Source organism: Apostichopus japonicus, chromosome 20 (genome assembly GCF_037975245.1).
Source record: "Apostichopus japonicus isolate 1M-3 chromosome 20, ASM3797524v1, whole genome shotgun sequence".
NCBI classification, from domain to species: Eukaryota; Metazoa; Echinodermata; class Holothuroidea; order Aspidochirotida; family Stichopodidae; genus Apostichopus; species Apostichopus japonicus.
The window spans coordinates 29,612,648-29,888,145 of record NC_092580.1 but is presented as its reverse complement, the minus strand read 5'-3'; the positions used below and the strand labels follow the sequence as shown (position 1 = coordinate 29,888,145).

General features: G+C 37.5%; 11 protein-coding genes and 3 long non-coding RNA genes across 31 annotated transcripts; 7 read left to right on the top strand and 7 right to left on the bottom strand.

Annotated features, from left to right (window-relative positions):
* Positions 1-3,577: 3,577 nt before the first annotated feature.
* LOC139962076 (centrosomal protein of 83 kDa-like) lies at positions 3,578-19,984 on the top strand. 2 transcript variants are annotated; one of them, XM_071961930.1, is made up of 14 exons: positions 3,578-3,728; positions 4,057-4,234; positions 5,031-5,181; positions 5,786-6,010; positions 7,281-7,404; positions 8,586-8,710; positions 8,856-9,102; positions 10,386-10,530; positions 10,950-11,099; positions 11,798-12,161; positions 13,347-13,447; positions 14,320-14,500; positions 15,071-15,086; positions 19,648-19,771. In XM_071961930.1, the coding sequence occupies exons 1-13, from the start codon at positions 3,710-3,712 to the stop codon at positions 15,083-15,085; spliced, it is 2,025 nt and encodes a 674-aa protein (XP_071818031.1). In that variant the 5' UTR covers positions 3,578-3,709; the 3' UTR covers position 15,086; positions 19,648-19,771. The 2 variants fall into 2 exon arrangements, with proteins under 2 accessions (XP_071818031.1, XP_071818029.1); XM_071961928.1 differs by lacking the exon at positions 15,071-15,086 and having other exon boundaries at positions 19,648-19,984.
* A 2,841-nt stretch (positions 19,985-22,825) lies between these two features.
* On the top strand, positions 22,826-28,750 carry LOC139961372 (uncharacterized). Its single transcript, XM_071960516.1, has one exon. It carries the CDS (start codon positions 22,826-22,828, stop codon positions 28,748-28,750), a length of 5,925 nt encoding a protein of 1,974 aa, XP_071816617.1.
* Positions 28,751-29,995: 1,245 nt separating this feature from the next.
* On the bottom strand, positions 29,996-35,961 carry LOC139962082 (ileal sodium/bile acid cotransporter-like). Its single transcript, XM_071961942.1, has 3 exons — positions 34,834-35,961; positions 32,712-32,919; positions 29,996-30,458 (listed from the first exon to the last, which is right to left on the bottom strand). Exons 1-3 carry the CDS (start codon positions 35,160-35,162, stop codon positions 30,063-30,065), a joined length of 933 nt encoding a protein of 310 aa, XP_071818043.1. The 5' UTR covers positions 35,163-35,961; the 3' UTR covers positions 29,996-30,062.
* A 4,723-nt stretch (positions 35,962-40,684) lies between these two features.
* Positions 40,685-44,314, bottom strand: LOC139960790 (uncharacterized). Its single transcript, XR_011790595.1, has 3 exons — positions 44,211-44,314; positions 41,717-42,157; positions 40,685-40,891 (listed from the first exon to the last, which is right to left on the bottom strand). It is a non-coding gene; the product is annotated as an uncharacterized lncRNA (long non-coding RNA).
* A 3,223-nt stretch (positions 44,315-47,537) lies between these two features.
* Positions 47,538-52,685, bottom strand: LOC139962081 (m7GpppX diphosphatase-like). Its single transcript, XM_071961941.1, has 4 exons — positions 52,307-52,685; positions 51,512-51,657; positions 50,760-50,984; positions 47,538-50,131 (listed from the first exon to the last, which is right to left on the bottom strand). Exons 1-4 carry the CDS (start codon positions 52,668-52,670, stop codon positions 49,862-49,864), a joined length of 1,005 nt encoding a protein of 334 aa, XP_071818042.1. The 5' UTR covers positions 52,671-52,685; the 3' UTR covers positions 47,538-49,861.
* A 174-nt stretch (positions 52,686-52,859) lies between these two features.
* Positions 52,860-68,424, top strand: LOC139962078 (zinc finger MYND domain-containing protein 10-like). The gene is made up of 12 exons (XM_071961937.1): positions 52,860-53,093; positions 54,300-54,408; positions 54,673-54,840; positions 55,578-55,657; positions 56,417-56,480; positions 57,712-57,800; positions 58,694-58,794; positions 59,182-59,354; positions 60,222-60,347; positions 62,133-62,254; positions 63,129-63,254; positions 63,947-68,424. The coding sequence occupies exons 1-12, from the start codon at positions 52,981-52,983 to the stop codon at positions 64,014-64,016; spliced, it is 1,341 nt and encodes a 446-aa protein (XP_071818038.1). The 5' UTR covers positions 52,860-52,980; the 3' UTR covers positions 64,017-68,424.
* A 1,431-nt stretch (positions 68,425-69,855) lies between these two features.
* LOC139962079 (pleckstrin-2-like) lies at positions 69,856-96,967 on the bottom strand. 3 transcript variants are annotated; one of them, XM_071961938.1, is made up of 10 exons: positions 96,356-96,967; positions 83,188-83,248; positions 81,710-81,865; positions 77,994-78,151; positions 75,193-75,284; positions 73,361-73,533; positions 72,469-72,633; positions 71,227-71,310; positions 70,748-70,841; positions 69,856-70,243 (listed from the first exon to the last, which is right to left on the bottom strand). In XM_071961938.1, exons 2-10 carry the CDS (start codon positions 83,230-83,232, stop codon positions 70,095-70,097), a joined length of 1,116 nt encoding a protein of 371 aa, XP_071818039.1. In that variant the 5' UTR covers positions 83,233-83,248; positions 96,356-96,967; the 3' UTR covers positions 69,856-70,094. The 3 variants fall into 3 exon arrangements, with proteins under 3 accessions (XP_071818039.1, XP_071818040.1, XP_071818041.1); XM_071961939.1 differs by having other exon boundaries at positions 70,763-70,841; positions 96,356-96,964; XM_071961940.1 differs by lacking the exon at positions 83,188-83,248 and having other exon boundaries at positions 96,356-96,966.
* On the top strand, positions 73,434-94,101 carry LOC139962083 (uncharacterized). 3 transcript variants are annotated; one of them, XR_011791140.1, is made up of 5 exons: positions 73,434-73,572; positions 74,172-74,311; positions 77,779-77,835; positions 78,830-78,938; positions 90,736-94,101. It is a non-coding gene; the product is annotated as an uncharacterized lncRNA (long non-coding RNA). The 3 variants fall into 3 exon arrangements; XR_011791138.1 differs by lacking the exon at positions 90,736-94,101 and having other exon boundaries at positions 78,830-81,703; XR_011791139.1 differs by lacking the exons at positions 74,172-74,311; positions 90,736-94,101 and having other exon boundaries at positions 73,439-73,572; positions 78,830-81,703.
* Positions 96,968-99,197: 2,230 nt separating the features above from the next.
* LOC139962075 (uncharacterized) lies at positions 99,198-140,244 on the top strand. 2 transcript variants are annotated; one of them, XM_071961926.1, is made up of 30 exons: positions 99,198-99,402; positions 103,653-103,722; positions 104,431-104,528; positions 107,949-108,391; positions 111,327-111,605; positions 112,117-112,347; positions 113,022-113,205; positions 113,668-113,781; positions 114,971-115,161; positions 115,619-115,861; positions 116,447-116,573; positions 117,408-117,547; positions 118,398-118,719; positions 119,751-119,923; positions 121,120-121,417; positions 121,804-122,048; positions 122,978-123,322; positions 124,757-124,909; positions 125,433-125,745; positions 127,086-127,344; positions 128,032-128,203; positions 129,006-129,225; positions 130,108-130,289; positions 131,127-131,270; positions 132,097-132,292; positions 134,640-134,666; positions 135,122-135,203; positions 135,500-135,549; positions 136,351-137,334; positions 138,312-140,244. In XM_071961926.1, the coding sequence occupies exons 1-30, from the start codon at positions 99,345-99,347 to the stop codon at positions 138,407-138,409; spliced, it is 6,441 nt and encodes a 2,146-aa protein (XP_071818027.1). In that variant the 5' UTR covers positions 99,198-99,344; the 3' UTR covers positions 138,410-140,244. The 2 variants fall into 2 exon arrangements, with proteins under 2 accessions (XP_071818027.1, XP_071818028.1); XM_071961927.1 differs by lacking the exons at positions 99,198-99,402; positions 103,653-103,722; positions 104,431-104,528; positions 107,949-108,391 and adding an exon at positions 109,985-110,062.
* Positions 140,245-142,613: 2,369 nt separating this feature from the next.
* On the top strand, positions 142,614-169,657 carry LOC139961084 (ubiquitin-like modifier-activating enzyme 1). Of its 5 annotated transcripts, none has more exons than XM_071959953.1 (24): positions 142,614-142,727; positions 144,809-144,907; positions 146,230-146,300; positions 146,598-146,766; positions 148,086-148,220; positions 151,188-151,385; positions 152,310-152,393; positions 153,536-153,682; positions 155,145-155,291; positions 156,532-156,708; positions 157,350-157,451; positions 157,831-157,911; positions 158,879-159,034; positions 159,729-159,894; positions 160,255-160,516; positions 160,928-160,976; positions 161,840-161,986; positions 162,761-162,835; positions 163,286-163,421; positions 164,515-164,660; positions 165,493-165,585; positions 165,902-166,093; positions 166,587-166,789; positions 167,681-169,657. In XM_071959953.1, the coding sequence occupies exons 1-24, from the start codon at positions 142,629-142,631 to the stop codon at positions 167,814-167,816; spliced, it is 3,270 nt and encodes a 1,089-aa protein (XP_071816054.1). In that variant the 5' UTR covers positions 142,614-142,628; the 3' UTR covers positions 167,817-169,657. The 5 variants fall into 5 exon arrangements, with proteins under 5 accessions (XP_071816054.1, XP_071816055.1, XP_071816057.1 ...); XM_071959954.1 differs by having other exon boundaries at positions 142,723-142,782; XM_071959956.1 differs by lacking the exon at positions 142,614-142,727 and adding an exon at positions 142,754-142,893.
* A 422-nt stretch (positions 169,658-170,079) lies between these two features.
* On the bottom strand, positions 170,080-180,032 carry LOC139961085 (HAUS augmin-like complex subunit 7). The gene is made up of 10 exons (XM_071959958.1): positions 179,879-180,032; positions 177,766-177,872; positions 176,953-177,029; positions 176,267-176,328; positions 175,394-175,512; positions 174,562-174,738; positions 173,418-173,517; positions 172,702-172,911; positions 172,039-172,144; positions 170,080-171,070 (listed from the first exon to the last, which is right to left on the bottom strand). Exons 1-10 carry the CDS (start codon positions 179,945-179,947, stop codon positions 170,964-170,966), a joined length of 1,134 nt encoding a protein of 377 aa, XP_071816059.1. The 5' UTR covers positions 179,948-180,032; the 3' UTR covers positions 170,080-170,963.
* A 2,576-nt stretch (positions 180,033-182,608) lies between these two features.
* LOC139962077 (uncharacterized) lies at positions 182,609-224,356 on the bottom strand. 6 transcript variants are annotated; one of them, XM_071961932.1, is made up of 13 exons: positions 223,885-224,356; positions 206,956-207,186; positions 201,249-201,306; positions 198,166-198,354; positions 197,086-197,228; positions 195,675-195,801; positions 194,758-194,808; positions 193,386-193,558; positions 192,892-192,984; positions 191,572-191,662; positions 189,685-189,813; positions 186,432-186,584; positions 182,609-185,667 (listed from the first exon to the last, which is right to left on the bottom strand). In XM_071961932.1, the coding sequence occupies exons 2-13, from the start codon at positions 207,073-207,075 to the stop codon at positions 185,468-185,470; spliced, it is 1,527 nt and encodes a 508-aa protein (XP_071818033.1). In that variant the 5' UTR covers positions 207,076-207,186; positions 223,885-224,356; the 3' UTR covers positions 182,609-185,467. The 6 variants fall into 6 exon arrangements, with proteins under 6 accessions (XP_071818033.1, XP_071818036.1, XP_071818032.1 ...); XM_071961935.1 differs by lacking the exon at positions 223,885-224,356 and adding an exon at positions 218,275-218,474 and having other exon boundaries at positions 197,086-197,224; positions 198,162-198,354; XM_071961931.1 differs by lacking the exon at positions 223,885-224,356 and adding an exon at positions 218,275-218,472.
* A 1,469-nt stretch (positions 224,357-225,825) lies between these two features.
* On the bottom strand, positions 225,826-264,687 carry LOC139960962 (uncharacterized). 3 transcript variants are annotated; one of them, XM_071959691.1, is made up of 13 exons: positions 264,399-264,687; positions 263,470-263,693; positions 246,969-246,993; positions 246,329-246,502; positions 245,227-245,253; positions 243,356-243,501; positions 241,407-241,515; positions 237,560-237,619; positions 235,557-235,717; positions 235,079-235,147; positions 233,691-233,784; positions 231,625-231,771; positions 225,826-230,173 (listed from the first exon to the last, which is right to left on the bottom strand). In XM_071959691.1, the coding sequence occupies exons 2-13, from the start codon at positions 263,635-263,637 to the stop codon at positions 229,995-229,997; spliced, it is 1,359 nt and encodes a 452-aa protein (XP_071815792.1). In that variant the 5' UTR covers positions 263,638-263,693; positions 264,399-264,687; the 3' UTR covers positions 225,826-229,994. The 3 variants fall into 3 exon arrangements, with proteins under 3 accessions (XP_071815792.1, XP_071815793.1, XP_071815794.1); XM_071959692.1 differs by lacking the exon at positions 264,399-264,687 and adding an exon at positions 264,185-264,364; XM_071959693.1 differs by lacking the exon at positions 245,227-245,253 and having other exon boundaries at positions 264,399-264,682.
* Positions 264,688-269,944: 5,257 nt separating this feature from the next.
* On the top strand, positions 269,945-272,923 carry LOC139961875 (uncharacterized). The gene is made up of 3 exons (XR_011791057.1): positions 269,945-270,570; positions 271,248-271,404; positions 271,680-272,923. It is a non-coding gene; the product is annotated as an uncharacterized lncRNA (long non-coding RNA).
* The last annotated feature ends 2,575 nt before the right edge of the window (positions 272,924-275,498 follow it).

Here is a 275,498-nt window from a genome sequence, read left to right as displayed (position 1 = left end):
CCAGGAGACAAATTATGTCCAATAATTCCGTCTACCAATGAGAAATAAAATATTAGATTGGTATGAGTGTAACTATGCCATCCGCAAAAACATCTGGTTTTTTACCCGCTTTGAAAAATGACGACAAAATAATCATACACGTGTTCAACTTAACAGATGTTACCCTCAATCAAACGAAGAAGAATTGTTTTTATTGGACAAGATGCGGTTCTCTTTCTTTTGTTCTATTAACATTTTTGTCGTTCTCAGATGGTTTTTTATATACAATATACCACAGAGATGAGGGGGGGGGGGTGAAACGAAATGACGCTGTATCCTAAATCATAGTAAAGTTTTCCGCTTTTACCACAAAGACCAACACCAAAAAGCCCGCACCCCACCACCCCCCTCCTAATGATAAAGAAATAAATCAAACAGAATCAAAGTGTGCTGACGGAAGTGACGTCATCGCCTTATATTTATAGTTCATGTTTTGTTGAAAAGGAAAATGTAACGTTAGATGCGATCTGATGCAATGTTTTGCCAGTTTCATCATGATCATATGATATCATATTATCAGCAGATTTTGTTTCCTGTTTGAATTCTTTTACATGTTCTTTTACATGATATATCAGAAAGACAAACATAGTGCTCTTTTACAATTTTCCCAGGAGGATGATTCTTGTTTATTGTCCAATGTCTGGACTTTAATACATTTGACGAACTTAACTGATGGACAATATAAATTTCATATTTTGTAAGACAGCCAAATGTGCAGTAGCCTAAAAACAAATATCGTTATCGCAGTGTATTAGCAGTATAATAATTATTTATAGGAAGTGCGTATCACGTACGATTGCTAGCTTAGCTTCATAACATGCTGTTCGTGCAACAACTTAAAACGAATCATAGAAAGGATGAGAACGCACGTTGTCGACGTCGTTGTGCAAACGGTTCGTGACATTTCAATGAGTGCGGTTAGGTAGGCAATATGTATTTTATTACGCAGTGGCCAACTGTAGGCTTGTAATATGCTATAGTCTAAATTGAGCAAATTGCATCTGCCAAACTAAGTAGCTGAATCAGTAGCCCTGAATGTTACTACGATTATAATCGAGTTAACGGAGCTAACGAGTATTCAAGATCAATAGAGCACTGACCAAATACCATGCATGCTAAGAAAAAACAAACGATTTTAAACATTTTTCGACACTGAAAGGGGGAGCATTCGCTCCACCTGCTCCCCCTGGCTACGTCCCTGGTACTATGACAGCTTTTAAGAATTTACAAGCACTTTAGAAATAAACCCAAATATTAGCGTGTTAGTATTTTTTTTTAAATTAAAGAGGCTCACTCTTTAGCAAGCTCTGTTCATGAATTTCTTCCCCTTGTAAATGGTCAAGGTTGTTAAATTACGCAATTATTTTTTTCTCAGATTGAGGAAATTTTTTAAGATTCTTTGAAAGGAATTACTGCGACAGTGAAACGTTAGTAATTTTTTCAACATAAGTTATCATTTTATTTAACTTTCTAGATTATTTGGGGCAACATATATTGATAAACATTAATGCTGGTAACATTTAATTACAATTTAATGCTGCTACGATTCTGGAGTCAATGTATTGTTAATCTTAGTAGAGGGATAAATCTAAGATTAACAAAACGACTAATTCAACTACAAAAGCTCAAACTGGATGAATTGATGATCTTCTCTAATTTCACTATACAAGACAATAGCCTCCTTCGTGGAGTTGAAAATCTTATTCGCTCACTGTAACGTATTTTGTCCATACTCTATTGTGTTTATGTTGTTTGGTCTAGGGCTCTTCTCACGACAAGACTTGTGAGTTTACACCAAGGATAAAAAGCAAAAAAGGTTCAAAGAAAAAGTATACTGCTATGAAATGTATCGATATTGATGACAGTGAAACAGACGGAGGTCTCACACCTTTGGTACGCCATACGAAGTCCATGGAGGAAGCTCACTGAATTCTACTCGAATCTGTAAAACTTGCTTCACATACCCGAATCTCGCCTTCGTCAATTGTGCTTTGTAATAATTCTATGATTTTGTCTCTACTATTTTTGAGCATTAGCAGAGGAATAAGAGCAGTTCTCACAAGGGGGTGGAGGGAGGCTTCAGGTGACCTCCAGTCCCGGGGTCCGAACTCAACGGCAAGTCCCCCCCCCCCCCTAAAAAAACATACTTCCAAAAGGGTTATACATTTAATAACGCACGCCAAAAATGCCGATTGAACTACGCAAATGTAGTTTAAGGTGATTGACATAAAAAAATCAATTCCCCTCTTAATATACACAAAAAAAGGAGAAGGGACACTCTCTCTTTACCCCCCCCCCCCCTGGACGGACATCAGCCAAAACCTGTGTCCCCTTCCTCCAGATTGAAACTCTGGTCATTGGCCTGGGTTGGAAGTTGTCGGGGATTGGGTAATAAACTTGAACTGTCGATTCCAAAGGACGTAGAAAAGAGTTTGCTGTCAATGTTTAGCTGGGAATTAACGGAGAAACATGAATTTCGTTTAAGTTATATACGACAGTTCATCATTATACACAGTCAAGAATGTCTCATTACACCGAAATGAACTTTTGATGACTTACTTTTCCTGAATTTTATTTCAGTGGTTACAGACAGGTATAGATTCCACAAGTGGAATCAGCACTGTTTGAGGAACACTTCTGTTAAGATATCAGCAAACATTATAGTAGCCAGGAGATAAAATGTGTCATTAAAGCAAGCACAAGACTCTAGTCGCTGTTCTCTATACCGTATGTATTGTAAAGACATCTTAAGTGCTGCAAAATCGATCAGTCTATCAGTCAATCAGAGACAAATGAAGCCAGGTATTGGCAGTATACCAGCTAACCTAGTCAACTTTTGGGCATAAGGGAACATTTGTCTTGCTTAATTATATATCAGTAGTAACGTTATATAATTAGTAGCAATTTTCCTGGACGAATAGAAAAATGCAGCACAATTATGGGTATGGTATGTTTTTACATTTCGTGAGTATTAAGTGGCGTAAAAAGTTATCAAAAAGAGAGGGGCGAAAAACGTGTGGGATCGGAATCTTGACCAGAAAGAATTTTAAATTTGTAGATGCTACGGTAGCCTAGATGGGACTTGAAAAATTTCTACTTTTTTTATAAAAAAAATTCAACTTTCATCAAATATACAGAACCATACTATTATAAACTATACGAAGTTATGTGTTTCATCGGAAGTTGACTTTTTTACGTCATCATTTCGAGCTCTTGTATAAATTTTGAGGGAAAAATCGAAAATTAGAAGTATTATGGTGGTAAATGAACGAAAATTCATTTTTTGATTGCCTGTCACTTCTATTTATAATAAAATTGATCCAGCTAAATGATTTAGCACTGCTCTGGAGTGCATTCCCAAATGAAAAAGGGAGGGGGAAAGCTGCCCCCCCCCCTACAATTTATTTTAATTGCTTTTTCCTTCTTTCGTACGGCTCCAGAGTTCGTGCGTCCATAGAAACGTATTGGGCGGTCATATGGTAGTTACAAGCTAGCCGATCCCTGTACATCAGTCGCAAATGCACATAGATTAGTGTTGTCAGTTGGAAAACTTTCCGTTACGACAGCTGAATAATCATACACAGTAATGGTCACCCCCGTCAAGACAACTCTCATTTGAAAAATTCCAAACAACCAGTAGTTAAGCAATAGAATTTGTAAACCAAAATCGATGTCGAGTTTACTACACGGTATTATGTTTACTTTCTTTGTTATACATTTTATATTCTGTCATGTTAGCTTTATGTTCGTGTGCTCATTTTCATGATATTTATTACGGCAGTTTGCAAAAAATCAAATTAGGTGGACACTAATTTCACTGTTGTGTTTAGTTTTCGTATATTGTACTTAATACACGTGTACCAGTTACACGACTATTATTAGCAATTTAAGTGTGTTGTACGACTAATATATCGCAATTACGAATTAAACGAGCAATTGACTATCCTTAAAACTTAATGTTACCAAGTCTTACCTTTGTCTCACAATTCGTTCAATCATGTTTACATTTTCATTTAGAAACCTCTATGCCACAGCTGTCAACATTCAATCTGGGTAAAATGGATCAGCAAAACATAACAGAAAGTCTTGCAAAATTGTCCCAGGAGACAGAATTGCAGAAGATGCTAGCAGACGAAAAGATGAGATGTGACATGCACAAAACCAACTACCAGACACTCAAGGCGGAACATACTAGGTGTGGTAGTGTACACATACTTTTCATAGTGTGCTTTGCTTCCCTCACTATATTGATGTATTTATGACTTCTTAAATTTTCATACTTTTATATTATTATGTGTCTTATCAGAGGGCCTCGTGGAAGATTAGCTATTGCTAAACGAGCTACCCTCTTAAAATAAAGTTGAACTAAATAAAAACACATTGGGGGAGTGGTGTCACTGTCACCACTAACAGGATTGTCATTTTCACACTTCATAGCATTAATTAAAATTGAACATATTAGACAAGGCCATATAAAGTTGCAATTTTAATCATTTGGTAGAAAACAGATTAAGATACTTTATGGGTATGTTAATCTTCATGCAAAGTAACTTCTTAACGAAATTACAGTTATAGCTAAAAATATGTGGTGATTAGCACAATATGCTGAACTGAGTTTAATGGTCTTGTATCATCTGTCGACACAAGTAACGCTTCCAGAAATCATGTTGTGGCTGAAATTCTGTGTCTCTGTTGTTGACTACCTAGTGAACATTTGTTTTTGCACTATAGATAAGTTAACATTACTGTAGAACTGAATATCTTTACACCTTGTACATGTTGAAAAACCACTGTACGTTTAATATATATATCGTATTCATGAAAATATGTGTTTTTGCAATCATACATTTACAATAAAGTGAATGATTTGCAAAACGCATTTCCTAGAAAAGAAGTTACTACTTTATTCAATGTGGTATGATAGGTTCTCTCCAATCGATGTATAGTTTGTTGACGAATCGGATTGATGATGTCATACGTGTCTTCCGTAGATTACAGAATGATATGAAACGGCTCCAAGATGACCTTGACAGAGTCAGAGAGGAAAAGAAGACCGCAGAGGAGAAATTACAGTCATTGCTGACAAAAGCAAACAAGGAACTTGCAGAACATGCTGGACAGATTGCAGATCTGAAGTCACAGGTAAAACATTTGGGACTTTATAATCCCACTACTAGTCTGTGTTGAAGCAATGTGCTTTATAGTTTAACCAAGGGATAGCCAAACATTGGTAATTGGAAAGCCAATGCTTAAATTCAGAAACTTGCAGTCTTAATATCACAGCTCTATTCTCTGGAAATGTTTCGTATTTGGTTTCTGTGCAACTCCAGCACACAGTTGCTTTCCCCTTCCACAAACCTCTCTACCCCCTCCCCCATCCACCCCACCCGAAATAAAATTATAGTAGTAAGAGTGTGTTAGCCTACAAAGTTTGATTTATTGTGCTACAGCAGAATACATTTGGTTTAAATTATCTACACAGTTGTTTCAAATTTTTTATGTTTTCCTTCATGCTGAACTTGCTATTGTAGTTAAGATTAACCCAGGAACAGAAACTACAACACTGTGTGTGTTTTCTTCAAGCAGTAAGTTTGTGGTTCTCACAGGATGGTGTTCACAAAGGCCGTATGTGGTTCAAACTTCAAACTTCGTATGTGGTTCAAAGGTCACTGGCTGTCCAGCCATGACTTGGCTCAACAGCTTTTTACTATTGTTCTGTAATTTTTTTTTTTAAATCTGTTCTCAGGTTCTCACCCCTCAGAAGCTGGAATTAGTCAAATTGAAGATAAGTGAAGACATGGAACAGCCGTTTAGGGACAGGCTCACTCAGGTGTGTAAAGATCTGGATCATTTTCGAGAAGGCTACAACAAACTGAGATACGAGAACACATTCCTGAAGTCAGAATATGAGCACGAGCAAGCAGAAAGAAAGAGGGTTATGGAAGAGATGAAGTCCCAACATGAGGCAGAGGTGAGAGATGTCACAAATACAGACAGGAGAACTTTTCAAACAGCTTTTATTGGCTTACAAAAATTAAACTACAAATACAAATTGAGTATTTTCAGAGAAGAGATACAGTTGAAAGATTGTGAGTTTGTATCAGAGAGCAGATTGACCAATTAGTTATTGTGTGTTTGTTTTATATTAAAGGATGAAAAGGACTAATATGACCAAACCAACAATTTTTTTTGTGTGTGTGTTACGGTAGTACTATTTTAAGTCTTTAAAGCTGTATTTTAAGTTTACTGGACAGTAATATGAAGCTTTTATTAGTAAGTAATTTGCTTGCATGGTGGTATGACTTTTAAAGCTACGTGTAATAATTAAGAAAGAGGGTAACAATGACCAATGCATATTATGTTACAGTACTACTTTAAGTCCTTTGTTAGCACGGTAGGTGCTACCTCCTAGCTGCATGTGATTGACTACGAAGAACACTACAAACATGATCGAGACAGGGTTGTAGTTCTTCTTTGAACCAATATCATTAATTCAATTCTTTAAAAGCTTTAATTTGAGTTCAAAGGACAGTGGGGTGAAGTAATCATTACAAAATATTTTGTTTATATTGGTGGTGCTACCTGAAATCTACCCAAGAAATCAGTCAAAACTGAATCAATGAAAGATTACAAGGTTGAGGAAGAGCAATAAACTTACTGCTTGTGATGAATTTTAAAGGTGGCAACCAACTTACCTAATGAGATATAAATGTAACTTTGGATGTGTGTGATACTTGTCTTCATCGGTGCCAAGATTTGCTAATCACTTGAAGTCATCAAACAACCAAACCATTTCAATTCAATTTCTTTATTCCAGTATAAAGTACAAAATTTATAAATAGGACACATAATAATGATACACAAAAGACGTAAAATGTACAATCATGAAAGCATGAACAAATAATAAAAAAGATGGAGGATTAGAAGGTTTAAAGATAAAAAGGATTAAAACAGAGATTGTAAGAACCCATATTAAATATAAATGGCTGCTCTGTAGATATATGAGTTCTTAAAAAGCATAATTCTAAAAGTTGGCAAGATAGTAGGATTTCGTAGATTGTACATTTTTCTTCTATTGCAAAGAGAGATCAACTCGGAGTGAAGTGGGTGATCTTTAGAACTATGTATATTCTTAGCTAGTCTTATGAAGCCATGAGAATTATGTGTCCAATATAATAGCATAATGTTCTGATATTGGCAAATATGGGTAAAACCTCTTCACCCTCTGGTTTCTCTGTCAGATCGAGAGCCTCAGGAAAGACAAAGAGACGATAATAGCCAGATATTCCCAAGACAACAACCAAGACGGGGAGAAAGTCCGCAACCTTCATAGAGAAAATGCTCAGCTCAATCTGAAGCTGAAAGGTAAAGCCATTTATGTGAGATTTATACTCCTCTGTATTTCCCCTTAAATACTTGTGTCAATTTTATCCAAAAGTCATTTCTGGTCATCAGTGGCTCACAAATCGAAGTTACTGAACTGCTTTGTCGACAGCACAGATGTAGACCATTATTTCATCTCCTCAGAAATCACATCAAACTCAAATAGCGAAACACAGTTTGTGCTAACGTGTTTATAATACATTTACAACTTACAAGGACAACTGCCGAAGGATGTCATCTATGAATACGCAGTTGTTTTGTATGTTAAATGAACATTTGTTCTTTTGGTTATTAGAATTTATGAAACAAAGAATTAACACAGATATTTTGGCCTGGAGTTAGGAGCCAATGTCTTCTTCTATTATCTGAACCCTTCTCAGTACAGTGCTTCCAATTGGGTTAGGGATATGGTTTCCAAAAGAGATGAAAGTCAGTCTCAAATCTCTCAGCAAATCTGTGCTAACCTATTCTTGTTCAGTATCCACATGTTACTTCTCTTTTAAATTTTTTTTTTACTGATCCCCAAAATTTCCTTTTCTTCATAACATCTGTGAATCCCTTAAATGAAATTCATTTGTCGTATTTGTAAAGCCATGTAGAAGAACACTTTCTGTTGGTTCTAGATTATCTAGATTTACAACACCAGCATTTGAGGTGTCAAAGAGAGAATGTCACTCCATGTCATCTTCATTACTATTATAGAAATTGGTAAAACATTCAATGATTTCAAATGCTTCTCAACATATGATATTTTATGATACCTGAAAATCCAAGGTTTATGCAATTAAACAGTAGATGAGAGGCTACCTTAAGACAAAAAAAATTCTCTTTGAGATCCAAGGTTCAAAGTGCAAAAAAAAGTTTTGGCTAGTATATGTTAGAAGCTACAGAAGCCACTGTGGCTTCTGACAACCCCTTTGCCTTCCCCCCTCCATCCCCCTCGCCTCCAGCAAGACATGGATGTATAAGGATAACTCAATTGGTAGATCACATGACTTACAATCCTGTTGTGATTAGGTTGATTCCTGTCTTAATCGGGACAGTTTTTTTTTGCTCTTTTCTGATTATTCATATTTTCTGATTGGTTTTCCATTTTTCTTTGAGTTACATCAGCATTTCGGTAGTTTTTAATTCTAAGAAATCTTCCAAATGTTTCTTAACAGGTCTGCTGTCGGAACTGAATGAGATTCGTGCCCAACGAGAACAAGCAGGACTTCAGTCTGATCATGTGACCAGGCTGCAATCTAGACAACTCTCCGAACATGCAACAAACATTAAAACTCTTGAGGTGAGGTGGTCATGTGGAGGGCAGGAGGGGTGGGGTGGGTGAGAGGTATGGTTATTGGTAGATGAAGTTTGATATCAGGAATTATGAAAATACTTATTTTCTGCAAAGTATTTTTCAGTTTGATTCTTTGCTTACGTATGAACAGACTGAAAAGAATTCTCTCAAGCTACACATGGACCAACTCCAGAAGGAACTGACGTCATCGCAGGACGAACAGCGAATTCTAAACAACAAAATCCACGACTTAGAGCGACAGAATTCCGAATTACGAGGGCAGCTCGAGGAGACAACGCATCAAAAGAAATTGGAATTGACAAACGCCAAAATGGAAGCTGTAAGAATAAGAGGGGAATTGGAACGAGAGAAAGATGCAATCGTAAATCAGTTGGAAGGTAAGACAGAGCAAACCAGACAAACCATCGTTTCATGTAACCTTTCCTGGAAATGAGGCCTAACTAGCTGTTTCATAAATTGTTTTTTGGTCAAATGGTATTGAATGATTAACCATACATGCTGTAAATCATGAGCTTACTCTAGTTAAGTGAATCCCAAGGTTAATGAAGCCTTGCAGTGGTTTATTTGAAGCCCTATTCATGTGATGATTGTGGATGAATTCCTGCTTGTAACTATGCCTTCTGTCTTCAATGAGTGTTCTGGTAATAACAAGCCAGATATGTATGGCGATTGTCCCTCCCGTTTCTGCTCCAGGGATCCGCCACATAATGTCCAAAGCATCTGACCACTTTGTCACACATGAAAGAAAGTAAGTGCATCCCATGCAACAGCACATCAGTAAACAAAGTGTTTTTTTTTTTAATCCAGGGCAAAAAAAAAAAAACAACCATATTCCATTTCTAAATTCACTAACCAGAGTCACCAATGTCACAGATTAAATTCTGCTCAATGAGTATTCTGGTTATAACAAGACAGGAATGGCTTGTAATTGTCTTTTTTGCTTCTGGGATATTTAATGTCCAAAGCATCTCACCACTTTTTCTAACACGGAGGAAGGTGATGGCACTGCATGCAACATCACTGCAGTGCAACAATGGTAAACGAGGTGTATTCTAAACCAGTGCATAAAATGAAACAAAATAAAAACAACCAAATTTCCATTCCACATCCCCAACCAGAGGTACCAATTTCACAGATTATAGTCTACTCAATACCACTGTACAGCAGCAAATCTGAAAAGGGTTAAGAAAGTGTAGCTCCTGGTGGGTTTGAAACTACATACTTATAAATTGCATGGGTAGCTACTCTAACAGCTTGTCTTCATCACATTATAATTCTGCCACTCTTATACAGAAGTTCTCAATTAATTTATTTTCTATGAAGGTTGCAGCAAGGGAGCCAGACAATCAAAATCTCACTTTGCCTAAACTGAGCAATGTGCAGTGTAGGCCTATAGGGTGCACAACCCTAGGGCCTAAAGGGTCTGCATAGCCGATCAGTGCAAGATTGTGGACAGGTTTTTTGTTTTGGCAGGCCAGATTTGCACCAAGATTGTATCCAACTTTATTCGAATTGGCACAAGAATGTTACCAATAAAGATACCAAGCGTGGTTAGAAAAAAAAAAAAAGGCCAGATTTGCACCTCAGGCTCATTGAGAAACTCCCCCGGGTCTAATATTTGATTTAGATTGAGTGTTATATCGATCCCTTCTGTTTGCAGAGTTGAAAGCCAAAGTTGAAATTGCCGAAAGCTCCTTACAAGCTCAGAGTAATCTGGTGGCGGAGAAAGAGAAAGAGACGGCTCGTAAGGTGCAATCGGTGCGAGAGGAGGAGTGGGAGAAAGTCAGCCAACTTGAAACAGAAAAGTATGTGATATGCAAATGAACACAGACGCTAGCATGTTATTACAGCTATGTTTATATACAAGAGAAGCTTAAAACTATTGAGGAAACCTTATATGCTTTCAAAAGATGTCAGATTGCTAGACTTTGAAGCAAATAGATGAAGCTTAGCCTACTGATTATAGAAGGAGATGGATGGAATTGTTTTTTTTTGCTAAATGGCTAAATTAGTACAAGTTAATTGCACCTTTTGGGAAAAAAAGGAAATATTTTGTGATGTTCTGTATTTCTTATGGAATATTGCATCTGGATACAGCGGAGAGGTGGAAGTTGGTCACGGAAATGTTCAGTACTCCACTCCATTCTGTCAGAAAAATGAAAAGTTACTACTAAATCCAAAATGCAGCCTTAACTTTTCTCTTTGTCTTTTCTGTGACCTCCAGACTTGACCTTGACGCTAGGTTGCAAGAAGCAGAGAAACTATACAAAGAATTTGAATACAAATCCAAACAGGAGAGTTCCGAGTTGGACGAGAGAGTTCACGAAGCAGAGAGGAAACAGGACGAGGCTCAGAAGGAAATTTCAAACCTGAAGTATGTACATCTTTAAGCAGCTTATTGTGCATTTGGGTCAAGAATTTTACCATTAACTATTTGACCATTAATACTATTTATATGTGCAAATTTGGAATTAATAGTGATGAAGCCAGCATTGAACTCGTTGAGATGAAACACTCCAGGAAAAGGAGTTTTTTTGAAAGAAAAATTGAGGATATAAAAATTGCTAAACATATGGATCAGGGGATGCTGTTCATCCTCCTTTACACATTAAATGGGTAAAGATGGTAAAGTTTATCTGGTACTATGTAAATGAGACCACTTCATGTATTTATGTGCAATTAACATTTTATTCAAGGGGCCTTTCAAAAATGTCACAAATTTCTCCATTTGTATTTGTAAATGTGTATATTTTGTTTCACACACAGTTTGAAATACATGTCTGTACTATTTTTATTGAGTTTCTTCAAGAAACCAGAGGGAGCAGAAAACTAAATAGAAAACTAAACATTGTCAATTTTGTAAACTCCATGATTGATTATTGCAAGATTATCCGGAAGTTGGAAAAGTGAATAGGATTCAGGCATAGAATTTAATAATTGTATTAATTTTTTGAGAAAAATCAAAAATAGAATCTTAAAACACTTGTTCTTAATCATCTGACTCTACCACAGTTAACTCTTTCCTTCTGTTTTTTTGACTGAAATCTTTAATTCTTCTGATTTTTTACCCAGAACAAAACTTGAACAGCAGAGGTCATTACAGGAAGACTTAGATACAGAGAGAAATCAAGCAAGCAAAATGAGAGAGAAACTCCAGCAGACATCGGCGGAGTTACAGAGTATCAAGGCCCTAGAAAAACAGCTGAACCACGAGATCGAGAAACACCGAGACATCATCGAGAACCTGCGAGACGAGCTGAGGGAGATGAAGTACGACTCGGAGAGGACGGCAGGGGCATCCAGAGCTCAGCTGGAGCAACATAAGATGAACTGGTCGGACGAGAGACAGCAATACCAGAACAGGATCGATAACTTAGACAAACAGGTGAAGGATACGCTGAAGAAAGTCCACGAACAGGAGACAATCACCAAGAAGGTAGAGTCGAAATCTTCAAATCATTCAAACAGTTTTTGCTTAATAAATATATATATATTTTGCTTTATCCACGACAAAGTGAGTGGACAAGCTTGATAAGTGTTTGTCAACACACCCACAGAATCTTGTGCAATAAGTGATTACTGGTACAAACCTTGACTGTTGTCAGTCGGTTGAAGTGTATCTGTCAGTCCTCTTCAAATGAGCTTCAAGTTCTTATTAATTTGATCAGTTTCTTGACGAAATTAGTTTCTTTCCATCTGTATCTACTCCTGGAAAGAGATGCAGAGTTTGATAGTAAATTTTTTACCTAATTTGGTCAATTCGTTTTGCCCTTTTTTTTCACCTTTTACCTGTTGAAACATTGCTTAACTGATTTGTAAGCATTGTTTTGGTTTCAACAGTCACCAGCTTTTGATAGGCAAAATTTTCTGTTTTTTTTTTTTCTTCCTTTGTCTGTGTAGTTTCTCATGTTTTTAATGTTTCTTTTTCATCTATTTCTTTATATAATTATCAAACTTCACCTTACTGATCTGAAGTCCTCACAAGTTTCCTGTATTCTGCTGACATTACAATTCTGGACTGATATAAATCAAATGCTGTCAAACATTTTTCTCATTTGATTGACTTTACAAGATTTTATTTATTTTGCCCTTTTACACCTTTATCCTTTTAAAATCTTCCTCAAATTCTTGTGTTCATTCAACTTGTCTCAGTCACTCGTTTCGCTAAATCAAGCTTCTTTTTTTTTGGCAGGTGTCCATTGTATTTTGTAATTAGTATAGTTAATCTGCATGTAATATCTACTTTTTTTTATAGTAAAATAAATCTGAATTCAGTCTGATTTTATGCATATACGTGTATATTTGGTTACCAAAATAAAATAAAACTGTTAGCAAACTGCTTATCCACTATAGAGAGCCTGTGTAAAAGAATGTGTGAAAGTAAGTTGGCCTGACGTTTCGATCCTAGCAGGATCTTCTTCAGAGGCTAAATGACCAGAAAATATATTTGGTTACAGCATCTCCATTTACTATTATTCTTTACTTAAGTGATCTTTGCTTTTTATTGACCACCAATGCAGTAAAAACCACTTTCAAAGTTTCCTCGGATAGAGCCAGATATCACAATGATTATCAATTCATTTCTTCTTTTTCTATTTCTTTTTTTCTTCTTTTTTACCAGAAAAAGAAGAGGTACCAAAAAATTGTTGATAGACTCAAAGATGAAATCCAGCTTTTACAAGCTCAGAAAGAAGAATTAGAAACGGAGAAACAAGCCCTAAGGTAACATAGACAGATTTAGGATTAATCACTCACTGGATTTAGGATTAATCACTCACAGGATTTAGGATTAATCACTCACTGGATTTAGGATTAATCACTCACAGGATTTAGGATTAATCACTCACAGGACTTAGGATTAATCACTGTAATTTATAGATTGCTGCTGAAAGCTGCACACGGGACTAGTGAATTAGTTTTGGCAAGAATAACAGTTTGAAATGTGTTAGACCTTTAAGAGCAACTTACATTCATACTACTTTAAAGTTTTGAAAAATTTACCATTAGACAACAGTGGCTCATCAATCAAAGTGGCTGGATGATGTAGACTAACAGCATACATACACACAATTATTAGAGTCACTTCCTCTGAAGGAACACAAAATCAGTATGTCATAGTATTAATATCATTTGGAATACTGCAAGGTCTGGGACTAGTTTTTGTTTCAATTTTCTGTGTTGGTTCAATTATTATGGGGAAGTCTTAAGGAAATATTAGAAATACTTATATTAACAATAAAATTGAAGTAAATGAATTAATTATTTAGTGTTACTTAAAACATCTGACTGACCATTTCATAGCTATCTTCTCCAGACTTGACGCAATGCCTTTATTAAACATGATATTAAACTGAGCGTTAAACCATACTGTTATCAAGCTAAAACTTATCAATTGTCTTGTTTAATGGGACAATAAATAGCAAAGAATTGTCTTTGATTTCATTGATGAGTATGAGAAATAATTTACAAAAAAATCACTTTTTTTCAAATAATTATATTCTATGCATGAGACCTGTAGGTCAAAATGAGGATCAATCTACAATATCAGATAGAAAATCCTCTTCCCAAATAACACAAATCTTTCTCATCCATAGGAACCAAATCCCAAAGGACACATACACCAAGGCAGTCAGAAAGCTGAGGGATCTCCAAAGACGCCATACAGACTTCAAGAATCTGATGACCTCAGTAGAACTGTCACAGATGCCTTTAGGTGCCATCTCATTCACTGGACCCACAGAGGCCTCGACTCCCTTCAATACAAAACTTGGAAGAGTGAGTTGATTCTTTTGTATGATGAAAAAAGTTTTGTTAAAGGGAGAGTCAGTATTTTACATAGCAGACAGACAAGGATTAAAGCTATTTTTTTAAATTTGATCGGAAAGTAGTTTAGTATGTGTAGATGTTACTATTCCCTTGAAATAATGTCTGATTTAATATTTCATGACCTGGCCAAAGTAAAACCTCTCAGAAAATCATAACGAGACTTTACAGTAATTTTACTATATAAATAGTTTGTGTATGCTAGTTAGAAATATGAGAAAGGAAAGCCTTACCACAATTGTATTTCTTTTGTTTCTCAGAGAACACCTGTGATCTGATTTGAAATGCAATAATATTTGTTCATTGTAATAGACTTTGATTTCAAAGCGAAAAAACACTGGGATATTGTCGGTGGTTCAAACAATAGATTTTGCTTTGAACATGTAACAGAATGTTTACCTCTTTTAAATTTCACTCTGTTTGTAGTTAAAGTATTTACAAAGATACCTGTCTTTCTCACAGATTAGTTTCTATAGACTTTCTTCTTCTTCTTTTTTTCTTTGCCTTCTTATTTTTTTGTAGTCATTTTACATTTAAGGTAAGTAATTACTCTGTCCCTTGCATTCTCTTCTGCATGAGACTGATAATAGTTTTTAAAAATTTTGATGTGAAAGTAGGGACCATAATCAAGTCTGGCAACCAGTTAGTAAGTTATCAAAAATAGAGCTTGTAAGGAGTTTGAAAGAGAGGAACAAAAGTTCCAGTTATTTGTTTTTTTTTTCACTTTTTTTTTTTTAGTGTAGATTTTCCCATTGATAAAACACAAGAAACCTTATTTTGATATTTGTAAGGCATTTAAGAGTTATGGAGTATTCTTTCACTAACTTGCTTTTCCTCTCCTTCGAGAAAATTTCAAAAATGCATTATTTTAATAATTGTGATTTTCAGCGGCTGGTGATGACAATAGCAAAATGACAAATACATTTAACTTTTGAATAATGTGGGCACTTGGGACAAACAAAATAAGGGTGTCCAGCTGTGTTGCTTTAAAACAAGTTAAACTCATGTTACAAGCAAAATGTGGGATTTATTTTGAAATGAGGATCCAAGTAGTCACCATTAAGGGTGGGAAGATAGTCAAGGTTGAATTGTTTTAGTACCTCCTCTCTTTCGGTCTCTGGTAATCGTTGTGAATGGTTCTTCAAGAGGAGGCACATTAGGTGAACTGGAGAAGGATGAGGAGGAAAGTAGTGATAGTAGTACGACAGTGGAAGTTTCTCTTTCACAGATTTTACTACTGTGAAGGTAGCTTTACCAAGTTTACCTCGATGGTAAACTGGCGTAACAAAGAAGAAATAGCTGTAAGCTATAAAGATATGTTTTAATGTACAGATTTGTTTCATTAAAGCCAAAGTCAATTTACTGTTATAAACATAATCGCCTTTTGCAATCAAACAAATTGCCGTGTACCATTATAAATGCGGACTGCTATGTACCATCGTAAACACAAAAGGCTCCCTGTTTGTATAGGTAAGCTTAAATCAGCTGATCATAATTTGCTTATTCTGTGGGGGAAAATAAAAAATTTGGGAATTTTCAAGTAGGTCTTGGTGGTAGGGAAGGTACCTGTCAGTACTGTTAAAAGACAATCTAGTACAACAGTGTATATGTATAAAATAGAATACATTATGGCAGGCCTAAGATTTGATCATGGTCCCTTATCTTGCTGTGACTGTTGCAAAAACATGTTTGTTTTGTGGTTGGAAGGTGAATGAGGGTGGGGGGGTGGGTGGAAGAGGGGAGGGGGTTAAAGAGGAGTGACAATGATTCAATTGAAATGAATGTATTCAGAAGTAAAATTGTGTGTAGTGCCTGTAACCAACGATTTCAGAAATTATTTACTAACTACCTTGCTATCCAGGGCACTGTTTACCCTGACAGACGAGACCATTTTTAATGTTGCAAGTTATCAGTGTTGCTAGTGATCAGATGGCACGGTTACCATGGGGACGACCATTCAGTTTCTTGAGTGAAAACATAGCAAGCATTTCTGAGTGTGGAAGTTACAGATTATGGACTTTTCCAATCTACTGTTTGTTTCATATGTTGGATAATATTTTTTATGAAAGCACACTTTGTGATAATTTAATATCCAGTTTAATACTCAGCACCCAAAATTTGATTCTGTAAAGCAAAGAGAGGGATAATTTACTTTCTAAAAAGCTTTTGTGAATTTGCATTAAAAATGTTGTTGAAGTTTCCTCATCATCTCCATTAGCCAATCGTAGCCCTTGGTTTTGCTTCTATTTATATGAAATGTATCCCAAGATCAGAGCAATGACAAAGTTACAGTAGTTGGAAGTGTAGCTGCATGTGTTAGGTAACCGATCATACCCTAAACCTCCTGCACGTTTCTCTCTGTTTTTGTTTGTTTTGCAAGGCTTCTAGAAGATGGTAAGGCTGATTTCTAAATGGGTCTGTTGATTGTTCTTTCTCATATGGTTGTCCAAAGTAGTATTTCTGACAAGATTAAATGTTTAGTGAAAGATATGAAAAAGTACTCCTCTCTGTAAGTAAACTAGTGTGTCAACCTGATGGGATTATTCAGGTTTTCCTACGAGAAACTCAGACCACTAGTATGTGTATGGTAGACCTTGCTAACTGCAGGGTATAAATATGAAAGTGAATATTATGCAAAATTCCTGGTAAATGAAATAAAAATGTCGTATATATCTTGATGTGAAGACATACCATCGATTTCCTTTATTCCAATAACTCTTCATAAATGGTTGGCATATTAGCATGATTTTGTTTTGATGCAAATGTTTGCTCGATTTTTGTCACGTTATTAATAGAATGAAACAAATTTCCCTGCCGTAGTATGGCTTTGTGAACATCGTAAATTTGGATGTTCCAAACCACTCAAGCCAGCTGCACACTGTCAGAAAAAATTGTGGATAGTCTTGAAGTGGACGAGTGTGTTTTGAGATAATGACTGATGAAGATTTTGCCAGTTTTAGGTTTCGTCAGGTTTGCGTCTGAACGACTCAACATGTGGTATTTTCTAGACTGGCAGTGAGCAGTGTGTGATAGAATAAAAATGCCAAAGTTTTAACAGAAGAAACCAACCACGGGATATTATCTTGCATGTGATGAAAACGAGTAAACGGTCATTAACAGTCATGTGCGCTCGTCAGTTGTTCAGTGTGTGAGGATCACTTGTAAATCAACTACCGATAGCTAGGTAGCAAAGGTCAGGTTGCAGTCAAGTCAAGTCAGGTTGGTGGAGTAAAGATTTCGAGATCCTGCAGAAGCAACACACTTATAGTGGAATACCAGACCACTTGGCCCGAGCTAACAATTTAACGACTAAATGTATATATGTATAAACGCCTACAGTGGACTTACGACCTTCCTTATCGGTTTCAAACCTCTGGACATACAATCAGCGTCCATAGTCTAGTGGTTAGGGTGTCCGCTTACAGAGCGTGAAGCCCGGGTTCTAATCCCGGTGGAGGCTGGAAGTTTTTACACTGTTCTGGATTTACCAACTCACTACGTTTTCAATTATATATATTCATTTGCCCTTGTCGTTTACCTCCATTTCTTGAACATAAAGTCTGTTCAAAGTATCTCTTTGGAGATCCGGCTATAGGAATCACAAATGATTTTCTAGTTGGTTAGCATCATATATTTATATATAGATATATATATATATATTGATATATAACAGAAGGAGAGTACAGTGCATGGTTAGGGATGAATTCATATCTTTCTTTTTCGATATCATCGTGCGGTTGTAATTGTTGCTGGTATACGGGATGAACATATGTAGTAGTAAGCTTATTATGCTAGGTTTGCTCTTGAATTATCATTGCAAACGAGTTAAATTTTCTTATTGTCTGTGTTACCATAGCATTGTAAGCAATTTTGGATTACACACAGTTCTATCGAAAGTGCAAAGCCTTGTTAACTAATATCTAGGATGGTAGAAAATGTTAATGGAAATTGTATTAAACCATCATAAATGTTATTGCAAAACAAACGCAATGATAGACTGCAAACTCAAAGATTAAACATTGGAAATGGCATATTTAGAATGGCAATTATGAAAGCAGTGGCCCAGACGGATACACCAAATAACAGTTAACTCCTTTTTAATAAGGTTCTATTGATATATTAACAGAGTGCATAAATATGTTGGCCAATTTGTAGGTACCAGGAGTTCTTGGTATGATTAATGTTAGACAAGGAGAAAGCAGGCTTTTGTTTTTCAACTACTGTTTTCAATTGTGAGTTTGAATGCATGTTTGTTTGTGGTAGAATCTGTTAACCTCAACATGTCGTCAGCTTCCACTTACACACTTACATGTGGAAAATGGTAGAGCGTGCACGAGAGGGGGGGGTGGGGAGGTGGGGGAGGAGTGAACCAGGACTGTGCTAAGTCCATGTCTAGGAAAGTAAAATACCTTATGTTTATCTTATATGAAAGAGGACAATAAAAGAAACCCAATAGTGAAGAAATTATTCAAATATCTTTTTCCGTTGAGGAGATATTCAAGTTTAAAGTTCTATCTGATTGTGTAGAAACTGACTCAATCAGACTAGCTATGACATCAAATCGTCACATTCCTGAAAAGTCTTTGTTATTTTATTAAAAGATTTGGTAAGATTTTATGACTTACAACCAAAAGATACGTCAGGAGATCTCATATGTGTCAAGGGAAGTATTTGAGATTTAACATCTGAAGAATGTTTGATTATATTTGTTTAGATTTGTGAAAAAAAATGTAATAATTTTGTAATGAAATATATTGACACATGTTCAGGAAGTGAGGATGTGACATCACACCCTCACAGTTAGTCTTTCTACACCAGTCATTTGCAAAGAAATTTTGAAATCTTCTTAACAGAGAATGCTATCATGGTAGTTTCTTCACTATTCTGTTTGTCTTTTTAAGCTCTTTCATACAAGATAGACATGTCAGACACCTGAACCAATCCTTTAATCGCCAATCGCTTTCTAAGGAACATCGTTAGAAATGTATATGATATTTTACACAAACTTCACCATAGATTCAATACATTATATTGTTGTAATTTACTAATTGTTCAAAATGGCTCTTAACAAATCAAGTATTATTCTATTCTCCTCCCAGAAAGAGCATCTTGCCGAAATCCACGAGCGTCTAAACGAGTTGGGTGAAAATCAACGTCAACAAATGGACGCTCTGATTGGTGGCGCTCTCACAGCCAGGACGGATTACTCAGAAGTCGAAACAGACAAAGAAAACGGGACTTCACCGCTATTAAGCAAGATGGATCTCGATGACCTTTGACCTCTAATATTTTCAAATCATTTGTATTTGTCCTTGTTTTAATTAATGTAGAAGTTTTGTGATTGCCATAAATGAAATGTATTCAATAACTTTTTTTTTCATTTTGTATTCCTGAGAATTTGGCATTTTCACAATAAAATACAGGACAATATTTTAACGGAAATTGTTATATTTATGATGTTTTTTCATCATTTTTTGTACTTGGGGTAGGAGGGCTGGGGGGGGGGGTGGAGATGGGGATTAAAAAATCATATTGTCAAGGTTCTTACTCTCTCTGGAAGAAGTATTAATAGGAAGAATGTGTTTAAAATTGCTTGTATGAAAAGTTACACGAGAACTAAAATTTTAAATGTTTCAATAGAAGCAAGCAATCTCCATTAAGCACATAACCTTTAGAATATTGCTAAATGATGATGGCTGAGTCTTAAACGCAATGTCACTGTAAATAGATTAAAGACCCTTTCATTTCACAGCAAACATTCATAACAAAAGTAAAACGAAACAAAAAGGAATAATTAAAAGACAAAACATATATTCCTGATTATTATTCCTATGTTTGTAATGTCCAGCATGTCAAATTCAGATCTGTAATAAATAGAATCAAATTAACCAATTAAATTTTTTTAATTGTTTTTGCATAATAATGTCTGGCCTTTTAGAGGCAAAGACTTCCAGAGATATGAAGAAGGAATTACTAAAGATATATAAATTATACCAGAAAAACAAATATACAACATTAACCAGTATTTTTTCTGCAGTAATTTCATTTAGATATAATCGAGCTATAGAATTACAAAGTCATATGGCTAAGCTGTTGTAATAATTAAAGGATAAAGAACAATTCTCCACCTATTTATATTAAGCCTCCCCTACAGCCCCTTTGGGAGAAATGTTGCTGAGTAAGCTTCACCGTCTGGTAACAGGGTAACAGAGAGCACTCCTTCGTCCCCCGCCCCCCCCCCCCCCCTTGCCCCAGTTTTCTGTAAAACTTCAAAAACTGTTCCATTTGGTAAATAAGAAATGCCCCGTTTTATCGAAAAGGTACACAATGTTGCCATTTTTGTAGGCTACATAAAAATGCCCTGTTGGTAGTTAAATTTGCTCTTTTTTAAAGAATAAAATTCAAGCTGTAATAAAAAGTACCCTGCTGTTGAATATCTATTTCAAAAAATCTAATTAACAATTGTCCTTCAGGTTGGAAAAAACATTCAAATACTGAAATATGTGACCACTGAATGCACAAAGGGTCCAATTTGTTGGAAGGTTTTTGATGTTTGCTCCCTCAAATCAAAGTCAACTCCCCAGCTTACGTGGAAGTTTTTGCGGCCATTCCATCCCCCATGGCCCCCTGTACTGACTGGTGACAAGATCAGTCTATAGCAAATCCGCCCCCCCCCCGACCCCCATCCACCTCAATAATACTCCCTTTAATTGAAAGATATTCAGTGGTGTTTAATTTGTTAACTTAAGACAGGGCAAAATGTCTGAATAACAATAATCAGAATCTCCTCATCTCAATACTACTGGCTATCAGAATCAGTTCACTTATGCGCATGCGCACGGGAAATGCCCCTTTTATCCCGTGAAAGATTTTACTGCATTTCATATACCTTCATGCAAATAAATCTAGGAATACAAATATCCGCGTGGTATATATAAAATAATACTAGGTAAGTAATCAAGGAAATTGATAAATACTTGAATATTAATACTAATTCTGTATCTACAACGGGAAGCGAGTATGGGATGTTTACCAGTAGCACCACATTGTATATATAAGTAATCAAGTAAAAATAAAGTGATAAATACTTTAAAATTAATACTAATTCTGTATCCACGACGGGAGCGAGTAGGGCATGTTTACCAGTAGCACCATTTTATATTTATTAGTGATAAAGTAAAATTAAATTGATTAATACTTCAATATTTATACTAATTTTGTATCCATGAGGGGAAGCGAGTAAGGGATGTTTAGCAGTAGCACCAAATTGTTTATATAAGTGATACAGTAAAACTAAATGATAAATACTTGAAAGTTAATACTAGTTCTGCATCCACTACGGGGAGCGAGTAGGGGATGTTTACCAGTAGCACCACATTGTTTATATATAAGTATATTCAAGTAAAACTAAATTGATAGATACTTGAAATTTAATACTAGTTCTGTATCCACGACGGGAAGCGAGTAGGGGATGTTTACCAGTAGCACCACATTGTACATACAAAGGAAACCCAAGTTAAAGTAAGTTAACTTCGTTTTTCAAATGAGATTTTTATCCAAAGTTTTCCATTCTATATAAGTTTATATCAAGTTCATCAAATTATTCATGTTTTTCGGCAGTTAATCATCCTTGAAGTTTTCCTGATATGGAGATTTTTGGTGTCATTATTTTCAAATAAGAAACTGAAAATCCCTTCTTTCTTATCTCCCCATTTGCATAACTCAATCCCTTGTTAGGAACCAGTGTTGTAGTTTTCAAATAGACATAGCCAAAGGGGGAAATCATTTAGTTGGGTGATGTTGTAAATACACAAGGGCACGTTGAAGGGATAGAAAAACCGAGATGGGTTCTGATACCGTTTTTTACCACTCCGCATAAAGTGCGTAAGAAGACACAGAAAATACTACGATAATTAAGATCCTTGAAGTTGTAATTACAAGAGCCGAATAAAAGAAGAGAATAAAGATAAAATACACGACTCGTGTCCCTATAACATTCGTAAAAAACGGTAGAACAGTGAATAAAAGATCATCGAACTGTGCACTAGAAACGTAATTACTGTAAGTAGATTATATGTAGCTTACTACGTACTGTTCGCTATGTGATTATAGGCCTTATCGTCTTTCGTGAAACTAATCTACGGTGAACGTAAACACTGTGTGCAACATCGCGTTAGTGTAACGTTTATAGGTCAGTTGTAAACAGCGTGTTTTATTGTAGGCCCGTTGCGTGATACATGGAACTCTGTGGTATATGGCCTGAATAAAGAGTACAATATGGCCGATAATTCGGGAAAGGAACAAGCCACATTGCCCGACATTGGGGCCGGAGAAACTAGTATCATGGATTCCATAAACCCTGAAGATAGTGTGTCGTTAGTCAATATTGTCAATAATCCAGATAAATTAAAGGGGCATACTGATAGTGAAGTGTCAGTGAAAACAACTGTTTCAGTGTTGTTATATAGGACAAAGCAGAAGGAAATAGAGATTGCTGCTCGTGCAGCTGCATTGAAGGAAACAAAGAAACTAGAAGAGAGAAAACGTAACCTACAAGTGGAGTATGAATTGCAAGAAGCACAAGATGAAATCCGACATGCCCAGGAGAAGGCAGAAAGGGTTAAACAAAGAAAACAAATGGAAGAAAAGAAGTTACAGCTTGAGACTGAACAACAAGAAATTGATATGATGGCAGAACTGGAAGCAGCCAAAGCTATGTCAAGGCTACTTCAATTGCACGAAAGGCCAGAAAGTGATGTGTCTGCCAAACTTACCAAAGAGGTTGTGAAGAGCATTGAGTTAAAATCATTTCAATACTCAAAGTCTGATGATGAAGCAAAGAAACATAGTGAAGGGGAAAATACTAGAATAAACCCCAATGCAAAGAAATTTGTATCCCGACAGAACATCACTGTGCCTGACAAACCTAATGACAGTGGAAAATACTTATCACCAAATAATGGTAATGAACATGCACAGTATAATCAAACAAAACCAACATATGCAGGAGTTTGTTATGGCCAACCACTTCCAGATATAACTACCAAACCAGATGACACTGTCAACACTGGTATTTCAATGGCTACCCTTTTGAATAAAATTGTTGACCATCAAAGGGAATCTGCCCTCCCTTCGCCACGACTGGACCCATTTGACGGGAGTGACCTCTTGTCATTTACACCGTTCATAAGAAACTTTCAGCATGTGGTGGAGGATAAAACCCAAAACCCAGCCCGGAGATTAGAGTTGTTATTAAGGTTCACCGAAGGGGAAGCACATGATCTAATTAAGGAATGCACAGCCATAGAGCCCCCAGCAAGTGGATATGAAAGGGCAAAATGGTTGTTACAGAGAAATTTTGGTCAACCCCAGGTTTTGGCGGCAGCGTACAAATCTAAGGCAGAGAGCTGGGATCATATTGCAGTGGGAGATAAGATTGCCTTAAGAAAATATGCCATATTTCTTATCAATTGTTGCAATGTACAGCAGGGTAACCCAGAAATGGATAGTATGAATGGTTATGAGTTCCTCAGAATACTTGCACAGAAATTGCCAACAGCCTTGCAACAACAATGGATTAACCAAATGGGTCGATTTAGGGATGTAGAGATGAGGTCACCAACCTTACAAGATTTTGAACAGTTTGTTGGACAACATTCGAGAAATGAAAATGATCCTAGGATTGCAGGTCTTGGATATCAAAACAAAATGAAAGATTGGAAGACCCCACAGAAATATCCAAAGGTGGTGACAAGTAAGAGGGCTTTTGCAGCTACCGTGAAAACAAATGAGGATGATAAAGCTTTCAAGGGAAAAAATGAGAAGATGGAAAACAAGGCCAAAATATCACCATGTTTGTATTGTGGACCTAACACTTATCATACCCTACTTGATTGCAGGAAGTTTGGTTCACTTGACCTACAGGCTAAATCAGATGTGTGTATGAAGAAAGGGCTTTGTTTTGGTTGTCTAAATCCTGGTCATCTAAAGAGAAATTGTCCAAATCCAGAGTGGGCAAAATGTGAGAAATGCAGCAAATCCCATCCGACCATCCTTCATGATCCTGCCAGAGAAAAGAAATCATCAGATGAAAGGGTAACTCAAACGGTCACTACTGGTTGTGCTGGTGTACAAAACGTAAGACCCCAAGGAAACAAAAACAAGATGGTCACTGGTACTCTTATGGCTATTACTCCAGTTTTGATCAAACCAAAGACCAGTGACAGATGTATTGCCACATATGCCTTTGTTGATAATGGTTGTGGTGCTGTCTTTGTTGATGAGTTCTTGAAAGACAGTTTAAAGGTGAACACCCGAAGAACGAAGATCTTGATAAAGACTTTGAATCTCCAGCAAGTCCAGACCACTGATGTCATTGTAGGAGATCTGCAAGTAGGAAACATAAATGGGACTTCTTTTATAGACCTCCACTCTGTCTATGTCAAAGACAGTATCCCAGCAACCATGGATGATGCACCAACCCAGAATGATATTGACGCTTGGGATCATTTGAGCCACATTAAACTCCCAAGTATGGATGGTCACAACTCCATACCTCATGTCACCCTAATGATAGGAAGCAATGTCCCTGGGGTGTCAATGCCGTTGGAAATTGCCTCCGCCGAGATTGGAGATCCATATGCTATCAAGACTCCCATTGGGTGGTTAGTGTATGGACTTGAAGGCAAATGGATGGACCAACCCGAAGTAAACGTCAACTTTTGCCGAGTAGACAATGGTATTGTCCAGAATGGTACAGATAATTTGGAGCAACAACTCCAGTCCTTCATTAACATGGATTTCACAGAACGTCTTTCTGACCAGAAAATTGCCATGTCTGTTGAAGACAAGAGGTTTATGACAATGATGGAGGAATCTGTAACCAAAGTACATGGCCATTATGAAACAGTACTTCCTTTGAGAGATAGAGCTGTTAAGATGCCTAATAACAAAGTTCAAGCAGATATGTTTGGTCTGCGATTACAAAGGAAGTTGAAAACAAATGAGAAGTTGGCTTCAGAATATACAGAGTTTATGGAGAACCTGGAGAAGAAAGGATATGCAGAGAAAGTACCAGATCAGGATGTTGACCGGAATGATGGAAATGTTTGGTATATACCACACCATGCAGTTTACCACCCAAAGAAACCGGACAAGATCCGAGTGGTATTCAACTGTCCCATCCAGTACAAGGGAGTTTCCCTCAACGAACAACTCTTATCTGGACCAGACCTAACCAACCGATTGTATGGTGTTCTGATGAGATGGAGGCAAGAGAATGTGGCCATCATGGCAGATATAGAAGCCATGTTCTATCAAGTAAGAGTAAGAAAGGATGATTGTGATCTCCTGAGGTACCTATGGTGGCCTGAAGGCAACTTCGATGGAGGTATGAAAGAATACAGGATGCTAGTTCATCTATTCGGGGCAGTGTCCTCCCCAAGCTGTGCCAATTTTGCCTTGAAGAGGACAGCTAGTGATAATCAACATAGATTTCAAGATAAGGTGATCGAGTCAGTTATCAACGACTTCTATGTAGATGACTTTCTAAAGTCTGTGGCCACTGATGAAGAAGGAATCCAGATATATAGAGATCTAAAAGAAATCATGGCTAGTGGTGGATTCAAGCTAGGCAAGTGGGTCAGCAACAGTAAAAGATTGCTGGAGTCCATCCCAGAAGATGACCGAGCCAAAGAACTGAAAGGGCTTGATCTTGAAAATGACGAGCTGCCAAAGGAAAGGGCGTTGGGAGTTCAGTGGTGTGTTGAGAGGGATCAACTTGAGTTCAATATCACAAAAGTAAACGAAAAGGCCACAAGAAGAAATATCTTGTCTGTGATGAGTGCAGTGTATGATCCTATTGGTTATGCTTCACCTTTCCTTCTACAGGCAAAGAAGATATTGCAAAGTCTTTGCAGACTGAAGGTAGACTGGGACAGCGATATACCTGACGACCAACGGAATGAGTGGGAAAAATGGCTAAAGGAACTTCCTATTCTAGAGAGGTTAAAGATACCAAGATGTCTCAAACCCAAAGAATTTGGTAAAGTGGTGAACATCCAGATGCACTATTTTGCCGACGCAAGTCAAGAAGGTTATGGTACTGCAACTTATATGAGGTATACTAATGACAGAAAGGAAATCCATTGTGCCTTTCTTACCGGCAAAGCCAGAGTTGCACCACTGAAACCACATACAATCGTGAAGATGGAGCTCACAGCAGCAACATCAGCCGTGAAACAAGATGCCCAGCTCAAACAAGAGCTTACAATGAATATCGATGAAACAGTCTTTTGGACTGACAGTCAAACAGTCCTGAAGTACATAAGAAGTGAAAAGGCAAGACATCCCGTCTTCGTCGCTAACAGAATTGCGATAATTCATGATGGTTCAGATGTCCATCAGTGGAGATATGTCCCATCAAAGCTTAACCCAGCAGACCATGCTTCCCGTGGGTTAAGTGCAGATGATTTGCTCACAAAGGAAGATTGGTTAAATGGACCAGAGTTTCTTCATCAGACAGAAGATTTCTGGCCATGTGAAGACGACAGTAATGATGCTGATTCTGATAGAGAGTGTGAGAAAGAAGTCAGTGTCAGTGCTGTAACAATGACAGATGAAACCCAAAAGAATCCAGTTGAAAAACTGCTGGAATACCACTCAGAATGGAACAAACTGAAGAGATCCGTGGCGTGGTGGTTACGTCTCAAGACCATCTTGCTACAAAGGATAAAACGACACAATCCAAATCAGTGTTCTCAAGGAATTACCAGTGATGAGATGGAGTCTGCTGAAAAGGCTATTATCAAGTTCATACAAAGGCAGTCATTCCCAGAAGAGATTGGTGTCTTACAAAAGACAAAGACTGCAGAGATGAATATCAAGGATCCATGTGGGACAGTTAAACAGGCTTCTGATAAAGGAAACAGATGTCTCAGACAAAAGGGCAGACTTACTGATCTTGATCCTGAATTACACGATGAGATAATGAGAGTTGGAGGAAGGCTACGGAAGGCATCTATTCCATTGAATGCCAAACATCAGATGATACTGCCCAAAGATCATCATGTGTCTAAGCTAATAATAAGACACATTCACCAATTAGTGGGTCATCAAGGAAGGAACCACGTCCTTGCAGAATTGAGACAGAAATATTGGATCATCCATGCTGGTTCAATGATAAGAAGCTTGTTAAAACGATGTATCCAGTGCAGAAAATATCTTGCAAGAACCGGAAAACAGAAGATGGCAGACCTACCAGCCTACAGACTTCGTCCAGATGAAGGAGTCTTCTCAAGAACAGGGGTAGACTATTTTGGTCCCTTTGAAATCAAACAGGGGCGAACACTGAAGAAAAGATATGGAGTGATGTTTACATGTCTATCCAGCAGAGCAGTTCACATAGAAGTTGCACATTCACTTGATACCAACTCATGTATAGGTGCACTGAGACGTTTCATGGCTAGACGTGGACATGTACGAGAGCTGTACTCAGACAATGGTACCAATTTTGTTGGTGCTAACAAAGAATTAAAGAGTGCTCTGCAAGAATTAGATGAAAACCAGATTAACAGATTTGCCAGTAATCATGGACTGAAGTGGAAGTTTAATCCACCTGCTGCATCTCACTTTGGAGGTGTTTGGGAGAGACAGATCCGAACAGTTCGTAAAGTCTTGAGTGGAATTCTCAGTGAGCAGTATCTGAGAACAACCCAGAGTGATGAACAGTTACACACTTTTCTGTGTGAAGTAGAGACTATCATTAATAGTAGACCTCTAACCAAAGTATCTGACAATCCTAACGATCTTGATGTCATAACACCCAATCATCTGCTGTTGTTAAAGGCGCCTGTGGATATGCCGCTGGGGAAATTTGACGAGAAGGATGTCTATGCCCGACGGCGTTGGCGACAGATGCAGTATCTGGCTGATCTCTTCTGGAAGAGATGGACAAAAGAGTACTTACCAACCCTCCAGAGACGGCAGAAGTGGCTTCAACCGGAGAGATGTACTGAGGTCGGAGATGTCGTGATGATAGTGGATGACCAATCACCTCGGAACTCATGGCTAATGGGGGTGGTCATAGAGGCTTATAAGGATAAAGGGGGTTTGGTTAGAAGTGCCAAAATCAAAACTAAAACGGCCACGCTTGTCAGGCCAGTGGTCAAATTGTGTTTACTGCTTGAAGGGGAAACGACATAAGTCTAGTTTAGTAGTTTGGGAACTGTGACTGTGAAAAGGTGTATTTTCGATTTTCTTAGTTTCTTAGTTTTAGATTTCAGACTTTTGATTCTTTTGACTGATTTATTTCATTTTTCATATTTTGAAAACAGTGATTAGGGTTATCGCATTAGTTAATGCGACTGGGGCCGGAATGTAGTTTTCAAATAGACATAGCCAAAGGGGGAAATCATTTAGTTGGGTGATGTTGTAAATACACAAGGGCACGTTGAAGGGATAGAAAAACCGAGATGGGTTCTGATACCGTTTTTTACCACTCCGCATAAAGTGCGTAAGAAGACACAGAAAATACTACGATAATTAAGATCCTTGAAGTTGTAATTACAAGAGCCGAATAAAAGAAGAGAATAAAGATAAAATACACGACTCGTGTCCCTATAACAAGTGTCACTATTCTTTCTGACTAAATTCATACCAAGAATATTGACAGCATTTACATTAACCCCAAACGAACTGTCTTATTATACTTATACATACATATACATGAAGCATAGTTGAAATGTACTTAGAAAGACAAAACTTGTTGACGGGAGGAAAAGGGAGAATAATAGATTTGTGGTTCTCTTATTATTATCCAGTATGGCAGTGTTCTTTTCAGTATGGCGTGGACCGGCATGAAAAGAGTGGGTCTGTATAGGTCTCGCACCACAATTAATTGTTCAATTGACTTGCACACTAAACTCGTCACTTTCAAGACCTGCCAAAGCATAGATGAATCATGAAAGTTTTCAACTGGTATATCCTACCCACCACATGATAGCAGTCATCTTGGCCTATCATGGCACTTGGAAACTTCCATATCATGACCGTTTAGATTTTGAGCTAGAAGAGGAGGAAGTTTAGCATAATGAGCCCCCACCCTTCCATCTGCTCGCCCGGAGTAATATCTACATTTAACCAAAGATTTTCTAAAATGGTTTATATACCACCTTCGATCCTCCCTATTTTCACACCATCTGTACTTTAAATTATGCTCTTACATATAAAGGCAGAACAAACGATGACAGTAACTGATAACATGCTTAAACAAGCTTTACCTTAGGTACTTTTACCTCTTTTCTCTGACAATGGTTTACCTTTTAAGCTGTTAAATTTCATGCGTAGTGATGCACAAATACAATAGCAATGGTTTAGCAAGCTTACGAAATATGGGTAGGGGAAGAGAGCAGAAACAGCATACCCCCCGCCCCACCCGCCCCACCCCACACACTTTGAATAGCTGAATGGTATAGCTGTCCCTGACGTCTGTTTCCATTCAATGTTTTGCTTGCTTTCAATCATATTCTTCACTTCCAAATAAATTTGGGTATTTGTCATTGACGTAATAAAATCTGTTGTAAAACAAAGCCCACGCTATTCCTTGAATTGGCGCGAAAAAGGAATACATTTCTGGAATCTTTAAAATAAATTCTGGGTGTTCAAGGATTCGTCTCGCTGTCGATATAATCAGGTTGCTGTTGCTAGCTCCAATTGCCATGGACACAGCGACGCATTTTTCGTAGGATAAACGAAAGATAAAGGCAGATAGAAATCCGAGGAGGTAGGCAGTTACTGGAAGCACAAACGCTGCAGCCCAAATCCTCCAATCAGCGTCCAACTGGGTGGGGTGTAGAATTGCCGTCATTGAGGTCACTACAATCGTCTCAACGAGGAAAGCAAAACTCAGGAACTACGAGAGAAGAATAGGAAACAATTATAGTATACTATAGTACAACATAGCATAGGATAGCATATTATAGTTTACAGTACAACATAGTATAGGATTGAATAGTTTATAGTACAACAAAGGATAGTATATTATAGTTTATACAGTACAACATAGTATAGGATATTTACAAATGCAATTTCGGTGCACATGTATTACATAATGTGTATGTTATGACGTCACTCGAGTTTACTACTCAACATCTCGCCCACAAACACGGGCCGATATTGCTTTTGTACATATTTTAGGCGCGTTGCTGCACTTTGCGATGTCACCCCCTCACCTCTAAACGATAGTAAGGCATTTCCCAAATTCGTTGATGATCTCATTGGGGAACAATCTATCGTCTATTTTAAAAGCATTGAAGACTCGCCCCAAACCGCGTGCGGCCATCTGAAAAAGTTCTGAAAATTTCTGTTGCTAATGTTTGCGTTTTGTTCGTGTCGCTACAAAATGCAGACAGTAATGAAACGTGATACCTTGTTATCTTTAGCTGGACCTGAGAAGTCGATCGCTGTATCGTTGGTACACTGTGCTGTGGGTATTGACCGCAGCTGTTTGTACTGACTGTACACTAGTGTCTAATTACCAACGGTAGCAAGCTGTGTGTGTATTTTCTGGGATCGATGGTGGTGCTAACACTTATGTTACACCTCTTTCGAAACTAGGTCGGGTTACCGGCATCAGACGTTTCTTTTTGCGCGAGTCTTCACACCCGTTAAGATAGACATGTTATTAATCAGAAATGACTATATGATGAGCCATGTTAATCTGTCCGTATCTCTGCTAAAAACTGATAGACCGTAGAGACAGACAGCATGGCAGACACACAACGTAAGGGTTATACTTGTATGTCTTATCTATACACCCGCAATAAATGTAACTTTTTCTTATCTGTAAACATGCGAGTCATTACAGCCCGCAACCTGCAGCGATAGGTACCGTACGGTATTGTTCTGTATATATACTTGAAAGCCAGCTCCACAATACGTATTCAATACTATAATAAAAAGCGCTCGAGATCTTGATTACTTTAGGAATTCGGGTCATGAACAAATGATGAATGTTGAAGGAAACAAGAAAGTACAAGTGTCAATCAAATTAATGCATTATGAATATAAACTTTATATTAGTATAGGTATCACGATTTTAACAAACTAAATTGGAAAAGAAAATGGGTATACTGCCATTATACCTATACCCACAAAATGCTGAACAACGAAAATCATTTCCACGCATGCGCAAACGTCCACGAATACTTCATTATTAATCGTTACTCTCAGATCATTTTTATCACCTGGGATGTTATATTGTCTTGCACAGTCCTCAGTTGAAAATAATTTATATATAAAAAAAAAACAATATTTCGAAAACTTTAATCAATTTTAGGCTTGTTTCAATTTTGGTGGAGTATATGTTTCAACATAAATACTAGCATCAACTATAGCTACAATTTCGCTCACGTTGTTAACATTCACGTGGTCGGAGAGAGACGGGGAGGGAGTAACCTTCTTTGGCATTGGGAGATAGGGCACAAGTGTGTCCTATATGTCGGGAAATGATGACACAAACGACTGGTGGACAGAGACTAAACTTGATGTAGAAATATTTAAAGCAAAGAACACATAAGGCATCTTCAACAAGTCGCAACTCATTCTCTGTGGGGTAAGCAGTATGCCGTCAGAATATTAAGAAGAACAAAATGGATCCATTGTTTTTCAATATTCAAACTTTTGAAATTTATTTTTCGTGCCGTCTATGATTGATTTTGCGTGTCCTTCATAAAATGCTTAGTGAAAAACTTTTATTACATTATAAAACAAGAATCTTATGTATTTTATGACAACATTTTGGTTCAATCATTTGTATTAGACTTGCCTCACGTTAAAATCTGCTTAGCTTTATGTCGGTTTCTTATCCTTTATGATATGTTATAAAAGGCAAGGATGGAAGTTACGTCTGTATTCAATATATCTATCTATTGGAGATGAAACTCCATCTAAAGTTTACACAGGAACCGGGTCAAATCATGGTACCCCGCACTAGAAAATATGGGATAAAGATATTTTGTATTCTGATTTCCCAGGGTACATAGTTCTTTAAGAAGAAATGAAGATTGCAAGAAGGGGGCCCGGTGACATAATTATCTCCGGGGATTTGACCTGTCTCTCTAAGCCTCGGCATGATATATACAGTTACGTAACAGATCGTTCTTACCTTCGCCAAGTATTTTGCCGCTTTTGGCACCAAAGCTCTGACGATCATCCCGCATCCCATGGGGAGGATAATGATAGAGAGGTACATGGCAACGTCCTCTGGACTGGCTGTGATAAAGACGGAATTGGTCCAAACACTTGAATATACGAAAAACCACAGTGGAAGGAGACCAATCGATAACGTTGTCGACATCGCCGTTAAAAGGACACTGTAAATTTTAAAAAAATGAAATAAAAAAATATTAAATTAAATTAAATATAATAATAAAGAAAAAAATACCTTCAAAATTTCATATGGTTGAGTCAATTTTTTTTTTCAATTGAAGACGAAAATTTTCATTTTCAATCTAGCATGGATTTTTATTTCTGAATTCAAGGTGCATGTAATGTGTTTGAAATTCATATTAATACATTTTAGATCTTTACTTTAAACTAGAAAGAAAATTAATATGTTTTCGGTTAGATTATTACATTTTCTAAACCAGTTTATGATGGTTGAGATAACATTGAGCAGCTTTTTATGATTATTGTAATTGGGTTGGTTGCTGTTATATCGTATTGTTATGGTACTTCTCGAATATACCACCCTACTGTCGTGCAACGTGTATTAGATTATGTAAGTTAATGTAACAGGCAATGTTATGTAACTCGTATATAACAATGGAATACAAATCTATGTAAGTAAATATATGTGTTTCATTTGGAGTGGAAGTTCTAAAATTTTAAGAGCATGGATTTGTGGAGAGGTGGGAGGGGATGTAAATAAATTAATATTAATGAGTTATAATGATTTTTCCCCCTGCATTTACTAAGCAGTGACGTAAAATGAAAACACGCGAATTGCTCTAATAACAGTCACGGTGATCATTGAGTCATTAACCATTAATACCAGTAATAAAAATTATATACAGGGATTGGTTGCAACTTTCCGGAGGCTTATGTTTTCTTTCTATATTGGTTGCTCTCTTATCACTGTGGTACTTTCCCCTTTTTTCTTCTCAATAATTGTTTTTACGAGGTTTTTCCTTGTCTAGCTACCTGCAGATCTACTATCTGTCGAGATCATCTGTCGTAAACTGTAACGAATACTGCATTGAATTAGTGTAGCCATGAAAATCTCCTGCCAGTACATATGTTGGTTATACACGGTACACTGAAGAAGAATTACACTGCAGGCGAGGTAGCATAGATATTCATATACGATCAAAATTATGGACGAAATATCCGCGCAGTCACGGTAGAAATATGAAGCCAAGCTTAATACTTGATCATAGTGTTTTGCCCTTCCGAATGGGACAGATCACGATCTCTCTTCTCCCCCTCCCCTCCCCCTCTCTCTCTCACCTCCTTACAAGCGTAATGTGGATTTGCCCCTAGAAGAGAAACGATTAAAATAGTCGGAAGAGAGACAACAAAGTCGTAGACTGCCACGCTCATTGCGAGCTAATATACATTCCTATAGATGGGCATTTAGAAAATTGACGTCACACCATGTAGAAGGTGTAAATAACCTTCCTTTTAGCCCTCATCATCCCCTCTCCGACTACCACATGTAGTTTCTTCTGCCCTATAAATGTAAGCGCATACCATAATGTTCATATAGTGCACATAATTTGAGATGTTTTCAAGTTCAGCATATCGGTTGCAGCTAAAGGAAGATCCATATTGTTGCTCAAAATGACATGATTTTATTTGAAATCTGTTCGGCCCATTGAGACACCTGTTCGAAGTTATTATCCTTACATATCGAAATACTAAACGATATATATGACTTTCTATAAGGAGTAACAGTATATAGGAGCATAGAGATTGGCTTAACAGTTACGGACAGCAAGCGTTAAACAAAACATCGAAATATGATTGGTTGAAGCGGACAAACGTAAATTCGATTTGAAAGCTGAAATGAAATCTTAGCCAGTCAGGTTGAAGTTTTGTTCATATACGAATTATTTAAAAATGAATTTTGAATTAATGTTGATATAAACTCGATTTAATAGTTCTTTAGTCTTGTTTAAAGATGATCGATTTAATAGTGCTTATTCACTTTTATTAAAATAAATCGTTTTTTTTTTAAAGATGTTTTCAAGTTGTAACATTCCCACAATTCAACACTGCAAGCTTACCTAAGCGCGGCGTTACCACCAGCCCAATAGGTCAGGACACTGACATACGACGCGACTGGCGCTGCCGCAGTTGCGATCATCGATAAAGCGTCCAATGTTGTTAACTCGAAGGCAATTGCTATCAGGCAACCAATCGCTGGCAAAATTAAGGATTGCAAGAATAAACCAATACAGAACCCCTTTTCAAGACCGTAGAAGTTTCTTGGTAGTAGCCGACATCCCACAGCGAATAATGTAGTCACCTGAGCAATCACGTGAATTCTTTGAGTTACGGTTCTCATCTCATTGTAAGACACACCAAACGGATCTCCGTTTTCGTCCGAAGACATATTTTATTATTTGCTTCTGAATAGCTGAAACTATAATAAAAAACTATAGAAAATTATTTTTATTTTGATCACTTGGTTAATGATGAAGGTGTTGAGACAGTTATCAATTCGTTGATATTTGTTTATTAAACGATGCCGTCTACAACTCGGACACTATTTCCATTCCAACAATTTTGTTTCACCATTTTCCCGCCAATTTACACTAAGCACAAAAACATAACAAAAGTCATATTAAAGCATATTGCCTTGATAATTGCAATAATATCCGCAAAGATCAATATTTCAACATATCTTAATCTGCAACAATCACGTGTGTTTCACGAAGATCTCCATTTGAACCAACTTTCCAAAAGCAATGTGAAGACAAAAAGAGAAAGCAAGATTGAAACGATCACTCTGAATTTCTGTCAAGCGAGGTTAAATTTCTTCACTTGTAATTTGCGTATATATACCGTCGAATGCGTTCGCTAAACGTTCACATATCTGGACCACTCAGTGACCAACGGTCAATCGACATTCTGACAAAAAAACAAACAATAATCAATCGTAACGTTAAATCCAATTACAGAATGTAATTATTTTGTTTCACATAACACATAAAATTCATTTTTTCCGATATGAAAGGAAGACAATGCTGTTTTTGTCCCAAAAGCATAACACTTATATTACAAAATTATTCAAAGGCGAATCAATAATATTGTCGTATATCGACAGTCATATCGGGTCTCTAATATGACACGTATCCTTGTACACTGCACCAATTCCAAACGCTCTGATCAAAGATCATTAAACTTTTATAGAAGAAACCCATATTATGATGTGACAGACCAGCTAATATCTAGTGTGGGCGTCTTTTTACGTTATCTATAACATATGATATGTAGATCGCTTTCTCTCACGTGACTGGCTGCTTATTGTGTGATGTATGAGAATACCATAGCCGTGAACTTGATACAGCTTCGGCGTTTTGGTCACGTATATAATCCGTTAGCATGCAGCTAGCGGACACACACATCTTGTATTTCGAAGAGTTGAAGGGTGCCAGTATAACAAGAGGAGCTCATGCAGATCAGGAAAAACGGAACGAGTACCAACATACTAAGCTTATATGCCGTCCGTTGTAAAAGTATATAAATACACGGCAGTAACTACAGTTTTAGATATCTTGATAGTTGTAGTATATAGATATATTGAAGTATATACAGTATATATATACATGGGATGGGAGGTGGGGCGGGGGGGGGGGGGGTTCAAGAAACCTCCTCATAACGAAAGTCAATTAAAACCTATGACACCTAACAACCAAACAAACAAATGCCTATATAGATACCAAGTAATGAGTGTGTATGGGGGGGGGGGGGGAGTGGTTAGGGTGTCCGCATAAAAAGCGGGAGGCCCGGGCTCGAATCCCGGTGGAGGCTGTAAGCTTTTTAACTGTTCTGGATTCTCCAACTCACTACAATTTCAATTATATCTTCTATAGATTTATATATATATATATATATATATATATTGATCTCTAGAGTAAGGCAAAATATGTCACCAAAAACAGAACTAGTATTGTTCGATACAGGTGACAAACGCCTACAGTGGAATTACGACCTTCCTTACCGGTTTCGAACCTCTGGACATACCAGTAGTGACCTTTGCTTTGTAGATAATATCGCTGGCGAGGCATTCCACTAACACTAACCTTGTAGTACATCAGCTATTACCCGCAACATTGCCTGTCCTTCATCTGCCCCTCCCAATCATATAGCCAATCTGTTCTTTAAAAGCTTTGGAACGAATTGTCCAAGGCAAAACAGTTGATACGGAAAAATAGGAAAATAAAAAGTCTTCCTATTTATCAAACTTTATCTCGACCAGAAAAGAACAATAGAATTGCCAGACCAGGGCAAATTAAAAGAATAGTCCAGGTCAAAATGTCTTTTTGATATCTTACATAGGAACATAATCTAAGCATTCTAGTGAAATTTGCATTCAATTCCTATGTACCGTTTTTAAGATAATGACAGTTGAAGTTATCTGATATTTACTAAAAGTGAACTTGAAGCAAACAGGACAGTGATGTCATAGTTGCACATATATAAGCACATTGACAAATAATGTTTGGTTTTTTCTTTATTTTTCAGTCTATTGATTTGACCTTGGCTTGGGTATAATTGGTTACTAGTTTGTCTAAAGGGGATGTGCAGTTCATAAAATACCAATACCTATGGTACATTCACATTATGGTTGCATACAATTGTGGAGTATAAATTTGACGTAAATTTTAAGGGAAAACAAATCATTATTTATCAGTGTGCAACCATGACGTCACACCTGTTTGCTCCAAGTCTACTTTTGGTTACTCCAAGCGGAATGGAATCGTCACAGGTATAATGGAAATGTCAATTACTACCACAAATGCGGTTGTCATGGGAACCGAAGTCAAGGGTAACGTGTTTTGAGGTCAGATGCATATTATTATCGCAACGTGTGTCAGAAACACCTCCTAAACAGCTGAACCAATTTTTTTCTAACGTTTTGGGAAGGTGCCAATGGTGGGAACTTGTGTCTCGCAGAACCAAAGGTCAAAGGTGAGAGGTCAAATAAAGTGAATTGGATATTTGTTTTGCTATAACCCATGAAAAAACATTGAATTGACATGGATCATCCACGGATAATGAGAATGTTAATTGTTATCCAAATATATAGTTGTCATGGTAATTAAGAATAAAGAGAAAGAACAAAGAATGAGATGAACAGTTATTGATACATAATTTGACGTTTTAGAGCTGCCATATTTTCTATATATAAATGGAAGAAATTAAACACCACTATTTTCTTAGAAAAAAAATGTTAAAGAATTGTAAAACAAAATCTAATTTTACTAAAGAAAATTTGCTCCTCAAGAAGTAGATGGATTTACAATGTCTAAAGGTCCATATCTCAGAAAAGATATTCAATATAAAAAAAAACTATATAAAATCACAATCTGCGCGGCTACCCATGTGTTTGCTACAGTCTGGAAGATATCAAAATAATATCGTGCCTTCCGTAACATTCACTCACCGTTATCTTCCCCCTCCTCATCCTCCTCCTCCTCATAACCATCTTTATCAACGTCAATATTTTCATTAAAATGAGATAGTTGTAAACTAGAAGAATCATATTCATTACCAAACACTGTTGGATTGTCATCGTCGATATATTTAAAATGTCTGAAAAGTGATGCCCAGAGGATTCCTTGTATCGGTGTAAGTATTGCATATATCCCAGGTACTTGTAAAACACGTGCAAGAATGGCCTGATCGTGAACAGATTTCAAAGCTAGAGAGACCACCATGTTACCATTAGTAGCTCCAACAGCTAATGAGATGGCAACGCAGAATTTATAAGGGAGACGCAAACTGTACGCAGAGATGAATCCTATCAGAAAACCGATGGATGGAATGAGGAATGTCCCAATCCAGGCGTGCCAGTTGGCTAGAAACTGCTCTGGGTGGTAGACGAGAAAGAGGGTACTGGTCACCACAATTTTGATTAGAAAGGCAGTACTGCAGACCTACAAAAGAAAGAAGAAATATATATCAGTAAAAATATTCCATTACATGCCATGCCATGCCATGCCATCCCATGCCATGCCATGCCATGCCATCCCATGCCATCCCATGCCATCCCATCCCATCCCTTCCCCTCCCATCCCATCCCATTCCATTCCATTCCATTCCATTCCATTCCATTCCATTCCATTCCATTCCATTCCATTCCATTCCATTCCATTCCATTCCATTCCATTCCATTCCATTCCATTCCATTCCATTCCATTCCATTCCATTCCATTCCATTCCATTCCATTCCATTTCATTTCATTTCATTTCGTAAAGAAAAGCGTTTTTACCCAATAGTCTGTGAGTAAACCAGAACTGGAGAACCTGTATTTTGGAGTCTCGTACATCAACAAAGGGAAAATTGAAAATACTACTCCAATTGTAGAGATTATTAGTATCTTTCTCACACTTAAGAAAAGTTTTAGGCCGAGAAACATTTTTCTGAATGAAATAATTATAAGTGACTTTGGTAGTGCGAATATGTTTAAAACAAATTCAAGTCTTTGAATATTATAATTACACCCTTAAAGGGAACTTTAATTTCCAGGCCCTCGGGATGGATGAAGTCATACCATAATAAAAGTATAATGCAACATATCAGCATAATATGAAACTTTGCAATGAAGGAGGCATAATTTAGAACATTACCATCTGCGTCAATGAAATCTCTGACTAAAAAGGGATTCTTCCTCTTCAGGACATTTGATTAAATAACATAATTGTCAGTCTTTAAATATGAGTTATTAAGAACATATTAATTAGAGCACATATTATATTTTGGAGGACGAAACTTCAAGTTTAACCATGCACGGCAAACATCGCTAATAAACGGATTTGAAATTTTAATGTCATGTGTAGAGAAATTAAATTCAATTAAGAACCCCTTTTGATATTTCCTTGAAGAATGTTCAATAAAACAAGTTTCCATGGACCAGGGCTTCTGTCCAGATATAGTTTAACCCACCTACTTTTCAAACGTGTGACAGAAAGCCTATAACGTTAATCATATTAAGGCCACCATTTGATATCTTATTGCATAAAATTGATCTTTTAACTATTTCGGGCTTGTTTGACGAAATGAATTGTAAAAAAATCTTATCGAGCTGCTTCAAAAAAGTGATCAGGAGAATTTGGCAACACTGTGAGCAAATAAACCAACCGAGAAATAACAACAGTTTTGATAAGAAGAACTTTCCTTATTGCAGTGAGAGGGCTCTCGATGATCAAATGTGCACAAAGTTTTAATACCAGAAAGTTTTAGGATGTAGTTTAATTTAAAAACATTATCCTCGTGGTGCGTTAAACGAGATGCCTAAGAAAGTAATTACATCAACACTTCTCGCAAAATGAGAATTTGTGAAATGAAAAGTAAGGAGGCGGGTTTGAGAAAAGGGGCATAATGGAGCATGTTGTTACTCGAGGCAACTGGACGTAGCACGATAGTGTAACCTTATTCTTCCTGGCACATAAAAACGCGAATCACATTGGCTTTGTGGTACGGACTTAAGTTCTGTGACACAAAGGTCCGTGCATAGTTTAGGAGACAATATAGTATAGTATATAGTATATTGTGGAGTGTTAACTCAGTGGTTAACGCCGGTGCCTTCCAATCATAAGGTCCCTGGTTCGAGTCACTCCAAGATTAATGTATGTCGTCCAGTTACAGAGTTGTTTATAATCGACAATTCATAATCATGGACGTTAAATATGAATGTAAGAGACTGACTTCGGTCAGCTTGCGGCTTTGATAAGGCAATGAGGCTTCTTCGCGAGTTCCTGCTTGCAGGAGAATCTAAAAGACATACATATAGTATAGATGTGTGGGTTGATGGGTAGAGAAGATGGTTTTAGGTGCCCTTATAACCTAGCTCACAACAGAAGTGGGATCCCGACATGTTGCATCACGGAGATACCAAACTTACCTGGGGTATATACATAGTTTTCTTCGTGCAAAATCCATGTAATAACGCACCGAGTCCGACGGGAATAAGAATGGCAAAGAGGTACATCGTAATGTCTTCAGGATGGGCAACGATGTACAATTCAGAATACCAATACGATGAGTGGTAGAGGAAGAACCACAGAGGTATAAAACCAATAGAAAGTGTCGTGGATAGAGTGGATAGTAACACACTGTTGGTGCAAAGAAAGGTCCGCAAGATAGTGAGACTCTTATCAAATCCAAACTGACCAATTAATTCAAGTGGCGTGGTTTTGCATTGTTTTGCATTGTTTCATTGTTTGCATTGTTTTGCATTGTTTTCACTGCTTCTTGCATGATATAAGATTAATCCCTGATATACTTATTTTTAGAGAATTTTATCGTAAAAACTCAATGTGTAATTGTCACGGAATTCGCAAATCATACAATAAGTCCCTGGATAGGAAGGAGTATATGGTGGGTGTTGGAGTAGGCAGGGGGCAAGCACGTATAGTTCTAAGGGCTTCTGCCCTCCTCTATCTTGAATAAAATCAAAGAGGGGCTCAGTCCCATCCCCTCTGACAAATATAATAATCAAAATTCTTCCTAGTGTACAGGTATAAATGAATAACATGTATGTACATGCAGTACAATCGAAATGGTTGAAAAATCTTCCAAATGTTTCCAAAATTTGGTAAAATATATCACCACTTTGCATCTAAGTCAACCTACATTTTTCGAAGTAAGTTTCCATAAGAAATATATTGGTGCGCCAGTGGGAGCTGAGATATATTCGTCTAAAATCTAATCACGGCCCTCGTTTTTTAACGTGCTCCTATAGTATGAAACCTATGTAGGTGTCCTGCAATACAGACGGTGCCACGTGGTATATATGCAAATGATACTTTTAAGCTAAATAAGAAGGCCGGAAAACAGTGCATTCAGTTGGAAAATGCACTGATTTACAGTGTTAATGATATTTAAATGTGGAATCCTTGTATAGACACTATATGAAATTATATAATTAATCCGCTTACCACAGGCTTACGTCACCACCTGCCCAGAACGTCAGTACGCATGAGTAGCCTGCGATTGGTGCAGAAGTTGTGGCTAGTATTGACAAAGCGTCCAAGGGTTCCAGGTGAAATATGTTACCAATAAGGTAACCGACGAAAGGTAGCAGAACTGTTTGTAAGCAGAGTCCAAGGCAAACACCCTTCGCAAGCTCGGCTCTCTGTTTCAATACCTGTAAGCTGTACCCTACACCAAACAGAGATATCGTGTCCGCCGCCATACTCACAATCTGTGTTATAAACTCGAGATCTACCAGAGTAAGATCAGAACCAGCCCTTTTTTGCGCATGCTCTGACGTCATTTTGACGTCACTCTGGTATACTTTGAAATGCCCCCAGAAAGTAAATAAATGAAGCCTCACCGGTGGAGAGTCACAAGATAATGTCAAAAATTCCGTCTCATTTCTATAAAACAAAAGGAACCATAGCGAGCTAAAAAATAATGAATAATAATTTAAAAAATAATAATAATGTAGTCAACATTTCTTAGGTTGTATTTATAGTTTGATGTCACATTCTTATCTGGCAACACCATGTGTTATAAATAGAAATGGGAAAACTGTGAAAAATGTACAAGCCTAATTTTTCTATTCTGTAGAACTTGCGCAAACACTACCATTAAAATTACAACAAAGAGAGTGTTTTCAGGTAATAGACCAAATTTGCAAGAGAGCATTTGAATGAACACGCAATATTCTATCCTCAGAAAATTGTAATTGTGGAAACATTTGAAAAGTGATTTGTAATTTTTTTGCTATACGAACGTGGTCATTTGTATGCAGTGAGGTATACAGGGTTTCAAATGTGGGGGTGGGGGGGGGATATCAGTTTCCCTGACTGAGTTTGGTAGGGGAATGAACCTTTATGGGGAAGCTGTATGAGATGGATGAATTTATTTTCGAATGAGAAGTGGCTGTGGGTTCGTTTCTTATAGGGGGACATGGAAATGATTAGATGTCAAATTATCCATTGTGACAAGGGCGTAGGAACCGGGGGGCTGGGGGGCGCCAGCCCCCCCCCCAGTGAAAAATGTGGAGGGGTGGAAGTATCATTCCGCCCCCCCCCCCCCGCTTCGCAAGTCAGAAAACCCCTTTTTCATTTCCAAATGAGAAAAAAAATCTCATTTGGAGCACCAAATTGCATCTAAGGCCAGGTGAAAATACAAAATTAAGTTTACAAAATGGGGTGGGTGTTGAAGTGTGCTATATTGCACCAAATTGCATCTGATGCCACCTGGAAATGCAAAAAAATCCAAAGGGGGAGGGGGACACCCCCTCCCCTTAGACCCCTCCCCCAGGCCGGCTATAAATCTTCAGCCCCCCCACTCAAAGGTACCTTCCTACGCCACTGCATTGTGATGCATATTTTAACTACAAAATAGGTCTATAATTAGGACTAAATGCAATGTTCTGTTAATAAAATACTTTAAAAAATTTAAGAACCTTAGGCTGAGCCCCACCCCCCACACTCCACCTATACCCTCTGCCTTTCGGCGCGTGAATAAGTGTAGATTTGCTCATAACAAATAATTATAAACAACCCCTGTGTTCACTGTAGACACAGAGCTTTGAGGAAAATTATTCCTTATAACCTTGCACAATATCTTAATATTATGAATATGAATTCTCCACGAACGTCTCAGTTCACCGTGTCGCAAAACTGGTACCAGTGGATCTCTTCGAGGATAACATTATGCTGAACCGCTGAAGGGATTTGGACCGGTTTGATTTTGATGGGGTGAATTTTTAGGCGCTTATGTATACCAACGGTTATACTAAAACATTGCATAAACCACATCTGAATAATCAATTGTACACCAAAAATAAAGATTTTTACCAATGCAGAGGTCGAGGTGGGTGGAGGAATCAGATAGTTGGTTCAGTTACCCACCCACCCCTCCTACCTTTCTTGGATACGGACCGCCTCAGAAGTTACATGGAAACAACATCGGAAGGTTTTCTATACGACGACGATGGTTTGTTTCATATATGTTATTAACATACCACTGTATAAGAAAAGTATCACCTACATGTCACAACCATAGGAGCGGGAATTCTTTATTAACCCAGCCGATAAATCAGTTACTAACTTACTAGCACAACTATATGCGTTTAGACCAAATAATAGACCTAATGTACGATCCAAATATGCCTCAGAATGGATCATTATTAATGCAACAGTTTAATTATTGAGGGGGATGGAGGGGCGGGGAGTGATCATTTGATCTCCCTCTGAATAGTAGTCGGTTTCAATGAACTCAGAGAAACACATCCTCCTTTTTTAACAAGAAATATCTTGAATCCGCCCGCCTCTGTAAACCGTTTTAATAAGGAACATCTGTGACTTCCCGAAACACGAACATTTAATGATGGATAATATAACTTCTTCTAACCTTTAAATCAGCAAAGCAATAAGATTATTACATCAATCATAATAATCACAAATATCAAAAACTTACCTTCGGTGATCGTCGGGATTATCATCAAATGAACTGTGTTTTTTTTTAATTCGATCTTGCGATTGATCTCGTCGTGTGTTAAAACTATAAGCCTGTTAGTTTCTGAGTCTTGTTAGAAGATATCAATTGGTTTGCTCAGAAGCAGACAATACTTGTTTTCTTGTGGATTGCTGTCCGCAAATACGAATATTTGCACAAAAATGAAAGGGTTGTGTGGAGACCAAATATCTATACAAAGACTCTTTTGTTCTTAATTATACTTACATAGCATCTACCTCACACGAGTTTTCTCCTCTCTGTCTATTATCTCACCCTCTCTCTCCACCTCCCTCTCTGCCTGTGTGGAGTTTAGGGCCCAGCCTCTTTTGAATTTCACTGCGACTCCATCTTGAGTAAAGTTGTTCGTACAAGAATCTGCAAATATAGGTTAAAGTTTAGTTGTTGTTTGTTTTTAGAAAAAGGAACATTTAAAGAGGTTTGCCTTTTGCCAAAATTACACAGATGCTGAGGTTTTAACTCTCGTCCGTAGGATTGAGTCTCTCATGTGTCGGTCCCGGGTCTCGACAGGAATTTCGTGACATACCTATTTACGCGTCTGTCTCGCTAAAAAGAGAAGGTTCGGTTTAAGTCGATGTGCGTTAATAGAATTGGCGTCAATCGAGCTTCTGCTGGATTCCTAACCATCGAAATTCACTAAAAGACATATATAGATCATTAATCACTTCATGTTAAACATTTAATAATGATTTATTCGTCATTAATAATAATGTCATTAATAACATGTCGCAATCAATGTGCATATTTAATATCAGTCTGATATGATAATACAATAATGAACCAACAAATGGTAGTGTTATGTTCATGAGGAATAATGTGCTCAGACATTTCATTACTGTCAAACACTCTTGAGTTATAAAATCAGGCTTAATTGGAGTCCCTTTTTCCAAAGTCCCTTTTTCCAAATTTCCAAAATGGAGTACAAAATTCTCACCTGACTTTATAAAGGCGTTCCACCTGCCATTTCCGTAATAGTTTCGCCATACAGCCTATACCGTTAAACAGCAGTTATCATAGTATTAAAACATCCTTTAGATAAGAAATGTTTATGTCAGCATCCGAATAACTTATAAACAAATTTCTATAAAATAAATAAAAGTTTTAGCATTGACTTGATTTCTTAAATTAAATTTCATATTTTCTATATTCATTATATAGGAGCAATGATATATCTTCATATAATACGGATAACTATACAAGGCATTTCTAGATTGCACAATGGTATCTGACAATAATTTTGATGTTTTCTATAATTCATCGTTGGGATGATACGACACTAACTGAGCATGAAGATACATTTTAAGGATTTCATTTATTTCCTTGTTTTGCGCTTTGTTTCATTGCACGCTGTTACCAAATGTGTATTTCCACGCTACGTATTTCGCTACATATATACACATTTAACTCGGGGGGGGGGGGTTAGAGGGGGAGAATCCCTGGAACGTTAGGGGTCCCAAGTCTTACAAATACGGTACTCACATCACATTATTCTTCACTCAAATTAATCCCATATTAAGAGAAATAAAAACCTGACCACCAGCGAAAAGTTGCTCGACTTTCTCGAATTAGGAGTGGGCAGAATTTACTTCTTTGTGGGGGAGCTTTAGATTTTGTTGTCAAGTATGAATCATTTTCCCAATTTGTGGGCATTTTTACAAAATCTGAACAGATTTTTGACCTCAATTCGACAATTTTCTTCGGCACCTCTACCCCCTTAAAAATTATTTAAAAAAACACCGGGCGAAATTGAAAGATGCCCTTCTCTTCTATTTTTGACACTTTAATGAAGACTGCAAAACAGGAAACTCAATGATGATCTTTCCGACAATGTTTATTCAAATCGGATCTGATCCGACCCGGATGATTGACTGAGAATTGGCTGTTACGCTTTAAGTATTTTATAATTATAGACCTACAAAATCGACATCCAGTCATCGTTGTGAATTATACCGTCTAAAACCTCAATTGGTCATAACTTGCGTCAACGCGAATCTATATATATAGCCTACCGCACATTGAAAGCAGACGTATAATAAGACCTAGCTTATGCATACACTGTACACAAAATTCATTGCGGAGTCACTTTCGGTAATCACTTGACGGCTAATTGCACTGTATGCCTATCTGTTATCAGAGGAGATAACTTTGAAACGTTCGTTAAAGCGGAACATTACAATACCAGGTGTTTCTGTATAACGATTCTCGTGGTAGCCTAGGCCTTGTGTCTTGTTCTGTGTAGTAGGCTGTTTTACGTTCGTAGGAAATTAATCATATCATATCATATCAATACAAGCATTTTTTTCACGTTGGTTTGTTGTACAATACGATATGCGTCTATAGTGTATAGAAAAATGTCAATCTTTCTCCGGGACTGAAGATTTGAGGCGCTCATCAAATGTTTTTTAGGGTTTCTTTATGTATTACGGTTAAATTATTTCCTCTAATAATTGGATTTCTTAGCATAAGATGAACATATTTTCAGTCTCTGTTAAAGTTAATCAGACCCTTACAGCATAACTATACCGCATAGTACAATTAAAGGGTCGTTAACGCGCTGCTGTTAAATTCGGTTCATTTCACGCTTCCATACGTTTACGCTCTCAAAATCATATAGCCTAATGTCACAATTTATACTACCACTTTTGAGGCAAGACATATATATATATATATAGACCCTGGGAAACTACCTATCAATACATGAGAATGCCTGGCATTTAATTTTGGCCATCGCATGGAAACGTTAAGGTGCCGTCAAAAATGATAAGATCTTTTGGAAATTTAGTAGCAATTTACAACAAAATGATAAAAGTTGATCCCTTAATTAAACCCGTCGATTCAACAGTTTGCACTAAAAAAAAGGTAAAACATTAACGCTAGCATAGAATGTCATCATTTCAACATTTTGCGGCAATTAAATTGGTGAATTGCAAGAAAAATTGCAAGCAAAGATCTTAACATTTTTATGGCACCTTAAAGTTTCCATACGAATACGTGATGTTTTCAGAAGAAATGTAAGAATGATGGCGAGTAACAGAGCACGTCATTGCTCATTCAATCAATGTCATCTATAAACTATAGCTTATATTATACATTAATGTTAAACATTGGAATGTAGGCCCAAAATTTATTTTTGTAGTTTGTTAGATCGTATCGTCATTATAACCAAAAAAAAAAAACTATACACACTCGTTTCGTTCTATCGCTTCACAAAGTTTTATTTTCCCATATAGTCACAGTAATTTTAGTTTTATAGATGTCAGGAACTCAGAAGCGTATCGGTAAATTATCGATCCAATAAATTGTTCTCAATTTTGAATGAGCGCTGATCAAGCAGTGGCGTCGCCAGACATGTGAAAAGTGGGGGAGTGTCTGTAAAAATTAGAGCAACATTCGTGAGGGAGGGGTAGTGGGCACCGGAAAGCAGGTGAATGAGTTAGTGCTAGGGCTTAACACTAAGCCATGTCGGCGTGGGCCCGAGTGGCTGACATAGGGCCCCTGGGAGGGTTGAAGTGGGAAGCCCCCTAAAGTTCGTTCCAGAATAGCGTAAATATCAGCTTCCTATGGGCAACACTTTGGAGCTTGACGTAAATAAATTATAGTCAGTCGAGGTTGCAAACTTGAGTATTTTCTTGCCAAAGGTTTATTTTGGGAAACAACAAATTTCATTCGGAAGGGAGGTGGACCGAACAAAGGTGGGCAACCTCCCCCACCACCACTCCTCCACGTCGGCGACGCTACTGATATCCAGTATCGATGATCTTCGCAATATTCGATATCAAAACATACACGAATGACTATGGCTTTGGATATACTGTTATCTTGAGAGGGTTATCAACCGGTAAAGTGCCGTCGTCATTCCACTGTATCAGAGCCGTACATAGGGAAAGTACTTTGTTGACTTTTGAGTTAGGCAATGAGTTACGAACGTGTTCATTTCTCGACAACCATATTCCAAGTTTTAGTTCTCTTTTCAGTCTTATCCGAATATCTGGATAAAGTAATATCTACATTTACACCGTTGATCAGTTCTTCGTACGTAGATGGCCTCATACAACATTGTACGCTATGTTCGTTCATGCGTTCGTTCGTCCGTCCATGCGTGCGTCCGTCGGTATAATTTTTAAGGACCTCTATTGTATGATTTTGTCATTCCTATAGTAAAGACGTAAATAAGCCTAAGTTATCAGTTTGTTCAAGGGACGTGCATGATCACGCTAATATAGGGTAGTACTGATGTGATATAGCCATACCTATATAAGTAATACTTGCCATATAGTCACTCATGGAGTTAGTAGCACAGCTGACGTGCTCTTGTGACACGTACATATTAAGTGTCATGGCAACCAACTCGTCACCGTGAGTTATGTAAGGTCACAATTAGACCTAATGATTTTAACAATGCAAACATTCAATATTAAGATCCAAGACTTAAACACTGGTACTTTCAGTTGTATTCATACATCCACCAAGTATCCCACACCTTTTCAAGTGGTACAAAATTATCCGAAAATCACACGGAAATGGGCCTAGAACATGGATGTACGGACAAGTTAAAATATCTCACGGAAAGCATGAAAATTGTATACGGGAGAAATCGAAAACACAGACTTTTTACAAAATTCTGGTATTTATTTTGTATACAAAACAATAACCCTTGACCTTTTGTCCGTCAGTCGTATACCGGCCAATCACGTCTTGATTCTAAATTAGCTGACACATGCTAGATCAACCATCTGCCTCCCGCCAAGAGTGACAACTCTGAAAATCTTAAGGGGGATGGGTGGTGTAGACCCCTATGGAAAAGCGCCTAACAAACACAGGACACATCAACATGTTTTTGGAAAAGAGTCCTTTTTTATGTGAGCTGGGGGGGGGGGGGTTCAAATGGGAGGAAATTGAAGTTGCTTGAAATGCCTCTTCGTAAAGTTCAGTATGTCATATTAAAGAGACAGATTGCCCACTTCTCTTTGAAGTGGGTTGCTACAATTTGCCACATCCACTACCACATCTCTCATGGCAACCATATTTCAGCTGATATTACTAACCAAGTTGCAGAAGTTTTTCATAAAGTAGGCAAGAATCAGACATTTGCATGTAGCCTGCATTCATGAATGGGACAGATGGTGCTTTGTCAACCCTCATTATTTTCTGTGTGTAGTCAATACCATCAATACCGTGGAGAAAAGTGAAGAGGATTGTCATTTCATGTCAACATCTACTCAGAAAAAAGTGTTGTTAGTGGCATTATAATTTTTTTTAACAAAGATGGCAACGACATTATTAATAATCAAAAATATACTACAGTTAACTATATGCAAGTGATGGTAGCCTGGTATTTTAAAGAAGGATTGCATCAAAACCCCCCCCCCCACCTCACCCTCCATTTAGAACCTTCCCTAGAGGCGGGCATACCATTTTAGCCAGGTACCCATACAAAAATGGTGGTTGTGATTCAGCAATTCAGTATGTAGCTTTAACTATTTAAAGTTTCCAATCATGATGAAATTTATAATTCATTGTACTTCATTATTGTTGGTATAAAGTGTGTACTGTTCAGGTAACGATCAAACCGCTTCAATTCTGCATGAACCATTCTACTCTACTTTACCAGCTTTCCTAAAACGATCCAAAAGGCCATCGCTTTCTCTCAATGCAAATGTCAAACTTTTTCTCTGATAATAGTCTGGCATAAGTTCAATGTTCTCAATGATGTCGGACAGAAGATGCGCTTTCTCTGTCTGTATTCCGGGTGCGTGGTTCCTGAGGTGAGTCACATGAACATGAAGTTGATAGTACGAAGCCTGGTAGTGGAAGTACATGCGAAGTTGCTCCCTTCCAACCGCATACTTGGTCTTAACTGCTTCCTGCAGGGTCAATAATAATAGAATAATTAAGAATTGATGATAACCTTTTTTGGTAAAATGCTCATTTTGTTTTGATACAACGAGAAATTAAAGACAGTCCCTTTCATATGACATACATGAAAGTTACCTTGCGGATATAAAATCAAAAATTATGCTTTCTTGTAAGCATGATATGGTCCTATGTAGCATTAGAAAATGGAACAACTGTAACAAAGGATGCTGCTCAATCCTGATATAGCAGTGTTCTTTATGACGACAATTTACCCGATCTTTTAGGTTGCAAAGGATTGTCACTCTGCAGGTTTCAGGATCAGAAATTGCACAAGAAACCGGTGGCACTGTGTGCTAATCTCAGCATTGCAGTGTCGCTTCTTCAAGCCAAGATCTTCAAACTTGTGACAAGCAAGCATGCATATCCAACTATTACATGAGCAACCATATTCCAGCAGCATTGTATTGATGTTTTTTTGTATGACTGGATACTAAAACTCATTCATACAATGATTTGATGCTATGTATGACCAGCTTTCTTATCTCTTGTCATTCCAAGCAGTCCAAGGTTACATCACTTCTTTCAATTCCAGTTTAAGTCAAATGCTGAAATGACCCAAAACCAGCATAAACCTACCAAACATTTCTCTCTTATGTTCTTTAGCAATGGAATGTGTTCCTTGTTGAGATCCCGCAAGCTCTTCAGTCCTCGTTTATGGCAGATTGCGATCAAGTGGAGGGCGTCTATCTTCTGGCCGTCCCATTTCATATCTGGCAGGAGAACAAATCCAACCTCTGGGTCTGGATCTTCATATATAATGTGTTCTGATTCAGCTTTCTTTTCCAAAATGTTGTAAACCCACTATTAGGTACGAAAAAAAAAAATTCTTGGTGATTAGACAGAGAGTTTTATTATTTTTGGAAAATAAAGTAACTACACACTTCCTTTTGCTAGTAATCAATGAAGCATGACAATGGTGCACACAAGCACACAAATGTAAACCTTATAAAATGGTTAAATATCAATATAAAACTTCTTTTACATTTGACATTCATTTTAACAATATGAAAAAAGATTTTTTTTTTGTGGGGGGTGGGTGGGAGAGGAGGGGGATATTTTGATGCATGAAGGATTCTAGGAATAACTTCTTGTGTGAGATTTTCTGACATTTATTTATGTGTCTGTTTATGCCTGTTTTAGCAAAGAAGGGAACTTAAGGAGAAGAAAATTACTTATATGTGTTGATAAAGCTATCATGAACAAAATAAATAGATATGTCTAGTATACTGTGAAAGAAAAAGGAAAGGACACTACTAAATTTCATTGCATTATTACCAATACTTTAATTAAATATTTCTAATTAAAGTGAAAAAAGACTATAGACTGACCTGAATGCTGAAGTCTTGTTCATTCAGATAAGGCAAAGTTATATTTTGGTAGTCTTTATAAGACTCTGTAACTAAATGCAAAACTTGGCTCTTATACTTGTTGATGTGTTTATCAGTTGCTGGATAAATTACAGTTGTTTTCACACCTGCAAGAGAAAAGAAAGGGGAAAAATTTAATGAAAGCTATTGCTAACGTACCCCACTCTACACAGATGCTCCCAATGGATGCCACACAGTATAGGTCGAGAAGGCAAGAGTGAATGTAAGCAGCAATGTTGATTACCTGACACAAGATGTAAAAGGTATTGAAGGCCAAACTTGTCTACTTTAGAAATAAATTAGCCGAGAGAAACATGTAGTGTAAATTGTAATGATCATAGCCACTTGTTTGGCCGATTAGTAACCTGGTTCGGCTGTAATTAATTTGGTAACATTTGATTGATTTTGGTAAATGATTTATTATAGTTTGTAGTTACTCCTGTACAAACTTCTTGCTTTCTCTTTGTCAGTAGGCCTACTATTTATGTGGCATACGTTGGGTGTGCCTGTCAACTTATGAATGCTACCTCAGTCTTAAGACTTTATTAACACGAACAAATATTTTGCCTGCCTAATGGGTACCTGTTCCTGCTGCCAATCATAATTTGCTTTATATCACTATAGTTAAATAAGGTATTTTATAATTTTGCACGGAGTCTATGAACACCTGTCTGGAGTATAACTTTATTGTGTAACAGATGAGGCCTATCGTTAAAGTTTGGCCTAGGCTATACCTAAGATTAGAAACAACCATACCATTTACTTCAACTGGTGGAAAGCTTTCGTAGGCACCATAAATGTCGTTCTTTAAACCAAGTTTAAGTTTTGTCTCTTTACTCATCAGCGACTTTAAAGTGAGGTCATCAGAGAGAAACGGTTTCTTCTCTAACAAAACAACTGCTTTTTTGGCGCTCTCTGAGAAGGAGCCAAGCAAAAACAAGCTTTTGCTCTCGGCGCTCTCCGACAAGATTTTATCGACTTTAAACCCATCAAAATCATGTAACACATTCTCATCTACATCACTATGGAGATCTGTCGCTAGTTTCAATTTCTTTGCAGCTTGAGATGTACCATCGTTTTCCTTGGAATTGTCCCTCTTGTTCTTCATGGGAGCTGCCATTTTGAAAATATTAGGCATGTTCAACGTTAAAGTATTTATAATTTTTTTATAAAATATATTCGATTCATGATAAAAAATGATATTAAGTAATTTCCTAAATCCTAAGTAGGTTTAATGGAGCTAAAATATAACGAAATGGTCCAAAATAGACATATAGGATTAAATTTGCCTCGTTGTTTTAATTTTCTGTCTCTTTGGAAACAGAACGCATCTAGATTCTAACGTTAGGCCTTCTAAACTTTGGTCCAACTGTCGTGATCCCCGACTTCTTTCGACATATGATTGTCACACTGGTTAATTTGAAAGAAATATGTCACAATATGATAATTCATCATCACAGCAACAGGTTCTACTCCCTGTCGAAGCAGAAGGTTTCGTTGAATCCTTAGAAATTGTACCCTTGAAAAACATAGGTTCACCGAGGTAAGGTTGTTTCGCGTAATTGGTACTACCATAACGTTTGTCAAGTATGGAGGAGGTCTTGCTACACAATGTGCCAACACTTTTTTAAATTTTTTAAAATTTATGTCACAATCAACAAATTGAGAATGAGACTGAGAGAATACCAAAACAAATCTTGGCCTAGTCTGTCACAGATCTACCTACGGAGGAGAGGTACATTTTAGGAAAAGATTTTACACTGGTGTACAGGAATGTATCGGTGTAGTTAAGACAAGATTGGGGAATTAATAAAGGTTGATTGAATACTTTTAATTGTAAATTCGTAAGAGACGATACACTGTCTTCTATATAATAGTTGGTTGAATAAATAAAATTAAATTAGGCTGATTGTTTATTAAAAAGACCCAGGCGCGTAGCCAAGGGGGGGGGGCAAAGGGGGCGGCCGCCCCCCCCCCTTGAGCATATTTTTTACAAATGTTTTTAAGGTTTTTATGATATCGCTAGTATTTTCAAAAGAGAAAATGCTAAGATGCAACTAACAAGGCATGGGAAGTGCCATTTCCGGCGATCTGGGAGGCATTTACAGCCAAAATTTTCTTGTACGCTTCGCGCCAACCATGGTGGCACTACGCTTAGATAGTTTGCAATGCCGAATCTACAGTTTCGCCCCTCCCTTGGCAAATTCCTGGCTACGCACCTGAAAAGACCGATTCTGATTGTCTATTTAATAATAGACCAATTTTGCAGGCCTAGGTAGAGTGAAGCGAAGCCCAACATAACCATGAAGCACCGATCCTTCCAAACAATCTGTTACTTTATATTTCTAACCTACATACTAACGTTACTCTTACTACAATAATGTGCTATTTCTGCCATACAGAAAGTGAATTACTGCCATGGCGGTAACATGGCAGGGCAGGATGGCACTTTTTCTATGAAGGGAAGAGCACATTTTCTATGGCGGAAAGTACTAATGGCGGAATGACACAGCCCCTGTCTGTCACACAGTGTTGTAATAGACTTAGAATCTGCTAAATTAAAGGCAGATTGTCCACCACTTTTGTAGATCAGTGGGAAAAGAGAAAGAAGAAAAAATCTTCATTGTAAAATTTTCTGATCTGAATTTTTGAAGGAGAACCCAATTGGGATGTTTACAATCATTTAACTTGAAACAATAATAGAGATTCTAGTTCCTTGCACGTGGTCTTGGATCTCTCTCTCATTTAGGTGGCAGAAGCAACATGAGTACATCGAGAAGCTGAATATGCAGGCTGTCTTGAATGCATCAGCAAATGAGGATGAATATGTCAAGGAACTTTTAATTTCGAGAGAAAAAGTGAGTACAAAAGACTAGTAAAAGCCAATAACCAGCTTGATTTGTTATTGAAAATCCTTCCAACTAAAAACCTAAAACAACACAAGTTCATACATCCTATTATCCATAACTACCTTAAAATCCCTCTTATCCATACAGCGGAAAATCCTGTTTGTGTATATTACCCATATAATATTTCAGTGATCAGAACAATCTTACTCATAATTTAACAGACAATTTTGGTATTAAGCAATGCAATTTCCACTTCTCCCCTTTTGTCCCCAGATATCCATGCTGATCACCGACTTGCTAACGTCTGAAGTATGGAGAAGCAAGATATTTTCAATTATCAAAAAACTGGATTTTGAACCAAAGACAACTATACCTTTGTATATGGCCTTATATCATGAAGCAACTGTGACTAATCTGTTAGAAACAATAATGTTTTATAAGGTAAGAACTGTGGTGCTGCATATTTCAATTTTTTCTTCTGCCTCAGAACCTTTGAAATAGTCACTCGTTGAAATGTGCTAATGATACCCACACGTATTAATTTGTGATAGTTTTGCCAAGAAAGAGTGCTCCTCAAACTGGTTTTGAAAATGTCAATTTTTTATATTTTTTTTAATCATGTGGCAATCATTTTCTGCATTCTGTGTCCTATGATGGACCGCTTTTTGTTTTCTCAGCTATTTTAACTTGAAGCTCAGTTTTGACAAGTAAACGTGCAGTATGTGCGAATGAATAACTAGATATAAATATGTTCTATTGATGCTGGAATGCCTTCACCTTTAGATATGGGGGGGGGGGAGGCATTGTGGTCAAGTGGTTAAGGCAGTGGACTTGTGATCTAAGGATGGGAGGTTCAAGTCCTGGCCAGATCATTGAGTTGTGTCCTTGGGCAAGGCACTTTATCTCCATTGCCTCTCTTCACCCAGGTGTATAAATGGGGACTTGCAAGGTAACTTGTAAATATAGTTGTGTGCGCCGGTTTGTGGCTGCACCCTATGGGAACTCCCCCGGGTGTCACAAAGATGTAGTGCCCCAAGGAGAGATTGATTGAATTGTGCACACTTTGGTGTGTTGGTGTGACAAGTTACCAATGACCAGGGGTTAAGTTGTAAAGTCGTGCGAGAGGGCCTTGGCCTTGAACAAGACTGTAAACCTTCAACTTTTGACACTCTTTGCAGGAGCCCTGTGAAGCAGCAGAGGACACAGTCATCGATTTACTGGACTTTTGTCATCGAAAGATACTTGATTTGATTGCAAGGTAATAGAAATGACTCGTGTATGTATTGTGGGCATACTTCCCCCCTCCTATTCCCTACCTTAATGTTAAATTTCCATTGCAATTCTGTTAACAGTGACACAGCTAGAGTTGTAATATACTTAAAATCATCGCCATATTGTTTATGTTTGTTCTATGACTTAAAGGGTGTGAAGCCTCGCGCAAAAAGAAACATCTAATGCCGGTAATCTGACCTAGTTTCAAATGAGGTGTAACAGAAGTGTTAGACACCACTATCGTTCCCAGAAAATATGCACACAGCTTGATACCTTTGGTCATTAGACACTAGTGTAGAGTCAGTACATACAGCTGTGGTCAATACCCACAGCACAGTGTAAAAACGATACAGCGATGGACATCTCAGGTCCAGCTAAAGATAACAAGGTATCATGTTTCATTACTGTCTGCATTTTGTAGCGACAAGCAGAAAACTTCACTTGCAAGTAACGGAAAGTTAACTTTTTCAGAGCGTGGCACGCGGTTTGGGGCGAGTCTTCAATGCCTTTAAAAGAATGAATTTGAAGTTCCAAATTTGCCAAAAAGAGGAGGTCAGACCAGCTACTGGCATTTTCTGTCCTGTAAACCAAAAAGAGCCTGTGCATTTTGTTCAATTTTCTGCTGTGAATCTGGGCCTTTGAGCAATGAAATCAATGAAAGTGGTTTGATTAATGGATTTAGTTTGATTCTGCAAAATGAAGTACCTGAAATTGTTGTATACATTTTATTTCATGTTTTTGACAGGAAGGAAAGTGAACAAGTAATGCTTGACTATTCTTCAACAAGTTCAAACAGTTCCAATATGGAGGTAAGAATGGAAATAACCAACTTTAGTAGTTATACACAGTTCCTTTGTGGCTTCACATGCATCACCAAATTATCATAATCGATGTGTGCTCTGTCATTTGCTTGTAAAGTTCCAGAAGGGGCTTCAATTATTCAAAATTACTTTCTTGCAGGTTCTGAAACAATGTCTCAGTGAAATAAGTTGGCTAAATGTGTAGGAGCAGAAATAAGCATTGATACTTGAGCTTAAATGACTTTATATGACTTGCTATGGTATACTGGAACTGGTGACCACCTTTAAAGTTTGATTATCTAGATATTTTTTTTTCAACTGCACAATCTTTTGTTCTGGCATGTTTGATAAACTAGGTGTTGCCATATTTGTTAGAATGTAAAAGTGGACCAGAAATACTTAAAGGTATTGAAGACTCGCCCCAAACCGCATGCTGCGCTCTGAAAAAGTTAACTTTCCGTTGCTTGCAAGTGAAGTTTTCTTCTTGTTGCTACAAAATGCAGACTGTAATGAAAGGTGATACTGTACCTTGTTATCTTTTATCTAGACATGAGATGTCCATTGCTGCTATGTACACTGTGTTGTGGGTATTGACCGTAGCTGTATGTATTGACTGCACACTAGTGTCTAATTACCGACAGGTAGCAAGCTGTGTGTGTATTTTTTGGGATCGATGGTGGTTTCTTACACTTCTGTTACACCTCATTCGAAACTAGGTCAGATTACCGGCATGAGACCTTTCTTTTTGCTGGCTAGTTTCAATATCCTGAATTGTTAAAGCCAAAGGTGTAGGATTTTTTTCTTCCCCATCTCTATTCAAATCATCTTGGCATATCTTTTGTACATCTCTTCACACTTGCATGAAGAAAAGGGAAACTAACATTATCTAGATAACAAGCAAAGAACCCGAATGAAAAGCATTCGTTGAAGAAGAACAAGTAAGAACTTAAATGCTGTTTTTAATTATCTCATAACTTATATAAGACCAAGAACTATGTATAGAGAAAATTCCATTTGTAAAAGAAATTTTAACTTTATGCGAAACTTTATTGCAAATTAAAGCCTCTTCTTTCATTTGTTTTTTTAAACAAAAATACAATATATTAGGTATAGGAATATTTACAAGAAACTCCTGCATTTATATTTGCTGTGGAATACAAGATGATTTATGATCGTATCTGTCAGATGCAGAAGTTATCTTTAATCAGATTCTTTCTAATATTCCCTCTGTTGTTTGCAGGATCTGGCTGTTCAAGATCAGAAGTTACAGTTTGATATTGGTGTGAAGTCAGTTTCCATTCTTAGATACATCACAGATCACTTGGAAAGGTAAAGTATTCTTCATTCTTGAGTTTTGTCTGTGTTGACAGAGAATACATGATTTTGTTTTTTAAATCCCATAGGGTACAGTATGTAAGGCTTATGTAGTGTCTTTATAGTGTAACAATATTTTGTTTGCTTTGATTGTAGTGTTGTTTTACCATGGGTGAAGCAGCCACATATATGCCAGATAGGCCTATAGTTGATAACATCACACTCAGTGTAATCTAAGCCCAGAAGTGTGCTCATCCCACCAGTTGTCTCTGTTCATTTCAGTTCTTGCATAAGGGCAAAGAAATTTTATATCTAGGATGAGATTTTTACCAACAACCTTACAGACCCCTGGGCTCCATCAACTCTGCCCTTAGTCTGTGGCAGTTTCTACATAGTGATTTCTCTGCTTAATTATATGATCTTTTATAAGTTTGTTTATAATTTCCCTATCAGTTTGCCATTTTTCATTTACAGTTTATATCTTAAACAGCTTGTCAGACTGTTTAATAGATATTGCTCTTGTTATTAATGATCTGTTTAATCATAGTAATATATTTATGTTATTATAATTATGACTGTTTTAAAATATTCCGTAATCTTTCAGGTTTAGACTGATCAGCAATTTACAATATTCAAATGAAAGATTGTTAACCACAACAATTTGAAGTGATAGTATCAAACTTTTTGCATTATTAGGGTTGTGAGGCCGAATTCGGGGGGAGGTAGAGAAAAGGCTGTAGAGGGAATGCCGCTCCACTGTCATGTTGCACCTTCCTATGCATTCCCACATCTGTCTAACACATGGGGGTGCATCTGCAGGGTTCAGTACCAGTGTCATATCAATTCAGTGATTTTCATTTCACAATTTCTCAGCAACTGTCATATTTTTTTTTTATCTGTATTTTCAGTCTACCACTGAGTGTCGCTACTAGAATGCTGAATACTCATGACGTACCATGTCTTCTGGTGCAACTGGTAGAGGATCCACCATGGCGGTGCCACAAAGATGGTAATCATCATAATTTGATTTTTTTTTTAAACTTTAATCTATGTTCATTTTCGATTTTTAGATTGATTGTCTTTCCATGATGAAAGCTTGATACCAAAATTTCATTGCTTTTCCAAACAATTTTTTGTTTTAAAGATCGAGTGTTTTCATCTTCACTAATTTGACATTTCCGTCAAAGCATTGACAGTAACTAGTATCAAGGTGACTCTTTTCCGTTTTTTTTGTTTCCTGATGTTAGACTTTCCTTTAAACTTGTATCATTTGGACTTTTAGACTTTTGGACTATTTGCACCATTTTGTACTTTAAAGTGGTAATACCCTTAACACTCTTGCCTGCTTTGTTAAATTCACTAAGTCATTTTAGTTGTTGTTTTTCTACTCTTAAAGGGAAAATGTATAAGTTTAAAGATGGAAAATGGCAGGAAATAAATCCGTCTGAGAGGTTACGTTTGAGCCGCCTAGAAGGGCAAGTTTGGATTGCCCTATTCAACCTCCTCCTGGGACCTCAGTGTATTAATAAATACACATACAACGATAACAATAAAGGACAGATTCTGAAGGTAAGTACGAGGTAGCTGGAGGTAGCAAGGTAGCTGAAGGTATAGATATGTATGGTTGGATTTAAGTACCTCCTAGAACCTCAGCAAATTAATAAATCACATGCAATTATCACAATAAAGAGGAAATATTGAATATAATTATAAACTATGGTAAGAGGTTAGTGAGGTAGCTAGAGGGCTACATAGGTATGATTAGGCTAACAACCTCCTAGGACCTCAGCAAATTAATAAATCACATGCTATTATCACAATATAGAGCAAACATTGAATGTAATTATAAGCTATGGTTAGAGGTAAGGGAGGTAGCTAGAGAGTTATATTTGTAAGGTAAGGCTTACATCCTACTTGGTTCACTTCTTTTATTATCAAGTTTTTTACCACAACATTGTACAAGCTTTTTCGTAATACAGAGAATTTAGAAACATGAAGTTAGAAGAGTGCTTTTAAATCCTTAATACACTCACTGTTTTAAAGGAATGCTCTTTGAGAATGTTCATTTTGAGATATTGACTAGTTGAAGGAGTAGATTTTACTTTAAAGCAGTGATCAATGCATCAAGTTAACATGATAGAGAATAGTACTTCAGTATAAATACTCCTTGGGACATACATGAACTCTTTCTTTGAACTTGATGACACTTTCCTTAATCTTTGAAAGTGTTGAAATCTTTGAAATTTTTTTTTTTATTTGCTGTGACCATAAATTTTGTCTGATTTATTCCTAAGAAATATTTTTAAAAAAAAGGTTGGATTCGACAACGAATATATAAACCATGGTGTATTAGATTATAAAATAATTAAATAAACCATGAGGAAGTGTTTAGGTCTTTAATATCTAGACTGGTATTTTTTGTATATTCTATGTTAGCTTCGAGGGTTTATGACGGAAGTCATCCTGGATCAGATGCCAAGCCTCTGCGATCTTCAGAGATACTTAGAGCAGTTATCCATGATGGAACCAGCAGCGCCCAAATCTGCAATACTACTGGAACAGGTGAGTCGTCTAGGATTATATATATAGACACGTTTGGTTGGTTGGCGTCTATCTTGGCACAGAGTGCTCTATGTCCGGTGGACAGAGGGAAGTATAGGTGAGAATTAGTTGAGACTAGTGGAACACTAGTAGTTGTTACTCAGAGTTTCATGCATTGAGCGATCATCAGACAACATTAGACACAATTTTTCTTTTTGTTTTTTATTTATTTATTCTGTTTCTTCTTTATTTTATTTCTCATGACATATACATACAGACAAATACAAGATTAAACTTAAAATATTTAACACAAAAAAAAAAAAAACCTATTTCAACCCCATCGGCAAAGTACAAATTACTGTGATACTCCTATTAAAAGTAATAATGTCCATAAACTATATTTCAATTAGACAGGAGTTGTCTGATGATCTCTGTCATTGGTTCTTTCGTAATTAATCAGCTGTGTCTGTTTTGGATAACCTAGCTGTATGAATTGCCTGTGAACTGGTTGCAAGTACCATCGATATCCTACCGTTGTCAGCAAGTGGACAACTGAGCACTACTTGATACATAAGGGTACTTCACAATGAATAGAAAAGTTGAACAAGTGCTGTTCCTATTTGCTGTTAGTTTATAATTGAAAAAAAAATTGTAATCCCTGTGGGCTCTTTGATATATTCTTATTTTAAATTTAGTTTTGGTTACCCACGTGGACTAAATTTTCTGGTACCTGTTTTGGATGGGTTGCAATCCGGCTTTTAGGGTACTTTTATTTCACAACAAGTGATCCATATGTCATTGAGTGTCATCATAAACAATTAGTTTTTTTTTAAAAAAGAGTAATTAATTGCCCTTTGCCCAATTAAAGGACATGATTTATTCCTACATGTAATCTTTAATTTTCTAGAGTCCAGGGACTAAAACAGGGAAATCTAATATATCTCAGTGTCCCTTATAGGATGAAGGCAGGTGCACACAACTTAAGAGTGATATCTTGTAAAATATTTAGAATCACATCGAAGAAGTCCCGATTGTGTTTCTTGCTTTCGTCTCTGAGAAACGATCCTCTAAACACCGGAGGCTCATCGATCGAATTGGCTGGACTGCTGAGTCTAGATCCAGACCCATAAGGTCAGCGCTTCGCAAACAAGACAAAAGCTAAAAACTTGAATTCTGAGGATATCTTAACATATTAGATTAGGTTTATAATTAGATCTAAATGTAAGGTGCTAATACATGCTTTTTGTGTTGTGGAAACAAAACCACAACTAAATGTTGTCCCCCCCACCCCCACCCCCACCCCCACCCCCACCCCCACCCCACCCCCACCCCCTCCCTACTGACAAAGTGAGCTTGTGCAGCCTGTTAATGTCACTTAAAGGTGCTTTTTCACAGCACTTTTATAAATATCAAAAATAACACTTTGAATGAAGCCTGCCTTTTAATAATTGACCTTTTGCAATAACTGAACATGCATAGTTCTGTTATTTTAGCTATAATGAAATAAGAATTAGTTGTCATTTAGGTTTTGCCTAAAGTGACTCCAGAAAGATCTGAGTTAACAAGTTGGGCTGCTGTCGTTCAGTGCCAGTAAAGATGAATGACAAAATTACCAATTTTGAATCATAAACTGCAAATATTGTATTTCTGGATCTAGTGTTGCTGTTTTACAGATCTCATATCAATATGAAAAGTTTACTGAAGTTGTAGGTGACATTTCTTAATAACTACAGATATGAAGTTTCAATTTAAGACAGAATTGTATGAGTTTTAAGAGTTATATTGTCTGTTTCTCTACTTTATCAGGTTCCAGAAGTTTATGAGAAGCTTTTACTGGAAAATGACGGTAAATGGGCGGCCATTGCAAAACATCAGGTTAAAACTGTATTTAATCCATCCGAGGAAGATATCAGAGAACAAGCTAAAAGGTGAGATTGTAATAAAATAAATTTCTTTTGTGTAACAACAGTATGTACTTAAAATGTGTACTTAAAGCAAGTCATTGTCATAGAAATAGTGGTAAATCTATGACAAATGAAGATAAGTTCTTTTTTTCTAGTTCTACAAAATATCATTTGGAGTAGACTTCCTCAAAGCTCCCATGAAAAGGCATCTCATTGAAAGAGTTATACTCATGCCCTCAGCCTATATCACTCTTGGCAGCCAAAGTGCAGCTTGTGGGCCAGGTGCAGCCAACAGGGAAATTTTCTTCACTCTGTGAGATTTGCAACACCAATTTTATTGCGGCCTGCGGCGACTTAAAGCTTCCTTTAAGAATTAAGTCTCCTAGATGCATACATGATACCTGTGACGGTAACATTTAAATCTGGAATCTCTGTATAAACTGGGGGATTGATTGATCAGGGTAAACTACCATCCTTTAAAGACATAAAATATTGGCGATGTACATCTAAAATATTCTGATCTGTTATTCTATATTGTAGTATTTCCATTTTTGCCATGGGTGTCTAGGTACATCCTTAAGTGTTAGTGCCTATGGATGAGATCAAATTCGAAGATCAAATTTTATACCCACCGCATCTGTTCCGGGTACACAAACTTTACTAGCCAAATGCACGCACATTATCACAGTGACAAACTTGGTTTGCCAAATTTGTTATTCTTTTACAAAAGATTTGAAAAGTTTTGGCACTGATTGTTTACAATTCCTGTAAAAATTGGCAGAACCACAAGACTTTGTCTCAACCACTGGCACTGGAAGATTAAAGTATGCATGTAGAATAATAAGGATACTTAAAGTAAAATATGCTCTTGTTTACATGTTTAAACTGTTCTCTTTAGATTTGCAGAGACTTATAACTTTGATGTAATCGAGAGCTTGATGTCTGATCCTCCAAAGTGTGCTCTGTGTGGAGATGCTGCTTCTAAGAGATGTTCAAGATGCAAGAATGAGTGGTATTGTGGAAGGTAAGAGAAATACTCTTAATGCTAGGTTAAGGCTGCTATGAAATACACAAATGAGTGGTATTGTGGAAGGTAAGAGAAATACTCTTAATGCTAGGTTAAGGCTGCTTTGAAATACAGAAATGAGTTGTATTGTGGAAGGTAAGAGAAATACTCTTAATGCTAGGTTAAGGCTGCTATGAAATACACAAATGAGTGGTATTGTGGAAGGTAAGAGAAATACTCTTAATGCTAGGTTAAGGCTGCTTTGAAATACAGAAATGAGTTGTATTGTGGAAGGTAAGAGAAATACTCTTAATGCTAGGTTAATATATTTAACGATTATGCAATTATTACACGTTTGAAAAAAGATTAAGTCTCATTGCCTGTAAATTTGGTCTGTTCCATCAGTAAACTTTAAAGCAGGCTTCTTGCTGTAATGCTGTATGACAACTGACTTGTCAGTATATTAGTAAACTTATATGTATCATCTATATATATAATAACCCCCCAATCCCCCTCCCCTTAAAAAATTCATGTATTGGTCATGTCACTTCAGAGACCTATTTTGAAAGGAACTCATTTTTTTGCAAACTTTTGCATTTTTCTTGTCTCTTGACTGAAAATTTTGAATGGAAGCACTCATTCCGATTAGTTTAATTGACAAATGAGTACACAGCATTGCTGTTAAGTTTGTCTTCTTTCAATTCTTGTAGAGAATGCCAGGTGAAGCATTGGTCCAAGCACAAGATTGCCTGCAACATTGTTGGAGGAGAAGACAGATGAAAAAGATGCAGGTTTGAAAATGATGGAAGTTTACCTGAGAGAGAATTATGGAAACAAAAGTAGGAGGTCCAACTATTAGACATATGTCTTTCATTTTAAGCATGGCTGCATTTTATGACTTTATTTAAAGCTACTAACATTGCAAGATACACTACTGGAACTTGTGACATTTCAGTTAACATGAGCCTTTACTCATAGTAGGGGGGTTTGAAAGTAGTGCCTGGATTGACATTCATTTACCAACTTCAATGTCACTGTCAACTGAACTGATGACATAAGCTGATGCAATTTGTCAGTTACTCGGTGTGAGAAAGTTTGAAGAGAGAAAAGAAATTCGCTTTTATGGCGGTACTTACAACTGTACTGAATGCTACTCAATTGCAACTGGCAAGTTCAGGCGCGGTGGAACGGAAAAATTATTGGGGGGGCTAATGTGTGGAGACTATCTAAGCGGAGCGCCACCATCGGTTGGCGCGGAGCGTACAAGAAAATTTTGGGTTTTTTCAAACCCCCAGATGGCCGGAAACGGCACTTCCCGAGTGTTTAATGCTCTGAATACCTAGCCCTAAAATATGGGTCTCAAGCCTGCAATTTCTCAGATTGCACCTAAAAGTCTGTAAAAACATTGTAATTTGTATGTTCGATGGTGTTTTAAGAGAGTAGCTATTCCTCGTAGTGTACTCGCAAAGACGTTTTTGAGTGTAGTAAGGGCAGTGGCGGAGCTAGGGGTATTGGTCAGGGGGGCAAGAATGGTCTGTAGGGGCGCTTTCGACACTATCTAAGCGGAGCGCCACCACAAGTTGGCGCGGAGCGTACAGAAAATTTTTGAGAAAAGATACTCCCTAGATTGCAGGAAATGACCCTTTCCGGGCCTTGCTAATTTGCAGATTAACGGAGAATAAAAAGGTGTCGTCGCCATTTTGTCGAAAAATTACACCAACAGAATATGACAAATGTCAATAGGTATATGAGAGCGCAATAAAATAGTCAATAATCGCGAATAAGTAAAAAGTAGTGAAAAGCTGAAAAGGGCGCCAGCAGTCCAGTTGAGTCCGTCAGGGGGGGGGGGGGCATCCGCCCCCTGACTGTATATATGGACGCTCCGGCACTAAGTAAGGGGATGTTGGAGAACTGGCTGAAATGAGGCAAGTCATTGGCCTAAGACGAAGTTGTGTTACGCTTACCTGTACTCACACTCACTGCTTCCACTTTTCACGGGGCGTGAAGACGCGGTTGGGGTGACAATGTGGTCTATAGCCAGGGGACGGGCCGAGGGTCCCCCAGCAATTACTAAAATTATTACACCTATATATATAGTATACGTGTGCATCGGACAGATCGACAAGTATGCATTGAAAAATGGGCAGATGCACGTTTCGGAGCCTTGGTAAATATTGGGGGGGCTTATCATGCATTTGCCCCCTCAACTTTTTCATTGGCCCCCCCGGTTCCGCCGCCACTGGGCAAGTTGCCCGAGTAATGATTTTGTTGACCGGGTATTGTAGTCCCAGGTTAGAGGATATTAATTTTTTTCTTTCAAAATTACTTTCAAAACTGAGCTGATTACACTGAAATTAATTCAGATATACCCATTCAATTCCAAATTTTCCCAGAGTGAGGACAATATTGGGGAATCATTTTTAAGAAATATCACCACCTTGAACAGAGCTGGATTGTAAACAAATCACCTTGAATATTTTTGTATTTATATATTTTTTCTTCATTTTAGAAAAGTCTCAATTAATTTACTGCTAGAAAGGATGACTATTGTGATTGAGAGCGGGACATATTTAATTTACTCTGAGAAGTAATTGTCATCTTGGAGTGTTCATTTGTGTTTGATACTAGGTCACCTGAGATAAATAGTTTGAGTACAAAAACTTCCCATTTGAAGTAATTGTAAAGTTGTTCAGAGCTTAATAATTTCTTGAAATGTTTACATAAGAAGTCAATTATATATATTATCTGAGGAATATTCTTCTCAGAGACCATCACCTTGATTAGGACCACACTTTTGTGTACGTGTGTATATTTTCTTTAGAACGTTTGAAATGGAGTTACTTTCAGAGAGAGTGAGATAATCCACCTCCATACCACTTTGTAATTAATTGTAATAGATCTCTATATTATAGGGTGGACAGACCTCCGGCCTAAACACTGGACAGTCCGCTAAACTAGGTGTACTCCGTCTGGCATTGCCAGTTGCAAATTATTTCTGGCATTTTGTGATAAAAGGATTTGAAGCAACTTAAAACAATCGATGTTAATTATTTATGGAATCCTACACATTTGTTAAACACACTATACTTGTTTGTATTCTGTACTGATTTCAGTGAGTTAAGGTTTATGCACACAAGCACATGGTTTTTATCACCTTGCAAGCCAGCCATTTTGTATTTATTGGTTATGTGTACATTCGCATGGACCTATTGACGTTGTGAAGTGGGTAAATTACGAGGATTCTCGCAAGTTTCCAAACATAGTTTATGACTCGCTTCCCACATCATTTCGTATCTCCTGGAATAGTCATGGTGTCCACCATTTTAACTATCATGCCAGTGGCCATACTACTATTTTCACATCACTTCTGACTACACCTTTCAACTGACATAACTAGTGCAACCAAGCAATGGCGTAAAATATGTCTTAATGACGATTAGAGCTGTTCCCACTGGGCATGGACGGGGGGGGGGGAGGGGGAGGTAGGGGGTTACATGTGGCAGACCCTTAAATATCTTTCAGACTTTCTTCTGAGTGTCTTACATTTTATAGCAAATGCATGCAAGGTAGTATAGGCTGGCAAAATTTAAAACTTGTACTTGACATATGCAGTAGAAAAATGAACATTTTGCATCTAAGCACCCTTGCCCAATTAAAAAATTTTCAAGAGGGAGGGGAACATCCCCCCCCCCCTTTGACCCATCCCCATAATCAAAATGAGTCAATGTGTGTGCCCCATTTTGAAAATTTGAACTTCAAGCTTTGAGCCTGGTTATCAGTCACATTGTGTGTAAGAAGATGAATCAATGTTAACAGTAATGAAAAGAGAATACATTTTCATCATACAGTTTTGTAACAAAAAGAACAGTTTGCATTGATTATTATAATTTGAATTTAATAAACATTTTTCAGAGCATTTCTCTGAATGAAATGAATTGTCTCAGAACATTTTCTTCCACTGTTCTTTGAATTTTCCTTTATGGGTATCAAGTTAAGGGAAATGAGGTCAAAGAAAGAAGGCATTTGCTCAAAAGGTCAGGCAAAATAGGCCTCTCTCATACTATTGCATCTGATTGGAGAGGAGGAAGAGGAGGAGGGGAGAGAGAGAGCAGGTGGGTGATATATTAGTATCAAAAGGAACTCACTTTTTGGTTTCGATGATAATCGTAACCTTTGCATTCATGATGGCGTGTGTGTGTGTGTGAGTGCGTTTGTGATGCCCAGCTTGTAAACACGATTTCTCAAGAAGGGAATGTCAGACCAATTTCATATTTGGTGTGAAGAAGTACCACATTGAGTACAAGAAGGCTATTGTTTTTGGTGGGGTCATTTTGGGTCAACAGGGGTCAAATTGTGAAAACTTTGTAAACACTATATCTCAAGAAGGGAAGGTCAGATCAACTTCATACTTAGTGTGTAGAAGTAACACATTGAGTACAAGAAGTCTATTGTTTTTGGTGGGGGTCAAAGGTCATTTTGGGTCATCAGAGGTCAAATCGTGAAACCCTTGTAAACATGTACACCATCACTATACATTAGGTCAGATTCATGAAGAAAACTGCTCATGTTACATCATCCAAACCACAATGCATTTTTGCATTCTGGTTCTATGATGTTAAGAGTTTTGCAGGGTGGATGGATTCGTTGAAAGAAATCACAGCACCTAAAGTCTGAATCATAAAGACTCTAAATTTGATAATCACAAAGTTGTGGTGATTGCAGTATAGAAGACAGATTTTATAGAATGAGACTACTGCAGCCAATATCAGCTGGTGAGATGGTTAAAGGAGTGCATACATGTATACGTCATTGAAGTTTCATCTATTTTAAAAGAAGAAATCAAATCTGGGCGGAATAATGACACAATACTGTGGGATTTTTTTTTTTGCTGAAAAATCGCTTATATTAACACAAAGTGTGGCAGTCGAGACAAAACATGTAAAAGAATACTTCAAACTATTTCAAAATTAAGCGAGACTTGAAAAGTTATGTACAATTATGTTAAAAACGAAAAGTACTTTCACAGACAACTGATTACGTTTATCGCCGCAGATGTATGTCATGAAAGGAAACTTTCAAAAACGAATATTTGAAATTTTTGTTGCCTTCCATATTTCCAAGGTTTGCTTCGTAAATTATTAATGTCATTTGGTAGTTAGTATAAAAGGTTCATATGTACAATATCAAAATGTTTAGTGGTGGTTGAGAACAAATATCGGTAATAAGGAATAAATAAATCTACATATAGGCAAAAGAAAGAAATATCTCTTGCCATCCCCTTTTTTAAATACCCCAATTTCTTGGTGATGGTTTTTACAGAAAGTAATCTTTGGGATAACGTTGACCATCGTAGAGTGGTCTCTTTAAACTTCCAAAATGAATGTTAACAATGTTCAAAAATCACTTATACAGTTTTGTTCAATCATCATCCAACACACCTGCTCCTGTATAGATTCGATATAATGCAGAAAGATTTTTTTATGAAATGTTGTTGCTTTTTGGTCCAAAATGGGTTGTGTAAATTGTGTAACTACATGTGAAAACTTACTACAACATAAGGTGTTATGAGTTGTTATCATGACATAGTTGTCATATCAGAACACGGGTAAATCTAGTCATGATATGGGAAATTGTAAACCAAGATATGGGTAGGACTAATCAAACAGGTAAATCAAACCCAATGCATGAGTTAGTCTGACCACAGCATAGTAAGTCTTACAGTAACAAGGTACATCTAACCACAACATGTTGAGTCTTATCACAACATGGTAACTTTAATCACATGGATACGGCTAATCCCAATGTGGTAACTATGTGGGTTGTGAGTGAGTTTGACCACAACATTGGTGGTAAGTCTAATCAAGACATGGTTAATCAAACTACAACATGGTAAGTCTAATCAGATCAGGAAATGTAACAGACCATGGATAAGGCTAATCACAATGTGGTAAATATAACCAGGACATGAGTTAGTCTAACCACAACATGTTGAGTCTAACTACAACATGGTTTGTCTATAAATAACAACATGGTCACTTTAATCACAACACAAGTAAGGCTAATCACAATGTTGTAAGTCATTACTTTTGTATTAAGTCTGATATTGAATTTTTAGATAAGTCTAATAATAAGTATGGGTTAGTCTGACGACTGTTGTTATTAATTAAGACTACTAATGACTCTGATAAGTCAGGTTACAAACATAGGTAAGATTTTTCATGACTTGGGATAGTCTTATAAAGTATCTAACTGCAAAACTCTCTTTATAAGCTTTCTGCTTTTCCTTATATTTATACACAGCATTTGTAAAACACTTTCCTTGTAACAAAGTCTCAAGTATAATTCAGCATTATACTATTTTTCAGTTTGCTCATTTCTGTGTGCATATCTGTTTGTTTATTCAGAAATTGTCTCATAGACACATGAGAATCTCATACAACATACACACCCATACAGACACATTCACAATTACACACAAACACACCCACGCTAAAGCAACAATGTCAAGTCAACTAACAAAACCAATGGTCTGAACGGATGCAGACTTAAAAAGCAAACAATATTTTAATGCTTTAACTTTGCCAGGTTATTTTAAGAATTAAATATTGTGCTTTTTCATGGGGGGGGGGGGGGGGAGGGGAGGCTGTGATGGTTCAGAAAGGGGAGACAGATTACATTTCTGTACAATCTGTACACCCCTGCAGTGGGAATAAGATTTGAAGTAAAAAGAAAAGAACATGGGTGATTTCTACATCGTTATCATTCAAAATTTCATCTTTTTTTTTTTTAGATTGTCTCCATCCTCATCTTGTGGCTTTGTTTTCAAATAAAGCTCGTATCCTTTTCCATGTCTCTGGTTTACTCCTGGGCAGCATCTGCAGGGCTCATTATAGCTCTCATCCAGTCCTCTCGTTCTTCGGGTGTTGATGCCTGAAGGACAAACATTTTACCTTTCTGGGTCACCACGCTGAAGAGGTTTACTCGTGCTTTATTTTTTACTGTCACTTCTATCATAGAGAAGGGGTAAGAAAATAAAAATAAGGCAATTAAACTTCAATTCTTGGAGCAAGTTGATAAAAAAAAGCAACAAAACAAGTTGTATGTATGTATTTTTTGTGGCTTTAGCAGCCAAATAAAAAAATTTTCATTGTAGCTCCCATTTTCCTCTCTTCGCCCAGATGCTGGCAGAAACTGGAGTTTTGCTTCAAGACATTTAACCTTTCAAATTCAATCCAACGAAATGATACGAAAAAACAAACTTGTTGTGTTTCAGCAGTTTTGTTAAGTCTCCAAGTCCCTACCTTTATACATCTATTTCAATTTAAAAAAAATCCCAGTCTGCATGTTGCTCATATTAATATATCAATATGGGCTGCTTTAATTGGAAAAGTAGATTGTTGTTTTCTTTTCCATATCAGTCAGGAAGCATCATTCCCCTTGTGCCAGGACATCCTGGTATGGTAGTGTTAGTGTTCCATCACCGCAAAGGAAATCATAAAGAATTTACATACTGTACACCTCTGTACCTGAATCCTGAGTCTGCTCCACGGTGTTTACCGTACACCATCTGATGGGAACTTCCCCTAATGGCTTTTCACCCGACACCTACGCAAAGGAAAGGAAAATACAAGGTAAAGATCTGTTATTGAAATCAGAGCATGAAAGATAAGGAAATATTAAGTGAGTCTGTGCGTGTTAGGTTTGTACGGACCGCACCCCTGGTGCTACGCATCTAACAATGTACACAGAGTTACAATGTTTAAAGGGCAGCCAAGCAGTATCTTTATGGAGTTAATGTCTCGCATGTGGTATATGATAGATATATATATATATATCTGTCGTTCAACATGTGATATACTTTAATAAATATTCAGTTTTCATTAATATCATTATGATCGAATACTGATTGGTTTTACTTTATCATTTTGAGCTGTCAAATACATGATAAGAAAGTCGTGTGAATTTGAGTGTTATTAAGAGATTAACTCACCTTTGAACCCTTGTAATACTGTAACAATGGAGGATTATCCCAAAGAACAAATAACCTCGCTTTCCAAGTGTGCCTCATATGACCCTGGTGACAAATTGTTAATATGAAAATATTAGATCAAATAAAATCATCTTGACTATACCATGAGTTTTGTGTGAATTGTGATGGAATGAATGGTTTTAATGAAACAAGATATTTAAAAGGAGTTAATTCTTTTTCCTTTAATTCGTTGAGTGTTCAAATAGTGAAATGAGCCAAGAAGGCATTCATAATTTAAGAAGGGGGGGGGGGTGGGTGGGGGAAGGGGAGGGAATTGGGTAGCACCATGTGGACTGCAAATGATTAGTTCCATGATCTTACACCTGATAAGAAACAGACAACTGCCTGTTATATCCTAGAGTCCCTTTTTCCTTTGTTCAAAAAATAAGATATTTCCAGAATATTGTTGAAACATGAAGGATGTGTTTACCGGCACTCCAGGTACACAATATGCACTGTGTGTTAATAACATCAAATAAAAAGTAGGCACCAATGTTTGCTTAAAGCAATTGCATGTTGCAAGATATTTTGTTTGTGTGTTTACTGAATAATAATAATAATACATAATTTTATATAGTGCCAAACAAACTATGAAATAATTCTCTGGAATAAGTATGTGTTGCAGGTTAACATATCTTCAGAAAACAGACACCATCAGTTGTCAGGTGGCCAATATTGTACTTTTAAGTTAAGAAGACAGCCTTGACTAGATTTGGTGCAGAATAACATCCTTAATAATGTTATTTATGTTATCCTTTCATGTAATATCAGTATGTTTTGTATTCTCTTCATATCATATCAGTAACTGTAGTTAAGTAGCTAAGCCCTTTAATTTTTGTGGGGATGGGATTGGGCAGTGAAGGAAAGGTAAATTGTGGTCTTTGAAGATTTCCGAAAAATATCATTTTAGGTTTTAATTTGTCATTTCCAGCACAACTATGGAAAGATATATATATAAATGATAACATCATCAATTTCATAGCATTATTGATTAAAAAGCTCAAATATGAACAAATGTGAAAATAAACCACACCCTTTACCCTTAAAAAGTAAATAAGAATGGTACTCAAATGTCATTTTGAATCTAAGAGAGCTAGCTGCCCTGTATAGGAAAAACTGAGGGAATTCAGTCACTGAAGTGACACTTCTTCAGTTAAAGGGAAAGGGGTCATGACCTCGCTATCTTATGTGACTAGTACTCACTCTTTTGATAAGGAATCCCTGTTTGACGATTTTTCCCCTTGCAGTCGGTCCTGTGGTCTTTGGTTGAGCTTTCTTCTCTTCACTCTCACTCTCCTCTTCGCTTGAGAACTCACTGTCACTGCTCTCATCAAAGGTCCGCTTGAGATCACCAAGGTTATATGCAGACTGTCAGAGAATGGTTACCAATTTGAAACTTAAAAGTTAGTATTAAGTAGTCGAAACGACTGGAGTCACTCACAAAAGGGGCATCAGATTGGCAAAATTTATCTCCAATTTCCCCACCTCCATCTTCCCTTTCTCCCTGTTTCAAAATTAATCTTTTTTTTTTGTTTGTAAAAAAGAGAGGGATATAAGATCTTGGAAACCTTTCAAAAAGTGTCTGTGCACAGCAATCAAGAAGATAATCTAATTAATGACTGTTTTATCAGACACTACTCCATCACCCACCTCCCCCATCTCCTTTCTTCATCACCCACCTACCCCCGCCCCCCACGTCTCCTTTCTGCAGCTCCCACATACTCCTATAAACATTAGTTTTTACTAATAAATAAGGTCTACTGACTGTGATTAATTTTTTATTTAGGACTAATTGCACAGTAAAAACCAGCAATCAATGAGCCAGGTGGCTTCATAAGGGACTGGTCTTATTTATTTGCATCATGATCAATTATCAAGTTGTGATTTTAAGTTCCTTCATGCCCAGATACCCCCTTTTTCATTTTCTTGAAGATATTTCTAGCAACAGAATGAAAATTATATATTCCAAATGATGTTGTCCATACTATATATAATCCTTGAAAATCCTAAATTCCTTCCAAAGGAAGGGTTCTATTTTCTGTTTTTGAATCTGTACTTTTAACTCAAAGAGCAAAATTTACGGACAAATGCTCACAAATTTATAGAGGGTGTCGTCATCAAAGAAAATCTTCCTACACTCTTCTAGTGATTTGCATCGGGCTAACGGTTGAAGATGAGCTTCTGCGACAAGACTGGTTGCCAGGGCGATGCTTTCCTCGGGAGTTTCAGCAAAGGACCACTCTATGAGCCATTCGATTAAGTCATGACCTGTTGAAACCAAAGGTTTTTACAAAATTCTGAAATCTGGTAAGTTTTAGGAAGCTGATGAAGTGATCAAATATTCTGTTTCTTCACTGTTTTTTCATGCAATGTTGGTATTAATATCAAATAATAAAACAGAAACTTGGGAAATGGAGAAAATTGGACACATAAATTAATAAAACTGATAAAACAAATAGCACTTTAGATAGTATATGCTGCAAACCATAATAGCTGTTTGCTTTTTAAAAGTTTACTTTGCAATACAAGCCTGGCTACTATATTTTATCTGAACAGAGGAGGACCAGTTGGTGTGGCCTGGGAAGGGGTCTTATTTGGGTAACATTTCCCCTTTCTGACATTTTGAAGGGTGTGTTCATAAAGTGAAAATGAAATTGCCATATAACTTGGCAAAAAGGAATGAAACACATGGCTAGGATGAGCTATTCAGCCCTTAGTAGGTGGCGATTCCTTTAAAGTTCTTTCGATGGTACAAAACTTTCCAGTCACTGTTCCTATATTCATTTACGTAATAAATTCTAATTATTTACAAAAAGCCAAACTTTCTCTTGAAATCCTTCCCCTGTCACTGTCTGGTTCATATCGAATGACACTGGGGCGTCATCCCTTATTCCACCGTATGCAAGGTATCGTGGCTTATGACTGATGTCACCAGCAAAGAAATGACCCTTTAGGGATTGCCACCAACTACGGGATGGATAGCTCAGTTGGTAGAGCTCTGGGCATGTGATCCAGAGGTCATGGGGTCAAATCCTGTTCTAGCCATGTGAGCTTCTTTGCGCTTTTCCATTGTCTAAAAATTGTTGCATCCAGTTTTCTGTTATTCGTTTACTTATTATATGCCATATAACTTGTAAGATTGGAATGACTGCCTCTCTGTATTCAGACTGGAGTATCTAGATGGCTGAATCACCATCAAGATGTTTGATACTATTGAAATACCTTAAACGGTTTTCCACAGTAGTATTACACAAATATCTGAACGCTTTTTTTTTTTCTTCAAATTATTTCAAAATAAATCTTTTTCAAAATCAAAGAAATGTCTGGGGAAACACATGCTACAAGCTGGTTTGAAATCAATTCAATTAAATATCATCTGGGAGTTAAATGTGTATGTCAGGTCAGTAAGAGATAGATCTAGGATTATTTGAAATGGTTTTTAACTATTTCTTATTTCACAAATACACTTCACTTCAGACATTGCTCAAATTTGATATGCTATGGTCAAGTAAACCCTCATCTGGGACTCAAATTTGAATACCAGGTCAGAAAATAAAAGACATAGGATTTTTCGAAATGGAGTTTAATTTTTCTTACTTCAAAGATATTGCCCCCTAATACATTACTCACATGTCATGCTATATGTTATGGCCAAAGAATAAGAAAGTTCTCTGAGAGGTTACTTATTAAGGTCACTATAAAAAAGTATCTGGAAAGTTATGGACTGAAGTTCTTTCCTGTTTATCAATTAGGTTGAAACTGTCATGACAACAACTTCAACATTTCCAAATAGCACCTTAGAGACAACACACTTTTCATCTCTTGCAAATCAAAAACCGATTATTATTTTTTGTTATGTATTTAGCTGTGTACAGTTATGCTGTGCAATATGGACACATACTCACATGCTTAGGACTGACCACTTACCAGAGAAACAATTTGTGTACAAAACATTGTTTACGGTTTTTTCTTTGAGCTTGATACCCGCACCTTGATCTTGGAGGGCAGTAATCAATTCACTGGGGGAGAAAAGAAAGGAAAACAGAATCAGAGATGACATATTGTTCCAATTTGGTTTTTTTTGTTTGTCTAATTTTTTTTTAGTCAAAGTATTAGACAAAATAAAATAAAACTGTTAACAAACTGCTTATCCACTAGAGAGCCTGTGTAGGAGAATGTGTAAAAGTAAGTTGGCCTGACATTTCGATCCTAGCAGGATCTTCTTCAAGGCTAAATGACAATTAAGTAACAGTAACAGAAGGGACAAAAATACACACAGTAAATACAGACAGTATTAGACACTTAATTAGATGCTTTAAGAGGTAGGATAATGAGAGGTACCTGTAGAAACAAACAATACAACCAGAATAAATCAGTGGTTGCCAACCTTTCATAACTGCTACCCCAAGTGCCATCTCCTTCCTGCCCCTTTATCCTCCTATATCTTACCTCTGTAATACGGTGATGGAACACAATTGGAAAAATAAACGGTTCGTCTTTGTTTCTTGTTCTGGTTGTTAGTGATCCGTACATATTTGTATTGTAGGTTCTCATACACTACGTTGCATTACACAATGATACATAGTGATTGGAGCAAAATAAACCGAATCACCAGAAGACATCTCCCAATTTGCAGTTTATTCCTTATTTTACACAGCAAAATACAAACAGGCTTAAATCAATGAAGTTACCTTCAGTTGCTGCAATAACTGTTTTCTTTCAGTAGCAGTACAATTCCCCTCCAATTCCCTCCAATTCCCCTCCCTCTCACACCTCCCCCCAGACAAATAGGCTCATTACCCCCCAGTTTATCCCCATGTTGGGAAAAAACGACGTAAATAATTTATCTGAACTTTTAGGTTGTTATCACAAGTCATGTTATGACTTAAGAAAAAATAATTTATTGATATATTACAAATACTTAAGTAACAAGATGGATGCCATTATAGCCATGGTTACTATTGCAAAAACATAGAGGAGGCCTTGCAGAAACGATACTTAACAAGCTTTACCCAGCCCCCCCCCACACTCTCCTGTCCTCCCCCCTTTATATCCAAACCTCTTCTGCAGCAAAAGCAATACAAGAATATTAACTTAATAGAAATAAATATTGCACTTTCAACAGTTCTTCAGTCGGTTCATTCCCCCTGGGATAATTTACTCTCAGAACCATATATAAATGGTTTATTCAATATTTTATTTTGATATCGTGAGATGTCATGACTTACTAAAGATATTTTATATTGACCATTAGTTGACTTTGTTGCACATTTGGGAGAAAATTTGATGACCTTTCAATTTGAGGGGTTAATTGGATCTTTTTGTTTATAATTAAATTAATTACATTTAGCATTTGACTTCTTATAAAAAATGAAAGTCAACCTTCACAGATATTAAATATTGTAACATAATAATGTTTTTAAGTTGTAACTTATTCGGTTGTTTGAAATCTTTTCAGACTTAATTTTATGCATAACTAAGGAAAAACAAAACATAACTGCAAAACCATAAACAATATGAATTTCACGGAAATCTTTCCCTACGGAAATAATTTGTCTTGTTATGCTCACGTCTATACTATGGTATTGCATAGTAAATAGGTGTAAACAAATCCTTAAGCCAGAAAATGAATCCAAACAAGGAAGTAAGTTATCAAGTTCCTGACTTGAGTTTAATGATGTTTTGCCAAATTATGCTGTAACAAGAAAGCATGTATATATATAGGTAAACCGGAGTTTAATCTTGTTAAAACTAATGTTTGGGCCATTAATTTGATGTATGATATAGACTCATAATGAAAATTATATTACAGTACTGACAAGATGGTTCAGTGAACTACATGGACATAGAAGGGTAAGAGAAGAGGGAAGTGTAGGGGGATGTGGTAGGGGGCTGTGGTAGGGGGCTGTGGTATAGGGGGCTGTGGTATAAGGGGCTGTGGTAGGGTGGTAAGATGGAATGGTAGACGGTGGGCGAGGCAGGATGGGAATGGAAAGAGGGAATTAGCGAGAGAGTTAATGGTAGGCAGTGGGACGTGATGAGGGACAGTTAGGGTGTGCTTCAGAAATAATGCATAAAATCTTATGTTCCATTTTTTGCTTGGATCATAACTTTCTCATCATCATTATCACATCTTCCATCAAGCACACATGTCTTCCTCTGCATTTTTTTTTCTGACATAACTAGACTTAATTAGATACCCTTCTTCAGAAGTCCCAGTGACTTACACATATACTCTCTTTCCTACCCTGTGATGTCGAAAGTACCTTACACATGGAATACTACTTCCAGGTGGAATTCTGTTTATCTTCAATGCTGTGTAGAGACATTAGGTGTACATTAGGGATTAGGGCAGGAGGGGAGAGGCGGAGGGGAAATCATAAATTTGCTTTATGTATGGAAGTTGGGTAGGCTTCCAGTCGTGGACATTCTATTTGTTGGATAAAGTTTTCCAACTATTACGTCTTGTTCGATTGAAAATACTTTTTTTTCTTTTTCTTGTTTTCTTTTAAGTTTTCATAAATGAAATGGACTGAACCTGAAGTGCTTATTCCTTCTGTGGCTTACCTGGTGAGAATTCTCTCCGTTTGTTTTGAAAATGCACCTCATCTCTAAATTTTACATATTTTCTGACATACGTTTCACTCCACTCTGGAGTAAACATGCTGAATATTCGAAATCAACAGTATGTTCCAAAAAAAAACCTAATCATCTCATATTTTACTTACTTCAAGTCCACTCCAGTATGACTGCTTTGCTGTTCCTTCAGTCTGTCGCAGGCCTTGATAGCGTCACCTATAGCCTGGGCCCACTCGTCTCTTTCTGCATCACTGTGCGCCTGAATCAGTAATTCATGGCTAATTCTGCTCGAAACCTGGAAAACAGACTGCAAAAGCAAAACAAAATTATGAAACGATTAGCTGATTTGTATCAGAACGTAAACATGACTATTTTCAATATCCTCATTGTTGTACATCACGAAAGCACGAACTGGTAGTTCTAACATACAAGAAACCTGTTTTTCCCCTTGTTTTTTAAAGAAGAGCCTAATTTTGATCAATTTAAAACCTCTTAGAAATTTCAAGGTACACAGCTAAACGTCTGATTATATATCAAAGTTAAACTGGATTGGAGGATTGGAAAGTTTTTTTGAATACATTAAAAACGTATCTACCGAGAATTGATGTAAACTTAATGAAAAATATAACATAGACATAAATTTGGAATGTAGACGTAGTTAAATTCACTTACTATAGTTCTACTGTTGAGGATTTTAAGGATAGCAGAAGAGGGAAAAAGAACCTTTTCTGATTCTTATCCCTTCTGTGATTAGTAAAAATTATCATAATTAGATGGTGGGCAATTTTACTGATTAAAGCAAATAATGGTTTACTTATCAAACAAAGCATAATTCAACAAATTCATATTTACTTTATGCAGGTGTACTTTTACGGGAATAAAACTTTACAGTAAATTGTTCTTTTATCATTTTGAAATTTAATTCTATTCCAAGATTTTTTCCGCTTTCGCTCTCTGTATCTCTTTTCTGCCATCTTTTTTGAAGAATCGTCCCTTCAAAAGTTACCTTGGAAACCAGTCACATTCAGAATATAAACAATAAGATGATACCAAGCTTGTTTGCTTATAACCTGAGAAAGGTCTAGAGGTCAAATGTAAGCATATATTGTGACCTACCTGCTAGCTCTCATTAAATAACAAACATCTGGCAATCTCCAAAAGTATAGTATTTTATGTAAGTATCTTGCGACCTCACAAGTAAATACAGCAATATCCATAAATATACACCCCACTGATTTGAATGAACTGAATGAATCATTTATCACGCAGAAAAATCTTAAAAATCATCACAACATACATGCCCATTTTGCTCTTATGGAGAGAGAGAAGGGGGGGGGGGGGATTGGAGGGAACAATGTCAGGTTGTAGGTGAACACTTCACAAGTAGATGTAAATAATGAAAATATTTTGCCATGGTTACTTCTGACAAAGCTGAATTATTTCTGTGTCTTTTTCGTTGCCATGTTTATTCGGTTTCATTTGTCAATTAAACAGCAATTATCAACAAATGTTAATCATTATTTCTAGTGAATGGGGAACAAAAGCTTTTAAAAAATAGCATTGACAAACAGGCGTCGTTAATTCATGAACATTTCAACGTTTTGATGTATCGTGTAACTTTCACAAAGCAAAAAAAGGTCATAAATTATCATAGTTTCATTTCTTGGCAATTAGTTTCAAGTTGAATGTAATTTGCTTAGCCGGTTGGCTAAATTTAGTATCGATTTGCTGGACATTAAGACCTGTAAGTGGTCATATAAGTTGCTGATTCAGAAAGTAACTTGATTACGTGTTACAACCTTTTGTTTTCCCCACAGTTTTCATTGAGGATTAGAAGGAGCAGTGACTCCATGTGGTTACCATGCGCTTTTGTTTACTAAGTCTTTGAAAATATGGATTGAAAATTGTTGCTATATTTCCATATTGATTATTGAATTACACATTGTCAATTAGAAATTCTGTTAGGTGAATTGAAAGTCTAGCATTATATAATCTATATTTTCTTTTTTTGTGAGTCTAGCATTATCGACTTCTCACATGTTACTCTCAAGATACTGGAAACCTTGAGCATCACTTCCACGCAGTGTGGCGTAGTGATTTATAATTCTTCTGGTATACTAGTGTAAGAGCCAAAATTAGGGCTTCCAGTCTCCCCTTATGTCTCATTTGTTATACAATATAAAAGCTATATGCTATATTTAGCTATTATCTGTTCACTGCCATTGGTCACAGTAGTTATTCATGAAAATACACTCCCAAACAACATATAATTGTAATATTATACCTGCATGTAGAAAGAGTGCTGTAGTGTTGCGGAGACAGGTAAATAGATCGAAGCACTGTTAGTAGTCATGTCTGTGGTTGTACTGTCCCTGTACCGAGCAGGGACTGGCCTTGGCAGCCATCATCACGACTATATAATAGTTAAAAGTTGTCCTATCATGGGTGAACTGATCAATGTTGTTGTGGTGTACTCCGTTTTGCATGACAAACAGGGGTTTATTTATGCCAACTAAAGACCAGGCAGACACATGTATGGGTACTCTCATGATAGAAAGGTGGGCAATTTTCCCTCCTCCTCCCAACCCTGTTTTTTCGACCCTTCCCAAGAAGCTCATCAAGTGACTTCTTTTTAGGATGATCTGTAAACAGTTCAGCAAGAACTGTATTGATTTTTTTTATTAAACAGTTGACTGCAAGTCGGAACACTGCACTAAATTGCAAGTTCAAATAAGAGTGATTGCTAATTAATGTGTATGATATTATACAAGAATATATATACTGAATTAAATAAGGTGTCATTTTAGGTTTAAGCTTAAGTAGCCAGATAAGTGTGTTGTTTCTGTATATACTGCATGCCACATTTGAGTGCACTGTATATTTCTGACTTCTACTTGCACTCTTGAATATGAATAAATTATAATCACAGAATGTAAGATGTCCATGAAGGCCATAAAGGATGGCCTGTTAGGCAACATAGGACAGCCTGGTAGGCAACAGGGTGGCATGGTAGGTTACACAGGATGGCCTGGGTAGGCTATATAGGATGGCCCGGTAGGCAATTATAGGATGGCCTGGTAGGTTACATAGGATGGCCTGTTAGGCAACATAGGACAGCCTGGTAGGCAACAGGATGGCATGGTAGGTTACTTAGGATGGCCTTCGTAGCCTATATAGGATGGCCTGGTTGGCAACAGGATGGCATGGTAGGTTACATTGGATTGCCTGGGTAGGCTATATAGGATGGCCTGGTAGGCAACATAGGATGGCCTGGTAGGTTACATAGAATGGCCCTGGGTAAAGGCTACATAGGATGGCCTGGTAGGCAACAGGATGGCATGGTAAGTTACATTGGATGGCCTGCATAGGCTATATAGGATGGCCGGATAGGCAACATAGGATGGCCTGGTAGGTTACATAGGATGGCCTGGGTAGGCGCTACATAGGATGACATGGTAGGTTACATAGGATAGCCTGGGTAGGCTACATAGGATGACCTGGTAGGCTACATAGGTTATCCAGGGCAACATAGGATGGCATGGTAGATCACATAGGATGGCATGGTAGGTTACATAGGATGGCCTAACAAGTAATAGGCCATGAAGGATGGCTTGGCAGGCGTGATGGGATGGCCTGGCAATCGGGATGGGATGGCCTGTTTGGCTACATATGATGGCCTGGTAGGCTGCAAAGGTTAATTGGCCTAACCTGTTGGCAATTTAATTGCCATTCTGACCAGGCTGAATAGGACATCCATTACAGGCCTTACATGATGACTTAGCAGGCCACATAGGTTGCGACAGATCATCTTTATGGGCTAATTAAGAATCCATTGCAGCTTTAACTGTTAACAGGCTGTACTTACTTTTTTCTTTTGGTACATTGGACAAGGTGATAGAACTGAGCAGCCTTTCAGTGGTACTGCACCTGCGGCTAACTTGTCTCCTTTCTTCTTGTAGTAGAGAAGGACATCGTCATAGAGCGCAAACCAACGTGTTCTCCAGTTTGTTCGCACATGACCCTATACAGAGAAATAAGTCAGTTGTAAGATGTATGAAATTCTGTTCATTTCAAGCAGCTGCTTGTATGCTAGTATTAAACATTACACATAGCGCTTTTACAAGGTTCAATCACAAGCAAATACTGTAAAACGGTAAAATGCTATGATGTATCTAAATCCCCTCACCCCCCCCCCCCCCCACACACACCTTCTACAGTTGCAAACAACAGGTAATTTTGCCAGTTACTAAAAAATGTGGGGACACAAATTCAAAATCTTGCTCCGTTTGGGAGATTTTGCATATATACTTGAGAATAGTGTTGTTATTTCAATGAAATGAAGTCAGAACGATGAAGGTACTAAGTAGAGTATACTAGAGTAGCCTATACAGTAGACAATGTACAACAATCGTGAAGAGACAGATACACGAAGCACTAGAGAGTATACGATTTCTAAAAGACAAATGCAGAAATGTCAATGGAATTTACTGAAGAACGATCGACGGTACACAACAGGTGAGAGTGTAGAAGGTGGGTAGAGACATGTAAGTGAGAAGAGAAGTTTATGAAGCTCTCCTATAAAAATAATATAGTTAAAGAAATAGAAAATATAGCTCTAAGCAATCATAACTACGCAAATAGAGTAAGTAAATATGCATTTTATCAGCCTTTTTAACTCTCGAAGGATTTAATAAGAATAACAGTCATTTACAACTATCGAGTAATATTATTTCTTGTTTTCTTCTTTCATGGTACTGGAAACAAAAGTTGTCACCAAAGGTAATCAATGTCAAGAACCCATGTCATTATCTCTTTTAAAATGCTGATATGCAGTTTCACTCTCGCATGCAAAGAGTATAAACGACGTAGCATATGTAATAACATTTTTTACCTGATTGTTTTGGTATCATTTGAAGAGCCTATTGATTGACCATTTATACTCTGTAAGCACTTGAGGTGACATTGTATTGACCCTTACATCTAAATTATGATCTCCAGGCGGGATATTCTGTTTATCAGTATGTTTATGAAATAGATTTGAAATAGATTCTGAAAGTATATATCAATTCTGAAAGGTACTTCAATGTTAAAATACGTCAATGCAAATAGATATTTTAAACTACCTGTCGAAGAAATGTTGGAAAAATGTGTCAAGTTTGGGAAACTTTGTAGTGTTACCTTTAAGTAAATAGCATGTTGGCTTTTCCATTTAAAAAAAAAAGAGTCTTGAATCATCAGTCGAAGGTTTTATTAGTGCATGTCGTCTTTCTAAACTTCCAGAGAGGTTCGAAAATGACAACATTATGCGTTAATATCTTATGGAATCATGGCTATAATACAAACCTTCTTCACTAGGAAGCCCTCTTTGATCAGAACTCGTTTACCCATTCTGACGTGATGCTCTCTGAAAGAATTAAAGGGAGAAAATGCCCTTATGCAGTCGAAATAAGTTGCAACGAAAAAGGATGTCTCCAGTCGTGATCACCCCCCCCCCTCCCCACACACACACACACACAATTATGAAAACGAGAAGACGCTATTCTTTATATCATAATTTCCTTGATCCCCTCTATATCTTCCCATACCCCTATTTGACCCGGGTTGCAGCACCCCCCCCCCCCCAACAAAAATTATCATCGTCATTGGAGTAAAAGCATTAAGAGCTGATGCTTGCCGTAAAAATGAATTTCTTCTATAATCAGTAGCTGATCCAGGATTTCCCGAAAGAACAATACTTTTCTTCAAAATATTCACTTACTGACTTACTTATACCCCACCTAAACTTGCCTCTATAGAATCTGACTTCACAACCCTATCGGGTAGAAGAGCAAATGGAACTTATACCATGTGAAGTCCATGGTACAAGGTTCAATGTTAAAAAAAGCCATAACTTCATATTGATACAGACACGAAATTTTACAACACGTTCCTCTTGAACTATTGCCCAGGTATTTCCTGTGTCGTTGGTTACAACGTACACACACATCGGTATACTGTAAACGGAAATAGTAGCAGATTGTTGATAATAAATACATACCCTTCCTGCAACTGTGCAATATATATATATATATATATATATATATATATATATATATATATATATATATATATACATATATATATACATATCTATATATATATATATATATATATACACTACGATTTCTATTATATGTATATATGTAGATATATATATATATATATACACGCACAGACAACCCGTTGAGATTAATCAGTGATAAGGTTTAGTTCTTCTTGACTAACCTTTGTTACGTATATTGAACATGCGTAAAGCAATGAGTCTAAACAAAGCAAGGGGAAAGATCTAAGCTAGGTAATTACAAAACGGAGAGGAACTTTAAAAATATTCATACCATTGTCTGGCGTTGTGGAACCCATATTTTGCTAAGGATAAGGAAGTACACGATAAAGCCCAGAGGAGGGCTACTATATGATGATTAGTTCCTTAAAGGGTGGTCCTTATTATAGGCGGTTACAGCTGCTGAATTTCACAACACTGGAGCTTAGGAAGTTACGTGGTGACTTTGATTCAGGTTTTCAAGATTGTATGGTTTTGACAATTTATCCTTCACTGACTTTTTCATGTTTGCTAATAGTAGTTGTACCAGAGGTCATTGTCTTAAACTCCACAAGTTACAAAGCCTTGATGGGGACTTCCTGGTCCTTGCTTTCTTCTACTAAACTAAACTACACTAAACTTGTGTAAATGGAACAGAGATTGACACTATAGTGTGCGCCCATTTACAACGGTAAGATGCAATCCTGCCTATAAACGTTAAATGAAATCCAAATTCATTTATAATGCGTCACCGTGCCCCCCCCCCCCCGGCCTTATATACCTTGGGTGTTACAAGATGCATATTGCATTTCTTGTAAGTCATGAACAATGTATTGGGTCTTGATAATAAAATGCGGTTATATTGTATCAATATTCACCGTAGTTTTACTGTCTTTTGTGTTGGTGGAATTGAATTAAATAAACTTGAATTTGGTTTCGCTTTACGGTAGGTCCTATACTACCGCAAATCTACTTGTGTGAACGTTTCATCGTTAAAGTAAATGCGCATTACCTAAGTTGCTTCATAAAATAGTATATACGTACATCTCTTCCAGAGGAATATTGACCGACCATGAATGCGTTTATATAGGTTTATTACGAACTATCCGTTTTGCATTGCCCATATAGGATTATTATTAGTACAGAGTGATTTATTAGCACAATCTTGCGTTTGGACCTAACTTCTAGTCTCATCCTATGCCTCAGAGAGCACAATTTGACCTATACACTTTTTGCCGGAGATAGACCCCCCCCCCCCCTCCTGCATGAATGTTGTATTCATCGACCTCACAATCACACCCCTCACTCGTAATTTGTTTGTATCCGCCAACCCCCATCAATAAAAGTTATGTTCCTATACCTAAATCAGTCGGAGAAAATTTGGAGTTTACCCCCTCCCCATTCACCTTTGAAATCCTGCGCACATCTCTGTACAGTTTCACTTCGAAAGGGACTATATGTTGAAACTGATCCTATAGTTAAAGAGGTTAATGAGAGATCTACAATGTATGACCAGCATAGGTCTATATGCGGAATCGCATTGTGAACTGTATACTGTATAGGGCAGGGGGTGGGGGGGGGGGACTAATGGCAAGAAACGAGGCATATCACTTGTAACATTACAGTACTAGATGGACTAATATGATTATTACCTTGACTTATAACCTTGATTTGGTCAACAATGAACGTAACGATTACTGTTTCGAGTATTACAAAAAAAAGAAGATTTCTGACCCTGACCAAAATATAAAACAAAATAATGACCTAGTTTTTATTATGGTTTTTTAAGTTAATCTATAATCCATTAGATTTGATGGCAAAGTGTCATGTCACTCTTCAAAAGCACACTCGTATTGACATTACGAACAGTTCATATAACCTTTATCCAATAGAAACAGGACTCTCGTACTGCTCATACTGTTAGTACAAGTGCTTTGAAGCAGAACATGAAAGTACAGTATAGTTTCAAATGGGTGTTATCGGCATTTCGTCTTATGCAGACAAATTTTGTTCACATACCAATATTAATCACATTTAAAAGGGAATTGGACAGGCGCATAGCCATGGGGGGGGGAGGCGAAGGGGGCGACCGCCCCCCCCCCCTTGAGCATTTTTTAAAATATTTTTATGATATCGCTAGTAATTTCAAGCTTAGGTGCAACTTACAAGGCCTGGGAAGTGCCATTTACAGGGATCTGGGAGGCATTTTCAGCCAAAATTTTCTTGTACGCGTAGCACCAACACATGGTCGCACTACGCTTAGATTGTTTCAATGGAGAATCTACGGCTCTGATAGTTTGCCTACAGGTTCGCCCCTCCCTTGGCAAATTCCTGGCTACGTGCCTGGACTTGGAAACCCTAAAACATTCCCCTTTTACATTATAAATAGAAATGAAACTTGACCAGCCAAACTAATGCACGTCAAGTTCAATGTTATGACATTTTTAGTATCGAGTGTTTAACATCAAGAAATTAAGAGAAACTTACCAAAATCAAACTTAGCAGGCCGTCCAGTGAATGAACAGTCAATATACATAGAAGTCAAGAGTAGGGATGTTTTGAAATAAATTTTTGACAGTTAAGAAGCAAAACAATATTTTGAGCCATGTTTTAACGGCGTACCGGTATACGTTTGACCAAATTCAAATTTGGCCGAATCTACTATGAGTGTGCCTTGATCAACCGACACTCATAACCAGAATGGTGTTTTGTTTATACTTCCGTTTGATATCATTGTTTTAGCTTTTGATTTGACCAGAGGCGCAAACCCCATTCTATACTGGAAGTAGGGGGGGGGGGCATGCAGGGGTGGCTGCGATGTTATTTCGTTCAGGGGAGGGGCACCGCTCCCCTTTGATGAGTTTTGGTGAAATGGAGCGTGGTTCCATGCAAAATGGTGCTATATTTTGCGACGTTTGACACAATGTATATGAATTTTCTACTGTTTAGGTTGTACACGGCATAGGTTATACCGTAATATATGTTATATATATTTATGTACTATACGTAATAGCATTTTTTGTGTAATATTCTGTTTACTCAGTGGGTGGAGGTGGATTGAGTGTCAATGATTCTATTCTGGGAGGGGGCTTAAGCCCCCCCCCCAACAAGTATACATGGTTGCGCCCCTGAAATGAACAGCCAATTTATATATATATATATATATATATATATATATATATATATATATATGTCTTATACACACATACATCTAAATATTTATACTTCCTATAACAACCAAATTCAGACATTAAACACGCTTCACTTCCTCGTGATCTTCTATCTAATATCGTCAACAAAGATAAGGAACATTAAATAAAATTTCTTTTTCCGTAATTAATCATATCATCTCGCCCTATACGTGTCTTATTTACCTGTCTAGAAAACAAACGGCTGGTTTATAATCTTTATCGGTGTTTGAAAAGGTTATACACATCATTAGCATAGATCAGAGAGATTTTCAAGTAGAGTATAAGGGCCCGGATGCCAATATGTGTATTGTCACACGTGATTAATGACGAGCCTTACATTGCGTGAGCGTCTTATAACACCTGTGTAATTATTAATCTATAGCCTACTTCAGTAGCTTGATTAATGTGAATCAAAAACATTAGAATATGAAACAATTTGGAAACTTGCAAGTTACCATCGAAATCATATAATTTTCTTAGATAATTAACGTAATGTAAAGCAATTGTAGTAAATACACATTGACAAAAACTGTTTTGCATTTCTTCGGGGTTTGCACACAATTTTCTGTTTCAAGATTCAATACGGCATAACATGAATACATCACGTTCGCATGCATATTCAACTAATAGACTTCATAACTCCGTTAGGTAAATTTATGTATTTCATGTACATATGTCAACATATATAATAGGATCAAGAAGTAAAACAAAACACAAAATATTTTATGTCAGTGTGCTGACTATATAAGACATCACATCTGTTCGCTCCAAGTTCACATTTTGGTACAAACTGTGACAATCATGGGCGGACTGGGTCTTAAAATCGGCCCGGGCATTTTTCACCTAGACCGGCCCATTATTCATTGATATGTTACTTACATAGTGATCGCCGTCCTGGGGGAGGGGTGTAAGAGGAGGGGTGTCCCCCTCCCCATTGAGATTCTGTTGAAGTTAAGGAATGCCTCTATAGATGCAAAATGGTGCTATATTTCTCAATTTTGTAGGTTACAATTATCCTTTAAAAAAGACCCAAAAATCATTTTCCTGAAGCAACTTGATTAAACTGAGAAAAGTTAAAAACGTAAGCAAAAATAGACAAAAATATATGTTTTAAACTGGATTTTATTTAGTTTTTCAAGCATTTTGTGACAACTCGTTTGAATAAAATGGAAAAAACCTAAATAAAATCCACTAAAACATATATTTTCAATAACACGAGCACATGTCATGTTTATAGGCAACCTACACAGTTCGCTGCTACTGCCAGCCATCAATGATATTTTTAATGTCAAGTTTGGCCAAGATCCTTTTTTTCCACAGACATCAACATGAACGCTTCAAGATGTTCTTGTGTCATGGTACAAACACCCTACTGTATGTGGGTCATTTTTATTCATACATAATCTCTCAGGAATTAGCTACTGAATGATATCCAAATAATCTAAAAAGATTTTACCTTTTTTTTTGCTTCGTTTTTCTGGAGGACGAGGTGCAGATTAATACAATCTGTATTCTCTGCCAAATTAACGCTATGTATATGTCAGAATGCATTGTTCACCGAACTTGTATATCTTGTCGTAAAAATATTAGCAAGGACGGGTTGCCAATAGCACGTTCTTCTGTTACGAACTAACAGCCTAACTAACATGGTGATTTCATGAGCTGATTCCCACAGTTAAAAATATATTTTTACACAGCCCGTCTGTATTCTATTAACTACTGTGAAAATGGGCTGTAATTGTGTCCAGGCTCCCCAGCCCACCGGCCCACCGGGCATTGCCCAAATGCCCGTGTGGCCAGTCTGCCACTGGTGACAATTATGAATTTTCACAAGAAATAGGAAGAAAGTAATTGAATCCATATTTCACCAGAATGCCTACGGTTATACATCGCTGTTTACCAGTACTATATCTATTATATTTGACTGAGTGTTTCATTAAGTTCGTTTCCCAGAATGCAAATGGTAAGGTCGAGTGAATATTTACACGTTGAACAATTGAGTGTTCACAGTATGACCCAGTTATCCCAAACTTAGCGAATCTGGATATTAACGATGGACGAGATTGCCTGTCTCCCCACAACCCGAACACTCGCTCTATTGTGTCTAGTGAATCGGTAACCGCTTCAGCACTGTACTCCCGTAGCGACCGGCCAGCTCTTCGGTGGCATTATAGAATATATATCAATCCGCCCGGATGTTCTCCTATTTCAGGAAAAGTGCCAAAATGCAGTGGAAAACATCTTTTTTTCATACGTTATCAATCAGGATATGGTTTCTTTTGGCTTGTATGTTGAAGAGCATGAATGAATGTACATGAGGTTCAAAAATTGGGTCAATTGAGGCAAATTTAGGCCTCCCAGGAGCAACGTACGAAAATTGTTTTCCTATGATCGAAGAGGTGTGTTTACAAGTGACGAAAAGTTCAGGCTCGAATAGCAAAACAAATAAATATGCATGGTCATGGTACGGACAATTGATAGTGCCATGAAAGGCCAACTTGTCAGCTATCCGGTGATGGTTAGTGTTTAGCTAATGAGAACTTCTATCTAGACTTAGAGACCACATTACTTTTGTGATTGAGTGTGTAAGTCAATGGGGCTCTTAATGGGCGTTTGCTACCCTACAGGCCCATAACCCTCGTAATTCTATCACCCAAAGTTTCTCAACGTCTCTGTTTGTCTTAGCCGTTGTTATTTGCCCGAATCTTCATTTTTGGTACTCATCGAAACGGCTATTGGTGTCAGTCACCCATCCACATTTGTCCTGGAGTACCAGTACTTGTGGCCCGACACAGCATGATCTATGGGTATAGTCTATTCGTCTCACATGCATCGACACTTGTTCTCGATAGTTTCATCTTGTGACCCCATAAGACTTAGTAGTACCATCGGTATATAGCCTGTCCTGACGAGAGGGACGCAGAGGGGTCAGGGGATTACAGCCCGGGGCCGGTATCAATAATGACCAAGTGAATCTGCTCTCTTTTGCATCACACATATATACATTTCGCCACACAACTATGTACTACACTCCCATATGGTGCAGGTGCAACATGCTCTTTTTAGTATTGTCATATACGTGGTATAGCTGAAAATAAATGAAGCCGGCTGGCCACAAGAATTATTAAAACAAAGGTAACGTCTAGCATATGCTCTAGTATGAAGCATTTCTGTTTATAGGCTATATAACATAACGCAGACTAGACTATATGGGTATATTGTCTCCCTTTAACGGCTATTGTATAATTGCAACAAAAACTCACGTTAAAACTATACAAAGCTTATCCTAACCAGGAAATACGACAATATTGAACGCATTGTTAACATCTATTGTTGTTTATATAAAATCACACAGGAATGTTAAAGAGGCTATAAAAATAAGAGGCTATAACAATAAGAGGCTATAACAATAACCACAACAGACTCTTCCCTTTATCTATATCCTTCTTGCCATTATAATTGTGTATATACGCACTCGTATATGTTTAAGATAAGTTTTTGTTTCGTTAAAACTAATCAAGTAAACCATTAAGGTCCGACAATTCAAAGAATTGTCTGCCCCATCAAGCCCCCCCCCCTCCTCCCCCGCCTCTCACCAGTTCGTACGTCCCTCTGTTTCAGATCACTGCTTACATATTCTACCTGCTCACCAGTCCCGTTTCGTGATAAGAGGCATGAAGCTCAGCATCATCTTGTACATGCAGTTGCACAACCGCGTAAGTATACGTCTGGGGTGGGCTTTTATCCGTCAAACAAAAAAATCGGCGGGGGGGTGGGTCATTAGCAGAGAGAATATTACAAAACCTCCTATAGTGCACAGTATACATAAATATACTTATAACATGCATGTGCAACTTAAACAGTTGGAAACATCTTCCAAATTGTTTCAAAAGTTGCAAAATATAGCACCATTTCGCATCGAAGCATCATTCCACTTTAACAAAATTTCTCTTTCGTCCCGGTGAGGAGTCTATAAGAGGTACCTCTGGAAACCTCCCTATAATGAGACTTCTCACCTTCCCCCCTCCACTTCCAGTGCCATGCACTTTTGCTTAAAATAGAACATATTTTGGCGACCATATAGGTGACATTCAACAGCTGTAGCCTGTTAATGTCATAATATATTTGGATAGGAAGTTATGCTCTTTACCGAGCATCCGCAGATAGGGATATTCCCTGAGCAAGTTGTTATAATCGCATGAGCTAATGTTACGACCGAAAATGGCAGCATCAGCAATATACATTGTTCATATCCGCGCTTGCGTCAAACAACCCGCCGTTAAATGTGTCGTGTAACGGAATGGGTATACTATTGAAAGTATGGTGGTATTTGATAGTAATCTAAATAGCATTACAAAAACACGACATTTTGCGTTCCCTTTCTTTTTTATCATGAGTCTTGTTTCACAATTTGCTTGCCAAATTTCCGAACAGGAAGACCTTTCTTTCATGATGTCGTTCCCATGAATCTATCATACCATCAAATAGTGCATCATGTTCTTGATTTTGGAACATTTCATCATACATAAAGTGCGCTAATTATACAATCACGTTCCACACCTCAACAGAGTACTGGGATGTGTCATTCCTTTCGCCTCACAAAATAATATCAGTGGCGTAGGAAGGTACTTTTGAGTGGGGGGGGGGGGCTGAAGACTGATGGCCGGCATGGGGGAGGGGTATAAGGGGAGGAGGTGTCCCCTTCCCCTTTGGATTTTTTTTTTGCATTTCCAGGTGGCCTCAGATGCAACTTGGTGCAATATAGCACACTTCAACACCCACTTCATTTTGTAAATAATTTTGCATTTTCACCTGGCCTTAGATGCAATTTGGTGCTCCAAATGAGATTTTTTTTCTCATCTGGAAATGAAAAAGGGGTTTTCTGACTTGCGAAGCGGAGGGGGGGGGGGCGGAATGATACTTCCGCCCCACCATATTTTTCACTGGGGGGCTGGCGCCCCCAGCCCCCCGGTTCCTACGCCCTTCAATAATAACAATAATAATCATCATGATAAGAAATTAATAAATAAAACACCGAAAATGTACGACTTATACTTATTAAGCTTAATATGTGAAAACTTACTTGTAAAGCGTTTTTTCCTGTTTTGATTTTCATATTTTTGGGTATTTAATCACAACTTTATAGTTGATTATATTGGGGTGGGGGGGGGGGTCCAAATTCCTACGACGGATTTTGGAAGGGCATGAACCCTTTATGGACGGGCTGTAAAGGAGGCTCGAATGGTGCATTATGAGGCATATAGTTAGACTACATCATTAAGTTTGAAGGAAAGGTTGGGCTAATAAATACTTTTAATATAAAAACTATAAAAAAAAACGACCGACTAAACGTATTTACTACGACTGACGGTAAAGGCGTGACAGACCTTTCCCCCTTCTCCTTCACCATGCCCCTATGTGGACGCCACTGGTTGATTGAGTTCATTTAATAACATATTTTATGACTGAAGATTTTGGCGTTTACCAGTTTGCTTTTCGCTTCAAATTACCTGGAAAAGAGTATTCCGACCACATTCATAAATCACCGGCTGATGAAAATTTACATGAGACTAATACAATTTAAATGAGTATCTTAGTGTTGATCGATTGTTCTGAAAAATAACTGTAAAGTGTTGACCAAACGCATAATGTGAGTGTGTTTGTGTGTTAAGTTGCAACTCCGTCCCTCTTTTTGCATTCATGTTAGGATCATCTTAGATCATCTTAGAATCATCCAGCTAGGACAATTTTTATAGACTGTACATAAGCATCATGCTCCAAAGCACTTTGTACTGACAGAATGAGCAGTATATTCAATTTCCTGCTTGTATTAGATAAAGGTTTTGAACTGCACTACCAATAGGAGTGCTTTGAAGCGTGATATGGGAGGACAGTACAGACTTTCATCAGCATGAGGAAATTCTCTCAACTGGCTGAGACCGATTGGTACATAAATCATGAGAGAGTCATCAAGCATTTATTTTTCCCCGAAAGGGAAACCTTTTGCGTCGCTCTTACCGACTCTGCAAAGTTGTGAGGGGGGGGGGGTGGGCGTATTGCAATGTCGGCAATGACCATAATGCGGACCACAAAGTCGTTAAATTACTATTACGGTTATAGATTCGTCCAACACGGCAGCATACAGAAACGTTGTACTCAAAGCCGAAGCCAAAGTGAATTAATCAGGTCACATTCGGAGTCTATGCATGCTTAGTTCTTCAATAACGCCCTCATTACCTTTTCGGGAAACATTCCATGCTGTAGTTTCTTTCTGTTGTCTTGTCTAGAATGTTCAAGTACTTTTCGCGAGTTTGTGAAAAGCTATCTCTCTGTTGATCGCGCAATATTTCTGTCATATATATCGGTTTCGTTGTTGTTGTTAATTATTCGTTTTGCTTTTGTTTTCCCTTTTTGGCTAACTTGCAACGTATTGCACATATTGTCAAAGTACCTATTGTTCCTTCAAATTCGATACATACAGATATAATTGACTAAACACTTTACGAACCAAATGTAACGATTGTTTGTATTGTTTTACATGTATTTTGGAGATAAAGTACCGTCCTTATCGGTTAACCTCTGCATGAGTTGACAAGTTTCGGGGTTTGGTATCAGATCTGATGACTAATATGAAGTGACATCCTCAAGAAATTGAAATATCATCATACCATGCGAATATGAAAACAACTTAAAAGCATCAATCAATTTTACAAATGCGAGTAAGAAAGAAAAAACTGAGAGGAAAAATCATTTATGCGAATTTCAAATGCTTTGGCAATGACAAAACACAAATGAGACGATTCGGTCGCAGACAGGCGCGTAGCCAGCAATTTGCCAAGGGAGGGGCGAACCTGTAGGCAAACTATCAGAGCCGTAGATTTTGCATTGAAAACTATCTAAGCGTAGGCCTTGTAAGTTGCATCTAAGCTTGAAATTACTAGCGATATCATAAAAACATACAAACAAAATTATGCTCAAGGCGGGGGGGGGGGGCCCTTCGCCCCCCCCCCCTTGGCTACGCGCCTGTCCAAGTCCCTTTTGAAATGTGATTAATATTGGCTACGCGCCTGGTCGCAGATCACATATTACTAAGCTTTCTTTATTTTTGTATTTATTATTGATTTATCTTGAACATTCTTGAATAATTCCTGATATAGTTGGATCACATGACCTGTTTTGCAGAAGACTAGAATGCATAGGGTTAACCTTAGGAAGGTTTTCTTGGTTTGGGTACGTGTGCTTTTTCCTTCTTTTTTTCTCTCCCCACCCCCACCACCCCCCCCCCCCCCTGTATGCGCATATGTGTGTATGTATGTTTGGGGGTAAAGATGGAGTTTTGGGTGGTACTTGCAAAAGTTTATCCGGTTATACTCCCCTTCATAGTAGTGGTTGACACGATGAACAGTTCATAATACGATGTGAGAAACTTCGCACCTCTGAAAGTCTTCAACTGTGTCCATTGAGGTCATCATGAACGGGGTTTTGTTCAAGATGGACTCGAATTATCTATGACTGATGTGCTAACTATACACTTTTCACACACATTGTATGTGTATGGACACTAGTTTTGGAGGCACTTCAGATGGATGGATGGATGGATGGATGGATGGATGGATGGATGGATGGATGGATGGATGGATGGATGGATGGATGGATGGATGGATGGATGGATGGATGGATGGATGGATGGATGGATGGATGGATGGATGGATGGATGGATGGATGGATGGATGGATGGATGGATGGATGGATGGATGGATGGATGGATGGATGGATGGATGGATGGATGGATGGATGGATGGATGGATGGATGGATGGATGGATGGATGGATGGATGGATGGATGGATGGATGGATGGATGGATGGATGGATGGATGGATGGATGGATGGATGAATGAATGGATGGATGGATGGATGGATGGATGGATAGATGGAAGGATGGATGGATTCAGTTGATACTGAACTTTCATCCCCTCCCCTCCCTTCCTATCGGCAGGCACACATCCTATCAGATTTTCGTTCTCCTAAACATACCCCTCTCCACTATACATGTCCCCCACTCCAACCCCACCCGTCACCCCACCCCACGTCCAAATACAGACGTTTCCCACGTGAAATGGGAACAGTCCAACTTCCTATAGGGACTATTAAAATTAATTAACGTCTGTACTGATAGAAGTAGGACTGTATGCGGTCAATCTCAAAAGAATGTCGACAAAAGGCAATGGGTTTGAACACACGCATTTTGCCCTGCTCCAGCGGTCCGCACTTTTCGGCCCGCGGATGGAGGCAGGATGGAGGACTGAATCACTACCCACCAGAAGCACCACCCTGGGGATCGCTGCTCGGAATTCTAGAGAGCTAGCTAGGACCAGAGTACTACTGACTTGACGTTAAATTATAATGACTTAAGCGTTCTCCGTCAGCTAGCTCCGACAAATTGAAGACTAAATTTACGATGTCAGCACCGCACATTTTGGGACTCGCTTCGTAGTTTGCGAACCGTCGCCCAACCCCACCACTCGACCATTTCGCGGAACTTGACATTAAATCAATTGCTTCTAAGCAATATTGATATAGGTTCTTTGTAGTGAAGTTATGCTACGATTTTTTAACATGTATTTATTTTTTTATTTTTGGAGCCCGGTGCTTAGCGCAATGAGATTTTCAGTATCGATGTTATAAAATCATAGAAACCGCATTCATTTATTCAACTTGTTGCATCCGGGCCCGTAGACAGCTTTCCACATTTTGAAGGGCAGATCGTTTGTTTGGAGGGGCAGAATTATTGTTTGAGGGGGGCATTTGCATAAATCCATCATAGGGGGTCCATTTAGATGAAAACGTGATAACAAGGTTTTTTACCCTCAAGAGTACTTACAGACACAGACGATGCTTGTGAGTTTAGCACCGTCGGTGCTCTAATTTAGTTATAGCAGTCAAAATTACAACGCTTTACGGTATATATATATATATATATATATATATATATATATATATATATATATATATATATATATATATATATATATGTATATATTTGCAGTAGGGCAATTTGCGTATACAATAGATTACCGCATGCACTACAGCATGCCACAATGCACAATGCGGTTGTTTAAGTTAATGAATGAAAGAAACTATAGTAAGCTATAGTGTAGTATTAAAGTTCACACACACATACACTCATACATACACCCACACGCAGAAAGACTCATAACAAAGTCAAATAAATATTACTTACGTTATGGAAGTCACTCAAGTGTGTCTCGTCAATGCCGTTGACTTTGGATTAGATAAGCACAAGTTGAAATTACGCGACAGAGACTATACAGTTTAAATGCCTTTGCAGGAAACTTAAACAGTGACGAGTTTACTGCACACTGACACATATACAAACTGCTTTTTCGATCGTCTCCTGCAACAAGTGAGAATGTTGATTCACTTCCTGCTAGGATAAGCTTTTTTGGCTCAAAGAATATTTTCCAACAAAAGCCCACGGTTTGTTATTTCTGACTATGGCATACCTGGATTTCATAGTGTGGCTTCGGAATTAGTCACTAGCCACCCACCACTGGTGTGCACACACACATAAAGTGAGTGTACGTTGGTTAACTTCCTGGTTCTGACCTTATAACAAGAACCGCTTACATTGAACTCTTTCAGGACGATTGAGGTATTATAGGTAATCTCAAGGGAATTAAAGGTAATCTATAGTCCGAAAAAAATCTGTACATCTTAACCACAAGTCGCCTTATTATAACCCTATCGTGATACTAAAACGAATTGGCTGGTGGTCATGATGTTAGTGAAGCTGAACTGCAATTTATACTCTTTCGTTTCAAATGACCGAGTGCATATAATACATCTGTGCATACACCTACACGTCAATATGGCATGTAATAACGTTGATGTAGTTTGAAGTTTGACATTTTTGGGGAGGGCAGGCTTTCAATCTAAGTAGTAACTGGCAACGATTTAGCTGTACCAAAGATCCGAAGGTGAAATATCTTTGGCTGTACCGATAATATATAGCAGACTGCCATTGCATTGTGTGTGCGTGTATATATATGTACCATCAAAAACAAAAAAGGCCAAAAGCAAACCCCGCACCGAAACATTGACATACACGCTCGTCGAACCAGTTCCAACTAAGGGTACCATTGGTTACTGAATTCCACCCAGGTCTCCCACCACTAGCAAATATCATTCAGAAGAATGTTGACATACTTCAAAGCCGTACCGAACGTCATCTGAAGTCAGTCTTCTCAGAACCACATTAACAACGCCCTGAAACCTACGAGTCATTCTAGTTCGCGTATCTTTTCAGGATGACACCCCATCAGGAACAAAGAAACCAGGAAATACAGGATGATCGCCCTGTACACAAAATTGTAAAAAAAACTTAAGGCGATTATATGGGGCCTTTCAAATCTATACACGCACGTTCGGAATCCGGCAGAAAATAAAACTGCCTATCTAAAAATGTCATTTACCTCATCTACGGCAATATTCCCAACTTAAAATACGTTTGAGAGTCGAAAAACCGCTTAGAATGAGAATGACACAACATAGATCGGCGATCAAAAAAAAAAAAAAAATCGATCAACCTGTTGCAAATCACGTCAATCTTCCAAATTATTCGATTTACGTGTTATTGCCTTTCTTGGACAGACAAGTCTAGAAAAGGAATAGGAAATTTCTGGGAACTAAACCTAAAGACCTCGGCACCATTTGGCTTAAACTTCAGAAATGACCTTCCGTCCCAGATATGTCAAAACAATTCCAATAAAGTTACCACGGAATCGGATTAAAATAACCCGATTTTCCAAAAACTTCTGCTAATCAAGCAGAAATCAGTAAGTCGCATTGACTTCACCGCAATGTCGACACTCTTCTCTAATATACATAGTTGCAATTCCTGCTACTCTTTGTCATATTTTCAGTGGTAATGCACTGAAGAAGAGCTAGTTTTGACAGAAAGCTCTTTACTCTGCAATTGGTCAGAACCGTATGTCTGTCTACCTGTGATTGGATAAAATCGTACAGGGGCCCTCTGTTAGCGTTTCTGCTCGGAATATGTTCGCATAGGCCCAATTTGATTGGGGGGGGGGGGTCTGTAACGACTTGGCCGAAAAATATAAGCACAATTTTTTTCACGCGCCCCGCGCGCGTTCAACATGGTCATGTACATATTATATAGGCTTTTATACATTAGTAATAGCGAATTAGTCGGACAAGCTTAGAAATTTCTTTTAATTACCAAGGAGATTTTTTTTAAACTATTAATTACATTTAGTTACATCTTTACAATTTTTCTTTCAGTCCGAACAATTCTCAGCATATTGCCCGAATTTTCAAAAAATACTTGGATTGGGGGGGGGGGTGGGCTGCATCCCCCATCCCCTCCCCCGCCTCCTACGCCTGTATATGTGTTCGTCAATATGCCTTATATATCTGCTTCTTTTTGGGCGTAACAAAATAACGACAAAAATGAAACGTTTCTATGATGAAACGCATTCGGTCACTTGTAAATAATTGCATTGAAGCCAATGAACACCAGTGGGGGCCGGGAGAAGGGTAGCAGGGGGGGGGGGGTTATAGTCAAACCCACGAGTAGCTTGCCAAATTCCATGTGAATGTAGCTTGGTAGATGTGGTCCTTGGCGTGACTCGTAAATACATTGTGCCATGGCTTAAAGTGGATTTGAGGGCGTCATGCCAATACGGGCGAACCCTTCTCCAAACAAAGCATTTGTGTAATCGATTCAGGACATTAAGCGATCGACTTATTTTAACTCGCCTTTTTTTTCTGAACGTGTTCTTTACGAAACCATCACGAATATTATATTTCATCCAAATTGCCCGATATTGAAGTAACCTATAGCAACAGGCCTACATGATCTAATTAGTTTTTGGTGTCAATATTAAATTTTCTTTGTCAATTATCAATAAATATAAATATAGAAGTATAAAGTTTTAAAGCGATTGTAACTGCCTCATTATTGATTTAAAATCATCGATTAGTAGAGCTGCACAAGCACTTTGGCCCACATCTGCAAGACTTCTCAGTGTTGAAGACGAGAAAGTCAAACTTAGGATTCGGACAAGCTAAAAGTGTCAACAAGTTCTAACTTTTACACATTTTTCTTCCCGTTTGATAAACCTCCGGAATTATATAGGAATCCAAATGTAATCATTTTTGAAAAGGAATAAAGAAACAAAGAAATCAAAATGAAGAAAAGAAGACTCGTATCAGTTTTCGGATTTTTTGTTTTATACTTTACAAGTGGTAAGTGTCTTTAATCGTTAAGTTTATAGCTTATGGTACTTTGGTATTACTGTAGCATGGCAGGAGGTGTATAGGAATTAGTCTCCTCGCCTAGAACTAGCAGCAGAACTATTTTAGCTATTGAAAAAATCCTTCCATCACTTCCCCTCATCTCTTCTGGTGTAGAAGTTATTGCATGTATACCTCCATCCCGCCATTGTATCGTGTAGTCAACTTAACACATAGGCCTATACCTTGTTACATATCACGATATAGAATTGGAACGACAGGAGTCGCATTTATACTAAACTATAGTTACTGATTTCCTTTAAATGATCTTTTCATTTCGATTTAACTAATGTTGCCTCTCACTCTTGCCTAGCGTGATGGGAAGAGGAAGTGGGGGGAGGGGGGGGGGGGTGGCGAGGGGAGTGGAAATTGGACCTCCATCTCGTGTCCTTTGTTTAGTTATTTCTTAGCTACATCGATTGCATATTCCGTATTGATGAGAAATAGTTGCACTTAGACTATAGCTACAAGCGCCATATTAGTGATGTAGATATGACCGATGAATTACGTATTCTACCGCATTGTCATGATAGTTGAGCAATTCCGTAGGCCTATTAGTTTCGTTTGTCGGCTAGATATGACTGTGATGGACATCCGGGTCACAAGTTCATTATTTAGTGGCTATATGAGGCTATGAGCGAATTATTGCTCTACATCTTTTATATTAAACAGCGATGTATTTCGATCACTTTAACCTATACCACGTCTATAAATGACCGTTTTTAAAAACTTATAAAGCTTTGTCAGTGTTTGCCGTAACGTATCACACCATATTGTGGTATGTCATACTATACCATGTCAAACCATACCGTGCCATAACATAATGTAACATAACATAACATAGCATAACGTGACGTAATATTATGTGTTATACTATACCATAGCATATAATGCTATGCCATAATATACCATACCATGTAATAATATGCCATACTATACCATGCCAAACCATACCGTGCCATAATATAAGGTAACATAACATAATATAGCATGTCGTAACATAATATGCTATACTATACCATATCATACAATGCTATGTCATAATATACCATACCATACCATAACATAATATGCTATACTATACCATAACATACAATACTATGCCATATTATACCAAACCATAACATAATATGCTATACTATACCTTAAAATACAATGCTATGCCATAAGATACCATACCATACCATACCATATAATAATATGCCATATATGCCAAACCATACCATATAATAATATACCATACCATTTAATAATATGCCATACCATACCACACCACAATGTTCACTGCATAAAGGCATACCATACCATATTGTACAGCATACCATGTCATACGACACAAGCATACACTATATTGTACCATGCCATTTCCATATTATTACATTATTTTAGTTACCATGCCATGCCATGTATCATATCCCAAGATCAATTAAAACAATTAATTTGGCTCCAATGAACTCGTTAGCCAACACTTACACCACCCATACCACGTACGTACTATTTATCTCTTAGAAGTTCGCTGAAGCACTGACTTAATTTTTCTGGAATAATTCAACATTGTCCTTATCCAGGGGCGGATGCAGGATTTTTGACAGGGGGGGGGGGGTCTGACTGGTCCAGCCGCGCCTGATCGAAAGACTATCTAAGCGGAGCGCCACCATCGGTTGGCGCGGAGCGTACCAGAAAATTTTTGGCTTTCCAACCCCCCCCCCCCAGATGGCCGGAAACGGCACTTCCCGAGTATTCTAAGCTGCATGTACCTAGCCTGAAAAAATGGATCTCATGTCTGCAATTTCTCAATTGATGAGAAAAAAACAATCTATGAAATATGGTAATACATATCAGATGAGTTGAGATGATACAAAAACCATAATGCCTTTAGCCACCAATCCCCCTCCGGTCCCTCACCACTGTTTGATGCAGGGCCTCAGTGGCTTAGCTAGGGGTATTGGTCAGGAGGGGCAAGAATGGTCTGTAGGGGCGCTTTCGACACTATCTAAGCGGAGCGCCACCACTGGTTGGCGCGTAGCGTACAGAAATTTTTTGAGTAAAGATACTCCCTAGATCGCCGGAAATGACCCTTTCCGGGCCTGGCTAATTTGCAGATAAACGAAGAATAAATAGGTGTCATCGCCAAATTACACCAACAAAATGTGACAAATGTCAATAAGTAGATGAGAGCGCAATAAAAAAGTCAATAATCGCGAATAAGTAAAAAGTGGTAAAGAGCTGAAAAGGGCGCCAGCAGTCCATTTGAGTCCGTCAGGGGGGCATCCGCCCCCTGACTGTATGGACGCTCCGCCACTGCAAAAACTCACTCGAAATGTATCTGCATCAGTACGAGTTAGCTAGTTTTATTGATGATCTATTCATGGTAGATTGGAGAGAACAAACGCCGTGGATGTTTCTCAATGAACTTTTGGACCACTTCGTCAGTGTCGATAGGAGTGTTATAATACGTGTTCATGAGAACAAGAGCTGTGAGACGTTCCTTGTCCATTGTTGATCGGAGAACAGTTTCATGCCTTCTCACCGCAGAAAACGATCTCTCATGAAGAATTCGTCGGTGCATCCTATGCAGCCTACCGCTCTGCCACCTCACTGCCCAAAACAATTCGAACACCACCTCAATTTTGAAACTTTTCGGTCTGAAAATTGAGATTTTTAGGCATTTTTTGCACGTGTAGCACGCGTGCACACTATAGTTCATTTGACGGAAAAGACACACCTGGCTGACTTGTAAGGATAACCTCCCTTCTGACGTCCTACGTGTTTAAAATTGGTGTTTAATTTAATTATTTTTTCTCTCTCTCTCTTTTTTTCTCTCTTTTTTTTTTCTTTTTTTTTCTTTTTTTTTTTGGGCCAAGAGCAGGGGGGGGTCCGGACCCCCTGGACCCCCCCTGGATCCGCGCCTGTTATCATAGTTTTGATGGAAATTTTTATCAATTCCAAGATACTTGCGTTGTTTGTGGGAAGAAAATATTTCAAATACATTTTTCACTGCTTTTAAAATATTATTCTTGTTGTTGTTGTTGTATGCCTATACTGCTTATTGGTTGATTTCAAATTCACTATGAATGATTTAAACTGAAACAAAATTTCAGCGAAATGGTCATGGTGATACCACTTTAAGCTTGACTTTGCTTTTAATTGGTAGTGACGTTAACGTTTTCTAAGAAATTTATTTGAAGTATCTTTTCTATCAATAAATGTGCGAATGCGTATTTGGCATATGAAACAACTGTGATCTGTATCTGAGAAAGAAATACTTCAAATCTTAGCATAGGCTACATAATATTGGTACCGCGCCACAATTAATTGCTCTTATTGACTTACACACTAAACTTGTCACTTTCCAAGGCCGATAGAGCATTTTCAACTGACATGTTCTACCGACCATATGATAGCTAATGGCTTTGGCTGTAATAAAACATTCAACTTTTGCCAACATGACCGTTCAGAATTTGAGCTAGAAGAGCTCAAAATTTATCATAGTGCTCCCCAACCCAGATAGCGAAATCTTCTTGTTCAGCCAAGATTTTCTAAAATACCTTAAATCACCTTCAATCCTCCGGATTTTTTTACCATCAGTAGTTTATTTCATCCTCTTCAACATCCAAGCATAAAAAAATGGTGATTACTCAGAAAATGCCAAACAAATCAACACAGCAGGGCACTTTAAAGCTATTTTCCGACAATGGTTAATCTCTCAAGCGGACGTGCACTACTCTAATTGTGGTGTGATTCCTATAATGACAATACATATGATCTGAAGAAAAGATATTAGTTGCGGGTCCATACGCTAACAGATAAAACAATCGAAATTACCACCGAATGGTGGTGTAGACCTTATGAGAAAACCAGAGTAAAATGTAAGGAATGCACGAGAGCGACGCGTGATAAAATTATCCAATATTTACCGTTTCATAATCCAAGTTACATTGTTCTAACTAATCTATATAGCGCCCAAAACAAATTATGAATGCAGAGAGGGCCACGCCCATCCATGGACCCCCCCCCCCTTTCCCCGGTAAACCCTCGGTTAAGGTTCTTCGTTGGACGAAGTCAGCGATTTTTTAGGAAGGATCTTAAATGTGTAAGAATTTACAGGTACTTTCCTCAAGATTTTATACATCCTTTATGGCATATATAGACTACTAGATTTAAGGATCCTAGCTTAATAACTTTCATTTCTTTCTTTTCAGTTTTGGCGGGATTTTCTTCCGATAAAAAATGTCCAGTGACCTCGCACTGCAACGATGGAGAATGTATAAGGTAAGAGCTTCTTGTTGAAGTTTTTATTACATTTTCACTGAGGGAAGGATGCCTGACGGGGGCGGTTAGTGAAACTGTCTTGTGTGGGGACGGGGGTGGGTACGTCAACTGGGATAGGCCTCTAAACCTACAAAGGAGGCATATACCATAAGCACCCTCAACCAGTAACACGAGGGAGGGGGGGGGGTAATTCTTGGTTTGCATGATGGATGCAGAAACACACCTACCCCTGTATTAGGCCTATACTGGTTAAGTCTTTTGAATGAAGAGATTTTAATGAAGATCCACGCAAGGCACCAATAGATATTAATTCACTGAATGACATCTCGCCATTTTGTGAGTGAGAATGCTTGCGTATCAGTACGCTATTTGAGACGAACTTTTGTACAACCTTTATTTGTATGTAAAGTTTGCTTACAATATTGTCTGTAATATGAAACGGTGTTTGCCTACATGTTGCGGGGGGGGGGGGGGTCAAGTTATCTGTAAGGTAGAAGAACAGAGACGTATTTTGTTCGAAACTCTTAGCATTATCAAGCACGGACACCGTTATGTCCAACTTATAACACAATTTACCACGAAAAGCTCATCTCCTACAATATATAACACTTAAGGATACGAACAGTTTAATTTATATTTGTTTGTAAGTTTCCATGATATGTCGTAAAACTGATAACAATAACCATGTTCACTATTTCTATTTTGCAGCGTAAAACCTCTCAGCTGTGAGAATGGATTCTGCAACTCAACGTCAAATGTTTGTGACTGCTTGCCATGCTGGTCAGGAGAAAACTGTGACATATTATGTAAGATATATATACGTCATAATTTTCGCCATATTTTATACATCATAATCAAATAATTGTGTTATGCTTTAGAAAAGATGTACAAAGGTATATTGATTCGACCAGAAAGCTGAACAAAGGTGTATGTGAATATTTTAACCCTGAGATAAAAACCTCCATTAAAATAGGAGATTGGTCCTTTGAGGTTTACGCCCTAAAGAATGTAATTGCCCCCCCTCTCCCCTCCCCCTTTAAAATCAAACTTAATACCTCTGTTTGTTCTTTTAAACGTGACTTAAAGACTTATCTTTTAGACATTGTTTTACTTTAATGATATCTGCTAACTTTGTTCTACCCCCTTGTTGTCTTCACTGTTTTGTTTTATTCAGTACTTTTATGTCGCTCTTGTTAGTTTGGATTTTACAGTATCTCTAGTTTGCGTTTTAATTGTTTATAGCTTTCGTTTGTTGTTTATATTGTCTTATCTATTTCATTTCATTGTTATTTTCCTTTATTAAGTTATGAAATTACTTTTATTTGTAAAGCGTTCAAAGCTTACTTTTAGAATAAGTGCTATATAAACAGATAAATGTAATTTAATAATAAAAAATAGTCATATGAGATAGTGGTTTGCAAACCATGGTATTGTGAAATATGGCCCATGTTACCATGGTTTTAATAGAAGTAAGTCGTTGGACGGTAAACTAGCCTTGAAGTATGTTGCACTTTGATAACTTGTTTGTGAGATCGCGCGACAGAGATACTCATCATGTTTTCTTCTGAGGAAAAACCACCATTATCCGATCCTATCGGCTCTTCTCGTCCCTTTGGCGAAAGTCGTCGAGGAGTAAAGTAAGGATATTTCGCAGTTATCTTCACCTTGTCAATATCTGGTGGAACCCTTCACTCCGGTTCAAGTATTAACAACATTGGTTTATGAATGTGGACCAGCATATCTGCCATGTAGCCTATGCTCTTTAATAACTATAAACTTACAGATAATTAACCACCATGAAACGCGTCGATGCTTAGTGTGTATAGAAACCTACTATACCTCAGTGTGTATGTGTTGGGGGGGGGGGGGTTAGGGGAGGAGGGGTGACGAAGACTTCGACGAATGGAAGGGAAACTTGCGCTAGGCGCCCACTCGATTAGCCGAACTCAATCGTTCAGTCAGTAGGCCCACAGACTAAATTTTACGCAACATTAAACACGAAATGTAGCCTATTTGTACAGAAAATCCACTCAAGAAAGTAACCTTATCCAAATGCTGTAGAAGAAAACATCACTTACTCAGTCAGCAAGACATTGTTTGTGTGTGAATGTGTGTGTGTGTGTGTGGGAGGGGGGGGGGTAGCTAATGAATGGCTTGGCAACCTACCGAAAAAATCATTTTCTGATAATGTTTTGGAGGCCAGCCTGTAGATATGAGGCCTAAGTAAACACCCCAACGTAACTACGTCACTGAAGTGACTTCATGCTCAAGCCTAGTACCCTCGCTTGGTATAAGGAAGAAATGCGGATTCCTATATACGGTAAATGGACACTGAGTCAACTCAGCTCTTCAGTGCCAGTATCGTGGTTCTTGAAAGCTTTGCAGATCAATACTGCTTATCGAATAAGGCAGTACAAAGGAGCACCAAGTATTGATTCGTTCTTAGTCAAAAGGTGTTCTTGAAGTCCTCAATAATTTATCTCTTTATTCGAGAATAATGAACAACTACTGCAACGTATTTAGTAACAAGGCCTAATGGTGACGAAAGCACAGTAGTTCTGTGTTAATCCATCTTGCAGTGTGCAGTATCCTGAAATACGTTTGTGCGTCATGTAGATCGTTTATCGACCTTCGGCTAAGGTCTTGGGTAATATTTACTAGTGACGTGCACAGAATTTCAAATGTGCGATTCCAAATCCCCTCCCCCTCCCCCTCCCCCTCCCCTCCCCGACTGATTAAGGCAGGGGAATGAACCTTTTATGGACGGGTTGTAGGCGGATAAAAGATTTTACGAATGAGATGTGTGACTGTGCAGGTCTTTGAAGGCGACGCCTATGGAGTGTACAATGTCAAATTGTACAAAATTCTGAGGCATAACGTAGATCTATAATTGGGTCTGGTCGTAAGGTTGTGCTAGTTAATGACAATAGAGGGGTGGTTGGGGGGGGGGGTTAGCATGTAAGGTTTACCTCTCCTCCTATTCGCCACTGCAAAGGAGGTGATGACTCGGTATTATCAATTTAATTTGTAATTCTGACTTATGAAAGAAAGAAAAAAAACTGAACGTTTTGCTTGATCCTGACTGCGGGTGGAGGTGGGGGATTTCCCCCTTCCGCAGGCTTTGCTGTATATGTTAGTGTATATTCACTCGATGTAACACTCGTATAATGGTACAGGGGTTGACACTTAGTTGATCAAGTTGTTGAGTATTTAGCGTGCCTATGTAGGCGCTCTGCCACCCTTTGGAGACTTTTCTTAAAAGTTATTTATACCTTGCATTTGAAAGGGTCCTAAGTAGAGTTACCATCATAGTTCAGCTGAAGAAAACGAGGACAGGGTGTCCCCTTTCTGCGGAAAAAATTGGTTTGGAAGGGTACCTACTTGAAAGGGGTATACCGTACCAGATATAAAGTTAATATGCTCAATCTCGGTGTAAGATCAGATCAATTGAAAAAATTGTTACTATTGGCAATAAACCCTTCTTGTTACTATTGGCAATAAACCCTTCTTGTGATCAAATTGGAGGTGCAAGATGACAATTATCATCGAGTAAACTTTTCTGATGAATTGATTACAACTTTTTCGGAGTTAGCTAAAATGTACACATTTTTAAATCTACATAAATAATGAAAAAAAATATATCAATTGTTGGATTATAATATTTTGGAATCTATAATTTACAGTTGATGCGACTAAAGATGGGGAAGCCCATTTTATTGCGATAGTCACAGTGTGTTAATCTCCGATCGGCTTCCAAGCCTCCCGAGCGTTAATGAAACTGTTGGAGACAGTGGCGTAGGAAGGTACTTTTGAGTGGGGGGGGGGGGCTGAAGACTGATGGCCGGCCTGGGGGAGGGGTCTAAGGGGAGGGGTGTCCCCCTCCCCTTTGGAATTTTTTGCATTTCCAGGTGGCCTCTGATGCAACTTGGTGCAATATAGCACACTTGTATTTTCACCTAAAAAAAGGGGTTTTCTGACTTGCGAAGCGGGGGGGGGGGCGGAATGATACTTCCGCCCCTCCACATTTTTCACTGGGGGGCTGGCGCCCCCCAGCTCCCCGGTTCCTACGCCCTTGGTTGGAGACCTGAAATTGTCATTTTTGTTCCGGTAGCCCTTTCCCCTTCCATACCGATCCAAGCTGCATGAAGATATGACCTAATATACCTTCTCATTCCCACAGTCACACAGCGATGAAATAACATTGATTAACTTTGATTCTTTTCTAGTGAATGAGCATTGGCCAACTTTTCGACAGAAAGAAGTTGCGGTGTCATTTAAGTACAACGAAGCAGCTTACGTCACAACTGTTACGGCAGAAGATCCTGACGTCACCACCTGTGAAGAAACTGAAAACACCGATGGATGCCCGTGTGGTGACATTCTGTATGCCATCGAGCATGGTAACGAAGAATCAATTTTCCTAATAGAACCTACTACCGGTGTTTTAAGGCTTGCCTCTGGTGACTCCCTACCATCGGATAAAACAGTTTATGAACTGACAGTGTCTGCCAGAAACCCTGTTCATCAGTCTAGAAAGGGATTAAAATCAAAGCAGGCACCAAATGATGACTCAGATACCTGCATTGTAAGAATCTCAACACAAGAATCAAAAGTATTAAATACTTATGAGGAAGCCGTGAACAAGCCCCATAGCCGTCGAAAACGATCGGTGAGTTTTTTGTTTAATTGTTATGTAATGATATATATAATACAATTACAGCTTATAAATACCGAGAGTATACAGCTGGTTGAGAGGGGAAATGTATACAGTGAGGGAAGAGGATGGTGGGCGTGAATGAGTGGGGGTGGAGATGGGAAGGGAAGGGAATCACACGGGCTTGAAGAGTGGAGAGTACGTCAGGAGAAAAGGACGAGTGGGAAATATAAGAGAAAAAAATGAAAGTTGAGATCAGACAACATCCAACAGTATCTATAGTAATATATCAATCATATAGTTTCCTGCGCATTTCTCGGTATTTTTATTAGTACCTCAATGTAGTAGTGAAAGTGAGAGCTGAGTTAGACAAATGTGTGAATGGGCATGCATGATTGGACCGAAAGCAGTACAGCCAGTGCGACGTTTTTTAACCCCCCCCCCCCGAAAAACAAAAAAAAAATCTTTTCGAATACAGCTTTCGTACGTAACATTTTTCACTGGGTGTGTGACATAATTAATTTAGGGTATGTGTAATAATCTCAACAACGTTTGTTATGTTCTGTCCTTGGTTTGATCAATATAAATGATTTTAAGCATCGTTTAAGTTGCTATTTGCCCTATAGCCCACTTGTTATAAGTAAATGCGTGCAAGTAAATAAATGCAGATGCCATAGTATATATAGTGCCATTTTAATTTTCCTTTGTGATATATTGAGCATCTTTAAAAAAAAAAAATTAATGGATGAAAGTTTAGTCCAGTAATTAAACGTAATACGTATAGCGAATTCCGTTACACAAAACCGTTCGCTAAATTTTGAGATGTCATTTTTTCACGAAAAGATGCAATGATTGCAGCTAGCACATTAAAAGTTACAACCCCCCCCCCCCAAAAAAAAAAAAAAAAAAACCTCTTGCTATAAATGGCAACATGCATTGAGCTACAATCGGTGTCAAATGTGCTATTGAATTATAAGACTACCCAGTGCAAGTAGTCACGTGGCGTATCGTCATACATTTGCGGGTTTTTTTTGCATGGAATTGAAAATTACCATACCCATCCTAAGCTTACACCCCATCACTCCATCCCTCTTCCCAGTGCCGTAGGTGGGAAGCCTTTTCTTTTATGTTTCAAGAGTTCTCGGACTCTCAGCTGGAAATATCGACTGTGTTTTCTCATCAAAGATTGTTAACCTTAGTCTTTGGTCACCATAAAATAACGACGTTAAGTTTATGGTTACGGTACCAAACGACGTTAAGTTTATGGTTACGGTACCAGTTAAGAGTACGTTTCTTACAATTAGTTTATATCTAATCCTATCGATTATACTATTTTGCTTTTGATAATCATTATATAGGGTGTTTCTACCCTTAAATGTAGGAAGGGAGTAATATATGTCACAATTTGTTTTTTTCTACGTTCAAGTTCATGTTCTTACCTTTGTTCTAATGATAAGCTAACGACACATGGCACTGTAGGCTACAATACTCTTCTACTTCTATGTTGGTACTCGGCAACATCCACTTCAGGATACAACGCCGAGGGTCACAAACCATGAGTGCATGTGACGTGAGGCTCTAACTTAATCAGGGCCTACCTTTATTTTTAAGTTGTATCTATGTATGTATTTTAGATCCTCCTGCAAGCGGGAACTCGCGAAGAAGCCTCATTGGCTTATCAAAGACGCAAGTTGACCGAAGTCAGTCTCTTAGATTCATATTTAACGTCCATGATTATGAATTGTCAATTGTAAACAACTCTAACTGGACGGCATACATCTTGGAGTTACTCGAACTCGGGACCTTCTGATTGAAAGACCCGACGTTACGTTAAGTTAGGACTAAACCTAGGCTAGGCCCAACGTTAGGCTTACACTAGTTACATCGATTTATCCTAACTAGGTATCATGAATACCGGCAACTTGCAAGATTGATGAATTGATACAATCTAAGTTAACGACTAATGATATTATTTTGTTAAAGGCACCTACAGAATGTGAATGTGGGGATGGTTGATCAAAATTTCTGCTCCATTAGTCAAAAATGTGATTTCAGTTCACTCAAATGACAAGACATTTCTGACCATGACCCATCATTTTGCTTACCAAAGTTTTGTTCAAACTAGATAGCTGAAGAAAAGAGCATATTTATAACACAGATTGACTCAGAAAGATTGGCATTGTTCAGGTAGATAATTAACATAGTAGTTTTGCTCTTAGCATCACCAAACCACAGTAGCCTATACCAATATCCTATGTTACTTGTAACTTTCTCTGTGTAAAACATCGCAAAATATTTGGAAACTTCATCTTCTCTAGATGAATATGTGTATGTACCAATCTCATCATTATCTGAGGAATGATGATATTTATTCATAAGATTTGCTTTTGGAGAAGTTGGCCTCAAGCTGCTACACTTTCCAGTAGGTTGTAATATGGTGTGTGTCTCTCTGACCTAGCCATTTGATATTCATACTTATCTGGATATCCCTCTAACCGACTTAGGTGTAGTTAAAACCATTTGACTCCTTTTACTAAGTGAATTATTAAAGGCTTAACCAAATAACAAAAACAGTTATCCCACAAATTTATTGTAAATAGTAAATACTATACTTCATTTTAAGCCTTTGAATTTATGCTGTTTTCATGGAATATAAAAACATTTCAATGGAAGAATGTTCAATGGAATCGTCAGATCATTGTTCCCAGGTACAATATCTTCCATCAGCAATGGTGTATGGTTGGTATCACCAGATTGTGACAAACAATGCAAAATGCAGCATTAATTAACAAATTGGGTATGTTCACATGTATACATACAAGTGTAAAGTGCATAGCTACTGTATATATTACGTGTATGTATATATTGCATTAACTGTATGTATTTATTCTTAGTATATTAAAATAAAAGTATTACAATGTTGTTTGTCTTTTGACTCTCTTCCCTCTAGAATGCAGGTATTCCGTCAGAAATAACCTTTTTCGTCGAGAAGCTTGGTGATTTTGCTGATGCATCTGAAGTGAACATAGCAGACACGGTTCCTTTCAAATTGACAATATGGCTTCCTGTCCTAACAACCGACCTAAAGATCGAACTTTTGGCCCCATATGAAACAACTGCTGTGTTTACTTTCTGCAACCCTCAGTTATCCCACATTGGTAATAACATTCAAGGTGTAGATGCTGCTAGCATCGTTCCAGTATTTGAGGCAAAGAATGGGGATTACAAGGTAAGCATGAATTTTACATCTTGAATTCCTTTGTTAAGTTTTTCTTTTTTACTCCGTCCCATTGTTTCCCTGGAAGACAGTGGATACCCTTATTATTTATGTGACTGATGTACAAATGACAAAGCAGTGTAGCACATGGTTAGAGCACCTGGCACACAACCATAAGGTTCCTTGTTCAAAATCCCAACAGGACCCAGATTCTCATTACATATTCAAAATGGCATTTTGCTGTATTGTTGAGTGAGTCTTCCATGGATATGTCAATCCTGTTCAGATGTCTCACTGGCCCTACGTTCCAAATTTTTCCCATGCATTTGAGGAGCTTGAACTTGGACAGCAAGATGTCCCAGAAAATTAAAACATGCTTTGAGAAATGTAGGCAGTGAAATGATTATGAAATATGAAATCATTATTTTACTATGTAGCCTTTTTTAGTCATCAAAACATTGTCGATAAACTTTGATTTCTCCATTCGTTGCAACTTCTTATACCTTGGTTCTGTCCGATTTAGTATGACCAGGTCATTCTTGACCTGGGGTCAGTCACAAACTCCGGCACCAATACAGCCAATGATGAGGCTAGCCAGATTGAAGTCTCGTTTAACGCCATCTTGGAGTACAACAACGCCACTCAGTATGACACAGAGAACTATGTCATTTCGGCTGGTATTCTTTACGAAAACACAGACAACATTTGGATCGGACAGTTTAGTTTTACAGCAACTGACGATAGCTCTGAATGGGTAAGGGAAATAAAAACTATTGATCACTCCTGACAGGATCATTTTTTTTCAGTCTGTAAGGCAAATTTGAATTAATACTAATAAAACTTTGATCCTGATCAACCATATTTCAAAATGAGTGCCTTTGGAGAGGTATCCATGACAACCACTCTGTCTCTAGATAAAGCCATGGTGAGATTGTACCCATAGTTATATTTTCTAGAATTATCCTATACTATTACCCACCCTCATGTATATGTACTCACATTTGGGAACTTGGGAAATCTAGGGTATATATAACTAGTGTAAGATTAACTACTCTTCACCATGCTATAAGGGTCCTGCTCTTGTACTCATACTAAAAGTCTCAACAACAAAAAAAGATTGACAGCTTAGCATTACAAATGCTTGAGGGTAAGGTGGATTTTTTTAAGAAACTTTAAAACTGCATAAGTTTGTTGTCAGAGCTAGGGTGTATGTTGTCATGATATAAATGAAAGAAACTTAAAAAATATATAAAGTTTTCGTCTGTACAGAGCTGCTCTGTTTATTCAACTTGGAACCTTAGAATGGTTGTACAATCTTTTCATAATTCATTATTTATTTATAGAAATATCAATTTCCTTACGATTCCATTTATAAATTAGCCTACATTTGTAAAACTGAAATGAAATGGTTGACAATTCTCGTTCCAGATTCCTCAATCCCCTTCCGTGAATGTGATCGGGCCCTCGTCTGTGGGCATCGATTCATCTGCGGTCTTTGCCATTGACTTTACTCTCCTGAACTTTGCTCAGAAGGTTTACATGGAAGTATTAGCTGATAATTTTACCTCTGACCCTGTCATGACAGTCTGTTTCCTGGGATATCTTGGCACAGGTAACGTTGTTGACTAGCATGAAATAATTTCTCATTTAATAATTGCAAGCATATATGGGGACTACATTTATCCAGAGCTGTGAAGGAAGGTGGAGAGGAGGCAGGGGGAGGTGAATTCAAGTACCTTTATGGAAGTGCCAGAGGCAAATCAAGGATTTTTATATGAGAATATCTGCAATTTTTTGTTTTCTCCCTTTCATATTTCTTTGCGACTCTCCAAAACATTTTGATGACCTTAAAAATGGGGCCGGGACCCCAACTTCAAATACCAGGGACCTACAACCCCGGACGCTCCGATTTTTCTCTTTGGCTTTCATGTCTTCGGTTTCTCTGCTGCAATGATACTCACTCCAAGGGGAATTCTACTTGAAACCTGTACACATAGTGTTGTACTTGTAATACAAATCTGGTTGCTGGATGTTTTCATCAGTATTTCTTATTTATTTTTTTCTTCATGGAAAGGGTCCAACTTTAACTGCATGCCAGAGTTATTGCCTCAGATGTCATACTACCAAGACAATGAAACACAGACAACGCAGATAGCCAGGTTAGAACTTGGTTCTATCGTCAATCCAGGTAAGATAATGACTACTTTTCATTGTCTATACCAAGTAATAGGTTTAAAGGGAAAAATGACAACATTTATGTATTATTATATCAGTATGTAATTATTGTTCATTCAACCTCAGTTGCATTCAACATTTAACTTCAGTCATTATGTAAAATTATATGAACTGGGCATAATAGTAATTTACTGTAGAACTGTTCACCCATATCAAGTATTCTTCTGCCCTCCACAATATATTTTACATGACTTGGAATATATTAGGGGAAATGTATCCATCTCAAAAATAATGCTAATGAGCTTTGCTTGTTGAAAAAGCAAAATTTCATTTAATAGTGTAATGTAGAATATATGTAGACATTCTCTGAATGGTGGATAATAATAATAAGTAAAATTTATATACCGCATAATCAGCAAAGCTGCTCAAAGCGCTTTACAAATGTAAAACCTAAAAACAAATAGTAACAAAAACCAAAATATTAAATATATAGAACCAATAAGGCAAAAAACTGTAAAAGCCAAAAGCAACAATATATAAAACAGACCTGTACTTAAAGATACTAAAAAGTTAAACGCATATAGTCCAAAACAATTTTAGAAGTATGTAAATAGTAAAATAGATTAAATCATAGTCAATGTTTAAATATAAATAAGTATGAGAAACTATAGTACAGTAAGACAATTATTGTAAAATACAATGATGAGAATAGGAAGTTTGGACAAGAGTGGGATGCAAAGCAGTGACCTCAGACACCCAAGTCCTATGTTCCACTAGATATTTAAGCTTTTTCAATCAGATGTTCACCATAACAACAGTTGGAGGGGAAGTAAGGGTGGGGCAGGTTGTGGGGGGGGGACAAATAATCACAACCCATTTTGGTTTAGTATAATCCAGAGGAAAGCAAAGAAACGATCCAAGTACAGAGGTAACTAAAAATATAAATTGCTAAAGATTTATCACAAACTTACATACAATGGAGGAATTAAGTTTGGCTATATGTTTATATTTTAATAAGCAATATGTGCCATATCTTTTGGTTAAACTTCAGTATGAAAATACTTATGTATAAATCCCCACTGTCCCTTTTATGATTATTTTCTTTTTTGTCTCTTTGCAAGTCCTAAAAATAAATTTAATATTCATTAAATGAATCTGTTGATTAACTGAAAGTGTCTTTGGGTCTTGTGGTTTCATCACAGGATTGAGAAATGGTAATGAGAACGGCGAAGATAACAAGATCTACACGCAGGCTGTCATACACCTGACAAACAGCGCGGAGGTGATTGAGAATACTAAGTACTGGTTCGGTGTAGCCCTGGACATTGACGGATACAGAATCTATTCAAACCAGGTGGCCATTACTGCTGCAGCACAGAGTGACCCTAATATGGTAAGAGGCAAATAAAACAAAATATTGAAGATCTATTGAAGGTCTTGCTTTGGTTATTGTTAAACATTTATTGGCAAATAAATACTATATACATTTACAATGTTGGCAAGAGATGTCTTTCTTACCGTGTATGTTTTATTTCATTGCTGCACCAGGGTTATGCACACAATGTAGCAAAGTACAGTTTTGCTTAGTATTATTATTTAATCTCATTAAAACTTGAGTTGTTGAGAAATCGTAGCGTTTCAAGAAAACAAATAAATAATGCAAGTTCTGTAAGAAAGTCTCACAAATATTGAAAGTACACAGTAATTCTTTTACGTGTTATAGCATTAAATTTTAATGCTCGAATATGAATATAAAATATCTGAGAAACTAGCCTAGAGATAGAACAAAAATGGTTTGTTCAAGAAGATAGTTTGGGTTCAAATTTGCCAACATTTCATTACCATTTCAGCTCGTGGACCCAGTTATCCAGTTTTATCCCGTTGATGGAAATGCTGTAGTGATTGGGGGCGCTGTGGGTTTCGTGCTAGAGGTCGACATCCCCGAAAACACCACTTCGTCATTTGTGGTGGATTTCTCAATGCCGATGACCCCCAGCGGGGATGCCATCCTGAGCATCTGCGAGGCAAAGGTGTTGTACAGAGGGTACAACATACCATGTGCTGCAGACCTGGTACCGGAATATTACAGAGAAGTATGAACAAATTTATTCATTTATCAAACTGTCCATTTTATATTGAAGATATGGAGATGAAATCATGTATGTACTTAATATCTTTCTCCATTTGCAACATATATAACTGCCATCCCATCTTAGAAATACATGTGCACAATAGGTCTGGCTGGTTGCATAAATTATATCCAAATTATTCAATTTTTGCCCATATATATGCCTGTAATAATTTACATAAGGAACTCTGCTTTCAAGTTGTTGTCATAAAGAGATTCAGGCTGGTAGGTAACAGCAGCAACTTATATAATGTATCATTTTGAGATGATAAAAAGAGAGTAGTTCAGGTATAAATTTTATTGAAACAATAAAATATTTTTATAGTTATTTAGTGATGAAATGAGTCAGTCGTTGGCAAAATTTGAGTGGGAGTGTTCTTAATTACTATTATAATCAACTTGCAATTTGCCAAGTCTCAGTTAGGCCAAATTTTGCGGGAAACTTGATTCTTCAAGAAAGAAGTAAGTAATATGGGTCAAATTTATTATTTTTTCTGTGACATATTTGAGCCTGAAAAATTTAGCTGTATATTTTTTTCAATCTATCTAGGATACTATTTCTGCTGATTATGCCCAATTCAACTTTGGACGGATCACAAATGTTGGACTTCGACACTTGGCAGATGACAACAAGCTGAAAATACACATCAGCGCCGAGCTTCTGGCCAGCGTCTCAAGTGAGTAGTCACCTTTTTATTGCTATGAGGAAATTTTCCTTTTTTTTTTATTTGGGATACCAGCTTTCATGCGGTTTTATATTTTGTTAAAAATCTTTCACATTCAATTTTAGAAGATGTTTATAATGCCTTCTATATGAATACCATTGACAATTTAGACAAGGTAAAAGATACAGCCGAAAATACTAAATTGAGGGTGGGTAAGTACATCACTATTTCAAATTAAGTGCTAGTGTTTTGTATGCTAGTATCATTCAGAAGTCATAGATCAAATTTGGGACAATTAGCAAAAACAGAGGATTTTCAGTTCCTTACTTGAAGAGTTTAGCTGTGAAGTTGCTGTTGTGTGTATGATGTGCATTCTGTTCTCTTGTTTGACTGTACAGTAGAACATAAAAAAGACAAACTAAAACAGGAAGAAGATAATGATACGGAGTGTTAATCTGAAATTTGACCAGTGATAGGTTCAGGGGAATTACAGAATATTACAGATTTTTGGGGCAAAAAGTGAAAGATAAATATTGCCCGAGCTGTTATAGGGGGAAGATGGGATTCACTTGTATAAAATTGACAATGTGGAGGAATAATAATTAAAGTGGGAAAAGCAAAGAACGGCATTGTCTACACATTAAACACGGTCACAGGACCGTCTGTATATAACCGTCAAGTTGGAAGAATTTGTTCTGCCGGAGAATTGAATTGTTGTTTCTAAAAATTGTAAGAATTATGTTGGGATTCCTTGCAGCAATATTTTTGAAATGATATTAGGTGAACAGAGGTAGCGTTCATGCAGTGAATCACACCTATTCTTTCTTCGCCTGCGATGGTTTACAGGTACAGTCAACGGAACAGAGTTAGACGTTACTGCAGGCGTACGGTACGAGAGGCAAGACTTCGACAATTTACTGGTTATCAGATCACCAATCGTTGCCTTTGAAAACCAACCAAAGGAATATGCCGCAACCGTTCTCCAGGTACGGTCGTATCGACTCTTTTTTATGTCTCGGCAGGAGAGTAAGGAGGTTGGGTTGTTGGTGGAGGGCGGCTGGTGGGTTATGGGGGGATGCATGAGTTGTTGCACTTATATAGATATCAATTTTGCATATGTGATTTTATTACCTATTGCTAATGTTTTGTAATATGAATGGTGGTTGGGCCTGTATTTGAACTGTTTAGTCACAGCCATTCTTGGCACTTCGTCACTAATTAGAAGTGTACTCTATATTGAATCTGCATGTAGATGGGATGGGTTGGGGGTGGGGGGATAAACAGCTCAAGTTTCAAGGTATGCAGTCTTGTATCAAATCAAGGCATTCTCCCATGACTTTTACAACATTTGAACCCGAGTCATTGGTAGCTTGTCACACCCACACACCTAAGTGTGCACAATTCAAACAGTCGCTTCTGTGACACTACAGTGCGCCACATCAATGTGTCCCTGAGGGGACATCCCATAGGGGTCCAGCCACCAAAGATAGGCAATGGAAGTAAATTGCTGCCTTGCCCAAGGACACAAACGTAATGATCTGGCCAGGAGTTGAACTACCTGCAATCCTTAGATTGCAAGTCCATGGCCTTGTAAAGCCATTTGACGGCGATACCATACCCCTGGATAGGTGTGTTCTTCTTTATTTATTATTTTCCAACTCAGATAATTCCAGCACCTACATATTAGGTAATGGTCAGTATTAACTGCAATCTATTGTGCAGTCGTATAAGCAGCATAGGCATCTCTTTAACAGTTAATTTGAGTATTCATGTGTCATGTCAATATCATCTCATTCTAAAATTCAACTGCATTCTTATCCATACATCTTCTTTTAGCCTCAGCTGAGCCTCCTAAGGCGAGGGGCCACAAACTATATTTACCCTCACACTGGTGCCGCCTTTGAAATCCGACTTCGTGTACCCCCAGGGACCACGTACAGCCCTCTCATCCTGAACATAACGACCCCTTCACTGAATGGACAGCCTCTTCTAAGCATCTGTAGGGTGGCTATCCAAGATATCGGCAAGAACTTCTACTGCTACGGGGGAAACAGGACAGAGGTCAATGGATATTCGATGGCTGGAGATGGACCGATCGATCAATACGTTATCGATCTACAGACTGTGTCAAATACCTTGACAGATGTTATGGAAGAAGGTACACACACTGTAAAATATGTATCGGTCATTGGCGAACATTCGTGTCGTATGGTCTAAGTAATTTATAGGATATTGGTTAGCTAAGTATGAAATAAGATTCATTTTTAAAAACTTATCGTATTTATAGAACCTTGACCTTGACTTGGTTGTTTGACATGAAATTAAATAAGAATATTATGCATGATAGACTCCAAAGTTGATTAAATTTAGAGTAGACTGCTCGTCCATTGGGTAACCCTTAAAGTGTACTTTCAATGGGGACTTCAGCCATGCCTTCTGTAAACCACAGAGGGCGCTGTTGGTTACAGAGGGCGCTGTGGGTCATGCAGAGGGCGCTGTCATATTAGTCTATTCTAGTTCCACGAAACTTTACATGCTGCGGTCTCTGAAGTCACTGAAAATTTCCTTGATGAAGCTTTGATGGTGGACACATGTCGTGCAAAGTACCTGCACACTGCCTAATTCACACATAGTGTGATATATTAGAACGAACATATAGTTTTTAATTCTCATAACCATCACATTTAAGAAAAAAATGTTTCCCAATATTTGTTTGGCAACTTTACACAAGGCTGCTAGTCAAAAAGTATTTCGCTTTCAAGTCCGCTCAACTGAGTTTAAGCTTTGAGCGTCAGTAACATTGTATCCAAGACACCCCGAAATGGAATTTACTGGCCACAGATACCTGTGATTCTTCTCGTAGATAATCTTGTTAATAATTAAAAAAAAAATTAAAAATATTTTCACAAGTAGCACATTTATTGAGATATGCTATGTTTACAGCACGGTACAACATCCTTTGGAGATTTTTAAGTAGATCACATGTATTAGGACCCAGTGAGCCTCTGCACAAACGCTGAAGATCTCCATTGTTATACAAGGTCTAATGTCATCTCAAATGATTAGGTTCTAATCTAAGATGGGAAGGTGAAAGCATTAATTTGAATTGTGGATTTTTTTCTTTTGAGGGGGGGGGGGGGCCAAGATTAGCAAAATTCATCATCATAATATTTTTCTGTCATATTTCAGCTGAAATTGACAGCACCTTTACGTTTGAGGTTCAAGTTCACTATGAGGATCACCCTGATCTGGTCCAAGGGATGGAAATCAATGTGACCGTGGAAGCCAATTACGGCTGGACGGGCTTTCTGACAGAAGACGTGAATTATGTATTGGAACTGGAAACACCAACAATAGAAGAAGTAAGTGAATTAATTGAAGCATAGTAGATGAAAGCCACTTTTCACGCAGAATTTTCATAAAGCATTTAGCAATAGAAGCAACCAGGAAAAAGACACGGTGGGTTGTAAATGTTTCATGCAGTCACACAGGCAAACCTTCTGTAACCAGGACCCACCAGGGTGCAACATAAAGGCAGCACAAAATATATAATACAATGGAGGATTCAAGGCTCTCTGCCAATATAACTGAAAACCCCCCCAAAAAATGAAAAATAAAAGAGGAATGCAGCTTCTACTCATGGTACTTAACATAAATTACAAAATATAATGCAAATGAATTTGACTTCCATCAATATTAAAGTAGATCTTAGAACCCACCTCCTCACAACCAGGTAGCTAGAACAGCTTTAAGCTAAATTCAACTAAAACCATGTTGACCTTGTCCAGACCAAACTAGGAGTGGAAAACAGTTACTACAACTTAATGAAGTATAAATGGAAGAACAGTGTGGTTGGGGATGTGTAGCTGAATGGAGAGGAATTTAAAAAACATTACAAATTAAAGGCATTGAAGACTCACCCCAAACCACATGCCGCCCTTTGAGAAAGTTAACTTTTCGTTGCTTGCAAGTGAAGTTTTTTTGTTGTCGCTACAAAATGCAGACTGTAATGAAAAGTGATACCTTGTTATCTTTTATCTAGACCTGAGATGTCCATCGCTGCTATGTACACTGTGTTGTAGGTATTGACCGTAGCTGCATGTATTGACTGTACACTAATGTCTAATTACCGACGGTAGCAAGCTGTGTGTATTTTCTGGGATCGATGGTGGTGTTTAACACTTCTGTTACACCTCATTCGAAACTAGGTCAGATAACCGGCATCAGACAGTTTTTTGTGCGCGAGTCTTCACTCCCTTTAATTATAAATTGTTAGTCAAGTGAGATAAGGCTTTTATAGTGGCTGAACTACTGAAGAACGAATTGGTTGGAAAGAGATTGTTTGGTTTATAGCAAATGACTAGGAGTAGAATGAATATTGGTTAGTACACTTAATTCTCTCTCTCCTAAGGTTAAAGCAAGTAGTAATTAAAAGTTCCAGAATTAACGCTGCATTTGGCTGCATTCTGATGGTCAATTTCTGGCCATTTATTTCTCAAATAACAAGTTCTTTTTTAAGCCAAAAACATTCCTAAATGTGGTTTTCACTCAACTTCAGATGGACGAGCAACCTCAGTTTGACGTATATCTGAAACCAGGACGGAAGGACGTCCTGAAGGTTGGCGACACGGCTGTCTTCTACGTGGACATCTTCACGCCCGTCGATTCTGTGGCGTCCTATCAGCTGGACGTAACAACACCCAATAACACTTTATCTATCTGTAGAAACAGAGTGTTTACCACAGGTTACAATATTCCTTGCTTCGGAAATGACATTGATGCTACATACTTATCATTCGAGGAGGATGGCCATCGAGACAGAGCACTCTTGGACCTGGGTATTGTTCGTAATACAGGTGAATCATCTCAATTTAAGATACAATACACCCAAAGAGGGGGAAGGGAAAGAGGTGGTGGGAGGGGGGGGGCAGGAAAGTGGGTTGATGAGGGAGGTACAAGTTGAACCTGCAGGCTCCACTTAATGCATGAGAGGAAGTACACTTTTATCCCTTTCGTAAGATTTCAGAAAGTTAACCATTGACTCATTAACTTATATTCAATCCATTAAATTTTCAAGGATAACACTAGTTTGTGGCCATTTTGGAGGGCGATGAGAAGGGGGAGCAGAGAATGGCAGAGAGAATGGAAGAAAGTTCTTTGATCTGTCAGTAAAATTACCTATATTTACCAAAACCACCGATTCAATTTGTGAAATGCTACGGTTGTTCGTTTGAACCTCTAGGTGCAGGAACGACTACCGACCCCAACAGAAATAGAATGATCGCCCAGGTGGTGGTCAAGCTAGAAGACTCTGGGGTGTCGTGGTTCAACCTGACCGAATGGAACAACTTGACCGCCGTAGATCAGCAGGAGCTCATTCAGAGTCAACTACAGGCGTTAGACATCGCAGCTTTGGTGGGGGAGACAAACATGTGGGGAGCAGCTCGATTGATCGAAGTGGATCCATTTCCTCAAAGCACCGATTTGGTAATTTCATTACAAACTCCGATATTTTAAAAGCCAGCTATAGTTAGGGTTTTCATATACAACGAGGGAAATGTGCAAACAACAATAGAAAGTTTGTTAAATATGCCGGAGAAAAATAAAAACATTTGACGAAAATTAAATTAAATTTATAGGTGCACTAGGCTAGCAGTCTTTGTAATCAAATAATACCTGATCAATCAAGTTTAGGTGGACATGTTTCTTAATGCAAGAAACACAAAAATATACTGTAGTCATTTTTTATGCATAAAAACTTGACAAGCATGTATGAACATGCACATTTTTGTCTCATTAGGCACCATGGCAAAATACCTAGACAAAACATCAATTACAGCAAATATGTTCATTTTTTAAAAATAAAGATAGATTCACCAGGTTATTTTGAAATGGTAAACAATTTTGTTTTTCATTTTATTGGAAACTCATTTTTCAGGAAAGTTTTTCAGAAACTTTATCAATTTTAATTCGTTTTGATTAGGTTTTAACCTAATTAACAAATATTAATTGCAATTACTACATATTTTCCATAGGTATAATTTAATTGTGTTCCTAATTTAATAATTCAAATAATGTCGTGATCATAATGACCATTGGTACAAGATTTCATTCCATCTGTCTGTGTACATTCTTTAAAAGTGATGATGAGTAAGATACAACTTTTGAAGAATAATTATGAAAAATTTATAAAAATATGTTAAAAGTTCTATGTTCATAGACTAAATCATAGCTATTAGAACCCAAATTTTCCAGTTAACCTCAATCAAAATTGTTTAACCGTTCATCACGAGCCCTTTTCGTCAAGTTTGAATCCCATTATCAATCAATTTGATGATTTTTGTCTTTTATAAGGTTGTAAAAGATTGATGAAAAACATTACATAAGGCGAACCCACTATTGGTTTCCTTCCACAGCCAACAATTCCAGAAACAGAATTTGACAAACTCACCTCGGAGACGTATGTCACCATAGGAGGGGCAGCCGTCTTCAATCTTGATGTCTACATTCCGTACGACTCCACAGCCGATTACAAGTTTGAATTTTACGGTGACCACGGTAACCCTCATCAGACCACCATATGCGAGGTCAGAGTGGTGGAATCCGGATGGAACATTCCGTGCATGAACGGCACATTTTACGACACCAAATACAGCTCCACCATGGAAGACGAAAACACCGACATGGCCTCTCTCGATGTTGGAGCTATCAATAACATGCAAGCCGACCTCGGCTTGCCTCTACTGTCATCTAAGAATAGAGTAAGTTCTTTTCTCTTGTCGATAATTAATGCTTTGTTAATTGAAAAGGCGCTTTATTATACCTCAGACAGTACATGAATACTGCAGTGGCTGATTTGCTGAAGAAGACCCCCGAGTCCACCTCGTTAGTTAGTAATTAATTTGCGTACTTTTATAGGCAATGCATATTCATCTATGTGGGGAATTGATCGTTGAAGCAAAACTCAGATCTTACAGTAGAATTCTACAATCAAGTGTGATAAGAAACAAAAACACAACCACATTGTTTGTTTGTTTGTGTGGGGGGGGGGAGTTGCTCTTATTTCTTCCAAAATAAATTGTTTTTCATAATACAGAATGTTTTGGTTACTTTGTTTTACTTTGCATTTCTCTATAAATATGAGTCGCAGATGTAGCTTTAATTGAACGTTTGTAAACTTGTGAGCATCTGATCAATTTACATTCACTGTAGTGTATCTGAAAACTGCAGCCTAGCAGAGTTTACTAAAAGGACACAAGATTAAAAAACTTTTAGGGGGCGAATCTAGACTAAATGAGAAAATAAAGGCTTTCGTTTAGTATCGTGGTACCATTTTCTGCCTCCAACTTCTTGAGTTGCATCCCTGGCAGCACTTTTCTTCAGATCAGTGAGAAAGGGTAAAAAAGAAATATTACTACTTATTATTTTTACTGATTACTAATTACCCATCTTATTTTGAATTTCTGCAAAATCTTCAACTGGCAACTGTTTTCCAATCCTGTCTGATTGAAACACTAGTGAATACTTTTTGCCAAGTTAAGCAAACTCATCTTACATGTCCCAACTGAAAATCGTATCTGTTTTTTGGCCATATCAACCGTCCGAGGATTGGAAAAGTACATTGTATGTGACTTAAAATTATGTTAACATGAAATTTAAGTTTTAATGTTAAATTAAATTGAATCTTAATTATTTTCTGCCCTCTCTGATAATGTTAATCCAAACCACTGACATATTCTTCAAGATGAAAGGCGAAAGACACAATAAAAAGGAAAATAAGTCCCAATTTTGTAGTAGTGGGCACGAAATCGAAAAATGTTTGCGAGCCCCACTTTTCCTACAGCTGCGTGTTATAGAGGCTATTTCTGATATGGTTCTTTGTTTGCGAGCCCCACTTTTCCTACAGCTGCGTGTTATAGAGGCTATTTCTGATATGGTTCTTTGTTTGCGAGCCCCACTTTTCCTACAGCTGCATGTTATAGAGGCTATTTCTGATATGGTTCTTTGTTTGCGAGCCCCACTTTTCCTACAGCTGCATACCAAAGAGGCTATTTCTGATTTGCTCTTTGTTTGAGAGCCCCACTTTTCCTACAGCTGCGTGTTATAGAGGCTATTTCTGATTGGCTCTTTGTTTGAGAGCCCCACTTTTCCTACAGCTGCGTGTTATAGAGGCTATTTCTGATTGGCTCTTTTAGGTTCGTGTACAGCTGATAGTGCGGTTGGCTCTTAATGACACTATAAACCATGGCGATGAATTTTGGCTGGGTGCTCACATCCACCTCAACAGCTTCAATGAATACAGTCTACAGACCAACTTCTTTGCTGATGAAAACGTGATCACATCTGAGGTAAATATGTCAACAATACAAAAAAAAACAGCACAGAAAATAATGGGGGGACTAATATTTCTACTTTTACAGCACACTCTTTGTACTTGGTGTGTGTCTATATCATATTTCATCATTATTGAGATATGATATCTTCGACATAATGTGCTCTTCCATTTTGAAGCAAATTTATTAAATGGTATGTTTTAATCATACCTAAAAATTTATTGTATGGACAATACCATTATTGTCTTCGGAGCAACCTCATTTTATTTATTTTTTCATTTTATTTATTTTTTCAATATATGTTTGCATCATGTTTGTAATCACTGTCATCATTTATTAAATCATATGTTGGAATCTAAAAGAGACAAAAAGTGTGCACTGATCTAATGAAGCCAATTTTTTATTTAAATTTTTGTTATATCTTAATACTTGGTAAATGTTTGAATTTAAAGAATGCGTGGAAAAGCCGGACCTATAATTCGGGTCTCTAAGAGCTACAGTATAAAAATTTATAAAGAAAGTTTCTCGTCATTTTCAGACAAGTTTTGAGCCAAAGTTCAGAGTCTACCAGTCTGCAGACAACGTGAGTATGACGGTTGGGTCCCGAGAGTGGTACAGCATCAAGATGTCATTCCCCGCGATGACTACTCCCCTCACCATCAACATCACCATGCCAACAGCTGGAGATGAAGCCTTCCTCACCATCATGGATGTTCAGCTGGATTCGGTGGGAGAAAATTTTGCCTGCTGGCATCTTTACCAAGAAGAGTTTGACCCTGTTTATGACTCCATGTTCGGTACAAGCCAAAATACCTCGGTCCTGATAGATTTCGGAGTCATCATGAACCACGGTATGTTTTGTTTCCAATGGAGTTTTTGACCCTAATAGTAGATGGTCATGATGATGGGTGGGGGAGGTTGAGTGAGGGTAGAATGATTGGGGTTTTATTTTTTTTAGCAGGATTGAAAAAAAGGGATTTGCAAATGTGCAAACACATTGACAAAGTCTTGACCAAAGATTATATAGAGAACCATACATCTGGAATTTTCATATTTTTTTATCGGGAAATAAAAGCATGTAGATTTTAAATAGGGTATTCAACCATTTGGTTTCTTCTACTTGTAAGGTATTGCTACTATTGTATGCCTGTACTAGTATACCGGTATTTTACATACTGGTAGTATAGAATTTTACTGCTCCTTCAATGTAAACAAAATAATAATAATAAATGAACTTATAAAGCGCTAAAATCTACGAAGTATTCAATAGCGCTGTACAACCCTAATAGAATGCCAACTTAAAAAAATGAGTCTTCAAGCAAGACTTGAACTGACTGAGAGTGGGAGAACTCCGCACAGATATGGGCAGACCATTCCAGAGCTTGGGCCAGGCTGATGGAAAGGCACGGTCACCATAGGTTTTCAGTTTAGTCCTGGGAACAGTGAGAGTGAGTGTATTGCTAGAACGCAAGGTATAACGAGTATTGACCTGGAAGGACAGATCGTCTTACAAATAGGAGGGTGGCATTCCATGGATGCACTTAAACACCAGGAGCAGTACTTTGAACTTAATTCTGAATTCAACTGGCAATCAGTGCACAGAATGGAGGATACTCAACGATGGTGTGTTGAAGTCATAGCAGTCTACAACAAGCCTGGCTGCGCTCATCTGCAGACGTTGCAGTCTCTGAAAAGTTATACCATAATCATATTTATAATATCAAATGACTCTAGTTTAACAAGTGTTGCTACTGAGATGATTAAAACTCCATTTACTTTTCAATCCTTTTTGTTGCATGGTGAAAAATATCAAAAGAATAAACAAAACAAAAAACTCTTCAATGAAAGAATCTGTCAAAAACGGCTATTATGGAATGACAATGAATTGGTCAATGGTCGTTCATATTGAGAATTCACAAATGCTGATAAATCACATAGATATAGCCTACCTGTACATGCGACATATTAAAAATTGTCCGTTTTGGTACACAGTTATACACTGTTACAGTGAAGTTGGTATTAATTACGCTAGCGTTCAATATAAACCTGTTCCATTGCGACCTACCTAAAGGTGTTTGGGCTGGGCTCAGTCTGTTCGACAAGTACGACTCTGATGGAAATGATGGTGCTATTGCACAATGCAGTACGTAAACAATGACAACTTACCAACTCTTCTTGTTCTTTTTTTCAGGCACCTCACACTACTACCAGTATAACCCAGGCTCAGAAGAGGACGATGACATTTGGCTATCGTTTGAAATCCAGTTGGCTGACCACTACCAATTGGTGGACGGTCAGCTGCTGGACTTTGACGTCGCCTTCGACTACAGTCAAGACCGCCAGGTGGTGAAGACCCATTACGTGGAGGTCATCAAGACAGGTAGTGAAATGCCCATGATCGATTTCAACCTGACGGTAGAGGACTTTGATATTAATGAGGTGCACCCTGGGTAAGCATTGATCTCACACACCTGGTTATAACTCTGCCTGCCCTTCAGTTAGGGTATTATAAAATAGTTGTTTGGGAAATCTCATTTTGCATTTTAAGTAGTTAAGACTAGCAAAATATGAAAGACATACATATTGGAAATTTTGAAAATTGTAAATTATATGAATATAATAATAGAGTAAATTTTTATGAAATGCAACTTTGTATGTCTAATTTTAGCATTATTTTAGCATTTTGTTTAGCTTTTTATTTTATTTTTAGCATTTTATTTTGGCATTATTTTAGCAATTTTAGCACTATTTCCTAGCTTTTTATATCGTACTTTCAAGTTATATCACCTAATATCTAGTTCGCTTTCAAATTGTGTACTTCAATATTTCATGAATTGACATGAAAATGTAACTTTTGTTTGGGAGAGTTTTCTGTGGGTGTTTAGGCAGATTGTCAAGTAAGAATTATAACTGCAAAGCATGCCAAGTGCACATTGAATAATTTAATATGAACATTTCACTTGTATAATTTGATTTTTTAATTTATTTTTTTATCACCAGTCGATTGTGCGATCTAATTAACCTCAAACAAACTCAACTCCCAAATTTGGAATATTTTAACTGAATTTTTATTGGATATTCAGCCCCAATTTTGTATACGCTCTATCTATTTGACCGATGAATTTATATCATTTCAGCGACACGGTGGCTGGAACAGTAGAGGTCAAGCACCATAACTACTCCTCGGCTCACGCCCATGCACTAATTGTTAACTTCATGCTGCCATACTATATCGAGATTGGCAGTCCTATATGGTTGGAAGGGCCCGCACTCTGTTCTGAAGTAACCAAGGAAGGGGTCAAATTTCACGTAAGTAGCCGGGATACAAATCATTGCCGTTGTTTGAGAGAACTTTGACTCTTACAGTATCTCCTAGTCCTGCTTTCCTTAAATCACTAGTTTTTATATTGTTAATCTTGTTGTATTCCTTCTTGCATACAGATTTGAGGAAAATATTGAAAGTGAAATACTCATTTGTATTTAATTTTATGCTATAAAAGTATTGAATGTCACTTTTCTCTCTTGGAACCGATATCGGTCTACAATTTTAGTTTAAGTCTACTCTAAGTAATCTAGCTCCGACTCAATTGATAGATAGTCGTTCCCTGCTTTACGAACCCAAAACTTCATTATCCCAGGAATTATTACTGGCAATCACTTTGAGAACTTTCTCCCAAAACACCGCAATAGAATTTTGGAGTATAGTCGGTGACCGTCCCTGCTACTTGAAATAACCTCTCCAATGAACTTGTACATTTGGGTTAATATTATTAACACTCAGTTTTACTGAGCTCATGCCCAAAATTTGGCACAAGAATCTTACAAACCAACTTCCAGCATTGGAAACATTCATTATCAGTTTTCAAAATTGCTGTCCTCTTTTACCAAAGATTGCTTTAACTACCAGTCATTTTTTTGAGATATATACCAGCCACTTTTGAGATATCATTGAGATATCTTCAGATTTTGAATCAGTCAAATGATCGACATGTCACCCAGTACGTCTGTCTGTCAAACTGCCCATCCATCTATCAATTTGTTGATATATTATAATTCTATTTTCAAATCTCAATTACTTAGGTTTGACCTTTATAATCTCTATTTTCATCAGTTTGAGGAAGTATTTTTCACGGACACCTTCAAAATTTGGTTCAATTTTTCGATGGATCCTTCCGGCATCATGCCAGTGGAGCCAGTGATCATCAACACGACAGTTCCAGTCGAGGTTATCTATTACCAAGCCGATGGGTTCGACGGCAACGACTCACTAATACTCGGAGAAGCGTTCAAGTCCGACACAGAGATAGTGGATCTCACCTTTACCGTTACTCGTAAGTGTCAAAGTTCAAACAAATGACTTTATCAATTTAAAAGGTCCTCGAAAATAAATATAAAATAATAATATTAAATACCATATATTAAAGTGCTGTTATCATGAAACAAAACATGCTCAAGAGCCATGTACAAACTAACCAATACCTGGAATATAAAATTACCAAACTTAAGAAAACCTACAAGTAATAACAACAGCAATAAAAGTAAAAAATGAAATAAGGCTATAAACCACAATAAAGAACATAAAAATATAAATATACATAAAAATGGGCACATTAATGTGAATAAAACAACGAATAAGGTTAATGCCCATACTCAAGCCTAAAAAGATAAGTTTTCAAATGCTTCTTAAAAGTGTCAATAGATGTGACATTTCTCAAGTGATGAGGAAGAGAATTCCAGAGTTTAAGACCTGTTGCACTGAACGAACAATCTCCATATGTGACTTTGTTAGTACGAGGAATGACTAGAGAAAGATGACTTTGGAATTGTAATGCCCTAGCTGGAGTGTAGCATTTCATCAAATCAGTCATATAACTCGGAGATTGATAATGAAGAATGCAAAAAACCTGCAGAATGAGCTTGTAATTTATCCGGGCAATGTATTGGCAACCAATGCAGGTCTCCGAGTACTGGAGTGATGTGTTCGTAACAACAGGTTCTGGTGACAATTCTGGCAGCCGAAAATAATGATCGACAACTAATTCAGGCTGTGGTCTGCTACGAAAGTGTAAATAGTCACTGGGCCATGTTCAAACTTATATTCGTTAACAGATTTGTAGAGCCCACTCTCCACATAAAGGTCAGAAAGCATAACGAGTATGCAAAGCCGTTTAGAATTTAATTTGTTTTTAATTCTTGGCTTCCGTTTTGAACAGCTTGTGAGGATGCTTTGGGTATGGAAAGCGGTCAGATTCTAGACTGTCAGATAACAGCCAGCAGCTTCCAGGAGACGCCCACAAACCCATACCCTCCGACTAAAGCAAGGTTCAACTCGGATTCTGGCTGGGCGCCTGGGGTCAGAAATGGCAAACCGTTCTCAGGAAACGATTATATACAGGTAACTAACTATGGATCCTGTACGCTCTCTGTCCATTAACTATTTGTAAATATAAATTTTGAAATTTTTCCGATTCAGTTTCCAAAAATTCAGGGGTAACTTGAAATTGATTCGTACAACCTCTGAAACCAATATACAAAACACCACCTGTGGATGTCAGGTTAATCTGTGAGGTCCTATGAATTCCAAAGCAAATCCTGTTATGCAAAGGTTATGTCTTCTCACTAACAGCGTTTTATGCGAAAACGTTGTGGAATGTTCACTGACTTGAGGTTAGAATTTCATTTTTATTTCCATTTAGAGATTTTGTGACTATTTATAGCCTCTGTTTTATCCATTCAAGATTGTTTTTTGCCCCTTGTGTGTGTGTATGTAAGTAATTTTTGTGCAATTTTATATTTTAGTATATTAGCATATTAAAGGCATTGAAATTTCGCGCACAAAGAAACGTCTCATACTGGTAATCTGACCTAGTTTCAAATGAGGAGTAACAGAAGTGTTAGACACCACCATCGATCCCAGAAAAATCACACACAGCTTGCTACCGTTGGGTAATTAGACACTAGTGCACAGTCAATACATTCAGATACGGTCAATACTCATAACACAGTGTACATAGCAGCGATAGACATCTCAGGTCTAGATAATAGATAGCCAAGTATCACGATTCATTACTGTCTGCGTTTTGTAGCGACACGAAAAAAACTTCACTTGTAAGCAATGGAAAGTTAACTTTTTCAGATGGCTGCACACAGTTTAGGGCGAGTCTTCAATGCCTTTAAGTATCATCTGTAATATTTTCATATTTACAACAAATCTTGTTCTTTCTCGTCAAAGATTGCTTTTGGTGCCACGTATCGCATCTCTGGGATTATGATGCAAAAAGCTTGGAACAACACCATATACTGCGATACATTCCGTGTGAGTTACAGCGAAGAAGGAATCGTATGGACTGACTATCAGGAGGCTGGATCGACTGTGGTAATTACACTTAGGTTTCGAGTAAATGGTTCAAGTAAGCTCAGGGCAGGACCGTCTAACTGGTATGCTGCATGTACGAATGTGGTGGAAGCCGATTGGAAGTGTTCGGGTTGACTTTGATGGATTTATTAAAGTAGTTGATATTAACCTTCATTTTACTCACTACAAATCCATTTCATTAAATTTGCAAAAATTAAACTCTCATGTTGCTGTATATGTTTGATTAATACCTATTTGAAAATATGTTTGATCAAAACATTATTCAAAACTCTAAGGTATGAAGTACTCCCCTGCAAGTTTAACCTTCACTTGTTGAAACACTATCTTAGGGAGGAGTAAATTTCTTTATTTTGGGTAATATGTGGTAGAATTTGGTTATTATAAGTTTATGGATAATTGGCAGCTACATGTAAAAGGGCTGCTTTAATTAACTATTGTAAGATTCTTGAAATCTTGTAGTTTTGTTATAAATACCTTATAAACTGAGAATATATTTGAATGCATGTGCACTTCTTTGTTGGCCTGTTACTTAATTACAGATCAACCCTCCCTCCCTCCCCCAATCTATTTAGTAACTGTGTTTTGTAGTTTGCAAATTGATATTTCGCCCTGGAAATCACCATGTGAGCAAAGTACGTGTAGCCTTTTACATATTTAAGTTACATGCAGGTAAAACATGTCTATTTTTTGTTTGTTTATTTGTGATATTTGCGTTAGCTAATTGGTTTAATATCAGAATACTCCGGAAGAACCTTAATTCATCTCAAATAAAAAAATATATATAAGGAAAGTTACAGTATCAAACTGTTTTTTCTGTTTGGTCTAGATTTTTACAAATTCTTGGACTCAAGCCGAGGGTAACGACACTCACGATGACTACTCCTTTACCTCGTTCTCCAACCTCTTCAACGCGCGCTACCTCCGGATCCTTCCCCAGACCTCCTCCAACGATACTAACTATCCTGTTATGAGATTTGAAGTTTACGGATGCAAGTTTGATTTTGAGTCACACGACTTAACCAGTGAGTCAGAGATTTAGTTACAGTTTGGAGTGGTCACTAATTTGTTCTGCCGTGAGACTTGAGGTTGATGGATGCGATTTGAGTTCTCATGATATAAAAATCAGTAAGCTAAAGTCATAAGGATTTTCGATTAATGACTGTATATCCTGGTAAGAGATCTGAAGTTTATATGAAGAAAAGACTGATTTTGAGTCATATGACTTAACCAGTCATTTCAAAAGGTTAATTTCTTTTGTTTGCTAACTATCTTCAAAATAAAACTGTCAGCAATCTGCTTATCCACTAAAGAGCCTGTGTAAGAGAATGTTTAAAATTAAGAGGGACTGACGTTTCGATCCTAGCAGGATCTTCTTCAGAGGCTGAATGACAAGTTAGAGCAACAGAAGGGACAAATACACACATAATACAGACAGGTTAATGAGCAGGGTGAACACAAAAGAGATGTAAGGGGATTAGTAGACACGGGAGGGAGAGAAGAAAGTAACCAACAGGGGGAAGAGGTAGGGGATATAGCCTACTGTAGACAGACAAAGAGAGGTTTAAGGGAAGAGGGTAGGGAGTAAACTTGAGAAGGACAAAGACAGAAAACTATCATGTTAGATATGAGATTTGAAGTTTATGGATGATAACAGTTTGATGTTTGTCACATGACTAAATCAGTAAATCAGATTCTTAGTTTCTATTGGTTTTTACATATCTGACTTTAATATGTTAAAGAGGTTATGAAATGGAAAAAAAATTCTTTCTCATCGTATTCTGTACACTCGTAGCTTTCCAATGATACCCAATTTGTGTCAAACGAAGCTTGCATCCTCGAGGAATAAACGATAAAAAATTCGAGGGTAATAAAAACTTTCGAAAAATTGTTGTATTTACGGTAATGCGCGTGACGTCAGTCGAGGAACTCGAGCTCACTTACGAGACGCTATGTTTACATTCTTAAACGTCTGAGAACACACAACATTACACTGTTGCAGCACTCCGTAGTAATTGAGATTTGGTGTTTGGAGTTTTTTTTTTACGTAAATTTATCTTGTTACTGTTAAATATGCGGAGCCGATATGTGGTATCAGGTTGCTCCACCACAAGTAAAGATGGATTTCTACTGCAAGCTTTTCCAAAAGATGACAGAAATCGAAGAATTTGAACACGACTCGCTCAAAACACTACACATACACAACGTTACGAGTGCCTGTAGGCCTATACTGTTGCCAAAGTACTTGTTATGACCATAGCCTAGGCCTCCTTGATACAGCAAATGACGATTTTTTGTTGGTTACCTAATATTTTGCACAAAACTTAAAGCCAGTTGGTTTTAGAACAATCAATTCTAGATCTGGAAGTTTTCTTTTGTGGTAAAACTGGCGTTGTGTTGTGATTTTACGTAACAGTTGGGTGATACAATTACACGGGCTAGCGTGTTATACAACATCTATCAGTTAGGTCTAGGGCCATGTTACCAGTACTACTATAGGGTTGCACTGTAACAGAATGTCACATTTTCCTTGCACTGTAAGACACAAAATTCTAGAAGCTTCGCTACGAAGTTAAGTAGCAGGATCATCGACATTCGAGATAATTTAAATCATATGAAGGTCTTAATAACGGTGGTTTTGTTTATGCTCAACCGACCAGTTTGGGTTCAGGGTCGTCCAACCGTTCTGCTCCGGGACTTCGCACAGCAGCGACGCGTCTCGGCCATCGGGATCGTTTTACAATTCTTCTGCAAGGGGCTCAATTGATAGGGAAAAACACCGAGATTATCTTCATCACCCTAAAAACTATTTCCTCCTCTTCTTCCTCAAGAAAATAATTTTAGTCAAAGCTTACGAATGTCCTGAGAGGTGAAGTCCTATTTCCTCGGAATCGGAAGATTCAGGAGAAGACAATTGATGAGAAGAGTGTTGTGGTTACATGTTTTAAACTGTATAACGCCGTATCGATAAACAGCGGGGAGTCGGCTTTGGCTGAATTGGTTCCTTTGATGACGTCAGATGAACTGCGGTGGGCAGCTTTGCTTTTTTTTACGAGTGGCAGCTCGAGAGGTCTCTAGGGAATACTTTGACAGCGAATTTCTGGCGTTTGAAGCCATATTTACGGAAAGTTGTGCATGGGTAGTGTTGTAGTAATGTAGATAAACCATTCCAAGACATGAACAATTTTCATTTCATAACCTCTTTAAATTGTTGGGTTGATGATGATGACCCCATTCATGTATTCCATTGCACCTTTCAAATTTGCATAATTAATACAGACAATGGAATAGTCACAAGCTATATTCTAGTAACTTGAAGCTTTCACTTGTTTCAAGTTTCATAAAATAGTTTAATATTTCTTTTACATACAGGTGCTTGTCCTGTGAAGAGTTATCCATGTAAGTATATCAGTTTTCTTGTCCTTCTTTATAATTAAAAACTTTTCTTTATAATCATATAACAGATCTAAAAAAAAATCAAAAGGGTAGCTTACCCAAAAAGTAATTTTCTATAATAATTTCTGTGTGTAATAGACATATAACATTACGATTCATTGCAGTGACTACTGCCATAACAGATCTAAAGAATTCAAAAGTGTAGCTTTGCTATATTTCACAAAGCAAGTGAAATATTTGTCAATTAAGCGCACTTAAAGTGTTAAAGTAAATACATCTTTAGTTAGTCTTGCATTTACATTTAGTGGGGAGGGGGAGGGGTGAGTGATCGAAGGGGAGGGGTTGGTGATTAGGTGGTTGTAAACTGATTTATATTTAAATTTGTATTTAAATAATTAAATACACTTTTATGTCAATCCTGTTCGATAGATGGCGAATTTTTCTCTCTTCTCTTCCAGATGGTATCAACTACTACGAAAGAGGTTTTATCTTTGATGAAATCAGTCAAACAGTGTTCGTTTGCATGCTGGAGTATGTTGAGTAAGTATACTGTACATCATCAAATGTGAGCAGTCTTCAATCCCTTCACCCATTAAAATATAAAGCAAAGAATGGATATAAATCTAAAAGAGCAAAGAGTTGTTTTTGTTTTAGAACAAGATGTATACTATAAGTACGGACCAAGTTACAACTCAAGGTTTCAAGAAGCATGTTGCTTGTTGTAACTAGTCATTTAAAAGTCATTCTTTTGAGAAATGAAATTGATTAGTTTTAGGTTAAATGACTATAAATTGTACTTATGCTGAATTGTTGGTTTATGTCACCTTTATCAACAGCGGTCCAACAAGATGCTCATACTCTAAAGATGTGGGAGTTACTTGGGAAAGTGAGTTATCTTGTCATTTTAATCTGTTGGTCACTTAATATTCCTTCAAATTCCCAACTGAACATATCAGTGCAGTACATCATTCTATTAACTGTTTCAGGTTGGGCTCATGCTAGTAAGATGGTCTCTATTCTTCCTTCATGGATATTTTGTGAGATAAATTTTATTTCATCTGGTCGACAGTATGTTGTAATATAATGAATATCTGTGGAAGCAATCTATTATACCCAGCCACTTTATAAAATATCGATCAACTGTGTTAAACGATTTAAGCCGAAGACGAACTTTTGATATAATATTTGAGATAAAGTCAGTAAATGGATCATTTGGACGTCTTTTACCCCATATCAAATCTTACCATTTAGCCATTTGTTCCTCTGTAATATTGCAATATCTAATTTCACTTACAAATACAGCATGGTTTGTTAACCCAATTGCCAAAGACGTTTAGACAGGCCTTTCAATACGGTATATAAAAACTGGGTGGCAAGATTTATGTCTTAGAGATAGATATAAGCATATTTTGCCACAACCCGTACAAAGAGACGATATACCTCCTTCAAACATCATACCGTCTAAAAGAAGTAAACTTAAAGACATGACACAATCTTCTTTCAGTGCTACATGACTATTTGAATGTTTCAATTTGGTCGCAAGAAGACTTCTTCATGTCTCTGTTCAAGCTGCCACTGCACCTTTAAAATTATCCCCTCTGTCCCCCCCCCCCCCCATTTCTCGTCTTACTTCTTCAATCAGAGTGGTTACTGTGAAATATCTTGCCTTTATACTTTCATGTCACAGGTATCGACAACAACGTGGCAAACATAAATTTCCTACACAAGGAAACCCAGGAACTGTTTGGTCTCTCCCAAAATGGTCAAGCTGTCATGTTCAGCAATGACCTCGGGGACAGTTGGTATTCAATCAACAACGACTACTTTGAGGAGGTACTCCTGGACAAGTCCTCGATCATAGAAGCCACCGTGGTACCATGGTTGGACTTTGACGAGGACCCCGAGCTGGATTTTCTGTTTTCTGGCGATACCCTGGAGGGTACCTTCATCCGCTTGGACAGGAACGGTGAGGGAGAGGGCGCAGAGCAAACAGTCACTTCACGTTACAGAGAGAGGACCACTCTGGTACCAGCCACAGGAGTTTCTGATGGAGTAACCTTCGATGGTGACTCCGGGACCGCCTCGGCACCTGTGGGTACCAATGCTCAAGCTGGAGATATGACCTCCGATTCCAATTCCGTGGCGACACGGTCAAGTCCGTCGACAGCAGGTGCAGATGGCGCTACGACCATCGGAAAGTTGGCAACCACGGAAGAGATGATGGGATCCACAGAAGAGATAGTGGCGACCACCGAAGAAATGGTGGCGACCACCGAAGAGATGGTGGTGACCACCAAAAAGATGATGGCGACCACAGAAGGGATGGTGGCGACCACAGAAGAGATGGTGGCGACCACCAAAGAGACGGTGACGATGATGGAAGAAGTGTCTGCAGTAGGGATGATAGCTACGATAAGAGAGAGTACCACAAGTGGGTTCAGCAGTGCCACTGACAACAGCACCTATACCATGATGACAGCTTCACCAGATGATCCTACCTCTGAAAGTCTGGAAGGCACCACACCAGCGCCAGCAGCAGCTTCCACGGTGGCCAAACTCATGACTACCATGGGTGTCACCACGGGTATGGCAGAAACTACACCAGAGTATACCACACCATACGGCTACTGGCTGATCCCACCTCAAAATCGAACATTCCTCGAAATCGCTGGTAAGAGTCATTTTTTCTTTTATTTGTCTGTTTATATAGAGAGATGGCTCTGTTTCATATGTTTGTATGTTTTTGTTTATTTGTTTGCTTGTAGCACCAGCAATACCGCTTCATTTGATGATAATAATAATACAAATAGGAATTAGTTCGGTGTTGATTGATTTTTTAATTTTTTATTTTATGGTTAAGCCATAACACAGTCTAAAAAAAAAAAACTAAAATCTGTTACTCCATGCACTGGTCCATGAAGTGGAGAGGTTTTTTTAGTTGGAATCTTGAAAAGTGAACCGACATTCCCAAAGGAAACTGGTGGTTAAACTAAGATTAGATGTGGAACACCCATCACTTAATATACCTGCCTTCTCTTTTCTAATACATTATTCTGCTGTATTGTAATTGTAATTTTGGTAAAGCTATATGGACTAATACATGTCTCTTTGCTGATATGAATCTATTTTTCAAACAACTAAACAACTTTGTATTAGTCATAATAGTCAACATGAAAGTTAAAATCAAAGCATATCTTTCTTATTTTTATTTCCTTTAAGTTTACACTTTTGTGTGTGTGCGAGGGTGTGTTTGTGTGTGTATCCTCCTCCCCCCCCATCCCCCTCCACCTAAGTACATGATTCCTGCTGTCTTAGGAGATCAAAATAAAATAAAACTGTTAGCAAACTGCTTATCCACTAGAGAGCCTGTGTAGGAGAATGTGTAAAAGTAAGCTGGCCTGACGTTTCGATCCTAGCAGGATCTTCTTCAAAGGCTAAATGACAAGTAACAGTAACAGAAGGGACAAATACACACACAGAAAACAGACAGGTTAATGAGCACAGTGAACACAGTGAGATAGATGAAAGGGGATTATAAGTGGACAATGGATGGTGAGAAGAAAGCAACAGGGAAAGAGGAGAGGTAGGAGAAGATGGCAGTATTACAGTTAGCATAATGCATTCCTTTTTTTCTTCCTTTTTTTCCAGCTGGTTTAACAGGTCTGTTCTGGAGAAATGTTACTGTGGAAGGCAATGAAACAATGACAACAGAATGGACACTGATGGGGGAGTGGTTTTACCCTTAAACTGAAAGATTTTAGTGTTATTGCCAATCTTGTTTACTCACGTTTAAAGTCCACAAATTATTTTATATAACTTTCATTTTCTTGCTCTTTCTCTCTCTCTCACTCAAATAAACAAACAAGTGGGCATTAGCTATTTTCTAGATAAAGATGTGAAGTCACTTTTTTTTGAGGTCATCAGACAAAAGAACTACCTCAAACCAACAGGATCTTTTCTTTGAATTTCTGACAAATTGGGACGATTCTTTCAAATCTAAATATGATATCATATCTGAGCTTTGTACATTTCATTAAAGAAACTTTCATTATATATATGGGTGGTGTAGGTACGTAGGTGGATGTATTCCCATTTGAGTCACGGGGAGGGGGGGGAAAGGCCCCAAACCTGAATCCACCCTCCCCTGGGTGTGCTGCCCCCCCCACCCCGGCAGACTGGGTTTTACTCGCAAGCAATCTAACCTCCAGGGTCTCATAAGCAAGGCATGAAATGAAAATATTTTTTAACAGCTGGGAAATGCATGCAAACGATCAGAAGATGACCTTACTGCAACAGCAGCCCACAGAAGTATGGTTATGCATCATGGTGGAATATGTTGTTGTTTTAAGAGACCACAGCTCATCAATACAACAGTTAATTATACATGGCATTCAGTCATTTTTGGATTTGTTTACTACAGTGTAATGGTTGGGCTTTGTATTTATACTACATGTAACATTCATGACTCATTTGTTTGATGTTCACTATAGCACCACTGTGAGAGGAACGATAATGTATGTGTGGCCTGCTTATGTGTACCCCATCAGTGAATGGAAACATAGGCGTAGGAGCCTAATTTTATTTGGGGGGGCTGTAACGACTTGCCCGAAAAATATAACCAACATTTTTCGCGCACTCCGCGCTCGTTCAACATCTTAATGTGCTATCGTATAGGCATTCATCGCTTATTACATCACATGCCGATAACCGATGAATGCCTATATGACATGCACAGTAAGATGTTAAACGCGCGTAGAGCGCACGAAAAATGTTGGTTTTATTTTCCGTGTTATTACCCTTCCATATTGGTTATAAATATTGGGGAAGCCGTTACAATACTAACGATCATAATAATATCAGTTTAACCATTGAAAAACACATTGCAAATTATTCTTCTTTCAGTAGGTGCCCGAAAAATTATCAGCATATTGCCCGAATTTTCACCAAAAATTTTGGTTGGGGGGGCTGCAGCCCCCCAGCCTCCTATGCCTATGAATGGAAATATTGTATCCTACATAAGTGGTTAGAACTTTAGAGGGGTGATGGATGCTGTCTCTCCCTCACCATTAAGTGCATGGTCAAGTGACCAGGAATGAAAGGGGTTGGGCAGGAGAGGGGGGTTTGGAATGAGCGCTTACTACCTAGTTCTCTTGAAATTTGATGGAAAAAAAACGAAAGGGGTATCCATCTGCAATTGTCCGTTGCCATTTTTCAATTAATGAGATGTATGACATGTGTGCACTACCCAATCACTAAATTAATTTTTAAAATATTCCTTGTTTCCGCACTGACTTTATTTACATGTCAGCGGCAAGATAACGAAGGATCTTGTGTCCCAGATCCCGAAATAGGATATTGATTCTAAGCAGTCTGTGAGAGTTATATACATTATTTCCAAGATTATGTTAGTTTGGTTTAAATGATGATTGGGTAAATTAAGGTAAAGAATATTATGTAAAAAGTCACATTCAAAACTTTCTGTATATTATCTGTAGAAAATACTATCTGTAGAAATATATTAAAATATGTAGGTATGTGAAAATGTCAGTGTCCTGTAAAATATAGAAGATATCAAAGCTGATCAGTTTGTTTGTTTTGTTTCTTGCTAAAAATGTCAATGTTAAAGGGCGGGGAGGGTGGAGAGTTAAAAACGATCCTTCAATTTTGTGCTTGAAAACCTCAAAGGTTACTTTTCATAACTTAAAGGAAGTGATGACTCGCGCACAAAGAAACGTCTAATGCCGGTAATCTGACCTAGTTTCGAATGAGGTGTAACAGAAGTGTTAGACACCACCATTAATCCCAGAAAATACACACAGCTATCTACCGTCGGTAATTAGACACTAGTGTACAGTCAATACATACAGCTACGGTCAATACCCACAACACAGTGTACATAGCAGCGATATGGACATCTTAGGTTTAGATAAAAGATGACAAGGTATCACGTTTCATTACTGTCTGCATTTTGTAGTGACAAGAAGAAAACTTCACTTGCAAGCAACGGAAAGTTAACTTTTTCACAAGGCGGCACGCGGTTTGGGGCGAGTCTTTAATGCCTTTAAAGTGCCTGTTTTGTAATGAAATGGTGCCCTTTTCCATTTTTGTAATGGAAATATGCCCCCCCCCCCTTTCCCCTGTAAAATCTTACATGTGATTTCACGGTTTCCCCCTCAAATCGAAACCAAGTCACGTATCCCAATGCCATTCGAATTAAGTTTGTGAACACTCTTTCTGCCGCCTCTGTTCAAAAACCCTCTAACAAATGTCATACCTATATTTACTCAACAAAACTATAATTGAGCGACGGAAAACTTAACTGGAAGACATTATAACGGATTGAAATTTAACAGCAAAGTGATCCTTGGCTTGTACGGGAAGCTCGAATCAGTGACGTCATATGATCACATGGTAAGATTTACGACGCTCGATGTTTCAGAAGAGACATTTTCTACAAGGTTTTTTAACGATTATCTTGATAAGAAATCACAAGTTATTTGCCCAATGCAATAGACAGCAATTTAAGCCTTTCGTTGTCTTACTCCCTTTGATTGGCTTATCATCTCCTTATTAATTTAGAGGCGCTACAAGTTTAGAGGGACCTCATTTTTCACTAGGCCTACTTATACAAGTGACATTTCTCACGTTTCTGATATGTATCCGTCTGTGTAAGTAAAATAACAACGGATAACTTGTGACTAGGAACTAAACAATCGAAAACTAGAGCAAACTTACATCTTCAACTAGAACGGGATTCGAACCCTGTACATTCATCCGCCCCTCTTGCCGAAAAAAAAAAAAAAGGTTTTTCTTGTTGAAACCAAAGTATAAGAAAAACGTAATTAAATAGTCCCCTCAAATTTTGTTGAGGAACCAGGTGAGCGAAAAAGTAGTTAAAAGTGCTTTTGTTTAAAAAAAAATGTAATTTACGGTGGTACAGAATGCACAGAGGATCTATTTGTTGAGGCGTTTTGAAATAATTTTGCGGGTGCCCCATCTAGACAATGTCACACGTCCCACTGACCTTCGGAATTCCGTTCCTCTAGGCTCCATCCGGCTACCCCTCCCCATACTCATAGTACTATTCAAGCCTCCTCTGCCACCTGAGCAAGAAATTGACAGTCAAGCCGATCACTTAGTCTAGACCGTGACAGGGGCGTAGCGGAATTTGCCAAGGGAGGGGCGAACCTGAAGGCAAACTTTTGGAGCCGTAGATTCGGCACTGGAAACTATCTAAGCGAAGCGCCACGATGAGTTGGCGCGAAGCGTAGAAGAAAATTTTGGCCGAAAATGCAGGCTCCCAGATCGCTGGTAATGGCACTTCCCAGGCCTTGTAAGTTGCATCTAAGCATTTTCTATTTTTAAATTACTAGCTATATCATAAAAACATACAAAAAAAATTGCTCAAGGGGGGGGGGGGGTCGCCCCCTTCGCCCTCCCTCTTCGCTACGAGCCTGGACCGTGAAAACTTCGGAAGTGCGTAAATAACCTTTTAAAAGATAAGTACACTAAAAATAATACTTAAAATACACTTAAGAAGTGAACCTCTTGCCCCGGCCATTATCTACGCAAGAGCTAAACGTGAATAGCATCAATATATTTGTTTATTATAAAGTTGGTATTTATGCCACGAGTGAAATCGTTTCCATAGTAACTTACCATCAAGGTTGCATCACGTATGGCGGCTATATTTGCATACACGTCAGTGTTGCATATTAGTTTGCGTAAACAACAGCATGGGAGAACGTTCTAGACTCGTCGGTCCTTATGAGTATTTAATAAGTTATGTACGACTATGACATAAATGACGTCATTGTTCCATTTCGAGTTATAATCTTCGAAAAAATCAAACACAACTGTAGACATTTTTTTAAGCCACTAAAACGTACGTATGTCTTATTATTAAGTTAATGAAATAAATAATGCAGAATACACTTTTATTTCTAGCATCACCGGTGCTTATTGATGGAAAGTTCAAAAGGCTTTATTATTGGGCGATTAAAAATAAGGTTCGGAGATCTCTGGCTTTGTCGAGAGAACTATTTCCGGGTCAACTGCCCTCAAGTTAGTACACATGTTCTTCTGTTCGACTCAGACGGTAACAATTTGTCATACAAAAGTACGTAGGCTACACTGTGTCATTAGAACCTGTTGGTACGTTTACGTTACAGCATTGTGCAAACGCAAGAGTGCATTGTCATAATTCCACAGACTGCATGCACCCATCTTTGTATGAGCTTACTTCTTTTCTGTAAATACTAATACCGAAAGTATCTCCTTACACTCATCCGTTTACTGGAAAATTGCCGTGTATACTCTGAAAAAGGAGTGTTGAATTTTCAACCGTGTTGGTAAATTTGCTTGGAAGTTGAACTTCCCTGGCTTGCCGTCATATTCATAATGTGTTAGGATAGTAACGAGCTAGGCCCAGGACTAACTTAGTAAACTGTCATAGCTCAAATGTAAGGCCTATAGCGTAGGGCATACCGTGACCGAGTTTCAAAGTCTTTTGACAAGATGGGGTTCAGTTGGGTTAACCACACGAAGAAACATTATGTTTTGATAACAATAGAATCACCTTTATTGAAGTGACATTAACTGACTGATTTAGTGTAACGATACTAATTAATACTATGCAACAATACAGTTCGGTATAGCGAATGAAAATTGACATAGCCGAAAACTTTGCTGCAAATAACTGCCATTCGGAGAGTTCGATGTGGTTGGATAAATATTTACTATGTTTGCATATTCTTGTGGTGAATTTTATTTTCTGTTATAGAAAGGATATAGGCCTAGGCCTATAGCCTTCGCTGTAATTCGCAACAGTGCATCATCATTATTTCTACAGTAGCCTAGCGTAGGGAAATTTGTCCGGTCTGTGACCACAAAATGCTGTGCAAAATGGTCAAATTATTATACCAGTCAAAAGCTGTACAGCAATTTTTTACATAAGAAACATGGTATTTTTTAGAAGAAAAAACTCATACCTCATACAAAACAGACAAAACTCATAACCTTCAAAAGTGCTAAGTACACACAATTGAATTTGAACCCTAGATTATATCCTGTAGGGTGAATAGGGTAACACTTAGCGGTGGAATGATTCAAAGATTAGCTGAAAATACCATGTGCATTTGGTTGATTCAAGTGAAGTCAGATTGTGCATTTTGTACCAAATTTCGTAAAATGGGAGTGATTTTCTTTGTTTTATAAAAAAGACCATGAATGCACACATAGTGTCATTTCTTTCTGAAAAAAACTTATTACCCCTAGTGTATAATGGTATGTTCCATTGTCAATTGGGTAGACCTGGTGATAGTATAAAGTTCTTTGAAATTAGTGATACGTTTTCACATACAGCATCAAAACACTCTTTGTTGTGCAAAATTAATGTTTTTTAACTTATGCCCATTATTTTTGAGAAATTAGTCCCTGGAGATTGGATTTGTTGTCATTTTTAATCACAAGTAAGAGTTGAACAGTCTCTTTGTTTACACTTGACACGGTTTAGACATTTGACCACCAGTCAGTAGCATTTGCATTTTGTATCTTGAAAAATCTGACTTTAATAGAGCTGTGCTTTTTGCTTTCCTTTGGACAGAGTTTGATCTAATTTTCAGGAAATGTTAACATGGTTTGGTTTATTGGTAAGGATGAGTATAGGTCTTCCAAATTCACAGAGATTTTGACCAAAATAGAACTAAGAAATTGGCAATGCTAACTGGTGCAAAGTAGCTCTGCTTTTAAATCTAGCACAAAGAGTGATCATTTGTCGATTGTCTTCTAAGCAGGAACTGTTCAAGGCCATGGTCTTTGTACCCCTCATCTGCCCGTTTTATGACCCATTTTTCATATATTAGTATGCATATTTTTGCTCACTGGGTGGGGGAGGGGGGAGAGGTTTTGGCCTTCTAACTCGCACCCAATTAAATGTTAAATGTCTCTAAAGTTGTCAATTTACTCAGTCTATTTATATTTGATGGTGTTGATTCAGTTGGTAGTCCATGTCAGCTGTACATTCTCATATTTGACAAACTTTTTCTCCTGTGGTGTTTTAGTCGTGTCTTTTTTTAACCTACTCTCTGTGTTATGTGTTTCACCATCACCGTACACGGTCTATGTGTTCTTTCTCATCGTCACAGATGTCTGCCAGAAGTGCTGAAGACACTTCTCTGCCAGCGGCCAAGAAGCCCCGTTTAGACGGAGATTCATCGTTCGAAAACTCACACAATAACACAAATGTGAGCTTTCCCTATGTTTATTTCCCCCCCCCCCCATCATTTCTCTATCAATTGAAGATTTCATATCCTACTGTATGTGAATGTATAAATATGTAGTCTGATATCATTTGAGCATGAAATTTACTCTTGACATTTTGTCTACCATTTCTTCACTTTTCTGAATCTCAACTCTTACTGTAGCAGGAACCTTTAATAGCAGTTCACTTTCACTTGCAAACTTCTCAGTGTCATTTACGAAAAGTAATTCACACATTGCTCTTATATTGTGATGCTGTTGCCATCTAAAACACATACTTGTGGATTCATTGTGCATCTTAAGCTGTGCCCTTTGCCAAGATACTGTGCAAAAGTTTGATAATGTTAGATACTGAAGAATTCACATCAAAATGCAGGTCATTAGCTTGACTAGTCCATTGTTATTTCAAATAGTGAAAAAAAGTTGACACTAGCAACGACTGCATTTATAGCATTCATTTGGTGAGAAGCAAATGTAAGGGGGGTGGGGGGGTTGTCTACATGCACCTTTTGAATTGTCTTGCTTAAAATTGACTTGTAACAAAAACCTCCAAATCTGTTCTGAGTTGACTGTACAATCATTACATTCACTCAAAAAATATGACCCATTGGTAATCAATCATTTGCATACTAGTCATGTGTAGGTAGTATCAATCCTTCTTGCATGATAAAAACATATATACGGGTGCAACAGCTATTCTGATTATAAGAATCAGCATGTGCTGGTATCATGGACCCATGTTGAAGGGGTGTGGTTTAAATGAATCTGATGATTCAAGGAAATACATTCTTGCAACAAATCATCATCATTGGGAGGACTTGAATAAATATGTTTTAAAAATAAAGAGGGAGTTGGGGCTTGGGAGGGGGTTAAAGGGCAGCTAGAAATGAAGTGCTGAGTTGCTGAAAAGGTGACAAAATTATAGATGAAGAACTCCTTACGGTTGGTGAATTGATGTATGCACATATGCCAATATGACACTACCTTGTTTACATCATGTAGCCTGTTTATCGTCTCAAAATTTGCCAATATGTAGATCAATCTTTTACATGTTAGACGGTGTGATGCGTTTTAGATCGAATAGGACTGTTAACCTCAAATTTTTAATGCATTAAAATGATATTAAAGATGTTTTGTAAACATTTCCGTTTGCGATATTTCCTGATTTACCAAAGATGACAGAAAATACTAGCGGTATACCGCATTGCAAAACGGTGTTCACTATACGATGCAGCACTGACCCTTGACCTTAACCCTGTCTAACAATGATATGATTTGATCTTGTATATTCTCCCTTCCTTTGCAGTCAAGTGATCCTACTATGGCTAAAAACGGAAATTCGGGGGAGATCGATGAAGGCCTGTACTCACGGCAACTGTAAGTATTGCTGTACAACAGTTTTTTTGAGGGTTAATTTTGAAGAATTAAGTGTTTATTCTCTAATAGTTAGAAAATTGATACGCATATAGAAGTACTTTACTACCATAATTGTGTTGTGAAAAATGTACACATGGACTACATGTCCCTATAATTTCTACAAAAAGCAGAGCTTAAATCACTTATGTTATGCTAGCATGATTAACAAACACAGCCTACTGGTGGTGTCATGAGTAGTAGCAACATTAAAACATACTCTATGCAACATTATTTTTTGTCTGATTTCCTGTGCTGCAGTTATGTCCTTGGTCACGAGGCCATGAAACGGATGGGTCTGTCCAACGTCCTTATATCCGGAATGAAAGGACTGGGCATCGAGATCGCTAAGAATGTCGTCCTGGCAGGTGTGAAGTCCGTCACCATTCACGATGAAGGAAATGTTGCCCTGGCTGATCTTTCATCTCAGGTAAATTTTATATCGATTTGTCAGTACGGAAATGGTCATAAGATAGGTAATGAATCACAAGGGTTAGGAGGTCAACAGAAGCTTATTTGACACCCTTACCATGTGATGATGGTAGATAAACACAGGCCTATATCAAGACTTTTTATTTTCACTGAATTTGCCCTGGTTTTCACTCTGGAAAAACATGGTAACCATAGTCTGATGAAATCTCTATGTAGTTGGTTGCACTTCATATAGAATGTTTTACACCATACCCCAACCACTCAAGTTATAAGTTCATTGTTCTGTGCAAAACTCTTTCTATATAACCAGTTGAAATAAGCCGCATGTCTCTGTAACAATGAGACTAATTTCTTACAGAAAAAGAACACGTTCACAGAGAAACTGTTACTCCGTAACTTTAAGAAAGAGGAACTTGCCTCAGCCACGAAAGGCATAAAATTTGAAAACCGTGGGCAATACCTCACTACCAAACCTAAACAAAAGCAACCACCACTGGTGTTCAAGCTTACCTATACACCCCATATCAGAACCATGCATTTGAAAAAAGCACTTTTGAAACATTGGCACTTAATCTCGCAACACGCAGAATTATCCAAACTGTTTCCAAAAGAACCGATTCTAGCCTACAAAATCTCAAAGATTTACTTGTTAACTCAAGGTTTCGTACTAACGAAGAATCAGCTGACTCTCAAGGTTCACACGAAACTCTTTTAGATGCTCTTATAGCTGCACTATGAGTCCATAAAAACTCGTGCACAGAAAATAGATGCATTTTGAGACACCCAGGCCGAATATAAAATATTCAAAGGCTACTATTGATGAAGCTCCTCCTATAAAGTTTGAGAGCAGAAACAGGTCTAGTTGGTCATAAGAACCTACGCTAGTCTCTCCTACTATTAACAGTACACTCAATTCACCTAATAGGTGCAATTATGTTTCACCATGAGGAGCATGCTATAAGTTAATGTTCCTCGGGCCCTCCCTTAAAAATACTTCAGGTTCTTGGCGACTACGTTGCGTTAGATAGTGTAAAACCGCCTACACCCCCTTTCATTTCAACTTTGATCCAGTTGTCAATGAGAAAAACAACTTCAGTCTCAATTCATTATGCAAGTGAGAGCAGATACTTCTGCTATGTATGAGTGGGAGGTGTGTTGATATTTCCTTTGAAAAATTGTAAAAGTTGTAATTTTGTCAAAAGTCATCACGTCACTCTCGTATCCTGTGTCTTGGTATAGAATCTGTATCAAAGTCAAACTCATCTTTACCATCGAAAAATTTTATCGTTTATTTTTTGCATTTGCTTTCTTTTTTAGTTTTTCTTGCAAGAAAAAGACATTGGCAAGAACCGTGCTGATGTTAGCTGTAGTCGGTTAACAGAATTAAACAGCTATGTTCCAGTCTCGCCTCACACCAAACCATTGAACGAAGAATTTCTCAAGAAGTTCCAGGTAAGTGGTTGATTGTTTTGGTTCATTATGTCATAACCCCTTTATACAACACCTAATTATATTCCGGCCATTTGATTGGTCAATTGCTCGTCGATTGCATGCAAAATCCGCTCTATTGCACTCTATGAAATAGAACCATGTGTTATACATTTTTGATAGCACTTTTTTCGATGGTAAGAGAGCAGAGAAACCTGTCTGTTCAAAACAATCTGTTGCATGAGTGCATTTTACATGGAATTATATCCAAATTTGAAGGTGTTGTATAAAACAAATAATGAATGGTTTCCATTCATGCAATAGTGCAAATATTTCATTCGTTGAAAGATGTAATATGTTCCATTCAACTCGGCTGCGCCTCGTTGAATGGAACATTCCATCTTTCAACTCATGAAATATTTGCACTATTGCACTCATAACCATTCATTATTTGTATACTAATGTAAGTTACTTAGTACACCAATCTGTACAAATGAATTTATAAAGAACTAAAAGGTAGTTGCTTCTCGATCATTCGCTGTTCATAATCTTTCGTAATAGACAATGGGGAGAGAATCAGGATCTCACTGTGTCACTGTGATTTAACAACGAGCCATTTTGTGGCCTTTATTACATGAAAAACCAACATGATTGTTATCTCAATACATTACATGTATAGAGATATTGTAACAGTAAGTGGGACTCTCTCTTCTCTTAAAAATTTTTCAGCGTCTTCATACAAAGTTCTTTTTCTCTGAAATTTCCAGAGCAAGCATATATCATATAGGCCAACAAAAGTTACTATTTTTTATTCCAGAAGTGTATCTCATTCCATGACTTTTTCACCGATTTATGTCCAAATTTGGCCAAATCCCTCTGAAAAACCATTGAACCAAGGCTTTTTTGCACACGCTCCAAAACTTGTTTGTTTCCTTGTTTTTGATAATTAAGCCCCGCCTCCAAGTCTGGTTTGTAGCAGATTGGCAATGACTCAAGCCCCGCCTCCAAGTCTGGTTTGTAGCAGATTGGCAATGACTCAAGCCCCGCCTCCAATTCTGGTTTGTAGCAGATTGGTTAGGACTCATGGCAGCTACATGTTAGATATACGAAAATGGCCACCCTCGCGACCAATTTTCAAAATTTATTGCACACTTATTTCATACACATTGTCGTACTGCATTTAATTTATATTAGGACTTCGTCTGTTTATAGCTCCATGGTTTTAGTAATATCAATTTAAGGATTGTACTGTTGTTCAGGTAGTTTTTCAGAGCAAGAGTCATGATAAGTTTGTTTGATTGCCCATCAGGTATTTTTGTATAATTATGTATACACATTGTTGTGTTTACAAGTTTAGGCTAGGCCTACAGTAGTGCATCCTATATTAGGCCTTCATTTAGTATTGGCCACATTAGCATTGTACTGGTGGTGTTCAGGCAGTTTTGGGCCAGGGTACAGTAAGTTTGTTCGATTGCCTTACAGTGTGTTTTAATTTTAACTTAAGTTTCCAACTTATATTTTAACTGTGACTCCATAAATTTAACATAATGTGAATGGGATAATACAACAACTATTAATTTGGAATAGAGTGTATATTGTGCATATCTAGAACGAAGCATCATTATGAATTAACAGCTTGTTTGGTATATTTCTTTAACCCCCCCCCCAAAAAAAAGAAAGAATTAAGAACAAAAATTATAATCTATCACATTTTATTTTCACTGGAGTATGTATAAAAGAGGAGCCAGCCATAGCATCACAACTTTTATAAGACTATAAAAATTGGATAAGGTTATGTTTATTTTAGGGATGCACCGGATCCAAATTTTTGGATCCGGCCGGAACCGGATTTTGCCGGATAGTACGTGAAATCCGGCCGGATAAAATCAAAATCATTACACAAAAGAAATCATTAATAAGAAGTAGAAGTATGAAACAAGGAGCAAATCTTAGGTGAGGTATATGCATATTACAAAGAAGGTGAAATTAAGACCCCATTTATGAGATTAAATATGACTTGAAGTGGTGTAATCTACATTCTTTAATAAAATAACTACAATATTAAACTGATGAAGGCTGCAAGAAATGATTTCACTGCAAACTTTATTTGTTGTATATAGCTTCATATAATTACAGTAGTTGTATTGTTTTGGTTGATCTTTAGAAACAGTGGGTCAGACCATTGGGAAAATTAAATTAAACATGTTAAACCTAATGTTTCCTTACTTTGAATGTTTTTATTAATTTTTGGAAATAGTTTACATTGATTTAAGTTAATACCAACACCTTTTTAAGGGATGATTCAGGCCAGATTTTGAAAAAGATCCGGCCGGATTTTGAAAAATATCCGGCCGGAACCGGATAATTTCTCACTATCCGGCTGGATAGTCCGGCCGGACCGGATATCCGGTGCATCCCTATTTTATTTATAAGGATATAAGATGTATAACTATAAGGTTATAAGAAGTATGTTTAGCTTTCTTTTGAACCTGTGATGTTTGACATCAAATATTCAAAGAATTAAAAGAAAATACTAATATGGAGAGGAACTGGGGTTGCTATAAGGGGAGGAGGAGGCCACCCATCACTTTCAATTAAAAACTTGTAATCTACTTGTACATTATTTTTTCCAAGTCATAAATCCACGAAATCTTCATGTCAAAATTATTGAGAAGGAAAAACGTGGGTTGTTTTGATACTTGGAAGTGTACACAGTTTTGATGGTAGTCACCACTACAGTCTACAGTAACGTACAGTAGGTCGATAGGCCTAGCTTTCTCAAGGTGGGCATCAAGAATATGGTCGAGTTGTTCGCCTCTTCTTATTTGACTGTTGTCATTGACGTCAAACTATATGACCAAAAATATTATATATATTGATATTGATAATTGTAGAGACAGAGCAAAGATATGAAACTAGGAATCGAAATTAGAACTTCCAGTATTGAGATACTGCATCATTGATGCTCTTGTTTATTTTGTTTTCTTACAGGTGGTGGTCCTTACAGAGAGCAGTTTAGAAGCTCAGGTGAAGATTGGGGAGTTTTGCCACACCCAGGGCATTCAACTTATTGTGGCTTGCACCAGGGGTTTATTTGGCCAGATTTTCTGTGATTTTGGCGATGAATTCACCGTTTACGACAAAACCGGGGAGCAGCCACTTAGTGCAATGATCAGTGCTATATCAAAGGTGGGTAACTTGTAGTTGTGACTGTTAATATGGTGAGATAACATGCTGTTTTAATATCCTGTAGTGTAACATGCATGTTTTAATATCCTGTAATGTGTGCTGTGGGTAAGGTGTAGTTGTGAATGTTAATATGGTGAGATAACACACTATGTTGCAGTATGTTTTAATATCTTGTATTGTGTACTGTGGGTAAGGTGTAGATGTGAATGTTAATATGGTGAGATAACACACTGTTAAAGTATGTTTAATATATTGTAGTGTGTGCTGTGGGTAATATGTAGACATGTGAATATTAATGTTGTGAGATCAGAAATATTGTCACGGTATGTTTGAATGTGTTTAAAGTGTGCGTGTCGTGGGTAACATGTTAAGCGAATATTAATGTTGTGAGCTGAGAAATGTTGTTAAGGTACATTCTAATATGCTGTAGTGTGTACGGTGGGTAACTTGTAGATGTGAATATCAATGTTGTGAGATGGAATATGGTGTTATGATATGTTCCATATGGGTTCAATATGGCTGTCAAAGCAAGAAAAGTATAGCTTGTCATTGTCAGCATATTGACCATGAGAACGACAAAACACAATTCTGCTCTTCATTTTTAGTTACATCTGATATGCTAGCAATGGCCGTTATATCTAGTGAAAGTAATTGAAAGTGGCAATCTAAGCTGTATGTTATATATTCTTTGATAAAATAGAAAACTAGTATCCCTCTTTGATCATTGTTGTTTGAATAGACCATCATTGTTAGCCTTGTATACCATCACAAAGGACTTTACTCAATTGCAAATAGTCTCCATAGCAACCAGCCAACTTGTGCACGATTTATCCATTAAGTTTGTGCAAATGAATCTATTGAGTAAATACGAAACACACATGTAGTAAACTCTTCTAATACAATCTTGTCTTTTGTTTTCTCCAGGAAGCCGAAGGTATAGTGACTTGTCTTGACGAGAGTAGGCATGGCTTTGAATCTGGGGACTATGTTACATTTTCTGAAGTTCAGGTAATATTTCCTCCTGTTTAGTTTATAGCCTCACTACTTCATCAAAGGTGTCTCAAAGTGGTCTCCCAAATTTTGCTTTTGCCAAATTTCTCTCATTTTTTACCCTTCATTTTCTTCTGTCCACATTTTAAAAAATGGCTTTTCAAACAGACTTGTATCGACATTAACATTCAATGATAACATGTGTTAATCACTGTGCCCTGTCATGTCTTGAATTATGATTGTCCGTTATATAAGAAAGAAAAAGAACTGAGGCAAGTCCAAAGTGGATTTTGCAAGCAAATTATTTAAGTGCTTTTGGTTGTGTTTCTTGCTACGATAGCTTCTCGCTATTCTCGAAAAATTCTCCGTATCGGTTAGAATGAACACTTATATAATGTGCCTAGTAAAATGTGGCAAAGAATACACACAATAAAAATAGCTTGAGCAGACATTAGGTGGAAAGAAGAGTCTCTATCCGATAGTGAGCCAAAAGGACTGTAATATTTCGGAAATTGATTTGACAGATTTTTGTGGTGAACAACTTTATCAAACATACAAGAAAAACCTTGCTCCCTTTATGAGATATCCTAGTTAAGAAGTCCTCTCTGGGAGCTTTCGTTTTATAGATCTGTGATGTCATAGTGCCACTAGGATCTGTAACCTGTTACTTTCCCTGGGCATTTCTTTTAATATTTTCAAGTAGAATGTTAGCAACGGTTAGCACCAAAACCAATGCCATCGTTAGGTCATGTTAACAGTTGAAATATTTTTAGATAGTTTACAGAAAGATAGATTTTAGACAGATTACAGAAAGTACGCGTCTGAATGAAATATAGAGAGAAAGAAAGAAAAAAATAGAAGATTGAAGCACATGTGGCTCAGTGATATCATATTTAGACTTGATCAAGTCTTCAGTCTTATGTGTGAAAGAAACACGAAATCTGTGATATCTCATAACTGGAATCACATTTTTCATGGCTTCTTTAAGAAAGTTGTTCACAACAGTTATTGCTATGATATAAATCTATTATGATGGTCGGCTTTTGTTGTCTTTCTTTAAGTTTAATAATCTCCAACAAAGCGACGCTTTACATTTATCTGAAGGGAGTCTGCAATTAATTTTTGCCCTAATACCATAATTTTTGTGTATTTGTGAACAGGGAATGACAGAACTGAACAGCTGTGAGCCAAGGAAGATCAAGGTCATCGGGCCGTACACATTCAGCGTAGGGGACACTACAGGTTTATCAGACTACAAGAGAGGAGGGATAGTCACGCAGGTTAACATGCCCTCGACCGTCAGCTTTGTAAGTTACATTCTTTGAAATAGCACAGCTTTGCTTCAGTGTGTATTCTTATATCTTGTCTTACCATAAAAAGGCATCGGAACTTTCAATTTCCATGCAGTGAAAACAAAAGTGTGTCTAATTCGTTTTAGAAATTTAGAGCATGCTTGAATGTAATGATGTGATTAAAAATAAAAGGCAGTCATAAAAGTGTTGGTCAAAACATTTCTTAGAAACTTGCACCTGAAATCGTCTAGGCAACTATATGGCCTGATGAAAGTTTATATGAGTTGTCTGCAATTGCATGAAGAAAGTTTAGTAAAGAATTTTGTCCCTCGTGACTTCTTAAGTGTAATACTTTTATGCCTCTCACACCAGGTGTCAAAGGTCATTGAATTTATGATATGATTGCCTTCTGGTTGTTTTGTATAATCAATCACCTTGAGAATCATTGTCGTGTATCAGATATATGTTGTGACACGTCAGATGCCATTGTGAGTAGAACAATGGCCACAAGGAAGGAATATTAAGATTTACTCGCTTAGTCCAAGATCATTCATTCAGCGCTAAAAGAGACCACACAATGAAAACAGATCTCTGGAAGGAATACAATCATTTCAATGTAAATGAGTCACCCATCCATGCAGGTTCAAATGTGATTGTTAACACATTAAAATACATTAATCTACTTTCTAAATATTGTAACTGATTTCTACATGAAAACTGCCTGGGAAATTATAAATGAATATTTTTTTGGCTAGAATAGGGACTCCAACCAGTGACCTCATGATTTCAAGTCCTGTGCTCAACTAACTGACCTATTACTGCCCTTAAATGGAAGGTGGGGATCCCCATACAGCCCAACACAGCAAAGAAAATGGTTCTTGTAGGGAGTCACCACCAACATAGAGCTACTGTATACAGCTGAGTTGGTAGAGCACAGACAGGTCTTGTAATCCTAATGTCAATGATTCAAATCTCATTCTACCCACAAAGTTCTTTGCACGTTCAGAATTGATTTTTAAAATGGGCAGAAAAACTTAACAACTACTAATATGCTTTTGAAAAGAACAGAATAGAAAAACTGCTGAAATTTTATGTCACTAAAATGTGCAGAAATCTACTGTATTACTGAGGTCATCATTTTTAAGCAAAAGCAGGCTATTGTAAATATGTCTGTTTGTGTCTGTCTGTCAAAATGTTGTTTTCATGTTTCCATTTATAATTTATCTAATGAATACCATTAAAATAGATTGTAACAGATAGGTCATGATTTATGTTTGCAATTGACTCTGAACTGGTATGCATTTCTTTCCCATATTTCTTATGTTCTTGTCAAATTATGTTTGAACTTTTTTACCGCACTTTTACAGCCTGCCTTTTTTTTGTGCTTAACTGTCATTGTTCACTCATTCAACCTGATGGTCGAAACATTCTCAGCTCAAAACTTTATAAAAAAAATGACCTTAACTTTGCTCCACAGAAAACCCTCCCAGAGTCTCTGGCTGACCCTGAATTTGTTATCACAGACTTTGCTAAATTTGAAAGACCTGGACAGCTGCACATTGGTTTCCAGGCTTTGCACAAATACTTCAAAGAGTGTGGAAGTTTACCAAAACCAAGAAACAAGGTGAGTTACTTCACAATGATAAGACCTGATTTATTCATCTTTTTCCTTTGAATAGAGAACTACTTGACTAGTAATGCTGAAAGAATTTTTTCTCTGTGAGATTGAAGGAATTGTTTATTACTGTATATGTATATAATGTATATGGTGAGTTGTTGAGTATAAGAATTATTTTAAAACACATTTGCCTGGCTCCTTGCATTAGCATAACTGAGAAGTATCGTATTGGTGAAAACAGGGATAGATATTTCTGAAATATTGTAATAAATTTAATACGTCAATTTGGTTTAAGTCTTGATTCAACATTTACAACAGATAGAGAAGTGGTTTATTGGGCATTCTCAATGTGAAGAAGTAAAGGCTGCATCTCCATTCACTCATTAGCAATCTGTGCTAGTTATAATATTGAAACCTTCTTATATTGGCAAACCAAGCAATTTACAGTTTTAAGAGAACAAAAAGGAAAGGAAAAAGTAAGACAATGCAATTTAAGTTTCACTCAGCTTCAAGGATCACACACTTTACAGGTACAGATAAAACTGACTGTATCAGTTGACAGTAAGGAAGGAAAAGGAATCTCTAAGATTGAGTCAAATTAGACCATGAAAACTGCACAGGAATTGTATCAGTATTGGGGGGGGGGAATAATAAATTAAAAAAAAAAAAAAACACAAAAAGTAACAAAAAAACCTCAAAAAATAAATTGGTTTGATTCAGGAAGAAATCAGCATATTGTTCCCATTTGCTTTCAATGAAGAAATTTGAGATTTTGTTTGTGTAGTTTGTATGTTAAATGCACAAAGCTGCAATGTTGTCTTAAATATTACCCTGGCCACTTCTTTAGACTGGAAAGCAGGGATTAATTTAGTGCTTGAATTTTTAAATAACACACAAAATACTCTGCTACCTGTGTACAAAACTGCTATACATCTTTACACTTGTATAGCAATTCACCCATTTTGAATAGAGCGCTGTGAGGCAATACGGGATAAATTATTCACTGGAAGGCCTCGTCTGGTTCAGAAAATATTGACTTTCGTTTGAATTGAATCAAATGGAGAAAAAAAAAACTATTAGCAAACTGCTCATCTTCCGCAAAAAGCCTGTGTAGGAAAACATGTTAAAGTTAGGTCCCTACTAACTTTTACATTAATTAACAAATGACATGCAAGCTTTTCAGTTATGGAGTGTTGAAGGTGTTTTTTTTTTATTACTCCATAAAATCTTCCCTCCCTCCAACTAGGTGGATGCTGAGAAATTCATCTCTATAGCCAAAGAGATCAATTCCACTTGTGGAGAAAAAGCTAAAGTAGAAGAAGTGGACGAGAAGCTCTTGGAACTGCTGGCGTACAATGCAACCGGTGACATCTGTCCAATGCAAGCAGTGATTGGTGGAATTGCTGCTCAGGAAGTCATGAAGGTAATTAAAAGAAAAAACATCTGATGTGTGAGACAGGTATCCTCACAGTTTACATGAGATAATTTTAGGAATGAAGGGAGGAATGCATGTCAGTCATCATTCCCACCCTGCTCTCCCAACCTACTTCTATGCTCTCTCCCCATCCTTCCTCTTGCCTCATTTATTTTCCTCTCCTACCTCATCACTATCTTCTTCTGGCCCATCCTGGCCCTTTACTCCCCTGTCTCATTCCTTTCCTGTTTCTTCCATTTCCTCTCCCAGTTAATCCATTCTGCTTCCCCCCACCCCTGCATTTTCCCACCCCATCCAGTTCACTCATCCCTCTCCTCTCCTACCCTATTTGTTTTCTCAAATTTTCTTCCTGTATACTATGTTCATTATGCATGTGTTTCTGTAAATGTCAAGTGTTAATATTTTTAGTACGACTTTAATGTTTGTCAGTGTCATTATCTGTCCATACTATGACTGACTACTGACGTTTAATTCCTAATAACTAGCTTCCATGGCATGGTTTTTAATGAATGCCTTAAAACTGGAATGATTTCTTTCCTTCGTTATCCCATATATTTCATGCAGATACATCAACTTTTTTGATATGATAATATTCAATCAGTATACTGTTTTCTCATTCTCTCTCTCAGGCCTGCAGTGGCAAGTTTAATCCCATCAAGCAATGGCTTTACTTTGATTCCTTGGAGTGTTACCCCGAGGAGGGGGAACTCACCGAGGCTGATTGTAAGGCTGTAAGTAGTGGATCTCAAACTTTTTTGTGGTTGATGTCGTCATTCAATTTCAGGACAGTTGCTTGATTTATTCTTAGTCATCAAAAGTCAACTGTATAATGTGCAAAATATAACGTTCCCTCCGAAGGGGATATCCTAACTAACTTGTACAAGAGCAGTCGGGGGCACTCTTGGGATCACTTTGGAACTCCAATCCTTTATGGAACTATGCAAGTGAATAAATGTGACATTGTTGTGCTTCTTCCTGTGTTTGCCTGGCTCAATTTATGCCAGTTGTGTTGCAGTGTAGATAGTTAAACGTGATTACCTAATGTAAATCGGCACAATTAAAGAATTGGCTGTTTAATTGTCCATATTCTCTCCTTCTAATCTTCTACAGACAAGTGACAGGTACCAGAACCAAGTCAGTGTCATGGGTGCAGAGTTTCAGAAGAAATTAGGAAACCAAAAATATTTCATGGTGAGTCAATTCGCTTCATATTGTTAAAATTAAATGTTAAATGGCAAATACTTTCACCAGAGTTAGGCTGTCACACTATGAAATATACATCACCTTACTTAAGTTGAAGCTATAACACCAACAAAACCAATATCATCAGGGGTTGAGAATACCATGCAAACTTAATACTGTCCTATGCTCAGCCTTTAAGAAATTTCTGTTGATTTTTCAGGCTAATAGGAAGTTATAATAATCACTAGAGGGCCTTTTTTTGTCGATAATGGTGGTAGACACTCTGGTAGAAGGTTTGTCCTTCCCAGTAGATCAGGGGTTCCCTAACTGGGGTGCATGGACCCCCAGGGGATGTGTGAGTCCATCCCAGGGGGTTCGTAAGACGTTTCTGAAGGTCAAAATAGAGTACTTTTTGTTGAGCTAACATCTGATATGTCATATAATTTAGTCATGTACAAAAATCGTACCTATCGACAAACTCTTTTCGCATTACATACGCATATGTTGCCATAGTAGTACCGTACCATGCATGTGATACTTGATCTTTTACGAAGCATTGTTATGCGTATTATAGTATAATAATGACTCAGATCGTGTCTCGAAAAGTTGAGGGTTCGAGGACAACTCTGACATCCACAGGGGGTTCGTGGGGGGATAAAGTTTGGGAAACCCTGCAGTAGATGATACTCAATTCCTAACATACCTTGGAAAAAAGGATTGGAACAGTCTTTGTCAAATTGTACCGTTCCTACACAATCGACTTTAATAATTCATAATTCACATTTTTCCTTTATGATGGACAACTTTCTGTCGAGTCTGACAAGATGCACCCAACTACTTATTGTCAAACCAATTATTGGTAACTAAACCTCGGTGACTTTCCTGAGAGACCACTTTAAATGCTTTGCAGTATATATATGTATGTCTTATAACTGAAAATGATTAAAAACTGGCTTTACTCTGTCTGATATTTAAGGTTGGTTCTGGAGCCATCGGTTGTGAACTTTTGAAGAATTTTGCCATGATCGGTCTGGCCTGTTCTGAGGACGGCTGCATCACCATCACAGACATGGATATCATCGAGAAATCAAATCTTAACAGACAATTTCTTTTCAGACCACATGATGTACAGGTGAGTGGCATTTACCAGAAAATAAAGTAGCTTTAGGTTTACGGGGAGATCTTCATCTATTGGCTTTGATCTCTCTGCTCAGTTCTGTTCTGTTCTGGTTATGAAACTCATTCTTGTGGCTTTTGTGGTAGTATTATTCAAAATAACAACAGTCTATTTCATCTCGCGCCTAACTCATCCCTCAGATGGATTTTGAATGGAACGCAGTTTCAATTTGTATCACAAATCCATTGGCCATCAAATACTTTATCAAACAATGTTGTCCTTCTCATAGGCAGTAATGGAGGTGCAATATTTGAATACAGATGCAGATTAGATCACTATCTCAGAATCTGGTACCCAAAGAGTTTATTCATTTATTCAACAAGAGAGTAAAAAATTACTTTGAAGTTTGAAAAGAGCACAGAAGTGTTTTCAGAATGGGAATCAAAGCTAATTACCTTGTTATTTGTAGATCCTGCAGTCGGTCACTTGTAAGATAGAATCTTGCAAAATATTCATCTGCTCCTTCAGAATTGATTTCAAATTTTCCGGTCAAGTTTCTGTTTGCTGATTTTCTCGTTTCATTTTGCAGTAATCTCTTCTCTCTTGACATGCATCGAAAAAGCTATGCACAAGGTAGCCGATAACTCTCTTAGACAAAACACAGCTAGTGAACATATTAAAAGAATTGTCTCGTTGCTTGCTTTCACAGCACCCCAAATCCACGAGAGCGGCAAAGGCAGCAGTGTCCATGAATCCAAGCTTAAAAATCATCCCACATCAAAACAGGGTTGGACCTGAAACAGAGAACATCTACAACGATGAATTTTTTGAGGGTCTGACAGGAGTGGCCAACGCTCTCGACAACGTCGATGCCCGTGAGTCTTACCTTCATGCTTATTGCTTAGTGACGTTCCCCCGTGGAAATTAAAGGAAAATGTAGAACAAAATGTGAAACATGAATTTGGAATGGTGCGAACTGACCGAACCAAATCAAATGGAATCATCCCATTGAAGGAACTGATTTTATCACATGTCATATACACATTTGACCATGTACAGTTAGCGTCCTTGTTTGCTGAGTGTATAAAGAATCCCACGTGTGGACCCACATTTGGTCCCACTCTGTCTCACGTATGGACCCACTCTGTCCCACGTATTTGACTTAGTGTGTTCACAATAGCCACAGCGTGACATTGTTAAAGCTATTTCCCCCTTGATTGTTTGTATTTCCGTAGGTATGTACATGGATCGGAGGTGTGTCTACTACCGGAAATCACTGCTGGAGTCTGGTACCTTAGGGACCAAGGGTAACGTGCAAGTGGTACTCCCCTTCTTGACCGAATCGTACTCCTCCTCGCAGGACCCACCCGAGAAATCCATTCCCATCTGCACCTTGAAGAACTTCCCCAATGCCATCGAACACACCATCCAGTGGGCTCGAGATGAATTTGAAGGGCTCTTCAGAAATCCACAGGAAAACGTTTCCCTTTACATCAAGTACGTGTAAGGTCTCTTTCTTGAGTAACGATGAAATAGACTGCAGTGTAAGGAATCGGATGCAAAATCTTAGAGGAGCGAAGAAGCTGAAGACTCATTCTTCACCCTTGAAATTCTCCCGTGAAATTCAGCAGTTCAAAATCCTGACCTATTTATCACAAATTTGCTAGAAAGAGCAAAATTTGGCACTTATTGTTGTAACCATCTTCAGAGAATGTACAATACTTCAGCCACGAAAAAGCATAAAGTGACCATTGGAACTTATCTAGCACAATCATATTATTTCAGTTTATGGAATTATGGTTACTCACTGTCAATTTTCAGTTCCATTTCTGTATCAATTCTGGATATTTTTTACTGAAGTAAAACAACCAGTTTTAACATTGTCTCCCTTCTATTTTTCTATTTTAGTGATCCCAAATTTATGGAGAGGACACTGAAACTTTCAGGTGTTTTACCGGTAAGTATCAAATCAATTAATTAATCAATCAGTTAATGAGTAAAGTGTGTTTGTTATTAAGATTTGTTAGTAGTGGATAGATATTAAAGGTAGATAGTAATAATAAATGTAAGATGGATGGATTGGATCATCGATAATATATATTAGATGAATTAATTTATATATAGGTAGATATAAATAATATATATTAGATGGATATATTAGATATAATATATTAGATAGATAGAGATGATGATCATGATCATGATCATGATGATGATGATGATCATGATCATGATGATGATCATGATCATGATGATGATGATGATCATGATCATGATGATGATGATGATCATGATCATGATGATCATGATGATGATCATGATCATGATGATGATCATGGTCATGATCATGATCATGATCATGATGATCATGATGATGATCATGATCATGATGATCATGATCATGATCATGATGATCATGCTGATGATGATGGACAATATATCTTGGATGGAATTGATATTACAAACATGGATTGGGCATACGTTGGATCGCATGGATGGATAAGTATAATTTGTAGATTGTCGGTTGGATAACATAACAGATGGATTGATAATATATTTTGAGGTTTTTGGGGTAATACTGTCTGTTTGGATTTACACCACATACATTTAGATGAATTGATTACTTCAACAAACGAATATCGTACTTAGTTCCTTCTCAATGTTCTTCAGATTCTTGAGACACTCTGAGCAACGTTTTGATATATTTTATTTTAAATTTGTGAGATGCACACCTAAAGTTGCTTGCTTTTATGATAGGGCATATTTCAGATTTGCTACGTTTGGAAACCTCTTAAATGAAATTGCATATTTGTACCTCAGATGGATACACTAGAAGGAATAAAGAGAACCCTCATCGACGAGAAGCCGGCCTCTCATGTCAACTGCATCCAATGGGCTCGTCTGCACTTTGAGGAACAATTCTGCAATCAGATCAAGCAACTGCTGTATAATTTTCCCCCTGATCAGGTAATGGAAGAACCCAAGACTATCTCTGTGTGCTCAGCCAGGGGGAAGAGGGAGGGCTGGGGGTGGGGGGGGGGGGGTGGGAGGGTTACATGTTCTTATTGATGCTGGTCAGCATGGTGTGACCTTGTCATCCATTATTATGAGGACATGCAAACATTGTTACTGGGCATGTAAGACCCAAACATGGTTTTGGGCAGTGGCGAAGCTAGGGGTATTGGTCGGGGGGGCGAGAATGGTCTGTAGGGGCGCTTTCGACACTATTTACGCGGAGCGCCACCACAGGTTGGCGTGGAGCGTACAGAAATTTTTTGAGTTAAGATACTCCCTAGATCGCCGGAAATGACACTTTCAGGGCCTTGCTTATTTGCAGATAATGTGACAAATGTTAATAGGTAGATGAGAGCGCAATAAAAAAGTCAATAATCGCGAATAAGTCAAAAGTGGTAAAAAGCTGAAAAGGGCGCCAGCAGTCCATTTGAGTCCGTCAGAGGGGGCATTCGCCCCCCTGACTGTATGGACGCTCCGCCACTGGCTTTGGGTAGAGGGAACACACAAAGCATTCTAGTTTACTGTTATGGTTCGCTCTATTTTCATGATCATGAGGGTGCTACCTTTTTTTAAAGCATGCATTACACTGCTATAAAAGAGTAATTTTGCTGTCTCTCTTTTTTTCTGCTTTACAGTTTTTACCAAATGTTAATAAAAATTGACTACTGATTGCCGTGGTAAATAACTTATTCTCTGATATGAGTGTATATTTTTGGTCCTACTCAGGTGACTTCCTCTGGAGCCCCCTTCTGGTCTGGCCCTAAGCGCTGTCCCCATCCACTGGTCTTTGATGTTAAAAAAGTGAGTATCGGTGATCAATTTATCTCTCTCTCTCAGAGATAACATGATATTGTTCATATAAGAAATATTGCCTTCACCTAGCTTGAAAGCTCCTTACAATATCTACATGTCATCTTTTTTTTTTTTGGGGGGGGGGGGTGAATTTTACTAATTGTATGGACTTATACACAAACTGAGATGCCCTTGTTTACCCAGAAAGAATGTTTCTAGTGATTTCACTGCCCAGGTATATTTTTCTTTTTAGTATTAATCACAGTTAGAAGTGTGAAAGCTAGATAAAACTAGTCACGGGTAATGAAAAACTGCAATAATACTGGTTTTTAACTATCCAGAAGTACAGAAACAGTTGATCAAAGTCATTACAAACAAAATCAGCTCCCCCTATCTTATACGTAAGATAGTAGTGTCTGATGCAGTAATCAATAACACATTGTCTTTCATTGCCTTCAGGATATGCATGTAGATTATATCCTGGCCGCTGCCAATCTGAGAGCGGAATCTTACGGCTTGGAACAGATACGAGACAGAGACTACATCGTCAAAGAATTAGAGAAAATCAGGGTAGCACCTTTCAAGCCAAAGGAAGGTGAGAGAGATATGTACTTAGTTATCTTTAGCACTAATTGGGAAAAAAGAAAAAATATTCCATGTCTCTAACTCTGGGGTGGGCAACCTACGGCCCGCGGGCCACATGCGGCCCTCCAGTGATTTTCTTGCGGCCTGTGAGATGTCTCAAGAAAAAGAAAAAAATTGATCTATTCTACATCATCACAAAAAACGAGCTAGCTGCTGAGAATTTATCGGCAGTAATGAGGATGTCAGGTAGGCCTATTATCCCCATTAATTATCAACTGTAATGTATTGACATTATGTTTTTGTGAATATAGATTAAGAACACACACCTATTACTTGAAAGTCCTCGGAATCAAAGGTTTGAAATCAACAGCAGGTCGTTGGTTTGGTGCGGCCCAGTCCATATTTCACTCACATCTGGCTCATTCATTCAAAAAGGTTACCCATCCCTGCTCTAACTCTGGATATTGTTGATTGATGGGAATCTATTTTGAGTGGGTACATCCTTGAGGTCTTGCCTTTCATTGGGTCACAGAAAGTGTACGCTGCAATTTCAAAACGGCTAATGTTCTTCAAAAGAGAGGATCTTATCTTGTCATCCATGAAGCTATTAAGATGTCAGATTTTTAATTTAAACCGAGCAGGGACCCTTTCAGCAAGGAATAATTTAGCGCTCAAATTCTTGTGAAGCAGTTTTGAGGTTTATGAATTTGGTTTCATAAATACTGGAAAATGATATCATTCTGTGCCCTGAAAACTGAATACATATTTGCATTTGTGTAGCAAGTTACATATTTGAAATAGCTATCTCGAACATATTATGCTCCGTTTAACGGGAATTAAGTTGCAGCTTTCTGCATTGTTTGAAAGAGTTCATTTTAAGGCCGAAGTATATAAATGTCTTTCATTAGCAAGCAGTCATATTTTAATTTGGTAGTATCCAGATTTTTAGTGTTTTGTTTGTTAACTTGTTGTGTTTAGTTGTGAAGTTTAAGTGAATGTTTTAAACTTGATCCTACAAATATTAACAATGCAGTGATGACGTATTAACATCCAGTAATTTCCTCACGGTTATTTTAACATCTATGACTCTTTTTATCTGTCAGGTGTGAAGATTTCCGTCACTGACGCAGAGGCTCAGGCCTCATCGCAAGAGTCTGCAGACGAGGAATCGATACAGTCCCTTATTCACGCCCTCCCTCCTCCCAGCACACTGAAGGCTGTGGTTATAAAGCCTCTAGACTTTGAAAAGGCAAGTAGCATCTCACTAAATTTCCCACTCAACATAAAGAGTGTCGTGTCTGTGGAGATATTCAAAACTGTTTTGAAGACATGTCACCTGTTTTCATTGTTATAATTGTTATGTTAACTCTTATTGTATATTGTGTACATATCTTTCACTCTCTTTTGTACAGCGCGGCGAGACTTTATTGTAAGTTGCGCTATATAAGAACTGTTTATTATTATTATTATATCTGAAGGGGGAAACAAAGAAGCAAGGTGGGTTAAGAGAATATAGATTGTGGTCTGAAGTTTTCCAAGGCAATGCTGTTTGATGTTCATTGTTGGTAGTTGAAAAATTTAAGAGGGGAGTATTAAATTACCTCTTCATTGCAAATACTAAGTTTGCTTTATAGAATTAATTTATACTTGTTACAGAGGAAAGTCCTACTCGGTGCATGTATTTTGGACTAAGAAATGTAGTAAGTATTTACTGAGGGCATGGACTTGTTATGGTACCGAGAATGGAATTACTGACTTGTGATATTTGGTGTTCTAGAATTTACTAAGTATCATAGCATGTTTATATTCTCGGTGGCATTGAGAGCCAGCCGGGCCCAGGAAAAATTATGTCACTGTGTCCCTTTTTGAGGATATCTATTTTCCTTAACTACATTGTAAGAACAAACACATATTTCCATGGGCCACCTGAATGACAAAGGGCCCCTGGGATGTAGCCCCCCCCTTCCCGACTTTGTTGTCAGGCATGCATGTACTTGTTACTGAGGTAAGTAATACTTGTGATATGTACCTCTGTAAGTACTTCCAATTTTATAATTTATTGTTACTTACTGGCATTTCAGGATGATGATACCAACCTTCACATGGACTTCATATGTGCAACCTCAAACCTCAGAGCAGAGAATTATGAAATCCCACCAGCTGACAAACATAAGGTATGCATGCTATCCATCCCATTTTTATGCCAAAATGTTTGTTTCGTCGTTTTTAATAGTTGTTATAATGTTCCCAGCCCGTTTTGTGTTGATTTACTCCTACACAAATTTACATGAAACCAATTTTTTCTTGAAATTTTTTCCTTGTCAATTTCTGGGATATAATGAATGAAAGTGGGTCTTGATGCCTTGTTTACATGGTATTAAAGGTGCCGACTGTGGTAAAAAATGATTTTTGTATCTCCCTTGATGATGAATCAGGAAGTCCAACTATTGATTCAAAGTGATGTTTTGTATATCTCTCTTCTTCTTTCAGACCAAAGGTATCGCTGGTAAGATCATCCCAGCCATAGCAACGACGACATCAGCAGTGGCCGGTCTGGTCTGCCTGGAACTCTTCAAGATGGTGAATGGTAACAAGAAACTAGAGAGTTACAAGAACGGCTTCATCAATCTCGCTCTGCCATTTTATGGATTTTCAGAGCCCATTGCAGCCCCTACTCAGGAAGTATGTACCGTTTCTTTTCTAATTTTTAAAAATTTAATTTTTTTTTTTTTAAATTTGTATATAATTTTTCATATCTATATTCACTATACCTAGACAGGAATTATCCTGCACTGCAGTCATATTCACCTATGAAACCCATCCACCCTGATGTTAACATTGCTGTATGAATCATCACCTCATGTGTTACCACTGCTGTCAACTTTAAAATTGGGAGATTAGATACTATGTCATGCAAATAATTGTTTTTAGTGATGATTAGAAAATGTCCAGATGCAAAAGAAGACAAAAAACTCCTAAAACTACAATAAAGGTGATATTTTATTTGCATTTTGCGATTGAACATGGAAAATTGCCATCGACAGTTTGAAAGACTTTTGTCACTGACAATTCTTGCCAGTGTTAAGAGGAAATAAAAGAGGGCCAGGTTTGGTTCGACTGGATAGCCTTTTTTTGAGAACGTTGTTTCATCGTTCCATTTCTTTCCGTATTTCAGTACAACGGCATCAAGTTTTCTCTGTGGGACCGCATAGACGTTAACGGCATCCAGCAGAACGGCGTGGAGATGACCCTGCAAGAGTTTCTGGACTATTTCCAGAAAGAGTTGAACCTGGAGATTACGATGCTGTCTCAAGGCGTCTGTATGCTCTACTCGTTCTTCATGCAGGCTGCGAAGCTCAAGGAGAGGAAAGCGCTCAAGTGAGATTCATTTTTATCACAGATTCTTTGCTTGTGGTATATTGCTGTAGGGGGGAGGGTGGGGGCTGATATTAAGTAGATTATATTGGCATCAATAGTACCATTTAAGATTTTAGTAAATGAATTAGCATTCCTGCCTTATTTCCAAGATCTGGTGTAACAAAGGAAACCAGTGTTATTTGCATTACTTCAAATTGGATTTTTTTTTTTTATTTTTTTTTTAAGGATATGAACCAACATGTTTGAATTTTTGGAGTCCTTAGCAAAATGACATAATATGCCAAACTGACTTCTATTTAATTGCAAGTGAAATACAAAACATATATCCCATTGCTGCATGGCATAATTTTGTAGCAGAGGTTTCAGTCAGGTGCAGGCCTAGATTTCTGAGAAATGCATTTGGTGTAACAAATGACATTGGAAGTTATTTCGCTGTATGTTTTTGTTCTTATGTTTGTGAGAAACATAGGATGCAAAGCGATTGAAAATTAGCCAAATATGCAATATTTAATTTTATGGTTGAAGCATGTAATGTTCTTTCATAGTTCCATTCTTGTAAATGCCTCTTAGCAACACTCTTGAAGCTAATTCAAACCTTGATAGCTGCATTCAGGGTGTACTTGAAGATTTGTGTCTTTTCCCTGTCGCCATTGGCTACGTGCAGTTTACTCGGGACAGTTCCTTAGTTAAACCGTCCGTATCAAGCAGCGTGTACTATGGGGTTCATAAATGTAATCAACAATTATTTCAAATTTATACAACAAATTTACTTCTCACTCTTGAATATACTACGGCATCAAATCCCACATTTAAACTAAAATCGGAGAACCAATAAACAAAGCACGTTTTCACTTCTCTTTCAAATGCATGATGACATTTTTCTTTTCCCAGGATGTCAGAGGTCGTAACCAAGGTATCCAAGAAGAAGATTCCAAAGCACGTCCGTCATCTGGTCCTGGAAATATGTTGCAATGACCCCGAGGGTGAAGATGTGGAGGTCCCCTACGTCAGGTACACCTTCCGTTGATGTGTCCTGTCGCAGCGTCCATCATCCCATACTGTGCTAGTTGGGACACTTGTTCGTGTAAGAGTTATCCTCTGCATAGATAGGCCTTGTACATTTTTCTCTTCAGTTCTTTGTTTTCTTTTCCTTTTCTAAGAGTGTGAGGCAAAACTACTTGCGGATTTGATCCGCCATACATCCAGAAGTATGTAGAAATTTCAAGTCTCATAGATAGTAAATCTTCTAATTTAGATGGAATTGTCACTTTTGAGTAGTCTGATCAGGGTAATAGTTTTGCTTTTTGGATCACAGCTTGACATTTTATTTGACAGTCATCATATTAAAGGCATACATATCATTGGCTACAACTGTCAGCCTCAAGGAGATAATGCCTCTAGGTAGGAGGATATCCCATAGTTTACAGAATCGGTGTCATGAATCAATGTTTGGCAATCCATATGGAGAAACATCTCTAAGACCTCTACCACACACTATAGCTTGTTGTGCTGCATTGTTAAACATACGCCATTGCTGAGTACAGCTTGGGATATTGTAGTCTAAGAGTCTTCATGAGGCTTACTTAAGGCATAAATCACTGAGAGGGAAAAGGTGGATCATGGTGTGGGTTCGTGGGGCACATTTTGATTTACTATGTAACAATTTCAGAGCAAGAATTATTATAATTTTGGTCTGTGTTTCTAGTCACAAAGACAAAGATCGTCATGCTAACGCTCTTTGCACTGTAAAGTCAGCTACCTTCACAAATAATTGTTAAAGTTTATCCGTCTGTTCAACTGTGTTACTAAATGATCTCTAAAGCAGGTAGTTTGCTATGTAGTCGATGGTAAGGAATTATATATATCAAAGTGATTTATCTCTGTTCCCAAAACTCTAGCTGTCTATTTAATGTGAACCCTATCAACATATCTGACAGTTTGCATCAGTAGTAAGTAATAGTAACAGACTGTAGTTATATATGTCTTGCTTCTTGCAGTGCCAACAAACATGTTCTTCATATTGAAATTTAATATCCTAACAAAACCCCTGTTTAAAGCACCCTGTGACAATTTAACCAAACCTGCGGGGATAAGGGGTTTATTAAACCTGCTGGGGGAATTGGGTGCGGCACAGAATAAGGTTTGGCGGTTTTTCAACACATGAAAATGAGTAATTAAAAGTTTCCTTTCGATTTTGAATCTCTTCATTTACATATTATGGTCATTTACATATTAACATATACAGATGGGCATAATTCTAAATTATACTCCATTAGTCAAACTTATGACTAAACTGTAATGGGGTTTTCGATAAAGATACGGTTTGGAGATCAATGCTAACAGCTGCTCCATCAACACCAATCATATGATGTAGTCATGATGTAATTTCAGGGTAAGAAATCAGCAAACAGCCAGCAGGGCAAGCCCAGGTCTTGTCCATTACAGCATTGACTAACTGTATACAAAATGTGAAACATTAAATGTGTGTCAACTATGTTATCATTCATCAGATCAGTATCTGAAACTAAGGAAGTATTCTCTCATTTGTGCAAAATCTTAATCTGTTGCTAATAATTTAATATGCCTCTTTGTTTTTGTTGGAGTTGACTTTTTGTGTTATATGGGAGTTTTTTTGAGTACTAACAACAATGATCTGTCGACGATGATATTCATCATACACACACACATAATGGTAGAGTAGTCAACTATTCACTTAAACACAACATCATTAATAATGCTTTTTCTTTCCTTTTTGTACCAGTTTTGTCCATAAAATGCTCTAATTGTTTAAATCTAAGAGTAGCACTATCTTGTGAACATTCTTGTTAAGATTAAAAGTGCCTCAATAAATATACAGATGTTGAAAAATTTGTGTCAAATTTCAATATTTTTGGCTGTGATTTTTATTTTTTTTCAACTTACACATTGCTCCCCAGGTAAATAGGGTTTGGGTTAATTTTAGGTTTGTTTGCAGCCTTCTTCTTCAGTAAACTGAAAGTGGCTTTGCCAGTGAAAATGGTCAAATCCACTGGCATTTAGCTAGTAAATATTTTTACTCCAGTATCAGACTTTAAAAGCCCAACAGTTCATTATAACATACAAACTATGAAGGAATTATCATGCTCCTTTTTGCTCAATTTCAATGATTGAAAAATAGTCTGTGAGAAGTCCATGTGTAGAGTCTTTAGTGGACAGTGCAGGACATTTGAGGATTTAAGTACATACAGTGTGTACATACAGTGTGTGGATGTATTACAACAAAAAATAAATATTAATGAGAGAGCAGCCAAGAATATTCTCTATAAATGCTTTTATTCAGCTGCTAAAATCTATTTTACATATAAATACATACATACAGAGAGATTACACTGTTTAATGTAAGCATACTGCTGTCCAACTTTACATATATATTCTCTATACAACTCTAATGAAGATGTACTCTTCATTAACATTCCTTTCACTAATCCTACCATCGTAGAACACTGGCATGTCAAACATCAGTTCTGGAATCTAATGGGATAAATTCGATCACCACTGAGGCCATTTTTGGTGCTGCTGAATTTGGATTTTCTTGAATCCATCTTGCACCCTCCCTCCCAAACTGTGCACCCTCCCTCCCACCTTTACACCCTCTCTCCAATCCACCTATACTTCCACCAACCTGCACTTCATAAAATTCCTGTACTTCATTCACAAATAATCTGTTCTTTGTGTGATATTTATGATCTCATTGCCCATCTGGATAATGCTTCTTAGTTCACATATGATAATACCATCTCATAGGATAACACACTCTATGCAGACATTCACCTACAATTATAGCTGTCAATAAATACACCATGTGAAATCCTGTCCTTTATTCACAAATATATCATCTGGCCTGCCTGGTGTGATTCTCTATGGATTACTCGTCGTATTTTCGTTGTGAATTTATGATGAGCACCCTTCTTCATCTGAATGGCTGTAGCACTGATTCTGTGTGTGCTGTGTGCGAGGATTCTTCAAGGACATGGATTACTCGTCGTATTTTCATTGTGAATTTATGATGAGCACCCTTCTTCATCTGAATGGCTGTAGCACTTATTCTGTGTGTGAGGATTCTTCCAGTATATGGATTATATGAGTATATGGATTACTCGTAGTTTCTTCGATGTGAAGTTATGAAGAACACCCTTCATCTGAAAGGCTGCAGCACTGATTCAGTGTGTGCTGTGTGTGAGGATTCTTCCAGTATACCAGTGAGGTCGCTATAAGACTGTAGGGCTGAGTCACTCACAGAAGCTGTAAGAAGAGCAGTATGTTAATGACCTAATAACAACAACCTTGGACTTAGGGGTTAGGGTGTCTGTTGTTGGAACATATCCTTAAAATGACATGGGCATTGGAATGGAGAGATATCCAAGACTGTAAATTGCAATGCCTAAGCAGAGTTCTTCATTTAATGATTGATAAGACATTAGCTACCGATGGTCTGGCTCCTACATTGACTAGTGGCTCTCACAAGGACGATGAAAAAATCTTTCGGGACCGTTCTGACATGAATATTCCCATCACATTTATTTCCCAGAGAAGGATTAAGTATCCTTGTTGCTAATTCTTCCATAGTACATACCACCATTATCAGGACTGACACTTATGGCAACCTTTAAATAACTGTAGCTGGTTGTTGCTTCCCTGATAAACTTTGTGCATATTTCCCCCACCAGCTTCATATTGAGTTCTCACTTTAGTAACGAGTGCGTAGTTCCATACCAATGCTACGCAGCATCTCAAGTGGGGTAATCTGGGTTATTATTAGCTATATAATTATAATTAGCTATATAATTATAGATATAATTAGTTATAATTAGCCTACTCAAAGGACACCAACTGAATAATCCAGAATCTGATGCTACTACTGCAAGGTTTTGTAAACAGTCATCTTTTAGCCAAGATGCTGAGGAGGCTCCAATATCAACATTTAATTTGGTGCTAATTGAAAATATCTTAAGAACGGTGTAAAATTTTCAGCATGAATGACTATCTTTAGTCTCAAAAGCATGATGTTTTAACGATACCGATGATCTGTGCACCATTTTCGATACTGTTAAAGAATCTGTTGTGATGCGAAATGCAACACACTGACAGTATATATTGTGTTCCTATTCAACAGTAAAAGCATTTACTTTACAACAGATCAAGCTGCTCCAGTGATGGTAAACAAGGCTCACTTCCCTAAGTTGTTGACCTGATGCAAAAGGCATTCTTACCTATTGTACTCAGAGTATCTGATATGCCCTGCACAGATTCTGAATGTTCCACATAATCTGTTAAATGCTGGAAGGAATTTCTGACTGATTGCAAATCCTCCAATAACTGCAAAAGAAATGAAACACAACATTTTTAACTCAAAACTTCTACCACAAGAAAGATATCAAAAAGCAAGAGTAGACAGAGGCCACATGCTGAGTCACTTATTTTTACAGAACACACAATTTGTTTAGTTTTTTAAGCCTCTTCACAAACTATCAGTCATGGCACAATCAATGTTATTACTTGATGTGACCATTTTCTTGTTTCTACGATAGCTTAACTATATTCTGATCCACAATATCGTGGGTAAAGTTTGTAGCTTTCTAGGCAACCAGCATGCCAAATATAGATATATATATCGGCCACTTGTGCAGTCCAAAACTTATGTCTTACACATATCTTAAACATTCATTGAAATTATGAGTTTAGGTAGACTAAACCCATGTGATTTAGGTAGATGAATTTTCCAAAGTAAAGTAAATACAAAAGAGAGAAGGTAGATTTGTGTTTGTGTTTTTGTGTTTTTAAAACACAATTTTACCCTTGACTTGTATGAACCACTGAGACCTTGTACTAAAACGTTTAACAAAGTATATCAGAAAACTGAGAAGCTTACATACCTGTTTAAACTCTTGGAGCAGACCATGGACCCTCTTAGCAGATGGTCCCAGGGGTGTGAGCCTAGGGGGGTTCCTGTTGCACCAGGGTCTCATCTCAGCCTCAAAGGTATTGATGAAGGTAGTTATCAACTGTGCTAGCTCAGATAAGACCAGCTTCAATGTCTGACAGACTGTCTCCATAGAATGGCTTTGACCACTTTCATATTTATACTATAATAGCAAACCAAAAAAGAGAACAAAACATTTTCTTCCTCAGAATGGAGAAAAAATGACTAAGAGAATCACTTTGGGTGTAAACCGGTCCATCGACAGAGGCCTGAGAGAAGTTCTCTGTACAATGACTTTTCATGTTTATTACTAACATTGGTAAGAATGTTTGGTAAGAAATTATTTTTTTCTTGCTCAGAATGACTATACGAAAGTTAGTATAGAGTTATCTATTCAGATATTGCAGATATTTTTTTGGCCAGTTATTTGCAGATATTTTTGCAGATGTTGTCCAGACCTTCCTTCACCAGGAGCTAGACTGTCCTGTTTATGCCCTCCCTCTTTGCGACTTTTAGGGGGACTTTTCAATAAACAATTGATGTACTACTAATGTTTAACAGATTTCTAAAAGTCCAACATTATCATTTAGACCAAGTCACCTAAACTTGCAAACATTGTTCCCACTTTGGCCCACATCAGACTTAATGAAAAGCTTTCTAGGTTCTTACCTTAGTCTTTAGGTCATCTAGTTGTTCCTTGGACTTGATAACATTGTCCTTCATTTCAGAGAGTATATTATCCAACTCCTTGAGAGACGGTGGAGTTGCTCTGAAAGAAACGAATACTCTACGAGATCAGACATTGAAATTCATCTTTGTTAGAGAGAGAGGCATTCAATGCCATCTGTCTATCAAATGGGTCGTATTAAATAAACACTGTTGCAATATCACTTCTGTTGGAATGAATCAGGGCCAGTGCTAAGAAAAGAATATAGGACTTGAATAATACCATAAACCTCATGTGGCATATATTGTAACAATCATATATGTGTCCTAGAATATCTGTGATAACACAACCGTTTTTTTCCTTTCAGTTTACAAAAAAGCAAACTTTGGACTGCATTAATAAGAATGAATGAAATTATACAATAATTGGTTTCACTTTGTATTTTTCTTAATCCAGCCAGTTGGGACAATTTCCTAATGCTAATACCACTCTAAACTGTCCTCCCTTATCATGCTTTAAAGCACTCATACTAACAGTATGAACAGTTCCTAACCTTGATCTGATAGAAACATGATACTCATATTGCTCATACTGGCAAAACCAGTGCTCTGAAGCTGGACATGACAGTACAGTAAAGAAATAAAATTGTCCCAACTGGGTGTTTACATCATAAACAGTAAAATATAACATTAACCTGATACGTTACTTAAAGGCATTGAAGACTAGCCTCAAACCACGTGCCGCGCTCTGAAAAAGTTAACTTTCCATTGCTTGCAAGTGAAGTTTTCTTCTTGTCACTACAAACTGCAGACAGTAATGAAACGTGATACCTTGTTGCTGTACACTAGTGTCTAATTACCGACGGTAGCAAGCTGTGTGTGTATTTTCTGGGATCGATGGTGGTGTCTAACACTTCTGTTACACCTCATTCGAAACTAGGTCAGATTACCAGCATGAGACGTTTCTTTGTGCGCGAGTCTTCACACCCTTTAAGCCACAGACTCAAGCAACGTTTTGTGCTTTTGTCCTTGCATGGGCAAGGAAATGTTATCATTGCGAACACAACCAGCTGTTCGACACCGATACTGTTCAAGTAACAAACAGGGATTTACAACAAGATTTACTAACAAGCAGAAGCAAGGTTACCTTTTGCCTGTCGTTTCTTCGTGTTCTGCGGCTCTCCGTTTGATGACCTTCAGTAGGTCAGGTGGGAGGAGGGCTTGAGATGAAGGAGCAAATGCCTCGTGGAGGTCTCGTTGATGGGCAAGAGAAGAGATGAAGAGGCAGTCGTGGCTAAACTGCTCTTGCAGGTCCATGGCATCGCTATAACAACAAGAAGAGGAACAAGTTATCAGAAATCAGCTATCTTCTAGCAATCATATATAATTTAATTCTGGTCTCTGATCTATATATAATACATATCATTCTAAAAAGCAGTAAAATTTATCTTTTGCCATGATTTCTTTCAAGCTTATAGACAGACTATTCTTAACCTGCTCAAAAACAGATGTACATTTTATAGTTGAAAACAAAGTCAACCGTTGAAGAAATCCACACATTCAATGATGGTTTTACACGTTATAGTCATGTCATGATGTCACTACAGAGGTTTGGTATAATAAAAAGGTGTTTCTAACCTGGGCATTTGACCATAATCCTTTGCAAATGCTACCCCTCCATTTAAACATGATGTAGGTACTTACCCTTCAATGGAGGAGGGGGGGAGGCATCAATATCATGTACCCATTCATTAGAAATATAAGGTTAGCTTTAGTTTTACCAGTTATGATGGGTATATGCAAATAATATGAAAAGAAACTATGATATGTAAATTGTTTAGTTTTTTTCTAGCATACAACATTGTTACAACTTACAAGTCTACAGCTTGTATTGTCTGTGAGGAAGTCAGAACATTGAATTACATGATTTTACAACATTTCACAGATGAAAGTTTTAATATACATATACAGCAGCCCACCTTACTATACCAGGTTCTTGTTCAGCTTTCCTATGTGGATCTTCACTCATGTCTGTGATGCTGACAATGTCCAAAAGCTTGTCCCAAAAAGCTGCTTGCTTGCCGGATGAAGCTGATCCCTGAGAAATGAGTGAAACAAAACAAAACAAAACAATTATCAATCAACTGAATCATACAGTGACAGATGAGGTAATACAAGTGTGGGAGGACATAAATATTCACTGGGTGAAATCCCATCATAACAATAACCTCCGTACTGTGAGGGATGGTCAGAAGATGCTTGCTCAGTTAGGGGTCATGCTTGCATCAGTCAGGGTCCTAAATAACACAGGGTACTCTGCTTCAATATCCACATAGACTTAGTCACAATCCTCTTCACCAGGTAGTCTATATTTAATAGTTTAAATATTACAATACTGCTACCTTACTCACAACAAATGTCAATTTGATACTACACTGAAATTTGATAAGTTTTCATCAATGTAAGTCGTTACCTATTACAATAGATGTGCTACAACTTGTTACATTAGTTCCAAATTTGGCCTCTGAAGATGGTATTTTACTTTTCCAAACAAATATTATAATTTACTTATAATTTACCATAAATTACTTCTTACTCATATGAGTTCACAATATTCTAATTTAACTATACTTCTTACCCATACGACTTCACAAATATTATGATTTAACCATACTTCTTACCCGTAGGAGTTCACAAATATTATAATTTATCTATACTTCTGACCCATACAAGTTCACAAATATTATAATTTCACTATACTTCTTACCTTTATGATTTCACAAATATTATAATTTAACTATACTTCTCACCGGTACGAGTTCACAAATATGATATTTAACTATGCTTCTTACCCGTATGAGTTCAATATCATCTGGGTGGCATAGTCCGAGCATGCTGGATATACTCAACAGCTCTGTAAAAGTAATAACATATATCTTTATGAACATTTTTTTTTAAATCACTCTTTATAAAATTAATATTTCCAAATATGGAATATCTAGGCTAGACCTGTCCCAAATGCCATTCTCCACACTATTCAAATCTCACACTGAATCCAACAGGAAGGAAAAAGACGTTTGCATACAAACTCTGTGTAATATTACATACGAAATGATATATGTTATTCACCTGTGCTGTATCTTGACAATGCCCACACAGTAAATGGATGCAAATTTCACCAGCATACTTAGAATATGGTCCTCTTTCATCCATCAACAATAAATCTTCCTATGGGCTGTCATCTTACTATGCTTCAACAACAAGCATTTGTATACCCCATTATTAATATATGTATTGTCCACCTTTATTACATCCAGTACAGACAACTTATTGAAAATGAAGTACTGTTTTGTGTACAAACCTCTGAGGATTATGTCATAATGCCATCATTTTCACTGGTTTTCAAGTTTGGTAGTCTAACAAAATAGCTTAATACATGTCTCTGGGACCTATTGTTTATATTTAACAGTTGAACTCCATCTCAAGTAGATTGTGGCAAAATTTACAGCAAAATGCAGAGCTTTTTTAGCCCACTTACTTTGGAGTCTGGAATCTAGTCTAGCTTCTGATCCATAGTACTGGTCATCCAGTAATTTTGAGAGCTTTACATCATACCTGGAACAGATAGATAGTTGTAATGTTATCTTCCATATGCTTATATGATTGCCATCAATGGGGTTGACCAGTGACAAAACTGAACCCCCCCCCCTTAATACAAGTGCCCCAACTTATGAAAGCTGAATATATAATGAATGAGAGATTGATGATCAATCATGTAGAATGAAGCAAAATGGTACATACTGAATTGCAAATAGTAAAAAATGGCCATAAGCTATGCTTTAGTATATAAGAAATATTGCAAAAATGAGCTAACAAAAATTAAGAAATTTATAGAAGATTTTTAGCAGGTTTTCATATCACATTGCCACAAATAAGAGAATAGCATTTTAAGGTGTCACAATGGGCCCTGTCAGAGTCTTTTAAGAAAGTATTTATAAACCTGGCGTGCACGCACGTCTGGGGTTGCAAGGCAAGACTACACGGGACCTAAAGTGTATAGGCATTTAACACAACAAATTTACTGACAGATTAAGATATGAAGAAAGACTATGGCAATGGTCACAGAGAATATATTTTGGATGCAATAAAGAAACAAATGTGCAAAGATATGTACATGGGGTGTGACATGCTTTATATTGTAACAAGCACATTTTTTTCCTTATGATTTTGAGTTTTGATGATGCAGTAAATAAGTTCTGTCAATTATTCGGTGTATCAAACACAGCAATAACTAGAAAGGTTTAAATGAATGAAAATGAATGACGAAAATAAGAACAGTGTAAATTTCTACCTTGAGAATAGCCACTGTAAGAGCCTTATTCTTGCCTCTCCTTGTTGAAAGAGAAGTTCTGAAATCCATGTTTCGTCCACTCCATCTGTGTACGGACACCCGAGCAGCTAAATTGATGAAGAATAGAGTCAAAGGACAGATAAAGACAATTTATACAAATTAATACCAGGTTTTAGTTTTCCAAAGATTTGAAACAGGAATCATGAAAATTTCACATCAATCGCATACGTTGGGTCAGATTATATACCACATTACCAGATACACCACAATTCTTCAACTCATGCATTGAACTATGATTTTTGTTTCAACTTTTGGTTTGACTTGTATTGCTAATGTCCAAGAGGCAAGAACTCATGACTTGACCCTGAGTTATGCAGACACTTAGGTCCAGTAATTAAGGATATTTGTCCTATAATTAAATTATATCCTCAATTCATGAGATATTTCTGACATAAATTTGGTTCTTCTTTTATTAACTGCACACTTAAACATGATGACAACTGTCAGTATTCGATTTGGCACTAGCCTATGCCTAAATTATAATTTACATCCTGGAAGATTGCACCTAGGGCCTAGTAGCATGGTGAGTTGGTGACTTCGAAGTTCGGACACTTAAGACTTATAACACCCCAAAACTAAATCTTCTGGTCTAAATCACCAGAAAATATACTTCATATTTTGGAGAATTGTGTTATAGTACGATACAGGGCCAAACTTTCTTTCCTGCAAACTGTTTTCACGTTGTTTTCCAAGAAGATTCTTCGTGATTGTGGAACTGGTATTTCTCTGCTAGAGTATTGCGAAGTTCGGACACGCAACCTACAGTGTGGCGCTGGTGATAAAATTGGTGGCGCAGTTGCTCTTTCAGTAATTATAACAGACTTCATAGATCATCGTCATTTTATTGACAAATATGTAAGTAATTTCTTGCACACAGGTCATTTTGGAGAGAAAATAACTGTAGCTTCGTACTTTTTGGTGAAATTTGGCTCTTCCTGTAGGTTTTCATGGTGAAATCGTGTACATTTCTTAGGGTGTCTGAACTTCGAAGTATGTCAAACTTCGCAATACTGACTATACTAGACTAGACATATAAATAACATGATAAATAATGAAGGGGGGGGGGCTTAAAAATACAAATCTACACATCATTTTGTTGTATATTGGTACTGCAGGGGACAAACTGAAACGAATGACAGCGAATGACCGAATGACAATTGACTTTGTACAGGGTTAATTATCATTCGCGAATGACAGCGAATGACAACAAATGACAACGAAGGACAGTGTTGAGTGGAGATAGAATGATTGACGGAGTGGAGTAAATGCTGTTACTGGTTTTCTGCGCAAAAGATTTGAGGAAAATCGCATGTTACGTGGTTGCAGGGTTTTGGTGTAATTTACGGATAGAAACCACAGGGAGAGTTTTTGTGTGAGAATGCGCTTGAGTGCTGTGCTTTTTACCTCTGTAGATTTATATAGAAAGATAACTGAAGCGTTTCAAGATTATAGTATTGTTAGTTTCTAACAATTAATATCAGAAAAATGAAGTTAAATTTACTTTTTAAAATCAGACTTACAATTTCGCTTACTATAAGGTGCATTTGTATCTTTTCCGTACTTTACTAGATCTATATACCCACGAAGTCTGAACTGTGATATCCGGTTGAAGCAAATGTCTGTGCTGTCATTACTGTCATTCGTTTTAGTCAACACAATTTTTTAGTGTGTACAACATATTGTCATTCGTTATGTGTAACGCAATTGTCATTCGTTTTAGTAACACCCTACTGCAGCCAGTATAACCGAGTTGTGAATCATTTTTGTATTTCTGGTTGAATCCGAGTCATCCCGATTGGGAGAACATCACAGATTTCCATTTCAGGAGCTAGCGGTCACACTCAGGCAGCTAACCTAAGTAGTCGTGCCTAAATGTTAGACCTTAAAATACATAGCCTAACCTTACTGTACACAGTTAAGTGAGTAGGAAACTAGGCCTAGCGTAACTTAATGTCAGACATATAAACAAGCATGCTCTGACGAAGCTGAATATTAACGAAATGTTTAAAATTGTGCCAGGAGAAGGATAATATTTTCAGACTGTGCGTTGTACCGTTAATCGCTCTTTAAAAGACTTCCCCCAAAATGATGGTGTTTTCTTCTGTGTTGAAATTTCCGCCATTTTACCAATCCCGTTTGAAGAGGGCGTCCTATAACTAAAGTTCCTGCAGTTAGAAAGCTTCGCTCAGATTCCACACCTAAGAAGTGTTTCCTCATTCGATCCCGTCCCCAAATATTACGATTCGATCACTATTCATTCATTGTTATCTGTTACGATTAACTCTACAATACACAAACTAAAATGTCCATCGTTTTCTGTAATACTTGCATATGGAAAATAACAGTAGGCTACTAGTATCAGGCGCGTATCCGGGGGGGGCGTTGGGGGCGCGCGCCCCCCCCCGGGTAAGAAAAAGAGGAGAGAAAAAAAGAGAAGAAAAAAGGGAAAAAGAGGGGAAAAAAGTAAAGGAGGAGAGGAAGGAAGGGAAAAGAAAAAGAAGAAAGAGAGAAAAAGGAGAAAGTAGAAGGTAAACGCCAAGACACCGGGAAGAGAAAAAGGAACAGTCATAATTATAGCGCTGATCCCTATTACATACACAGGGTAGCCAGTGACAGATCGAGGATTACGGAGGGGACGTGCGCCTCACCCTACTCCTTACACCGACAACTCCATTTATGACGTTTTCATTTTTCCTCTCTCACTAATGTATCAATATATATACTATATATGGTCTATCTTAACCAACTGTGGCTGGTCTTGAACTCGACCGAGTCGTCGGGAAACATGACGCAATTCGGGAAGGGGCGACCGCTCCCCCCCCCCCCCGAGCAAATTTTCTTTATGATATCGCTAGTAATTTTCAAAATAGAAAATGCTTAGATGCAACTTACAAGGCCTGGGAAGTGTCATTTCCAGCGATCTGGGATGCATTTTCGGTCAAAAAGTTCTTGTACGCGAGAACTCATGGTGGCGCTACGCTTAGATAGTTTGCCTACAGACTTCGCCCCTCCCTTGGCAAATTACTCGATACACGCCTGTTCGAATTTGTAAAGTAAAGAGCAGATATCACATTATATCAGCCTCAAAACTGTCTATGTGTGTAGTCAAAGGCGTAGGAGCCCAATTAGATTTGGGCGCTGTAACGGCTTGCCCGCAAAATATAACCAAAATTTTTCGCGCGCGAAGCGCGCGTTCAACGTGCTCATGTCAATATCATATAAGCAAGCATCGGTTATTACATCGCATGCCATCGTGCACCGTACGGTCCGTAAAGGTTGCGCAGTATACCACCGGATGCTAAAGTAAACAAAGAAATGTCTTATGTAGATAGGGAAAAAGCATGGAGGTCCAATTATGTCAAAACTCTCTTTTACATTAGTAATTGCGAATTAGTCGGACAAGCTTAGAACTTTATTTTAATTACCAAGGCGATAATTTTTAAACTATTCATTACCTTAAGCTACATCATTGCAATTTATTTTTCTTTCAGTAGGTGCCCTAAAATTCTCAGCATACTGCCCGAATTTTCAGGGAAAACAAATTTGGTTGGGGCGCGGGGGGGGGGGGGGGGTGTAGCCCCCGCCTCCTACGCCATTGCGTGTAGTGTTCGGTTTCGAAATATCTGAAATCTGATATCGGAAATATCTGGTATTTTTCATTACCTTCAACCAAGTTTTATAATAGCCGTTATAAGAGGTTTCAATATTTCTACACCAAGAAATTAACTGTGTCTGGATTTTCAAAAATTTCCTGACCAACATTCTGAACAAATAATGGGCTTAAAACCTTGAAAAGTGGGGCTTTCGGGTATTGTGGGCCGCGACGTAGAATCACCTATACAAAAGCAATGATCCACAGGACATGCGATGAGGTCGAACATGATGTGTGACTGGTGACAATCTTCAAAAAGGTTATGGATGAAAACAAAATTAATAGGAAATACTTGGTTCTCAGGTAAAAGTGTACATCTGGTTGGTCATTGTCAAGCCCGAGAAGTGCCATTTCTGGTCATCTGGGGGGTTTCAAAACAAGAAATTTTCTTGTACGCTCCTCGCCAACCGATGGTGGCGCTCCGCTTAGATAGTAATTCGCGCCCCCTGGATTAGAAAATCCTGGATACGCCCCTGAGTATTCAGATCAATGATTTATGGGACCCTTCTTACCACTACAGAGGAGTCTGCTCCTTAGATGGGATATCCCCATTCTAAACAGCCATCATCCCCCTTTCTTCTCAATTCACCCCAAGACTTTCAATTCCCCCTGGGGTCCATATGGACCCGGTTGAGCATGGAAACATTACCAGTCCCCATCTTGACTCTGATCCGCTGGGTTGTAGAGTTGTAGTCTCCCTCCACCAGATCACGCTCTCGTCAGGTCTGCTCCACACCATCTTATGGAACAAAACTGACGTTGTCAGGGGTTCCCATCTCTTAAATAGTTATCACATGCAATGCGTCTATAAAGGAACAAGAAGTTGGGGCAATTTTCTAAACAAAATACACTCCATAAACTTTCTTCTCGAAACAACGAGGATATTGATACTGCTCATACTGCTAGTAGGCCTACTACCTCTTTTAAGGCGGACACGAAAGTACAGTTTATACGAAAATTGCTTTCAACTGGGGAACGGTGAGATATGTCCTTACCATGCAAAATAATCAAGTTTATTGGGGTCACTTTTAACTGCTAGGAGAACATCAAGCTTCCTAGTTTTCATGTTCATGAAATAACAAAAAAGGAGAAAAAAGCTGAAGATGAAAAATACACATAAAACATCGTTCACCTTGTTTCTTCTGTGCATCTATTTTCATGACAGACCAACTGTATTTAATTTTAAGTAATGATATCTTAATGTTCATTAATATTGCCCGAAAATTGTTGAATTCAATATTTTCAATAAAATGTTTTTCAAATTTCCCAAATGATTCAGACATTGAGGCAGGGGGATTGGCAGTAAAATCATGCTTGTTCAAATGTGAATGACCATTAGCAAATTTTGGGGCAATTATATCGATGACCTTTATCAAAGATTGAATTCATATAAATTCTTAACAGCTCCATTAATGAAAATATCAAAATGATATCCAATCATGAATATAAATTTCTTCAAAACTGTACATGGAATGATATATTTGGAAAAATTATAATTCAAACATACACAACTTTTACAAATCAAGTTCAATTTTACATTTGATTAGTTTTATTTATTTCTGTACTTATAGACTTCCAATAATGGAAGGGCAGTGGAAATCCCAAAGATAGCATTTACTATGGTAACTTGAAAAGCTCTTAAAAGTGCTGCAAAATTATTTACAAACAATGACCACCCCCCCCCTCCCACAAAAATGTGACATTTCTATTTCCAAATGTAAAAATGAGGTACAAATTTCTGTGTACATGGAGTCTCACAGAAAATGAATAAACGACCAAAAAATTGATCTTTGGTCTCTCTCTATTTCAGGTTCCAAAATGACACTGGGTTTATCGGCCAGTGCGTATAGCTTTCAAACAAAAGAAATATAAGGGTGGTGGAGCAAACAGGAACAATGTGTGAACCGGTGTTCACTCTCAAATCGATGGCTAGTACGGACTAATTGACACCAGTTAATTCCTGGTCAAAATAATGAAAAAAAGTGAGGATATTTGAATAGACCCTAATTCCTGTCTGCATATTCTATAGCAAGTGGCGTGGATTTGTGGTAAAGGCAAGAAAGTTACTCAAGAGGTAGAACACTACCATTAGGCGTGATTCGTAAACAAAGGACACCTTTCATTACTTTCATAATCAATATTAAAAAAGGGGTGAACATCAGGTCTGTAATAGAGCAAAGGAAAATAATTTTTGTGATCCATCACATATAGCATTCATGCTGGTCAAAAATGTTAAAAACAAATCAAAACAAAACTGAATATCACTTGAAGGGTTAGTCTATTTGATGATGAAAGATTATGTTATTTTTCAGAGGCTGTTTATATTTTCTTTTCACACAAATTACAAGAAAAGAAGAGAAACATATTGATCCTTTCTTCTAATATTAGATATTTCAAAATGCAATTATTTTTCTAATTGCAATTATATCAGTACGTACCACTGGTTTATACTTTCAATGACAATATGCTAAGCACAATGCTCTTTTACAGAAGGAGCTACACTTTGAGTCGCCATTTGCGTACAAAATTAAAAAGTGGTTTTCAGGAACTTTTTATTTAAAAAAAAATGATTTATCGATTTGATCATATGAATAAGAAACCTTTTGATATGGTATTTACAAACTATTTACAGACACAATCTGTGCAATGGTTGTATAACAAGTGACTGGCATGTAACAAAAAGATAAAAATAAATGCTGGCCATGCTAAGAATGGAAATGGAACATCTATGTCTTATCAAATGACTTTCTTTTCTTCAAAGCCCTGCAAGGTTTTGAATATGGTGAGGTATATGTTCGATATACCTGTTGTAGGTATAGGCTTGAAAAGGCACTGAACCAGCAATGTTAGGATCATGAAAAAAGAATACAAAATGGGCAAAGAATACAAAAATTAAAATAATAATAGTAAAAGCAGAAAAGTTATTGTACATATTATACATAATCTGGGGGGAGGGAGGGGGAGTAGGGGGCAGACTGTGGCACAACAGTCTAATCAAAAGAGCAGCACATTTGGCGTCTTGGACAATTACGAAAATAGCACAGCAACTACGAGGACATCAGCGTGCCCCTTTGACCCCTTGACCTGTTGGTGCCTTCAATCTCCTCACACTCAGTGGTAAATCCACCCCTGAAATCCTTCCTCACAAAATCCTTCATTTGTCTGTCATTCCATTATATCTTTCTCATCCATGTGGCAACAGCCTCGACTGCATGACATCAGCTCAAACCCACTGATGGAGACAAGTCATGTACACATTTTCCAACATGAGTAGTTCTTGAAGGAGATTTGAGATATGTTTTCACCATAACAGACATAAATACAGTCTCCCATATCGCTATTAAACTTGACTCCAGAGTCAGAAATGTTCAGAAGTATAGATATGAATAAAACCTGAAATTATGTATTGATGCACTCCTACTTCTGGTTCATGATACAAGCAACATACTGAACACAGTACTTATCCGTTTGTTCCCTAGGTTACCTTTTGAGGTAGGATGTAGTGTCTACCAACCAACTCTTAACTAGAATTATAATGTGATCATAATGACTTGAAAAGAAGAAAATTGATGCATTCATAAATTCGCTTTTGACTCTCAACACAAAATGGAAGAATAAATTTAGCTCATGTAGCTGCCCTCAGCTGAGTCTTTACTACTGCCCCCAAATATGCTAGAAATTCAAATAATGGTCCCTGCACATCTTCAAAATTCACCTAGAAAATTTTAGCGACATCAAATCAGTAAACACCATTGAGGCATTTGTGTCAAATTAATTACTCATGTTTGACAGTAAGTTAGAGAGCAGAGCAGAGCTAAGTGGGGGGAGGGGAGAAGTGAAGATGGAGAGGGGTGACCTGTAGGGAGGGTGGGATCTCCCAGGAAAACACTCTATGAATGCAACAGTAAACCTAAATGTTCTATTTCTTTTTGTCCCTCAAATGGCAAGATCTATTATGCAAAAATTAAGCTGTTCTTCATGATCTTTTCTTCAGCAGTCACAATCAGCTAGGCCCTTTAATTCCCATTCATGCTGAGAAAGACGTAGAGCTTCTTCCCTGGCTATGCGGACTCCCGTTTGATGCTCTTCTTGTGAACAGGGTTTCCCAACCTTGAGTGGTTCCCACTGATACGGAATGCCATGCCATTCCGACGTAACTGTCCATTCGTCTAAGGATGGATTATCCAAACCTGAATGTACAAAGCAAGGAAACAGTGACCAGGATCCCTTGTAACAAAATATGTTGTGGTGTTTGTTGGGGTGGAAATATGGGCAGGGCATGGAAGGGGGGGGGATATAGGGGATGTAACCAACGTCTGTTATTACAGCCAAAATAACAATTTTCCTTTGCTTTTAGAGCAGATGATATTTCAAGAGGTATACTGGATCAGATATGCCTCTTGACAAAATGTCCCTGAATTTCCCACAAGAACCAGGAATGTATTAATGTCATGGTCGCGGCAGACACTAGCAGCTTGTAGAACCCACTGACTATTGGAGATTTAGGTTTATTTACTTAAAGTTGGCAAAGATCTGCAACAACTGGTAGCTTACTATTTTGAAAATAATGAAGATATATAACTTATTAACAAATCTAACTTAAATCATGATTACGAGAACAAAAGAAGAAAAAAAAACAACGAAATACATTTGCATTTTGCATAAGGCACATTAGTGGCATACAGCTGATAAAACTTGCCAGGGAGTGCTCATAGAGGAGGGGGGGGGGAGGGTAATGAGTTGCAATGGGGTTGGAGAGGTGGAGAGGTTAATTGGTACCACTATTTTGGGGTAGCTATTGGTCTTGGTATACATTGTACATGCCATGAGTTCCAGTTAGATTTTCATTTAAGTTGCCCAGAATCTTGAAGTCCTGGGTCCTCTGTTCCTCCCCCATCCCCCCCCCCCCCCCTCTTCCAACAACTCATATCTACCAAAAGAATGAAAGACTTACATTTGCCACATATTACGTCCTTCATAATGTGAAAGAAAGCCATATTGGAACAGATATCAGATGAATAACAGAGGAGACAGACGGCAAAAACAGAGCATAAAAGCAACAGAAATACAACCACCAGGATGATCATAAGCATGGGCGTGTCTGGATCTGAAGAAAGAAGAAGAAGAAAGAATCAAATACCCAGTACTGTTGGTTTGTGTAGCAGCCTACCTAACACTTAAATGTATAGGCTTAAAAATTAGAACATAATATATTAACTAGCCTTCACTTTTTCTTATTTTGGGAATGGAATTTTGAATAATGTTTCTAGTAAACAAGGCTTGCATAGCTTCCAACTACTTTTCTATTTTTTTGGTCTATTGCATAAAATTCACTGATTATTTATGACTGTGATTGGCTATATATATGTCAGGGCTGGACTTGAGTCAACTTGATGCACCTACTACTATTGGTAATTTGCAGTGTTTAACTAATTGTAACAGGACATAGCTATGAAATACCAGAACAATAAGAATGATTGTCTTGGCTGACTAAATTGTTGATTGGAGGTACTGGGGGTAACAGCAGGGAGGGCATATCTTGAAGGGGGTACTGGGGGTAACAGCAGGGAGGGCATTTCTTGAAGGGGGTACTGGGGGTAACAGCAGGGAGGGCATATATTGAAGGGGGTACTGGGGGTAATAGCAGGGAGGGCATATCTTGAAGGGGGTACTGGCAGTAACAGCAGGGAGGGCATTTCTTGAAGGGGGTACTGGGGGTAACAGAAGAGAGGGCATATGTTGAAGGGGGTCCTGGGGGTAACAGCAGGGAGGGCATATCTTGAAGGGGGTACTGGGGGTAACAGTAGAGAGGGCATATGTTGAAGGGAGTAATTGTAACAGGACATAGTTATGAAATACCAGAACAATAAGAATGATTGTCTTGGCTGACTAAATTTTTGATTGGAGGTACTGGGGGTAACAGCAGGGAGGGCATATCTTGAAGGGGGTACTGGGGGTAACAGCAGGGAGGGCATTTCTTGAAGGGGGTACTGGGGGTAACAGCAGGGAGGGCATATATTGAAGGGGGTACTGGGGGTAATAGCAGGGAGGGCATATCTTGAAGGGGGTACTGGCAGTAACAGCAGGGAGGGCATTTCTTGAAGGGGGTACTGGGGGTAACAGAAGAGAGGGCATATGTTGAAGGGGGTCCTGGGGGTAACAGCAGGGAGGGCATTTCTTGAAGGGGGTACTGGGGGTAACAGCAGGGAGGGCATATATTGAAGGGGGTACTGGGGGTAATAGCAGGGAGGGCATATCTTGAAGGGGGTACTGGCAGTAACAGCAGGGAGGGCATTTCTTGAAGGGGGTACTGGGGGTAACAGAAGAGAGGGCATATGTTGAAGGGGGTCCTGGGGGTAACAGCAGGGAGGGCATATCTTGAAGGGGGTACTGGGGGTAACAGTAGAGAGGGCATATGTTGAAGGGAGTAATTGTAACAGGACATAGTTATGAAATACCAGAACAATAAGAATGATTGTCTTGGCTGACTAAATTTTTGATTGGAGGTACTGGGGGTAACAGCAGGGAGGGCATATCTTGAAGGGGGTACTGGGGGTAACAGCAGGGAGGGCATATCTTGAAGGGGGTACTGGGGGTAACAGAAGAGAGGGCATATGTTGAATGGGTGTAACAGCAGGGAGGGCATATCTTGAAGGGGGTACTGGGGGTAACAGAAGAGAGGGCATATGTTGAAGGGGGTACTGGGGGTTACAGAAATGAGGGCAAATGTAGATGGGGTTTACTGTAGAAGACAGCAGTGAGGGCATCTGGTAAGGTTATGTCAGTAATGGGGATTTGCTTAGATCACTAACTCTATAGAATTTTAACTGTAACCTGATGTGACAACAATTTTTGTTGCCAAAATTTAAAAAAATATGTGTCATTCTATCAAGACACATTTCTACTGCCACGGTGTACAATGGGAGCAATATATGACTGCAATGTAACATTTTACTGCCAAATTGTGTCTTCTTGATGTGAGTATTAAACACTGCAATTAAAAAAACAAAACTATTTTATTTATTTATTTATTTTACAGAATTTATATAGCGCCTTATCCAATATAAATCCGCTCTGAGGCGCTTTACAATAAAACAATGTTTCAGCATAGCAGACTTTTCTCTTCTATTTTATCAGAAAAGCCAAGACATTTGATGACAAATGTCTGTCAAATATAAAGCATGAAGTGAATAACTTACTGATGATCTAAGTTAAAATCATTTTGTTATGATCGATGAAGCAAAGGAAGAAGAAGAAAAAAAAAGAGAAAAGGTTGTGCATTTATTTTGTATAAGTCTCCAGAAAGCACAGACTTACAGCTGCAAAGGTTTTCCACAATTTTTGTAACAAACAATAATTTATTTATTTATTTCGTATTTTACTGCTGTGATTTTGGTCAATTTTTTCATTCTTTATTGATACTAAAACCCAACATGAACTGTGCTTCTTTAGCATGAGTAATCAAAATAGATGATCAAAACTAAAACAAAGGTCAAAACTCTCCAGAAAACTTGATTTTTATTTGAAAGTCTTTAGCTATTCCTTTAGCAATTGGGGTGGGGCAGGGCGGACAGACTACCATAGCTTTGCCTTTTTTATTTCTTGAACTTATATCAGCTTTAATTCAGCAGGATTTTTGAGGCAGACAGACCTCATTAAATATAGTTTGTAGAAGTTAAAGAGCAGTGTAGCTTCCCATAAAAAGTTTCAGACATTGGCAAATTTCATTTTGAGTAGGGTGAGGCATGATTTAGAAGCACCAAACATTTTTGTGGGACAGCAGGCATCTGCCTCCCCACCTCCAACACCACTGGATAGTCTACCTTGCATTTAAGAATTAGGGCTGAAAAACCTTTGTCATAAAACTTGTGATTCAAGTGAAAAGAGTAACTCTTTCTCCTTCAACAGAAAGAAAAAGGTCTTGGAGGATAATGATCGAGTGAGATATGAAAGACGATTAATGACTAAATATAAATAATAAAAAAAAAAAAAAAAAAGTTAAAAAAAAACAATTAAAAAAAAATATATATAAAAAAAATAAATAAATAAATAAAAAAAATAATAAATAAAATAAAATAAAATAAAATAAAATAAAATAAAATAAAATAAAATAAAATAAATAAATAAATAAATAAAATAAAACAAAATAAAATAAAATGAAATAAAATGAAATAACATAAAATAAAATAAAGAATGTGGCACTTTACCTGCTTGGGTATCATCTGGAGGTTTGGATGAATGGTGAATTGCTGTTTTGTGGTATGATGGAATTTTGGTGGAGGTGGTTGAAGGAGGAAGAGGAGGAGGAGGAGGTGGTGGTACAGAAGGACGATCACCTTAACGACAAGGAAATGACCAAGGGTAGACGATGATTTATACAAACTAAAATGTCACATTAGCACAGTACATTCAACACATACGACTTAAGTCTTGAGGTTAATTGTATTATTCATGATTTCACCATGACTTTGTAGCCAATGGAATATTTTATTTTGTAACCAATTTGTGGATGGATCACTAAGAAAATTGAATACTGCAGATTGCATTTTGAAATCAATTTCTTCATTCAAGGATCTATTTTTTTTTACAAAAAGGGAAACTTACTCTCTTGCCAATTAGCAGGCTACAAATGAGCTTGGCAGGTAACAGGTTACTTCATTTTAGAAATTTTATGTAAAGCATTCAAACAGAATGCAAACAATTCGTAGCAGTGCTCAAACAAATTTGCATGTTCAGATAAGGGCTATCTTATGTATTTGCAATTTTGTTCAGTACAGATGGTATGTACAATTTAATGCACGATCATAAAATTTTCAGATAAATACTACATTTTATGAAGCATGTTACCATAAATATGGAGCTTCAGCGGTCTGAGAGCTTCTGTCAATCATATTACACTGTTCTATGTTATATATTCAAGTACATTTTTGAACTTCTACAGCAGAATTTTTTTCATGGATATTAAAATACCCCCCAAAAAAACTAGGTTTCTAGGCTATACCTCCTTAAATTGTGAATTTTCTTGTTTTGTTTTAATAAATTGGATGCTCATTGTATTATAATTTCAAAGTAGCTGAGTGACAAATTTGCCATAATTGAATGGAATTCACTTAAATTTTTATAAAAGAATATTTCCTTGCAAAATAACCTACAGCAACTATCACTGAGTGCATGAGTAAACAAAGCAATGAGGTAGGGTTTTCGGTAAAACAGCAAAAGACTGCTGTGTAAAGTGCACAGGTGTGGTGCAACTCAGTGATTAATTGCAAGAAATGCAGGATATTAACTGCTTTTAAGTTTTTTTTGTTCGGCAAAACCAATGTGTAGAACACCATCAAGATCAATGGATGTGTTTGCAGGTGGTTACTGCAAACTTGACTTGATTTTCAAGGTTTTTTATTTTTCATAAAGAGCTCACTCAGTGAGGTTAAAGAGCTTCAGGAACACTAAAAAAACAAGTTTTAAACCCTTTTTTTTCCGTTGACAGTTTGGAAATAATATATATTTCATGTTATTTATGATTGTGTGACAATCTTTGTAATCATTCAAGTTTCCATGGTGACATAAACTGAACCATTAGGCAGACTGTGCTAAATTTAGCATCAATGAGTGGATATGGCTTCTTTTATATTCACTTTATGGTCATCTATGGTAAATTTAGGGTCAATACACACAGTACACTATACAGTTCAGTAATGATGAGGTGGAAAACTTGGTGAATTAATAAGAAATTTTTAACGGTTACAGTTGAAAGAAATGTCGACATGGTTTACAGAGGATAGCAAATCAGCTTGAAAGATAGATATAACAGAATATATAAAGAAACATGAATATATTTGTATGTTTATTATTTTAAATGCTACAAATTTCATAATTGTGTGTTTGAAATTGATGACGATGATGATGGAAGCGCTTATTAAAGCAGCGTATCTTTGTGAGAATGCTTAGCAACAAAAGACAAGAAAACACAGTTGACCCCCCCCCTCCCCCAACCACCCTTATTAATCAACATTAGATGACTACCATAACACACCACTATTATGTGAAAGTTTCTTATTCCTAAGTTGAATATGACAAAATGTTCATGATCTTACTTGTCAAGTTGACGACTAGGCGGTCGTATAGGCACATTCGGCCACCCCAATGGGTATCCGCTATACATGCATCATCTGGGCTAGGTAATACCTGTCATGAAGGATAGAACATTATCTTATAAGTCTAAAGAATGTCCGACTTTGATGAGGGTTCAACAACATGCCACACAATTCAAATGCCTCTTGGGAGCTTTAAAGTGCCAGTTTTGCATGAGATGCACGGGATAATTGGAATTATTATTTGATAGCAAGCTTAATTTCGACAAACATTTCTACCAAATACTACAGGCAGAGCACAGAGGTTACTCGACCAATTATAAAAATTCTTAGTATAATCATAATTGTAATTTCTTCCAAATTTATTAATAAATTTCTAAAGTGCCATGATTAAAAACATTGTTTCCCATGGGAGCATCTGTATACAGAGTAGTCCTAAAAGTAGGAATAAATATATTGAACGCGGTTTTCGCGATATTAGGATTGCGCAGTCCTGCCCACCTTTATAAACTCTTCCACAATTTCGAAACTAAAATGTTAAAAAAAAGGTATCCATTCACCTTGACCCCATTGATTAAAGACTTACCCCCTCTAGTTGGTTATATATATATATATATATATATATATATATATGTATATATATATATATATATTTATCAAATCACTCCAAAATTAAAATGGATTCCTCTTAAGCCTTGCTTGACTAATTCATTTGATGGGAAGCCTTGGCAAGGAGGGCCACCTAGTTAGTAAAGTGTCAAGAGTGCTTGAATGTGAAACAAGTCTGTGGGGCTGAGCATAGTGACCAAAGTTGGTCTTATTTCAAGATGGGATTTCCAGAGATAGGTGGTGCCAGGTCAGGGGCAGTCCCCCCCCCCCCCCCTAGTCTCCCCCAGTCTACTGCTTCTTGTTTATCTGTGCCTTTTCCTAAATCCATAGAATACAATATGTCTTTTTTTGCAGTATCATTTGTATTCGTACTGTATCATGTTAGGTGATTGGTTCCACGATCTTATCCCTCATTCCTCAAGGACCCCATTTCGTGTAGCTTGAATGCGAAGATATACCTACAAACCGGTACACTGCACGCAGCGTGGAGTTTGAGCATCAATATACCTACAGAATTTGACTTTCTGAACAAATTGGATGGGGTGGGGAGGGGGGTGGGGGTATACCAATGATTTTGAGATGTTTGTGCCAACAAGTAATTAATTATGTCTACATGACATAATGAGTATGATACACACATGAGATGCAAATTTCAAGATCTGGGAATGATATTGAATGGTACCTTCAGAAAAAATACCCCAAAAACATACTTACTACTATCATGTACATGCCAGGACTGCTCACATCAAATTTATGTTGAATCACCTTCTCCTCTGTAAGGTTCAATCTCATGGTCTCAAGGCTTTCCTGAAAAGAAGTTTAAGCAGAAAACAGTGCTTTGATCCAGCTAAAAGATTATTGCTAAAAATAGAAAAATTAAAAAATACACCCAGACCATCATCTAATTAATTCTCAGTCTCTCAGTACAGTTTTTTTCTGTCCAATTTTCTTCTAGTTGATAAACTAGACCAACATAACTGATGTGTTTAACAAACATTGCCAGAGATGTGCTGTATAACCCACAAGTGTGTAGTTTTAAGTCCCCACTCATTAAAATTAAAATTGTAAACTTGTCATCTATGACAAGAAAAAACAAGAAAAACATTTGAAAAACATATGAATAAGAATATGAAATCCATGGGAGATGAAACAAGAAAAACATATAAATATGAAATATTGAAAAAGGAGACGAATGATTTTGGGCTTACTATATCATCCACTGAGATGTGCACCTTCGTGATGATGTTAGTTTCCTTGAGTTCCGCTCCAAGAATCAAGTATAAAATGTATTCGTTAAAGACAGAAATATCCGGCCAGACAGAAAACGTTACGTCTAAAGTGTTAGGTTTGACAACAATGGTGGACCCCCAGTTGGCAGGTGCTTTGAAAGTAGAAGATACGTACAGAAAAAGAAAGAACAACACACAAGTTTAGATCATTGATGTGTACTTTGGCAATCCTGTACAATTCACCAAACTAAAAGGTCTCTTCATGAGATTCTATTCTGGATTCGGAGACGATGAAACATTTTTTCAGATAGATATACGATGTGTATAGTATGTGGTACAGAATCATAAGCAGGAAAGGTTAATTGGATGTAACATGGAGATAATTTATTTACACTTGCTACAAGACCCTTTTCACAAGAAATGTTGAAAATCTACAGACCTTTGTAAATAACTACTTTTCAAGACAGACATCAAACTTTTAACCTCAGCGTATTACAGTTCTTTCAAAGCACAGCAAAATATTCTGGCAAATATGTTAGAGAACTGTGGTAGAAGTTGTTATCGCCATGATAGTTCTTGACCGTAAAGTAATAACTTCTAGAGACTTTGGCTTCTCAAACATTTTCCATCCATGGGCTGCTAACCACATTGAAGAACTTTTCCAGACTCCTGGGAAATTAGAGGTTTCACCAATGACCTCATCTGCACCATGTATTGGCCTCAGACAAGGACAATTTTTGATCCTCTTTGCCCAAGATGGCACCTTCTGACATTTTCTGACTGTCTTGAAGCATAATTGATGCTTGACGGCTCCTACAACTTATACTGCCCCCACTCTCTTTTTCTTTGAGGATGCCTTTAATACAAACACTTTTTTCCCCGCATGGATCCTCAAACATATTTACTGACCTCTAGAGGTCCACAAATCCCAACTTGATCAAAGACTATTTCATCGAAATAATGGTGACACAATGTTATTTAACAAAGTAAAAAAATGGTTCCACTATATTGTGATTATATAAGTTAGGATTATTTACCAGAAGCATTGAAAGTAGTTTGTTGCATTTAACCTTGGTAAATGTTTTTACTCTTTTGTTGTCCGAAGAAAAGTTCATGTAAAACTCATTGAATACAGCTCACCAATGCACCTTCATCTGCTAGATAGCAAATATCTAGCAGATTATCTTTATGTGCCCTAAGTAAAGATGAGTTAGTCTTTGTAAGAGTTCTGGAAACTAATGTCCAAACATGTTGCTTTAAGACTTTAACATCCAATCAAAGGAGGGAACTATGCTACCCAGCAACATTTCTCCCCCCCCCCCAAAAAAAAGATCAACTAGTTTACACTCACAAGGGCGGGTACAGAAGTAATCTTTTTTCCATGCCGGTAATTTAGTACAATCTGTGAAAAAAAAGTAATTTATTAACAGGGCAGTTGGAAACTTATATGAACAAGACATAAACATATCTACACAACATATCAATAAACAGATCTATATTGAGTTGGAAATGCAGTACAATGAGTACTTTCAAACCTCCACAGGGAATTGAACTCAAGAATCTCCCCCCACCCCCCTCTTCCTCGTCCCTGCCCGCAGCCTCTGCAACAAACCGATGCTTGATGTTATCTCCAGTAGTTTTGAAAGAAGTAAATGTAGGTAGTTATTCCACTATTAGACATTACCAAAGGGCAAACTATATATCCAGTCCAGTTTTGCAAAGTAGATCTTTGTCTTTAAATGCTCTAGAGTTCCAATAAGATGATGCTGACCAACCCTAAATTTTACATCACTCTACATAATTAATTTTTTTCAACTTAAAAATAAACTTAACTGAAAATTATTCAAAATTCTAAAAAGCTTTGACTTTTAATTCAGGTTTGTTTGCCTTTGTGAGATAAATTGACTGAACACTTACTGATATAGTTTGGGGGTGCGGAAACGAAATGAACAGCTTAATACCACACTACAAATATGTTAATCTTGATCGATGTTCACACAAATAGCCTCAAAGGGCCATTGACGTGTGGTCTTTCTGTCTCAATTTAACTTCAATTAACTTTTCTCTTCCACATAATGTCTGTGATTATTATTACATCACCGAGTGTATTCCTAAGTATTTCAATATTGACAGGTATATATATAGTTTCAATATTCCGGTGTGAAAGAAATGAATACATGTTGCAATCATGACATATATACAAAACTAGCTGGGTGTTATTTATCCTGTAATTGAAAAAGAGACCGGATGAATATTGTTATCTCTTACTAGGAATATTTATTTTTATTGCACTGTATACTGGTTCCATGGGATGTATGGGTAACGTGGTTGCTCGAAGTAAGTACTGGCTCCCTGGATGAAGACCCACGAAACTGCTGTACTCAAAGACCATTTCCTATCGAGAGAAATGACACATGTACTAAATTATGCGGGAAAAAGAGTGAAGATGAGAAAGCAGGCTCTAAATTGGGCAAGCTGAAGCGTGGGCAGACCCACATAGAAGTAAAGAGGGGCAGAGCAAGTTAGAGAGGGACAGTACCAGACCATTAGTATGGGATTTAAGATGGATCGTCCCAGATAAATTGGTGTAGAGCTTTTCAGAAGGACAGCCTGTGTCAGTCCACGATAGACATACCCGGTTAAATTGGATACAGGCCTCAAATACTGGGAAAACCCCACTTACGATGGGAGAGCCCTGGTGCACATAGAGCAGACCCATGCACTCCAAACAGGAAGACAAAGGAATAGTTGGTACATGGATATTACAAATTCAGAAAGTGAAGTAGTAGTGGGAAGAAAAGGGAGTAGCAGATCGAGCTCCATGAGATGCACACACAGTTAGAATGGATACATTAGCATGGGATAAACTCACTCAGAATGGGACTGTATGTGTTCATTTGGATTAGACCCACTTAACATCGATATAGATACAAATAGACTAGGAAAGACCTACTCAGAATGGGATAAACTCACTCAGAATGGAACTGTATGGGTTAATTTAGAGTAGACCCACTTAACATCGATATAGATGCAAATAGACTAGGATAGACCCACTCAGAATGGGCAAACCCCACACAGAATGAGACAGTGTCACAGTTTAAATGATTTCAGGAGCTCTTCACTGTCTAAATGCAAGTTGTTTTTTTTCTTACAGACTGTGGATCTTGGCTAGAATTTGTTGAAAAGGTTCCATGGTTTTCACAAAATTATGTGATTGGAACACTGAATCTTTCGTACCTTCATTCTTTCATAAAGTTAAAGCAAACAAATGAAAACCTAGGAAGGGGAGGGATGAGAGCAATAAATAGGTCTCATCGTCATTTGTGAGAACTCAGAAGTTTATATGGGTGTTGAAAGTACATGCGCTTGGAAATAGCATACAACGGAAGTGCCGATAAATTAAAGGCCGCCGTTAGAGCATTTTGTCAGAAAATTACACCAACAAAATGTGACAAATGTCAATAGGTAGATGAGAGCGCAATAAAAAAGTCAATAATTGCGAATAAGTAAAAAGTGGTAAAAAGCTGAAAAGGGCGCCAGCAGTCCATTTGAGTCCGTCAGGGGGGGGGGGGCATCCGCCCCCCGACTGTATGGACGCTCCGCCACTGGATGGGAGGGGATAGAGGTGTTGGGCTGGTAGACAAGCCATTGCAAGCATAAAAAAGAAAGAAAAACTTACCTGCATTGCAAATGCTGTCTCATTATTAATGGAACTGTTTACGAGGAGATAATGACAGTTTTCCTCTGTGCTTTTTAACGATGGTTGGTCTCCACCCTTGAGCAATCTCAAGTCAAAAAGAACACCATCAATATCCCATCCACCTGAAGTGATTAAAAGGATTGACTTTGATAAAACGATAAAACTGTCATTATTTCAATGGCAGATGATGGTGGGATGAATTAGGCATTGCTTCATTACAGGGTGGAAAACTTTCTTTGCAGCCCCCCGCTCCTTCTAAACCAGTGGTCATTTTAAGCCCACAACCCAGGCACTTCTATCAGGATTAGCCATTGCCCACCAGATTCCAACCCATCAGAGCTGTTGCTCAGAATGTATGAAAGTTAGTACCTCCGTAAAGTGTATAGAGAAATTTGCCTGCGAAATAATCACTGGAAAAGAAAGCAAAACTTAACCCAATTTTGAGCCATAGTTTGTGGACCTTCATTCTAACACCTAGTGAAGGACATGGTTCAAAGTTTGAAGTCATCATCATCATCATAAAAAAAAGTTAACTTCATTTGCTACCTCACACAATTTGTAGTGTATAACTTTCACAAATGAGGAAATCAATATAAAGCCGAATGAACGAGACGAACCGATGAAAGGAATACTTAATCAATGTTCACTTTCTTGTGGATGATCTTCAAAGTGATTTTTTATTGAAGGTCCTAAAGGAAAATCTTGAAAATCGCTAGATATGTACCTTGACCAATCGCTACTGTCATAATCATTAATGGGACCAAGGCATGACACATCACAACAATGATCGAGTGACCATTCCAAGACAAAGATATAAAGACTTTCGTCTTAAAAGACTATGCGTAATTTGCTCCAGTGAATTGTAACAGGTCATGACTCGAGACACTAAATGACAAAAGTGAAGTGAAACCAACAGGTTCAAATTTCAACTCCCCCACCCCCCTCCCCCAATACTTTCACACTATCATATGCTTAACTTATTATGAAAGGTTATAGTTTATGAAGTAAATAATATAATTATGGTATAATATTAAATGTTTCTAATGACGTGTCACTTACTCAGAGTAAACAGAATATTTAATCCAATAAAATTTGATTGGTGATAGTCTTTGCACTGGTTATTAAGGTCACTGGATGGCTGGCTGTGGCACTGAACATCTACAATATGGTTTGCGGCCTCTAATCTGACTGTCCCTCTTTCGTAGAACCCACTCTCATCAGCTTGTGTTATCCTTGGGCATTCACCATCTGCGGGTGCAGACAAAGATGATGCAGTCTTCAAATATATATATATATATATGTATATATAATTGAAATCGTAATGAGTTGGAATATCAAGAACCGTGAAAAAATCTTCCAGCAGGGTTCGAACCCGGGCCTCCCGCTTTATATGCGGACACCCTTACCACTAGGCTATGGATGCTGATTGTATGTCGAAACTGGTAAGGAAGGTCTTCATTCCACTGTATATATATTCTTTATATATATATATATTTAGAGAAAACCAGAGAAATAAGATATGACTCATAATTGACAAATAAGGAGTAAGTTTTAGAAAATATATTGAATTTTCGGTCCCCCTGGGACCTTCGTCAGCAATACTTGGCAGTCGAAGGTCCCAGGGGGACCGAAAATTCAATATATTTTCTAAAACTTACTCCTTATTTGTCAATTATGAGTCATATCTTATTTCTCTGGTTTTCTCTAATAATATTTTCTTTTGGAGTAAACGTGGATTTTCGTTATATTATATATATATATATATATATATATATATATAAATGAAAATTGTAATGGGTTGGAAAATCAAGAACAGTGAAAAAATTTTCAGCCTCCACCGGGATTCGAACCACGGGCCTTCCGCTCTGTACGCGGACACCCTAACCACTAGGCTATGGACGCTGATTGTATGTCCAGAGGTTCGAAACCGGTAAGGAAGGTCGTAATTCCACTGTAGGCGTTTGTCACCTGTATCGAACAATACTAGTTCTGTTTTTGGTGACATATTTTGCCTTACTCTAGAGATCAAAGATGATGCCAACTCGAAATCATTTGTGATTCCTAAAGCCAGATCTCGAAAGAGATACTTTGAACAGACTTTATGTTAATGCAATGGAGGTAAACGACAAAGGCAAATTAATATATATGTGTGTAGTCTTTGTATATAGTTTAACAGGGATATTCCTGTGACCTGATAGATGAATTTCTTGACCAAAATTGCTGAAAAGTTTCCTGCATCTTCAGGTGGTCATCACCCAATCCTCATAGTACTTTTAGTGTGGTGAAGAAGATATGAACTTTCCTATGGAAATTTGGTGACGATTTTGTGATTATTAAAGGGAGGGTGTAGCTAATCAAGGTAGGTTACATTAAATTAACAGTATCTCAAGTTAGGGACAAGATAGGGGGGGGATGGGGTGGGGTATCAAGACATGATGCAATCTTTAAATTATTACCAATACTCTATATGAAATAAGGTCATGTGAGGAAGTGATTAATTGGATTAGATGTCAAATGTTATGCAAACAAGAAAATATATTTTGATGATTAAATATGTACTAATTACAGAGGAGACCGAGAAAGCTTTTATTTTGAAGAGGATATTTAAGCGGAACACAATCCTAACCATTGTCTTTTGGGTTTTTGCTATGACAGAGATCTTTGTTTGTAAAGAACAACTCCCATAAACAGCAAAGTATAATCTTGTTCTGTTTAGGTGATATATATGGCTTAAAAGTTGTGTCTGGGAGCTAGTCACTTTGTAAACCTGTGCTGTCACAGTGCCATCTATTTACAATTACTGAAACATCTACAGTTAAACTTAAAACTATATAGCTGGTACTGATGTAATTTTCAATTCTGGGACTCGGAAGAGAACAGCAACAACAGAAAAGTTTCTAAGTCATACAATCTTACATTTCAAAAAAGGAAAAGGTTAACATATAAAATTCAGCCTGCGGACAAAAACAAATTTGACATTGTTCAACAGTGTATGAGTAACTACAAACAGGAAAGACATATACTTCCATTGTTTGAATAACTATTGATCCAAAAAGTAATTTATTAACCACATATCTGCAGTAATACCATATTTATCACAAAGGGCTCTGACAATTTGCAACTTGCCAAGAAAATGATTAACATATCAATAAATATAAATATTAGCAAATATACAACTTTTCTAGTGCAAATGTCAAAAAGATCATACATGTAATAAATATGCACTTCCATCTGGGAATATTTGTCAGTGTTTAAGTTTAACTTTTTATTTATATATCTTTCATGGCGAATTCCCGCCCGAAGCGATTTTCCCCACAAACCTGGTTCAAAGGTCAGCAGGTTTTTCCTACCCCTGACCATACAGAGCGACCTCACAGAGGAGAAGAGGATATTTGGCAAGTCCAGGAGGGATCGGCAATAAACAGGATGTCTTTGTCACTTTTTGACCAAAACTATTTCTTTAATTATGGTAAAGCTAACAGAAAATTCTGCTCTAAAAAATTGGCAATCTAGTTTGATGTCATCTCATTGTATCAAATGCAGGAACCTTCTCATATTGGATTGGGCTAAGATGTACATGTTAAGCCAGCCAAGGGAGGGGTGTAAGGAGTGTCCCTCCACTTTGATAAATTTTGGAGGGGGTGGGTAAGGTGGGGGGGGGTGGGGAAATGCAAAATGATACTATATATTTTGAAGATTTTGAAAGGATATTGAACAACTTTTTGGCTTTATCGATTTTTAGAGGTTTTCCCTCATACAAAAGTTTAACAAATATTTACTTAGAAATTTAGAAATGTTTGCAATTATTCTGAGCCCCCTGTTGTTTAAATGGTTGGGGAGCTTCCCCCCCCCCCCCCGAAGTATACGTGTATTTTTCGTCAGAGTGCATGCATCCTACCTCATACTTCTGCTTCAGTAAGTATGATTAAGCACTGCACATCTTCTTTTGATATCCTCTCTTTGGTTTCCTCAATGATCGAAACTAAATTATAAAAGTCAGCTTTTGATATATAAAGTAAACTATTTGGAGACGAGGCTAATCTACCAAAATAAATGTTTACGTAAGTGTTCCACTTCTCTGATATGAAGTAGCCTAATCCAGCTGTCGAATAAGTTAAACTTGAAACAACCATTCCACTCACCTGACAGATATTTGCTTCTCTGTAAGACGCACTCGAGATTGTCCGTCACGTTCTGAAACTGAAGAATAAACAAGACGAAATTTCGAGGAAGTTTATAATACCTCACTAATGATGAACTGCCATTGTTTATTGCACTTTTTGCAACTGTCCCGGTTATGTTAATTGTTTACTTACTGCACCGCTAGAATAAACAACAGGCGTATAATGGGATATGTTGAAAGTAGAGTAGTATGCCTGGTGGTGAAATGGGGTTTTCTCAATTCTATTTTAAGAAAAGCCATGAGACAGAAATGTATGCAGCTGGAGACTAAAATGCTCTTCTTTTTTTTTAAACATAAAAGTATGTTTTTCCTTCACATGCCAGGCTAAAACAAAAATATAGCAAAATGGGGGTGGGGGGGGGGGGGAAAGGAACCAAAAAGAGATAAAACTTGAAATTCCAGAAAAAAGCTTTGGATATAAACCTGAACTGTATGCAGACTTTCCAATAAGTCATAACCAACAGTTGGTTGGCCAATGGGTAGAAGTGTTTGCCCTCTCTGAACTAGAGAATGTCACTTTTGTGTGTCTATATCAACAGGGGCGGCGATTTGTTTCAAATATTGGGGGGGATATTGCTTGGGTGCAGGCGAATTACTATCAAAGCGGAGCGCCACCATTGGTTGGCGCGCAGCGTACAAGAAAATTTCTGGTTTTGATAGCCCCCCAGATCACCGGAAATGGCACTTCTCGGGCTTGAAAATGACCAACCAGATGTACACTTTTGCCTGAGAACCAAGTTTTTCCCAATAGTTTTTTTTTCCATTCATAACCTTTTTCAAGATTGTCACAAGTCACACATCATGTTCGACCTCATCGCATCTCCTGTGGATCATTGATTTTGTAGGTAATTCTACGTAACGCCCCACAATACCCGTCAGCCCCACTTTTCATGGTTTTAAGCCCATTATTTGTTCACAATTTGAATAATAAATTCACTTCAAAACATATCCATAATGTTGCACAAAATTTCATCTATGGATAACCAATATAGAAAAACCCCCTTCAACCCCTAACAGACCGGTCAAAATTGCACGAGCAGAGGGAAGTATGATAAAGAATGTTGGTCAAGGAATTTTCGAAAATTCAGACACAGTTAATTTATTGGTGTACAAATATTAAAACCTCTTATAACGGCTACTATAAAACTTAGATATCATAAAAAAATACCAAAAAAATATGCTCGAGGGGGGCGGTCTCCACCCTCCCCCCCCCTTGGCTACGCGCCTGCGGTTAGAAATCTTGTAGGAAACAGGCCAAATGGAAATCAGTGAACCCATATCGATGTGGATCTGTCATTTACTTCATGCAGCATGTGTTATTTTCTATTTATAGCCCCACACAAAAATTATGCCACCAAATATTGGGGGGATATTAGTTAGTATTAGATACTACTGTATACCCCCCACCTAAAATATTGGGGGGTCCGTCTAGCTATTCATTTCGAAAAAAGTAAAAACTACTTTTGGTCATATATAGTAGACGGTTAGACAGGCGCCTTGCGAGGGATTTGCCAAGGGAGAGGCAAAGCTTGTAGGCAAACTATCTAAGCGTAGCGCCACCATAAGTTGGCGCGAAGCGCAAAAGAAAATTTTGGCCGAAAATGCCTCCCAGATGGCTGGAAATGGCACTTCCCAGGCCTTGTAAGTTGCATCTAAGCATTTTCTACTTTGAAATTACTAGCGATATCATACAAAATATGCTAAAAAAAAACTATGCCACCAAATATTGGGGGGGATATTAGATACTATATCCCCCCACCTAAAATATTGGGGGGACATTTCCCCCCGTCCCCCCCATGATCGCCGCCCATGTATATCAACATTTGCCCCATACTGCACCCCATTGTCCACCTGTGGTCTATATATTATAAGGATGACTTTGTAACAGTCAGTGTGTAGGATGTGTAGGATTCAGCTATTATAGACTAAAGCTCAGGACTTTGTGACTGTCAAAATTAGTTGGGTCCTGATCGGTTGATCAGTACGTCCCACAGTGTACATACATGTGCTACATGACCATTAACATGTTTGAATTGAAGAGATCGACCTTGGGCGGTGGGGTTCTTGGTGTTCCTTTATTGATATGCTGGACAAATTTCAGTCTCAAAAAGTCAAAATAACATCTTAGAGCTACAGTTTATATAAGTGCATATTATTTAAAATTTAACTTTGAGTTTCTCTATTCTATATACTCTGTTGTCAACATGACTGGCATTTTTAACTATCATAGATAATGCTGCAGAAATTTCAAAAGTAATTTAACTAAAGTTAAATACTGTTAATGATTACATAATCATAACATCCACGTTACTGTGACCTTGAAAGAAGGTATACCACTCCAGCCCTCCCCCTCACCCAAATGATTTATTTAATTGAATTTATATTGACAGCATTGTGACATTATTCATTAGAAACAATGGTGCAATGACTTATAATCTATATGTATGACATTGAATATTTATCATCCAGCTTGCAAACAAGAGAAAAACATGGTTTCTTAGACTGTTTTTTTGCAAATTCTCGATCCTTATGCAATCTAAACTGCGCTTTGATAACCTCACTCCTATAGTTAAATTTATTTACTTGGCTTTGCAATGTATTGTTTTATATGTTTTATCCCAAAATACTCTCGTTTGCGGTCAGACCGTACATCTGTTTCTGGTGGTCTGTTAATAGGCCGGTCATGCCTAAACCCTTCATTCAGTTTATGATCTTTCTGAATTTCGATAGTGTCGAGTCGGTTTCAACTGAAGAGGGACTCGAGATTACCCAAGGAACATGGCTGCCTACTTGAAACTGGAAGGAATTCAACTTGAGTGTAGCAAAGCACACAACATGGAGATGGTATACATCTAAGGCATGTATTTAATTTTATAAGCGGCTTGTCACAATGTTTAGGTTCGTAGATCTAGGTCTTTTACCTCTGACAAAGAATTTATGAAATAAATAGGAAACACAATCAGGTTCAGTGAACAGGGAAGAGGTGCCTCGCAAAAACCACAAAAAAACCAAAAATAACACGGAAAATATAACCACAATTTTTCGCGCGCGTTCAACATCTTAATGTGCATGTCATATAGGCATTCATTCCTCTATATTCCAGGAATTGGTTCTTTTCTACAGTGCTCTTGAGCATGTTTTATTGCATGATAACAGCACTTTAATATTTGGTATTTATTGGTATTTATTTATATATTCATCAGTAATCGGCATGTGATGTAATAACTGATGAATTCCTATATGAAAGCACATTAAGATGTTGAATGCGCGCGAAGCGCGCGAAAAATGTTGGTTATATTTTTCGGGCAAGTCGTTACAGCCCCCCCCCCCCCAAATCAAATTAGGCTCCTACGCCTATGATTGCAACTTAGACATTCCAAGGCAAATTAAACAAGTTCCTTCTTTCTAACACAAAACCAAGCTGCCATTAAGCAATCTTGACAAAATGGACTTACAAATTAAGTTCATTTTAATTGAGTGTAATAATGTATTGTATCAAGAATATGCCCATTGTCCATATGTTAGATTGAGATTGAGATAACACTTCTCAAAAGTAGGGCCTTTCATGTTTTTCTCTCTTTCTAAGGTTCAGCAGACTCCATAAAAAGGGCATGATGTGAACCTTACAGGTCACAGAAAATTTGCCTACAGGCCATTCTTTGCCTTTTTCACTGTACTAATTCTATTGCACAGTGATGTCTTGTAAGTGTAACATATAGCAGGTGCAATCTGACCGTGATCGAGCAGTAACTGGTGGGAAATTTGGTACAACGTCTCTGGGAAATAACAAACTAAGCACTAGAAAAAAAAAAGTTCTTAGTCACTAGAAATGTAAGATCACCAGTGAGATATGTCACTTACCTTTTTTATCAAAGCCAGAGAAGCTGATTTTGTTCCCTTAAAATATAATTACTTTCTATTATTGTTTCTGGGACACTCACACCTAATCGATACGGCCACTCCCCGTGGCTGGTACTTGTTAAAGAACAAACAAGAAACAGATCTGTTTGTATTGGGCAGACTGTAAACCACTGAAGTGTCCCCAGCAGTTGCTTTCTTTCATTTTCATAATAGAATATATATGCCAGCCCACATTCCAAGCACCAGATTTCACTTGTTTTCACTCAACAACTAAACCAGTTCATTCTTTACCGATAAACTTGAAAATTGGAATCAGATACTAGTGTGTCATGCCGGCCAATTTTCACACCTTTAGCCAATGAACTTGTTTTTTTCCCCCTGAATTTACAACAATAATCAGTTTCGACTGTCGTACTGACGTACAAGTGTAGCCCAATGATATTGCTGATTAGCAGTAATATATATACCCTTGGCTTAATTGTGTTACAAAAATCACCACCAAAATGCAAATGCTTATATTTTCTAAGTACTGACAGACAGTAAAATCCACTGGCAGTTTTAGCCATGCAGTAAAAAGGCTGAATTCTGTGGTGGAAAAATTGATATTCCTCCGCTTGGGTCCCCTAAGAGCCGTGTAAAAATTTTAAAGCAGCTTTTCCTTCATTCTCTTTTTTTCTTTAAACGACTATATCAGAGAAAATAATACTAAAGTTGACTTTTCTTTGTGTTTACTTAGGTGAGTGATCTTTCCTGCTTAACAAATAGTAAACATATAGGTGCATGGCGTTGATATGGCCTTCCTTCTGCCCATGTGGTACCATCTCCTTCATCTTGTCTCTACATTAAATGGTGTAGTGAAATCAACAGTGACTAAAACTAACCATTCGGTATGCTAAATTCATACGCCAAATAAATATACTGTTGTCTAATTTTCAAAAGTTTGTACTCTAGGGCACTCCTGGTATTAATTAGATTTACCCTGGGCTAGTTCTTTGGGCAGACTTGTGTATGTAAGAAATAAAGAAGTTTAACCCCTGATCGACCTCGCCAGAGGTCCTGCGGTAAGGGGGGGGGGGGGGAGCAGACTAGAATATCGACACTTAAATATGTGTCCATGGCTTTAGATGAAATAAAGCAACACGCCCTGGCATCCCATAACTGCAATGTCTCAAGAAGCCTATGTCTGGTGTTGTCAATTAAATTCTAACCAAGATTGATTATTTTACCTACAGGTGTAAAGTACTGCTGGTTCTATGTTGCTTCTTATACTATAGCAGCATGATATAATTCGCAAATCTCTGTTAAAAGTGCACATCGTATGTCCAAACAGGTTAATGATTTTAGAGTGCCTACCAGTCTAGCTTAGAAGCTAGTATACAGCCACAAGAATTATACTTTGCAACTCATTATATACACCTTTTATGGCATAAGACATCCATGCTAACAACATGTAAGGCCTACATTGTAAACGGAAAACATGTTACCAATTATAATCAGGTTAATACCCCAAACAAAAGGACATTTGAAGATTGAGAACAATCTGTTAACCCTGGCTGGGAATGGCGTTTGCTACGTTATAATACAGCTTTACACTTTAAAAAAAAATACAAGAATTAAGAGAGAGAGGGTGAGATTCTGGTATGTGCATAATCAGCAGTATATTTGTCCATGCACTATTTGGTGTTTAAGTTCATACTTGCCTGTGTGTATTTGTATATGGGTGTGAATGTATTCATGCATTGGAGACAAGTCAATACATTAGATAAAGTATACATAATTAAAGCAACACAATATGATATTCTTACCGTTTCTTGGCAACCCTTCTGAAGAGGTTCAAAGATGCAACATTCCTCGTCAGGAGTCGAGAAGACTCGGACATCAGAGAATAAGAGAACGGTAATGATCGTCACCCAAGATGTAACCATGACGATGGGCAACTTTGCAGGCTATCTCAAAAAAGTCATATGTGTAGGCCTACTACACAAACACAGCAAGGACAAGTCTTCAATTACCTAGTTTGTACCATAGGCAAATTTCTGTGGATTTAAAAGAAATAAATATATTGCTTTGCTTATAGCTTTCCTCATTTTTTGTTTCTAATTTTCACTTCTAACTCAGATGATTGAGCATTCATGTGTGTGCATGCATGTACTTATACATGCATGTATGTAAGAATGTGTGTCTATATATGTGTGTATGCTGGTGTGTATGTATGTAAATTCACTTAGTTGGCATTTAAATTATATCGCTTAAAGTCACACACAGTACTATATAATGCTGCTTCTTCAAATTTAACGTTTTGAACTATTAAAGTGGAAATTAATTTGAAGAATTTCAACATGCGTGATAAATTTAATGGCTTGTCATATCTGTTTAATTGTGCTTCAGTCATTTTTGGATTTTATTTTTGAGAGTATAACTCAAGTTCTTGAAAAGCAATGTGTGAATGTGAAGCCAACTATCACCAATTCAAGACAAAATAGCAAACTCTGTTATAGCTGTTTATGCTCAAAAGTGGAAGGTTCCTTTTCAAAAGACATTCCTGAAAATACATGGATGGAGTCATATAGAGAGGACAGGGAACTGATTTCTTCCACAACAACTATTTTTTTTCAACAATTGAAGCCAAATATTTAACCTAGCCTAGCTACTTTTATTCCAGGCACCATGCATGCATGCAGTAAAAAGTCCTTTTTAATTGAATGTGAACTTTTCCTTCCCCGATGTGAGCTTAATACCCCAAACAGCTCCACAAAAAATAAATAAATAAATAAATAAATAAATAAATAAATGAATAAAAAAATAAATAAATGAATGAATGAATGGAATGAATGAATGAATGAATACATAAGTAAATAAATAAATAAATAAATAAATAAATAAAAGATAATTAAACTAGCTGTCATATGACTGTACACAAACGCACACGCGCACACACACCAAACAGCTCTAAATTCACCGACTAGCTTACTGCTACAAGTTTACCTGCAGTTTAGTGGACAACTAACCTCCCAGACTGCAATATTACCAATCAGATATGATATCAATTCTCAAATTTTAATAATAAAATAAACACAAAATATACAGAATACTTCTTTCACTAAATTCTTCACCTGTATCACCTTTAAATCTACAATGAAATGGAGAAATATAGGTGAAGGTTTTTCTATTTAAATTCTGCTTTTATTGAGTTTGTTTTAGGGGTACCCCTGATCACATCATCGGTTTATTTGCTAAACACTGCATGTTAAACTTCTCTGGGAATAACTGAATAAATTGTAAACACACCAAACTTCTTTTAGGGCAATTCCATGGTTACTATTTTAAAACTCAATACAAACTGCACAAACAAACAATGTGCTTTTACACTACTGATACAATAGAAAACTGCCGCAACGTAAAGTACAATGAAATGTATAAAACAAACATATAGAGCTAGCATTTAACTAATTATATATTCGAGAAAATGTTCTAGTTTTAAAATAAATAAATCACAGCTACTTCATGATATTTAAAAATTAAAAAATAAAAATCCATTAAAAAATTTGACAAAAAACCCACCACTGTTAATTAACTGTTAATAGAGGTGCGGTTTTTGAACAAGTACAATAAGAGTTGGTTATGCATAACATAGATTGAATATTACAGTCAACAGCTTTTCAGCTTGTGACAGCCATGTTGTAGGGAAAAAAGTTTGACTGCACATTACACACAAAGTAGCTGATGATGGCACATCTTGAAATGTGTTGTCTTCAGACTGGTGATGGAGTGGGGGGGGGGAGGGGGAGAGGAGGAGGGACAGCCCTGATGTAGCTGGTCTAGCCTGCAGGTTACCATAATAAGGTAGATTAGTTTATGACAGAGGATAGAGTAGGAATAAAGAAGACAAGCCAATCATTTTCCAGACTGGGAAGCATAAACAGAAAAAGACAAAAGTTAAAACTAGTGCCAGTCAGAGGAAGGGCAAGCTAACTTTACTGGGGGGGGGGGACCGTCCCAGCCCTAGCAATACCACTCTCCCAATCAAACCTAGGAGAAAACCCGTTCCCAGTGGCTGGACTGTTTCCTGGAAGCAAACTTTGCTTCAGGACTTGCATTAACAAGCCCTATAGCCACTGGAGTCCCTGAACTGTTATCAGATATCACTGAAATAGTTAGTTGTACATATATACTGTGCTGTTTACTTCTGTGTTACTAAGTTAAATAGGAAGTGGAGTATTGATTGTAGAAACATTAAGCTGGGATTATCCATTGGCTTATTGTTACAACATTGCTGCACAGCTTCTCAATGCTGGAGCTGGTCCAGTTTTTGATAATAAAGAAGTTCAATAGCATAATAGTCACACTCAAAAAAGCCAACAAACATACAAGAAGCAATGCACTTTTAAGTTAAACACCCAAACAATACTTATCACTCTGTGTTGATGCAATTGTATTCATGCTTTCATTTCAAGCTTAACCACAAGTGTTGCATAATTTGATCAATATAAACTTTGTCCTTCCGTTACCAATAGCCTATAGATACAAACGGAAGGACATATTTTAAAATATTTTTTATACATAAACAAAGAGGACATATGTCTCTTTAATAAGTCCTTACTGGTGGTTGACTTAAGGTTGCTTTAAATAAAAAGTTTCATAACATTTAAACTACATGTTTTGGTAATAAAAAAAAAAAATCTTTCTGTCTTAAGGACATTTTCATAGACTGATTTAATCACTACAATGAGACAAACCATGCAAAATGATAAAAAGTGTTTTCAAGTTGCAATCAGTTTTTCATGACCTAAACTCTTGTCTAATAGGAAATTGATGCCATTTGTACATAATTTTTCTTTTATATTTTGATAGAAGATTACTTTCCTACCACCATAAATCACATTTCTGAGATGAAAATATGATTATTACTTGATCTTAATTGTTGGTACCAAAATGTTTCCAAAAAGTAATTCCGAACTAAACTTAAACTAAACATATAGACTTTAAGTGAATTAATTTTTGATACCAAATTTGCCGTAATTGCCATGCATTTAACTTTGTTGCTGCTATATGTGTCCACTTTCATGTAGAAATTGCCCTTCACAAATGGTCAAATATCTGATGTATACTGTTTAATGCAAAAATGACTGAATTTGGCCAATTCTTCTAGGCTACCGTAATGTTGAACAATAAGCAAAACTAAATTTGGTTACTGTCCTAGAAATGAAGACAATTATAGAATACTTGGAACTCTCCATTTGGACTACAAATAATATCACCATGAGCATCCATTTGACTGACTAATTTGATGAATATAACATATTCAAACAGCTGTTCAGTAAAAGAATTATTTTAAAGAATATAAATATAATAAAGAATTATATACGAGTGATTCCATTGTTCTACAATGAAGGCTATACAAAAACATAACAAGGAAACAAACTTAAACAAAGGCAATTTAACACTTCAACACCAGACTTTCTTTGAATTTTATGTGACATTGAAATCTTACTCTGTCCATGGGGAAGCTTGCAGCATTGACAGCCAGTGGGTCACGTTCGATGGAACATTTTCACCACTAAACACTCACGTGTACTATAATTTATCCATTTTCAGAAATCAAAATCTTTGTTGCAAAATCGTGCCGGCTCAGATCCGTTTATCGATTGTTACACAAATATGATGCTTATGATTAACTATCGGTTGTTAGCTGCCACTTTGACACGCACCGTACCTACCTCAGTCAGTCAGTCTAAAAGCAAAGTTCCTTCCACCGTTTGTTTGGTGATAACAATCAGCGCTTTGACACTGATGTTTGTTTGGAAGTCAGACCGGACCAGCTTTCCAAAGTCTACATAACATCTAAGGTATTCACGCTACTGTGCGATGCTATCTAGATGAGAACAATTTACTTATGACAGACTAACAAAGGTCTGTTGTTTGCCATCATTGTAACATGAATAAACATGACCAAAAGACAAAAGGAAAAAGAAAAGAATAGAAAAGCTGTACTTGTATGACCTATATTAAAGTCTCTGACTTGTAACTGGTGCAGTACACTGGCGGATCCAGGGCCTTTGTTTGGGAGGGGCCAAAGTGGCATTAGAGTGATATGGGGGAAGGGTGTAAGGGGAGGGGGGCCCCTCGCCTTTGGAAAATGTTCTATTGCTGAATGCCCTCAGATGCAATTTGGTGCGACAAAAGTGTACAATGGTGATGTTAATTTACTTCTAAAAAAAATGTTTCCCAGGTGTAATTTTCTAAAATATTTATAAAACAAAGTTGGGATCATATTTCTCAAGAAATTTTATTTCTCATAGGTTATAAATTTCTTACAACCAGCCTGTAACTGCAAAATTGTGTTTCAACTGTAAATCCTCATGCTCATACATTTACATAGCTCCCAACTCTTGAGAAGGCAAATGCTGGTCCATGCCACAAATCGCCGTCCTGGGTGACAGGCGCGGCGGAACGGAAAAATTATTTGGGGGGCTAATGTATGGAGACTATCTAAGCGGAGCGCCACCATCGGTTGGCGCGGAGCGTACAAGAAAATTTTGGGTTTTTTCAAACCCCCAGATGGCCGGAAACGGCACTTCCCGAGTGTTTTATGCTGTGAATACCTAGCCCTAAAATATGGGTCTCAAGTCTGCAGATTGCACGTAAAAGTCTGTAAAAACATTGTAATTTTGTATATTCGATGGTGCTTTAAGAGAGTAGCTATTACTCATAGTGTACTCGCAAAGACGTTTTGAAGTGTGGTAAGGGCAGTGGCGGAGCTTGGGGTATTGGTCAGGGGGGGGGGGCAAGAATGGTCTGTAGGGGCGCTTTCAACACTATCTAAGCGGAGCGCCACCACAGGTTGGCGCGGAGCGTACAGAAAAATTTTGGATAAAGGTACTCCCTAGATTGCAGGAAATGACCCTTTCCGGGCCTTGCTAATTTGCAGATAAACGGAGAATAAATAGGTGTCGTCGCCATTTTGTCGGAAAATTACACCAACAGAATATGACAAATGTCAATAGGTATATGAGAGCGCAATAAAATAGTCAATAATCGCGAATAAGTAATAAGTAGTGAAAAGCTGAAAAGGGCGCCAGCAGTCCATTTGAGTCCGTCCGGGGGGGGGGGGCATCCGCCGCTAAGTAAGGGGATGTTGGAGAACTGGCTGAAATGAGGCAAGTCATTGGCCTAAGACGAAGTTGTGTTACGCTTACCGGTACTCACGCTCACTGCTTCCACTTTTCACGGGCCTGAAGACGCGGTTGGGGTGACAATGTGGTCTATAGCCGAGGGTCCCCCAGCAATTACTAAAATTATTACACCTATATAGTATACGTGTGCATCGGACAGATCGACAAGTATGCATTGAAAAATGGGCAGATGCACGTTTCGGAGCCGTGGTAAATATTGGGGGGGCTTATCATGCATTTGCCCCTCAACTTTTTCATTGGGGGCTGAGCCCCCCAAGCCCCCCGCCACTGCTGGGGGAGGGGTATAAGGGGAGGGGGTGTCCCCCTCCTCTTTTGAATTTTTTTGGAATCCTGGTGATGCCTACATGTAAAATGGTGGCACTTAGAAAGGCTTTTGTCACCCAAAATTTTCTGACAAATATGCATTTTTGTGTGTGTAACATCAATAAATTGAATAGTATGTGATAATTCATTCTTTCCCGTGGCATGAAAATGTTCGCTGCTCGCCCCAATGAAAAGAATTATAGGCTAATTTGAGGTTCAAATGATGCTGTAAAGGAGGTTTTATACTCTATTATGCTAAATGCTAAAGAAATGATAGTTGCTATTTTTGATGCCAATTTTTTTATGTATACTTGACAATTACAATGCGGTTTTTTTCGGACGCTTGTGCGGGTCAGCGGGTTTGGGTGTTAGAATGCAGGTCTAATTCCCGCGAATTGCGGGTCAGTTGGGAGCTCTGCATTTAATTTTAAACCAGAAAACGAAAAGGTTAAGACTAGTCTACCACTGCTATTCCTCTCGATTTTTTTAATTTCCAATCATATGATTTAGCGGATGTTTGGAAACAATTTTTGGCTCACCTTTGGGGGGGGGCATGGCCCCCCCTTGGATCCGCCAGTGGTGCAGAATATATATTATATAGTCGGTCAGTGCTATATATGCTGCATATATGTCACAACAGACAAGAAGGTCACCCCAAAAACATTCTTGCGAAAGTTGACGTTAGCATTATGCAGTTACGATCCGATAAGGCTTAGGATACTATACATGTGTGGATACAATGTGTAGTATATATGTGCACTTGTACTGTTTAGTCTATACTTGCTGTGTTGTTTGGTATCCACAATGAGGTATGAGTTGTTCAACTTACTAAATATTCATTACCTTCATTGTCTTGAATAATTAAACAATTGTCATACTTTTGGTCATTATTTTTATGAAAACTTGGAAATCATTTGACAGGATTCCCTTTTCTATATTTATCTTAGTTGTTCGGATGGACTGCTTAGTATACGATATGCCAATATTGTGGACTTAAATATTTTCTCATGTTTGTCTTTGTTCAAACATACATTGCGACTTTAAGAAAATAGATTTGAATACATGTAGCAATTTTTTACTGTGGTAAACTTTTGTGCCAATGTTGATCAGCTTTATTAAAGCAGGTACGAGAAAACCCTAACACAAATTTAGATAACAGTTTATGAGAGCATGAATGTTCTAATACATTGTACATGGAGCTAAGTAACGGTGTGTATGCTAAGTATGCTTTCACATAGACACATTCTCAAACGAGGAAAATTGTTGATTCTGCATGCACTCATTTTTAAACAATTTTACACTATAGCTACACTTACATATCATCTATTCCATATAAAAGGCTAAATACTCGAGTCAGGTTGTGAGAGACCAGATTTGATGAAAATACAATTAGACTATAGAGCAACTATAAGAAGCTTGTAACCAATATAAACATCATGGCAGGAGTTCCAGCATCACAATTAACACATTCTCTCAACTAAAACCTCTCCTTGATAATAAATAAAAAAACAAGAAAAAAAAATGGAGAAAGTCCTTGAATGTTAACTGTTCATGAGTCCTCAAAACAACTCTTTTTGTGACCAATAAAATTGTTATCTGGAGACTGCATGGTCTTACCATTATTCACGAAAAACAACACCCACCCTTATGACCTTGCATGTTGACGACATGACAAAAAAAAAACGAAATAAAAGTCTTTCTGAAAATAAAAGGGTGTGAACCACACTTGAACAAACAGGACACAAATTTGATCTTTTTAGTACAGATTTATGTCGCAACATGTATTTATAGCTTGATTTCCTGTGATTGTTTCCTGTGAATCACATGGGAGGGGGCGGATGGGAGGGGGGTGATTTTGAACACCTCTGAAGCAGCATTGCTCAAGTTACATTACCTATTAGTGTACTATCAATAAAATCCACTCTATTTGTGGGAAACAAAATTTTACTGCGTAGTACATGAAACATTTTTTTGGGCTTACAAAGGATCGATGCCAGACAAGAAAATAATTGCAAGAAGAGTTTAGGTGGGTCAAGATTGGAGTTGTCTAAAGTTCAATAGCTAAATTATCCACAGTTATTGTAGCTTACTGACGAAAATTGACGAAGTTATACTTATTAATTTTTTAACGTAAAACGCATTACATGTCTAAACTGCTTTCATGAATGCAGTATTGTGAGCATCGATTCTAAGTGAGGGCGGTCTAGTGGGATGTTGTGGAAGAGAGAATGGTTTTTAAGTTACTTCTCCACATTTCCACGCCCTTTATGGCAGCCAGGCTCTGTCCCCATAAATATCTAGAATAACAGCAAATATGAATTCACTCCCCGTCTATTAGAATTTATTCTTCTTGCATAGCCACCACCATCATCATTACCATCACCACCATTACCATTATCACCACCATCATCATCATCACGACCACCACCACCACCATCATCATCATCACCACCACCATCATCATCATCACCACCACCACCATAATTTTGCTATGAACACTGCTGCTTGAATATGGTGTTCCACCTGCATATATCCTAAGTAAGCAACAGCTTCACATATTTAAAGGTTACAGATGACTGATTATATGACGCCCCTAAACAAAAGCATAATATAACACAGTATTAAAGTTGGTTTGCCCATTCTTCAGTGCATTGAAATCGCACAGACAATGTAGTTCAAAAGTTTGACAAAGCTTGGTGCCAAGTAATTTCATCAGAGTTAGCTTTCACTATTAAAAGCCATTATAAACACGAACTGACCCGATCCCTAAACTGGTACTATACGAGTGTTGTAAAATAATCACACAAGCATGACACTGTACCTTTTGCCCAATATTTTGGCCCATTCAAATAATTGCAACATAGATACTACATTCACATAGATACAGCATTCACATAGATGTAACATTCACATAGATGCAACGAATGAAATATATTCAAATTCAAACCAATTGAACCACTATGTCATAACTGTGTGATTATTACTATGTTCCAAAAGCACCAAAAACAGATTTCTTTCGACCATCAAAACCAAATGCAGATAACTGTAGCTTTAAAAATGGTTGATATAAGGTTGTTTGATTGGAACAATTTCAGAAAAGTATGACAGGAAAGTAGGAAACAGCTACCTGTAAAAGCTATAAGTCACGCAAAGTTTAATAGTTTGTTGAAAAATTTGCCATCTGGCTAAAATATTGGTAGGGAGAATGGGGGAAGATTAAGGATGAGAAAGAGAGCTGGATCTATGGAGATTGTCTAAGTTTTCTGTTTAGCGCAAAACAAAACTTTTCAAAGAACTGTTTCTTTAAATGTCCGGTTATATATCTGTCCTGAATACGACAGATTGACTGACCAAGAACTGCATGAAATTGGTTTGGTATTATTTATTTAAATCAGCATTCAGTTTGTTTTCACAATTTGATGTAATATAGTAAATTGGCTGGGCAACAAGTTTGGAATTTTCTACGTCAAAATTCTGTGTCGATATTACCAGATTCCTTGAAATTCTGTGCCACCAGGTTTGGATTCTGTGATGTCCGTTTACACCCATAATTACGGCTAAACACCTTAGATTGGACATGGGTGTTAGGATACAAAAATTAAGCCTAGCCATCCCCAAAAGCATATCAACGTCATGAAAAGCATGTATAATTTGAATGTACTTTTTTCTGAATGTTGTAATGATGAAATCAAAATTATAGTCGATTGTGAGTGAATTTCCGAAATAAACGAGGCAGTCTATTTAGTAAATTACTTATTAAAATCATATTTTGTTAGACTTTTCATATAATTACCTGGTATTTGTGTTAAATTTGAATGGTATTAATTAGCAACTGAACACAATAGCTTCAAGAAAGAGTGTGAAATAGTTTAAAATCCAAATTCCATCTTTAAATAAGTTTGAAGGTAGTATATTGTACACATAACTAACACACTAGTCCAGGGGTGGACAACCTACGGCCTGCGGGCCACATGCGGCCCACCAGTAATTTTTTTGTGGCCCGTGAGATGTCTCAAGAAAAAGAAAAGAAATCAATCTATTTTACATCATCACAAAAAACCAGCTAGCAGCTTAGAATTTATCGGCACTAATGATGCTGTCAGGTAGGCCTTATTTTTTCCCCATTAATTATCAACTGTACTGTAATGACATTATGTTTTTGTGAATACAGATTAAGGTCACACACCAATTACTTGAAAGTTCTTGGATTCAAAGGTTTGAAATCAACAGCAGATCGTTGGTTAGGTGCGGCCCAGTCAAATTTTCACTCCTTATATCTGGCCCAAAAAGGTTGCCCACCCCTGCACTAGTCTTTTCTCCAAATATACCTAAGATAAATGTATACCAAACAGATGGGAGGTCTCGAGTTTCGAGCATATCACGGTCAGTTAAGCATATATCTGCAAGGGTCAACAGCATTATACTGCACGTTGTAATACAGTTAGACAAAATGAATAAACTTCATCTTTTACACCCTTACTTTAAGTAAGAGATTGTTTGTTGCACAAAGAGTCCATTGTAAATTCTTGGACTTTTGAACAGCTCTTTCCCCAGTTTTTCTCAAAAAGTAAGTCAAAATTTTTAGGTCATTAACAATCACACAATTTCAATTGAGTAATCACTGATTTAAAACTCAAAGTGTCAAAAGTAGAAAAAATCTGAGGCTGAAAAGGTCTGAACTATTACTTGCTTCAAGCCTGTTTTAATATGGAAAGAGAGAAAGGCACTGAGTTTAGTTATATATATATTGAATTAAATATATGCCAGGCTACAATAGCAACTGTAGCAGTATATATTGTTCATATCTTGAAATTTGTTTAATATATATTACATATCTGTTATCTTATTCAAGGCTTAAGTAAGTTTTTCCTTCTGTAAATTAAATGCTTTTGTATCCACAAAAGATTGATATACAGTATATAGTTTTGAATGAAATTTTTTATTTGATTTTTTGATATTTTGATTTGATTTTCCACAGATAATTTTTGAAAATAAAGAGATTTTATATGTAAATCAATTACCATAAAGTATATATATCAACTCAAGCAATCACTTACTATCTGTGTTATACCACTGCATGGCAACATGGAACCTTATCTACACTGCATGTTCATAATGCTGTCATTATTATTCACTATTCTCAGATTCATGTGCAGACTATTTATACATTTGCTGCATGACATTTCTGTTACTCGAAAGTTGAACTTTCTATAAATAAAAGCTACCCCCTACTGTATGAAATGAACGTGTCACATTACATATGATTATTACTTAATGTGTTAACAATCACTGGTCTGGGGTGATGAATGTAAAAAGTACAAACACCTCGCACAGCTGAAATAGACCAACGGAGACTCACACTTAAAAATAAACAAATCATCTTGTGAACAAAGAAAGATATTAAATATGAAATATTGCCTTGCTGGAATAATTACTAAAATTACGTCCTCGTTTGATATAATTGGTATCAAAATGAAAAACTGTTGTCGGTAGTTCTGATACACAGAAGAACCTGACTATAAAACTCTTGAAATTACTAAAAAAAATACTTTGAGCAAACAAGAATTGAAAATTTGCACAAACAAAAAATATATATTTAGAGGAAAACTTTAAAGTCCAGTTACATACCTCTTATTGTAGAGTTTATATTTTCTGTTCAGCCTATAGTGAAACAAGCTCATTGCAGCTCTGATACATTGAAAACAACCAGAACCAATTCCATATACATGTAAATGAATGAACAATGTTACTTCCTGCACCAACGAATTGTTGGTATAAATGTCGTCACTGACTTAATCATCCGTTAAAGTCTTTAGCATATCTCATTTCAAGTAAAACATACATAGTAAGTATATTACTGCATGGATACATTACTCTTAATTAGAAGTGACTAATTTTTTTAAACAAAAGATTATCTCAAGGTATAATCTAGTAGCGATATATAAGAATAAGACCCTAGTATGGACCTGATCATCTTGATAATTCTTAGCAAACGTTTACACAATGATTTTGAAAGCAGGAAATTAATGATATAAATAAAATGTTAAAAAATAAACTCAACATTCAAAGTCTGAAGTCCAAGTTATACTTAAATCTCGTTCAAGTAGGCACGTACTGTAACTCATGCAGGAAAGAATTTTGGGCAACCTTTGATTTGATTTATCAGCTTCAGTTTTAAGTGAACCTATTGATTAAACTTTATTTACTTTCTTGATGATACATATACTGTAATCAAATATTGAAAAACTGATCGACATTTAATTTTGGCAATTAAAGCATGTAATATTGCACTATTGGGCTTTAAAGGCATTGAAGACGCGTCCCAAACTGTGTGCAGCCCTCTGAAAAGTTAACTTTCTGTTGCTTGCAAGTGAAGTTTTCTTCTTGTAGCTACAAAATGCAGACAGTAATGAAACGTGATACCTTGTTATCTTTGATCTGGACCTGAGAGCTCCATCGCTGCTATGTACACTGTGTTGTGGGTATTGACCGTAGCTGCATGTATTGACTGTACACTAGTGTCTAATTACCGACGATAGCAAGCTGTGTGTGTATTTTCTGGGATAGATGGTGGTGTCTAACACTTCTGTTACACCTCATTCGAAACTACGTCAGATTACCAGCATCAGACGTTTCTTCGTGCATTAGTCTTCACTCCCTTTAAACACTCATAATTTGTTTTGGAAGACTTGATAAAAGTTCAAATTATCGGTCACTAAAATACTAAAATAGCATATTCATCTAGGTGTCAGTACTAATGACATATCTGAAAACCATCCAAATTAAAATCTGTTATTTGATCAAATAGGAACTGTTGTGAATGAATTTAATCAAGAAATAAATGTCCTATACTCATTTAAGCAATGCCAAAATATTTCATGTAAACTTACAAGAGAAAATGAATGCATGCCATAGAATGCATCGATACTTAATAATTCCTGACAAAAATTCCTGGCTCTGTTTCATGTAATACAATTAATCACCTACTGCCTAAAGAGAAGAAATCATGAATCTTATCCACAGAAGTTTGAAAGGTATCTGCATAGAAAATGTGGTGATGAATTTATTGAATTTCTTAATAAACTGATTGATGGCCTGTAATGAAATTACAAACTTATGCCCTACAAACATGCACACTTAACTTCTGCAATGATGAGTAGGTACTGTTTCTATAGTTCAAATGAAAGTGTACTACAAACTGCACACAGTACTCATGAGGTTTGTTAATGTGTGTCCTACATCCACACTGATACAGTAGTGTGTGCAGCTACTCAACCCCCCTTCCCCTCCTGCCCCCTCCCCCAAAATTCTCTCCCTAAGAACATATATCTTCCCCACTTGTGAGACACCTTACATACATGTACTGAAAATTACTCTAATTATTTATATTTCCATCTGTATAAAGTGAAATTAAGAGTGTCCACGTAGATGACACATGAATTTCACCAGAAAATTGAGTCCATCTGTAAACACATAAAATGGAGACATGGATCAGCAAAGTCAGTTACAGTGTAAATAACTGATTATTCATTGCTTCATGAATGACATCCAGAGTGATTTACTAACTGGTACATAGGAAGTGGAGACAAACATGGGATAATATCAGCAACCGATTGGTTGATTGGAAGATCTATAGGCATGTATGCATGTTCATATCTGAGAACAGCTTGAAACTGAATATAAATTTCATGTTTGGTACGTTCTTGTGATAAAATTAAGGCAACAAACAAACTTAATTCTGAGGATAGAATTAAAACACAGTGTACAAGCCTATGCCACAAATCCCCCCACTGCAGAAGAGGCATGAGTCTTTTCACCAATAAAATCACCTCCCCCCCCCTCACACTTCCTGCTGTACTTCAAATTGATCCTTGCAAGTGGGATATGGCTTAGTTTCATCAATGTTTATGTATACCAGTTGATCACAAATTCATAAAATTATAAAATACTGGCTAAAACAGTTACTGTTGTAGCTAGCTAATATTGTTATACCCCAGCTTTCAAGTGAAGCTTGCAGGGAACAGCTCCTATTTTATTAAGTACTGTGTAAAATTAAAGTTATGAACACTATGAAAAAATCCACCATACCAACCTACATTCAATGACAAGTCCACATTTTTTTACGGGTTGCAATTTGTGATGCTTCACCATTATACAATAGCTGGGACAAACTTTGGGCTAGTTTACATCAAATCTGGACCGAGGTCGGCTGAGAACAGAATTTCAAGTTCAACACAGACTGTATCAAATCCTGGTCAGCATAATTTAATGTACTTATTAGGCAATTTGTTCAAATTCAAGTCTGCATGGATTTTAATCCTGGCAGGGACTAGGCTTGAACATTGACCCAAATACAGGGAGTATAGCACAGGTTACGGTTTGGGATAGCAGTTGCTAATGGCTCATTAATCCAACCAGAGGCTCTTAGGCGCTGAAACAAGCAGCGAATATGGTGTGCTGGACAAAACTATCACCTTTTGCACCCATACATGCAGGGAGGGACCCCAGTGGCACATATGTTTCCAGGCTGTATATACCACACCATTCCTTCACTTAGAGCTGAGCCCATATTCATGAATGCTTACCATGTATAATGTATGTATAATATTCAATTAAGCTAATATGTCTGTATGATTTTTATGGATAGTTTATACTCCTTTTATGAATTTGATATTTATTCATTACTGGAATGAAACAAAGATCCGGTTTAAGGCTTTCTGCTCTTCTTTTGTTTTTGCAACTTTTCTATTAAAATTGTAAAATTACTAGACTCTACGTCCATGAAATGTATGAAACCATGGAATAATGGCCGTATATTCTTTTGGAATATCATAAACTTGATGCATAATGGAATTGCATGCATGATTGCATTACTTCTACGAATACCTCACAGAAGTGACAAGACTATATATGACACAAACGATCTTTATTTACATAGTCAACATTTCAAACCTTGTTTGCATAACCAAAACCAAAAAGAGTTACAGTAGGTCAAGGTTTTATATACAGAGGTCAACAATTATCTCCATCAGCTAGACCACCATGCAGTTCAAAACAAGTTCATTTTTTTGCTTTTCATGTTCCAAAGTTTATGGTCACGGAAGTTTATTTGCTTTCGCCATTTGTTGGTGCCATGTTTTCTAGGAATTTCTAGAAATAGGAAATATAATTTGCAAATAAATCCTGTTTACTGATCACCCAACTTATTTAAGTAGAAGGTACTTGCTTTAATGCCAAGTTGAAGCACTGTATGATAGCCTGAGTGCTGAACTCCGGGCTCAGTTATAGAATTTGTATTGGTCTCAAAGATGCAAGGCAATGGAACATTAATTAGATATTTAATGCAAGTCACAAATTAATACATATAAATCTCAAAAGCAAAATTTGCCAAATATCAGCACCTTGAATTACGGTACATTCCTATAATATATAACAGTTACAAGCAAATTTAGATTCTACAGGCAAGACTATCCGAAGATCAGAAAGTAAAGTGTTGGAGTCACGAACATGAACATGAAATTGATAAATTGTTAATTTATACATCAACTTTAACTGCAAAAGTTGTAAAACCTGAGCAAGTGACTTTATTATTGTTATGCACGGAAAAGTTCAATGAGATTCTTCTTACTTCATTCATGTGCCCTTTCGCCCCTACCCCCCCCCCACCCCCCACCAGATGACATTTCAAATCTGATTTTGACGATGCAAGCTCAATTAATTGAGTATTGTTGACAATTTTCTGTAAAATTTTTACTCACTCCACATGCACCATGTATGGGTGATTGATTGCTAGACATGCATTACCTTGCATGTGGAGAACTGTGATTTTTGTTCGATGGACAGAATATTGCTTAAAATTTAACGAAAAAAAAAATATTGAACCAAACACAAATATCGAAAACAAACTGGAGCAATGATTTTGACACCGATGTATTCGCCAATCAGTCTCTGGAATGTTTTAAATGTCATAATTTACAAACCAAAACTAAGAATAAAGTTTCTTTCATATATACCTAAGGTTGTTAGTTTATATTACACAGGCACATGTATGTGAAGTAAATTCTTTATGTACTCTCTGCATAAACAGCTGGTTTGGATCCAAACCCAATTTGAGTAATTGATTTTTGAAAACCATATAAGGATTTTCCTGTACATACAAGGCAGTAATGTACATTTAAGGTTAGATTTAGGAAATGTAAATATCAAGCTAACGTACTGTCTGAGAGGACAAATATCTCGCCCGGCAACCAAACACTATCCTTGCAGGTTGTCATGAAACCAGTTAAATTTAAGTACAGTGAAAATAGAGAGGTACACACTTTCAATTTGACATTCCCGACTTATGTTCATGTATGCATAACCAGTTATAAACACTAATTAAAACTGCTGTTTATACAATCTTAAAAGAGAATCCACAGTTGTCCAGAAGCATACAAAGGCATATTGTCCCTGGGGAGGGGGGGGGGGAGGGAGGGAGGGGAGAGGTATGGATTAGATAGCTAGGCATACATGTGGTAGTGTGCCAGGGTATGGGAGGAATTAAATAACCCAAAGCTGCAGCAGTTTTATAGGACTTGTCGGCCTCTCGTAGCAACTTTCAAGCAGTATATGACACTGAAACCGAGGGTATAGCTTTATTGAAACATCTGATTGGATTTTTCCCCTTAACCATACCACTATAGCCATCGGTTCCTACTGTTGTACGTGGGGAACAACCATTTACTTAAAAAACATTAGCCCTAAAGCCAAGTATTCTACAAACATATATAAGGAATATTGTTAACCAAGTATTAATGTGGCACTATGTGTATGCAGTTTGTAAACTTATACTTCTAGACTTAAAGGCTTAAGAGAGCGCCAATTAGAGCTGATACCTTCTTAATCAAGGCTAATTGAGCAAGACACACGACTACATATGTCAGACTACATATACTTGTTAAATGTACTGTACATCTATAACTCGTTTGAGAGATATCAGGCCAAAACCATGCATTAGCCGGCAAGTATATATATACAAACTCTCTTTAGCAATCCTGTATAGGCTGTAAACGGGGGCAAGACCACTTCAGGTGAGACCACAAGAGCTTATAGCCATATGCCTTGCTGAGACTTTTACAAGGCCTAGGATAGAATCTTTTATAAGTTTGTATAATTTTGGCCTAACCAAGGCTAAGGTCTATAGGCTAAGTTAAAATCAGGCCTAACGTTAGGCCTACCTTAGGCTTAAGTCCAGCTCACCTCAAGATATACTGATATCTGGAATAGCAATGATTAAGAAACATTCGGAACCGGTTTTCAGAAGCAGCCTGTAAAAGTAACCGTTTTCTTGTATCTGTCACGGTTCGAGCAATGCTGGGCTTCTTCTAAAGTCATTTATCGGAACATCATAGTCTTTATAGCCCCAGCATTGAAACCAGTACGTACTGCAGCCAGTTGTGTTATGTTACGTGTTTAAAATAAAGTCACTGAACTTTCCGGTCAGCACTTTTCAACGAGTCTAATGGTCTCCGTCTGTATAACGATGTGATTCAGGTGACTTCATTTGCACCTTCTGAATACATTCAGTCAAGATGAACCAATCGAGCAAATATGGAGTTAACCAGCTGTAATTTTCACTTCTACACTTTCACCTGCACGTCTCTGGCAATTATCTGAACTTGTGAAGATATCGCCAAGGAAGTGCATCGTAGTACCGTTTATGCAAAACAGGTTCTGCAAACATACTTTACGAATCTGTGCGACAGCATGATTGAACGTTTTCGCTAACACGTGTCACGACTTTAAACCAATCACCTTCGACGAAGCTGTCACTTAGTCTCAAATAGCTATCTACGCCAAGGTATATGATGTGGTTATCCTGAATCAAGATCTGGATATATATTTCTAACTGAACGACTAGACTCTTCTAATTATAAAATTTGTGTATTTCTTGGCAAACGGAGACGCAAATCGGAACATTTTGATGTCTTTCGACGGACGGGCAATAGTAGATCTGCGTTTTATTTTTTAACTTTTCAACCAATTCGGAAAGAGAAAAGCATTACAAATGCTTACAAAATAGCCTTGTCCCTACGTCTTGTTTCTGTTCGGAGAGGCGTTTTTCTCTAATTTTCAATTGCATTGTAGTTGATGTCACGAGAGCAATACGTCTTCAAAACTACTTCAAATTTATCTTTTTTCTGTGTAAACTTTCTATGAGTCTCAGTTACCTCTAATTTCTTTCCTCTCAATATTTGAACGAACTCCTGCTATTCATAAAGGTTATGTACTTCCGCAAATTTTTTGACTACTTATATATACCGCTTTGTTTACACACTAGGCCTGTATTTATCTGCACTCTTACCGATGGCGCCAGTTAACATCGTATCATATTTGTAGTCTGGGCTTTCGGAATTGTCCATCTGCCGTTGTGCTTTAACAGGGTCAAACAACTACTTGTTCCATCTCAATTGTAGTGAAAGAGTGAGCTACGTCATTAATATCATGGCTGTTAGCAGGTAATGTCTGTTTATGTTATAGACATTTGGATGAGGATGGGCGGGGGGTGGTTGAACACACCTTTCATTCATTGGTGCATTTTTGAGTATCATTTAGTCATAAAGTTGCATCCTCTTATGGAACTTCTGTCGATTTATATGCAAGTAGTGAGCACAAAAACACATTCACTTGATAGGATGCTTTGTGGTACACCACTGGTGTAGTTTTATACAGTTCCCTCTCCCACCCCCTGCCCTCATGAGCACCTCTTCCAGCTGAAATCATCCACATATGCTTACTCCCATCCACGTTTGTATAAAGTCCACAGTTAACTTACACAATTTGAAGAACTGATTAGGCCACAAGAGCTAAACTACTCCCACAGCATCTGGGATGGCTTCAGCATCAACTCCCTCCCCTCGCACCCCACCTGTCACCCTGTCCTCATGAGCTCCTCTTCCAGCTGAAATCATCCACATATGCTTACTCTCTTCCACGTTTGTATAAAGTCCAGACCTAACTTACACAATTTGAAGAACTGATTAGGCCACAAGAGCTAAACTACTCTTACAGCATCTGGGATGGCTTCAGCATCAATTTATTCTTTTGCAAGTGAGTGCTGTAAATAAGTTGAGAATATATATATATACACCATAAAATCTACTTGATACATCAATAGAAGAACGATTATGTCAACTCAAACAATTTTTTTCTGCTTTTATTAGTACAATTCTCTAAATCTGATCTTACTTTTACGGTACAAAAAGGAAGAAAAGTATTTGAAGAGCATTAAAAATGAAACAAAGAAAAATTAACAATTCTTAGAGACTACCCCATCGGGAACTTTAGACGTCAATTACTCTTACCCTGAATGTTTCCTCAATGTATCGAAGACGAACACAAAATGCCTCTCTTCGTAGACATATTCCTAACATGCCTATCCTACCTTAAGTACATCAGTTATTGAAATTTTCCACTTTGCTTCCGGCATGTGATTAATACTGATACAAAAAAAGTGTTGGTTTGATCAATTTGCAACCATACTTTAGATAATGCTTGAAAGGTTTCTGAAAATGCCAATGAAAATTCTCATTCTTGTTCTTTTTAGTACCCCCACCTCTTCCCCCTCCTCCCTCCCTCCCTCCTCTCCTGGTTCCTTTGCATCACCTTTGAATCACCATTCACGTAGTAACTTATGAGATATTTTGGTCACTTTAATGAGTTACTCTTACTCCAAACATTTCAGACTTCTGGTGGTGATATCGATTCATCATTCAGAGATAAATGAGTTATTTAAAAATTCAACTTCTTAGCAAATGAATCATTTAACACAAGGCTACACCTCAAACCCATTAAAGAAACTTAAGATATTTACAATATTGTAAGTTTAAAGCAAGGCTTCTTCTTTCTATTTATAATATGATCAAAGAATATGATAAATAAATGATAAACAATTTCTTGTTCATTTTGGTGTACATTATGAAGTCACTAATCTTCAAGGTATTATTGATCAAATACCTGCTCTCTCACCAAACATGAAAACAGGAATTGCCGATATTTGTGACAACAAACAAAAACATACAATTTTGAACATAAATCACTTCAAAAGTTGCAATATATACTTAGGCGTACGAGGCGGGGGGGCAGACTGCCCCCCAAAAATTTTCCAGAGGACAAGAAATTCGGGCAAGCCTAAAAAATTCGGGCAGCCTAAGAGAAGAAAAAAAAATATATATATATATATAAATATGCAGTAGCTTGCCTGAATGTTTTTCAAATTTTTGCCCGACAATTCCGTGGAGAGCGTTTTGTGTTATTTGTTTTGTGACATTAATATTAATATAGGCCTAATGATTTTTTTTATTTAGCGCATCATGATGCCCGAATATTTCCGTGTAACACCACCGTAAGCATAGCTTATCTGGGCTACCACGCAGAAAAAACCGCAGTAAACATTTTTTCTATGTAGTCAACTGTATACCTGGACATCCCCGACATGACTGTTTATTAGAAACATTTTTTTTTCATGGATGGTGGAGGGGGGGGGGAGGGAGTGCCTACAAGCCTAGAAGTACAGGTTTATCATATCCTTTGTTATTTTTTATACTTTTTTGTGAGACAAATTGCAGTCTCACCCGACACAGCGACATTATCCCGCCAACGTGTCGTTGAACAATGTATGTTTTTCTGGAGGTAGCTGAGTACTGTGTTAAAATAATATATACGGTAACTTAATAGGAGCTTAAAAAATATACTGTCCTATTTTTCCCCTTCAAAGTGATGTTACAATATTTTCTTCTTCTAATTAACCAAAAGTTTGGGGAAGTGTAAACTTATAAAACATGAGATTACAAAAAAAGGAATGTTTAGATGCAACTTGCAAGGCCTCAGAAGTGCCATTTCCTGCAATCTGAGAGGCATCTTTTGCCAAAAATTTCTTGTACGCTATGCGCCAACCGATGGTGGCGCTCCGCTTAGATAGTGTCACAGGAACTTTCAGGCACATAAGTTTCTGCCCCCCCAAACTGAAATGGTCCCTTACGCCTATGAATATATAACACATTTCATCATACAAAAATATTCTGAAAGAATAATGAAGGTGAAAGTGAGTCACCAAGCAAGAGAAGTTTGAATTTATAAGTGACTTATCCATCAAATACATCATCGAATCAGGTCTGATGGTTTGCAATGTATAATATCTACGTGAGTTCACATTACATACCATTCTGTCCCTCAGAATCTTATAGGCATTGCTGGATGTTAAACTCAATCATCCCATAAATTCATGTGATGAAGTCAGTTAATAGCAAACAAAATACTGGCCAAAAGAAAATACCTCATACTTTTTTTTTTAATGAAAAATGAGAAGAAAAAAAGAACCATACAAAATTTCACATACCGCGGACAGACACATATACGTGGGCAAGAAAATATTCAATGAAACACGAATAGAGTGAGACTTTAAATTTACAGATCCGGTCACTTGTATTTTAAAGCTCATGGTCATCTGGGTCACCGTTCCCAATGTATTCTCTTGTGGCAAAGTGAGTCTGACACAGAGCCATTGAGACCGATGCGGCTTTTGTAATCTAAAATGTCTTTTAGGATGTCTCACTCCAATAGAAAATACAAGTATCTGGATAGCTGTGACCTGTTTCATTCCAAACTTGCTGTTCTCTCTCGCCACTCTAGTGGCTGCCCGCTTTACCTGCGTTTTAGCACAAATGCTGCTCCAATATGGCAGTTTAACCCTGTTTAAGTTTTAAGCATTAAATATTTGAACAATGCGACAAAAATGGTTTGGCGACTTGTCATATATATCGAGCTGTTTACTATTGGAACTTCCAGCAAGTCAATAGATTTATATGCTTTGAGCTGTGACAAAAATACTGTGCATTTTTCTTCTGCATACAATGCAGAATTTCTTAATAGGGCACTTTCAAACTATTCCTGATATTTTGGTACATGCATAAATATATTTTTTTTCGTAAAGAGAGTAATTTATAAACTTTAAATTTCACTTTAAAATATGTGAAAAAGAAAAGAAGATGAAAGGAGTCTTTTACAAAAGAATGTTACAAAGTCACATTAAAAACATGATTTTATGAGAGATCATGGGTGGTAATTTGTTTGTATTTTAATTAAAGTTGAAGGAATAATTACAATGAGTCTTCCAAGGACTGTGATTTCTTTTGGGAAATTGAGTTTTTTTATATTGTTTGTATAAAAACCAACTTCCCCTGCTACTGCAGTGATGTTTCACATTATTCATTAGTTTGGGACTAAATTGAAATATCACAGGAACAAGAATGGCAGTTAATTGAATTGGACAATTTAATGTCTCAGGGAAGGATTATTAAAAAATGGATGATTGTCAGAAACTAGTCCTTCATTCAAGACCATCACTTTGATAGGATTCCAAATGATACAATATTCACACTTGGCTATTATTTATATTTCACTTACCTAAAATCAAATTGTATAAAATACATGAAAAACAAACAAATAAACAACCCAGAATTCTTAATAGATATTTCAAAAATTGGCACCATTCAATGTATGATATTATAATAACATATCAGTAGCATATGTTTTCTAGGAATCGAATAAAACAAAATATTTATATTTAAGACCGTGATTAGTCGATATTTATAAAGTTGGCAAGAAATATTCCATATTCTAACCTAAACTTAATAGTCATATTTTTTCTTTGTTACAACGCAGCAGCCCGGATTGGGGTTGATTATTAGAATAACATCTTTCTCCGGACCAAAGGAGAAAAAAGGAAAAGTGCTGGTAAGTAACGATGGCAAATCATACTAGTTCAATATAACACCAACTCTCTCCCCTTCTTGGACTATTGACATATCAACATTCAATTTCTGCCTACATCTATCCTCAATGCAACCGTCTTCATCATGTTTACACACTCCTTTTTCTCTGTTTCCACGGAAACCAAAACGTTATATTATTGGTTGAAGATGTTGATGTTGTTTTCAAGGAGATATTCGGCAGATCCACTTTGCCTCTCAAGAATATTTCTTTGGCACTGAAAATTATGGGACAACGAAAACAACTTGAAACAACATATTTAGTATGCTTTGCACACAGCTGGCATCCCTCACTATTAACCCATGTTTCCTTTAATACGCAGCACTGTTTCAGTTCATAATTTCTGTTTCTTACAGGTGTTCATCTCCCTGCCATATCGTATTCCGAGAAATCCTGGATCCAGATCTGGGTTGTGATCAATAGGCACATATATGGACTCTGTTGGTGGACGTTACATACATTCAAAGGTTGAAGGAAATCAACTGCTTTAATAACAGAACTGTCACCCAAAACGAGGGATTCGACTGCCGTTTGCCTACTCATATCGAGCGCAGTAAACAGTCCTTTGTATTTCCGATCTCAATGTCGGACAGGTTTTTTAACGTTCCCTTGGGGTTGCGTTGAAGTTCACAGGGTATATTGTTCAAAACGTCCTCGTTTGGTGTATCCAACGTTATACCTTCGCTGGTGGTGTCGTCGTCGTAGTGGTTTTCAAACACTAATTTAAGAAAGAGAAAGAGGAATAGCCAAATCTGAAAACAGTGACTCAATGAAGATTAAATCAGCTTCCACCGATAATTCCTACAAGACACGTCTCGCCTCACGGTCAAAGCAGATCGGAAAGAAATGTTGACAGAAGTAATCTACAGCAGACATTAAGGTAACTTCTAGGTTTGATTTGATTTGATTTTGATTTTGGTCAAGTTTCTAATTAAAAAAAAAATTTGCTACGAAAATGCACATCGTGACATCACTTGTTCAAGTTTGAACAATTGATTGGAATTATTAACATTCTCATTAATTAGCTTCCAGAGAGAGACAAAAAACCCACTCCAATTTCAGTTTATCTTCGTTTTGGCCGTACAAGACATATTCGCTTTCAATTTTGTCTTTGAATCGATGCATACAAACTTTACGTGTGCACAATTGGCAAAACAGAGCTATAAGACACAGGCATATTGCCAAGATGCAGAAATCAGTTAATATCAGGACAGATGTTGAGTAATGAGAATGAGAAGTAATCAGATAAGATATAGAGCCAAGGTTTAATAGGTACTGAGTGTAAGTTGATATCAAAGTGTATGTGGCAAATACTAGGACTTGATTGAACGAATCATGATAAATCGCTTAGAATAGTCAACTGCTGAATCAAAAATGAGGGAGTGATGGGGGAGGGGGGGGGGGTGGCTTGCCTATTTAATTTGCCCTGCAGGGAACAAAATAGGTAACTGCCAGGTTAGAAATTCTCATCATCTTCTCATAGACTAGAGTCATGCACACATAGAATTTTTGGCGCTATAAAGTTCACAGCCCCTTCAATCAGAGACAGCAGTTTCTAAACACTTCATAGACTCTAAAAATTTCATAGACTCGTACATCACAGTCAAATATCTAACAGAAACCGCAATGACAGTGAAGGTAAGTGCAGAAATGCAAATAGTTGTAATAATTTCCATTCAACATATTCAAAGCATTCTTACCTTCATGCTAATATTCATGCTAATATATGTTACTTTCACTTTAATATGCATGAAAAGTTTGATGTGCGAGATTGTACCAAACATTTTAAGAGAGACTGTTCATTTGCTCAACATCCAGTCTGCCTATGCATAAGATCCTGCTAGGATCGAAGCGTCAGGCTTTTTGCACTACTTAAGCAGTTTGTTAGCCTTTTTTCTACCCTCTCACTTTAATTGCTCAACTTTTATCACAATAGCAGCATTCTGTCACATTTGGAACCAAAAATATTGACCTTTCAATTGAATATACAAGAAAAAATACTGTAGAGATGTCGAAATTTACCCTCCCCCCCCCTTCTCCTTTTCAAAGGGATAAAAACAAATGATGAAATATTACCATTAAATATAACTATTAATAGAAAGAATAAAATATAAAAATGAATGAAAGAATGGATGGATGAAAAAAATGAATGACTGAATGTCCACTCACTGTTGTGATCTGAACAGGAAAGTCTCATTAACCAAAGTCCAAGAAAGCAGAACAAGACCAACAAAGTCCCCACAAGCGTGACAACCAGTAGAGTACGTTCTATGTTTATCGTTTTTGCCTCAACTGTGACTGTTTCCGTTTCATGAACTGAAAAAAAAAAAAAAAATTCCATCAGTAGGACTGTAGTAAAATTCCAGTTTTGAACATTCACAACAATCTGTTTTTTTCTGTTTTTTCGTAGCATTTGATTTGCCAAAGTACCATTGTGAATATACTGACAAATTGCAATCTCTCAGAGACACACCAGAAATGTATTAAAGCTAGAGAGAGTCAATTAATGGTCACGCCGTTTCGCAGAAGCTTCCATCTCTGAGACTTCTTTAAGGACTAATCGAACAAGTTGAAAATTATTTGGAGGGTTAGGGCATCCATCAACAAGCCTTTGAAAATTTCTGTCAGCTTTTTGGAATGCTAAAATTTGGCCGCACTATGTTGACGATCTTCTGACAGAGAATGAATGTGATCGATTATTTTTCTAAATTTGTCCAAAGAAAACAGGACGGGCAAAAAAAGGGACCAACAAAACCCTTGTGATTGGTCATAAGATGGGCTGAAAATATTCAAGCATTTTACTCAAGGGTTACTGTCAATACTGCCTGAAACATTTTCACTCTCATCCAACCTCCAAAATATGAAAACAAGACATTTCTGAAGCTGGCTTTGACCTCTGGCCTAGCTGGCACACTAGTATTATTTGACAGCCTTCTAGGAATTAGTATTGGATAAAATGGGTTAAAAAAATATAGAACTGACTGATGTTGACATTAATGTTGCTATAAAATCATGTGACAAAATTACTAAATGAAGGTCATTTCTAGAGGAATTAGGTAGAGATGAGTGATCAACAAAATGCATTTGACATTAATTTTATTACGATGGGGAATACAGAAAAAAAAAATCATTATGATGATGCAAATTCATACTCAGTAGTTTCAATGAACAATTAATCCCTCTATGTCCATCTGCATCGCTTTCAAATTTAAAGTGGAAGAAGAAAAAAAACATCAACAATCATAGTCTAACAACAGATATGAAAATAAGGAGAATGCTATGCCAGTTGGAATATTACAAAGGTTGTGATGTAACTTTCACACAAAACACTTAAAAAGAGTTGTTTGTTTATTCTGTTTTGAAAGTCATTCAAATAGCACTTATTCATGACTTTGATATTGTTTTTCAAAAGAGATGGGCTTTTTGTGACAAAATCTTTGCACCATTTAATCAACAACTCTATTTGCCTTAGTAAAGACAAGAACCAAGTGGGACACACACTTTATTTTCCCTCAGTGGCATCATGGCAGTACATAATGCCCGCCCTATGATGACAATGCAAGAAACTATGATATAAGTAGAACAAAACATAAACAAACATTACACAGATTCTTTCAAAAAAGGTGCTCTACTTGAGGAGTCCTTCAGAATGATCGAATCAAAAATTTCATTTGTCTCAGTTAGGAAGACCTCTTCAAGGATTAATGTAAGATATTACAAAACATATCAGTATTTGCCTCGCATATCTTGGGGGGGGGTACATAAACTATGAGCATCAAACACTAGGCATGTACACAAATTGCCATTGATGAGCAGAAAACTAAAATATGCAGATAGATGTCGATGACAATAATGTAACATTATAGAAATTCTAGGAATAGGAATTTTGATTTTTTTTTTCCATCTCATGCCACATACACATCAGCAATAACTTTGATTCCACACATTTTGGTAAATTAAAAATCCATGTCCTTTTGGCCAACATTTAAAGTCAATTATACTAAAATACCCCATTTGACCCATTTGAGTGGATCACAGGGCACCCAGTGTTGCCTCTTCAATAAACCAACATAAGTCTCATATCAGATACTGTAATCACTGATTTCTCATTAAAACAGAGAAAATAGAAAGCTTGATAAAAGGCAGTGTTCTTCTACTATCATCACACAGACACGATATAAAACAAGGAAATATACGCCCCTCATCATCAGTTAGTAAAAACTAAAAAAACTCACCAATTGCGGTGCTCACTCTTGCTTTAACTGCACTACACTGATCCGTGGGCCAGTGGGGGTCTCCCTTACAGGCTTTGTCTGGTTGGGCATAAATCTGTTGTATTGCAAACACCAACAGAGAATGGGTAAAGGGCTACATTTTGAATTAATTCCCTTCAGACTGGGTCAGAAGTGTGTAGGGAGGGTGACGAATGCATACACCCTTTATCGACAGTAAGAAATAAAACAGAAAATTGTTGGCACCTCTGCAGTGCTATGTTTCTGTTACCATTCATGGCACGGTAACAAAAATGAGAAGTGAATTCTTGTGTCGAGACATGCTAGATAAATGTCAATGGAGGCTTTGTGTAAGTTTGCTGTTTGGGAAAATGACTCCGCTGCGATTTCCAATCCTTATTTTTTAATCTGTTATAACAGAAGGACTCATAGTTCCATCATCTGAATCTGAACGATTGCACCAACATTTAGCCTTTATGTATAGGTTTGATCTGCAGCTATATATATATATATATATATGTACATTGGTTTTGGAGTAAATTCAAGATATGATGCTCGGTATTTAAATTCAAATTTATCATGGAAAGGCTGTCATACAATCAAAAAGGTTCCAGTATCATGTTAAGCTAATGTACCATCACATCAGCTACAATCAGATACAACAGAAAACTGTCAGGAAAAGATACCATACTTTTTGTTATGTTACTTTATGATGACATGTATACATACAATGGATACAGATTTGTCGTGGACGAAATTCAGTATCTGATCTCATTCTTAGGTGGGCTGTTGCTGATATATTTGTAGCTGAACAATGACGTTCCAACATAGCAACTGCCAGTACTGTGGTAGATTATTGGGTCCATGATACATATTCAGAATAGTCACCCAACATTATGCCTGGGCAAAAAGAGTCAGACAACTTGATCCACTCTGAACCCCAGTCCCCTTATAGATGAAGACTGTGACCTTATGATCATGATGACGTTATGTCAGGTGAGGTGTCACATGATCCTGGTAAAAGGTTGTGTCCTGTTTAAAGAACATGTAGCTACTACACGTGACCACAGACAAAGAGGCCAAGAATCGATGGAGGTGTTGTGACACCTACACTAAATCATGTAAACTATTGTATCTCATCCAAAATAGAAAATGGATGGGGTGTATAACACTTTTCAGATATGATCATGGGCTGTCCTTGTTTTAGGTTAAGTTCTAATAAATTTCAGGTTTCAGCTTATTAAATAAGACATAAAGCAAATTACATTTTACAACCGACAGTCTAAATTCTAACAGATTGATTTCCACAGTCAAGTTTTTACAACAGGTGATCTCCTCGTGGAGTGTCTTATGGTTCCACGCTTGAAACAATAGAAACGAGCGTTGCTTACCCCCACATAGTATTCCCCAGGTGCATAGATCGGGAACTGATGAGTCATAAGCATGTGTGTACCATTGGACTGTAAGACAGAAATAGTGAAATATTCATAAATATATCTCATTCAATTATAGCTGTCGTGACCAGTTATCGGCATTCAGTAATACCAGGGCCAAATGATGGTCAGAGGAGGGGTGGAGGAAGGGAGAGGTGTGGGGAGCCATGGCCCCTGAAAATTTTCAGGGCAACGATTTTCATATGTACATGGTCCTTCCACGGGCGGCAAGCTCAACACCACTGCATGTACATTGGTCTGACCCCTGCCACCGCCAATCTCGAAACTAACTTGGGAATCCATGACTATATGCTTCTCTGTTGAAGGTTGTACCCTTGGTTTTTAGAAGTTACGCACATACAGAAACAGAACAATCCATTAGAAATGTTCAATATTGTAGAGTTTTGTTAATATGATAGCAAATGTATGGCCTTACCCGGCTCTTCTCGTAAGGAATTGTTTCCTTCTCTAGTAAGGTTAATGATAGTGACAATAATTCGACCACGTAACTGGTGAAGGGAGAATCTTCAGGCCAGACCGTCCAATATGCAAACAGGCTGCTGTTAACCCCCACTGACGGTAGAAAACTTGCTGGAGCTTTAGAGAAGGGAGAAATTAATGATTTGATTGATTTGAAAAACTTTATTTCAACCATCGTCGCTTGACATACTTATAGTATGTAGAGTTATACAAAAATGTGAGACAATGTGTACCTTTAAGCAGCTTAAATGAAATGATGAATGTAAATGAATAAAATGGGTTGAGGGGAAGTCCAAAGAAGCTATAACTAAATGTAAGGTCCCCGTGAACAAAGACAAATACATGGAAAACAGAAAGAGGAAACATCACCAATAAACAAGCACTTAATTAAATAGATGACAAAAGAAAAAAACCAAAAGCAAATATCAAATTTATAACAAATGAGTCATCAGTTGTATACTTTGAAATTAGATAATAGTGATAGGGGCAAACCTTTGCTTGTCACTATTTGTTTGGATAAAACCCAGACAAATTGAATATAGGAAAGAACCATATTTATGGTTGTCAAAGGAAGAGGGAAGTTCTCAGAATATGTACAGCAATCACAGTCTTCAATGGTTAATCACAAGTTTCACTTCTGACAACTTTTCTAGGTCAAACTAGCAAGGCTTTTTTTTTAATTGCTGCTTCAATGTAGACACTGGCTTTCAATGTAAGAGGAGTACAGTGATGTTTATTTCATCTGCTAGTATGAGAGTTCAAGAGGTGGCAAATCAGGCGCGTAGCCAAGGGGGAAGGGGGGCGAAGGGGGCAACCGCCCCCCTTGAGCATATTTTTTTTGTACGTTTTTATGATAACGCTAGTAATTTCCAATAGAAAATGCTTAGATGCAACTTGCAAGGCCTGGAAAGTGCCATTTCCAGCGATCTGGGAGGCATTTTCGGCCAAAATTTTCTTTCACGCCAACTCATGGTCGCACTACGCTTATATAGCTTCCAATGCCAAATCTACGGCTTGGATAATTTGCCTACAAGGTTGGCCCTCCCTTGGCAAATTCCTGGCTACGCGCCTGTGGCAAATCAAAACAGGTGACAATTCAATGTATGGAAAAAGCCCACATGCAAATGTTGATGAATGTGGCTTTGAAAATAACACATATTTAATAACCGTTGTTACAACATATAGTTAAACAGATAAATGTCATATCAATTCAAGATTGTTGCACTAATTAAAACACATTCTTAGCCTGCTTTACAAAACATAATGGCCTCCGTGCTATATTAAACCACATTGATAGGGTTGCCATGTAATGCAGATGTGTAATTCCAGCTTTCCAGTAAAGCTGTGTGTATATTGGTATATTTTGCATTATGTCTCTGCATGGTAGTGAGGGGGAAGCTTGGGTGGGAGGATATGGAGAGGGTGCAACCGGGAGGGGGATATGTGGAAGGGGATGAAGGCGTTGATTGCCTTTCTTGGTATACTCATGCATGCAATAGTAAAACTATTCCAGATAGATTGACCATCAAATGTAAAAGTGACCTTAGTCAGATATGATACACTTCAATCGGCTATCTGCCGATCAGCTTAATAAAGGTTTGTTTTGTATATCTTCAAGTTCAGTGATACAAAAAGTTTTGAGAGCAGTGAGAGAAAGTTGAAATATGTGTTTTCATTGATCGACTTTAGAACATTTTGATAATTTTATTCACCCAAAAACGTTATAAGCCTATGTATGTATTTTAGATCCTCCTGCAAGCAGGAACTTGCGAAGAAGCCTCATTGGCTTATTAAAGCCGCAAGCTGACCGAAGTCAGTTTCTTAGATTCATAATCTAACGTCCATGATTATGAATTGTCAATTGTTAACAACTAATTTAATAACAATTAATTTCAGTTCCTTAATAGAAAGAGAAAAAACAAGACTACTTGATTGTGGAAAATTTGTAATTCTTCTTACTTGATTTACTGCAAAAGTAGTCATCGATATGTTTGTCAGAACTGCGGAGTTTGAAACAATCTGGAATAAGAAAATTAGATATATATATGTTACTATCTGTGATTCCATAGCACCAGTTGTTTTCGATTCATTCATAAGTCACAACACTATGTATTTATCTAGTGATATTACATTCATGTTGGTAAGGGAAGGCTCGCAAATTTAACCGGCGATGATCGAAGGCCCAACCGTTGCTATCCAGTGTAATGAGCACAGCAACCAGCTGGTAATGAGTCATGCCTGAACGCACACATTTCCTGCCTTCCAAGAGTCGGTGGACAGTTGTATGCACTTGACTATGAGACCACAAATTAAGCCTCTTATGCACAAAAGAAGACCAGACAATGTACTGGTCACTTTGGTCCAGGATGTACACAAAAGGGTTATAGAACTTTCTCTGCAGGTTGGAGAATTGTTTATCAATAAAGCTACTACATATAGGCTACTGTAACTGCATTGAGTTACTACACAGTTGTGTGTACTTTGCTGACGGTTTGTGCTCGTAACATGAATTTTACGTGGCGCTTTCATCGCTATTTTTTATTTCGTGTTTTGTAATTGAACTAACGGAGACACTCCGTTTGGTCTTGAATCCCTTAATACACAAAAACCTACATCATCAATGCTCTAGACAATCTCTCAAACCTGTGGGGACTTTTCTTTCGTTCGTACTATAAACAGTTTATTGAAATGACAGTAAATATATAGCCTAACCATTAAAACTCTCGTACGTATCTATATGCAGAATCACCTCCAAGTGAATCATGCAGTCAGACAGTAGGCTAAGACATGTGCGTGATCTTACTTTCACGTTGCGCAGCTGCTTTCGGGTTTTAAAAACCTGAACAGTTCGCGACTTGTGCAAGAAAAATTGTTATTGCATGGCGCTTTACGAAATGGAATGGCTAATAAAGAAACCAAATAATTCTTATTCATAGTAGAGTTACTTGGCTTTAGTTGTAACGAAGTCACGAATGATATAATTTTAATTTAGTTTGAGAAATTACGTTTGTTCAGATCGTTTAGCATAAAGCATAAATTCGGTTCAGACTACAACGGTATGACTAGTTGTAATTGTACTATACACTGAACCAATGTTTGAAAACTTGCGTTTGAAGCCTTCATGAATGGGTAATATGACTTTTTGTATCACATTGCGTGACATTTATTTCTTGACAACTTGTCAACGTTACTTGAGATTGTAGTATTTCATCAGAGCCAGGCAAAAATAACAGTCTGCTGTTAGAGACAAGTTAGAGTAGCTATATTATGTGATAAAATGAAAAGAGATTTAACCTGTCTGACAATCTTTAAAAAGTTTAACTTACAAAACTGACGATATTATGAAACAAACTACGTTCGGCAAAGCCCCGTTTCTAGACTGCCTAACAATAAACAGCGTGCTTTATACGTACATCAGTTTACAAGTTAACTGCAGTGTTTACCCCGACTTAAATATCACGGTAGGCTACTGTACATGTGCTGCGGATTTTCCAACAACCCCCGTCTAACACCTGTTTGTTAACATTTTTGGCACGTTTCCAAAAAACTTTTCATGGAGTAAACTATTTTGACTCCACTCTAGAATTAATTAGGTCAGTCAGTAAAGAATCGGTAAAGTTATGCGAAATATTATCTTAGACGTTCAAGAAAATTTATATCCCCGTAACAAAGTAAAACCATGGATGTATATAAAACACACCTCAAGCTAACCGACACATCCGCATGAACAAAACAATCTGTTCCCCATGATACACGAGGCACAGTCTATACCATACATACATAGCACGATATCAAGGCCCCAATAGCTACAGTATGGCCATCTTTATCAAAGTAAACCTTGCAATCCCATGTTTTTGGCCACTTGGCATGATTAACTAAATGCTCAATATTTTTTCCATGTCCTTGTAGAAAACGTCAACTTCGCAAAATACAATAAGTTGTGTTTTTGTTGTTACGTGAGATCCGTAACCGACGAAGTGGTTAGGCTATGTACTATACTCTTAACTATGGTAGGATAATTATTTTTTCTTTTTTGTGTGGAAATTCTAGAAAATACTTTCTTTTCCCCCCGCTTAACAGCAGATGTGGTCGTATGGTTTATTCATAAATGGGTGTACTAGAGCCTTGTTTACATGGCATTTGTTGCATTTAGCACGTTATGCCAGTTTCGCGTGAATTTTTCGAAAGTATTTTGCTCGATCTTCCGTAAAATTTGAAAGGTGTACCAACTTACTGTTCGAGTAGAGAAAAGAGAGATGGATCAGTGTTAGTGAATGAAAATACTTTGTACATGAAAAGAAGTCTGAAAGTATTTTGAAACATTCGATACGAAAATAGTTCATGAAGATTTCAACTCGTTCTTGAAATAAATCTCCTTCTACTGTGGTCAGAGTGCCATTGTTACGTAAAAACCACAGACCAGGAAAAGGCAAGTACCGCTTTTGTTTACAAACAATAGCAGCGCTTCTGTGTTGGGAGCTCAATGCTCATTACTTGCACGGAGTTACCGTGGGTGTGTGCACTCAAGCGTGAGCGATATGCAGACTGCATAATGAGCAGTGGTGTGCTGCTGGCTGGGCCTTCGATCATCGCCGGTTAAATTTGCGAGCCTTCCCTAAATGGTCTGAAATATTGCAACACTGCAGTGGCTAAGAAGGGCCATGTTTGTTGTTGTTGGACCAAATGGTCTAGGCCCTAGAAATAATTTGAACAGTCTGGACAAAGATAATATGTCAGATATATATCACAGCCATATATGTACTTTTTAAGATATGGGGGGAGCTTGTGGTGGGTCTGAAAAGTCATTTTTCTTTTCTCAAACTATAAATTGTATACTGTAGTGACATATTGTTTACTAATTTTTGGTGGGTATCTATGATTAATATGAAAACCCTGGAATATTCTTCTAACAGTCTATAACAGTCTATAATGTGTTTATATATATATATATATATATATTTTTTTTTCAGGGAGTCTTCCACACTGTAAAGCTTTTAAGCTTGATGGAAGACTTCCCTCCACTTTTTACTTTTGTGGAAAAACAAATAAGTACCTCAATATAACATATCTGTGCTTAAAGTCAACCTCTGATTTGTGTAATGGCTAATGCAGCTTCGCATGAAACTAGAATGAGTATAGTCTTCACTGAAGGAGGTAACAACCCATGCAACCTTTATCCTGTGGCTTACATTATAGAAGTGTTGTTGTAAAAATTAAAACATAATAAAACAGATCCCTCTGACTTTATTCTCTAAAGACCTCTTTCATTTCACTATACACACGACCCAACCGATACCAAACTCTAAAGCATTTTTGGTAATACTGACAAGACATGAGTTTATCTTTTTCATTCCCCCTGTCTCTGCACAATGGTGCATTGATATCTTCATCATTGTGTGATTTGTTTCCTACACATTAGTGCCAAAAACAAGCAGTAATATCAATCATATTGTCAGCGTAACGATCGAGGCCGTAGAGGATGACTCTAGGCACAATTATAGCCTTGATTTGTGACAGTCCAAGTGAAAAAACCAAGGGGAAATAAAATTGTGTGCTGGTAATGTCTCCATGGCTATTTCCAGTTTTCAAGATATTCAAACTTTAGAAAAATGCTAAATCACAGGAATTTTACTTTAAAGGCTATATTGATGATATATGTTAGCTAGTTAGAGCAGGCTTACTTGTTTATGTTGATGCTTTAATTGTTTTAATAGATTCCACTAACTGTTTAAAATTGTGAGATAAAAACTTGTTGAAATATGAAAAAAAGGAAAACGTGTAAACTGATACGGTGACTCTAACATACCCTGTACTGTTATTTCTTGGGTGGAAACTTGACCACACATGGGCCTAGCGGTCAACTCATATTTAGCAGCAGGATGTAGCCCGACAAATCCAGTGTAGTGAAACAGGCTCTAGAGGAAGATACCAAAATGAATACAAAGAGGAGAAAAAAATTAAAAATAAAATCTTATCATGTACATGAATATATGCAATTATAATAAAAAGATTAAGAAACATTTACCCGAGCAGGTTCTCCCAAATTTATAAGTTATATTTTTTTGGTAGAATGAGAGGGGGCTGACCAGATTGGATCAGAATGACATTCCCCTATAAAGGGCAGCTTGAAAAATTAACAAGTTGCATTTGCACCACCCTAAGAATAAGAGTGCAACAGCTCTGTAGTGACAGGTAGGAAGGAAAAGTCAAAATAGACAACAATAAAACTCAGTTGATAGAATTATGCAAAATAACTCAGTCTCAAAACAACAAAAATAACTCATAAATAAAAATACTATCACATAGCCCAGACAAATGACTTACTTGGCAATACTGTAGTCCATGATCGGACCCCAATTTATTGGATATGAAGAACAATTAATATAGCCTACCCTTGATCAGGCATACTGTGTATCAGAGTTGTAACAAGTCACAGCTGGAAATGTTTGTCAACTCAAGTCTATTGAGTGCCTCAAGTCACTGCAGTCTTCATTTCCATAACTGTGCAAAACGTTTACCAATGATGTACAAGTCTAGTCGCTTTAGAGAGCGAGTGACTCGAGTCATGACTGGTTTACAATTACTGATTCTGACACTGTACTGCATGTACCAGCTGGCCTAGACTGAATATCTGATCCATTTGATTTTAGTCCTCCTAATCCTACATGAACTCCAGCAAGACTGTTGTGGCAAACCAATATAAGACTGATTTGAGCAATGTATCTATAGTCTTTGTATTTACCGTACGTATCTCGATATGACTCTTATATAGAGTCTATAAAAGTTAACTGCCTTCATAAATTTTTTTACAATAAAGTGTTGTAAACCTGGGTATATGATATGTAATTTTTGGCATAAGCTATTACTTAATTTAAAATTAATTAAATTTAATTAAATACATTCACTTTGAAGTTGATGAAGCTAACGGGTGCTTCTGAAATATTCTGAGATTATCCATACATCAATGGATTATTAAAGAAGCACTGTAACTACAGTACAGTGTATATGCTTTAATTTGTATAAGTCGTTAATCCATTGTTTCCAACACATAGACTTTCTGTTTTGTTGGACTTTTTCGGACTCTTTATAGCTATATATAGAGTCTAAAATACCTCCATATAGAAAGTCAAACAAACGGTCAGTCATTTTCTGCCTTCAATGAGCATTAATGCCAATTAAACCTGACGAGCATTTTCTCTCACAGAGAAAGTCAACTAGTCTAGGTCTTTGCGACATCAAAATACTTCTTGCGACGACAACATAGGGATGGTACAAACGACACGCCGTATAAGTTACCCATCTCGATATCAAAGAATTATGCAGGTACGGTGGGTCATATTTCTAAGAAATTTGAAGCAACGTTACTTGAATGCTGAAATTTGAGTCCAATACTGACAAGTTTTAAACAGCAATCTCAAGTAGCAACTTTAATACCACAGGCAATGGAAGAGGGTGCAACATAGGAGGAAGAGGGGGGGGGGGAGAGGGAGGGGGAGAAGGAAACACTTTGGAGGGCAGTGGGACATGTGACTTTTAGTTGCCTCAAAATTTATAGTTTTATGTACATTTTTAGAAAATTTTGCAACAAACTGGAACTTGAAATATAACAAAAGGGCACTTTTTATAATCACAATAAAGCATGCGCCAACTGGCTCAACCTCCCATGTCCACATTACCCCAAGGTTTGGTCCGGAGACCATACGTACTCCACCATTTCCCAGACCCGCAAACATTGTACTATGACTTGTAACTTACGTCATGTGTTTGGTCTCCTCTCATTGTGTCATTGAGGGAGATGTAATGACATATATTGTCCATGGTACCAATAGTTGGAGAAACTGCTCCATCTAAAGTCTTGAGTCCAAAAACAATGGCCGTGGAATTGCTTCCTTCTGTAAAAGCTGAGAGTGGGAAAACAAATTTATGAAGAAAAAAAAGGCATAATTTATTATCATTGTGGTTTCTATTTTTTTCTTTCCTTTTGACTCGAGCACTTCAAAGAAATCTTACTTCCCAGTTTTGAAAAGTAATTTATATTCTAAGGTATAGCAACATAAGTTGTAGTTTGATGTATGTTTTGTAATTTTGACTTAATGACAGGTTGAAAGTAGTTAATCACACCTAAAGACAATACACAATATGCCCTATAGAATGTTTAATAGCAACTCCTCCACATTTCTTAAGACTCTGTCATACTTCTCGAGTCCTTAATATTTCTCAGAAATATAAATTGTCAGACTTTTTATGCTTTGCTTCTTTCTTATGTTAAGAAAATGATTACGATATTAAATATGGTTATGAGGGTTCATAAATAACATATATATATACATTAAAACTTTTATGACACAAATGTCAGACTTTGAAAGTAGGTGGAAATACCATCTCGTGCAAATGAAAAACAGTTTCTAGTAAATTCACAAATGTATTTCTTTACTGAAGGCATTTCTGAGACCAAGGAGAAACGCTTCCGTCTTAGGCATGAAAATGATTATGATAAAAAAAATAAAACAATTCCAACCTTATCCAAACAACAATTAACATTCAATGTATTGAGGTTATCTAAGTAATGTTTCACTGCCTCTTTTGCAAGATGAACTGACATGTATATCTCTCTATACCCTGAGTGCAGTTCTTTGAGTATTGGCCATCAGGTGAACTTTACCAAACACACACGTTACTTCCTTACTCAGATTATGACTGGAATTGGTCTAAGCTTAAGGGCATCCATTCCCATTTCTTGGGAGTAACAAATTATTACATTTAAATTCCTAAAAAAATTTCTCTAAAGAAACTTTCTCATATCACATTCCAATCCCATTACAAAAAATGGCTAAAAATTGAAACTTTCAACAATTTGTATCTTTGTTTCGTTTTGTACTTGATATGAATCATAGTAGAAAAATTTCAAAAGGTTAATGCTAGTATGATCCATTAAATGTTGAACCTACAGGGCCATGCTCTAGCACATCAGAAGGGTAACACTATTGAACTAATATTTTGATCAGCTCTTTTGTGTGGTTTCAGCTATATTGTATTATCTTGCAGTCAAGCATACACAAGGCATACAATGTATTTTATACAGCCTATCCCTGCATTTTGCAGTCTGCTTACAACTCTTTGTTGCTGTTTGCCAAGAACCAACAAACACTCATACAAAAAAACATTCATATGACATCAAAAGCAAGGTGTGTTTGCAGTTATGGAGTAAAGAACTTTTTTCTATTGCTAGCTTTTCCTTTTGCATGAGGTTAAAGAATTGCGGATTGGGTTTGAATGGCCTTTTGCACAATAATTTGCCGGGGGCGGGTGGGGGAGGGCTTGCAGGGTACTGGTTTTGTCGTTTTTTTTTATTCATCCAGGATTATAAGCACAGATGAAAAATCACAGCCAATTAAGAGAAAGTTGGTTTAAAAAGGAAAGTGAAATCTTTCCAAAGAGCAAACTTCTTATTTTATGTCTTTACAACGAAACAGAAAATGCTCTAACCAATGACTGAAACAATAACCCATTTGCACAGCTCTGATACAGAAATCACAAGCAACCCGAAAGATGTGAACTATAAACAAACAAGCTAAGTGATTTAAAGAAGGAAAAAAATACATTCAAGCATATAAAGTCAAGCATACCTACTAGGTCATTGCACAAGCAGCAAACTTTAATGAAGAAAGATATATGTTTTGCTCATTAATCTGTCTCTGAAATCTTGAAATAAATTGCATCGAAATTAAAAGCTTTACAACAAAACTACAGCCCTGGTGATCAACAGAATTAGAAACATTGAGATTGCTCCCATATAGAGACCTGTATCAAACACTCATCAATTTTAATGTCAAAAAAATATTATGAAATTTGAAGTGGAGGAAACATTATTTTACGTCTAGGTTATGGACGTACTGTGATTCAGAAAAAATCTGTTTTGTTTGCAAATTCAAGTTTAAAGATCGCTGCATGCAAATATAGCTATATAGCCATTTTTTTCTCCCCCACCCCCCACCCCCCATCCCCACCCCCCCCCCAATCTCCTCTTCTTTGTTCAACGACCACAAGAGTATCTGCTACCATGATGTACAAGTCCACTTACGATACAATCACTTTTATTTATTTTCAATTAAGCCACTAATCAACCAGTCAGGAATCACTTCAAAGGGACTTGGACTACACGACAAAGTCGGTCTGTGTTTCAGGATACATGTCAACTGTCAAAAAACATTCAAACTGACCAGATTTAGTTTGCGACTGTATTAAAGGGCAAAAGAATCACAAATCATGTTATAAGCATGTATACGCAACCGTTGAAACTCTTTAGGGGGTGCTTCTTCAGAAAATCCTTGTTCCATATAGAAAAAAACAAATCCTGGTTTATACGTATGTCATATCATCTAGGGGTCTGTTATTTTGTCAATGTGTGATGACATATATATTGCTGGCCTCGGAATTCAGACAATATCTACCGCTGGTTAATGCTGTGGACTTTCGCCGTTTGCCAGTAGTATAACTTTAGTCAGTGTACTCGTACTTGGGACTTTGTACTCGTAATCTTGGGATTTGTACTCATGCACACTACCGATCTCTAACGCAACCCCATTTAACCTTACCCAGCTAAGCTGCCTGCTGCCTCATATATACATCGACGTTTAGTTTAGTGAGGTCAACTACTGATGGCATGTAACATATCAAGTTCCTGAAGCCTAAAGCGTTGAATTATTTCCATGAATACATCAAACTCACTGTAAGATATATCGAGCCCAATGTAGGACCAGTGTTCTCGCTGATAGCAGTCGCCTTCAGAATTTGTAGCCGGTCGACACCTCGCGTCGTAAATTACGTCCACCGATTTGAAGATTACTCTACTTTTGCTGGTGTCTTCGGGATTCCCGCAATCGAAGGGATAGCAGTAACCATCTGCAGGAAGATTCACAATTAAAGAGAAACTTTCTAAGTTTGGTCAGCAAGTCTTATATTAAAGTGACCATGTATTTCTGAAAATGGGATTGTAATCGAACAAATAAAAGGGTGACCTTAGGGCACAAATATTTAAGAAATAATAACAGTAATAACAATTGCTGTAGACTGTTTATAAAATTAAAGCACTGCTATCAGTCCAGGAATTTCAATATCTCTCTTACTTGTTGAAAACTGATGCTTTAAGCTGAATATCTTGGAAACCGCCCCAGCTACAGAAACATTAGCAACGCAATAAAGTTTTCATTCTCTCGTGATAATTAACATGGAGGGCGAGACATTTTCAAAGACTTTCTGGTATTTATTAGCTAAATATTGATGTGATGCACATAATCTGTATGTACAGTAAAATTTGAGATAATTTGCAAATATGTCATTGTTAAGCAGTTTTAGTTTTGACACTTACCTTCGTCACCAGGAACAGTCCAAACCTGCGGAGAGGACAAACAGTAAGCTGTTTAAAGCGGTATTCTCAATTGTCTTGGGTCCTGACATGTTATTGTACATTAATGGATCCATCCCCCAATCCCCCCCCCCCTCCCTTCTATGTAAGTAAAATAGTTTTGTGCATGCAGTTACATATAACCAGTTGGCTGATCCAATTAGTTAACAGTAGCAAAATTGCCCCCAATACTTGTTCAGTCCAATTCAGAAAGTTTTCTATATATATGTACTCCAATAAACTGTTCGTGATGTTTTGGCTTTTATGAAAATGTTTGAAGCTTTTGCCTATCACGGCTGGTGTAATTTTGGTTGCTTTAGGTGACAGATTATGTTTTAGGTAAATACCAAATGCTTCCTCAAACCGCATAGTAATGGTACAGTGCCAAAATACAGCTTAAAGGGTGTGAAGACTTGCGCAAAAAGAAACGTCTAATGCCGGTAATTTGACCTAGTTTCGAATGAGGTGTAACAGAAGTGTTAAACACCACCATCGATCCCAGAAGATACACACACAGCTTGCTACCGTGGGTAATTATACACTAGTGTACAGCCAGTACATACAGCTGCGGTCAATAGCCACAGCACAGTGTACAAACGGTACAGCGATGGACATCTCGTGTCCAGCTAAAGATAACAATTAAGGTATCACGTTTCATTACTGTCTGCATTTTGTAGCGACACGAACAAAACGTCACTTGCAAGCAACGGAAAGTTAACTTTTTCAGATGGCCGCACGCTGTTTGGGGCGAGTCTTCAATACCTTTAAAAGGAACATCAAGAGCTGGAAAAGAATTCAATGCATATATATGGGCAATTATTAGTCCATGAAAAAGTAGATATGGGCTAAAAACATATAGCCTGTGATGGCAACTTGCCATTGGTCTGTTGTTTATATACCAATCCAGGGTTGTAGAATGGATATGGTATCTTCCATACTACTTCAACTTTATTAGAAATTGCATGCTTGTCACCATGTGCCTTGATATCCACTGTTCTTAGGCATGTAAATATCTGCATTATGGGAGCTTGGGTTCAAAATCCTCTCCAGTTATTGAAGAATTATTCCAGTGCCATGAATGTTTACCTGAAGTCCTTCCTTCTTGTATTGTTAAGTTCTTATGAATCATGATTCAATAATTGTAACGAACAGTATAAAAAACTTCTCAAGATAAACTCAAAGAGGATCCTAATATATGTTATGCATATATACTGTTACATACTTTCAACAGTGTTGAATCAATGACAACCTGTGAATTATAACAACTATGCATATATCCTACCACAAATATGTATGAAGTAATGTAGGACCTACACACTGTTCCAGAAACTATGGGTAGTTTACGGACATTTATCTAACTACTGTAGATCTATGCATGGGAATATAGATACCACATTAGTTTTCTCTCTTAAAGGAAACAAATTTTATACCAATCAACTCTATGCCACTTCAACCAATATATTCATGAATTTGGCCATGATTTTAGCCATGCACAAACAGCTTTTACAAAGTTCACACTAAGCTTTCATGATCCCATTTATACGCATCATTAATTTCAATACATGATGGATTTAACATTTCTAATAACTAGCAAAAAACCTCGAAAAATTTTGATCAACCGTGCAGTGATCTTAAGTTTGGTTTGATTGCGTCCTTGGTAAGACAGTTGACAAAATTTATTACCAGTGCTGGAAAAGTTTGGTGAAGTGGCATTAAATCATTTCGGATTCATTTAATGATTCACGGAGAGGCTAATTGCAAGTCTACCTAATTGGGATAAACTGTTTGCTGCCTTTATTTACTTATATTTCAAGGTTAGTTGTAAACTTTACTCAAGCATAGTTACATATAGTGATTATAATGTAAGCCATAACAACAGTAAACTGCTCTGCAAGCGGTATTATGAACTGTTGAATTAACAAACTTGCAATTTTGTTAAAATATTTAAATATGAACTTGGAATGTTTGGTTAGCAATCAACATATAGACCTATTTAGTTTCAATTTTATGAAAGTGTAGCAAACATTATTAGATTCGTACAACTATACAACTATTACCTAGATGTCTGGAAAATCTCACAAGTTTATTTAAAAGTCACACATTCACAGCATACAGTATGCTGTTGTACTGCCATTGAACACATGTGTGCATTTCTCCCTCCCTCCCTCTCTCCCCCACCCACCCCTCCCCCATCTCTCAAGAAACAAAATTTTAAAAATTAACTTTTTGTAACATGATATAAGGATAACAATTAGCATTGAGCATATTCTTGAGGGGGAAAAAGTGCAGATCTGCCACAGAAATAATCCAGTTTTAAGTATTTTATCTAAATTTTACAGCTGGTTTAATGCCCAAGATCCAATGCTCCATTTGAATGTACAAATTTCCAATACCGATTGAATGGATATCAAACTCCTATAAAAATGCCAATATAGGTTCTAGTTATTATTGAATTAATATTGTTTTGTAGCTTTATGAAGAAAAAGGTGAACATCATTTTATGTTGCTAAAGGTAAACATTTAATTATTTTTATGTTTAAAGAACAAGGGATGTCTTAATTTGCTTGATCAATTCCGATCATTTTGAGTAATGTTTTAGACATGCATAGATTGAGACTGAGATCAAATTCACACAGCTCTGTTGTATAATAACAAAATTAGCTTCATCCAAGTAACCAAAGCTACAAAATTAAGAAATATATATATACATGTAGTACAGTATAGTAGTGTTATTTACAATATGAGCCTTGATCCAAGTGACTAAAGCTACAAAATTTAGAAATGTACACATGAAGGACAGTATAGTGTTGCTATATTAAACATTAAGTCGAGCTTGACTAAAGCTTGACTAAAGCTGGAAAGCTTAGGAATATAAACATATAGTATAATATATTCCTGGAAATTATTTGTCCCTCACATACACTTATCATAATTTCTTAGTTATGATCAAACCCTGATAAAATTTTCTTCTCTGAGAAATTATGACAAGATAAACAATTCTAAGTATGTATCACCTATCATCCATACATTATTACTAGAACACCAATCATCCTATACATGCTTACTATCACCTATTATCCTATACATGTTTACTATACATTGGCCAATGTAGACATCACATTCTGGAAACGATACCATAAAGAAAAACAAACCCTGAATATACTAGAACTGTTGTTTGTACTCAAAACTAATCTTGAGTCAATACAAACATTTCTTTTCAAACAATTAAACTACTATGATGGCACAAATGCTTTACTTTAAATTGACCCAGAGCCATGGGCGGCGATCATGGGGGGGGGGGGGACGGGGGGGACATCATCATGTCCCCCCAATATTTTAGGTGGGGGATATAATATCTTATATCCCCCCAATATTTGGTGGCATAGTTTTTTTGTGGCTATAAGAGCATATTTTTTTTTTTTTATATCGCTAGTAGTTTCAAAATAGAAAATGCTTAGATGCAACTTACAAGGCCTGGGAAGTGCCATTTCCAACGATCTGGGAGGCATTTTCGGGCCAAATTTTCTTTTATGCTTCATGCCAACTCATAGTGGCGCCACGCTCAGAAAGTGTGCCTGCAAGCTTCGCCCCTCCCTCCCTTGGCAAATTCCTCGCTACGCGCATGTCTAACCGTGTCATAATTTGTTACTATATTACCAAAAAACGACACAGACTTTCACCGAGAGTAGTTTTTACTTATTTCGAAATGAATTAGCTAGACGGACCATGGGCACAGATCCTGGTGGGGACAGCGGGACGCGTCCCCACCAACTTTTCAGTGGTGAGGACATGATATACCGTGTCCCCACCAATTTGTCTTGACCAAACGCTGCATTGCAAATTTCCCTGTATTGAACTTTGGCGCAGTTTGATCCAGCATTGTGCAAATGACATGCAGCAGTTCTCACTTTATTACATTTATCCACAGTTGTTAAATTTTGGAAGGAAATCGCATTTGCGGCAGTCTATAATTGTTTTCTGGGAGAGTACCCAGACCCATCGTATACAAAAGTCTACTTGGAATATTTGTCCCCTGAATTTTTTTCTGCAGACACCCATGTATTTCCCCAACTTAAATTTCTAGGCCATGAGATCTCAAATTTAAGGAGGTTTTGGAGCATTATTGGGTCTGGGAAGTGTTATTTTCCAGCGATCTGGGAGGTATATTTGCCAAAAATTCTTGTGCACTACGCGCGAACCAATGGTCGCGCTCCGCTTAGATAGTATCAGAGAACAGATACTCGTCCCCACTATTATCCAAGACTGATCTGCGCCCATGAGACGGACCGCATCCGTAATGAAATTTGGTATATATACAAAATATCACGAAGCGCGCGAACAATTTTGGGGATGTAGTTGCTAAGCGCCTGCACCCAAGCAAATGTCCCCCCCAATATTTGAAACAAATCGCCGCCCCTGCCCAGAGCTGGTGATATGGAAGAGCTTACAAGTGTATACAATTGATAATCTAGTTCGCATAGGCTGAAACAATTTTCCAAAGAAAAGCAACTACTTCCATATATATACCATACTGCAAAAATTGATTCCCTATTGGTGGCAAAGGAACATTTCTGCCCCTCCAAATCCCTCCCTCTTTCTCCTCCCCTTAGTCCTCCCCCCCCCCCCCCCCCTTGAACAAATTTCTTCAGTATCAGCTATTGTATTAAAGTACAAGTAACCTTTGCACTGTATATGTGTGTGGCTACAGTAGCCTACAATACAGTATTATACATTGTGAACAAACATCAGTATGGGTTTTGTATAAACAGTTGTCTTAACCTGTATGGTAGAAGTACATGTATATGGGTTTGATTAAATATCATTAGAGCCATAAATCTGAAACTTGTTTGACTACCACAAACCACCTAACACAAGAAATCATTCCAAAGGTTCCTGGTGTGATATATGTATATTTGTCAATTCCACACTGCTGTAGGCTATATAATATAATGCTGTTTACAATAGCAAAACAATTGAGGTGATAAACAAGTGAACTATGACCTTGATCTGAGCTATATAATCAATTTTCTGAGTGGTACACTCCATCATAGGTTATTTATTCACACTTTTACAAGATGAAAAGTTTCTAGGTGTGCTAATATGGGCACAGAGTTTGTAAAAAAAGTCTTAAAAAAATTGAAAACCCATCTTAACTGAGTGTTTATCATATTGGCAATCCTTGTTATTCACAAGTGTTCATGGAGGATTTATAACCATGAGCATGTAAGGTAGCCTTCACTGAATTTGCTAAACTTGCCATATATGTGTCAGTGATAAAGCCATTTCCTTTGATGGACCCCTTACAACTGTTTCAAGGGTAATTTGTCAATTGGGAAAATCCAAAATGTTGACAAAAATTGAGTCACATGTAGGAGAGAAGAAAATTTGATTCATTCATCCTTAAAGAAGGCAAAAAAAAAAAAAACACAAAACACAAAACCACAAAGCAATGGAGCCAATACAAGATAACAATATTTTGATTTTTTTTAAAGTTTATTATGTCTTCATTTTCTATATTGGAAGTGGTAGCATATTAGTTGAAACATATTATTTTTTTTTAAAAACCTACAATATTGAACATGTATATAGTCTATATCACCATGGCAACATGAACTGTTGTCACAACTAATTAGGCAACTACGAATGTGGATTAAAGAAATAAAAAATTTACAGAACAAACTTTAAAAGCTTTAGTCTTTAATATAGTTGATTTAATTTATAGGGCAATCTAGATAATTATAGAACAGTTTTAGCTGCAGTTGGTATGTTGCAATGTCACATGAATTTAACCAAAATTTTACTCTTTTTTTAATGTCACACCAGTTGTGGAAACTCAAATTTGTTTCCCTAATTTCATAAATGGTGAAAAGTACAGTCTAGGTCGATCATCACAACACATTGCAACATATCATTTGTAACTTGTATCTTCATGGTGTTTAAGGTACCTTTTTTTATTTGTCACCTGAGGTAACCGTCACGTTTGTAACCACAAATTGTGTACTTATAGTGTGTAACATGTACAAGTGAAATAGTGCATACAATTGTTATCAACTTATTGCAATAGGTATTATGCTATGTGACACATGTACAGTATGTAAAAAGTGTGATGACAAGGTTAATTACTCAGAGGTTCATTTACAGTTCACGAAAGTTCTAGACCTCTACTCGGTCTGTATTATAGTACCACTGTAACAATCAAATGTAATATACAACTTCCACTTGTAAACAACTGCCAATAGTAGGATAGAGGTAAAACTAGTTGGATAGTTCATTTATGTACATTTAATGCTACACATCAATGCAATCTTAAACTGGCAGAATGATATGGCGTTTAAATCAAAGAGTTAACTTGACCAATATCACCTTGAACTTTAACAGACCTTGTATTAGTTATTCAATCAGTATGCTGCTGTACATACTGCATTATTGACATATATGCACAGGTACGTACCCAGATAAGTTACAGGTATACATTCTCACCAGTTTGTCATCAGTTATGAATGTTGTTCTATGGGTAAGACTAACTTCTTCAAAACCAATATTCATGCCATTAACAAGCAAAGAGAAAGCATGGAGATGGAGGGCGAAAAGAAAATGTCGGAGGTGGGGTGGGGGGGGGCCGGGGAATATGATGAATACAAGAGGAAGCATGCGTCCAAGTTTAGAGATCAAGAAAAAAACCTTAAATTAAACTGTCACTGCAAACCAAGCAAACATGAAGCAACATCATGAGAAGGATTACAAGACTAAGATGGTGCAGAGAAGTGAAGACTGAATATAACTTTTAAGTTCATTTAGGTCAAGGTCAATTTTTGTCACAATTTCTTTTACTTCACGTCATTAAAATATGTAAAAAAAAAAGCACTTTCATTTGGAATTTAAGTGTTTTCGTATGATACTTAAATGTACTTTGATTATTTCCAAGTTGCCGTAAGTAAGTAACTGTTATTTTTTATTGCCATGGTAACATATCTTAAAATGTTTCAATTTGAAATTAGTTATGGACATTAAGCAGCTATTATGTTAACACATCATATGCACTCATAGCCGATTTCAATAGATTTCTCAGAATACAGCCAATTTATTAACTCCTGTTGTATCTTATGTCATTTTGTTGTCATGTGAGTTAAAACCTCGGGTAAATTGACAATTATGGACAAACGTTTCAATCTTTTTTAAAAGGAAATTGTACTACTGAAACTCTCCAATAAGACCTTCTTGTACATTATCAAAATGTAATTGGCAGTTATATCTAATTGATTCAAACTCAGTATAATTTTGGGACATTAGTGAGAATGTCAAGTTTGTTTCGCTCAATGAAGCTCAAGCCAAATTTTCATATGTATATACATGCTTAGTGTATGCTGTATTGTATCTCCTGTACATTAAACAATTCTTTCAAGTTCTTGATCTGGTTTCAGAAGGCAAGTATATTACATAATATACAAAGAAACTTCTCAGAGACAATTGTCTTGGCCATACAGGGGCATGAAGATATAATTCTTTGGGTTTAAAGTGAACTATCCCATACAACGGAAGAGCAAATGTCCAGATTATTGAATACTGGCTATGGAGATAAGTAGTTGAAAATTAATCAAATGCGGATATATTTATAAAAGCGAAAATTTGGCAGATTAGTAAGTGAATTAATCCATAAGGTGTTAGACCTACTCATGTTGATTTTAGATGAACACAAGGCTCGAACATATAAATATAAAGCGCTTCTGTCTTGATGACCGAGTGTTCAGAGAATTACAGCGAATTAAGACTGGCATGTCATTGTCACAGCCATATGACTGCTCCCTGGATTACAGCGAAGACTGGTACATGTCATTGTCATAGCCATATGACTGCTCCCTGGATTACAGCGAAGGCTGGTACATGTCACTGTCACAGCCATATGACTGCTCCCTGGATTACAGTGAAGGCTGGCATGTCACTGTCATAGCCATATGACTGCTCCCTGGATTACAGTGAAGGCTGGTACATGTCACTGTCACAGCCATATGACTGCTCCCTGGATTACAGTGAAGGCTGGCATGTCACTGTCATAGCCATATGACTGCTCCCTGGATTACAGCGAAGGCTGGCATGTAACTGTCATAGCCATATGACTGCTCCCTGGATTACAGCGAAGGCTGGCATGTCATTGTCACAGCCATATGACTGCTCCCTGGATTACAGCGAAGGCTGGTACATGTCATTGTCACAGCCATATGACTGCTCACTGGATTACAGCGAAGACTGGTACATGTCATTGTCACCGCCATATGACTGCTCCCTGGATTACAGCGAAGGCTGGCATGTCATTGTCACAGCCATATGACTGCTCCCTGGATTACAGTGAAGGCTGGCATGTCATTGTCACAGCCATATGACTGCTCCCTGGATTACAGCGAAGGCTGGTACATGTCATTGTCACAGCCATATGACTGCTCTCTGGATTACAGCAAAGGCTTGTATGTCATTGTCACAGCCATAGGACTGCTCCCTGGATTACATCGAAGGCTGGGATGTCATTGTCACAGCCATATGGCTGCTCCCTGGATTGCCACAAGTTTGACATCCCCCATCTGACAGGTTAAAGTCATATGTAGGTCTGCATCTAAACACCTTGTTTTTTTTTCAAATACTTAGTGAGGATGGTGAAGGCATCTCATTCATCATCATCACTGCAGCGTAGCAACTGTGTATGGTAAGGTAGGACTTTGATAATTTGGAAGATATCTGTGGGGTGCATGTTACAACCTGCTATAAATTAAGTTAACTTGCAATAAAAAACACCTCTTAACAAGTATAGAGTACTGTCAGCTACTAAACATAGTATGATAGAATTATCCATGTTAACTGCGTCACTATATGGAAATGATCAGAATCCTGCTTGCAAGTCGGATCAATGTTCAAACTTTCATGTGACTAAGCACTGTATTGGCACGTATTTCATGCTATAAATTAGCGGCATGTGGTTAAAAGAAAACTAGCTAAAAAAAGAAAATAGAAAAAAAAATTTACTTTTTTGCTCAAAACAAGGCACACAGGGGAAATATTTATCACCCTTTGCACTCGCATTCCTATCTTTTTATTTATGTTTTCTTATACACCTTTATATCCGGAGTTATTTCATTACCTACTTGAAGGCCCTCTTCTGAGAAATCGCCAATGGATCTGTCACTTTCCATTTACCAATAAAAATTAAGTCCTTACAGTAAATTACTACAATGCTTTGACTGAATTCCATTAAAGTTTTTGGCCTTTTTTGAGGGGGGGGGGGATTTTTATTTAACATTTGATTTACAGGACACAGATCAGTATCATTCAGTATAGCAAACTTCTTTAGCAAATACATTTGACCCAAGCTCAGTGGAATGCTATTGTAATCTGACCTGAGTGTAGTAGGTGAATCTACTTTAACCTCATATCTTAACAGGATGATCTTGGAAAGAAAAAAAAATAGTTTCTTTGAACTACTCAATCATTTATTTTGATTTATTTGTTTTTCCACAAAAGTACAAAGTGGAGGGAAGTCTTCCATAAAGCTTAAAAGCTGAACAGTGTGGAAGACTCCCTGAAGAAAGAAAAGAAAAGCAAAAATATATAAACACATGCATAAATATAAATACAAATTAAATGTTCATTACATATGTAGTAATTATGTACAAGTATAACTTGGTAGTAATCAGTCACTAGTTATTATTTCCTTACATAACCACTTCTTAAAGGATGTGACTGAACTTTTACTCTTTAAATCGTTCCTTAGAAGATTCCATGTTTTTGTTGCATGGTTCTGTAGGCTTAAAGTTCCAATGGTGGTATTGTAGAGATTATAGTGAGCATGATTAGCATGCCTCGTGTCATGATTATGTACATCTCTGTTACTGGTTAAAAAATAGTCAAAGGCAGCTGGTAGTAATCCATTCCAGGTCTTGTTGGCAAATAATGCAAGCTTAACTTTAATGAGATCATGCAAGTTTACTAAGTTTATTAAGTTTCTTAAATAGGGGAATGGTGTGCTCACGTGTGGCTGAGTGTATTATGTGGCGAATGGCTGCCCTTTGGAGTACGATAAGATTGTTGAGGTTGGTGTTGTATATACCAGACCAAATTATGGAACAATAAGTGAGATGCGGGACAATCAGGGTCTGGTAAAGTGTTCTGAGTATGTTTTCCGAAAGATAATATTTCAACTTAGATAATATGCCAACATTCCGTGCAATTATACTGCATATAGTTGAAATATGGTTGCGCCAGTTAAGTTAACAATCAATATTTATACACCTAAAAACTTAGCAGTAATAACTTGCTTCATTATTTTCCTGTCCATATATATATCTTTATTCCAAATAAGTGTATTACGAGTATTAAAGACAATATAATTACATTTTTGTACATTTAGTGATAATTCAGTGGCACGTTGGAAGACTATGTGATTATATGTCGTCGCTCTCGAAAAAAACACTGGTGTCATCAGCAAAGAGAATTTTGGCTAGTTTGGAAAGATGACAAATATCGTTAATATATAGAACAAATAACAAAGGACCTAAGACTGAACCCTGTGGAACGCGGCAACGAATTTGAGCAAAATCGGAGTTAAAGTTTTTATACAAGGTATACTGATATCTGTTCGAAATATAGCCAGTTGAGAGTAGTTCCTCTAATGCCATATGAAAATAATTTATTGATAAGGATGGTATGATCAATCGTGTCAAACGCCTACGAGGAATACACCTATGCAATTTTTGCCATTATTAAGACTAGTATATAAACTGTTAACTGGATCTGCCAAAGCCAGTTCAGTAGAATGTTCGGATCGAAGAAAGAATATTATATTGGTTAAGAAAATTAAATATGCGATTGAATATAAGTCGTTCTAGATGCTTTAAGAAAAACAGGAAAGAAATGAAATCGATAATTTTCATATACATTTGAATCTCCTTTTTTATAGATTGGTATTATAATCACCCATTATGTAGGTTTTACAGTTTTTATTCGATATGATACTGAAAATATTTTCCAGATTAACATAAAACTCATCTCAAGAACCACTAAGTGGTCTGTAGACTATGCCGACAATCCTTTGAATTTATGTTGGTAGCCTCTATAAAGAGAGATTCTATAGAGTTATTAAGAATTGATAGGTTGGGTCTACAAATAAAACTTATATCTTTATGTACAAATAAACAGACACCACCGTCCTGTTTATTGTCACGATATTTTGCAACAAGTTTGTAATTATCCATTTTTTATGAGGGGAGGATAATTATCATTGAACCAGCTTTCTGCGAATCCAATTACCGTAAAGTCATTATTTAATACAGAAATGAAAGCTGTGTTAATATCGTCAAAGTTATTGTTTAGGCTACGACTGTTGCGGTGGTACAGTGATATACCGTAATGAGGGGGAAGATTGCTATATGAGTCTATGTTATGGTACTTACACGAGAGATTATTTTCCCTGAGGCTGTTATTATCGTGGAGTATAGGTGACGCCATCAGTGATAACAATAATATTGGTAAGAGAATATAAATGTTATTTTTGTTCTGATCATTCCCTTACAGTTATGATATCGCCTGGTGGTTGTGATTTTGGCCTGGGGATGTTCTTCCTCTGTTGCTGACTTGCATTATATTCTTCTCTACGACTGTCCAGTCTGCTCCGTCACTCAATGACAGGGTTCGTTTTATCTTTGCGTCGACTTGATGATTTCCTTGGCATCCTGTTCATCGCAGTGATAACCCATGTGACCCAGCTTGTTACATTGGCAACAAAGGATTTCAGAGCAGCGGTTCGTTGAATGCCCTTGTTGACCGCACTCTATACATGTGTATTGTGGGCACTCTTGCATTATGTGATCATCTGATAAGCAGAGATTTCACACCTGTGATTGTCCATTGTGCTTTAATCTTAGGTGAGTTTCCCCTTATAGTGATTGCGTACGGTAGAGACTTTACATTGTTTGGTAATTTGAGTCTAACGTATCTGATGCCATTTTTTATCTTGGGGTAGTCTTCATAATACCCTTATCTAAATCCCTATTCCAATTTTCCAGAAATTTCATCGTCAGTAATGTACATTGGGACTCCGAAAACACTAACAGAACTTATGGTCTTGGTCACTCCCACGATGTCACATAGGCCTACCTCATTCCCTATTTTTAATCCAGTTTCTTGAATAAGTGCGGCATCTTTCTTCTTTTTTACCGTTAAGATCCACTGCCCTTGAGTATTAACACATCCTAGAATATTTTTCTTTCCAATGTCGTTGGCCAAAGACTTCAATATGTCCATAGCATGAAAATTAGCATCAACAATTAAGCTTCAAACTCTTGGTTTTCAACACAAAACTATTTGGCGTCATTTTCGCGGATCAGGTACTCATAAACGGTTAGATATAGCCTGGCGCAAAGTGGCGCCTTGGCACTTGTATCGTTTGAAAAACTTGTACAAATTACATTGACGTGATATGCCAAATTCGTAATAAAATCCTCCTGTTTCACAGGATGATGTTAAATGCCTCAGAAATGTGGCCAAAATACGCACTAACGACAGAAAATAAGTAAATAATCAAGAGCCGTTGAAGAGTTTCCTCTCCGATGTTTACATCAATCGATGTTTACAACAATCGATGTTTACAAATCAATTTTTACATAGTAGCCATAAATCAAGTGAGTGGAAGCCTAACTTCTTGGCATATGAAACCCCTCGATCCCCCTCTTAGTGCCTCTTCTATCCTCCTTCACCCCCCCCTCCCTGCACCTATACACCCCCCTTTAGTGCATCTTCCATAAATTTGGCTTTGGGTAACAGAATACTGATAAGCTACCATTTTGTTTACTCAAAACTAAAGGGATTGGACTTTGATCATGTACAAGTAACACATGTATAATCAGCCTTCCCTTGTGTATAACAGCAAGATATTACACAGTGCAGACTGACCCCAATTAACGAAGTAAAGTATTTTGATTAGTCATATTATTAATTAATCATAAATCTAGACTAGCTGAGCAACAAGTGTGTCTTTAATATTTTAGTCATAAGTAGTTTACAGCACTGTTGTTTAAAAATGCATCATGATTGTTACTTTTTATCTTCTTTTTCACAAATTCTGTGTTTAAAATAATTTAATTTTGGGCTAAAACCTATCAAGAACAGATTCATCAAAGCGGTGGGATTGTATAAAATGCGATACAAAAAAAAAATACGCATTAAAGTCTGTTTCTGCATTAGGTCGTACCTGTAGGTCTAAATTCCCTGTCACGTAACCATTCAATATTAACAAAGTCCCAATTTGAACCCAATTATTTACTATTTTAATATGAATTCCTTTATATTGTAGCTTCACTACCTGAACAATACAACTTTCACCTCAAATTTGACTCCTAGGAAGAGCCGCCCGACTCCAAACTTGGGTTTTCTTTGTCTACAAACTTTTATGGAATTTAAGCAAAAGCAAGATGCATAGGTGATGAATTTTCACATAAGGGAATGAAATCAGTATTAGACTTAGTAAACATTTAAACATGGAGACAAGAATCTGAGAGGGTGTTGTACTGTACTTCCACCTTTACTAATCATCATCATGTAAAACTTTGGTAGGTCCATGCAACAATACTCTGCAGCAGACTGCAGGTCTGTTGACTGATTATTGGTGACAAAGAGCCAACTATATGCAGGCAAGAAATGCAAATATATATTGCATGCTCCAATTATTTTTATGACTCAGTATATGTTTAAATTGTAAAGTGAAAGCTCTTTTTTTGTAGGCACTTTGCAAGAAAAAAAGGAAAAAAAGGATTATTTAGTAACTTAGGTCTATATGGATAAATTTTACAGTTAACTCAATGAATAAGTCCCATTGACTTAAAGGGTGTGAAGACTCGCGCACAAAGAAATGTCTCCGACTTAGTTCCAATGAGGTGTAACAGAAGTGTTAGACACCACCATCGATCCCAGAAAATACACACACAGCTTGCTACCGTCGGTACTTAGATACTAGTGCACAGTCAATATATGCAGTTACATGTGTCAATACCCACAACACAGTATACATAGCAGCGATGGACATCTCAGGTCAAGCTTAAGATAACAAGGTATCACATTTCATTTTCATTAATGTCTGCAATTTGTAGCTACAAGAAAAAACTTCACTTGCAAGCAACAGATAGTTAACTTTTTCAGAGGTGGCACGCGGTTTGGTGCAAGTCTTCAATGCGAAGGACGAATGGGTTACTCTGTACGTGTAACTAATAGTGTAATTCTCAGAATGTATAGCACTGAAAGATGGTCGGGGCACCGATGGAGAAACAAACAAGACATGACGGCAACTTTTGCCGTCGGCTGGGTGGATTGGGCACCTCAGCAAATTATCAGGGGCATCATGGCTTTTTGCCGATGCAACATATTGCTTACAAATGCAAGTTTTATTTTATATTTTATAATTCTTGTATGAGATTGAAAAAAACATAAAGAGTTGAGGGGGAGGGGAGGTTTACATCCCCACACCAGCCCCTGAATCTGTGGCTGTTTGGGGTGCACATAAGTAAAGAGACTTGCAGAGATCCTTTGATGCTGTTTCATCAACTGTTCACTCTCCTTGGTGGCAAGTTAATTTTTCACCCTATCAATTTGCTCAAATATTTTGTTAAACTTTCTGACATCCTTTTGGGAAATTAATTGATGACATTGCTTTAGAATCCTGTCCATAGGTGGTAGGATGAAGATGAACACATTGCCTTCACTCGCACTTTCGTTGTATTGCAGTGCAAAAATATCTCTCTCGCTATTACCGCTACCTTGAACTTAGTTCACTCTGGCTGTGTTATTGCCAGCATAGCTACAGTACAAAGGCATTTGCGATGAAAGGAGTACATGTATTACACATAGTAGCCTATCATGTGCATTGTTTGTAGAAGATATTCAAAATCACTGACTTGTAAAAGAACAGTTTAGATACACAGACTGAATACCATCCTTCTTTTCTGTTTTATGAAATGAGTCATGTATTACAAACACCAAGTGCTGCAATACTATTCAACAAGGTTTCTACAATAAATATGTGTCATTAACTTGTTTTTAGTTGGTAATGAGGTATTTACAGAGAATAATTAAGCGCTCAAGATTTGTACAGCACTTTTAAAAGCTCCAAAGTTTTGTAACACGTAATGTTCATGTGTATGGCCAAAAAAAAAAAAATGCATACCGTTTTGAAATGCCCGTACCAACATATGGCAGGTCCAGTTCAGTGCAACCATAATGTGAAGTGCACTCTGGAAAGTTTCTTGTTTCAAAATGAATTCTATAGCAATGCTGGAGAGATATGAGATGTCAAACTACAGATGGCTGCGTGCATACAAAAGTGCATTCTTACTTAGAAAACATGAAATCTCTAACTGATGAGTATACACACAAGTACAAAATAAGGAAATATTTCTCTTCCTGTGCCATAAAAGTTTTTCAAAAGCCTTGATTGTCGCTTTCGTTGAAGACGGGCAATAAATTTTACCTCGTATATATGTATGTGTTATGTATCACACATGTTGACAAAAACTCCACCGTTTTATAATGCCATTCAGGGCTCTTATAGGTCACAAAATACGTAAGTATAAATGGGATGCATAAACTGAAACCGACGTTTCTATGTGAAGTGATTGATATTTAATACACATGGATGATGATTATGATCCCACTAAAGTTGCTTTTGATAAAAATTCACACCTGTCCCAGTTAGCTGAAAAGGTGTTATGTAGATCTGTTCATGCCAGGCACAAAACGGTTGAAGGTTGCAGAGAGCTTTCATAAAGAAGGAAGGCTATACACACCTAAATGTTAAGTCAACAACACTTGTACATGTACGTGCAGTACACTGTATGCATGTTGCTGTAAACGAGAAATGCTGAGCATTTTAGTACTGGTGTCTACTCTACAAGTTGGTTAGGCAAATGTGTGCGAACACCAATGCCACTGCAGTTGGTACTGTATTACAACTTGGTTATTTAAATGGATTGAATCACTGTTTGATTGATGTCTGGTCATAGAAAATGTTTTAGTTCATCTCCCAACAGATATTCTTTTCTACCCCACCCCCAACCCACTGAATCCCACTTACCCCTCTTACACACACAAAAAGAGTGGATAGATTCTATATTAATCATGAGATCTGAGTAATAATTATTAGAATTTTGCTTACTTTAATTCCACACCATATTTTATACACCAAAAATTGTATCCATTATCCACGTTGACTTAGAAACCATCCTGTTGGGGTCAAAGTAATATTTCTATGAACTCCAAGTAGAGACTTGGTGATGCAGTATGTCATCTCAACTTGATATGTTCGGAGAGTATATAACAGATGGGACTTTTGAGAGCTGAATTAACCCTCCCCCCCCTTTGTGTCTATAACTGGTCACCATAATTGGCATAGTGGCTAAACATAATAAATTTGATAAATATGGCAATCTGGACTTACCTGGTATTCATCATCTGTTTCTAAAGATGGATATGTGCAACAGTCTTGTGCTCTGATTACTGACATAAGGTACATCATCACCATGGTAACTAGGAATTTCACTGCCAATGGTTTGGTGGCCATCTTACAATCAAGGGTAATTGTCATCATTTGATCAAGCAATGTCATCAGTCAAGCAATGATTAAACCATTTTCAGTTTAATATTCTTTGGTGGGAACTTCAACTGTTGTGACAAAAAGATGTGTTAAACATTATTTTCATTAACAAATATTGTGGATTTTTAAAATAAAATCAGATGGGAAGTATAAATGTGCAAAAGATCAATGTGTGAAAAAATACAACTTAAATTAGACCCAGGGTCTAGGCTATGCAGGCACCTATACTATAGGCCTAGGCCCATATTCAAAACTTATACTACTAATATTAATAGTGGAAGTTACTGTTCACATTGCTGCCTTGAAATAGCTTATAATTTTAAACTGATAATTAACTGTCTGGGTAGAAAATACTCGGGTCGTTAGAAAATAAACTTGCTTGGCCTAACATTGTGGCTAGTATAAGGCAAATTTCTACTCCTAGCCTCGGTCAAATTGCATTCATCGTTCTTGAATCACTTCCTATCCTAGGCTTTACTTATTAATAAGTTATGCCTACCTAAAAGTTAGGCCTGTGACGCCTGCTTCCCTAAGGTGATTTTAATGAAATATGGCTTACCATACACTCTGAGCTAACTTATATTGGCCTACATATCTTGTTTAACAGGCGGTTATGAATTCGACATCTTTCACTTGCGAAGATTATGCACTTTGATTAAAAATCTCGGGGTCTGTTTCAGTTTATGCTCGTAATAATCCTGCGGTCGTAGTACAGTATTATCAACAAGTATACTACAAATCTAGCATTAAAAAAGTACAATAGTCTTTCCTACCAAGAAAGTCACCGATGTCATCGACCACCGCAGCCTCCAAAGTTCAAGTTGACATACATTTGATCTTCCAAATTCGCCAAATCTGCAGAAACACAATAGCTCGTTAAACTATGGTCAAATTGCAACATACGGTAGACTACGTTGACTTTTCTTGGTAACCGTAAATTAGCCTTACGTCAGATAAATATGAAGTCCAATGAGTAAATAAAATGTGATTCCAGATAACATTATCACGAGTAAAGTCCGTTAGACGTCACCAGCTGATAAGGGCCACTCATAGAAATTGAGTACAGCCAATGAACGGCGAGGCATGGACTATCCACGATAACTTTTTGACGGTTTTGTGAACAGTGTTGTTTTGTTGGTTCGCCCTCTATTATGTGCAGATCGTTTTTGCTCAGAGCTGTATCTCGTTGTATGACTCGTTACAAAGAAACTGACTCAGTTTGCTGGGGAAAATTGTCTGCATCTGTAGTTCCAAAACTTTATTCCTCAGACATTTTTGTATGGAGAAGATGTGAAGTTTTCAAATTCGGTGATACTTGTCTTACCGTAAAGACAGGGGCGTAGCGAGCGGGGGGTGTGGGGGGGGGGTGTCACACCCCCCAATAATTTGGTCGCTGTCGGCAAATTTTGGGTCTGTCGGCAAAAGGAGAAAAGGTGAAGAGAGCGGAAGGGGAAGAAAGAAGGAAAGCTGAATAGAAAAAGGAGAACGGGAGCTTCTTCCGTGCCAAATTTGACTTAAAATATGCACCAGATTGCATCTAAGGACGTTTCAAAACTAAAAGTTTTCCAAAGGGGAGGGGTAGACCCCCTCCCCTTAGACCCCTCCCCCATTTCAGTCACCACTTCCAGATCCGTCGGCAAATCAAATTTGACTTAAAATATACATCAGATTGCATCTAAGGACGTTTCAAAACTAAAAATTAGACCCCTCCCCCATTTCAGTCACCACTTCCAGATCCGTCGGCAAATCAAATTCTCCACACCCCCAACAAAAAACCCTTCGCTACGCCCCTGTATAAAGTCCTAACATACGTAGCCTATTCCGTTTGTTACTAATAACCACCTCATCAAATCCTTTATGAGCTCTATCAAATAGGCCTATAGGAGTTTGCTGTATTCCATGACGATCATTCTGTATGAGAAGCGTTTAAGGTACCCCCCATGCCAACGTTCCGTAACTGTGACCCCCCAACCTTAGAATTCTACTCACTTCCTCCAGACTCCCCCCAGTTTCCACCTCCGCAGGTAATTTCCGTTTCGGTAAACGTCGAAGCCAAATATGGCCAATATTACCCCGGGCACCGATCGAGGTCAAAATTCCCAATGTTGACTATGGTCTGTAGGACCCCCTTCCCTCTCTTATGATTCTATTAATGTTATTTACATATTATTCTGTGTACTTTTGCAAACACGGCAATAATGTATAGGTGAAACACGTTCTCGCTTCTGCTTACGTTTGAATAATCGCAAAAAGTCTATTTTTCGTGATAATATTGATGTAGTCAAGTTCAGTATTACTTTTACTTTATCGATGTAAAAACACTTAAGTAATCAACTCAAATGTAACAAATCGAAAGCAATCTCTATAGTACATAATAAACCAACTTAATAAGGAAGTACATTGTCGAATATGCATAAGAATGAATGCACATCTATGCATGCATATCTATACTTGTGATGAGCTCCGTAGTTTTCTATAGTATCAATTAAAGGAATTAGAAATTTTATTTTATAGCCTTACTTTATTTTTAGGCTTTTTCGAAGAGTAATTTATCGTTTCACTTTACTATACATGTTTGTCACTGTAAAATTAATGAATATGCATTGCACTAAATATACCCACAGGGGCGTTCCCAAGGGTTTTTATAAAATGGGGGTGTGGTCCTGAGGCCGGTGAAGCCGAGTCTCAAGGATCTTCTTCCCATCCACCCGAACAAAAACAATTGATACGTCCAAAGATGTATTTTGAGGCATATTTGGCTATATATAAATTAGGTGTACACTCAAGTTTGTGCTATACTATCTTCTACCCACCCCACCCCCCCCCCCACGCTTGGGACCGGTGTAGTCTCGATTTAAATGTACTTTTTCTAACTACGAATTTACTTAATTAAACTAAATTTCTTGCATAATTGTGCTTCACAACAAACTTGTAGTGAATCCGTTCTCGTGCTCGTATTTTAGCATGGATTGCCTGTATTCATACTCCCCCTCATTAATTTGTAATCGTAATCACGATTAGAGCCTTGTACTCGTATTTGAGCATGATTGCCTGTATTCATACTCTCCGTCATGGATTTGTACTCGTAAGCACGATTAGAGCCTTGTACTCATATTTTAGCAGGAGTGGCGGTGTTCATACTCACCCTCATGGATTTGTACTCGTGAGCACGATTAGAGCCCTGTATTCGTATTTTAGCATGATTGCCTGTATTCATACTGTCCCTCGTTAATTTGTACTCGTAATCACGATTAGAGCCTTGTACTCAGGGGCGTAGCGAGCGGGGGGGGTGTGGGGGGGGGTGTGGGGGGTGTCACACCCCCCAATAATTTGGTCGCTGTCGGCAAATTTTGGGTCTGTCGGCAAAAGGAGAAAAGGTGAAGAGAGCGGAAGGGGAAGAAAGAAGGAAAGCTGAATAGAAAAAGGAGAACGGGAGCTTCTTCCGTGCCAAATTTGACTTAAAATATGCACCAGATTGCATCTAAGGACGTTCAAACTATTTTTTCCAAAGGGGAGGGGTAGACCCCCTACCCTTAGACCCCTCCCCCATTTCAGTCACCACTTCCAGATCCGTCGGCAAATCAAATTTGACTTAAAATATGCACCAGATTGCATCTAAGGACGTTTCAAAACTAAAACTTTTCAAAAGGGGAGGGGGACACCCCCTCCCCTTAGACCCCTCCCCCATTTCAGTCACCACTTCCCAGATCCGTCGGCAAATCAAATTTGACTTAAAATATACATCAGATTGCATCTAAGGACGTTTCAAAACTAAAAATTAGACCCCTCCCCCATTTCAGTCACCACTTCCAGATCCGTCGGCAAATCAAATTTGACTTAAATATGCACCAGATTGCATCTAAGGACGTTTCAAAACTAAAAAATTTGCCAAAGGGGAGGGGAACACCCCCTCCCCTTAGACCCCTCCCCCATTTCAGTCACCACTTCCAGATCCGTCGGCAAATCAAAGTCTCCACACCCCCCCCAGCAAAAAACCCTTCGCTACGCCCCTGCGTAAAGATTCATGCTATATCAGTGTGTAGCTATACTAGAACCGACTATTCGGAAGCATATACCACCTCCGGATAACGACTTGGGTAATCGTAATCACGAATAGTCAGCAGATACAGATAACGTTTCCTTGAACAAATGAAAGATACTGCAACTATCACTGTGCTAGAACATATCATTTACGGGATAGGTAGCCTAACAGTGCATGATTTCTCTTTTACCTTTGCCCATTTCTTGACAATTTTGGCATTTTTTTTCTGGAAGGTACCCGGGAAATATCTTCGAATCATCGTCCAGTCAGATAACAAGAGCAAACATCATTTCGTTAATCTTTTATACCCCACCCCCCCCCTATGGTGGCTCATATTTATATCTACCATTTACGTGATTCGCCCATTTACACATGAACACAAAAGTTGTGAACTATAATTACTGTATTGACATCAATCGGGAATGATCGATTTATTGATCCCGTCAGTTTCAGGGGGGAATGTATTCGGTTCCCATCGCCATCTTCCTCAAATTTTTACATTATAAGTTTTTGCACTCATGAACTATATGGCCGCAACCGCGTACACTTCTAATGGGACTTTAATGTCGGTTTTCTTTGACCGATCGAGAGCTCATATTTTAGTCAGTTTCCGTTCGAATTTTACTGACCACAATTTTCGGCGGATCCCCCTTAGAGACTCACCCACCATAGGCCCCTCCCCTTTCGCCCCCCCCCCCCCAAGAAATCTTTGACCGCATTCTGAGAAAGATGGAATTATAGGTTGTGTGTTGATTTGATACATCCGAAGCGCAAAGTTGATTCGTAATTCTACATTGCAAATGACTCTTTCTGTATTTATTGTCTCACTATCTAGAATCAGTGAAAGTTTTAATCTTGGATTTCATATAATAACCTGCTCGTACCTGTAGTATGCCCAATCTTCCCCAGTTGGGGCATTGTTTTCTATAATGTACTGCCATGTCCCGCTTCCAGAGCACTCGTAGTGTCAGTACGAGCAGTGAATATAATGTTTCTATGAGATGAAGGTTAGGAACTGTCAGTACGAGTGCTTCGAAGCATGATAAGGGAGGACAGTTTAGAGAGGTATATACTCAGCTTCGGAAGAAGATCCTGCTGGGATCGAAACGTCAGACCCACTTACTTTTACACATTGTCTTACACAGGCTCTTTAGTGGATAAGCAGCTTGCTAACAGCTTTGTATTATTTTGTATAAGAAAAGCATTAAAAAATTGTTCCAACTGGCTGCCCAATCAGGTTTACACTGGTTTCCTCCGCCTTTCTTCCGACGAATAAAATAATATTATAAAAATAATGACGCATATCTGGTGATGTTTGTTTACAACACTCATTTGTCCGCAAAAGTCTCCTTTCTCTTCCGCTCTACAATTATTACCCACATTTCTACACCCCCCCCCCCACCCACCAACACCTCTCTTTTCAGCTATGTTGAAATAATTTACTGCGAATTGTGCTCTGCGCAAGTTAATGCCAGTCATTTTATGTACCGGTTATGTTGACACGTATAGGTGTTGACCATAATGAAACACATGTATTCAGTACCGTCGAAAAGTGTCATTACAATTCCTTAATATTTTAGCGACATCTATACCGAAGTTAGGGGCGGGAAGGGGAAGGGGAAGGAAGTCAGATCAAAGTACAGAGAGTGGTGTATAAAATGGCGAATGGATGCCGCCACTTGTAAGTGGCGGCATCAGCTCGTATGAACATCATTACTCTGTCATTCTTGGTGCATGACCATTTACTCACCCTCTCCGCCTCCCCACGATACTTATAGGGTGCGTCTAAATAACTCATCCCTGTGTTGAGGTGTGCGACAGGGCTCAATAGCCTTGTCGCCAGTGTGACCTAGTTTAGTTTCAGCAGAAAGTGATTTTTCTTTGACTCAACTTACATCACTGATTCAGAGGAATATTTTGTACAAGAATCTTTGTATCAATGTAAAAGGTAAAAATTTTTGATTTCACATCTGATAATTTTCACTAAGTTTGGGCGAATTATCTATGCAAATTTGCAAATTAGGTCCCAAATAGCTTATTTTGGAATACATACTGGCAATAGCAATAAACCTTATTGTTTTTGGTGTATTTAATGTGAAATTAGTATTATCTTATTTTTAGGCCATCAGCTGAAGGTCGAAATTCGCTTGTTTCGTTCCAGCAACTGCGGGTCTAAAATTTCTCTACAGCATTGAATACATAAATTAACTAAGATTAATGATCCAAAAGTTCTCCATGTACTTTCTTGCAGTTTTTTTGCAATTCCGCTCGAAAGATCGAACTATATTTTTTATTGCGAATGTTAAGAAACCTGCCGTTTTACGTTCAAAAGTTGTGCGCCAGTGAGATATCTGTACCATGTGATATGAATTGTCCAATGAGCCATGAGTTCTGTGTGCAATCTTTGTAGAAAACAACAAACATGGCGGCTCCCACGGGCGCTAGTTAGTCTCCGACACACGGAAATCTACAGTGCTCAGTGCACATTGAATCTGTAAAATTTGAAGCATTCAAGGCACTGACGAATAAACGATGGAATAAAGTTACTTCCTGCGCTAAAGATTGGCTTAATCTCAGCGGCGGAGACAGTGATATCGCCGTACTACTGATTACTCCATGGCCTACTACGATCAAGCGTGTGTTCAACAGCATAGTATGATGGGGTTCCACGATAAGTGTTACAGGCGGTTCATTGATAGCAAGCACATTGCTGCAAGAAAACGGACAGTTCCAGAGGAGACCCCATATGATTTTAAACGAAGAATTGACGGAAAAGATCGAGGAAACCAAGCAGAAGCTCTGGTGTATTGCCTGTTCAATTTATTATATGTGGGAAAAGAAACAATACATTACTAGGCGTTGCAAATGGGACAAGCTGCAGCAGGCAGAGACTTTCGATGGAGGTAAGCCTAAGCATACTACACGACTCTACTTGTACTTCTGTGGCATAGTTGAAGTGTTAAGAGAAGTTGCATAATGCAAGATCAGTTGCTCTTAAGGGATAGAATCCAAGTCAAAGGGCACAGTGTTGGACCTGAACATAATATAATTACTTAGTGGCATGGTCATCTGATTTGTTTTGTTATAAGGTGGTAGGAACGGAAATTTGTTTCAAATTCTCCATCTGGGGCACTAGCCTAAGTGTTAAATACAGGCTTCATAGTTTTCTTACTGTGGCCCTTTATTTGAATGATAGAGATATTATATTAGTTAGAAAAATAAGTGTAACAAAGGTGCAATAAGGTTAGGTTTGCAAGGTCTTATGGTCAGCCTGTCTAGCTTTACCAAAATGAACAAGTATCTGTCTCCTTTATTATTAGTAACAGATATAATCTACCACTGTATAATTTAAACCATAACATTAAGAGATAATGTACTGTACTGTCAAAAAAAGCCTGTTTTAATTCTTTTTTGCATGACACTGGTTTGCAAAATTTGAATGTGTCTTTGTTTGTCCATAGAAGATGAGCAGATCACATGGTATATAAATAAAATTGTCTTAGTTCTTATTTGTTCAAACTTACATTTTGATCAACAGAAAATGCAAAACAATTTGCTTTTTTTATTTCATTTTATTAAGGTATTGCTTCGACAAGCTGCAGAGCGGAAAAAAGATGAGCCCAGATTTTATGAATATTAGAGGAAAAGACCGTGTTGCCATTGAAGTGAGGTACCACTCTCTATGTTGAAGAAACTAGATACAATTCTTGACAAGGAAGACATACAGATCTTGAAAGGTAAAGTACTCTCTTCAATGTGTGGTTCATTGAGTGTTCAGGGGTGGATCTAGGACTTTTGGAATATGGGGGTCCTCCCCCAAGGAAAATTAAAAAATTCTCTAAACGCTTTGAGATGCAATATATATCAGGTTAATCTTTCCATTGAAATTATTAAAGAAATTTGCAACATATTTGTATCTGAATTGTAATTATATTGGTACCCCATCATAAAATGTGAGACTCAAAAATATCCAATTTCATGGTACAAGGTGTTCTGTTCATCTCCTCCTCAGAGCAGAGTTTACCACCAACAAAAGATGCTCTGATCCAGCATGTTAAGCGCTGCACCAACCAGGCTGCTATTCACAGTAGGGCATTGCAGCCAAGGATTGATGCACTCTCACCAGAGGGACATGGATGTAAACTTGAAAATGATGACCTTATAATCACTTGGATGACGAAGCCACCTGACCCAGATGTTTTGCTTCAGTGTGTCAGCAGTAGCTGTAGAGTTGGCAAATGTCTTAAATGAAGATGTTCCTGAATGAATGCACAACTACCGTGTACAGACCTATGTAAATATAGAAATTGCAGCAACTTCCAAGAAGATGTTGAGATTGTTGATGCAGGGGAAGATGATTTGGAGGATGAACTGTGATGGTGTTAAATCTCGATATCTTAGTCTGAAATTTTAATCAAGTTTGAAGTTTGTGCAGAGGGTTAACTTTTTCAAAGTCATGTTGTCATTATTTTGTTCCCCAGAGTTTAAAGGAACCAGTAAACATGATCTTATTCATATATTCATTTTAGCTATTAGTAGTTTTACGTAGATTACCCTACCTACCAGACACCTTTGATAAATATCCACATTTTCTTCAAATCACACTTTTTTTTTACAGGGGATGGGAGGGGGAGGAGGGTGTTATGGGCATGCTTTACCTCTTGCATATTCACAACTACATTTACTGATGACGATGACGCAAATACCGCGTCCTGAAACCAGTCAAAGGTTTATATACTGTTGTTGGGGAACCATCGCCCCTGACCCTGTTCCAATATCACGGTTCTTTATTGTTTGCCGTAACATTTCGTTACCTGTTTTATTCATATTGTTAATATGTTCTGTGCATCTGTTCAAGTTTTGACTGAAGGATATTCAAGTCTTTAGTGACTTTTATTTCATCTAATTATCTTCACCTCTACTACGGAATAGACTTTCCCTTTTCCATACCATATCGGACTTACATGCAGTGAATTGAAGTGGATACTGTTAAGACTAGTACAACTGTCCTTGGATGAACTTTTAATCACTTATTAATTCCGCACCGCGCCTTTTGATGAAGAACCTGTATCTTGAATCATCGCAAAGGCCCAGCTCTACTACACCATTGAGTGTATCGACCCAGTCTTAATAGATACATTATTTCTTTATATCTGGGGCTTAAGTTAACTGTCTTCGTTATTCACTTATTTGTACCATTCACCTTTATTATTCATATTATTTGTAGAATATAGAACTATTATTATTCAAAATACCATTCGAAACCTTGTCGACCTTTTCTTTTATGCGTTAACTCCCTTGGAAACTCTTTTTGCAGGAATACGAATTATAAACATGTCGTTTCAGTAACAAGGAGAAAGTACCTAGTTTTGCAGGAGACTGTAGAAAGAGTACTAAGGTAACGGATATATACCGACTATAACTTTATTTCACATCTACGATATGCCATGACGTCTTAGTGTGCCAACTTATATATTGATTTATACAAAAGAAATAGCTCACTGGTCTTGGAGCATTGGTACATCTCATTGTAACTAGGGATTTAGCTACATGTAAAGTAGAGGGGGAGGGGGTCGCATTTGTAAAACAGTTTGGATGGGGAGTGTAACAATTATGGAGAGGAACTTTTCATTATATGTGTATATTTACGCATACATGCACAGACGAAATGCATTCATAACATAGGGGGAAAATCTAAAAATATTTGATTTATTACAAAGCATTATATCTGAGTTTATTAAAAGTGGTACATATTTATAATTAAAACCCTTAAGTTATAATGTGCAAAAATTGTATTTCATATTTCAAAGTTGAAAATGTGATTTTTTACCATTTTGGCGAAAATGGAGGGGGGGGGGCACAACTTGTAATGCCTGAAAACAACCCTCACTGACCCTTAGACCAGAATCCTCTTCCACCATTCTTGTAACCCTGACCCAACTATTATACAAAAAAAATATATCAGTCGTAATTTAACATATAAGAAAAGAGTGGTATGTATGCACCACTGTACCAAATCTAACGTTAGCACATGTGTTCCTAATACATAGCATCGTAGCACGTAATGTCTACATAACATACCCAATTTCAAGGGTTTCTTACAAAAATACTGCAGGAAATTTTCTGGAGAACTTTTGATATAATGTTTGTGATGCATTAAACTACCCCAAAATGCATTAAAAATCTAGACCCGGTGTTGCTGGAACGAAACTGATTTTACAGCCACATTTTGAGCTTCAGCTGATGGCCTATTTGGAAATTGGTTGAAAAAGGGATTGTAACAAGAACATTTATGCAAATTACGTCCTCACATAGCATATTGTGGAATACATACTATACCAATAGTAAAAAACTTTTTTGGGGGGTGTATTTTATGTTAAAATAGTATTATCTAAAATATTTCCTAACATTTTTGGCTGAAATTGTGGAAATTGGATGAAAAATGACCGAGATACAATGATTGGCATCAGAACTGGGGCATCCCCCTCCTCCAGGCTATTCAACACATTACCAATAAGCGTACATACAATACACGTTCCACGAAATGTGCACTGCATTCCCTCTACCCATTTTGCAATATTTCTTACAACGAATTGGTGGCGGCGATATGCCGATAATCATCGCTTTACTTTTGTAAGGAAGCCTGTAAAGAACTTAATATTTATTACTTGTTTTGAAAAAGGGGGTAGGGCAGTGGCGGCGGAACCGGGGGGGGGGGGGCTTGGGGGGGCTCAGCCCCCCAATGAAAAAGTTGAGGGGGCTAATGCATGATAAGCCCCCCCAATATTTACCAAGGCTCCGAAACGTGCATCTGCCCATTTTTCAATGCATACTTGTCGATCTGTCCGATGCACACGTATACTATATAGGTGTAATAATTTTAGTAATTGCTGGGGGACCCTGGTCCCTCGGCCCGTCCCCTGGCTATAGACCACATTGTAACCCCAACCGCGTCTTCACGCCCCGTGAAAAGTGGAAGCAGTGAGTGTGAGTACCGGTAAGCGTAACACAACTTCGTCTTAGGCCAATGACTTGCCTCATTTCAGCCAGTTCTCCAACATCCCCTTACTTAGTGGCGGAGCGTCCATATATACAGTCAGGGGGCGGATCCCCCCCCCCCTCCTGACGGACTCAAATGGACTGCTGGCGCCATTTTCAGCTTTTCACTACTTTGAACTTATTCGCGATTATTGACTATTTTATTGCGCTCTCATATACCTATTGACATTTGTCATATTCTGTTGGTGTAATTTTCCAACAAAATGGCGACGACACCTATTTATTCTCCGTTTATCTGCAAATTAGCAAGGCCCGGATAGGGTCATTTCCTGCAATCTAGGGAGTAACTTTACTCAAAAATTTTCTGTACGCTCCGCGCCAACCTGTGGTGGCGCTCCGCTTAGATAGTGTCGAAAGCGCCCCTACAGACCATTCTTGCCCCCCTGACCAATACCCCTAGCTCCGCCACTGCCCTTACTACACTCAATAACGTCTTTGCGAGTACACTACGAGTAATAGCTACCCTCTTAAAACACCATCGAATATACAAATTACAATGTTTTTACAGACTTTTACGTGCAATCTGAGAAATTGCAGGCTTGAGACCCATATTTTAGGGCTAGGTATTCGCAGCATAAAACACTCGGGAAGTGCCGTTTCCGGCCATCTGGGGCTTTGAAAAAACCCAAAATTTTCTTGTACGCCCCGCGCCAACCGATGGTGGCGCTCCGCTTAGATAATCTCCACGCATTAGCCCCCCCAATAATTTTTCCGTTCCGCCGCGCCTGGGGTAGGGTGACCGAGATATGATTTTTTTGAAACAATGAAGAGT

Coding starts and splice junctions, on each gene's coding strand:
- LOC139962076 (XM_071961928.1), top strand. Junction 4,235..5,030: donor CTCAAGGCGGAACATACTAG/GTGTGGTAGTGT, acceptor TGTCTTCCGTAG/ATTACAGAATGATATGAAAC. Junction 7,405..8,585: donor GCTCAATCTGAAGCTGAAAG/GTAAAGCCATTT, acceptor GTTTCTTAACAG/GTCTGCTGTCGGAACTGAAT.
- LOC139961372 (XM_071960516.1), top strand. CDS start 22,826: ATGGCCGATAATTCGGGAAAGGAACAAGCCACATTGCCCGACATTGGG.
- LOC139962082 (XM_071961942.1), bottom strand. CDS start 35,162: ATGTCTTCGGACGAAAACGGAGATCCGTTTGGTGTGTCTTACAATGAG. Junction 32,920..34,833: donor GGTGGTAACGCCGCGCTTAG/GTAAGCTTGCAG, acceptor TAAAATTTACAG/TGTCCTTTTAACGGCGATGT. Junction 30,459..32,711: donor CGGCAAAATACTTGGCGAAG/GTAAGAACGATC, acceptor CTTCTCTCGTAG/TTCCTGAGTTTTGCTTTCCT.
- LOC139962081 (XM_071961941.1), bottom strand. CDS start 52,670: ATGGCAGCTCCCATGAAGAACAAGAGGGACAATTCCAAGGAAAACGAT. Junction 51,658..52,306: donor TCCACCAGTTGAAGTAAATG/GTATGGTTGTTT, acceptor TTTCTCTTGCAG/GTGTGAAAACAACTGTAATT. Junction 50,132..50,759: donor ACATAAGAGAGAAATGTTTG/GTAGGTTTATGC, acceptor TTGACCCTGCAG/GAAGCAGTTAAGACCAAGTA.
- LOC139962078 (XM_071961937.1), top strand. CDS start 52,981: ATGTCACAATATGATAATTCATCATCACAGCAACAGGTTCTACTCCCT. Junction 55,658..56,416: donor ATACTTGATTTGATTGCAAG/GTAATAGAAATG, acceptor TGTTTTTGACAG/GAAGGAAAGTGAACAAGTAA. Junction 56,481..57,711: donor CAAACAGTTCCAATATGGAG/GTAAGAATGGAA, acceptor TGTTGTTTGCAG/GATCTGGCTGTTCAAGATCA.
- LOC139962079 (XM_071961938.1), bottom strand. CDS start 83,232: ATGGGTAAACGAGTTCTGATCAAAGAGGGCTTCCTAGTGAAGAAG. Junction 73,534..75,192: donor GTACACAAATTGTTTCTCTG/GTAAGTGGTCAG, acceptor TGGTTTCAACAG/GTCATGACTTAATCGAATGG. Junction 72,634..73,360: donor ACGACACCCTCTATAAATTT/GTGAGCATTTGT, acceptor ATTCTCTGACAG/TCTGCATATAACCTTGGTGA.
- LOC139962075 (XM_071961926.1), top strand. CDS start 99,345: ATGAAGAAAAGAAGACTCGTATCAGTTTTCGGATTTTTTGTTTTATAC. Junction 122,049..122,977: donor TTCCTCAAAGCACCGATTTG/GTAATTTCATTA, acceptor TTCCTTCCACAG/CCAACAATTCCAGAAACAGA. Junction 129,226..130,107: donor TCTCACCTTTACCGTTACTC/GTAAGTGTCAAA, acceptor CGTTTTGAACAG/CTTGTGAGGATGCTTTGGGT.
- LOC139961084 (XM_071959953.1), top strand. CDS start 142,629: ATGGAAAGTTCAAAAGGCTTTATTATTGGGCGATTAAAAATAAGGTTC. Junction 155,292..156,531: donor TACCAAAACCAAGAAACAAG/GTGAGTTACTTC, acceptor CCCTCCAACTAG/GTGGATGCTGAGAAATTCAT. Junction 160,977..161,839: donor AACTTTCAGGTGTTTTACCG/GTAAGTATCAAA, acceptor TTTGTACCTCAG/ATGGATACACTAGAAGGAAT.
- LOC139961085 (XM_071959958.1), bottom strand. CDS start 179,947: ATGGCGGAAATTTCAACACAGAAGAAAACACCATCATTTTGGGGGAAG. Junction 177,030..177,765: donor TTACAGTGGCTATTCTCAAG/GTAGAAATTTAC, acceptor TATCTGTTCCAG/GTATGATGTAAAGCTCTCAA. Junction 171,071..172,038: donor AGATACTCTGAGTACAATAG/GTAAGAATGCCT, acceptor CTCTTCTTACAG/CTTCTGTGAGTGACTCAGCC.
- LOC139962077 (XM_071961932.1), bottom strand. CDS start 207,075: ATGGTTACATCTTGGGTGACGATCATTACCGTTCTCTTATTCTCTGAT. Junction 194,809..195,674: donor AATAAAAATAAATATTCCTA/GTAAGAGATAAC, acceptor TTTTTTTCACAG/ATTGTACTAAATTACCGGCA. Junction 191,663..192,891: donor CTGGCATGTACATGATAGTA/GTAAGTATGTTT, acceptor CCTTCATGACAG/GTATTACCTAGCCCAGATGA.
- LOC139960962 (XM_071959691.1), bottom strand. CDS start 263,637: ATGACATTGCTTGATCAAATGATGACAATTACCCTTGATTGTAAGATG. Junction 246,994..263,469: donor AAACAGATGATGAATACCAG/GTAAGTCCAGAT, acceptor TCCTCTCCGCAG/GTTTGGACTGTTCCTGGTGA. Junction 235,718..237,559: donor CTACTTTTGCAGTAAATCAA/GTAAGAAGAATT, acceptor CCTTCTCTAAAG/CTCCAGCAAGTTTTCTACCG.